At 33.6% G+C, this 288,358-nt stretch overlaps 18 protein-coding genes, 1 long non-coding RNA gene and 1 other non-coding gene across 65 annotated transcripts in view; 4 read left to right on the top strand and 16 right to left on the bottom strand.

Moving 5' to 3' along the window:
- Positions 1 to 32,209, bottom strand: part of LOC105340330 (paired box protein Pax-5) — a 53,426-nt gene extending 21,217 nt beyond the window's left edge. For 7 of the 23 annotated variants that reach the window (XM_066067634.1, XM_066067641.1, XM_066067645.1 and 4 more), the window contains exons 1-3: positions 26,040 to 26,547; positions 13,197 to 13,223; positions 1,465 to 1,630 (exon numbers count right to left, since the gene is read on the bottom strand). In XM_066067634.1, the coding sequence (XP_065923706.1) occupies positions 1,465 to 1,630; positions 13,197 to 13,223; positions 26,040 to 26,247 (401 nt within the window). In that variant the 5' untranslated portion in view covers positions 26,248 to 26,547. Of the gene's footprint in view, positions 1 to 1,464; positions 1,631 to 1,725; positions 2,149 to 2,761; positions 2,998 to 5,156; positions 5,389 to 9,704; positions 10,397 to 13,196; positions 13,224 to 16,175; positions 16,284 to 26,039; positions 26,549 to 26,575; positions 26,735 to 26,772; positions 27,789 to 32,039 lie in introns of those variants that run through there. The other 16 variants (XM_066067637.1, XM_066067643.1, XM_066067648.1 and 13 more) reach the window with 12 other exon arrangements.
- Positions 32,210 to 42,216: 10,007 nt separating this feature from the next.
- On the bottom strand, positions 42,217 to 44,746 carry LOC105340329 (uncharacterized). The gene is made up of 2 exons (XR_010707969.1): positions 44,016 to 44,746; positions 42,217 to 43,179 (listed from the first exon to the last, which is right to left on the bottom strand). It is a non-coding gene; the product is annotated as an uncharacterized protein (transcript).
- A 1,887-nt stretch (positions 44,747 to 46,633) lies between these two features.
- Positions 46,634 to 50,971, bottom strand: LOC105340328 (LITAF domain-containing protein). Its single transcript, XM_011446313.4, has 3 exons — positions 50,796 to 50,971; positions 48,460 to 48,631; positions 46,634 to 46,756 (listed from the first exon to the last, which is right to left on the bottom strand). The coding sequence occupies exons 1-3, from the start codon at positions 50,899 to 50,901 to the stop codon at positions 46,648 to 46,650; spliced, it is 387 nt and encodes a 128-aa protein (XP_011444615.1). The 5' UTR covers positions 50,902 to 50,971; the 3' UTR covers positions 46,634 to 46,647.
- Positions 50,972 to 59,788: 8,817 nt separating this feature from the next.
- Positions 59,789 to 61,993, bottom strand: LOC105340327 (uncharacterized). The gene is made up of 2 exons (XM_011446312.4): positions 61,867 to 61,993; positions 59,789 to 60,884 (listed from the first exon to the last, which is right to left on the bottom strand). The coding sequence occupies exons 1-2, from the start codon at positions 61,925 to 61,927 to the stop codon at positions 59,950 to 59,952; spliced, it is 996 nt and encodes a 331-aa protein (XP_011444614.3). The 5' UTR covers positions 61,928 to 61,993; the 3' UTR covers positions 59,789 to 59,949.
- A 2,467-nt stretch (positions 61,994 to 64,460) lies between these two features.
- LOC105340326 (LITAF domain-containing protein-like) lies at positions 64,461 to 66,632 on the bottom strand. Its single transcript, XM_011446311.4, has 3 exons — positions 66,472 to 66,632; positions 65,358 to 65,532; positions 64,461 to 64,813 (listed from the first exon to the last, which is right to left on the bottom strand). Exons 1-3 carry the CDS (start codon positions 66,581 to 66,583, stop codon positions 64,702 to 64,704), a joined length of 399 nt encoding a protein of 132 aa, XP_011444613.3. The 5' UTR covers positions 66,584 to 66,632; the 3' UTR covers positions 64,461 to 64,701.
- Positions 66,633 to 67,755: 1,123 nt separating this feature from the next.
- Positions 67,756 to 70,431, bottom strand: LOC105340325 (LITAF domain-containing protein). The gene is made up of 3 exons (XM_011446310.4): positions 70,248 to 70,431; positions 68,829 to 69,003; positions 67,756 to 68,161 (listed from the first exon to the last, which is right to left on the bottom strand). Exons 1-3 carry the CDS (start codon positions 70,309 to 70,311, stop codon positions 68,050 to 68,052), a joined length of 351 nt encoding a protein of 116 aa, XP_011444612.3. The 5' UTR covers positions 70,312 to 70,431; the 3' UTR covers positions 67,756 to 68,049.
- A 1,614-nt stretch (positions 70,432 to 72,045) lies between these two features.
- Positions 72,046 to 74,559, bottom strand: LOC105340324 (lipopolysaccharide-induced tumor necrosis factor-alpha factor homolog). Its single transcript, XM_034457542.2, has 3 exons — positions 74,395 to 74,559; positions 73,624 to 73,795; positions 72,046 to 72,589 (listed from the first exon to the last, which is right to left on the bottom strand). The coding sequence occupies exons 1-3, from the start codon at positions 74,471 to 74,473 to the stop codon at positions 72,481 to 72,483; spliced, it is 360 nt and encodes a 119-aa protein (XP_034313433.1). The 5' UTR covers positions 74,474 to 74,559; the 3' UTR covers positions 72,046 to 72,480.
- Positions 74,560 to 77,210: 2,651 nt separating this feature from the next.
- On the top strand, positions 77,211 to 87,514 carry LOC105340323 (LITAF domain-containing protein). 4 transcript variants are annotated; one of them, XM_011446307.4, is made up of 6 exons: positions 77,213 to 77,431; positions 79,603 to 79,629; positions 79,839 to 79,865; positions 80,331 to 80,360; positions 83,104 to 83,314; positions 86,808 to 87,514. In XM_011446307.4, exons 1-6 carry the CDS (start codon positions 77,392 to 77,394, stop codon positions 86,914 to 86,916), a joined length of 444 nt encoding a protein of 147 aa, XP_011444609.1. In that variant the 5' UTR covers positions 77,213 to 77,391; the 3' UTR covers positions 86,917 to 87,514. The 4 variants fall into 4 exon arrangements, with proteins under 4 accessions (XP_034313429.1, XP_011444610.1, XP_034313430.1 ...); XM_034457538.2 differs by lacking the exon at positions 79,603 to 79,629 and having other exon boundaries at positions 77,211 to 77,431; XM_011446308.4 differs by lacking the exon at positions 80,331 to 80,360 and having other exon boundaries at positions 77,212 to 77,431.
- A 3,012-nt stretch (positions 87,515 to 90,526) lies between these two features.
- On the bottom strand, positions 90,527 to 115,505 carry LOC105340322 (LITAF domain-containing protein). Of its 6 annotated transcripts, none has more exons than XM_034457531.2 (8): positions 115,369 to 115,505; positions 112,989 to 113,044; positions 111,808 to 111,849; positions 111,419 to 111,448; positions 110,584 to 110,613; positions 109,739 to 109,756; positions 106,665 to 106,863; positions 90,527 to 91,350 (listed from the first exon to the last, which is right to left on the bottom strand). In XM_034457531.2, the coding sequence occupies exons 2-8, from the start codon at positions 113,035 to 113,037 to the stop codon at positions 91,242 to 91,244; spliced, it is 477 nt and encodes a 158-aa protein (XP_034313422.1). In that variant the 5' UTR covers positions 113,038 to 113,044; positions 115,369 to 115,505; the 3' UTR covers positions 90,527 to 91,241. The 6 variants fall into 6 exon arrangements, with proteins under 6 accessions (XP_034313422.1, XP_034313425.1, XP_034313427.1 ...); XM_034457533.2 differs by lacking the exon at positions 90,527 to 91,350 and adding an exon at positions 98,004 to 98,785; XM_034457534.2 differs by lacking the exon at positions 109,739 to 109,756.
- A 14,686-nt stretch (positions 115,506 to 130,191) lies between these two features.
- LOC105340320 (serine/threonine-protein kinase SBK1) lies at positions 130,192 to 134,422 on the top strand. 2 transcript variants are annotated; one of them, XM_011446296.4, is made up of 2 exons: positions 130,192 to 130,730; positions 133,098 to 134,422. In XM_011446296.4, exons 1-2 carry the CDS (start codon positions 130,720 to 130,722, stop codon positions 134,197 to 134,199), a joined length of 1,113 nt encoding a protein of 370 aa, XP_011444598.3. In that variant the 5' UTR covers positions 130,192 to 130,719; the 3' UTR covers positions 134,200 to 134,422. The 2 variants fall into 2 exon arrangements, with proteins under 2 accessions (XP_011444598.3, XP_011444600.2); XM_011446298.4 differs by lacking the exon at positions 130,192 to 130,730 and adding an exon at positions 131,097 to 131,457.
- A 13,724-nt stretch (positions 134,423 to 148,146) lies between these two features.
- LOC105340319 (chromosome partition protein Smc) lies at positions 148,147 to 154,547 on the bottom strand. The gene is made up of 3 exons (XM_011446295.4): positions 154,476 to 154,547; positions 150,526 to 150,583; positions 148,147 to 149,942 (listed from the first exon to the last, which is right to left on the bottom strand). The coding sequence occupies exons 2-3, from the start codon at positions 150,571 to 150,573 to the stop codon at positions 148,818 to 148,820; spliced, it is 1,173 nt and encodes a 390-aa protein (XP_011444597.3). The 5' UTR covers positions 150,574 to 150,583; positions 154,476 to 154,547; the 3' UTR covers positions 148,147 to 148,817.
- An 11,426-nt stretch (positions 154,548 to 165,973) lies between these two features.
- LOC105340318 (allatostatin-A receptor) lies at positions 165,974 to 188,186 on the top strand. The gene is made up of 3 exons (XM_011446293.4): positions 165,974 to 166,548; positions 185,789 to 185,884; positions 186,751 to 188,186. The coding sequence occupies exons 1-3, from the start codon at positions 166,260 to 166,262 to the stop codon at positions 187,899 to 187,901; spliced, it is 1,536 nt and encodes a 511-aa protein (XP_011444595.2). The 5' UTR covers positions 165,974 to 166,259; the 3' UTR covers positions 187,902 to 188,186.
- On the bottom strand, positions 175,270 to 176,515 carry LOC105340317 (uncharacterized). Its single transcript, XM_011446292.4, has 2 exons — positions 176,231 to 176,515; positions 175,270 to 176,131 (listed from the first exon to the last, which is right to left on the bottom strand). Exons 1-2 carry the CDS (start codon positions 176,460 to 176,462, stop codon positions 175,992 to 175,994), a joined length of 372 nt encoding a protein of 123 aa, XP_011444594.3. The 5' UTR covers positions 176,463 to 176,515; the 3' UTR covers positions 175,270 to 175,991.
- A 1,556-nt stretch (positions 188,187 to 189,742) lies between the features above and the next one.
- LOC117684632 (uncharacterized) lies at positions 189,743 to 192,532 on the bottom strand. Its single transcript, XR_010707903.1, has 2 exons — positions 192,234 to 192,532; positions 189,743 to 192,107 (listed from the first exon to the last, which is right to left on the bottom strand). It is a non-coding gene; the product is annotated as an uncharacterized lncRNA (long non-coding RNA).
- Positions 192,533 to 195,794: 3,262 nt separating this feature from the next.
- Positions 195,795 to 199,470, bottom strand: LOC105340364 (micronuclear linker histone polyprotein). 2 transcript variants are annotated; one of them, XM_034457528.2, is made up of 8 exons: positions 199,330 to 199,470; positions 198,032 to 198,529; positions 197,709 to 197,930; positions 197,054 to 197,533; positions 196,774 to 196,830; positions 196,547 to 196,609; positions 196,181 to 196,321; positions 195,795 to 196,001 (listed from the first exon to the last, which is right to left on the bottom strand). In XM_034457528.2, exons 1-7 carry the CDS (start codon positions 199,378 to 199,380, stop codon positions 196,193 to 196,195), a joined length of 1,500 nt encoding a protein of 499 aa, XP_034313419.2. In that variant the 5' UTR covers positions 199,381 to 199,470; the 3' UTR covers positions 195,795 to 196,001; positions 196,181 to 196,192. The 2 variants fall into 2 exon arrangements, with proteins under 2 accessions (XP_034313419.2, XP_019927802.3); XM_020072243.3 differs by lacking the exon at positions 196,774 to 196,830.
- Positions 199,471 to 200,520: 1,050 nt separating this feature from the next.
- Positions 200,521 to 216,610, bottom strand: LOC105340316 (ubiquitin carboxyl-terminal hydrolase 14). Its single transcript, XM_011446291.4, has 18 exons — positions 216,481 to 216,610; positions 215,275 to 215,420; positions 215,096 to 215,128; positions 214,907 to 215,011; positions 213,583 to 213,686; positions 213,229 to 213,287; positions 212,720 to 212,850; positions 212,556 to 212,630; positions 211,604 to 211,665; positions 211,288 to 211,370; positions 211,100 to 211,131; positions 210,828 to 210,893; positions 210,610 to 210,702; positions 210,273 to 210,398; positions 203,956 to 204,028; positions 203,571 to 203,678; positions 203,370 to 203,444; positions 200,521 to 200,955 (listed from the first exon to the last, which is right to left on the bottom strand). The coding sequence occupies exons 1-18, from the start codon at positions 216,494 to 216,496 to the stop codon at positions 200,870 to 200,872; spliced, it is 1,473 nt and encodes a 490-aa protein (XP_011444593.3). The 5' UTR covers positions 216,497 to 216,610; the 3' UTR covers positions 200,521 to 200,869.
- A 109-nt stretch (positions 216,611 to 216,719) lies between these two features.
- Positions 216,720 to 231,709, top strand: LOC105340313 (ras-related protein Rab-23). Of its 8 annotated transcripts, none has more exons than XM_066067689.1 (9): positions 216,720 to 216,815; positions 221,970 to 222,364; positions 223,941 to 224,026; positions 226,583 to 226,659; positions 227,548 to 227,627; positions 227,866 to 227,948; positions 228,601 to 228,693; positions 228,949 to 230,532; positions 230,589 to 231,709. In XM_066067689.1, exons 2-8 carry the CDS (start codon positions 222,210 to 222,212, stop codon positions 229,140 to 229,142), a joined length of 768 nt encoding a protein of 255 aa, XP_065923761.1. In that variant the 5' UTR covers positions 216,720 to 216,815; positions 221,970 to 222,209; the 3' UTR covers positions 229,143 to 230,532; positions 230,589 to 231,709. The 8 variants fall into 8 exon arrangements, with proteins under 8 accessions (XP_065923761.1, XP_065923766.1, XP_065923763.1 ...); XM_066067694.1 differs by lacking the exon at positions 216,720 to 216,815 and adding an exon at positions 216,880 to 216,903; XM_066067691.1 differs by lacking the exon at positions 216,720 to 216,815 and adding an exon at positions 219,051 to 219,201.
- On the bottom strand, positions 231,530 to 234,805 carry LOC105340315 (BAG family molecular chaperone regulator 2). Its single transcript, XM_011446289.4, has 2 exons — positions 234,514 to 234,805; positions 231,530 to 234,118 (listed from the first exon to the last, which is right to left on the bottom strand). The coding sequence occupies exons 1-2, from the start codon at positions 234,731 to 234,733 to the stop codon at positions 233,778 to 233,780; spliced, it is 561 nt and encodes a 186-aa protein (XP_011444591.1). The 5' UTR covers positions 234,734 to 234,805; the 3' UTR covers positions 231,530 to 233,777.
- Positions 234,806 to 235,860: 1,055 nt separating this feature from the next.
- Positions 235,861 to 243,928, bottom strand: LOC105340312 (cysteine-rich protein 2-binding protein). 3 transcript variants are annotated; one of them, XM_011446279.4, is made up of 18 exons: positions 243,792 to 243,928; positions 243,302 to 243,434; positions 242,820 to 242,934; positions 241,806 to 241,940; positions 241,347 to 241,489; positions 240,749 to 240,900; positions 240,217 to 240,550; positions 239,749 to 239,904; positions 239,056 to 239,434; positions 238,583 to 238,703; positions 238,234 to 238,326; positions 238,013 to 238,093; positions 237,804 to 237,916; positions 237,322 to 237,408; positions 236,940 to 237,058; positions 236,651 to 236,699; positions 236,298 to 236,430; positions 235,861 to 236,104 (listed from the first exon to the last, which is right to left on the bottom strand). In XM_011446279.4, exons 2-18 carry the CDS (start codon positions 243,408 to 243,410, stop codon positions 235,931 to 235,933), a joined length of 2,493 nt encoding a protein of 830 aa, XP_011444581.3. In that variant the 5' UTR covers positions 243,411 to 243,434; positions 243,792 to 243,928; the 3' UTR covers positions 235,861 to 235,930. The 3 variants fall into 3 exon arrangements, with proteins under 3 accessions (XP_011444581.3, XP_011444582.3, XP_019927804.3); XM_011446280.4 differs by having other exon boundaries at positions 243,798 to 243,884; XM_020072245.3 differs by having other exon boundaries at positions 243,827 to 243,882.
- A 1,594-nt stretch (positions 243,929 to 245,522) lies between these two features.
- On the bottom strand, positions 245,523 to 268,582 carry LOC105340311 (histone-lysine N-methyltransferase, H3 lysine-79 specific). 5 transcript variants are annotated; one of them, XM_011446274.4, is made up of 25 exons: positions 268,383 to 268,582; positions 268,210 to 268,250; positions 263,478 to 263,552; positions 262,518 to 262,581; positions 260,459 to 260,596; positions 259,848 to 259,938; positions 259,445 to 259,539; positions 259,008 to 259,126; positions 258,531 to 258,579; positions 258,091 to 258,190; positions 257,636 to 257,742; positions 256,218 to 256,259; positions 256,011 to 256,091; positions 255,089 to 255,358; positions 254,660 to 254,759; positions 254,154 to 254,285; positions 253,764 to 253,901; positions 253,547 to 253,638; positions 253,357 to 253,458; positions 253,109 to 253,249; positions 252,943 to 252,987; positions 251,329 to 252,826; positions 249,591 to 251,225; positions 249,145 to 249,189; positions 245,523 to 248,532 (listed from the first exon to the last, which is right to left on the bottom strand). In XM_011446274.4, the coding sequence occupies exons 1-24, from the start codon at positions 268,455 to 268,457 to the stop codon at positions 249,152 to 249,154; spliced, it is 5,268 nt and encodes a 1,755-aa protein (XP_011444576.3). In that variant the 5' UTR covers positions 268,458 to 268,582; the 3' UTR covers positions 245,523 to 248,532; positions 249,145 to 249,151. The 5 variants fall into 5 exon arrangements, with proteins under 5 accessions (XP_011444576.3, XP_011444575.3, XP_011444579.3 ...); XM_011446273.4 differs by lacking the exon at positions 257,636 to 257,742 and adding an exon at positions 257,224 to 257,330; XM_011446277.4 differs by lacking the exon at positions 257,636 to 257,742 and adding an exon at positions 257,224 to 257,330 and having other exon boundaries at positions 255,194 to 255,358.
- Positions 268,583 to 288,358: the final 19,776 nt, after the last annotated feature.

Below are 288,358 nucleotides of genomic sequence, written 5' to 3'. Positions count from 1 at the left end.
GAAAATTAAAAAAAATAAAATATTATGTTTCATGAAAACGTCAAGACCACACAATTGCAATAATAAACTTTTTTTTTACCTGCACGAGTTGTACATTTTAGCTAGACGATTAATTTCAGCTAGAATGGCTTTCCCTTCCAAACAAAACCAAATTGAAAATAAACTGCAGCTTAAGGATACTCGAGTTCAATTTAAAAATGAGATGATTTTTTTCCTACATCGGCATGAAATGAATATAAGCCTTATGTTGGGTGATCCGTTGCTTAATTAAGCACGAATAATCAGCATGCGGGTAGGTTCGCCTCCCCCCGACGCACACGAAAGATGATCCCCCGGCAAGACCTCAAACGAACTCTCTAGGTAGCGATGCCACCCTCCCGATCCTTACCCCCCTAACTGTAGCATGAGGACACGGGTAATTGATTCAGACAGAAGTATATTTTTGAGGTATCCCCACGAAGCGTCATTCAACAAATTAACCCTCGAGTAATTTGACTCCGTGTACCCGAAACATCTTTGACATTGTAAACTACAATATAATGAGCGAGACGTTTTACGAGTGGTTTTCATCTTTTGTACCCAATGTTGGGGGAAGGGGTAAGAAAAAAAAATAAGGAACACAATGATTCTTGCTATTTTCTAGGGTCACCTGTGATCTTAAGTGACCCCTCGCCAGATTAACTTTGACACGGGGGTTGGGTACACTTGGTCGTAAAACTGTCTATTTCTGAATGGCATTCGAGTTCGATGTCGCACAAGATTATTATGTGTTCATACGCCCAATTAGTTGCTTTTCTTGTAACGGACTTAGCTAAAAATATACACTTCTCTAAAGGTTTTACCCCCTTCTTTTTTCTCCCCCATTCAAAGAAGCATTTTGCAGAGGTCCATAATTTATTAGTTAAACCTTATCTTCAGATTATCAATGAACACCGCTATCTCTATTAAAAATCGCAAAGTTCCACGAAGGGAAAAAAGTAACAGATATTTGGGTTCCTAGTTTATAGTCAAGTGACCCAATAAATCCGGTACACATGCGGAACAGGAACACCCACTTGACTTGAAATCTGGGTACTGCATTACAGTCTTCTTTTGTTCAATTTTGACAATAAGATGTTTATATCAAAACTTCGAATTAAAGTCTTTTGTAGACTTATAAAGAACCTGTCGCAGGTTGATCACAATATTTCTTTTAAAATTACGTACAAATATAGAGCCCAATGATCTGCGTGTTAATCATGAAATATTTATCAAGATTATTTTTTCCGAAACAGTTTTTAAAATAGCCATTTAATTTCGTAAACAAGGGATTTTAAAAATAACTAATAAGAATAAAAATAAAAAATTAGAAATGAATTTTAATATCAATCGAATGATAAAGATAATTAGGAATTCTAAAAAAAATATAGCACAAATAAATAAAAAAAAATAATAAGAAGAATTTTAAAAATGAAAAAAACTCACCTTCCGAGTATTTTGCTGACACACCCGTGGGAGACCCGGAGTTGGCGGGAAATATCACAAGGCCTGACCCCTTGGTGTGCAAGTTCCACGATCCTCTGTCGGACCACATCGGGTAGGGGTCTCCCATTCACAAACACCCCTCCTAGTTGATTCACACCGCCGTGACCTGCCAAGAAAAGGTCCGTTAAATTATTTTCTTATTTTAAAAAATTATAAGTGAATAATTTTTTCCTCACCGGATAAAATTGGAAGAACAAGCACCTTGAAATCCACATCCCATATCCATACTGCCAAACATATTATATTTATGATGTGGAAAAAACGAATGTTCCACATGAGGCATATAATACATAGACATCTTTGTAGAATATTTAAAAAATGTCCAGAAATATTTTTCTTCTAAAATACAACCAAGTTTTCTAGAAGAAAACTAAAGTAAGAGTTGGACGCGAAAACAGAAATATCACATATATCAAATTATTAATCCTTCAATATTGTCAACTTATTTTTTTTTATATCGGCACCTATTACAGTAATGAATTCACAAGAAAGAGCCAATGAAATTATTCCGTTTAGAAAATGCACGTCTGCAAAATCAATGGGATTATAATAGAAAATCGCAACATTGTTCAATATCTTTGCAGATGATCGGAATCAACAGTTTATGTCTGGCATCTCGAACCCGATGCAGCGAGTTGACGATTGCCCTCAACAATTTTATTTTCGATTGTCGGGGGTTTGTCGTCACTGAGGCTTGAAAGCGCCCATCTCTCAGTGACTAATGAACTTTTAAACAGTTATAATTACTCTATCACCTCCAATTGATGTGTTTTAAAAGATTTGACACAGACTGACACCAATGAAAATGATCCCCCTATTGTTTACAGAAAAACGCCAATAAAACCTTTTTTGCAAATATATACACATTTTACTTCTTCCCCCGTTTGGTGACGGAGTTGGTTGAAAAAAAATTCGATTAGGAGGCGTGGAATTCCATATAAAGCGAACAATAAACCTGGAGAAATCATGTAGCAAACAAAACCATCCATTTAGAAAGACTCTTCTTTTTTTTTCAAAGCCATCACATATCTACCTATATACATTTTTATCAGAGCATGGCTGCTCATCGAAATCCATGGTTTTTCTTTACAGCCACACCGAGATTCATTAGACAAGAAAATTAAATTGAACAACTAATTACCCATCACCTGACGCTCAGCATAAAAATGTCCAAGACAAAGGGAAAAAATCAAACACCCCGTAAACAGAAGAAAACAAAGACACTGGTTTTATTTACCTGCAAAGACATCGTAAGCACGCGGTTGGAGCTGATATGGAAAGGTAGGGGGACCATAGGGCCCTGCCCAGGTGTTCTGCATGGTTTCGAGTCCGATACCCTTAAGTAACGAAATACTAAAGTCCTAGCCCTCACAGTTTTGGCCACTTATAGTGTGATTTAAAAGCCAAGGGTGTCTGTAATTCACCTCAGCCAAATTGGGTATTGCTACCCCTCTCTTGCAACTTAACTTTGGATATGCTTGTAGGGTTCAATGCGCAATCTTACAGACTAGATCTTCGGCCCATTCAGACTTCTAAAGCGCGAGCAAGCCAATCGGTTAGCACGCAGCTTGTTTTATATTTCAGTAGTTAGGGTACCACCAACAAGTCCCATAATATCCAATTTCTTCACTTTGTTTTATAGCATTCGTGCATTATTAGTTTTGCCAGATCTTTTGTTTAGGTTAACAATAATATCTCTTATTCGCTAGCTGCGTTTGGCGTCACAAAGCAATACCAAAAAAGAACCCCTCGACTGATAAAAAAAAATTAATCTTCAAAATTGTATACAATTTGCTTTTTAAGACTGAGGAATAATTTTGAAGACAGTTTACAGACCTACCCGAGATTTCATTCGTCGTAAACTTCGCACCTTTCCCCATTTCGACACCTGCTAGATACATGTGAGGAGGCATAAAAACTGATTTGGGAAGAACTTGTTGAATAAAAAAAATTGAAATGACTTTCTGCTTCAAATGTCAAAGTTATCGAAAGTTTGAGTTTGAAGACAGATAAACATTTAATATAGCATTTGACTCATGCTGCCGTCAATTTCCCCCCAAATCAGCATCAAAGACAGATTTCAGCAGAAATTGATGTAATTGTGCCATATTACACTTGATTTGATGGGGTAATTATTGCCCCCATTCTTTATCCCCATGTATTAGGACCCTGCGCTCCGATGTTAAACGCTTTTACTATAGAAAATATGACTGAAATAGAGAACAGGAGATTTTATTTATTTTTTCCCTATTTCAACCGAACCACGCTTTGTTAGCATATTCCAATTGATTCGTGGTGAAAACTGTTTTAGGGGCTTGAGAGAATATACTTTTAAGTACAAAAACATTTTGATAAATTAACTCCCATCAATTTTGGCCATCGAAAAGGGACGAAGTTGTACCATGCCGTTGAAAACAAACTTGATAATTTTATAGCGTTTTATCGCGGTGGCCGTTCGGGTCAGTCCCGTTTGAAACCAGACACGTCAAGAGATATAAATAGAGGATTTCAGCCAATATCTGCCATTTGGTGGACCCTCGATTTCAGGTTATATGTCGGAGAAGCCTCTGATTGATAGCAGGCGCTTTGGGCCAAAAATCCATCATGGAGACACACAAAAGAAAAAGACCTGATCTATCTGATAGCCGCAATGGGGCATCCTTTTAATCACTTAAGGTGTGAAGGAATTCCCCATCTAAAACATTGCACGACTTTTGGGATAAAATATGTATATATATTTATGCCAACCATTTCCCAAAATTATCCCCCCCCCCCAAAAAAAAATATATTTTTTTTATTTTTATCCAAATCAATTACATGTACTAGTACACATACCTGAAATTTTCCCCCTCAGAAGAAATGTGTTCAATATCTAACTCTTTAAGACACAAAAATTTCCTTTGGTAAATCCCACAATATTATATCTAAAAATTTGTCCTTCATGTCTGAGAAAAAATTAAAATATTGCTTCCCGATGCACCTACTATAGAAAAATATTTCTAAACCCTTTTAGTATCTAAGTTTTGTGTATTAGGGACAAAGGACTGAGCCGAGTTGCGTTACAGTGCTTAGCTGTGGAGTCTCAGGCTTGGAAGATGGAACACATTCATTTCGTTGAAGCGTGCGCGCTTCAATTTTGATAATGCATTTAAGATTTTTCATGAATTGTCAAAAGGCTCAACTTGTGTGTGTCTTCATAGACGTCCCGTGATCCGTTTGGCGAATCCCGACAATATCGTGATGTAAGGGAAGATGGCCCCCATTTTGTGCTCTGTTCCACGCCGCTACGGTACCGTGGATAGCCACTCGCGTTCCACCGTGATTTTTTTTTTCTTGTATGTGTGTGTTGATCAAAAAGGCATTAGTCCGTACTGCTGCATCTCAATACACAAAATTACTATGTGTGACCACTACACGGCAGGACTGAATCAGACTAGGAGTACATAGTGAAAAATGATACCCTGAACCCAGATAGCAGAAAATTTAGCGACCCAAACAACGATTTATCTCGACGGAAACTAGACCTGAAGCAAATCCAGTCCACTTTTCACACCTCTGATGTATACATACATTATACGTTTTCAGGCTCTCTGTCGCGAGTACAACATGTAGCTATTTCCATAATGACTTACTTTTGCATGAATGATAATAATCCATAGGCATTGGGGTGTGATAACGGTAGGCCGTTGTCAAATCCATAATAATCCGAGGGCACTTTAGTTCGCAGTGTTTCGGATGGTCAACGGACGATTTCCAAATTAGTCCGGGAAATTAATTTCGATAAAAACTAGTCCAAGTCTATCCCAAACTGTACCTGGTTCAATTTTTTGATCCGTATCATTGAACCGACGGAAGAAGTATGAAGTTTTGAATACATAAACATATATACAGCCAAAGCTATTATCTAAATAAGCTCTTATTCAAAAATTTATAACAAAAATTGCAAGAATCATGGATTGGGACCGACGAATCGTGTCATATTTCTCTGCACGCGTGATTGATCACGGAAAGGCCTGCCTCTCCAGAAATTGGACCGCCCTCACCTGAGCAAATTACCTGCCCATTTGGGGGGAAAACATGGAAAAAAAATGTAAAGATGGCTAATCAAAATATTGGTGCTTGTCAGCTACGCATGAATGACATTTGAAAGTTTTCAGATTTTTAAGTGGGTTGTTTTTCGCTTTATTCTCACTCATCTATGTTTTAATAAGTTATTGCTCAGCAAAGAAGCTAATCTTTTTTCCGACAACAGTTTTAAAAATTCATAGTGAATGATAATTTCTTCTTCTTCTTTCCCTCTTTTGTTTTCTGTCAATTTTTACACCTGAGCTGCAAAGCTCATCAATATTGACAGCAGTCATGTCATTACAGCACATAAAAAAGTAGTGTTTAATTGTTTTAATCATCTTCAAAGAAAGCCATGAAGCTATAAAACAGGAGGGATAAATCGGTCGGAGATAATCCAGTCAAGATACAAATTGACGACATAGATTGTCCCGCTCCAAGAACAACTTAATAATTTATGCTACCCTTATCTTTTAAACAACTCATGATCATTTATATGAAAGACTCTAGTATTGTTGAAAAAAATTAATATTTCATTCCTCGATTTCGTATTTCTTTAAGATTCTGGAGTCAAATGACGCTAGTGGAATTGGTAAGCAGACATTAAATCGCGAGGTTTGAAACTTTGAAGTTTTCCCTGAGGTGAAAAACTGATGTCCTCATTAGAGAGAAGAGGAAAAACCATATATGATATTTACGTATACAAATCCCATAAAGCAACTTGCCTATCCCAGCATTGTCAAATGTACCTTTTCTGTCAAATCGTAAATATTGCGGCCCCCTTCGTTCATATCACAAACGCTCACTGGGGATTTCTCGATGAACTTTTGTAGCTGTAGATAAAGGCTTTGAAGTAGATGGCATGTTCGGTGTTTAATTATAATTTAAATTGCTAATTAAGCCCTACTCCCCAAGGTCAGGACAAGAGGGGTTTCGTGGTACGCGTTAACTTTATTTGGCCCCTTTTGTTTTAAAGCGTCTCTTTGACATCTTTATCTCTAAAATCGGAAGTAATTATGACGTATTGAGACGAGTTCTGTTACATGTAAGAGCCATGGACGGGGATACAGCTTTAGAAAAGAAATCCAAACGCATTCAAACCACACAAAAATTTGATTGCATCTAAACATGCCTTTTCCAAACATGAGAAGCAGTGAAGTGATACCAAATAAATAACTGAGTTTATAAAAGACGTTTTATCATTCTTGAATACTGACCATCTATACTGAAATTCAAGTATTAAATTATTCCATCTATAAAAAAAACTTTACAATTATAAATCTAAGATTTTCTTCAAATTGATACCGAGTTCTGTTTCTCTTACTTAAAAAATAGATATGTTGATGAAGAAAGAAAACAAAAAGGCGGCACATGCTGCAACCATTACCACGAAAAAAAAAATTTTCTTTCCCAGATGTTACAAAATCACGAGTACTTTAGATTTTTTATGACAATATTATAAATTTTGAAGAGAATGTCAGGTTAATTGTATATTACCAGCAAACATTTTTTCAAACAAAATCAAAAACTTATAATCTTAAGATAAAAGAGCATCGAAAAATCAAATTTGCATGAAGGAAAGACAATTATATGGTTGATAATCAGTTACAAATTTTTTTTATCCAGCCTAGGACGATCAATATTCATCATTGCACACATTAATTAAAGATTTATTTCATTTAATTCTATCACACGTTTCTGTTATCAGATAGTTTTGCGCATCATTGCAGTTTTAATGCATCGGCATGCAAACGCATCACTACCGTCAAATTATTAATTTACATTATCAAGTCTAATTTTATCATTTGAATCCTCATGTTACATTCACGAGAGACGAGAATATTTTAATATTTCTCATTTATCTGACGATTTATATTTCATAAAAACCAAGTGATTGCAGGCTTCTTGCTTTCTTAATGTTGTATAATTTCTTCCATTTGATATTCATCGTTATTGAATCAAGAAATTTCGAGTATAATGACAGAGAGAGAGAGAGAGAGAGAGAGAGAGAGAGAGAGAGAGAGAGAGAGAGAGAGAGAGAGAGAGATTGAGAGAGATTCATTTTCTCTAATGAGGAAAAAATATTCTTGGAATATCTGCAAATATTTCCTCTTTTAACAAATTATGAAAATGTTAAGAAAGATTCATTTCCACATTCTTCATATATTTAAAAAAAAATTCGACTACACCTCAATAAGACTTTAATACTTGGAATAAATTGATTGAGTTGAAGATAACTTGACAATGTTCACTTATAATAAAAAGAAAGTTTTTAAAAAATGGTTCAAAACGACCAACACCTGCGTCGTCCATTAGCTTAGTGACTGCCACCGATTGATTCTATCAATAAAAGTATCTCAATATTTCAAACTTTATTTGAAAATTAATTTGAATTAAATGCTTAAAAAATATCAAATGAACAATAAAAGTTAAAGCTATTCCAGTTTTTTTTTCCAAACATGATAATAGCAGACTCCTTTCATCAAAAGAAATCTTCACTTTTTTTGCATTCTTTTTCTTTTCAGAAAGGAAAAGAAAACTTTTAAAATGGCAGGATTTAAAAAAAAAATAGAAACCAATCAAGATACTTGAAACATTACAAGCTGGACATAGTAATTTGATGAGATTTGCACGGGCCACCATTCAAATATTGGAGACACTGTAATGATTTCTTATCTTGCGTTTGAAGATGAGATAGGGAGCCCGGTTAAGAGAAATCAGCAGAGAATTGGAAACGGCAAAATTCACAGTCTATTAGCAAATTACTGTTATCAGCAACAAATTGGCATATCATAAAGAAAAGCCGCCTGATGAAACAATTAAACAAGAAAACCTCGCTCAGCTTAAGCAAGACTTCACACCAAGAGGTCGTTTGTCAAATCAATCATCGAGAAGGAAAAACCAAAGGGAATCCGAACTTTCGTTTGAAGACCGAGGTTAGGGTATCCGATGTTGTTTCATCGCCAGCCGGAACCTGCCGTCTTGTAGACTTGGTTTCTGCTTTTTTGCTGGCGGTACCGAATTGGTTGACGTCAGGTCGCGTCATGCTAATTTTGTCTTTTGCATTTGATCTTTTGGTTTAAACGAATTTTTGTTCTTTTCACCCTCAAAAAACAAAGATTCCCCTTCCCCTCCCTCCCTCCAAAAATATTATCCATATCTTTTAAAAAATTTCACATTGATAAGAAGTATTGTTGAAACCCAAATTTTAAATTCCATATTGTGTTAATGTGGTTGGTTTATGTACATTTTAAATTATCTCAAAGAATATATTAAATGTAAAACTTTTTTTAAACATCAATATGTTTACTCAATAAAAAGTGAATAAATTGCTATTAACAAATTCTTCTTTCCGACCATAATCATAAAATTCACAAAGTTTGTATCAACATGTTTTACAAAAAAAAACCCCATCAAATTTATATTACTTGAAAATTCAAAGAAAATAAAAAATATGCTAACAATTCGCAGCATCTTGATGAAAGTCAAATTTCCAAAGGCATCTAGAGTCTATCCTAAGGCATTGATCATAATCAGATTGAATTATGGGACCATGTTGGTTCATAATAAGAAATGATATTTATATGAATATTGAAAATAATAATAATAATAATAATATCTATAGATAAAATGTCAATATTAACAATTTTGAACAGCCAATCAAACCAAATTCATGACATTCCAACACATAAGTTAAATACACCACTTTTAGTCTATTATTTACTGAAAATTAATTATTGCAAGTCAAAAGAACTGAATAGTAATCATGTTAAAATTCATTTTTAAAATTATCAATTCTATTTTTCAAAGAAAATTGAAAGAGAATTAAAACAGCTTGTATTACACGATCATTGTATCGTATTTCTATCAATTATGCAAATGAACAGCGTGTAAATTCTTCCGCTATAAATTTTAATAAAATGCAAATTGTACATCGTCATTTTTTTTTAACGATTTATTCACGTCAAAAAGAAATTGTTATATTTCATAGACATGATAGAAATATAAAAATGAATTTTATATGAAAAATCGATTTTTCACTTTTCAAAAGTGTGAGATGAGTACAGTTTGATAATTATCTCGTAAAATTTTTTTTAATAAAACTTGTTTGCTACCTTTAATTCGGGCTGGCTTACGGGCAAAAAATCCGCTACAGGCACCTGGGGGTAGGGGGTAGGTCCCATAGGAGGAGGGCACGGAACTAAACCTACACGCAGTGTTAGGAATAGAACTCATTCCCGGATAAGCACATGCACTCGGAAAATCACAGTAATTTCCTTGCTTGTATCCTGGTTGGTACGAATACGGAACCGAATCGCCAAAATAAAGCATGTCCATAATAATTGAATGGCGAACAATATTAAAACTAAAGAGGAAAAAATTTCGGACAGGAAATATTGTAATGTTTTCGACTTTCCTTTTTTTTCTCTCTCTTTCTCCTGAATCTCAGCTGATGATGTTATTCATTCAAGCGAATACACCAATCAAAGAATAGCATGGCATCAATTGCAGCGTGAAATATACACCGATTGTGTATTGCGATAAAGACTTGTCCATTTTAAATCCATCAAGGTGGAAACGAAAAGGGAACAAGAGAGAAATCACTTTAGGGTCAACTATATGCAGAGGAGGGGCGAGCGAGGAGATATCTAGGCACTCGTACAAGACATCAAAAGTTTCATTCCAAGTCGAAAGTGTCATGCAATTAATAAGGAACGTCGTATCTCTCACGAGGAGCCATTGACATAATGTTATTCGGAGTGCAATGCGTGACGAATCCCCGATACCGAATACTAAATCTCTTTTTCCCCTTCTCTGATAGGCAAGCATCCGAGAGTAAGAGACAGAGAGCGAAAGAGAGAAAGAGAGGGAAGGGAAAAATATCAGATGCAGTGGATGACCTATACAATCAACGAACGGTTTTGTAACTTATTCCATGAAAGCATCGAAACGCAGCCAAAAAACACTGAAGGAGGAGGAGGCTAGGAAATCATTCCACTTTCTTGAGTCACAAAAAGAATATGTATATTTTCTTCCTCTCCTTTTTCTCTTTCTTTCTTTTTTTCTGTCACGCTCGTGTAGACAGAAAAATCTATTTAAGATGAATTTCCCTGTCCGGTAAGTCCACCTTACTCCTCGCTCTAGCTGCCACTACTGCCTCAATAAAAAATAATAATAATTTCCCCCTTACTCCATATAATTATAAGACGAAAAATATCATATATATTTAAGCCATGCATCGGGATTCGAATTTGTCCAACGGCTTCTAACGATTATGCATAGCATCATTATTTTTTTTAGGCAAGAAATAATCGGATTGGAGCTTTTTCTGCATGTGGCCAATATTTCTTTTCTATTCCGAAAATAGGAGTTGCCGGCATATTCTATGAGCCCTCTCTAGAGGGACTCGAGTCTCTGAAAGCACAGGTTAGGGGAAGAATGACAGAAAACCCCGAGGTAATTTTGCTGTATATTAAATCCTTGCAGTTTTGAGTAATTTCAAAATGATCGTCAAATTAAAAATGCAAAGATTATTTCGTGGGAAAAGGATGAAGATTTGGAATAGAACATGGACTTTTCTTCATCGTGCGCAGCAGGAGTTATATAGTAGGAAATAGTTTATTTTGGAAGAAGAATATCATAGCACTGAAGCTCTTATCGTTTTGGCAGTACCCGGTTCAACAATTAAGAATTTGATAAAATTGGTCTTATCAGTTCTCTGCTGACATTGGCAATTCTAGAAATTGACATAATACATCAAATAGTTATCTGCCTTCGGTGTACAATTAAATGATAAAAAAAATTGTAATTGCCATTGAAAAACCATTAATTAGCTGATCTCTCACCCAAAACCTGGTCTAGTGGGAAAAATGAATTTTGTCTATTGACTCCAAATAACTCTTTCTTGTAATAATTTCATTTTCGTCATTGGGTTATTATGACCTGGCCTACACACAAATTTCACCTACCTTCATAGTAAATATGACCCTTTTCTTATGTATATTTCATAAGTTTAATGTGGAAATCTTCTTTGCCCAATATTTAAATTACAAGATTTATAACAACTTATAAAGTTATTGAACGCATCAGATTTCAAAGACTACCTAGTTTTTAACACATCCCCCATGAATAGTTAATGTCTTGTAAATCATATTTTTATGAAGCAAAAGGATGTTCAGGTGAAAAAAAAAAATGGGAAAATTGAAGACATTGTTTGTCCTAAGAAAAATAGAGAGGTGTTTTTAAATTTTGTACTGAATGGTTTCCACAAACAAAACCTTTGTATAGAGTATGGGGGAAGATGAAGGTTTGGTTTTTATGAGACCCAAACCATCAAATATACAAAACAATGCTTTAACAAAATGGATTATCAGTTGATCTTGCGTTATCCATCTCTTCCAAGTTCTTTTGAACCAAGCCGCACGTTGAGGCCCTTTTCTCCAAGATGGATGGACGGACAACTCATTACTCATCATAAATTTCGTCCCATCTTTATCCCACAAAACTGTGTTAGCATGGGTCTCTTCTGCTAAGTAAATGACGCGTAAGTAAGACCCCGGTCGGCGCAGACCTGTTCATAGATCGCCATAATTTCTATTGTTCTTCGGGTTTCATTAAATTCGGTAATGAGAAAATCCGAGCCTACCCTCTCCGAAGACTAGCTTCGATAACTAGCTTTCTCCGGATAGGTCAACACCAGTCAAATTAAGGACCAGTCAAATTAAGGACCGATTTCTAGCATGTCAAACATGACGGTGTAACCAAGCGCACCAGCGGTTCTACTAATTACGTTATTTTGCAGCTTGGTGACTGACTTTATAGCAACCATGCAATCTGCTACCCAAATTCTGCACCTCCCATAAACTGTATATTTATCTTTAAGTATAAATTCATATATAGAATATTAAAACTATTATCAAATATTCTTTCTGAAGTTCAAATTTTAGTGTTATGGAAAATAATGAAATTTTGGTAAAATTTTGTTCTAATAAATTGAGTATATTTATATAGAAAAAAAAATAGCAGGTGTGTCTAAAATGCCGAAAATGTGTCTTAGGATCGGACCTCATCAAAACACTGCCGGACCTTGAATTGATGGACAGAAAATAGGAGAAGCACCAATTTGTTTGTTATTCGTAAATGGAAAATATGACAGCGACGGCTTTTTGTTTTAAACGTGACTTTTTGCGTTCTTGTCCGAATGTTGTGTGGTCAGGGGAAATAAAAGCATCAGCATGACACTCCGAATTTAGTTAACTTTGCGTGAACTCTTCACTTTGTCACAATTATTATTTATTTCACACTTTCTCATCAATTACACCTATACTTTGCATAAAGAAAAAATTATCATTTCGCCTTGCATGTCGCTGACAAAGTTGATTTACCCTAAAGATGATTAAAAGTTGCTCATTTTGGAATTCATAATTTTTTTCTTTTATCAAATTGGCTCTTATCATTTTTTCCTGTTAAATTCATTTGAATTCATCTCATATTTCATTGATCCAATCACCGAAAAATCATTAGTATCCAAGCATGCAATCTGTGGTTAACTTTCAACATTTTGGGGGTATGGGATAGATGTCTGTAATAAATTTTCATTCACGTACCATTTCCGTTGAACTGTCCAAATTCCTCTGAAGATAAAAATACATTTTATTATAATCTTGTTTTATAAAACAAAAGCATGTTAATACAATCAATTTTCTTCATAAAACAATTCATCATTTTTCTCTGGTTTAAAAATAAGTGAAATTAATAAAAATTGCCAACACACATCGTTGTACGAGTTGCTTATCCTAAGCTCGTGCAAGTGGGCGGAGCTAAGAAATTAAAACTCCGGCATCCTAATTTGCATAAGCCATCCCATGGCCACGCCCCCAATAAACCGTGAATATTGATGAAATGTTTACGGATGTCATAACGAATGGCTACCGAATAAAGAGAGGTTGTCGGGTTATATCAACACAGTCTTTATTTTGTCAAAAGGCAAAGAATCTTACAAATAAAAATATGTTCATCATTTTTTTCGAGTTCAATTGGGTTGGAACTGAACAAATAATAATAGAGACGAAGAAAACAGATGGAAAGATTTGGTTTTTTGGGAGTGTTTTATTTTAATGTCTAGAAATGTAAACCCTTCGAGATATTCACATTCTTATAAAATTATAAATCCAGATTTACCCCGTTCCTTCTAAATCCCAATTATTTCCCCCTAACCCATTAATAAAGACGTCCGGAATTCCTATTATAAAATAACAGTACTGAGAAGACAGCGGGCATGAAAGAAAAGGGGGCGTTCTGGCCGAAACACTTCGTTACTCAAGTGAGAAAATTCCCTTACAAGTTACAGGCAGTGACGTGACAATAATTATTAGATAATCCCCGTTATGTATCATTAACTCCTATTGTGTCAGAGGAACTGAATGAAATGTACGCGGTGAATTTGGACCATCAATGGCCGTACAACGGTTTCTATTACAGGCCATGGGAAAAAGTTAGCGAAGCGCACACCGGGGTTGTCGTCGGTGTTAACGCTCAATAAACGGTGCATGTCCCTAGAAATAAGTAATGATTTTGACATTTGACTATGCCGTGCTGTGCAATATGTTAGGATATGTATATACAATTGTATTTATGTAATTTATAATAATTTACATTTCATTGAGGGAAAATATTTAACGTATACATTCTCGCGGTTGAAATAAACAGGGCAATTTTTTTTTATGAATAAAAAAAAAATGATGACAAGAAGTGGATCCGCCCCAAATAAGGGTTTGGAGATGACCAAAACGTGTGGTGAAACATTTGTCAATTTCGACAGAAAAATTCATCAAGTTCTGTTTTATCTTGGTCAACAAACTCGTCGGAGAAAAACATATTAATCACCTTTAAATGTCAGATGTTTACAGATTATATTGCAATATCTATTGGATGTTATTGTGAAAGAGAATCACTCCCAAAATCAGTCAAATTTTACTGTTCCAATAACCATTGCTTTTCCTGCTTTTATTAATTTAATTTCTCTGCACTTTGGGCCATGAGTGTTTTCACAGAACAAAACAAAAAGTATTGAAAAATTGTGATACACTTGTTTAATCAAAATTTATATTAAATCTATGGCAAATATTTTTTGTCTAAGCATTATTTTTTTTATTTAGTATTAAACTATTCTAACATTTTAAATGAAAAAAAATTAAATAAACGTAAAACATGGACACTTCATCAATATTTTGCGGGTTACGAAAACTGGAATATAACAATTCCCTATTCTAATTATGATGAAAGAGGAAATCAATAAGGTTGAAAGAATATGAAATAAAAATTCTTAAAATAACCTGAATTTGATAGATAATAAAATACTGCTGACTTGTAAATAATAGAATTTGTAAAGTCAATATAACGACTGCGCTGGGTGCTACAAACAGGTTTTTATCTATATGTGACCCATCTAAAAAAGGCATTAAAAGCGACCCAAACGTGATGAATAGATACATTAGCCGAGTATGCCGGTGGTCCAGTGTTTTTCACGTAAATGTCATATTCCCCCAGCCCTCTTTTTATAGCGAGATTCGAGATTTGTTTGAAAGGCCTAGATTTATAATTATACTTTCAAAACTATAATAAAAATCATTTATCCAACAACTCAAAAGCATACAATTCTGAATGAACCTGGTTTTCTTCTCTACGTAATTATATTATTTTTATTTTATTTTATTCAATTCAATTCAATTTATTTCACTCAAACCGTCAACATGACGGTACATGAGGTACACATATATATATATATATTTACAAGTGTAGGTATAGAGTCAGAGGTACATGTACAGTACAAATTAGAGAGAGAAAAAAATGTGAGAAAAAAGTACAAATGTTCAAGGAGGACAGACTGATTCAACAATTTCATTTATAAATAAACAAAGTTTTTTAAGTTTTTTAAGTTTTAAAGTAGACAATATAAAGTGTATGTTGGAGGTGAATTATTTCTATGACGAGCAAATATGAGAGAAGTCCCAAGCTTTAATATCATGACTTCTAATTGAGAATTGACAGGTATAAATTAAATCGTGTCAAACTTAATTCCGGCATTATATTTATCTTCTTTTTTTCTTAATACAAGGTTCATAATCCGTATTTCAATTTCCAAAAGCAGAGTTTTAATTCCCCCGAACGTCGCAGACTCTATGAAATCTCTGTATGGTGCACTGGTGTTTCAATGCTGGGCGAACTCGAAAATGATCAGACTTTTTTTGTCCCGGTGTAAGGGAGGTAATAAGCCGATTATTCCCACAATTCACAATATCTCCCACAACACGCCATGGTATTTTTTTTATCTTAATCACAACACCCAAATCTCCGCGGAAAAACACCTTCAGAAAAGTACTTTCATTATAACTTCTTAATAACTCGGACAAAGCTCAAAAATTATAATCTTAATTTTCTTTTCATAATTGTATTTCATAGAAAACCGATCTGAATGTTTTCATTTTCACTGGCTACCATTTAACTTCGCGTTTACAATAAATTTCAATTAATATCAATTAATAGAGAGAAAAATAAGTTATTAAAAAAACAGACAAATCCCTTACCATTAAAATCGACATGGTTTTCCATGGGAGGCATTAATTCAGAGACCATTTTACACTTCCACCACGTAATGGAATAATAAATCTTACTAACAATAAATACGTGACAGCAATCAAGGGAAATTGAAGAATGTCGAACATGTTTGTCGAAAAAGCAAAATTTACAGTTCCAGGGGAGATAACTATCGAATTGTTTGTGTTACGTGGTCATTTCATCGCCTCCAGTTATTATCTTGTCATTTCCACAATGTACCGCTTACAAGATAAGTTCATAGAGACATTCCAAAGCAGGCACAAAGTAAATCAAGTCATAAAACCGAGATTCGATACATATTTTCTTGCCAATTTTAATTTGAAATTTTAATTTGAAATTAAAATTCTTAAATCTGAAATATTATAAAAATATAAAATTCTAAGTGTGTCATGTTGACTATTACATAACGTTAAAAGATATTGTTTTGATTTCCCCATAAGTTCCTTTTGACAGATTTTACGGAAATGTCGCAATGATTAAAATATAAAACTTGTTCCCAAAATGGAAGCCATTTTTCATTTTCTAATATTCCTTTGTTTTAATTTTACGCCACCTCCTCACGATTCTTGGAATTCCCCCATACATCCACAATAAAAAAAAATGAAATGACAAAATTTCCTTTTCATGTAATAATGATATTCAGATTCCGTGAACTTTGAGAGATAAAGATATGCATTGCAAAACAGACATGAATAATAGCAAAAAACAAACGACTTGAACACACAGGTGACAAAACTCTGTGAGGTAATGTTTGTATGTGTCACTTGTCATTCCTGAGTAGTTCTGTATCAAAACAAAACATCTCTCTCTCTCTCTCTCTCTCTCTCTCTCTCTCTCAATATATTAACTTCTATTTCTATATAGTTAATTTACGTAAATTCGATAAAACTACTTCAAAGCAATCCAGATGGGTTTATTATTCTTCATTGTAAGTTTAAAGAAAACCGTCCTATGTTTTGTGCTTCGTGAAAGCTTATTTATTGCACACATAACCACAGCAATGTCAGTTCTATAGACCTTCTACTTTGCATGCGAGATTTATAATTGTAAAAATGGTCCCCGATGACTCTAGCTTTATCGTTATTTTGTCCCTCGGACTTAACCAACATATCAGGTACCGAAATGGCGTGAATGCTAAACAATGGATCTTGGAGGAAAAACATAAAACCCTATGGTAAAAACACCGCTTACGATGTTATCACGGGTCTCCTATTCAGGTTATAAATATTCCAGCGACAATATGGCGGGTACTCGGATGCCCTTTGCATTTATCAACCCTATTTTGAAGGGAGAAAACAAAATCCTAGCACAGGTGCAGCTAAATATGTACAGATCTTGTTTACGTGGAACCTTTTTAATCGCCTCGGCTTCATTGTTTAGTGGGACCAAAATAAAGCCGAACTCTAAATATTAGCCTATTCAAAAGATTTGGATTATGGATTGAAGACAAAATTGGAATGTAAATACTCTTTTGGGATAAAATAAAAGACAGTTGCCACTGGAAAAAAATTCCACACTCTGTAAGCTTGTCACGATGTCAGAACCTTGGATGTAGTGTAACCCGGCCCAAACAAACTGTGAACAAACCGATTGAGTAAACACGCACTACTACAGTCAACTAAGACCCTTTACAATCGGTTAGAAACACACAATTTTGCCCCCACACAAAGACTTAGACATGAGTGTTACTCTTTTAATTCCTCGTCATATTTGGCTTGCAGCTATGTGATATAATGACATTGGCCAAAAAAATCAAGGTGTGAAATTTTTTTTCAATAGTATTAATTTTTATACTTGCATAAATGAAGGGAAATGAAATCGTTTTCAAAATAAGAGATTCTTGACACAGAGCACAATAGCGAAGCAAACTCTGAACAACCATTGACAGGGATTGAGTTATGGACTCCACACCTAGGATGGGGAAAGTTCTACTTTATTTTATAGATCAAGACCTCCAACAAAGAGAGACCTGACAAAAACCAATTCAATAACCACAGGTCTTCGTTAAACGATACCGCCATTTTTTTCGCTCAAATTCTATAGAAGATGACCACCTTCACACGCAAATGGAAAAAGAAGAGATTGAAATTGCTCAACACATCGGAAGAAGATCATACACCTTTTAACACACCTAGTGCACCCTGGGCGAGTGACAAAGGTTAATACGAGGTTGCCATGGCGACGTTACAGGTAAAGTTTTTCGATGAAATAATCCCGAGGAACCCCGGACAGGCGCTGAAAAGACAGTTGTAGACCGGGTATATTGGGTCCATTCATAGCTAGAGTACTCATCACCAGACCTCGTGGAGAGACTCTCGCTGCGTTTTTCTGGGGGACTAATTAAAATTTGTAAATTCAATTTACTGTCACAGTTTTCCTCCTTTCAATGCCCGACTCCACCATTTGCACTCCTTCATTCCAAGGACCTATCAATAAACGGGTTTTCATCGGCCTGTTTGAACAAAAGGGAATATATTGAATTTTTATTTGATACACTATACCTGGAGACAGGTAGAATTAAAAAGAGAAAAGTTGACAGCTCTTTGAAAAGAATAAAAATGAATGTGGGTTGTCAAATCCGCCGCCGATGTGTAATCGTTAGATTTGGTGGCATTACCAAATTCGCTCCGCAAGGAAGTCCTGCAATTACGAGAAATTCTTCCCATTGCTGTTACTTAGCACAGAACCTCGTGGTTTCCACAATCCTTGCAAAAACACTCCATATAGGAGCGTTGAGTGTTGACAAATTGTCCATAAAACACTTCACAAGGGGCGCAATTAATTAGTCCAATATCTCTTCTATGCTGCCAACGATCTCTCTCTCTCTCTTGCGGTGGTGTGTGGAGAACCAGAGTAAAACAGGCAATACCGTCGCCTTATAACCAAAGTACTGTTTGGAAGCGAATGAGCGGCGAAGCGGTGCTAGGGACGTCAGCAGAAATATGACAAAATCCGTTACACTTGGCGTTTTATGAATGAAAGTCATACTTGGATGGAGCTAAATACTCGAAAAATTACTCGAGTCTGAATGTGTATTCCAGACAAATATTTTAAGTAGCATATCGATATCAGGCGTGAACAATGTGGTGTTCTTTTTAAAACGAAGACTTGCATACAATAATCCCAAAGTTTGCTTATAAGGTCCAGCGACTGTCTAAGCCCCAGGAAGACTTATTGGAAAGCAAGGGACTGTAACGACCAAAATAAACCACATAACTTAGACTCGGTGCACCGATACTGGGTCAACTCGACCTTAATGGATATAGAGAGGGGGCCCCAAGATGCATACCATTCGTGCAACTGACCCCAATCCCAAATATAGATGAACCGTGTACAATCCCTTTGGGGACACTTTATATAAATCAAACACCTGTCCCGACAAATATAGTTATGTATGTAACTAGGTCAATTTCTTGGATGCTTTGCATTTACTACGATACAAATATAGTGAGGGGATTCTAGTCATTATTATTTTCAAATTCAAAATTAATTAATTTTAATATGGTGTGAAATAGTAGCTGTTCACGTGAAACCCTATGCAAAAGGTGTTAAAAAGGTTCATAAAACTGAAAACTGGTACAGTGTATAAGGTTTTATAAGCTATAGACACTAGAATGAATCAAGTTTCGTTTCAAACTCTTCTCAGACACATTGCATGCATTTGGTGTGCCTAAACACACGTGTCCATTGCGTGTCTGCGATCGGTTATGATGGATTCGTCTTCTGTAATCTAGCAATCACATCTCTCGCAATTATAATTCAAGATTTAACCCAAACGAATTGTACATTGCAAAGGAAAAAAAATCAAATTGGCACACCATTCTTCTGAATTTCTGAATTATTTATGAAACCCGGACTTTATCGTATGGGGCTCTGAAACAGTGCGACATGTGTTATATGAGAAAATCCAAAAAAGAAAAAGTTATAATGATTGTAGTCCCAGTAAACCCAATAGGACAAAGAAAAAGGCAGGATGATGTATTGAGCTTTCAAAAAATCACAGGATCTTATTACCATTTTATTGCTTATTTGTCACTTTTAAACGATAGACCAAATTCATTTTACCACCTTAATTTTAATTTTTTCGAATTTTAGTAACAGAGGGGGGAACATTTGTCTTCAATATCAAATTCTGTTTTTTCCAAAGCCAGGCACTGTCTTGAATGGTTTGCAATCCATCTTACTTATTTACTAAGGAAGTATTTGCAAACATATGCAGCTTAGACGAAATTCAAATCCTCATAGGTCTTTGCAAGTATATTAATTAGATTTTGTGCAAAGTGGTTGAATAAATCAATCACTAATAAAGACTGTGTCTGTGAATACATTAAAGTAAATCTAATTAATGGAATAGGGCTTTCTAAGAAGTAGAATGCTATACTTTACAAATAAGGCCACATTTACATGTAGATATTTTATTGTACGCGGTACTTTTAGTGTCCCCATGAGATCTATCTATAAACAAAATCAGGACATCTATTTTTCTATTCGACCGTTTTTTTTTCTTTTAAGAAAATTATATTTCTTTTGGAAGGGGATTTTAGTATATCTAGGTTGAATCTTTATTTAACTAGATTTTAAGTTGTGTTAACATGAATTGTTTGTATTGATACTTGTGTCTGGATTTCAACTGAAAAGTGTTTTTATAAATATGTATTTTTATAATCTTTCAAATATCAATGATGGTTGAATATTACTAAAGGGGATCATCATGTGGTTTTGCGTGAAAGATGGTCGTCCAAAACTTGAAATAGAAATACTTAAAAGACGTTTTTATTAAGAGTTGACCCAAATTCTTGTTACGAAACCATAGTACGCAAAGTCCTTCAGAGAATGTTTGTAATCACACACCATCATGAAGATATCAGGCAAATATCGAAGAGCATAATGATTTAAAATCTTTAACAGACGTGTGAAAGACAGTCATATGCAAAAGTAAATTGACATTGTCATCAAAAGGTTTTCACTTCAGATACTATCCCAACAATACGTGGTCTTGCCAACAAAACATTGGTCCCAATGAACAAACAAATTGAATAATCACACAGCTAAAACCAGAAAAAAATTCGCTTCATTAGGAGTAAAACTCGCTCAACAAAAAAGGATGAAAGGCTAAGTAAAGTAAATTTCGTTGTACTTTTCTTGCAGAAGGCTGTAGCAAATCTCATAAAATCTCGCGGGATCAATGGCGAGATTTCTGACCTAACTATGCCATACGTGCATTTGGAATAATTATGATAGAAATCTATATTTGACAAATATGTTTTTTGTAGCTCCTGAGAACGGATGAATAACTAAAATCAACTTCCTCTGCATTTGTAATAAATGGCTTTATCTTTAAGTAATAGCCTACTTATTAGTATAGAATCACTATACTAATTAGACATTGGCTACAGAAGCTAATTATATTAAGCTTATCTTTTTTTAACGCGTTGAGAACGTGTTACTTTGTGTACATACTTTCAGAATATCATGCAAGAAAATTGAGTCAACGTATCAATTATTGATCAATTGTTGCTTTAAAAAATCAATAAAAAAAATGTCAACACGCAGAGACCTTGAACGCTAATTCTGGTTTTTTTTAAACGGACACATTTATACAATAAGTTATACAAGCTGTATCCCAAAAATGTAGGTTATATAAGAAAGACTACTTCTCTCTACCAAAATTAGGGGGGTATATAAAAAAGGTTTGTAACGGAACTAAAGCAGTTATAATTAAAACTGGGACAGGTATTCGTACTTTGATATTGAAAATCAAAATAAAAACACCAACATTGATTGAAAGGCTTTTTAGATCTTGAGTAAAATTCTCGGTATGTTTTTTGTAGACAGGAAGTAAAAGCCAGCTGTATGAATCACGTGGCAGATTAAAATTTACTCACAAGTATTATAATTTAACTTTCATGCATACATACGATCTGTTAATCTTGTCCTTTAATATTTATCTATGCTGAACATTAGTATTTTAGTGGCTATATATAATTATAATATTCAATTTAGGGGATACTAAGGGTTCGAAAAACAATAATATAATTTTGATAACAAGAACATGTCTTGAACACGAAGGACCTTAAACTATATATACAGTTCTAAACAATATGGCTGAACCATTGCTGTGCCATTTTACTGACTTCATGTATAAATATGGGTATATGTGATCACTCATCGAAAGTGGTGTATACATACATTATTTTATTATTACTGACTATGATTTATTGGAGTAACATTTAATAATTGGGTGTTACTATTTTTTAAAGTGGGTGTTCACAATAAATTCAGTTAAAAGTGAAATCCTTTAATCAAAAGAACATTAAATATATAATGTTTTTTTAAAAAATTGGAACTTCAGAAGCAACTTGCATTTTCACACGGAAAACTGTGACATATTTTTATTTCTAAAAAAGGAGCTGGTAATTTAGATAACTTTTTCGGTAAAAATGAATAATTTATCAGAGTAATATTCCTTCATAAGACACACGATAAAGAGGCTGAACTTTAAAGCCACTCTTTCCGTCCCTATCTAAATGGAAAACTGCAATTTACATGAAATGTGTATTAAAAAGATGAAACAGATACGAAGCAGCTATTTACACTTTAGAAATATTTTTTTTTCAAAACCTATGGGGGGAAATTAAAAGGATATATGAGGAGAATTATGGAGGAACTTTAAGCCTAGGTTTGTGAGACCAGGCGGTGTATGTCTCTATAATGATGAAGTAAAAACTAAAAATAAAATTTTCTCTGTTTCGTCAAAGAGATGTCAACAAAAATACATGTTTATTTAAATTATTTGACATGACTAATCAGAAATTTACAAGTAAACTAAGTACATGTGAGGATCTTTTACTGCCACATTTTGTTCTCTCTTTTAATATCAGCAATTATGCTGTAAGGTAAAAGTTTACACAAAAGTGCAGGCCAGATTTTTGTGTTGTTAATAATCTCTTTGAAGTAAATGCAAAATGCAAAAAATTACATATCAAAAGCATGGAGTAACATTGATCCATTTTTGTGTATTAAGCGTCTATTTGCATTTGTAATGTTCATAGAACTATGATTAGAAATTAAAACACACCATCTGTCAGAATGTAGATTAAAGGCAATGTTTATGATTGATTTTGTATCCATTCAACAAAGCCTTGTCTACAAGAACAATATTGGTGGCATCTATATGTAAATGTGTGATCATTGGCGACTCTTCTCAACTATTGAAATGCAGATCTGAGAAACATGTGAACCATTCCTAAAAACCTATCGTCCAATCAAAACGATTTTCATGTGAATATGATAAAAACTAATGTGAATTTGTATATTATTAGTCACAAAATTATGATAAAATACTGACAAAATGCCATTGGTTCAATTCAGAAAAGCATTTTTTTATAAACACTGCAAAAATGACAATTTCTTCGAAACTTCATATGATGCGACCACAAAACCAAGCTTAAACTTCTCTGTGGTTGTTCCAAAGCTTTTCAAGCAAAAAAAAAAAACGAGAAACCACCCAAAAACGTGCGTTTTTCCTTAAAAGATTCTAAAGTGTGATAAGTTGAAATTAAAGAAGAGAATCGAGGGGGTAACACCACAATTAGGACGCCTTTATTACTGATATATGGATGATTTAAATGATTTCTTTCCTGCCCGAAGTCATAAAATTGCGAGAAGAAAGAAAAAAAACTTTCTAAAATTATGAGCAAATTCATATACCGCCGGTCTGATTTATGGGAGCTTTAATTATGATAATTCATTCAGATCACTTCATTGTTCATTTTCGTGAATGCGGCCTAGGTATGTGTTGGGCTCTTTGTCAAATTCCTTACAAAAAGCAATCAACAGAAAAGCGTGTGGATAAAAAGAAAACGACCAATTACCCATCCGAACTTATGCATATCCGTCATTTGTTGTTCAAACAGACGAAAACACGAACTTAAAGATAACAAAAAAAATAGACTGTGGAATAGAAAAAAATAAACAATTATCTTTTGCAAACTACCCGACATGTCTTTGTATAGCGGAATCGAGGATTGTTTTTACTGTATTTTAATCGTCGAACGGACGCAGGCTACCCAATATACACGCACCAAAATGATTGGGAAAATAAATATCTCAAACAATCGTCTATTCCGCCAGGGGACATTTCGTACTGGTCACTTTGATGGACCCCGATAACAAATGAATAGACTCTCTTCTTTCTATGAAAACCAGTTACCCTAAGGCTCGCCATCTTCTGGGTGATAGGTGTAATAGTCGCCCGGGTTCAACATCTGAACTTTAATTATCTTGCCTTCTACTCTGGGTGATAATGGGTATGGTTTTTATCGTATTTGGTATCTAGATTTTACATGAAAATTTGGATGTCCTGGTAATGGCTGCCTTACTTCTTCACTATAAACAGCACAGCATGGATACTGTTTGCGTTTATGTGTATGTTTGTGAAAGTTTTCTAAATCAACAAAAATTGCGTGAAATATTGCAATAAGACACGGAACAGCATAATGTAGAAACGGTTAAATTACGATATGTTTTAAAATCTTGTGTAATAGCTAATCAATTTTTGTATAATAGTTACACAGCGTACTACAGACAGCACTTTTAACAACTCAAAGTCCCCCTATTTTAATATTGATCATAATTTGAACCATTAACAAACCACACTACCTAGTTCAAATTTCGTTATACGATCCCCCATTGTGTGAGGTGGGCTTGAATTATCGTTTTGTCCGGATCCGGGTACTGGTATTCTAATTGTATAATAAGCCATAAGACTCCCGATAATGACTGGTAAAGGGAAAGCAAAAGAACCTGTCTTCGATGCCATTTTTAAGGCGAGTTAGCTTCGTTCGGTCATATGGGAGTAATTTGACAATTTGACAATTGAGCGAAGTATTCAAACTTGTACTACTCTTATTCCTCATGCCCCAAGCTGAGAATTCGCCAATAAAAAGAAAGCCAAACAAAAGAATGGGTATTTTGGTATTTGATTTAAACCAAGGATTCGAGAGAATTAGAGAATTGTTTCGATATTTTATAAATATCTCAAGGGTGTGTATCAAGATGTCATACAAAAGACCCTTTCATCGAACCTCGAAGCGTTTTTAATTGAATCGACACCTTTCGGGTTCAACTCAACTAAGCTAACAAAGTCTTGCCCAAATGGAAATGAGGAAAGAAGAACAAAAATATCCTTCATTTTCCTCAAAAGGCAAAGCAAGATCTACTTTAAAGATAACTATACTGACACTGCTGAACTTTCCCATATTGTTATATCTGTAGGATGATTGAATGTTTTCATTTTCACACATTCAAAAGAGGAAATGTTATTTTTAAGCCAGAAAAACTGAGATGGTAAGACATTTATTTATCTGTTTTGGTTTGGCCTGAGAGACTGTAGTGAAATGGAAATGTGGCATACTAGTAATAAGTGGCAAAATAACACTTGTCCCTGGGCGATATTTGACATAAATCTGATGAACAAGCATGTCCGCTTATATTAATTTCATGATGAAAATATGTTAGCAGGCCTAGTGTGTGCACAAACGTTTCTAGTCGATTTTACCCGCAAGTATTTACTGATAGAAATAGGTCTATTGATTATCAAGCTCCTTCTCGTGTGTCCCATGTAAAAATAAAGTTCGATTGAAAAATGAAATTATAAGAGAGGGAGCTAAACATACACGAATACACACAATCATGTATACACACATTGTGGAATTAAATGAACCAACATGCACTAATTCGCTTTCTCTCGGTGTCCAATGTTTTGGATGTGCTGCTTGAGTGAGAACCAAAAAGGCGTGGAAGCCAACAAAAAAAAAAGTACACGTCCTTACCTTTTCCAACAACTTTGGCAGAACCATCGGTATTTATAACGACTGCGTTTGTTACGATCGTGTTGTTGTTGGTTTCATTGGGTTGGGACATTTCAGGCATGGTTGGGATCTCCTCTTGTGCGACGGGGATCAGGGTGATGATGGTCGGCTGAGCAACCGTCTCATCCTGATCCTCGGGGGTCTGGTCCCGCTCTGGGGTCGCCTCCATACTCTCCGTGTGACACTGTAAGACCTCCACGGTGAACGGTTTGTGTTTTTCCACCAACGGAGTGGTTTTTCCTTATTCAACAACTTTTGGGATACACCTGTGTCCGATCCTGGTAAATTCCACTGGAAAGATATAGTTGTGAAAAAATTGTGTCAAAGAAGTTATTCCAGCGAATCATAATAAACACCGATCATTCATAAAAGTTTGTATTGCTCTCATGGTTAAACTTCCGTAAGAAATGTTGACAGAAGGCAACCATGTAAAGCCGCGCAGCGGTTCGCAGGTCGGAGCAAACATGCGTGAAGAAAATAAAGAGTATATACACTACCTGTCGATGGTGTCCAGTCAACCGTGTGTCGGACCAGACGAACAAGAAAAGGGAACGAAACCAGAACCAGAATGGGTAAGGAGACAGAACCACCCAGTTCAAGATGAAAAAAATGGACGATACGTTTACAAAGCTGGCAAAATCCGTTGTAATGATTTTGTCTATTTTTTTACCTTCATGCATATTTAAAGATTTACCTGAGAGTTGATTGGTCGGCCTCGTCTTTCCCGCCATTAAATGGCTTCGTCACCGACGTGGTGTTTCGCTAACAGGCGACATAGATTTAAGAACTAGGGCCATTTTATGTGGTATGTGGATGCTTATTTTTCGTTTAAGAAGGCATTGGGGATCATGTGTTAAGGTTTTGTGTTTGTGATCACCTGAATATAGCTACCTGATCCATATTATGGCTGAAACCCGATACCAGGTGTAGGGCTAGGAAGAAAACGGGGCGTGGATTTGCATGACAAATCTTCCCTGCCGTAAACGTTATAATAATTAAGGTTATGACGACAATAGACTGTATGATTGATATATCAGAGGCACCTGATGAAGGATAGGTTGATTATTTGTCACCGAAATTCTCTATCAGATGGGACAATCTTCAAAAACAACATCGAGAAATTCATTTATAGATAGTATCAAACTTTGTCTCGTTGCTTTCCTTTCGACTTTTAATGGTTTCAAGCTCGCATACATGTACCAAAAATGTTACACTAGTAAACAAGAGAAAAACTATCAAATACTAAGCTAAAGGGTCCCAGCGAGCAAAGCCCATTTTTAGAGGGTTAAAATCTCTAATCAACAAAGATCTATGCAAGCAGCCATCTTTGTAACAGAGCCTAAAGGCAAGATCTGACGGAACACACATCTACCTGGACAAAAACCGAGACCAGTTTCTTTTTTTATATGCGTGCGTTTCGTATTTACTGTAGGCATATAAAGAATAAACCCCGAGCGAAGTACACCCAGCTAAGGCAAATATCGCATTTCTGTTCTTTATTCCTGCAGTAATACAGCAGTATAAGAGGGCATTAATACACCTTTGAAACCCACTTGGCAGTTCCAATATGAATAGGTAAATCTTTCTTCTCAGGAGGACTGTTTTCGTTTTAGTTTGGGGTCCTTAAATAATAAAAAGGTTATGATTGTTTTGTTCAGGGACACACTCTTGTAATGGCTCCCTTTTGCAAACTGCTAAATGTACGAATTGTCTAGTCTGAACAAAGGATGGTGACATTTTATCCTGAATTATAGAACATTTACAAATTTATAGTTTGTACTTGTCACTTTTCCTTAGCTAAAAATGATTATAGAATTTATCTTATTATTTATTAACTTTCAACATTATGTGGGTTTCAAATATTTTAAGAAAAAGAACTTGGAATCCCCGCTCAAAATTTTGGGGGTAATCTGCACGGTAAGGTATATTTTTTTTTATTAAACAATGCATGAATTCATTTTTGGAAAGAAGCTATTAAAAAACATGGTATGGTAATATATGACGCATGAGTAAGCAGATCTTACAACTACACCATGACATGTGGAAACCGAAGTTTGGCTTTTTCTTCTATTCAAAGCTCATTACTGGGGTCCTCCAAAACTGGGGTAAAAAGCGTGACCCTGAAAGGTCAGGGTCCTTTATAATGTCAATTAAACCTTACACTAAGATTTGCTGAGTAAATATTTGTCGATGTAAGACACTGCTTGTTATTTCTATCATGTTGTAAATTTTGAATTTACCGGGTGGCTGTAAATTTTGAATTTACCGGGTTGCAGTAAATACAAAATTTACAACATGAGTTGTCATGTTATGAATTTTACATTTACTGCCACCCGGTAAATTCCAAACCTGCAACATGACATTTCGGTGATGCTTTGAAAACAACTCAAAAATTTCGGTCTAGAAGGAAATGGTAACTTGATGAAATATTTTAATCTACTGTACATATATATATCAACTGTTGGTTGTGTTTTGATTTTTTGGGGCATAAAACTTGATCTAATTTACATTAAACAAACAGGTGCTTTAAATATTCCTTCACTTATACATTGCCATTTTGAATCTATGAGCGGTTTCCTATTTGATACCGTACCCGTGTGTTTAGGTAACTCTAACCTAGGTAGGTGAATTATGCAATCTTTGACCCAGATTTATGAAATATGCAATTTACATAAAAATGTTTGCACATGTGAGTATTCTTAAAGAAAATACATATAAACAGGTTGTTTTGTTTTTTGTTTTTGCTTCGGATCGGATTTAAAAGTATTTTGTTTTGATGTGGACTCCCAGAATTGCAAACCTCGTAAAGTGTTATTTTGTGTTGTCTACTATTAAATAACACAAAGTAAACAACTGTGTTGTTGTTTTTCTTTTACGCCGACATAATTTCTTTACAATGAGACCGAAATGGAACTTTCGTTACAGCTAAACTGGTATAAAGTATGCAAAGCTAGCAGTAACACGGACTCATAATCAGTTATACTTAATACAACTTCAAAATTAACATTAAATATAACTTTAAAAACAAAAATAAATAAACATGCATATTCCTTTAAATTTTAACTTATGAACAATTTATACAATCTCTCTCTCTCTCTCTCTCTCTCTCTCTCTCTCTCTCTCTCTCTCTCTCTCTCTCTCATACACAAATCTATGAAAAGTTCCTTTTTGGGTGATGACGTCATTTATAAGAGAACGCAAGCAATGATGGAATTCCTCACTGGTTATCTGTATTTTTATTTCCTATCCTGTTTGATTCTAGAATAAGTCAGAAATAGACGACAGTAATTTAGATTTTAAAAAAGTATATACATGTTTTAAAATAATGAAGCCAGAATGTCTGAACTGGTGTTACATTTTTAATAAACTAAATAAAATGTCTGTCATTTGTTAATGTCCAAAAAAAATCCTCCCAAGCAATTCCGTAATAAAATAAAAATCCTGACGTCTGATGGGAAAATATCAAAGGAACATGAAGGGGAAACACAGAATCATGATTTCCTTAAGGGAATCAGAAATAACAGCAGTAAAAGCAACACTGTCATCGACTAGATGGTCATGGTTCGAATCACTCTTGTAATGAGAGATAAAGTCCAAATAAAAGTAGATCCTCGTGTTGAAAATTTATTTTCATATTTTGAAATTAGGTTTCTTTTCATAAAGTCATTTTTCTCCACTTTTTCCACATATATACATGTATGATAAAAGTTTCAAACTGAAGTAAGTTATCATAATTAAAAACAATGCTATTAATGTTTAATTTTTTTGTCAAAGCAAACAGCCAAAGTCGAAGCAGAATGTTTATTACTGAACGACCCACTTCACACGCTAATTCAAGGAAAGCCGTTTAATAATTCATCAGGTCAAAATTTGAAATCAATTAAAAAACAAACGCTTTGCAAAAATCAAAAAGCATTCCCAGTCTTTGATCTTAATTTTTTATCCTTGCACTGTCCAAATGGGAATGGAGAAATGAAAATTTTGTTGATAGATATGCAAAATTCGAAACCGTTGGTTATGGATTACCTGAAGCTTTATTGCTTAAAAATATTCACCCTGCAAAATGTGACGAGATATAGACAGATTCTGAAGTCTACATATGCATCTGTATATGTCTGTTTGCGCCTTTTGTAACGTGTTCGAGAGACTCGGATCAATTCTTCACTATAGCATCACCTTGACACAGAAGTATTTGATTATTTCACACTAGAAACGGTATTCATGTTTCAGACCTAAAATATATTTTACATACTTATATTTACATCTACCCAATATGATTCCCTCTAGTTCTTACGGAAACTAATAGTTAATTCATAACTCTATAGAAAAAAAACAGACTAAAATCTGCACACCCTGTTTATCGATTGGTCGAAACCTACAGCGACCTAAGAAAAATCACGGACTGCACGAAATAATCATGACGATGTCAAACATAACCCGCCAACACGGGTTATGTATTTTTCTGCAATGTCGCCAGCTTCATATTCCACATGAAAGCATTTTATTGTTTAAATGACTGCAAAGTAAATAAGGGTTAAGAAGAAAAAACGGGTTACATTTTGATGAACAATGGCATTTATAAAAATCCACAAAGCTTTCATTGCATACTAATTCAACGTTTTTACATTGACTAGTATACACGCAACCCAAAACACATCCGTTTTCCTTGATCGGGTTCTGAAATGGGGTTCCATATATATTACAATTTTTGCCACTTTTCACAAATGACACATCATAAATTTAAGCAAAACAGATGAAAATGACTTTTAAATTAGACTCATTTTACTTCTTTTGACAAAAGAAAACTTTCATCAAACTTAACGATTGGCTTCGTGTGACGATGTAATTGGATGGATAATGGAGGTTCTTGTTAATTGTTTGGGAACTTCGGCATATATATTGAAGGAAGAATTATCCGAAATATTTGGTTTTAACTTCTAAATCATGTCTTAGGGCTATATGTTTAAGATGTGATGTACCCGACTTTTGAAGAAAAAAAAATTCAACACGGGTAGATTTAATGATGTTGGGAGGTAATGAAATTCCCAGGCTACCTTTGAAATCCGGGTTTTTATGTCTATTGCTGCAAATGTAAACGAGAAACTGGACGAATAAAATTCCCATAAATTTACGAAGGTCTTATCTACAAAATCACACACATCTCAAGTTTAATTTTCAAAAACGGGGTACTTAACAAATACACTTTTATTGTCGGAAAAATATGTACGGGGGTTTATAATTGCTAATGTCTATTTCTATACAACTGATTATTGCACGAGGGTGCTAAAATTTATTCTTCCAGTAAAAAAGGAGGTAAACGTCTTTCTTCTCTCTCTGAGAGTGTTTTTACGGAGGGATTAAAGCAAACAAGAGGCTTTGCATATACTCGACAGGAAAGTGACTAATTAAATTGGTATTATTACGACATTCCGCCGATGACACCCTAACAACGCTCTATTACACGTCAATCAGTACTCTCAATTTGTTAAAAAAAAAAGTATTACAAGAATTTTAACAAATGACCCAAATCTCTGCTAATCCAAAAAGTAACACCAAACTTTAAGCTTCCTAGTTTCAAAAAAGAAGAAATAGGAAGTTTATAAGAGCTTCTGCTGTATATTTCACATCAAAATTCTTCATTCAGTGTGCGGGTAGAACAGGCATAAATGAATAGAACGAAATACGATACATCGAGTCGGACGAAAACCGGGAGACTGGCGAATAACTGCACACACCACATTAAACTTAATTGTATCTTTTCAAAACTTGAACAAAAGTTTAACACAGGTTTTGAGATGATACACTCACGCACACAGTTTGCAATACATTCCAGCGAGGGTTGACAATACACTACACATAACACACTCACACACCGTTAAACCCAAATACTCAACCGATCACTTTTGCGAAGAGGGCAAAATAGATCACTCTCAATAATATGTAAACAAAAAAATCCCGTACCTTTCAAATGATGCGTATCCAAATCGTCATAGATGACCAAACAAAGCGGAGAGCTGCACTCTTCAGTGATTCGGAACTTCTTTTGAGGAGCAATGAAAAGGAACCGAAAAAAGTCTGTGGTGCGTGCAACTGTCGTCTGCCAAGCGACCCGTTCACTGGCGAGATTTACATGTTCTACCCGGCTCTATAGAAATGGAGAAAATTAATCCGTAAGACCTGTAGAAACATCTCAAGGCCGTTTAAGCCGCTGGCTATGCTTATTTGAATTAGAAGCGATTTTTTTTCTTTGAATGGCAGGTACCGGGTTATTATGGATAGTTTTCGTCACACTATTCAATTATAGGACGGGTGAGAATGTAATAGGCTGACATAATTGTATTAAGGGTGTTGTTTACTTTTCTTCTCTCCATTATAAAGCCTGAAGGAGCACCTCAACCACTCATTACTGAGTAAAATGGCGTCAAGTTCGGAGAAGGGGGTATTCAGCATTTATGTGCCTGTTTCAGTATTCAGGAATTTCGGATTAAATTTGGAAAATGTCGATTCCAATATTTTGTGGAAAAAATAATTTTTACTTATAGTTTTATAAATATTGGTTTTCTCACGACCATGCCGTTTTGCGCTTGCGCATCTGTTTGTGATTTCGGCCAGAGAGAGAGGAGAGAAAAAAACTTAATGAGCAATTCACTTATTTTCAAATGCACAACATGTGTTCATATTCCGTCTTCTTTTAAAATAAAAAGTTCAACGAGAAGCGGCGAGCTATTTCCTTGCTCCGAGCCCCGCTGTGATGGTCAAATCTAAGTTCTTATAATGAACACGGCGGGTTAAATCGGGCCGCTTCTCTTTACAATGAAATGCGAAGGAATTAAAATAATCCACAGGATAAAGCGTTAATATTAACCTTTGACCCGACACAGTTTTTTTTTCTCTCGAAACTAAGCAGTAACATTGAAAGGGAGAAAGGGGGGTTTGCACTAACACACACACACACACTCTCTCTCTCTCTCTCTCTCTCTCTCTCTCTCTCTCTCTCTCTCTCTCTCTCTCTCAATACATTTGTAAACAACATGTTTAAATGTAGACATATTATTATTCAATGTTAATGAAAAAGCTTAGGCCTATATAAATAGTGGTTGCATTGCCGTAAGCTCTACTCTTTCTAGTATTTAGAGTAGCTCCCCTTTGTTCATGCCGAGCATGGAGATAGATGATATTCGGATATGGATAAAAAACCAAACAAAATACATGTAAGAACATATTGAATATATGTATAAAAACCAGCAATTAATCCAATTTCAATCATAAGTTCGCTTTTATAATTACAATTTTTAACGAACTCTTACGTACCGAGTATTTTTTTTATAAGCGAATACAAAGCTAATTTTACCCACTGAGGAATGTAAATTTCAAAATGTTAAGCATTGCCCACCCAAATTCCACCCCAATATTTGTCTAAATCAAGTAAAATTGACTGTTATGATAAACAATGTATTAAAAAATGTAGAAATAGAAAATACTAAGTTTGAAACTAGCTGTATGTATACATTAGATAATGGAAATAAAAAGAAACCACTTGACAGCACAGTGTTAGCACATTATTTACATATATGCAAATCCTTATATTCGTTTAGTTGTCTCCCTTGATTTACGATGACCATGTGAAGAAAGTCACAGCTGTTGAATTAATAAATTAAATGCTTTTTTGGTTGTAGCATGAAAAATGATCCAACATGTACTCATCTCCCCCTTATCTCACGGCCCTCGTACATGCTTGCTCCCCCACTGTCCTCTAGTGGTCAAATATGATGAATCCACGCATTCATCTAGCCCTTAATTATGTATAGAATACATCGTCAGTCTCTTAGGCCTGACAGATTAAGTGGACGGGCCTGTCTCTCCAGAAATACAGCGAATTTGTCTCCGTAAAATAAATCGCTTTTTATGTGTTTAATACAAATAATCTTTGGCATATGACGTATATAAACTTATTTTATTTTTGTTTGTGTGTTATTTTTTTTTATTTTGAAAAAAAAAAGAATTGGAAGTAAAACATCTGTTTATTTCAATGCACGCGTCTCCATTTGATTGCACGGTTTTTATTTCTTAGATTCAATTTTATGGACGGTTGATATGAAAACATAAAATTTTATAAATAAATAATAATCTAAGGTTTGACATATCATGAATATTTTTAACTATTTGTAATTGTATATAATTAAACATAAATAACGTACATACATGTATTTGTGTTAAGTGAGCATTTTTTTTTTTATATAAAAGACGCGATTCTAACAAAGTCTCTTCCCGAACACATTTTTTAAAAGATAACACTTTTATGGAATACATTAATTTATCCAATAAAAAATAGTACAAGTACTTCAAATTTTATCAGACGTTGATAACTTGTTATTATATATCAAACTTTTCATTGCAATATAAGGATATACTTCATTATTTATCCTCATTATCACGGAGTTGACAATTCTGTGTCCATAGTTTTATATAGGTCAATCAGAGGTCATGATTACATACAGTGGGAAAAATTTTAAGATCTTAATTTATTAGTCTCAATGTATTATTGTTTGTTCAGGAATACAGAAAATTTTGTTAATTTCGAAAAATCAGGTCAAAAGTCGACTGACCATGTGTCAAAAGGTCAAGGCCAAAATGTCAGAGTTTGGGATGATAAATGAACACGGAGTGTGCCAGACAGGTTTTTATGGTATATGTGTCATTTACGTCCAAAAGAAGCCACAACAAAAGTGAAGTAGAATTTTATTAATGGACAATAATTTGAATAAATGTCTGCGTTTAATGTGTCTAAATTGAAACGTTGAGGGGAAAGTCTCGATCGCACATGCATAAATGTATGTTTTTGATATATTCATTATTTGAAATTTACCTTTGATATTTTTTTTATTGAAGACAATTCGAACCAAGAGATATAAATTAAGTCTGCAACCCCAGGTTAAGTAAACACCATACACTGACTTTCAAACATGCTTTGAAATTATTGTTGTAATTCTTTTAATGAAATACATCCTCAGTCACTATTGAAATAATTTTTTTCAATAGTGGTTGTATTCACCCGTGCAAAGAACAACTGGGGAACGTACTAGATCTATGCGATGTTCTTAAGAATATTTGCCTTCTCCTAATGTATCAAGAACGTTTCATATAAATCAAACTCATGTCGCAGAAGTATTATCCCAACGTGTTGTTTTCATTATAGATTTACGTAAATTGACATTTAATGAAAAAAATTGCTTACAACAATCAAATCATGATAAAAGAAAGTTTTTTTTTTTTTGTTTTTTTTTTGGGGGGGGGGGGGGGTAATATTTTAAAACCTTTAACTAAAGGTATGAGGGATTTGCAGTTGGTTGACTACCCCCCCCCCCCCACCCCAACAAAAATGTTCAAAATTTAAAGTAAAACAAACAAGCAAATCGCAAGATTACCCATATCAAACTTTTTAAAGATTGTAACAACTGCACACTAAAAAATTGTGAAGCTGTTTTATTTCGATTTGGCTTGTGTGCCGCCAGATGCTGTCTCCTCTTAAATGCTAAGATTATTGATCTTTTCCTTTCATAATATAACTATATATATTTTTTATTATTATTTCATTGCTTTTTTATTTCTGTTTATTTTCAATATTTTTTTAAACTGTATTTTGATCTCTATGTGCGGTCGTGTAATACGAAATTTATTTTTTATTGCTCTTACACAAAAATTGAACCGGTATTTATAGAAATTAATACGAGATTATAACAGCATAGTGATCAATCTTGGAATCAACAGAACACAGCATTGTAAAATTATCAATGAACATTGTTCATTCCAAAACATTGTGATCAGAATTGAGATTATCACACATCATTGCTATTAGTCCTGAGATTATATCACAGCATTGTTTTCAGTCTTCAGATTACCACTTAGCATTGTTTTTAGTCTTGATTGAGATTATTATACAGCATTGTGATTAGACTTTGGATTATCACACAACACTGTTATACATCTAAGTCTTGAGATAATTACTAGCGATGTGATCTGGCTTGAGTCGAGAGTAAAACACAGCATTGTTATCAGACTTGAGAGTATTACACTTTTATTACACTAAAAATTATCACACAGCATTGTGATTAGACTTGGGATTATCACAAAACATAGTGATCAAACTTGGAATTATCACAAAACATAGTGATTAGACTTGGAATTATCACAAAACATAGTGATCAGACTTGGAATAATCACACAGCATTGTGATCAGACTTGGAATTATCACACAGCATTGTGATTAGAATTATCACACAGCATTGTGATTAGACTTGGAATTATCACACAGCATTGCGATTAAACTTTGAATTATGACACAGCATTGTGATTAGACTTTGAATTATCACACAACATTGTGATTAGACTTGGAATTATCACACAGCATTGTGATAAAACTTTGAATTATCACACAGCATTGTGATTAGACTTGGAATTATCACACAGCATTGTGATCAGACTTTGAATTATCACAAAGCATTGTAATCAGACTTTGAATTATAACACAGCATTGTGATTAAACTTGTAATTATCACACAGCATTGTGATCAGACTTGGGATTATCACACAGCATTGTGATTAGACTTAGAATTATCACACAGCATTGTGATTAAACTTGGAAATATCACACAGCATTGTGATTATACTTGGAATTATTCCACAGCATTGTGATCAGACTTGGGATTAACACACAGCATTGTGATTAGACCTGGAATTATCACACAGCATTGTATTAAGACTTGGAATTATCACACAGCATTGTGATTAAACTTGGAATTATCACACAGCATTGTGATTAGACTTTAAATTATCACACAGCATTGTGATTAGACTTTGAATTATCACACAGCATAGTGATCAGACTTGGAATTATCAAACAGCATAGTGATCAAACTTGGAATTGTCACACAGCATTTTTATTAGACTTGGAATTATCACCCAGCATTGTGATTATACTTTGAATTATCACACAACATTGTGATTAGACTTGGAATTATCACACAGCATTGTAACCAGACTTGGAATTATCACGCAGCATTTTGATCAGACTTTAAATTATCACACAGCATTGTGATTAGACTTTGAATTACAACACAGCATTGTGATTAGACTTGGAATTATCACACAGCATTGTGATTAAACTTGGAAATATCACCCAGCATTGTGATTAGACTTTGAATTATCACACAGCATTGTGATTAGACTTTGAATTATCACACAGCATTGTGATTAGACATGGAATTATCACACAGCATAGTGAGCAGACTTGAAATTATCACACAGCATTGTGATTAAACTTGGAATTATCACAAAACATTGTGATTAGACTTAGAATTATCACACAGCATTGTGATCAGACTTGGAATTATCAAACAGCATAGTGATCAAACTTGGAATTGTCACACAGCATTTTTATTAGACTTGGAATTATCACCCAGCATTGTGATTATACTTTGAATTATCACACAACATTGTGATTAGACTTGGAATTATTACACAGCATTGTAACCAGACTTGGAATTATCACGCAGCATTGTGATCAGACTTTAAATTATCACACAGCATTGTGATTAGACTTTGAATTATAACACAGCATTGTGATTAGACTTGGAATTATCACACAGCATTGTGATTAAACTTGGAAATATCACCCAGCATTGTGATTAGACTTTGAATTGTCACACAGCATTGTGATTAGACTTTGAATTATCACACAGCATTGTGATTAGACATGGAATTATCACACAGCATAGTGAGCAGACTTGAAATTATCACACAGCATTGTGATTAAACTTGGAATTATCACACAACATTGTGATTAGACTTAGAATTATCACACAGCATTGTGATTAGACTTTGAATTATCACACAGCATAGTGATCAGACTTGGAAATGATCACACAGCATTGTAACTAGACTTGGAATTATCACACAGCATTGTGATTAGACTTACAATTATCACACAGCATTGTGATCAGACTTGGAATTATCACACAGCATTGTGATTAAACTTGGAATTATCGAGCTAAACTTCTGACTATTTGAAAACATATTGTAAATAAATCATTTGGCCAGTTATCAACATTTCAGTAAACTTACGGCCAGTTAAAATCATCGCATGTAAGCTCTGTGACCAATCAGCGACTTTACAATCAAGCAACCACTTTTTAACTATTACGACATTCATCAGATTTTTTTTTAGCAAAGCTTAAATAAGTCAACATCATTAAGCAAATCTTCAGCAAATTCTCACTATTGTCGTTAAACCCATATCAGTACTAGTCAACAGCATAAATCTACGAGTAAACCGACGATCAGTATACAGCATTATCATACAACCAATGACCAATCCAAAGTATTGTCAGTAAACATTGCAATCAGCCAAACGCAAACTTACGACCAGTCAACAGCATTAATCTACGATCAGCCAAAAGCTTTATGAGTAAACCTACGATCGAATTACAGCACTAGTACTGTGAGTAGTAAATCTGCGACTAAATTACAGCATTGTGAGTAAATATACGAGCTAATTACAGCATAATTCTAAATTTACAGCCACGATGTAAGTAAATCTGCGACCTAGTTACAGCATTATGAATAACCTTAACACCATTTCACAATTTCTTTGTCGAAAACCTACGGTCAGCACTATTAGGGGAAGACAAAGACAAGTTGCCACCTTTGTGAGCTAAAGGCATATGTCAGATAAGTCTTCTATTACTAGTATATCATTTGGGGGTACGATTAAACGAATCGGGGCTGCATTTTACAAAAGAGCTTACGACAAAGTCGTAAATATTTACAGTCTCGTAAAATGGTTTAAGAGAACAAAATTGACATAAAACCATTTGTTAGCAAATATTTCAATTCCTATAATTATATTTTCCAGCCATATGAATAAATCATTGATTAGTTGGTGATTAATTAACATCCATTAATTTTGTCATAAGTCGTAAGTCCTCTTGTAAAACGCTGCCCGGGACCATGTTTATCAAAGATGGACACCAGTGTCATAAAGTCACTCCATTTGTGAGCCAAGCCCTGCGTTTTGTTTTCTTTTGTTTGTACGGTTAAAATGCAGCATACAGAAATTCTTAAAATTATATTACGGTAAAGTTAGGTACGGCTGTACAAGTAGGTAAAATTGTTAGAGCCTAAAATACTTTCAGCTAGACGATTGTTATTAAAAAAGAGATTAAGAAAGCTTATTTATATTCAGAGGAAGTAAAATGGTAAATTGTTATGTAATACAAAAATATTTGTTACTCCTTATAATGCGGTTTTTAAAGTACTTACGTCATCTTTATTTGTGAAACATGGAGGATTGACTGAAAATTACTAAGTACTTTTTTAAAGTTGCCATTCAATTTAAAGGACGTCATCTCATGAAATATCGTGAATGTATTATATCACTAATTCATCAAAGGGTAACCAGGAAGTTATGTCCCCTCTCTCTGATATTGCGTTAATGTAGATCAATTTATCAAACAAAGTTTTGCTTTTATAAGATGTGATTAAAAATATTTTCTTTGTAAAAAAAAGTATACAAAGGCTACATAAGATGATGCAGATCGTTCTGAATTTGTTTAAAAGCACGTGCATATTATTAAACCTTCCTCTTGTGTACCGATTGTTGAAATGATTAGAGTTACCCCCTCCATCCTTGAAGACGTTTATTATAACTGTTTATACAAAATAATAAGAATATAATTTTCTGTGTACATATATAGTTAATATGATTTCTTATTCTAAAATAATTGTTTTCTAAATATTTCCAAAAGAGCCCCCCCCCCCCCCCCCCCTGCTATATGTATATAGCTGGAGCTTTATGAGTGTTTCTCATGTTTGTCTTTCGTCCATCAGCCCTTCTGTCCGTTGTGCGTGCATTTACCTCAGTTTTTATCTCAGTTTCAAATGAACTGTCCCCCTCCCCAAATCAAACTTACGTAAATTTACGTAAATTTGAGAGCAGTCTAACTGTGTTATAATTTTCTGACCTTGAATTTTCCTATGACCTTGAGTTCACTATTCCTCTTTTTGCGTTCAGGCAAGATTATTTTTTTCCATAGAATTTAAATTCAAACATACCTGTATATACATATGGAATAGTAGAAATTCTCAACGGTGTCTTGATTTTCCGGCATTTGCCTTCCTTCTGATCTAGACTTCACAGTTTCTGATTTTGCCATATTTTTATACTACTGAGTAACATGCATTAATTATTTTTTTACCTTAATCTTTGACCTCGATTATGACTTTGATATTTTATTTTGCATCTATCTCAGTCTAAAAAAATCGAGATATTCTTAAGTTTTGTGTATGGTACAAATTGTTGTCAAATATTCCCTCTTCACCATATTCTACTTTTGATTCAGATTTGTGCAAATATGTTACTTTAATGCAATATATAATGTACGTACTGTTAAATGGGGTAGTCATGTCCTGTGGATATATTTTTGGGAGTTGTTTTCAATCAACTCTCCTATGCAGTTACTCTGGCAAACCGAAAGTGAAACAGTGTTTGGACCTAAGCACAAATCATCACTGACAAGACTTACTTCTTGAAAACAATGGAAAAATTCGATGTAATGGATGCTGAAGCATTGTTTTTCAAGGAAACTTATTTATTAACACTTTGAAAATAGTCAGATTTTATTAATACGAACAATTTAGATATTTTTGTAGTCTCATGTGTTCCTCAGTCAACCAGACGCTCGGCTGTCTCCGTAAATATCTGACAAGCAGAGAGGCTCTCTTGCCGAGACAGCCGAGCGTCTGGTTGAACGAGACTAGAGTTCGATATCAACAGTGCTTGGATCCATACGATTTTTAGAATTGTTTCGATTACTATTACATAGTTTGAAATCTATCTTTAAATATTACACAACATTATTTATATGGGTTTTCTCGAAATTCTTGTCAGAAAAATCTTAAAATTCATAGAATAAAAAAGTGCGTAGTTCAAATACAGACTAGAAACAAACTGCCATACAAGATAAGTTGATTTTAAAATAAATGATAATCGATAAAACCAACTCCCCTCAGTACTTCAGTACTTTGATCAATTCTATCATCGAATAGAAACATTGTTTCCATCGACGTCAGAATCGGGGAGAGGGGAGTATGAAGAGGCTTACCCCCCCCCCCCCTTTTTTTGTGCAAAATTAAACATGACCATTTAATACTATAATTTTTTTTTCAAGATTTCTGATGACTAACCCCCCCCCCCCCCCCCTTCATTTTGCTTCTGACGCCACTGGTTTCAACATATACCAAAGTAAACTCAACGTTGAAAAGAATCAAACATTGAAGCAAAGTTGAAGCTAAAGTGATTATCGACAACGCCACCATATATCAATGCTGAATAACAATTAAAAGATCGCTGAACGCTAACTGGGAAAACGTTATTTTGAATTAAAATTTCTTTCATTTTTTTTTTTTTATAGAGAACTAAATTATGATAAACATGATTATTTATAAAATTTCACTTGATTTTTTTTACTAGTATTTTGATAAATAGTACAATACGTCACATGGAAATGTCCCAGACCAATTAAATGCTACATCACTCGAAAACCCGATGGTTCTCTACAAATGACGTTTCGCCGTGCTAAGAAGGATAACTCTAAGATTTATTATGCTGTCAATCTACTTTTTATAAAAATTCACCAATTTTGTACAGAATTAGAGACTGCTATTAAGATGAATGTTTTCTAATTTAATTTTTTTTTCTAGATTTGTCCCTTAAAATGTTCGCCGTACGTGTAACAAAATACTTCATTGCGTCTCAATTAAAATTGATTTAGTTAAGTGTTGTTCTCCCTTTCGTAAATCAAAGCGATCTTTGCTGTATACTCGAAGAAATTCACAAGTCGGTCTTCTAAATTGCATTCCCACCATTTCTCAAATGTTGATCATTGGATTATAACACTCTATGATATATAGCTTTTATGATATATAGCTTATATAGTGGCGAACCTCTTTTACTTATCGCATAAAAATTAATTCTATATTTTTTTTTCATATTTATGCTCTAAATTCAAACTCACAGTTCCTATGAATACACAGATCCTCAAATTAACATATTTAATAGTTTCCAATAACATTGTGCGCTGGGTGAAATGTTTATTTGCATGATTTTATTAAAAGACGCTTTTACATACAGACATTCACTATTACAAAGCATTCAAAGAAATCAGGAATATTTAGATGCATCTCCATAAACACGTACACAGACGTAAATAAAAACATTTTTGTTGATTGCAAAGACACTGTAACACTGGTCAATTTGTATAATTGTAGCATACAAATGCACCCCGCGTGATTATGATATTTTTGGTCCTTGTTTATCACGTGATTTCCACGTAATGTCAATATCACGGCCACCGTTGAATCCCACGGAATTTTTCATTGTTATTCATGCAGTGTAGAATTTTGTGTAATTGTTCATAATAAGTATATTCGCTCTCTGTAAATTTCATTTGTGTGCTACTTTCACTTAGATTTCATGAGGCATAATTGCATAATATGGAATTTGTCTTTTTTTTTGGTAAGAAAAAAAAAATGAAATGTACATGTATGCATGTTCTTATCAAATCCTATGTAACATTCGTATACTCACAGATAGTATTACATCATGCAATTACAGCACTTTCATATCATATACATGTATTTTATATATTATAGTATCATACCAGAAAAGTCGCGTAATCAACTCGACGTCTGTAATTTTGTGTTCTAAACATTTTTCAATCAGACTAGGACAATCACTTGAAAGACTCAGATGAAATAACAAAATTACATGGCACATATAATGAAGGTCTGTTTAAAACTGAGAATTATTGCCTTTATCTCACAAAGGGCTTTGTCTCAGAAATATCACACGGGGAACTGGCAAGTTACTTCTTTGTTCATTGTCAAAAACTGCTTTTTTATTAACTGTTGTCACGTGTATGGTTCTCGGATTTCTTTTTCATATCTTCGGAATCTTCCTAATTCGGCCCCACAATGGGAACACTTGTGCACGCAGTCTTTGGCACTTGGCACACAGAAAGGAATGGCGAAACATCCCAGCCACAATCTGTAAAGGATTTATAGAACTGTTATCAAGAATTCAAAGAAAAAACTAAATGACAAAATATTAATATTCAGTATATGAAAGAATTTGAACTAAAAATGACATACGCGCCTCAGATAGCAAATTAAACGTTTCAGTTGATAGAAAGTCCTTTTAAATCTGGAACTTTATCAAAGCATTGCAAACAAAATGTAAAAGTGCAACAACAAATAATCTAAATGGATGTCAAAAGGGATTTTCGTCAAAGAAAAAGAAATGTAAAGTTTTTCAATTTGATTATCTTATTGCATACTTTTAAAACTTTGTATGTAGAAAAGGGACTGCATTATAAGTATTATATCGTCACTTATATTCAATGATGAATGGAAGCTATATATATATATATATATATATATATATATATATATATATATATATATATATGTCAGTGTGATACGTAATATTACTTGCTGGTAAAACAATTTTATCAAACTTCAATTTTACGATATACTTTGGATTGACTAGAATATTGACTAGAATTTTTCTTTGGCATGGTTTGATATCATTCGTTCGGACAGGTGTATGGAATCTACGTAATAAATATGCTGCCCTATAATTATTGTTTGTCTACACAATGCGTATTTATCTTGCTGTTATTGTCTTTTATATAGTGACACAAAGCTTTCGCGTAAAGCAGAAATATGAACTATCTGAACTAAAATATTCACGATGGAAATAAAAAGTAAGAAATGATTCTTGAACTAAATCAAAAACAACAAGAAATCAACTATTGCATGTTAAACCAAGTAATACACATACACAACCAGATAATGGCAAGCAAGCCAGGTACATGTACCTACCCCATAAACAGCAACAGAAGACACAAACCATAAGTATATACTCCTGGCTCGTAAAAAACGTCTGTCTCTCCGGTATGGTCACATTCCGGGCATTTAGCCACTGCCGGGTCCGGACCGAACCCGTTACTGGTCGGCTTTGACCCCGTGTCTACTGGCGGTTCCACGGTAATGCTGGTATCATCTGGAGTGGCCATTATTTATTGCACGCGTCTGGTAAGGATTTGTAAACATCGATTGTAATGTTTGCCTTACCAACGCAAATTAAAAAAAAGAAGGAAGTTAAATTCTTTCAAAAAGTACCCGTATATTGTCCAATGACAACCATTTAAATCTAAGGTCCGAAAAAGAAGTAAACACAGCCAATGCTTGTCGTGTTCAAATATATGTTATTTGTTACCGTTGTGCGGCAAGGGGGACAGCTTTGTGAGAAAATTTAAAGGGAATATAAATTACTTATCGAATTATTGACAGTCACTGCACGGTAAATTCGGCATGCGGTTGTATTTATCTGTTTTCATGAATGCAATTTACCGTATAGTTCGCAATGGCACCCGACTCTGAAATTTCTTGACATTTTTTCTATAAAAGCTTGTGTTAAAATTCTTCAGGACTTCTTAGATTTATGTTTTTAATCGATATTTTTTCTTGATCAGATCAAAGATGTATGAATTGATTTGGTACGTTTACTAACTATGCCGCATGTATCAAATTGATAAAGTGACGCGCATGTGTGTACTAAAAAGAACAGTTAAACCTTTCAGCTCCCTTAGATCTGTTCCAAGAATCCGTCTTGGGCTTAATAAAGTAAGAATTGGTAAACAATTCTAAAGTCTACCGTAAATAAAGATTAAAGTGAAAATTAGGATTGTCCCCATTTCTTGATTCCTTTTTAAAATCTTTTCGAGTATCAATCAATGTTTAACAAGTACTAGTATTTGATTAATGTTTAAAATTTCAACCTTATTCAATGACATTTTATGAATATCAATGATGTATTTTTACAATATTACATGAATATGTTAAGCAAATTAAATAAAGAATGTTGTTGAAACATTTATAAATGTCTGGAAATATGTAGAAAAAACATTCTCGGAGAAAATGAAGGAATTAATTGAGTTGATATTATTTTGCCTCATAACGCAATATGAGTCTTTTTGATAAAGTCCGACACTTCCAAAGGAAAACCATAAAAAGACCTTCACCTCAGCAATAAACCTACATGTAGGAAGAAAAATACACGTGCAAGAAGATTTTACAATGAAGTCATATATATATATATATATATATATATATATATATATATATATATATATATATATATATATATATATATATATATATATTAATTTGAAGTTTGCACCTGAAAATATATATATATATATATATATATATATTAATTTGAAGTTTGCACCTGAAAATGTTGATAAAAAATGAATAAAATCGTAAATCAAATGTAACGATTTCAATGTTAAGATGTAGCAGTGTGTGATAATCAATGTCTAATTATGGCAGATGCATGTGCCTGGGTATTTGTTAGTATATATATATACACATTTACTCTGATTCTACACATACATATACTTTGCACATGCTTTGGTGCTAATGACTAAACTAGAATAAACTAAAAATGAACTTCATTTCTGCAAGCATTGCTACGAATTATTTTGAAACTACATTTTTGAGCACCTCTGGTTAAGTTATTCTGTTCATGCTACCCTCGAACCTTCAATATAAAATTACAGATTATTTTAGAAACAGACTAGCTCAATGTCTCTTAGCATAGAAAAAAAAGACGATATATATTCAAAATTTTGGAAGTTCAAAAGCAACCAATGAAATTGGATAAATTTTTGCGAAGAAAAAACAAAGCTTTTTAAAAGGTTTCACGTTAACGTTCGTAGGACTTCTTTTTACAAATAAAGTTCATTTCACATCAAAACTATTACAATTATCTATATCCGTTAAGAAAAGAGGGCAAAATGTTTCATCCATATTTTTATTGTATCAAACATTGGTAACATTTTGTAAAAAAAAAAAAATCTTTCTTTTTAAATAAATCCAATATAACTGAGTAAAATGGACAGAACAAGACAATGAATCTAATAAAACCCGGTCTATACACAAATAACATAACAAGACAATCGATACAAAGTATACTGGTAACAGCAAAAGGGTTAATTTATATTTTTATTGTATCACACTTCGGTAACATTTCGCAAAAAAAAAAAAAATCTTTAAAAAAAATCAATACAATATCAATACTGTAAGTCAAAACATAGTCCCAATAAACGTAAAAAATAAAAACCACCTCGCTGACACGAAAATATCATTGAATATTGAAAACAATTTCAAAAATTATTGTTCTGAATATCACATGAGAGTTGAAATAAAAACCACATTTGTTGATCATACAATGAAAGTTTACAGTGTAACAGACAACTGAACCACGGCAAAATAACAAATCCAGTGTTATCTCCTTTGTTGTAGCGGTCCTAGCGATTCGAAGTGATATTGTTATCCTAGTAGTTCCTAGGATGAATGTTTTTGTTGTAATTTTTTAAAAATGTTAATGTTGTCGTGTTATTTTGTCGTGGTTGTGTTGTAGGAGGTGTTATTAAGTCGTTGTCGTTGTTTACATCCTGTCGTAACGGCCGACAGTTTGGCGACAGTTTGGACAGCTGTGGACGACGTCTTTACATCCGTCAACACAAAAGGGGATGAAACAGCACCCCAGCCAACACCTGTAAACAAATGTATGTAAATTTAGAATACATAAACACAACAGAAGATGAAACAACACCTCGTCCAACACCTGTAAATATATAAATGTAAATTACATCAACACAACAGGAGATGAAACAACACCTCGTCCAACACCTGTAAATATATAGAACACATCAACACAAAATGGATGATACAACATCTTGACCAACCCCTGTAAATGAATGCTGGACAAATAGCCCCCAAGACATCTCACCCCTAAAACAACTCGCCACCAGTTTGAGAAAACTCCCCCCCCCCCCCAAAAAAAAAATTACGGCAACTCGCCCTCAGTCAAGAAAACTCGCCCCCAATAAAGAAATAAATTTAATGCACATTTATTCAACGAATGTTGTTACTTTTCACTAATCTTCAAAAATCATAACAAGAAATCATATATTTTATTGTTAAATACATGAGTACCCCAGTGAATAAATCATCAACTTTGCCCCAGCACCCCATCAACATCTGTAAATATTTAGAACCAATCAATATGATATCTTGATATCATATCATTACTCTGTTTATTCACGCATTTCTATGTACATTGTACTTCGAGTGCATTAAGAAATCTTTTAAGTATAGAGCTTGGCTGAATAAAGAAAATATCACCAAAGGCATCCTTATCGCTACCACAAAAGTCCCCCCCCCCTCCGAAGAAGAAAGAATTCATGGGGTCGACCGGTTGATTAATTATAAAAACTGATTTACCAGTAAGAAATACTAACTAAGATGTTAATTAAGATTAGACATGAGAAGCGGCACCCCTCCTTTAAATAGAAAAATAAATTCTAAAGATCAGGGCTGCGTTTTACAAAAGAACTTACGACAAAGTCATAAATATTTTCAGTCTCATGGAATGTATATAAAGAACAAAACTTAGACAGAACTTTATTTATACAACTACTCTGATGCCCATAATAATGTTCTACAGCCATGAGAATAAAACATTAATGAGTTTGTGATTAATTAGCATTCACTAATTTAGTCATAAGTCGTAAGTTCTTTAGTAAAACGTAGCCCAGGTAAACTGTCGTGAAATTAAAATGTGTATAAATTACAACAAAAATATTTCATTTTGTCGGTAATATATAGAAAAGCAATTATTACGAGATATAAGTACATGTATGGCGTCCTGAAATTGATTCATTATAGAAACACTCGAATATCAAAATTTTCTGAAAAGCTGTATAGTGTTACAGCCACTTGTGAACTGCGGTCGCCAAACCCCATGCCGCTCAAAATATATTTACTAACTCCCATAGGAAATTTGGGGATGTTAAAGTAACCTTCCTGTACGAGTGATAATTAGACCCTCTTAGCTTTCACTCAAAGCAGTAAAAACTGACAAGTATCTCTCAATTTTTTGAAAAGGGGTTTTGAATTTTAAAGTGTGATACAATTTAGCACTGAAACGTGGCACACAGCATGCTTATTGGAGGTTTTAATGTGGTGAACTTAATGATTCTTTTTTCCATAAACCTGCATTCTGGACAATCTTAAACACAGGTTTTAAACAAAGTTCATTTGTCAACAACATAACATGAATAAACAATGCTGTTTACAAATGTATTTTGTGTGAGAGAGAGAGAGAGAGAGAGAGAGAGAGAGAGAGAGAGAGAGAGAGAGAGAGAGAGAGAGAGACGGACAGACAGACGGACAGACAAACGGACAAACAACTCACCCTACGATGAAGACTACAAAACATGCGATCCAGGTTAGCGTGCCGACCTCATAGCTCGTGGAGGTCGTGATGGTAGCCTGGCAGTAGGGGCACTGCATGGGGACCGGAACCTCCCGGAAAATGCGGGCATTGATGAAGCCAGGTTGGGTCACTACGACGGTACTGCTGCCAGCTGAAATATACGTGGACGTTAGTGTAATACCAATTAATAGTGTGGGATCGTTTAAATTCTCTGGGGGCGACTTTCGTGGATTGTAAGTTTTCTTTACTGGTTCGTGATGTCATTTACAAAAATTTAGTTTCTTGGCAATCAAAATTTGTACATAACATTTTGGTTCCTTATAATTTGAAGTTGTGTAAAGAACAATGGACATATAATTTCATTGGTTCACTTTTTATGAGTAAAAATTAAAGATCAAGAATAGGTTTTTTTTGGTTGTTTTTGTTTTTGTTTTTTAGATTCAGTGATCATTATTCGTGGCAATGGATACATACATCCACAAAATCGACAAATATAAAGTCTCTACGAATATTCATGATTCCACATTTTATTGTTTGTACCGAACGAGGCACCAACGCATTTACATCAATGAATTATTACCTACATACATATAGTAGATTAAAAACACCATTCAAAGGTAATGTTTTTTTCCGACTCTTATAGAGTCAGAAAACAATGTTAAAGACTAGGGTCTGCAATAGATATGACGCAATAGGACAATACCAAGGAGTGCTTAGTACCACGCTACCCGCACAAAATCTTGATCAGTATGAAAACGTATGATGAAACAGTCATGTTGTTACCCAGTAGATAGATCAACAATACAGTAGTTCGTTTGTTTCAAGTTCTTTTTTCTGTCGTCAATATACTAGTAAATACTTCATTGACAACAGGCACTGACAAATGTATCAAACATCTATATTCACGGGTAGATAGCTTTTTAAATACTTTAGGATATGTACCACAGAATAAGAACTATTAGACCTGCTGTCAGTGCTAGGGTTTAATTAACCCGGTGTCTTACCAAAGTACAGAGAAGATTAAAATTTGGGGGTAAATACGTGTAGTTAATAGTATAAATAGACACAGGATTTTTATTGTGTAGCATCCTATTATTTTTCTCAAGTTTTGGATTTTGTTTGTTTGGTATTGTTCTTGTTTTGTTTACAAAACGAACCACACCCTTCCCAAAATTAAAATATGGTATATTATTTGTAGAATACATTAAGTCATCGCGTCCTTATTTTACTGTTTAAAGCAAACAGTGTGTAAATCTAAACATTAATAAAATGTACAATCTGGGGACGTGGTTGAGACCCAAGGATAATTAAACAAAAGTTAATAAGTGGCAAAAGAATTCATGGCTGTATGAGTAACGTCATGCTCGTGTATTTCCTTTTGCTGTCCTTGTACTTATTCACGTTTATGTAATCTATATTATTAGACATTGGTCGTATATACTTGTAAATAAACATGAAATTAGGGAGGCGGAGTGGTCAACTTAACAACCATAATTCACAATAAACTTTTTAAACATGATATCTTTGGCCATGAACTGTCATTATGTAAATAAAAAATGCCAAATATTTTAATTAGCTTTAAAATTTGAATATTTTCCTACATCCTTATACAGAGCTCTTCTTCCAAGGAAGGTAAAAATGGTCATAAACATCCAGCCCTCTTAATTAAATTGTGCACGTGTTTACTTGACAACAATATCGGACAAACAATCAGAACGTCAAATTACGTAATTCGTTAATAAATCCTATTGTCATACACACATTCATGTAAGTTCATAACATGACCTTAATAAAATCGATCTTTGAAGGATTTGTAATGTGTTTATATAGGTGGAACTTTTATGTTAAACAAATATACAACAACTTCATGAATAAAAGAGGGCATTTAAAAACCAATCATCTGGAAAGAATAAAATATACGGATTTGATATATAGCTGTAAAATAAGCAGGGAACATGAACAGGGTGATCTAAAATTTATTATGATAAGTTTAAGACTAATGTAAATATTAAGTAAATCTAGTTGAAATATTGACAGTAAGGTTATTACAAGTATACATGTACGTTACAAAAAATCTATACCCTTAAAACAACTTACTAGTTTTTGAGGTTTATAACTTTATCTGTCTTACATATAAAAAAAAATTATTCATAGTAGTATCATATCCACATTGTTCCGAAACAATGTATATACATGTACATGTATAAGGGGGAAAAGGGTAAATCAGGTTTCCAAAAAAGACAGAATTTCTTTAGGTTAGAAACAAAAAATATTAACAAGATTTCTCTTAATTAATGAATAAAAAAAATACTTACCATAACCGGGTGGGGGAGGGGGTGGTTGTCCGTACCCCTGACCCTGGGGCCCCGGTGCGCTATAGGCAGGGGGTGGTGGGGGAGGAGGTCCCTTATTGTCACTCATTGTTTACAAGGAATGGTCAATGTACAGTTCTGTTCCGTCTGTATATATAGCCTGTTTACTCGTTTGATACTATAGAGTTATGACAACGTAGTCGGGTCATTATTTACAATTTAAATCACTCTTAGATATGATTCTGCATAACTCGTGAATAATTGTGATCATGTAATGTTCATTGGTCTTTTTCATTCGTTTTATTTAAAAGTTTAAGTTTTCATATGATTTAGTCACATGCAGCTACAGCGGAATGCACGCATGTGTACATGTACATTAGATAGAATGTTCTATCGTTAAAATGACAGATGTCCTACGGACCCGGTTTAACGATAGAATTCGTCCCATATACTCGCTTCGTAGCAAATAAAAAAAATATATCGAGCTGTATCTCGCCTAAATTTTCATATGATTAGTCTCAAATACCTACAATGTTGCTCTTTTATATCCCATTTTACCACATACACTGTTTTTGCAACGAAATCACTGTCACTTTTAACATCACGTTTGAAAATTCGTTGTTTACGGTCGCCATGTTAATGATAAAATCCGAGACATTCCGAGTGCGATTTCCGACAAAATGGCAGGCAAATTCAAACGTGTATATTAACAAAATGCCTTGGTACGACCTATTAATTGGGTAATTTTGTGGATTTAACTACCGATACATTTTCGAAAAGGTTTGTAGTGTGTAAAAATGTGTTTTTCCCCTGCAGATTATTTTCAACAGACTTAAAATCGACGCGAAGCAGATCCGCTTCGCGGCTGCTACATTGCAAGTATATGGGACGAATTTTTACTGTGACCTGAGCGTAGCCAGGTCACGGTAAGATTATTCTTTGTACATGTAAATGTACACTGTGAGTTCAGCATTTATTTGAATAGTGTCCATGTTACTCTAACGATCACTGATGGTTTTCACAGGAATTTAATTTTTTTTTAATGTTTGCATATGCAGTTTTTTTAGGGGCAATTATAGTTACATTAACACTACTAATATACTATCCAATCTTAGGTAAAGTCATAGTTATCAATCTTATATGTCAGCCAGTAAAAGTTTCAACGACTAAAAGTTAATATGATAGCATTTAAAAAAAATACTTTGTAATTCTTTCATCGACGGGGGTCTGTAGTTTTAAATTCCCGAATTTCAAAATACCCGTTATTGAATATTCTAGATCAGATATTTCGAAATCTTTCAAAAAGCATATGACACCAAGTTAGCTGGTTGATTCGATGATATCTCACATTGTTTGAAACCAGGAACCCAAACCCCTTAAAGGGGCATGGCCACGATTTTCGTTAAAATGTATTTTTTTCCGTTTTTAATGTTTTAAACAATGCTCCAGTAAGGCATGTCTAATAGTCGGCCAAAATTCGAGTGTCATTTGTCGAGTTGTAGGCGAGATACAGGCTCCACCGTCACCAAAATTTTCAAATTCCTCAACTCATTCCTCAACTCAAATCCTTTAAAGAAAAGTGCATAAATTTGAGGTAAAACCTCAGATTTGAGGCTGAGTATTGACTTGGGGAAAGTTGGTGACGGCGGGGCCAGAGCTCAGAGTTCTTTAATTCAATGTATGTAAACAACTCAGATCATGTTTTTGTTTACATTTTAAAAATTCCAGGTTTAGACCTAAAATGAATGTGAAAAACGCTAAAAAAAAGTTAGTTCAAAACAAATTAGCAGTTAGGAAAATTAGCTTGTAGAAGAACTTTTATTGGTATATGTTTACATTTTTCAGTGTCTTTGTCTGTGATAACACAACGAATCGATTTTGTAATGTACAGTCCAATAAATACAAATGACGTATTGTTGGGGCACAAGCGAGGTTTGCATACTCAATATTCTAATATTTAATCGTTCAAAAAAAGCTGAAAATATAGATATAAGAAATAAAGAATCATTGAAATGAAATGATCACGGGAATCGAATTCGGGTTGCAGCGGTGAAAAGCGAGTGCATTGTCCACTACGCGACTTGGACACATTTATTGAATATTACAAGTTGATGTCCTTTAAAAAAGGACTACAATACATGTACGTGGACCATGTGTTTCGAACGAAACGCGAACCTTAAGATTATCAGAGATTCCACCCACTCTTGCCCCCTGCATTTAACCACTAAATTTGTACGTTGGATTACTTATATGTATAGCCCTGACTTAATTTTTATCTCAGAATTTAAAGGGTTCATACTTCTAAAAATAATTATGATCTATCTATTAAAGAAGTCTGCATGTATAGTATCAGGCATTCGGCGAAATCTATTATTTGCGCACACAAATACGATTCGCACTACTTTGTTAACTATGCAGTGACAGCTTTGTTTAAATTAATTTCATATTTTGATGCATTTTCTTGAGATTTAAACTTCCATACAGTGACATAATTATTCAATTACACTTAAATATTTAAAAAATTTTAATCGGGAAGTACTCTAGCCTCGCCTACTATAAAAGTAAAGTTAAGTTAAAATGTACATGTGTATACGGAAAACAACAAAACATTGCAAATATATATGCTATTTGTTGCATGTTGTAGTTTCGGAATAACATTAACTTATTTCATAATACTGACAGTTCATATCACATGCCGATTATTTCTTTTAAAGGACTACTGTTTACCGACAACTTTACAATTACAGCGCCTTTTGGTCACATACCACTATTTTTACCCCGTGCAAGTAGTTCCATTCTAAAAATGTATGTATTATTTCAAAAATTCCTAGGGGTACCAAATGGTAGAATTTGGTTCCTTTTATGGCATGGATGGAAAGAAGAAGGTTTGAAAAAAAATACAGGCAGGAAAAAATTTAGAAAAATTATCTTTACAGGCGCAATAGAAAGGGTGTAAAGAGGCCAATGTTTACACAAATTCCAAAGTGAAAGTGAATTTTTCATGGTAGGGGTTATTTAAGGGGCCATATCTCAGTCCCCTCTCGATTGATTTTCCTGTAGTTTGGATATGTTGTTGGACTAGTGTCATTCTATAGGTATGCTGTATTTGAACTCATTTGAGCCGGTGGAATTTTTAATATGATTTATTTTTGTATAAAGGAATAAGAGGGAAAAATAATTGTGGTCTGTGTCCTTTTAACTTTTGTGTGCATCTGGCATGGAATCCCGATCCCGATTCAGATAAACTTGTGCTATAGCCTGGTTCCCTGAGCTACCCATTACGCACAGGAACCAGGCTAGCTCATGCGCAAGCTGAATTTTCCCCCATAGCGTCCGGTTTAACCTCGCTTATATATTTTCTGCGTGGACCTCAGGGTCCACGCAATGAAGTAATAATAACGGCTGCGGTGTGATCGAAGCCATTCGGACTTTATTGGATTTGATCACTATCACCCTATTATATTTAAGGAGGATGTGCGGCCATCTTGTACATTTGAGGATAAAAATGTAAACATTTCTTGAACTGGCTTGTTTCCACCCGCAACCGGCCAAAAATTTTGCCAAAAGATATAAAGCAATAAAATGTTGGCCAGTTTCGGGCAGAAACAAACCAGTTCAAGAAATGTTTACATTCTTATCCTCAAATGTTAAAGATGGCCGCACACCCCCCTTAAAGAATGATTCTTTATGCCTTGAATTGAGCTACTGTAAACAAAAATAAAAGTGACATGCGCCTTGTTTATAAAGCAAAGCATTATAAGCTCTGTATCTTGTTTATAACTCTTCGCTTGATCCTTAAATAATGTTTGATAATTAGAATTCAAACAAATAAATAAATTTGACCCAAATCCTGACCCTTCCCAATGAAAACATATGTTACACTTTTAAACTGTTATAAAATTTTAATACCTTAAGTTACAATAAATAGTTCTAAACTTTTTGGTAAGCATACATTTTTTACAGTTTCTTTGTTAATCATCAAAAAATTTCTTTGGAATAACATAATGTCATTTCACAACATATGTTCCAAATGACGTCCCTTTGCCTTCAACATCCGAATCGTTTGAACACGATTTCTGAAGTTTTTTATCACAGCTTTACATGTATCAACAGAGATTGATCTTATTTCTCGTGTAATTGCTGTTTTTAGGTCCTCTGTTGTTTGTGGGGAAGGAGAATACACTCTGTCTTTTAAATAACCCCACAAAAAGAAACAAAGGGGTGTTAGATCGGGGGAGTGCGGTGGCCAAATATTTGCTGTACGATAAGAAATGTATTGATCACCAAATGTGTTTTCAAGCCACTGAAGAAGACAAACTGCAGTGTGTGGCGTAGCACCATCCTGTTGAAACCACACATCATCAAAATTTACAACTTTTCGTCTAAGGGCTGGTAGAAACTTAGATTTCATTAACTTTAAATATCGTTCAGAATTTACTGTCACTGTCTCGCCTTTGGTGTCTTCAAAGAAAAAAGGGCCAATAATCCCTGTTGAACTAGTGCAGTGTCTCTCTCGTAGTTAAGAGATTTTTCCACATAAAAATTGGGTTTTGTCGAACCCCAGAATCTAAAATTCTGTTTATTAACAACATTATTGAGATGGAAGCGAGCTTCATCGGAAAACCATATGGCATCTGTTAAATTTTCAGAGTCTGGTCTACTTAAAATCCAATGGGCAAACTCTAAACGACTTCTAATGTCTGTCTCTTTTAAATGCTGCATCACACTTATCTTGTAAGGAATCAGTTTTAAATCAAATTTGAGTATTCTGTGAACACTGGATTTACTTACATTGCCATCTTGTTCATGCAGTACACGTCTAAGTGATTTTTGTGAAGTTTCAGTAATAAGTGTATCAATGGCATCAATGTTCTCTTTAGTACGGGCACTCCTTGGTCTCCCGAAACAGAATTGTGCCCTGTGTCACTTATCGTGCCTTTACCTTCAAACTTCCCCTCAAGTCTGTAAATTAGCATTCTGTTGAGCATTTTCATTTCAGGGTGTCGTTTTCTCATTGTTCTTATGACTAAAGTCACAGATTTACACTCATATAGTAAAGTTTGACAATTTCTGCCAGCTGTTCACATGAAGGTTCCATCTTGATAAGTGTGATGACATCATTATGACGTCATAATTACCTGATTGTTTAAGAGAATTTCCCGAACTTTTCTCAAAGAAAATTAAAACTTTTACACTAGATGTTTACAAAAAATCATTAAGATTGCTTTTAATCTAATAAAGTTATTGATGATTAAAAGTGCAACATATGTTTTGGGACACCCTGTAGAACGGTTTAAATGTATGCGCAAAAAAATTCAGCAAAATCAAGAATTTAATTGCAATTTCCTAAAGCAATTACGTTTTAGCCCATTAAGCAACCCTTTCCCCCACTTTTCTGCATATTTATTTAGATGAGAAATATACATGGAAATATATTTGTAGTAGATTTCAATGAACTTCAAAAATATCACTGTATTCTGGTAATAAAATTTGTATCGCATAGCACCCTAACCCCGTCACTACCCTAACTCCGTCACTTTCGGGAAACTCCTCGCCGTTTGAAATCAAGTTCGATTATGACGTCATTTTTTGCATGTCAAAAATGTTCAATCAAATGTCAACAATTTACAACGGTTAAATTTAAGAATGTGTTTAAGGAATGAATTCAATATTTTTTAGTTTTATACGATATAAAATGGTTTGGGGCAGTTTACGCTTTATAAACCGCGAAGCGGTTTATAAAAAAGCGTAAACTGTTCCAAACCATTTTATATCGTATAAAACTAATAAATATTGAATTCATTCCTTATAATTTAATTTATTTGCGTAGCGCATTGATGAAATAGTTTTCCGGTCAATTTTTTCTTTGATACGTCGATCAATAGAAAAATTATTATCTTCATTTCTTATCATTTAATATAACATTTTCAAATCAAAAAATGTGAAGTGTCATTGATCAAAAATGTAAATAATGTAAAAAAAAAAAAGTGGCGCGTAGGAATACAAAAAACAACAACAGCAACAATATTCAAAATGGATTCAGCTGATGTAGAGCTATTGGATTAAACACAAATAGTGAGTTAAAATCTTAACCGACTGAATTGAAAACGATTAGAAAATACATGCGATAGCTTGTGATATTATTCACTGTGCAGAAAATTCGTAATAAAACTGGTTTTCATGTGAGATCGCTGGAATAACCATCCAAGGAGAGGCGATCGCGGACGATATTAGTTGATATGTCGACAAAGAATAGTATGTATAAGCGACTTTTGTAAACGTTGTGGTAACTATATAGCCAGTGATGTACTTAAATGGTATATCTGCCGCTTGGAAAATGCGCCGAAGGAATGAGTTGATGCATTGTACTCATAACGATTCTTATTCTGAATTTCTGATGACCGATCATGTAGGGTACTATGTAAATTTAAAAATCATCGTTACCAAATTTGAACAGCAGTGTTACCGTGAAAATGTATGGGCCTATATGTTCGTTATAATTATTCTGGAAAAGGAACAGCCAGCCTCGTAGTAATGTTGATTGATCTCAAGCAGACGAAATCGTGAGAAGACGCTTAATTTTCTATTTCGTGAATAAGATATTATGTTGTGTTTATTTTTGAAGGTTAAACTTTCAAGTTTTTATGTTTATAAAGTTGTATTTTGTTTGCTGACAATAAAACAGACACAACTTTACATTTTGTTGACAGTGTTTATTTTGGAAATTCCCGTTCTATAAATAGTGTTAGATCAAAACAGTTGAGAAAAGTAGATCCGGCATAAAATTTTATTGATGCAGGTATCAAAGAAATTTTTCGACCAATCAGAAGCGCCGATATCTCATCAAACGAATAAATATTAAATGATTCAAACATAACAAAATTACACCCTATTCATTTTATGCAACAATAATTGCGTGAAATCAGCTAACACCTTTTTACGGGTGCACTAAAATAACGATATTTCTGACATGCGGGCCTATTTGATTATTTACTGTGGTCAGTCATTTTAAGAGAGGTCAAGATGAAACATTCAAATGTAATTTATTTTTTATTAAGGTTATTAATACATTTTTGTTCAGTCCGCAATAGCGTTTATGCACTACACTGGTGATAACGTCAAATCGCTCATGCCTTAATTTTTGCCTTATACAGGGTTACAGATATATACGGTGTGTCAGTAATTATAGATTATGCTACATTTATTAAAAATGTAATAAATGAATAATATAATCATTAATATATTTATTATTGATTTGATATATTTGAAACATATAAGGACAGAAATCAAACGACATCCATACATTCTGAAAAGGTCACTGTGATTGTTGTTACAAGGGCCAATTTTTTTATTCTGGCGATCATTTCACTTTGATGAAATGATATACAATTTAAATTGTATACACCGATTTTACTTAATATAACTTGGCCTAGATACAAGTTGAGTTTAAACTAAATTGTTAATGAGTCTTCCATCCCTGGCGTATCATAGATCATGTGGGTGACGGAGTTAGGTTCATAAGTTATGATAGTTAGATTATGATAAGTTAGATTAAACCTCACAGAAAGACCATCATTTTATAATGATGCAACATTCATAAAGAAAATCCATATGAATTCAAGAAAAAAAAAACAAGTTTTGGTGGGAACTATTCTCTCGTGCGGAAGGTTTTTTCATCGAAAACGACAGAAACAAGCAATTTTATGATTTTTCAATGTACTTTTCTTTTTATTATACTTTTATTCATTATTCACATTTTTAACATTTGATATGTTGTGACATGTTCTATAGGTCCTGTGTGATTTGTACAAAACTACATGTAGAAGGAAGAGTGATAGACGTTTAGCATAAAACCATGCAAATATATAGAAAATGTCTGAAATTTTGCGAGAATTTAACCTTTGAAGCCATATATCTAAAAATTGACATAATCACCCCCATGTTTTATTACGTCAAAATGATACTTAATACATATCTAGCCAAATTGGATTAATCTTATAAAATTCTTGATATTAAAGATGTTTTTATTTCAAATCTAATTGCAACTATTATAGAAATTGTCTATTTTAAGTGAAAAAAGCACACACAAATTTATGCAGCTTCAAGCAATTTTTTTTGGTAATCCCTCTATTCAGTGTGAACATTGTGCATAATTAAAAATAATATTTCAAGAAAAAAGTTTGCTTAATCAAAAATACTGACAACAAACCCTAATCAGGCTGAAATCGCATTTTAGGTGCAAAACGGTCAAATTAAATTGGTCATAACTCAGAGGGATGAACACTGACCCCCATTATCTTTGTATTTTTAAAGTGTGTTTTGCATACAGATTTTAATGACATACGGTACTTCTTAAGAAATTCTTGATACAAGAACATTGAGGAGTGGGATACCTTAATTCACGCCTCACGTTTCATACAGAATTTACTATGCATACTAGTACCTGAGAGGTTTGGTTTTCTTGCCAAATCAGTCGTTTTGTCTTCAAGTCAGATATATATTTGTATTCATTTCACTTTTTTTAGAACATTTTTTTTCTTAAGATATTTGCAAATCGTTTTATTCGTATCATACCTAAAACTAAAAAAAAATATGATAGCAAGATGCTTTTACATGTATTTATACAGTTAAATTTATGAACGTATGATCCAAAACAATTTCAATTTGAATTTTATCCCATCCTTTTTCTGAAAAAAAAAATTACCACCACTTGCAAAAAAAATGCTTGAATCCGCCACCGTGTATAGTTAACGTAAACTGGCAGTACTTAATTTTTTTCGCTTCTTGTAATTTTTTTTTCAAATACCTTATCTGCATGTATGTACGTGCTACAACATTATAATTTACTCACTATCAAACAAAAACAACTTTCTATTAGAAGTTTTGCTTTGCTTGCAACTGATCTTAGTTTGCTTAACATGACGTCTTGCTATTTTGAAAAGAAATACATGTATATATTTATATATGGGTATCAAATGAATACTAGGCCTCAGATATACAATTGACAATTTATTTTCCCTTCAACCTTGACATAAAAAAGTGTTATCTGAAAACTCTCTATAGATATGTGTTTTACTACTTCTGTCCATACAATTCAAATAAGATACAAGTGCATATCTAGTCCAAGAAATCTTGGAGATTTGAAGGAATATACTTATCAGTCATTTTCAAGACGATATCTTGTGAAAAGTGTCTTAAATCCATCGTAAAATATCAAAATTGGTAGACTGGCAAAACTTTTCATAATATTAATAGATACTCCTCCATACAGACTCAGGAGTCCTTCATTTCTGTAAGCATATCTAACACAATCTACCCAGCCTTTGTACTTGACCTCCTCACAGCTCCTCATCATCATCCGCCGGCGGATAGTATCCAGCGGATAGGATATAATCCCTGCCACAATCGTCGTAACATATCCCAATAAAAAGCCAGTTAATATCAGTGTCGCTCCTTCGTAGTTCAGAAACATTGGTCTCAGTGTATCATACAGACCGAAGTACGCTCCCCGGTAAACAACGACTCCCATACAGGAAACCATGAATCCGCGATGCAATCCCACAATTCCATCGGAACGCAGTGTCTTCCTATAAACATCAAATATACCCTTGAACTGCCGCTGCCTCTTTCCATCTGTACCCGCATGCAGAATATCAGCCGCTAATCTGGTTCTGCAGTAGTCGAAAGAATACAGCAGAGCATGAGATGTCAACCCTCCGAGGGCCCCCGCTGTCAGATTTTTGCTTAATTTTACTCCGAGGCTATCATTTTTGGACACGTTCATGACTTTTGCCACAGCATCCTTCAAGGCGAAATGAATAGCCTGCTCTGGGAGGTACCTCACACACGCGATGACGTTTCCCCTCCAGAGGGACAGAAAACCCTCAGTTCTGTATATCCTTCGCGTACAGTCGATGACGCCTCGGTATGGCTCCAAGAGCCGGCCTGACCTATTTATTTCATGGTTACACTGCAGCAGGATTCGAACTCTGTCCAGTGGAGCGGTGGCTGACACAGAGATGACGGAGGCGACACCACCGATAGCGAAACTCTCGGCAACGGAGATAACTCTACGTCCTCCATGGGGTGTATCTGGAAAAAAAGTTATGAAATTTATCATCATCCATGCAAGACCCAGGTGTTTATTTAGAATCGATCAAAGCTGTACATGTACATCACCTGTACTATCCTTTTATATTTACATTTTCCATTGTCTTTGCCTGTGATAACACTACGTATCGATTTTGTACTATATAACCCATAATACAAATGACACCAAATCGAGGCGCCAGCGGGGTTTTCTTATTAATATTTCAATATATAATCGTTTAAAAATGTTTTAAAATTATATAAATACAAGTAATAAGGAATCATTCTTTGAATATTATGAGATGATAATTTCGGTCGGGGTGTGATCAAATCTATCATAAAGCCCTTCGAGCTTTAATGGATTTTATCACACCCCGACCGAAATTATCACCTCATAATACTCAAAGAATGATTCTTTATTCCTTATAAAATAATGAAAATCCATGTGAAGTATTTTGAACTGGTTGAACACGTAATTTGCACGTGCTTACACGGACACCACAATGCGTACAGCTAGTAGATAAATAAAGTAGACCTACACCCACGAATGCACGTTAATTAAACAATAAGGTAAGTTCAAAGGAGAAGCAAAAACATATCATGAGACTCATTTTTTTTAAATTTCAGTCACATGCAGCTAGAGTATTACACGTGTATAATTAAGAATATACTCTTATTGAATATTCTCACTAACACTCTACCATACTTTCTCTTAGGTCGCTGAATCGCTGATACAACTCCTGAGTTTAAGTTGCTTCTTGGCCAGTGGGTCATACAATTTAAAGATAACATACATTGATGCGCTCATCTACGAACACAGTAATCAGTATCTAATCATTGATCATATTTTCATAGTATAAAGCTTACTAATAACCACGAAAGTTCGAGCCCTTGTTGCCTAACCGGAATCAAAACGTGTATTTTTAACACGCCTTTCATTGAATTTTTATTGTTTATCGAAATTACTCATCACATTTAAGTGTACCTTTGTTCGATGCATCGGAGTAACTCCTCGAATCGCTGCCTTGGTTTGGTTTCTCCCCCATTTCCTTTTAAGAGGATTATTTACCATGGGACACCAATTTAATACGGTGGCCCATACTTGCCAAAAGTATAGAAAGACGTTTCAATGGTCCTCCATGTGGAAATGAAAACCAGAGCATTGCAGAAAAAGTATGTTTTTTTTTAAATGATTCACATGATTCTATATTTATGGTCTGTATGAAACATCAATTTACGTTTTATAGTTTTTTGCAAAATTCAACCACAGGGCCGGAGTGCCGCTAAAAAAATTCTATTTTTATTTATTCATTTGAACAAAACATATCAGAATATCTAAGATTTGCTTGTACAGATTTCAGTCGTATTCTTCTTTGATAGGTATGTGTAAAAATTAAACATTGACGGAAAGAGTAACAAGGGGCAGATTACAGTATTGCAGTAAAATACTTAAGGACGTTGTTTACTCAGGGTTTGAGTTCTCAAATCCGGGTTGTTAAAAAGTTCAATTTCATGAGTAAAATTGGTTTTAAATACAAAAAGTATTGATAAAATAAATTATTATTGACATAACAGTCGATATTTTTACTAAATTTTGGAATTATGCTCTGACAAAGTTTGACTTTTAGCAAAACAGAGGAAATTCGGACTATATTTTTCAGATTTTGTTTTCCACTTAAATATTTTTGGTAGTACTGTAATATTTAAAGTTAAGATTTTATTTGTTAGTCAACATAATTTTGCATATTTTTTGTTGGTTTTATCTTGCTTTTTCGTTTAGATAATTGTAAAGCACACACTACAAAAGTATTGAAAAATGGCTAAAAATGATAAAAGACACCATATCTCAAAATGTTGATCATTGACCTCATATAAATTTTACGCCAGCAGAGAAAGGTCAATATACTTCGTTTAATACTATAAATGTTTTAGCATTATCATCATTCAGGTTTTTGTTATATTGAATAAAAAATGTGTAGTAATTTGAAAACTGATAGAGGAAATTCGAACTAGAATATCTATAAAAATTGTGAATAAAAACTTATTGCTTTGTATCTATTTAATGTCGATACCATTCATAAACTGTATTTCATTTGTTAAAGAGTTAAGCAATTTGTATTATTTTCACAATTAAGAAAATCTCAATCATAGTGTAAAATTTTTATGAATTTTTCTTAAATTTTCAAAAAATATTCAATGGCCATTAACTCAAAAAGTAGGTCATTGACCTACTTTTGGAAAGTGAAGAATAACACTACCATATAAGGTCTATAACACACAATAGTTGGTTTTTCGTTATCATCAGTGGAATTTTTTTTCATTCTGAGTAAACGTCATCCTTAACCCGCGTTAGCTTTAGTGACGTTGGGGATGTGATCTAATATTGGGGATGTTAAACATCCCTAATATTAGATCACATTTCCAGTGGCGGGAATCGGGAAGGGGTGGGGGTGGGGGCACCTTGATGCCGTACATTGGTCGTAGCTTAAGCCAAAAAAGGGGGAAGTGGGTCCAAAGGAGCCCCCCCCCCCTCCCCCCTCCCCCCCCCCCCCCCCCCGCTTTCCGGAATGCACTATTTGAATTCGGCAATTAAAAGTTTAATGTACATTTACATGTACAATTCTAACCTTATAATTAGCCTTACTACTGAGTTTTCGTTTTTCCAAATGGTATTTTTTGAGGATGTTTTAGCAAAGTTTGAGTGATTTCATTTTTATTTTATTTATTTATTTATTTTTTTGGCATTCAAATATTAAAATTCTAAATATTGAATATCTACGTACATGCAAAAGTCATAGATCAAAAAGAAACAAAAGTATTGAGTCCCATGACATTTATTTTTCATAATGAAATTTATAATCTTGATGATTTTAATACTTCGATAATAACAATAATACTTGATAATAGTACTACATGTACATGTATGTATAATAGTGGAATAGAAATTACCATAACGTAGCAGTAAACCAAAATCTTGATTTTGGGCGGTCTAAATGGCAAAGGCATGGTCAGGCATAACGTAAAACAGGCAATGAAAGAAAATAAGTACTGATTTGTAATTTTGTATCATAAACGCCATATTTTTCTTAAAATTAATAACAATAATAATATCTGTATATCTGTTGAATATTAAATGTCCAGAATATTTTGAATTTATTTTCCTCCGAAGACCCCATAATTTTTTTCAATTTTTTCTTAGGCGGGGGGGGGGATGTTTTTGTTTTTTGAATTTTTTTTTACACAAATGATAGTCAAAACTCCTAAAAAGACTACCCCAAACCATCATTTTACGATGATTTTAAAATTTGATACATGTGTAAAATCGGACTAAAGAGCTTTAAGGTTAGCATCACCGAACTTCATTTTAACAAATGAATTCAAATATAAAAGATATTGGCAACAAATAAACACAACGGCTTCAGTTTTTTTTTCTCTGTTTACAAGTATCAAGACTTAAAGTATCAAGGTTTACGGAGTGCCGCTCAGCATACTAATGTCTACATGTACATGTAATGGTGATTGCAAAATCGTCCTTCATGTTTATATTGTTTCTGGAAAAAATATACATCGAAACTTTTTCATTTATACTTTGTATTTCTTAGAAACAAATAATTTAACGGCTTATCCTCAAACAATACATGACATATGCTTCTCTCTAGGTTCACTTGGCGTTTCAGCTTCGTAAGTCTGTGAATAAATTTCTTTTATCACCATCATTTCTATTTGATAGATAATGGATTGAAAACTAGTTTTCAATGACTAAAAATGTTACTTTTGTCTGTCACATATTTTAATCTTTCTTCAAAGACGAGACGGGTTTTTAGAATAATCTTGCAAACTTTCCAACGGTTTGTCCACAGTTTGGACAGTTGTGGAACACGTCTTTAGCATCATCCATGCAAAATGGAATAAAGCAGCACCCACACCAAAACCTAGAATATGAAAAATACATTTTTAATAGACCTTTTAAAAAATTAATTATATATGTAGATTTGTGGGTTTTGAAAAAAAGTTTTGCAGTAAGTCAATGCAAAAAGAGGACTTTGTTAATATTAATTAAAGAAGATCTCCACTATGTGCACCAAAGAGTTATTTTTTTACGTCGCGACGTCACCAGCTCCTCAACCACAAGTCTGAGATTTGACCTCAAATTAATATATTGCACTTTTCTTTTAAGAAACTGAATTGATGACCGAGTTAAGTGACTTGCAATTGTTGGCGACGACTTTTTCAGGATACACGTGTGAACTGAGATTTTTCTGTCCTTTCAATCTTTAGAAGTAAACAGTAAAGTTTTGTGACACTATTTTAGTCTGCCCAAGCTTTGTTGACATTTTGTTTGACCAATTCTTCAACCATACAGAAAAGATATATACTTCATGTACATTGTATATATGCACTAGCGAAGAGGCCCTAGGTAAGAGGCCTTAGCAGTGTTTCTGGCAATAGAGGAACCAATATCATGGTCCGACTCACCCCATGAAAGCGATGACGAAACACACGATCCACGTCGCTACCCCCACCTCGTATGTGGTGCTGGTGGTGACAGAAGCCTGGCAGAATTGACACGTCATAGCGATGGGCTTGTCACGGAACGAGATGACTGCGGTGTTGGTCGGCTGTTGGGTATAGACCACGTGGGTCCCTGCCGCTATATAGACGAAGAGGAAAACACGCCTTTTAGGTATGAAGAAATGGTAATTATTATTCAGGATGATAAATTAAGGTTTATTTAAATAGGAATATACAATCTGGAAAAAAGGTAAATTTGTATGTCCAGAAAAGAATGAAAGTTTTCAGGATAAGAAGAGACAATGGCAGTTTGGAAATTCCAAAGGTACATGTACTTGTAACTTATCGGTATTTGCTGGAAACTTTTTTTGCTGTCAGGTCAAGAAATTGTGAAATCTTCCCAAGATATAAAATAAACAATGTACTATGATAATGGCGTAGTGTTGTTGAACAAATGTTATTAAGAGTAGTGTGGTTTTAAATTTAGACAATTTGGTAAATTACAGTAATCGTAGTAAATATATGACAAAATACATGGATTTAATCTCTTGTGAATTATGTCATAGCACCTTTAATTTAATCTTGACCAAGTCTATATTTAACCTACAGGCTCTTTAATTCGTTATACCATAAGGAAATACAAACAATACTGGCAAGAGGAGTAAAAAGTCGAGCCTGTCGAAGAGGTTCTAGATTTAAATTTTAGTATGTAGAGCAAAACTCTCCCCTTCTTTGAATCATTTGCGAAGACTTGACCAAGAATGACTGTATTATCAATAATTCTTTCTCAAACTCTCACTTGATCAACCCCCAATTCATAACCAAACAGTCTTAGATAAATGGTTAGTCAATGAATCAATGGTAGTATCGAATATACTTGCATTCAACATAAAATGCATCGCAAATAATGTAAAAAAAACACGCGAACGTTATACATTTTAGCCTGCGAAAGCCTAATATGTCCTAACGTTTACAAATTGTTTAATTGGGAACGGGATAACATATTACGAAACGATATAGAAGAATAACATGTACATCCATCAATAAGCTTATGTATTACTAGTCAGATTGTACTTACGTAGGGGCGGGGGTTGTCCGTAGCCATACCCCAGGGACTCATAGGATGGAGGGGAAGGCTCGGCCTGATTCATCTCTGTGGCCGTAACAACACAGTCCGACGTTGTTTTCATTTAGACATGTATTGCGAAACTCTTCGCGTGATCGGAGGAAAGTTTTTTCTGCAGAGTTTAAATGGTCATCGCCATTCAAACAAAACGACTCGGCTGGAGATTTAAAAATCGAAGGTCGGAACAATTCGGTTTGTTATTCCCCACTGTTAAAGACTTTTCGTATGCCAAGTAATGACAAAGAAGTGTTAATTGTACTGTTTACTACATTTATATATAAGCTATTATATATATAAATAAAATAAAAAAAATATACAATTAAAGCGTTTTTTCTGAAGACGGTAGGGTAAAACTGTCAAGACATGTTGACTTTTGTTACATATACACGTACCCATCTGTTTTTCATTTAAAACATTAATTGTAGAATCTGTATTTGATGGTAAAGTTTTTGTTGTCTTTTGCTAAGATGCCTATCAGTTTTTCACGTTATTTGCGTTAATTGCAGAATCTGTATTTGATGACAACTTTTTTGTTGTGTTTTGGCACATGTATCTATCAGTTTTTTATTTAAAAGCATTAATTGCAAAATCTGTATTTAATAATCATTTTTTAAGCGAAAGATAAAACGCTGTGTTGGATGATAATTCATGATCATGTAACAGGTTTGCCTCTTTGCATCCGTCTATGGTACAAATCTAAAAGATTTAGGATACTTATTTGGAAGACCACCGATTAAAAAGTTTATAACCACTTTTGAGATTCATAAAACTTTCCTTTCATAGTTTTGTATGGTTTGATGCACTTAAGAGAACGTATGACATTGGCGCATGTATGAATTTTAAAAGAAAAGTATGTCTCTATCTTTGCACTGTCTTACTAGACAGTACTTCATTCTAGCAAAACCTATGCCTTTCTGATTTTTTAAATCACGAATAAGTATCAAATAAAAAGTCCACAAAATAAAAGAATTATTTGTTTGTCTCTCTGCTAGGTTTTTTGTTTCAATCTGTCCTGTATTACCGCTTTATAGTCTTCAATCTAGCACCATCTTTTTACAAGTTTGGATGTGTATACAAGAACAGGCACAACAAGAAGTTGTTTATAATTGACCTGAAGGTCAGTCATGACTTCGATCTCTGGTACCGCTTATTCCTTTAAGGTCAATGCAAGATCTATAGATATTTTACGAAATATAATACGTGTGGTCAATCAAAAAAGACTTTTGCTAAGAATGGTTAAATTTTCAAGTTTATTGTTTCATATTTATCGTTGACTTTGAGTTTGAAGTGGTCAAGATAGCAGCATTCTAATACGACAAAAGACTAGAAAAGTGTACAGATGATCATCGTCTGCATAAAAATAACTGCATTGCATATCTATAGAACATGAAAAAAGATTGTATTCATCTTCTTTAGGTAAACTCAATCACTTCAAGGTTATAATTGTCCACAGAGATAAAGTAATATTTACTTTGTTAATATACAGTTTTCTTTATTTACAAATACACACACTATTTCACGATAATATAACTATTTCATTTTGCTGAATTTTCCGAGGGTTTGTCTGCAATTCGGACAGTTGTGGGTCACATCCTTTAAATCGTTCAAACAAAACGGAATGAAGCAGCATCCGCACCAACATCTGAAACATGAAAATACACATGTTATTATTAGATTTTACAAAAGAAAAATAACGTCAACAGCAACATTTTTGTATAAATATTCCTAGGTTTTTGAAAACTGATTATTCTTTGAAGGTTTGTACACATTTTCGAATAAAATAAATAAAGATTTAAAAGTGTTTTGTATGATAGCACATCAGCAGGCTTCACAGAATATGATAACGTGACCAACCAAATTCATGTGCCGGTGAACTTTTTAAAATGCTGGGTTTTTTTTTAAAGGATCCCAATGCATACACATTGATTTTTTCCCTCCCCCTTCATCTAATTTTCAGTTGAAAAAAAATAACCACATGCTTGTAAGCAGATATATCAAATACAATGATACAACCTAATGATCTATTTGATATTTATAAAGCATAATTTTACATTTTGATAAATAGTAGATAGACAAAGTCATTTAGGATTTAGATTAACAAAAATTATCGCAATTTTTATAAGCTTTGTTCTTCAAACGCTGTAAAATACTTGCATAGGTTATATGAAATTCGTAAAAAAATATTATTCATGTCCACTATAGGTCATCAATTCGAAACTCTTCTTTGTTTGGAGGTAGAAAAATATTCTAAAAATGGCGAAGTCCTTAAAATTAGCTTCGGTGTTTAGGGAAACTTTGGTCCTACTTACCCAATGAATGCAATGACGAAACACGCCACCCAAGTTAACGCCCCCGCCTCATAGTTAGTACTGGTAGTGATAGACGCCTGGCAGTAGTGACATTTCATGGCGACAGGATACTGATTGAAATTAACAGCTGAAAGGGCGGTCGGCTGATGGGTGTAGACAATTTGGGTCCCTCCCGCTGCATTCAAAGAGGAAAGCAAAAGCTTTTATTTATTAGTTTGAGATATACACGTAGTATACCTTTTTGTTATCAATCGTTTAACCTAGGACAATGTTACAATGTTTATATAAGAATCAAAGCATTTTGCCAAAAAGGCATCAATTTGCTCAAAAAAGATAACTGAAGATAAACAAAACCAAATAAAAAAGAGATGTAGGTTTCTATGTTCATGAAAAGAATGAAATTAAGGAGGAATTCATTGGTTTCTGTACTCAAATGGAACATGTTCATTTATGATTAGGTTACATGTGCATTTATATGGTCTCGAAAAGGATTTTTTTTTTTCAGGAAACACGAGACGTTTTTCAAGTTTAGATAAATTTCTATGAAAATTTATTCGTCTTTTATTTACATGTAGGGTAAATTACCAGGCTATTTTGGGAGTTAGAATATTTGGTATTTTAGTAATTGCAGTATGCAAAATGCAATTTAATGCTTCTAAATAAAGTCACAGCTAAACGTTTCTATTGAAAATATAAATCCAAAAATTATGATATAATATAAAATTTGATTTTTGTTGTCAATTTAAAAAAGGATAAAGTTAACTCTTCCCTAAGGAGAAATTATAAATTATACGTTATCCTTATACCACTGGTACTAAAAATATTACAAATTACTCTTAGGTTTTGTGTAAACAGAAAAGTGGGTAAAATAGCAATAATTGTAGTAACAATCATGTAAAAATAAATGAATGTAATCCATTGTTAAATACGTCGAAGCATTTTAATCCAGTATTTTTTAAAACTTCATACATGCCATTAAAATCCATTGCAAAAATGGACAGCTAGGAACAATTCCCCCAAATTGAATGAAAGGTTGTCACTGACCATGGCGTAAACACTGAATTTATTAATACTTCTATAACGTACAAAGAGTTGCCTATGCACATGTATTGTGATACGTATGTATCGTAGGTAAAAGTGTTCATCTTTTCTTTGACAATTACAGTGACCAGTTCTATGTACAGATGTATATATGCATCGTTATACACATAGCTTGTAATTACCCTTCAAATGATATACAATTCCTGTAAATGATGTTCATTTTAGCTTGAGAGATCATGTGGTCATCAAGAAGTAGGTCTCCCAAGCTTTGTCCTTCTTTCTTCAGAATGTAATCGCATTTACATATTATACAAAAGAATCACAATACTTCATGTGTGTACCGTATCTACCTATGATAGTCAAATAATAAGTACTTACGTGGGGGCGGAGGTTGTCCTTGCCCAGGGGCGACATATGACGGTGGGGGAGGGGGTTGATTCATCTCCGCGGCCGTAACAACGCAGACCAGCGTTGTTTACATATACCAGTGTATGTATTGCAAAACTCTTCGATTGTTCGGGCCAAATATCTTTGCGAAATTTAAACTCTCAGCGCCGTCCAAAGGAAACGATTGGGTGGGAGATTTAAAACCAAAAAATCCAAATATATATACTCATTGCCTCAGTTACATTAGTTTATTATTTAAATTGTCCAGAGGCAAATCACATTAAACAGCAATTATACATACTAGTAGATAGAAAATATATAATACAAAGAAATGCAATTTATATTTCCATTATGTACATGTATTTCAGGCATAGAACATGCAAATCTACAGTACAGTCTCCATGCTAAGAACTTACAAATTATACAATTATTCGGGTTTTGTTTGTTTTGTTTTTTTAGAGCTTTCGCTTTTTATAAAGATTAACACAGGCTGTATAACCCTTCCACTTTCTGAGAAGAAATCGTAACACTTGTTTCAATTGTGACAAAATAATGTTTCCTGGTACACAATATATTTGCAGTACCTGATACTTCTAAGAAATGAATTTAAAATGGAATTGGGAATGAATTTAAGATCAAAATAAAATTGATCATCAACTTCACTAGACCTACGTTATTTTTTTTTTTACATTACATTACAAGTATATTTAGAAACTCAACTGTATCGTCAATTAATTATTTTTATCAATGAATTAGCAGCCTGGTATATGTATCAGATATTACTTGAATTCATCGATTGACATTGCTTAGTTTGTTTATAGTGCAACATTTTTTCTAACATTCTAGTAAATTTGACTTTTTAAAGAGAGACTACATCTGAAAATGTGTTTTCTTCATTATCACCTCTAATTATTTGCTGGATCATTTTATGCACGCTAATATACATGTAAGTCGTACTCGAAATACTCTAAACCGAAGGTTGCATTTCCTTCTAATTTCATTTCCAAAGCCATTGGGTACAAACTACCAAATTAAGAAAACAATATTATCTTCTTCTGGCCAAACTTTATTATTATTATTATTATTATTATTTTTTTTTACAGTTTTCTGGTTCGTTTTGGAAATAAATTAGAACTATTTTAACAAGGCCTTGGACTTTCAATGGGACGTTACTATCAATGTTTTCGTCAAAATAAGTTAAAAATGACACTGGTTTCGAGTGAAATATACACCAATTGCGTAGTCTTAGCTCAAAAGCCAGACAAATCTTGTTGATTTCAAGAGCAATGGCTGAGTGGCCTACAATGAAATAGACAGGCCTGCGTCACATTGCTGTTTGGCACCAACTACCCATAGTCCAAGCTCTTGTTAAAATGGTTCTACATTGGCTTATAACAGGAGCAATGGTCTTTCCGTGGATCTTTGATGAGCTTATTGTGATTCACCTAAAAAAATACGTGGTTTATATTGATTTCTGCGATCTGGTTCTAGTAGGATTCGAAAGGAGGATATTGTACATTAATGGACCAATCTCATAGTAAAGGATAGGGAAGTAAGAAGCAAATATCGGCTAGCAAAATAAAATTCTGCTATAGCATGACTTTTGACTTTTATCCGCTTATTTTCTTACTCTGGCAAGTCTTAGAATAAATGTGCTTTTAATTAATCTCCGTGAATAAATCCATTCCAAAAATTGGTGCACACACAGAGAGAGAGAGAGAGAGAGAGAGAGAGAGAGAGAGAGAGAGAGAGAGAGAGAGATTTGGTTGAAAAATCAAACATGCTAAAATTCTTTTTTTAACCAATTTATTTAAAAAATAGAAAATATTAAGAAATTTCATATGTTTGTTAATAAACAACAAACGAAAATCATTGATTATCTGCGTATAAGAATTGAATATTGTTATCAAAAAGTTCGAACATATATATTCCCTACTCTATTGATAACTTCACTTGCGTAAACTGATATCACATTGTGCGTACCATCATAAGTAATTTTGATACTCCATTTGCGTATATTATACCTCAACAAAAACAACCCCCACAACGGATATAAAATGAGAAAAAAGTTCAGCTTGTAAAGTTAAAAGCCTCATACACATTTTACCCCTTGGTTATTTTCCCCAAACCTAAGAAATATTTACAATAAAATATGCAAGATATGTAGTATTAAAATGCAGTTCTGCATAAGTGGCTCCCCCGGGAAAAGTTTCCGGGGGTGCTCCTACATCCGGTTGAATTTGCCGACGGTCTGGTGACAGTTAGGACAGGAGTGGATGACGTCCTTGCATCCGTCAATGCAGAATGGGATCAAACAGCAACCAAGCCACAAGCTAAAAAAATCAAAAGTTTAAAAACACATTTGATTAAAGACATCTTTTCAAAAAATTGAACATATATTATCGACACAAATCAAAAGGACTGGATACAAGTTTTAAAACTTATGAGGGCCCGGTGCTCTCCTTTTTACCTAGTTAATATGTCTGGGTTAACCGTCGGACAATATTTCATAGCTCGGGTTCTAACACAATCAATGTTTCCCTTAAGAGGGTTCGTTGGCCATTTTTGTAGACTATTTTAATCTCTTACAGAGGAAGAGTTCTAGATAAAGATATAAAAAAAAATTGATCATTTAAAGCTAAATTATTTGGATTTATTCTTTACTAAAAGCTAGATTATGCCCAAAAATATAATATGTCAGAGTGTAAGGGAGTTCCGATGGTTAACCAAGCCTTCTTAACATCGGCCAACATTTGTAAAATAACAGGTTGTATTTCTCATGGTTAAAATAACGGCAAATGTAAGTAAAGTTATGATATCCCTCTAATTATAAAATGCAGTGTTTATCAACTTATACTAAGCAATACGGCTATATCCTTAATGGAACGAGTCGCAATTTACTATGCCGGAAATATTCAATGTAATGTTCTCCTTAGGTTACAAAATGAATATTGTTCATACACTCCTGCAAGACATATAATTATATGCGGGAAAGCTTTTTAGAGGATTAACGCAAAATAACATCATCGTCGTCACGTACAAAATTCCGTTTTGCAAGTATGAAATCCTTCATACAATCTTTTTTTATTTCATCACAAACATATAATTTACAGTTATATAATAATTGTTTGATCCGTTTATTTAAAAGATATCAAAAAATATTCTATCAGTTCATTTTACTCTATTTTTCCCCATGATATCTGGATTAACGGGGATTGCTTTGTATTTGTTTTGTTTCATTTGAAGCACTCTTCTTCCTTGTTAAAATTGCCTTTTCTCCGTTTATTTACCATTAATGACAAGTTATCTTCTAAACAAGCCTAAAAGTAAAAAAAGAAAAAAGAGAAATCCTCAACACAGATTATACCCGAAAAGGATCAGCACTCCACAGATTACCCAGGTCAGGGTACCCGTCTCGTAAGTTGTGGTGGTGGTGATGTTGGCGTGGCAGTAAGGACACTGCATGGGCACCGAGGTCTCCCGAAAGCAGTGCGCAACAACAGGCATTCCAGCGGTGATAACGGTCGTGCTGTGTTGCCCTGCAAACAACGTTAGAATGCGAAATTTAGATTAATGATGGAAGGGTCTAAAGTAAAAGATATAGTAAATAATAAGAAAAAGGTATCCGTAAATTTTAAACTTATCTATGTTTTTCCTACTCTGACTACCTAAACGAACTGTAAAATTTTTGTTTACTGAATATATGTACACGGAACCGTGACCTAAATTTGAATATATATAATGGCATACTGTGACATTTAAAACTTATTCGTTGCAGATGGTTTGTTTAAGGAGCCCTCTATAGAAATGCCCAGACAGTTTTAGACGATAACAACTCTTCGGGTGGTTTTAATCCGGCCATTTTTGTCACGGCGCAATACATTTTTTCAAATAAACCTGAATCGATCAAAACATAATTCAACTATCAAACTTTCTTTTGATCCCATTTTTGAATTATGAATATTTTCTATGGAAAAGTTTTGAGAAATCTTAACACGCTACTATTTTAAACCAGATTTTTATAAAATCGATTTTTTGACGTTGGCCGCAATCCAATTTTTTATGCGTAACTTTTAAAACACTTCAATTCCAAATAAAATTTAACAAAAATTATCTAAGAAGTGTATATGATACTTACCATATTGTGGGGGCGGTTGGCTGTACCCCGGGGGTGGGGGTGGTGGTGGGTTACCGGCGGGCTGTCCTTTGTAGTCCATCTTCGTCCCGATCAACAAGTTGTTTATATCAGAAGTATGGAAAAGCGTAGAGGCAATGTCGGGTACCGGCAAAACAGGATGCGATTTAATTCCCAATATTACGTGCGCTTTGAATTTAAATGTACATGATATGAATTATCTTTTATTGTGTAGACATAAATTTTGATAGATTGCTTTGTTTCTTGTTACTGGAAGATTGCACATGAAACTCTAGCAAGCAGAAAATACTGTACTTATATCATTTGATACACCCGATTGGTTCGGTTGTAGTTTCTTTTACATTTCTGATAGAAGATTATGACGCTGAATACAAAAACCGAATCTAGATGTCAGATTTTGTCCTCATAAGCATATACACACTATACAAACACTCATGTATATTCATACATAAACTGACAAGACTGACCAGTAAAACGAACTATCTGGGTATGAATATTAGTAAAAACACATTCGTTAACCTCTTTTTTTTTTAAATACTACTTTCAAATGCATTGTTTAGACAATTTATCCAACAACTCTAATTCAAATGGCTACAGTAGTTAAAGTTGGTACCGTCTCTTCTTCTTCTATTGAAACTTGACAACACGAACTCCACGGAATTACATAGGCTGACCAAGAACATCCAATTTTCAAATGCAGGGAATCTTATACTTATTATTTAGAAGGGTAAAACTCAATGCTGTGTGGTCCGATTTGTTCTTCGGAGCCACCATATCAAATAGATTTCATAAGTTGAAGAACGATCATAGTATGTCACAGGAGTTAAATGTGCCGCGGTAACTCATTTTTTTTAAATGTCTGTTCAAGGTTTCCATACTTTTGAAAGACCTAAATCTCATTGCGAAATACAGTTTTAATAGAAGTTCCGTTTAAGTGCATACTAGGGTATGTCGTATCTTATTTGGCCAATTAAACGTGAAAGTCAGAGACATTTAGTTTATTTTCTAATCTTAAATTACAGTCCAGCTGGGTTTCATATTTTGTTCTGGATGATTTTACGATTATTTTAGATATAACTTTGTTAATGCTAGGACATCGTCCTTTCAATCAGACAATCATATCTTACCTGCATCACTAAATAAATTATCTACATCCTAATATAATGAACTTGCATGAGAAAAGTAAGTAAAACTCTTTCAAGATTTGCTAAAGTTGAAGGTTATTCTTTACCCAGGTTCGAAAGAATAAATTTTTTGCTGTTTATGAATGTTGTGGATGACAAATAGCTGACTTTAAATCACTAATCTTAAATCTGACTTTAAATCACTAATCTTAAATGAACAAGGCTTGTGAAAACGATATCTGTTGGCGGATCTAAGAACGATATCTGCGAGTGGATCCAAGAATCTTTGACTAGAATCATATTCCATCCTGACACAGGTATGACGTTCTCATAATAACAATTATATACAGTATTCTTTACTTGATAATACCCTAATAAAAATTCGGGTGTATTATTTGGTCGATGGTTTATATCTATTTATCATGAGGAAAATATATAACTTCAGGTGCCTGTGCATCATGACTAGATTCTGATTTTGATGACCTTTTTCCAGCTTGTCAAAAATAATTTTAAAATAATAATCATCCTTGATTCTGATTTGATAACAAGTGGATACTATTATATAAATAGTGCCTGTTTGGGAGGGTAACAGTTGAAATTGACACCCCGAGAACACCATTGTCAACCGACGCGAAGCGGAGGTTGACGATGGTTTTCTCGGGGTGTCATTTTCAACTGTTATCCTCCCAAACAGGCACTATTTATTTTATTATACTGAATGTCTTAATATTAGAGAAAATTTCACTGCTTTTATATAAAAATGACGTGAATTCTACGGTGAACCGTACGCGCATAATTTACGCGCATGTAACATTTTGTTTTGTTATACTTTCATGTTAAATACTGAAATCTGATTGGTTAAGACGCAGTTCATAATCCGTTCAATTACCCTCAGCGTTAGCAACGTACTTAGCAACGGGTAACATTACAAATTGTTACATGCGCGAAAATTATGCGCGTACGGTTCGCTGTAGAATTCACGTTATTCCTATATAAAAGCAGTAAAATTTTCTTAAAAATTAAGACATTCAGTATAACAAAACAAATAGTGCTTGTTTGGGAGGATCACAGTTGAAATTGACACCCCGAGAAAACCATTGTCAACCTCCGCTTCGCGTCGGTTGACAATGGTTTTCTCGGGGTGTCAATTTCAACTGTGACCCTCCCAAACAGGCACTATTTATATAGTGTTACCCGTTCCCAAGTGTGTTGCTAACGCTGAGGGTAATAGAACGGATTATCAACTGCATCTAAACCAAACAGATTTCAGTATTTAACATGAAACTATAGTAATACAACATAGCTAATTAGTCTCCTTTATATTGCCGCGTACTTTATGCTTGCGCATATGCCCTTTGTACGTACATTTATAGAAATACCAATCTATGAAGAAATGCTGATTTCAGAAAAGAATTTTAAAGAGGACATATGTCACGCTATTCTTCACTTTAAACTTATTTAAATAAAATATGAAATCGTATGAAATCCTTTAATAATTAAATATATGACAAAACTATAAGTTTGAAATATCAGTACCTAAAAGCCTTGAGGCAATATTTAACAGTATAAAATCGATTGTTCTTTATCAAGCATGTTTTAAAATATACATGACTGTATATATTTATAGAAATAGCAGCAATTATCTATCTTCCATTTCACTGAACCGCTATAAACTTGAGCTTACAATACCGTTCACAGGTAAACATTGAGGCATCGACCCACATGTGGAGAAATCAATACGCTCGCAGGGAAAATTGATTTTATATTCGGGTAGACTGCGAAATAGCCGCGGTTTTGAAATTCTCTGTCAAGATTCCATATCTTCTCTGTCTCTAGTTTTCAAATCTTCAGCATTATGTCCGCACCTCCACCGTACCCTGGGGCCGAGAAACAAGGTAAGTGGGAATTTCATTTGTTTTTGATCTGTAAAAATGCATCTTTTTCCTTTTACCAATTATGAAATGGGCTCGCTTTTTTTTGGCGTATAAACACATCATCAGAAAATTTGTGATATTCTCGAGTGGACATTAGAAATGTTTACCGAGGACTTTCGCTCTTTGTCGTCTCTGGCCGAAGTGTATACCGTATCTCCCAAATAATTTACAATCGTATATACGTGTAGGTTAATTTTATAAATTTCTTGATGTCAAAATGAACAGCGAAGCTAACCAATGTACATTTCTCTAACTCGAGAAGAAAACGACAGATCAATATCAGCAGCAAAAAAAGCAACCGAGTGATGTCACAGAAAATCTGTGTCACACCTGTCAACACACGGATTACACGTGATAGACTCACTTACAGTTAATTTGTACATTTCACAATATAGCATGTTATTAATTTCAGGTATCAAATAACAATTTTAAATGATAAATATCTGTTTTTGAAAAAATGATCTAAATTATAAAGTGAAGGCTTAATTATTTCAAAATCCGTTTCATTAAAGCAAGCCAGAAATGCGTGGATTCGCCATTGTTTGACGTATAAAATTATGAAATGTTACCGAAGATTGCGAAATTTGATGTACTGTAGATAATATTGTTCTGGTTAAACAAATTAAAATCTATCCAATTTAAGTGAACGAAAAACTGGCATATTTACAGAAAGTCAGAATTCATACATATATTTGCACGTTCTATTGCCTTTGGTCTTCGCTATGAAATTGGGACAAGGTACTTCATTAACAAAGTGGGTATAAATTGTTAATCTATAGCATTTCCTGAGGATTGTGTTAAAATCGTGAAACTTTAAAACATTTCTTCCTCAGAAACAAAAAGTTCCTGAAATATGAGAAGTAAAATTGGGCAAACAGAACATCTCAATGTGTATTTCAATTTTAATTTACCAAGTTTATAATTATATATACTAATGAAATGAAGAGGTAACATTGTTCGTATAAATATGTTTCTTTCAAAGTATTTAAAATAAGGTGACTGCAACATTTACAATATCAATAATTCAATCAAGCAGCATTGATAATACATTTTCACATCTATAAATAGATTTAAGAAATGAAGTATGAGTGTAATGTACAGTATAGTCAGGCTTATTTATCTATTAATTAATTAATTTATTTATCTATCTATCAATTAATTGATTGATTGATTGATTATTTATTGATTTATTTATCTATCTAATCTATCAATTAATTTATTTATTTATTTATCTATTTATATATTTATTTATTTTTGAGAGCAGTATTTTCAACATCTTCAACTGTTTTTGTTGACAGAATGTTTAATGCAATCATATAGATATATGTACATGGAATTAACGTGAGGAGATTGAAGCATCACGTCTAAAATCAAAGTAATGGTGATACTGAATGTTTAACGTTTTTCGTTTAACGAGCTTCTTGGTTTCAAGACAGCACCTGCAAATAGGGTTAGTTGCACCTCGTTAGATAACGCAACTGCAGAACGCCTAACGGTTAATATTTTTTTTATCTTTCCGTTCGTGTCCGTTTGCATGTCTTTCTTATTCTAATTCTGTTTTTCGGAAAAAAGTTAAATGAATTCCATTCTATCCAGAATTTTTTTTTTTTATGTATGTTCAAAACTTGGAACAGACACCGCTGGACAAAGATGCCCGCTTTATGTGCGTTTTTTTCGGAACTTACTTTGTTTTCTTGAACTTGGGCATGCAGTCTACCGGACCCAAAAATTTAAAAAAAAAATTTGGGCCGTGAGGGGTAAACCGGACTTGCCCTAATGAGACCGTCGCAAAGCCGTTGGTGTCTTTTTAAAAAAAACTGTTGTCAAATTCTAAAACTAACTAGTAATTATAGTTTGTTTCTCACGCAAATAGTCCCGTTTGATGATCATTGTTTTCAAGAAAAATAATGTTTTTGGTTATCCATACCATACATGCATTGTCGTCTATGCATTGAACTTGGAAATTCCCAGCAATGGCGGGGACGAATTTCACCCACGGGCACTATATAGATAACGATTTTTCGTCGGTTTTGGTACGTTTGACGTCCGCTAGTGTTACATGAACATGTATTTGTTGTGAAGTGACTTTGGCATCTTTACCTGTTATTAATACTTTTGATTTTTAATTTTAGGCCAAGGACCCCCACCCCCGCCCTCAGGTAAGTACAGTTTACTTTTTTGTGCTAAGTTGAGTGGCATCGATAAATTACTTATCATCGGAAAAGAAGTTACAAAATGTAAAAGAAGTAAATTGATACTTCAAACAGGTCTTTGAAAGCAACACTCAGACTTTTTTAAATTTAATCAAAGCACTAAAAGTACTGAAATTTCTACTGTATTTTAAATTCATTTTTCTTTTTGATAATAGGCTATGGTCCCCCACCCCCTGCTGCGGGTATGTACTTTTTTTTATTTGACATTAGTTATCTGGCTAAATGTTAGCATAAGTTTATATATTACATGTAATCACTAACGCTTACATATTGATGATTTTTACGCATAGTCTTTTAACACACAGCGCTTTGTCTAAATGCTAAAAATAACGATAAAAAAAAGAAGAAAAAAAAATCGAAATCAGCTGCGGTAATATTTAATGCACTTTATTCAAACAAATATCGGTAAACATGTGTCTTTTTCCCGCTTTAGAATATGATTTTTTCACTGTATGTATTTGAGATAGATACATGTACGTTTACTAATGTGCATTGTCCATTTTTAGCTTTTCTTTTTTAAAAGTTTTCAAATTTGAATTATTTTTCTTACACTGCATGTATCTAGAATAAACTATATGCGCTTTATGTATACTAATGGCAGTATATATATTCACCGATTCAAAGGAGCAAGATTTCAATATTTTCAGGTTATCAGCCTATGTATGGACAGCCAGCAGGTACTTGTGAACTAGATGTACATATTTGTAGATAATGGTACTTGTATGTAGATATTGTCCTATAGTAGTAACCAATAGCATGTTCATCCCAGTGCCTTGCTATTATTAAAATACTGAGATAAAAATCACCGATTCAGTGTGAGATTTGACAGCACCAGAAACTCATTTGAATATTGAATTGGCCAAATACGGAATAATTACCTGTTTAAGGAGGCTGGATGGTCAACAAATTAACCATCGGATCTGATCAAAATTTTAAAATATCATTTGTTTGGCTATATACTATCATTAAGTAAAGGGAAAAAACTATGTATGTAGCCTTTCAAATTTGGGTATTTTCTCATATTTCTATACAGAGCTCTCCAATTAAAGGAGACCAATATAGTCTAAAAAAATAGCCACGACCACCAAGCCTTCTTAATAAAAAAAATGCAACAATAATAACAGCTTTATACCCGCAATTACTGAACCCCTGTTGTGTACACGTGTGATGTTCTTTCGACACTTTCCACACTTTGAACTTTCACATCCTGAATTGCCTCTTTCAATTCCTACATAATGTTATATGACAATCATTTAAACGCTGTCCCAGTAGGATTTAGTATACATTAGGATTGACCACCTAATGCTAGCGTGAGAATGTAGCTGATTTTCCCGATGGTTGGACTATTGTTTTGATTACTTTTCTCAGAAGAGGCCGGGTAATTTATATACCGGTATACGAGTACACTTTAGTAGAAGAACATGTACACCGGAGCAAAAGATCACTCATTTATTTCTTAGAGTCTGAATATTTACCTAGTATACGAGTACACTTTAGTAGAAGAACATGTACACCGGAGCAAAAGATCCCTCATTTATTTCTTAGAGTCTGAATATTTACCTAGTATACGAGTACACTTTAGTAGAAGAACATGTACACCGGAGCAAAAGATCACTCATTTATTTCTTAGAGTCTGAATATTTACCTAGTATAATTGTTTTACACTGAGTATGTCAAAGTTTAAGTTTAAAGGGACATCGACACGATTTGACTTAAAATTTTCAATTTTTATTTTTCCATTTTCAATGTTTATAATGATAAATATAGAAGTTTATAATGCTATGTCAAAATTTGGAAGTCTAATATCAAGTTTTAAGCAAGATATAGAGTTCATAATTCTTTGTTTTGTAAACAAAGCTCGAATATTGTCATTTTATACATAAGTGTTGTATTGGTGTAAGTTTCAATCAAATGTAACTTTCTTTTGTTGATAATAGTATTTAATGAAGATACTGAATAAGTTTTAATTGTTTTTTACATGTCATTTTGTCTAAGAAATGGTAATTCTCTACATCCCATTTTTGTAAACAACTATAAGACTCGAGCTTTGTTTATATAACAATCAATTGTTACTCGCTTGTAACTTGACTTAAACATTCAATTTTTGGTCACTCATTTAAAATGCACCAGTAAACCATTTTATACATAAAAAAATAAAACTATTTTTTTTAAATCTCAAATCCTGTCTAAGTCCCTTTAATAGACCTGATGACGTAAGCCATCAAATCAACCCTGCACACCGTGTCAATATATTATTCATAACAGCGAGTACACTGTCTGATACATGAAGGCATTCGATTTTCTACAGGAATCGATCGGGATTTTTGTTAGCATTTTTTTCTCATTAATTTGAAAGTTAAATGTCTTCTTAGTTCAGGTTATATCCATTTAAACTTGTTTTCCTTAGGTTCACATGAATCAATATCCGATATGTAACATAAATGCATGATTGAATACGTAGAATTCTTGAATAAAATATTCACATTAAAAGTGTTTTATATTTTAGCATTTGGAGAAGTGGGGTTAATAGGTTTGTCCGTCACAGTGTTTTCATCTAGATGTTGTTAAAAATACAATATAACAATCTAATGGTATAGATAACTTTCAATTTTCATTTTAAATAGACCAAACTTAACTGCACATCTAAATTTAATCGGACAGCATTATGGTGGTAGTGTAGAAATACGAGACATGGGTACTTTGACCTCACCTCTCTAAACCCCCCCCCATCCCACCCCATCCCATGCACCACATCTCTCATTTTTTCTCTTTATCTCTCTCAACCCTCGCTCTCCCCCTTTCCCTATATATCTCTCTAACTTGAAAGATATTAGTTGTCCTCCTTGTGTAATTTGCTTTTTAAAGTCAAGCATATATATATATATAATTATGGTCTTATCTTGAATAAGGAATCCTAACTATTTTGTTTGAAATCAAATACTAGTAAGTTAGGTCAATCTGATGAATTTCAAAATACCTTACTTTTTATTTTTTTACAAGATCGAGCCAATAACATTAAAATGTAAGGTAATCAATTGGCAAAGAAACACTTTTAGATTATTTGACATCAAACAGTCCTTGGGTTTAGGAAGTTAAAACTTGCTGGGAACAGCCAATGCTGTTAAAAGACAATCTAATGTTTCATAAAATAGACTGTCGATTAACCTTTAGGCATCCACTGTCTTGAATTCTCGTTTAAAATTAAAGTTAACACCTTTTACTTGTTTATCATATCATCAGGCATATCTTGTAAAATATTTCGTATTTCCCCCCTAATTTCCCATCTGATTGATTTCTCTCGTATTACTCTTTCAAGCAATATATATAGAAAATTGTTAACTATGATCGCCAATCTTTGTCTGGTTTTAATACAAGTGTTTGCCATTTGACAATTAAGTAACAGTTTACCTCTCGTACTAGCTGGATATCAACCCGGATATCAGCCGATGACAGCTGGGCAGTCAAGCGTGACCGTTATCACCCAACCAGGAATCATGATTGCAGGACAGCAGTTTAGAGAACATCCGGTCCGCACCAAATGTCCGGCATGCCAAGCGGAAGTGATGACCTCCACCAGTTTTGAAACTGGCACTTTTGCTTGGGTAATTGCCCTTGTCTTGTGCCTGTTTGGGTAAGCTTAAAATTCTTCATATTATTTTAATATTTACACAATAAAATATTTAAGTCTTGTAAATGTATCAGTCCACTCGTTAAAGTAAAATTTCATAAAGGAAAATTCATTCGAAAAATAACTATTCGGAAAACAATAGACATTATTCTTCGCATCCAAATATCTCAAAATGAAAACTCTCCAAATGACGAATATGAGAAAGATTTGGTACAATTTTTGTGTAAACATAGAACAACAAACTTATTAATTTACGAGGTTTATAATTAAGTTATTTCAGTCACTTAAAAATATTTCCAAATAATCTGTAGTGAAAATTGCAAATAAAATCAATTTATACGTATTATACTTATCATTAACATACATTATGTAATTCATTACAAATCAGTAGTATTTTTTTCTCTGCTCATTAAGCAAAAAACAAATATATATATATATATATATATATATATATATATATATATATATATATATATATATATATATATATATATATATATATATATATTTGTTAATCAAATAGAATTGCCTAATCATTCCACTGCCTAGCGTTAAACACCACAAGACAATTAAAAAGTTGTTTTATAAATTGTCATTTATTAAAATTTAATAAGTAGAATATAGTCAATTCTCATCATTAGCAACATTTGAAAGATATAGATATTGATATCTACACTAACAATGTGTTTAGAAAACTGAAAAGAATATTGAATTGAAACTGTTCGATGGTTTATCGCGTTGATACGTCTGAGACACTGTTTTGCTCCAATCCTTTTTTGTGCTTTTAAAAAAATTGATCGTTGATTGATTTAAAAACTGCGTCAACGTTAACAATAGAAACCAACTTTAATAGTCTATCTTGAAATATTTTATTCATACACCATTTGTAGAAGCCCTGACATTGTATTAATGAGTCTGCTGCTGGATAAATTTTATTTGGACTTAGATTCCTTATACTGGATTTAAAAGTACCAATGCTTCTAGAAAAGACAAATATAAATTTTTCTCATTCCCAACTTCCTGTCTATTCTCAGTCGGAGCTTATGGCATAATTTTTTTTTCTTGTTGAAGCAGACGCAATTAGAATGCGTGCACAGCGCATCTGAGTTAATCAAACAACCACAGCCACAAACAAAACCGTGGTTAGCCATGATGATTTCATTTCATAAATTCTTGAGAGATCGAAGCATCTGAGTTTGTTTTGTTTTTCCTCTGCACAAACTCGTTCGGGTTTCCTTTTAGCAGTATATGTAAAAATTTGTTTTAGCTTTCCCAATCATCCCACACAAGTAACGACAATATAAACTATACACCTTAAGGACGTTGGATCCTGCAATTAAAAGTCTCTAAGTTTTTTTCTAAAGTATTTTTTAAATATCTACACACATATCTTAACCAAAATTCAAAACAAAATTTTGGGGTCTATATGCTCCTTTCGGTGCTACGGTGTATTTAATATGACCTTTCTGCACTGAAAAGGCAAATTGCACAGAAATCGTTTTTCCCTCTATAATTTTTTATCGAAATAAACCATGGTATCAAATACAAATTAACAATATTTAGAATTAATAAAATTAAAATTATCATAATGAAAAAGTATGCAATTTCTTCACCTTATTGATATTTTGACCTTTTTGCACTGAAAAAATACTATTTTTATTCATAAACAATTCAACATGCAATTAAATAATTTAAAAGTCTCAAACTTTTTCTCAAATTATGACAGACTTGTCAAAAGAAACTTAAATATTCCGAAAATAAAACCAAAAGTATGGGTCTATAATGTAAATTTTGAGATATGGCATGAAATAAGCTATTTTTGGGGGAAAATTGGAGTTGATTTTTTATTTACTTTTATGAAATATCACTTAAACATGCCAATATATGTCGATAGAAATATTGAAATATTGTTGAAATATGTTTTTTGAAACAATACGAAGATATCCCAATGCATAAACTATCTGAAAATTTGGTCTGCACGGAAAATAAGAAAGCAAAAATTACGGTACTCTAAATCAACTGAGTTATGAAAAATGTTCATTTTCTTCTTAAAAACCTTCCGCCACAAAATATAGTCCCTTACTACACTCTCTAAATATGGAATTTTTTCTTCACTATTTTATTCAATAGAGTTTATTTGGCAATGTAAAAAAGGAATTTACAAGTAGAATTCATATATGACACAGAATTGTCAGACTAGAGGTGACACAAAATGGCTACCCAAAATCACAGGATCGAACCTCTTTAATAAATGTGCAACGGATTATTGAATTTTTAGGTCACCTGAGTAAACTCAGGTGACCTATTGCTATCTGTTTTCGTCCGTCGTCGTGCGTCGTCCATCGTGCGTTAACAATTTTACATTTTTAACTTCTTCTTAAAAACTACAAGGCTGATTATGATGTCCATGAGGTCCTCTACCAAAATTGTGAAATTCATGACCCCTGTGTCAGGGGTCTAGGGTGGGGCCAATTTGGTAAAAACTAAATGCATGATTATGATGTCCATTAGGTCCTCCACCAAAATTGTGAAATTCATAGCCCCTGGGTCAGGGGTTCAGGCTCTAGGGTTGGGTCAATATGGCCATATAGTAAAAATGTATTAAATCTTAGAAAATCTTCTTTACTCCCATATATATTTATTAAAAACTAAATGCCTGGTTATAATGTCCATGAAGCCCTCTACCAAAATTGTGAAATATATGGCCCCTGGGTCAGGGGTTCAGGTTCTAGGGTGGGGCCAATATGGCTTTATAATAAAAATGTATTAAATCTTAAAAAATCTTTTTCTCTACTCCCACACATGTGGGCAGAAAACTAAATACATGGCTATGATGTCTACTAACTTCTCTACCTAAGTTGTGAAATTCATGGCCCCTGGGTCAGGGGTTCAGGGCATGGTGGGAGCAATATGGCAATATAGTGTTAATGCATATAATGTTTAAAAATCTTCTCTATTCTCGCACATCTGTATGAAAAACTCACTTATAATTATGTTTACCAAGGAAGTCCTCTGCTAAAATTTTAAATTTAATGTCCCCTGGAGTATGGGTTTTGACTCTAAGGCAGGGCCAAAATGGATGTATAGGTGTTACTGCATATAATGTTAAAAAATTATCTTCTTTACTCCCACACATCTAAAAGGAAAACTGAATTTATGATTTTGTAGACAAGATCTTTAAGTTTTTTGCCAAAATAATAGGTTTCACAGTTTTTGAAAGATTTCAGGCAGGGAGGTTGTCGTCATTACAAATTTATAATTTTTCTACTCCAGAATGAAACCTAATTAAATGCATATATGAGACTCATCGACAAGTTTGTCTATGGGTTATATGCTACTCAGGTGACCGTTAAGGCCTATTGGCCTCTTGTTATGATTCAGCTTTATTGCCAACAAATGTTTGACTAAAAAAATTAATAATAAAAAAAAGGAGCACTACTTTTTGCAACCTACTTTTCTGTCATTTTTATGAGCTGTACCTGTTCTTTCTGTGCAGGCTGTGGTTGGGCTGTTGTCTGATCCCATTCTGTGTGGACGGATGTAAGGACGTCGTCCACAGCTGTCCTAACTGCAGACACACCATCGGGAAGTTTAACCGGATGTAAGTCCAAACGGATATACCGGTTCCAACAACAAAACACCAACCAGGAAAAAAAGTGCCCGAGTTTTCATCTTTTTAATCTTGATTGATATTTTTGGATTAAATTGTGTTGATTTGATAAATTGGTGAATTTTTTGTGGAGATTTACGACAAGCAAAGATTAATTTGTGCCATTAATATCCGTTTTGAAGTAGAATATACTTTCTTGAATGATCCTTTGCCTTTAGCGTGACATAAGTATGCCTTTACATACAATGATTCAAGATTTTGTTATCATTAAACCTGGTCAATATTTTTTAATCTCTATAACGAATCATCTACAAGTATTTATGTTGTTACTTTATTACTGTTTTAAAATTACCTCGTCAAGTTACTTAATTATGTACATGTATTTTTGATTTTTCAACGTATATAAATATATTTTTGTAAACTGTTCTTATGCCCATTTCATTGTACATGTAATAGTAGCTACATGTATATGAATGTTCATATTTCTAAAACAGCAAACCTACCTTCATGTATAGATACCTGACTACACAAACTGTTACTGATGTTTTTTTTTAAATGTTTTATTGTTTTAATAAAGAACTTTATGTAGTTTATTCAATATTTTTTTTTGAATCCCCATAAAACCAAATCATTTAAAAGTCATATTGTTCTTTTGCCGACAGAAAATTGGGCCCAGTTTAAGATGTCATATCTTATCAACAATAGGCATGCGTATCGTCATCCTTCTTTAGCCGATTATTTCTGTTTTTACATATTTTACGGTACAGTCCTATAAAGTTTCATATTTCTGACTACCATCATCAAATTGCCTCAGATACAACAAATAATTGCATAAAACTGAAAAAATTAAAAGTTTCTGGCAAAATAACGGAATAAAAATTTCCTGAGATATATAATGTTTTAATTAACTACCAAGTTTTTTGAAATTCTAATCATTGTTTTCAGGAGTTGCACCAACAAAGGAGATGGGGGAATAAGATGGTGCAAATGCCCATTCGATTAAGTAGTGAAATACAATTTTGAATTTATTTTTTCCAATTAAATGTATAAAATATATTATAATACAAGTTTGCAGAAGCATATTTTCTAACTATATTCAGTATTTGATATATTTAACAAAAGATAAGAAAAAACATTTTGCCAGAAATTTTTGCGGTATCGAACCCATAACATAAAAACCTTTGATATATAAGGTTAGCTTATGTCAGGTACTCTAACCACTGAGCCTTTTCAGACACAACAAAGTAGGCTCTTTAAATATTATGTGTGACTTTGACCACGAATTTACGGACTTGTATTATTTTTTCAAAACGTTCAATTGTTGGGATACAAATGGTATTTTTAATGTATAGTGGGTCATCTCTCCACGATTTTGTTGATTGAAATGGGTTTGTTTTCCAATAGACCTTATTTAAACTATGATAAAAATATGGAGCACAGACACACTCTATAAAAGAAAATGTCTTGAAGTTCTCAAAAATGACAGTATTCGCAGGTTTTGATACGTATACGCCTGTTTGAGTCAACATATTCCAAGTATTAAAAATGTTTATGGGTTAAAAATCAATTATATGTAAAATGTGTATTGTTTTAAAGGATTTAAAAAAAAAAATCAGATTTATTGATATTCTAATTTTTCAGTAGCTTGTCCGACCGTATATGGGCATTTTACATGCCTTATCCACTCATCTTCTTTCAGTAGCTTTTTTTAATGTCCCAATCATCTTCTAGGTTCGATAGGGGCAATTTCACACAAATAAAGAAATCAGATTTGTTTTTGTGAATATGAACCTCTGCGCATCTTGCCTTTGAAAACTACCAAGTTTTTTGAAATTCTCAGTATTCTGGGGTTTTTTTTCCTCAGAAAAATTGCACTGACAAAAACATGTTGGGGTATGGAGGGTAATCGTGTTAAAAAATCCAGACATGTAAACATGTAAATCCTAATACTATTATGCAATCGTGATGGTGTGCAATTCTGAGTATCAATTCTGATCCTTAGAGCAATGGAAACTTTAAGTAATCCTTACATAAACACTCTAGAGTTGGCTCCGCGGGCCATCAATCTTATGTTCATAAAAATACACATTTGCTGCTTTAAAATGCTTTTCATCGATAGTCTCTGCATTTGTATCTCCGTTTTCTGAAATAGCACAGCTGACATGTTACAAATTGTTAAATGTAAAGTCTACAAGTTTGTCCAATTTGACATGACCATTTAGGGAAACAGTGACGTCACCGATAGAAATGGCTAGCTGCAGGAAAACGCATGCCGTAATCGCCAGAATAGGAACGGAATATACCAAAAATATTAGATATCATCATATGATCTCTGGATAAAAACCATTTTTTGGAAGTACGATTTTTCAAAAAATAAATTATGAGCTTGATGTACATTACTACTACATGAACATCAAGAAAATGTATAGAAAAGATGCAAGTGAAGAATTCGATCGGCATCAGATCTGTCAGAAATCCTCTTAGATCTGGAAACTTTTATTATCATGATTCTGTTTAAATACACAAATGCACACATATTTTATTATCTTAGATTACATAGTAGAAATTGTTAAGGTATGGAGCTCGGCTGAATAAAGTAAAATATACCGCTACCACAATGTTGGGACAAGACTCCCATCCCTACCACACCCAAAAATTAAAAATTACACTGGGTCGGCCGGCTGATTAATTAAATACATGTAACCGAGATATCATATTAGGTAAAAAATACTATTTATAAAGTCATTAATATTAGTTTTAAGATTTTCATTTACATGTAGATGAGACATGAGTAGCGGCACCCCCTCCCCCACCCTTTAAAAAGAATAATAAATAATAAATTCATCGAACGCACACGTTAACAGGTTTGAATATTTAAATATGATTACCCTCCATACTTAAGGCGGCTGGCTGGTCAAGAAATTATTAATCAGATCTTCATTAAATTTTTAGTTATGAAAAACTGTCATTAAGTCATGAAAAGTTCCAATATTTCAACTTTGAAATATTTTCCGATATCTTTAGAGAGATTTTTAATTCTCTTCCAAGAGATAAAATAGTCTAGAAGTGGCCACCACCATGGAGCCCTCTACATGGACCGACTTACCAAAACATTGCAATGGTTTGGTAAATACATCTATAGGTAGAAAATTATAATTACTTGTCAACGTTCAAAGATTTACTAATGTACATGTAATACTTGTTGTCTTAGCTTTTGTTTTGAGTATGGGAGTGTTCGAATGTGGTCACAACATCCGCTCACTTCGGAAAACACACAAAGTCTGGATTCACCATTTTAATACCTATGCAATATAAATAATCGTCTCCTGTTTGTGCCATTCATCAAGGTTTCATTTACATACCGACATACAAGTGTCACCAGAACCGTGTAGGGCACAGTGACCATTAGAATAACGAAAATATGCAGTTATCTTCCTTGGTTTGTAAAGGGATAAATAGTTTCTATTCAGTTTTGCACGTCTGTTTCATACTCAAAGCTGAGAGTGGATGTCCTGGTCAAAATAGCTTTTATCCATTGTCTGCAGTTTTGTAATGCACACTTTTGCATTTATTTTTACCCTCATCAAAGTATACGAAGTAAAGGAAACATTTTGGATACGATTTATTTTATGACTGATGAAAGAATTACATAGAAATATACAAAAAATAAACAAACAGTAGAAATGTAAAATGCATACACGCGTAAAGAGGAGAGGTACTTCGATGACAGATCACAATAAATTTTGAGTTATTTTCTATGGCCAGAGTACATGTATCTATAAGTGATTTAAATAACGAAAGCTTGCGCGACACAGTGCATTCCTCGTGTCTTTGATAACCATCACTAAAGCGCCACTAATATAGAAGAATATGTGGCGCGAATGTCAATAAGCATTAAAACAATGAAATTAATGTCATCAAGTTTTTTCGTATTCATATAAGTGAGTAAAGAGATGCAAGCAGTAAGCTCAAACTAAACAGATATAGATTAAAATGTGGAGATATAAAAGACGAGGGACGACTGGAATAATGCCAAACAAAAAGCAACAGAAACTCGTAGAGAAGTAGGCATGACAAATGGTTTTGTTTCTTAACTGGCAACATCACATAAAATCGCGACCTTTAGAAGTATAGTATATCATGTAAATATAAGATTATCCAGTATGTAAATGAATGATTCCTTTAAAATATCTCCAATAATATCACAACTATATATGCAGAAATTTCACAATTAGAATTAACAAGATAGAATAAAAGTTCTTAATGTATGGTCTTGCGCATGCTCCACCTTCAGCTGATGCGCATCAATCACGTGGCCGATTACATCCGGTTGTATCTGCCAATGACCTGGTTACAGTTGGGGCAGTTGTGGGTCACGTCCTTGCAGCCATCCACACAGAAAGGGATGAGGCAACAGCCCAAATCACACCTACAGCACAAAACAACACATATTTGAATTTATTTCAGAAAATATGGGAAAAACCCTCGCTCGATCACAATTAAGCTTAACTGTCTTCGATTTCCATAATCGTGAACTAACAAAACAATCTTAAAAACTGTGTGAAGGAAATAAATTTTCCATGTGAAAATGAAAAAAGTCTCAAAATCTCAAGACATCCAACAAGCTTAGCCTTTTACAGCAACAGATGAAGTGAAATCAGTTTATCCATACATGCAGTGGGGCTTGGGGTTGGGAGATGTTTATATGTACAGGTTTTTGATTAAAATACCAAATGTTGTTTAAAAGCAACAAGATGACATTATGAAACTAGAGGTAATGTGAGCAAGTTCACAAATGATACACCCCCAACCCACTATGAAAATATAATAACTCAAGTACTGGTATTCATCTGTTGGAAAGTAAAGGATGCATCATTTTCTTTTAGTGACCTTTCACTTGCAAAAATGGCCAAAGCTCATGATCAGGACATAATAATAGGTCACAAGCAATCTTTGTGACAAAGAATCTGGGGGAATAAGCCGAGGCAAAAAAACCACATAGGTTCATTAAAAAAACTAACATTTTTTTTCCTAACAAATTTCACTTTTGTTACATTTATTAAACATATGGAATCATATACATTCAGTGCTGCCATAACCCACAAAAAGTAACTTCACATTTAATTGTTATTAAGACAACAAAATAGATATATGCTAATTTGGCAACAAAATGATATAGAAATCGGATGTTCAAATTATATTTTTTCATAGAGTGGGTCATCGTACCATTTTTTAAAGAACGAATATTGATAACACATATTAACGTCTATCTTTTTCGATTTTCCAAAAAATGGTAAGAAAATCCACTCTATGGTAAAAAGTAAGTTTTCTTCTTTTAATTTTTAAGATTGGTCTTTAAATGGCTAAGTCCAGTTGTTTGCGTAATACTGATAACAATACAATCAGCTATATTATACCCTCTAAACAAGCGAATCGGTGGTGTAGTGGTAAGCGAGGAGTTCTTTGAACAAATGTCAGTCACTGTAAAAGCGGGTGTTCGAATCGTACGCGTTTGGGTTTTTTTGTTTATCTTTTTGTTTACATTGTTAAAATGTAATTTTCTTTTTATACTTAATAATATACATTGTTAAAATGTATTTTTCTTTTCTTTTCTTAATAATTAAAAATTGGCTAATAATAACTTGAAATTATTTGATATGCGTTTTCTACTACTTTTATAAAATATGAAATGTATGTTATTCTCTTTAAGATTGCACGATTTCATATTGTAAACAAACGGTTGTTGTGCATGCAAGAAACTATTAAATGGCAAGATAAAACGTTCCATCTCTGAATCCTTGAGAGTCTTGTTAACACAACAGGGACATACGCTGGACAAAAGCATGTAGTTGTGCTCAAAATGCAGAATACAAGCTAAGTCAAACGTACAGTGTGCGCCTAATGAAAATTCAACGATTAACTAGGCATGTATTTCACTTCCAATTGTATCGGCAGGAAAATCACATTACAAATGCGTGTTTTGTTGTGAAAGAAAAAGCATAGTAGTTGTACCAGAAGACACATAGACCACTCGGACCAATGACTAACAGAAAGTATGATCAGTGACGAATAACAAGTCCCCTTGTTATACGTTAGTGGTTTTACTACCGCTGTCTTCCGTGTGGTATATATCATAGGCGTCGGAACCGGGGGGGGGGGGGGGGGCGCGCTAACCTTTTTTTTTTTGCAAATTTATACATTCCAAAGACCTTTTTTTGCTTGTCAATATTTTGTACAAGTCTAGCCCCCCCCCCTTTCAATTTGATTCCGGCGCCACTCATTTTTTTGGGGGGGAAAACTTGTTTTAAATACCTACAAAAGGTGTTACCTAAATTCCTCCTGTTTCCGAAGCGGAAAAAATCGACTACTAAAATGGTGGAATCGACTCCCCCATACTCTTTGTCGACTCCCCTGCGTTAAGGTACCCCACTACACCTATACTTATACTTTTTATGACACTACGTCACAAGATGGTGATTTAAATGTTTTGTTAAACTGTTTATATCGTTCAATTGTGTTGTATATCGTCGTAGCTCAGTGGATAAAGTATTGGGCTTCTGAACCGCAGATCATGAGTTCGAATCCGCCTGAGCTTTTGTTCATGTTAACTGAATTAAATTTTTGAAAATGTAATTTTTCATCCAAAATTACGCATTTTTTCTGCCTATTAGACTTAAATACTTCTTCTTCATTATGATATCTATCATAATCAAGTAATTTTCTACTGATTTGAGAAAATATTTCACGGTGTAGTGAGCAACCTTAAGGGTTGTATATGATGACTGAGGTAAATTAGTAAATAAAATATTTTTAGAAAGCAATCAACATTTTTGTATTTAAACTCTTTAAACGAGTACGAGATTGTCATTTCAAATTTGCCAGTTTAAAGTATATGTAAATACATGTACTATAAAATTTAAGCACAGTTACGCCTTTTTGGACATTTTCATTTGGAAAATACTGTCCACCGTTTAAATGCCCAGTTAACTCGTACGTTTATTACTTCTTATTAGAGGTATGAGAAGGTCGTGGGCATTTGCAACGGCTTATTCCCCCAGATTCTCTGAATTCATATCATTTCTATTACAAGATATAGCCTAGACATAAATAATGTTTTTTTTTAACAATGACCTTGAACTTGCAAAACTGAACTTTGGTCAACTTTCATGACACACCCTCAGGCCATAATCAATCTTTGTGCAAAGTAAGAAATCTCAATGATTCTCCATAAAACATTTATTTTCTTTCCAGTGACCTTGGACTTGTCCAAATGACCTTTGGTCAAAATCATGACACACGCTTGGGTGATAAGCATGAAGTACATGAAAGAAATTCCAATGTTTCTCCATAAGAAAGATATAGGCTGGACACTAATTTTGCACTTTTTCTTCCGGTGATTGACCTTGAACTTGCTCAAATGACATTTGGTCAAAATCATGACACATCTTCAGGTCATAAACAATTTTTGTTAAGTAAGAACTTCCAATGTTTCTCCATATGAAAGATATGGACCAAATACAATTGCACGGACGTACGGACAATGTGATTTCTATATATCCTCCAAATTTTGTTTGCGGGGGTATAATAATATTTGCAAGTATGTTTTGCAACTGCTGCTTAAAATTTATAACTTGGTTTGATAGCGGTTTTTTTAAATCTGTAATACTTTTCATCATGGGGTGGATCAAAAGTAAGGGTTGAGAATTTGGCCTCATAATGTGCACGAATTACGATTGTACTAGGTAATTTCTACAGCATGAATTACCACTACAATCGCAAGGTTTATTAAAACGAACGAAGATTGGGATATGAAATAGCGCAAATTTGGTTCAGTCATATAATACATTTTTTTATTTTTTCCAATAATACATGTTAATCTATTTGATAATTTTATAATACAAGTTAGCATCACAGTAACCACTGCATGTTGTGTTCGTTGCAATCGGTTCCATTAGACTTTATTTAGACTATGACAAAAACATGGAGCAAAGACCTGCTCTAGAAAAGAAAAGGCAGTTAATTTTTAAAAACGATACTTTTTGGAGGGTTTGATATGCATATGCCAGTTTTAAACAACATAAGTTTTAAACATATTTAAGGATTACAGTTGTTGTTATGGTAAATATACATAGTTTTGAATGGTGTTTTAAGGATATCAGACTTGCTGATATTTCAATTTACAGTATCTTATCCGTCCTTCAGTAGGCATTTTACAAACATTATCCACCCATCTATTTTTACAAGATCAAAATATGACAATTTAACATACATGTAGTTGGACTTTTTGGTACGCAATTGAGTCCACTTAACCAAAACACAATTTACGAATTTTTCATCAATGTTCATTACATACGACCTACTACATCAACAAATAATCTTCAAATATTACAATGAATAGCCCCCCCCCCCCCTTTCTCCTTTTAAGCATTGAATGCTTATTTTTGGATGTCCTTGGTCCTATGATACACCAATTCGGTGCAGACAAATTGAATACCGCGCGTTAGCGACCGACGACAATCAAAAATAAAGATTCAACGCTTATATTTATACTGATGTCTATTTGTATGAAATATATGTGTATCGTCGCTGTAAAGCCATTATAATATACGCTCTTATTCAGAGATATGAAACATACAAATGCATGGAACAGCCATATTAACATCTTATTTAATACGTTTCCGCGGCTAAAAAATATAGTGCCAGAAATTTTGTAAAGAAAAATCTTTTTAATTGAGGAGTAGATATAATTCAATGATTATTTTTCAAAAGTACAATCATATCAAATTGGTTATGAAAAGTTGAACGTTTCTTTAATCTTGCATAAATAAATAAACTCAAAACACGTGGTGACGTTTATATTTGTGCTCATGACGCATGAATTAGCAAAGTGTATTCATAAATCAAAGGCCTGAAGGGCCATAATGGCTTACGGGTTTGATATGACTATATTTACATGGATCGAGTATGATTCCCTCTATTTCTTACGGAAACTTACGTTTATTTATAGCTCTATAGAAAGTAACTAGCTACATGTAATTCATAGATCTATAGAAACTAACAGGACCGATATCAACATGCCCCATTTGTTGATTGGTCGAATCTTAGTGACCGAAACAGACAGGATTGAAATCTAGATGCCTCTTTTATCAATTGGTTGAAACCACCATTGCTTTTAGGAAAATCATAGACTGCATAAAATAATAATGATGATGTCAGACTCAAACTCCACTATGAGACAATTTGTTTCTTTCTTTTATCCAACGACTGAAGTACATTAACTGTAAATTCATTCAACTTGATATAGGACACAAAAACACTTAAAACCAACATGCTCTCAAATATCAGTATACCTTGTATTCCTACGCACTATGAACTTGCGCGAGAGTTGGTGCACGGTGCGACGTAACAGCGCCACAGCCAGCGTGAAATCACTGCGCGTAAAAATAATATAACCAAATGATGAAATGCACTGCATGTTATGTACTATAATTAATGAATTCTCATGAAATCTACACCAACAAGTATTATTCCATTTTATTTGTATTTCATAAATGTATAATTGTTCATATTTTTCTGGATTTTTCTCTACTTTTTTAAGAGGCTGACCTTCACAAGCTTTTATAAGAAATATAGATTCACAAGGCAGTTCTAACACCTTCTGTTTTATTTTTTTTCCCTTTGTACAGAGATAAACTCTTTGGAGGGGGGGGGGGGGGGGGAGAAACAGGCAGAACTATGCAATTACAGCAAACTTGTTTTGACACCAAATTTAATTAAAATTAATTACTGCACTATAACTAAAATTTGCAGTCAGCCTCTCTTCACATGACATGTATACACAGTCATTTTCAGAGGCATACTATACGATGTCTCTATGTTATAGTAATGTGACATCGCTTCCGTATATGACTTGCAATCAAGCTTAACTGTATATTGTTTTCTTATTTGAGTACATTTGGTCTCAAGTTTCCAATATTTTTACGACAAATAAACACTTTTCAATCATAGCACAACCAAGGTAACACCATTGAGGGAACATTGTGCTATTTTTAGATCTTGGAAAATCCCCAACATTCGATAATGGCGGAGGTGTCGAAGAAGGCACATAATATTAAAACAAGTAGTAATTGCCCCTCTATTTATGCATTTATTACCGATTTATACTCCCAGTTTCAATATACCTCAATCATAAGTTCAGTTCTTTAACCGTTAAACACTTTCCCCCTTGCTGAGATCGATGTCGATCGAAGTTAGCGACGCTCTCTGCGGGTGCAAACGTTTTTATGAAGATTGAACGAAATAACGACAACTTTACATTTACTTATCACTGTTAGGATCTGAAATAATTGGGAAAAGATTGTTTGCTTATAATACATGTAAGTATGCATAGCGGAAAGCATGGCGACACTGTGTGATGCATGGCGGGGGCCTGTACCTCTATGCAAAAACGGCCTAGGGAAAACACTGCAGTTAATATTCATTCGCGTTAGATTTTCGAGTTTATTTAAATAAAGTCAATATTGGTTACAATAAAATAAGTGATAATAACATATGGAAAGTATAATCTTGCTTATAGATATTAATTATGAACAATAAACAGTTAACTTTGCAACATTCGAATAGAACTATTTTTTGTCGCGCATGTTCAGATAACTGAACTCTTTGCCGTAAAGATTATCCGGCAACTAGATGGCCGTAAGCCATAAAAATTGAACGTCGCAGGTTTCAAATGCAAACATAAGGGGAAATATACACTGAATGTAAATATTTCACTATGAAAATTTTATTAGACCTTTAATAGAACTAATATTAGATAATTAACTTGATCAGCTAAGGTTTTCTTGGAGTCTCTTCAGTAAAACAGAAGAAACATTTTAAGTCGATACTAAAGGGTTTATTTGAGAAATGACTTTAAATACAGAGAATATATCCTAGTGTACTAATCAATTGTCTTGTTTAAACAAATAAAACATTATAAAAAATCATAAATTTAAACATATAAAAAGTTTTCCTCTTTTTTTTTTTAAGAAAAGCAAAGTAACATAGCAAACGTTTATCAGTGTTATCATATATCAATTAAACTAGTGCACATGTGTTTTATATGTCTGTAAACAAATAAATCGGGCATTTCTCTCAAAAATAAAATACATCACAGCAAAATTCATTGCACCTCCAACATTAAAACTAATGCCCAATTTCACATTCTTTACAAAACGTGCATTTTAACCACAACACTTACAGATTTAAAATACAATCTAACAGATTCAGATGGTGATTTATGTACAAAGTTACTCTTTTATTTTTAATCAAATCAAATATGAAAAATAATTTTAGAACTATAAAAGAAATTATTTAAAATCCAATATTTAAAATCAATTTACTTTGAGATTTTGAAAAATTTGCTTTTAGATGTACACCACGTGATGAAAGATGAGCAGAGATTCTTAAAGGCAAGTAGTTAGAATATAACAATAAAAAATGCACAACAAAGGAAAATAATGTATACTACAGTTTAACAATTAAGTGTATTACAAACGTAATTTAATGTACATGATGAGATATTCAATAATGTTGATAAAAAATCAGTTTGGTTATCTTTCATAGCACATGTACAGGTTAATCTCAACAGCTTCAAAAAAATCAAATTAGTTATCATTTGAAATTTAGAATCAAAGACCAATGATGTTTATAAACAGTGCCACTGTTCATTTCTTGAACTGATCGTCCTCTAAACTGGTCCCCACTTCCTCTCTTTGGTCTACATTCTGTTGTAACGTCCGATGGTCTGGTGACAGTTGGCGCAAGAGTGGACCACATCCTTACAGCCGTCCACGCAGAACGGAATCAGACAGCACGGCCAGCATCTGTCGAAGAAAAAAATCAGATCATTTTCGTAATCTTGTACAAGTAGATTGAAAAAATAAAAAAATAACATGATGATACATACGAAATGTAATTTTTAAGGGAATAGCATATGAGCTAAACACATTAGTTTAGCTTTATGTCATGTAATCAAAACTATCACGCAACTGGATGCTTAGTCAAAGTGCTACCTTTGATGAATGAAGGTATTGAGAGTACTGAGAGATGGGCCAGTTTGATGTGTATATCACCTTTTTTTAAAACAAGGTTAAAAAATTATCTCTTGTAAACTAATAAAGTGATTGTTCTTATTAATGAAGGAAGCATTTACCTAGCTTTGATCTAGAGTTGGGCAATAAAATGACACGTACATCTAATTACAATGATTAAATGGATCAGTAGTTTGAATGAAAAATCATTTCGAAATCGAACATTATAGTACATTATGTCATACAAGGATATTATTCCTCTGGTTCTGTATGCATTATAACTAGGTTCCCAATGAAAATATTGGTGATTTTGTTATGAAAATATGCAAACTCACTGATACAAACTTTCATGGTAAAAATCCTAATTGTGTATTTTAACTAAAATTTTGGTTTAACGTAAAGTTTTAGACACTACCCTTTCTACATTTTTACAAAATCCAAATAGATGTGTATCGTGTCCATATGGACACCTATGGATGATATATTTTTACTCGATTCTGCTTTTTTTTTTTTATTTCATTAAAAGTCGTGAATTTTTTTTATTTAGCAGGACAATTTGACTCTTATCTTTTATGTTTACTGACCTAAATTATGATTTGATAAATTTTAAATGTAGCTCTGCATTCGACACAATGTGAATCCAAACAAAAACATCTTTTGCTTTTTGAAATGATATATGCCTATCATAACAATGGGTAGAAATTATTGTTTTATTTCATTTTTTCAAACAATTTAAGAGATAAAGCACAATGGTATTCTAAGAAGGGAGGACATTGGTTAGTCTTACACTAGAATGTTGGGGTTTTTTTTGGACAAGCTTGTACAGGACCTCTACAGTGTCCCCATATTGAAATTATAATGTAAATATTACCAACAAGGTTGTTAACTGCTTTCTAGTACTTTCTGAACATTGGTTTACCGTTAATTGATCTCGTGCACATAATTGTAAACAAGAACTTAAAGGGGCATGGTCACGATTTTGGTCGTATTCTATTTTTCTGTTTTTATTATATACAACGCTCTAGGAATGCATTTCTAATAATCAAATGAAACTCACATATAACTCAACAAATGACACCGAAATTCTGGTAGCATATTAAAAATGCCTTACTGAAGCATTGTAAGTATTAAAATTGAAGAAAATTATTTTTGACCAAAAACGTGACCATGCCCCTTTAATTGCTTCTAACTGAATTTTTTAAATATGCTCTACCAGTATGTGCCTCTCACAATATATTCTTTAAAGTAAAATATTTAATTACTTATACAACTTTTAACATAGATTACTGGTTGCATTATAAGAATAAACGAATTTCAGGCTTGCAAAGTGCTGCATTCTTATCTATGTGTGCTTGTCCATTAATCTAAGTGCTACATGCATTTGCAAACTTCTACCTCTTGTGAAATACATTTACATTACAGTACAGCACATTCAACATCGTATCATGGAGAAAGGAACCTATTTTCAGTAAATAACATCATTATAAGGGAACTTAAAAAGGACTGTGCCATGTTAAAGAAGGAGCCAGACACTGTCATGAGTAGAGAAAAATGTACACTGAGATCTGCTAAAACTTTGACTTAGAAAGCTGGTTCAAGGTCACAGCACAACCTTATTACCCAAGCATTCTACTGACCAGATAGGACAAGGGGAGAGACAATATTCCTTGGAGAAGGATTTTACACAAATAAATGCAATGACCTTCCCCTTAAATTTACCTCGTAACTTGTTTCACATGCTCACTTGTTAAAACATCTGTCAATATTTTCATATATAATACAAGAGGCCCATGGGCCACATCGCTCACCTGAGAAACAATAGATATGATAAAATCAGCTTCATGGAGTCATAATACAAACTATCTGGACAATGTACAATAATACATAATACATACTTTGTATCTACACTACCTGAGGATGCCAAGCTAATTAGGATGCTTCCACACAAGTTTCAACTTTCCTAGCTAATTAGTTTCTGAGAAGAAGATTTTTAAAGATTTACTCTATATATTCATATGTTAAACTTCGACCCCCCATTGTGGCCCCACCCTACCCCCGGGGGCCATGATTTTCACAACTTTGAATCTACCCTACCTGAGGATGCTTCCACACAAGTTTCAGCTTTGCTGGCTGATTAGTTTCTGAGAAGAAGATTTTTAAAGATTTACTCTATATATTCCTATGTAAAACTTTGATCCCCCATTGTGGCCCCACCCTACCCCCGGGGGCCATGATTTTCACAGCTATGAATCTACACTACCTGAGGATGCTTCCACACAAGTTTCAGCTTTGCCGGCTGATTAGTTTCTGAGAAGAAGATTTTTAAAGATTTACTCTATATATTCCTATGTAAAACTTTGATCCCCCATTGTGGCCCCACCCTACCCCCGGGGGCCATGATTTTCACAGCTATGAATCTACACTACCTGAGGATGCTTCCACACAAGTTTCAGCTTTGCCGGCTGATTAGTTTCTGAGAAGAAGATTTTTAAATATTTACTCTATATATTCCTATGTTAAACTTTGACACCCCATTGTGGCCCCACCCTACCCCTGGGGGCCATGATTTTCACAACTTTGAATTTACTCTACCTGAGGATGCTTCCACACAAGGGTCAGCTTTCCTGGCTGATTAGTTTCTGAGAAGAAGATTTTTAAAGATTTACTCTATATATTCCTATGTAAAACTTTGATCCCCCATTGTGGCCCCACCCTACACCCGGGGGCAATGATTTTCACAACTTTGAATCTACATTATCTGAGGATGCTTCCACACAAGTTTCAGCTTTGCCGGCTGATTAGTTTCTGAGAAGAAGATTTTTAAAGATTTACTCTATATATTCACATGTTAAACTTCGACCCCCCATTGTGGCCCAACCCTACCCCCAGGGGTCATGATTTTCATAACTTTAAATCTACACTTCCTGAGGATGCTTCCACACAAGTTTCAGCTTTGCTGGCTGATTAGTTTCTGAGAAGAAGATTTTTAAAGATTTACTCTATATATTCCTATGTAAAACTTTGACACCCCATTGTGGCCCCACCCTACCCCCGGGGGCAATGATTTTCACAACTTTGAATCTACACTACCTGAGGATGCTTCCACGCAAGTTTCAACTTTCCTAGCTAATAAGCTTCTGAGAAGAAGATTTTTAAAGATTTTCTCTATATATTCATATGTTAAACTTCGACCCCCCAATTTGTGGCCCCACCCTACCCCCGGGGGCCATGATTTTCACAACTTTGAATCTACCCTACCTGAGGATGCTTCCACACAAGTGTCAGCTTTCCTGGCTGATTAGTTTCTGAGAAGAAGATTTTTTAAGATATACTCTATATATTCCTATGTTAAACTTCGACCCCCCATTGTGGCCCCATTCTACCCCCAGGGGTCATGATTTTCATAACTTTAAATCTACACCATCTGAGGATGCTTCCACACAAGTTTCAGCTTTGCTGGCTGATTAGTTTCTGAGAAGAAGATTTTTAAAGATTTACTCTATATATTCCTATGTAAAACTTTGATCCCCCATTGTGGCCCCACCCTACCCCCGGGGGCAATGATTTTCACAACTTTGAATCTACTCTACCTGAGGATGCTTCCACACAAGTTTCAGCTTTGCCGGCTGATTAGTTTCTGAGAAGAAGATTTTTAAAGATTTACTCTATATATTCACATGTTAAACTTCGACCCCCCATTGTGGCCCCACCCTACCCCCAGGGGTCATGATTTTCATAACTTTAAATCTACACTTCCTGAGAATGCTTCCACACAAGTTTCAGCTTTGCTGGCTGATTAGTTTCTGAGAAGAAGATTTTTAAAGATTTACTCTATATATTCCTATGTAAAACTTTGATCCCCCATTGTGGCCCCACCCTACCCCCGGGGGCCATGATTTTCACAGCTATGAATCTACACTACCTGAGGATGCTTCCACACAAGTTTCAGCTTTGCCGGCTGATTAGTTTCTGAGAAGAAGATTTTTAAAGATTTACTCTATATATTCCTATGTTAAACTTTGACACCCCATTGTGGCCCCACCCTACCCCTGGGGGCCATGATTTTCACAACTTTGAATCTACATTACCTGAGGATGCTTCAACACAAGTGTCAGCTTTTCTGGCTGATTAGTTTCTGAGAAGAAGATTTTTGAAGATTTACTCAATATATTCTTATGTAAAACTTTGATCCCCCATTGTGGCCCCACCCTACCCCCGGGGGTCATGATTTTCACAACTATGAATCTACACTACTACATTGCTTCAACACAAGTGTCAGCTTTCCTGGTCTTATGGTTCATGAGAAGAAGATTTTTGAAAATTTCTCAAAAATTTTCATAAATTCCTAATTATCTCCCTTTGCAAAAGGGCGTGGTCCTTAATTTTCACAACTTTAAATCCCGTTAGGTTAAGGATGCTTTGTGCCAAGTTTGGATGAAATTGGCCCAGTGGTTCTTGAGAAGATGTTGAAAATGTGAAAAGTTTACAGACAGACGGACAGACAGACGGACGACAGACAAAATGTGATCAGAATAGCTCACTTGAGCTTTCAGCTCAGGTGAGCTAAAAAATGAGCAGGACTGAGTAATAAACAACTCATAGGTGCTGATTGTTTAATACAGGATTAAGAAAGATTATCCTTATCATTAGTCTGTCATTAGATTTTCATTCTAACTAATACACTAAACAAATCTTTTACCAGCATAGTGATGTTAGTATATGATGAATATTAGTAGATTAAGAATTAGAGATGATTGTAAATGGAGAAAATATTCAATACAAAGAAAATGAATGACCTTACCTATGACTTTTGATGTTACTTCAGCGGCTACATCTTAACACCCGATTTTAAAATGCACGTTTACAAAATTTTGCATGCCCATTGGCTTCTAATTAGAGTTAAGCGTAATATATGCATGTTGTCATTGTAGCACCTTCACAACACAGAACATTGAGTACAGCATGGTTCATAAAACATTTCAAATCATGCAAATACTCCGCAACATCTACAACACTGAAAATTCTGAATAATCCATATGAAGGGAAGTACTACTGTATCCAGGGAAATATTCGGCCCATTTAATTTCCGCCCCTTTTGCTATCATCTTCAGTGAGCGAGTTAAAGACTAGGTGAATTCTAAGAATTTTTAAATAACTGTGTTAATTTGACTGAGTATATATTTTTAATTGTGATTGGGCAAATTCAAGATTCAAAAAACCTCAGGGCGAAAAAACCCTGTGTACAGTATTATACAAGTTATACACAATACAAGTTGCATGCACTATCTTAGCGGGGCAAGGTAAGGAATTGAGCTTAAAATTTCTGTGAACTGAACAAGACAACTGGCATTAAAATTGGGCTCACAACATTGGGCATTTTTTCATCAATAATTGAGGGGGAAAAATGTTTCAGCTCAAATCATGACCATGCCTGTTTAAGTTCTGCATGCAGAATTCCTTCACATAGGAACTTTAATTTCACATAGTAAAACCAAGAGAAAGGGGGACTTTCAACAAGGATTAGGCAGGGAAGGATCAAGGGAAGTCTATAAATGAACCCATTCTTCAGACAATAACAAGTGAGGAGAACAAAGTCCGTAAAACTTTGAGCTTTCATTGAAATACTATTGATTTCTTGCTCACATAAAACCGAAATGCTAAAACATGTCTCCAATTATATCAGACAAGTACAAATATTTCAGTAAGCAATTTTCTGTTTTGCTTGACAGCACTTTTTATATGCTCTTTTAGTAAGAATGGAACGTACAATTTCATTACCCCAAGTAAGAGTTTCAAGGATTATTCAATGAAAATGTCTCTCTCAGAAGAATGATTTCTCTACCGAAGAATATTCACTACTAAGGGTGCAACGATAAACGGTGAGACGGTATATCAGGGTAAAAATATGCTACTGTTGAATGTCACGATAGTGTAGGCTATACCGGTACTGCGGTTTGGTATTTCAATCGGAAAATTTTTGATCCATCCAATTCGGTTTGAAAATTATATTTTCAAAATGGCTTCCGATGTTTAAACTCGTGCTTCGCAATCAGTGATTTTTCTACACCCAATTTGGGTCCGAATATCGGCCCTTTCCCCTAGCAAAAATTTAAGATTTTTCCCAATTTGATCTGGGTTTTTTTCCCAATAAAAAATGAGTAAAATATTTACGTTGTTCTTATTTACTTGATTTTTTCTCGTACGACTTATCTACAATTGAACGCAATGAATCTCCGTCATTCAGACTCTTCCGTCAATAGTGAAAATACAGGTGTTATATGATGCGTATGAAAGACCAAGACAACATGCATGGTTGAGGGGGAAAAGACCGAGTTATTCATTTAATCTGTCTGAAATCATGTTGCATAATGCAAAATATTATATTAAACGACTTTGCAAGAAGGACACAACTGGTCTGAAGAAAATATCCAAATTTTTTGTTCAAATACAAGCACAAGTATAACTACTCAAAGCGTATACAAAGAGTTCTGTCTGAATATTGTCTTAAAAGACTGTTTTCCTCTGATATATCATCTTAACCTGTGCTTGTATTTGGAGTTATGATAAAATACATTTGTAATAAAGGGAATTTCGCTTTTGTCAAATATTATCACCAAAAAAAAAAAGAAATAGGCTAACTGAACAAAACACAGATGCATTAATGAGAATTGTCACCGGTACAAAGAGTTATGCAGTGAAAATTTAGAGAAACTTGTAAACAACTTCAAAAGATTAAGAAAAAGAAATTACAAAGTTAGAATTGTGTGCAATGAAAATTTGTTATTTTTATAGCAAATCTATTAAAAGGTTATACTTTTCTTGTATAAATTGTATTTTACACTCAATAAGGTTTAAAAACAATATTACTACTTTTTCCCAAAATGGTGAAAATGTCGATGATTTTTCCCAAATGTAAAGGTCCAGGCCCCATTTGAAAAATGTAGAAAAATCACTGGCAATATTAAATTTTGCCCCCTGCTACAGTGCATCTCATAAATCTTCGGTATGGTAACATTTTGGGATTAATAGGATAAATGAAATTGGTAAACAAAGTTCCCATATTGAGTGTTTCTACATGTAAGTACTATTTTGCAGATGTTTTCCTACAAACAAACAACATGCATATTGCACCTCGTATAAAACGGCATTATCCATGCATTTGTCTGTTGTCGCAAGAAATTAATGCCACATTCCGAGATGCGCAAAAATGCAATTAAATTTAAATGTCATCCTAGTCATTAAATATTTTGCTGTCAGAAAATTCATTACATCTATAAAAAGAGCATAAATAATTTAATTGTTGTCAGTGTTGAAATAACGATATTGATGTCAACATTAGATTTTTGCCTTGTGCAGATCATGCTGACATTCTGATATTTATACAGCTGATTAGGAAAAATATGTGGGAAAAAAAATGATGTAACTAAAAGTTGGAGATTAAGCGATACCAAAGTATGCATCATTGTTTATTTGTTATGTTTAAAAGCACATCGAAAGTATCATGTTACGTATCGTATCGTATTTTCTGTATCGTGATACGTATCATATTGTGAGGCAAGTGTATGGTTGCACCCCTATTCACTACAACATATTTCTATTCACTACAAGATCTCTATATTCACTACATCATCTCTTAGCTTCAATCACTTATTTAGATTTACTTAATTCTTACCCAACAAAGCACAACACCAGGCAGATGATCCAAGCGAATGTCCCAGTCTCGTAAGAAGTGGCGGTGACAATCTCTGCTTGACAGTGGGGACATTTAGTGTGCACTGGGCTCTCTCGGAACTGTTGTACCATGGCTACAGTGGGCTGAGCCACTACTACTGTGGTCTGCCCATACTGTGCTGGTGCGGGCTGCCCATAGCCTACAATAAGCAGAGGGGGTCATTCAGTGTTTCAATTTCAAAGAAACCAGCATTCTTTGAAATGTCTATACTGTAAATCAATTTGAATTTACAACCATATTTTGCAGTTTATAACTGACAAAGAACTATATATGATATTAGTCAAATTTGGCCCCTATAATTCACAATTTTTAAAAGTCTTTCAGGTACATTAAATTGTTGTGTTATTTTTGAGAGGAGCTGATATAAATTATATGTTTGGCCGATTTATTTGATTTATTTACACTCACTGGCAGTATATGACGTCAGAAGTGACGCTATTTTTATAATTCAATCAAAATCAGTCAAAATTTGACATTTTTCTAATCTTTTTTCGACTGGTAAATATAGAGCGACGCTTTGAACAAGAACAAACTTTTTGTCACTTATAAGTCCTGGATAGATACATCTTTGGTAAAAATATTTTGGTTGTTCAAGCAATCGCTCAATGTTTTCTGAAAGAAAAACTGCTTCAAAACAAGCCGTTTTATGCTAAATATGCGAAAATGGCGGGAAAAGATAAACTTCATGATGTCATATTTTTAAACTGTGGGCAGTTAAATCAAAATGAAAGTTATGAAAAAATTTCAAATGTATACCTGTACCAAGAATACAAAGAATAACAGTAAAATGACGATGTTCATTTAAAGGGGCCATTTTAGGCCCAAACCGTATATAGTCCTTTGCAGAAACTAATTTCCATGATCAAGCATGTTTACTTATCATATGAAAAAATTATTCCTAATAAATATGGCATAAAAAGACTAAATTGCAGCCAGAAATTTCGTGTTAAGGTGGACCTTGATAGAGTTTTTCAAATCAGCAGAAAATTACCTGATCATAAAAGATACATAGCATGATGCACGAAAAATAAGTCAAATAGGCGAAAAAATACGCAATTTTGAATAAAATTAAGATTTTCAAAATTTAATTTAGTAAATATGATCAAGAGCCCCAAGCAGTTTCAAACTGATGATCTGCAGTTCACCAGTCTGATCAATACTTCAACCACAGAGCTATGATGATCAATATTCAAATTTTCAGTAACTTAACGATACAAATACATATACAAGAAATTGAATTCTCCAGGGTGGGTAGGACTTACCAGACCTCCCTCCCCTTTCTAGATCCGCACATGCATATAATTATGCAGAAATTAAAACAATGGTTTTTTTTTGAGTTTATCTCTTTCAGTGCCATTATCCATGTGTCTGAATTCGCATGCATTCAGCAATCAACAGTTACCCAGCATGCTTGCAAATGAAGTTGTTGATTTTGAAATGACAAATTGCATCAATTTATGATGTTGACAAATTTTTCATTCAATTCCATATGCGCATTTGTGTACAGAAACCAGATTATTTAAAATACTAAAGGACTGTACAAGGTGCGAACACAAAAACAATCTTCTCTCTGATCTGTATTCTGAATACATTAATGTTGAAGTGCATGTTTTCAATCCACTCATGTGTAACACAAAAAATCGTAAACAAGTAGTGTCAAAGTGTGAATCTTAGCTCGGTTACATTTTACCTCAAACATGATGTACATTTTTTTTTAATTATGGCAGCAAGTTTATCAAAGAATTTTCTACTAATCAGTATCAATTAATTTATTTCATCTTTACAATAAAAATTTCATCTAGATGGCTAAAGAAATAAAGAAAACTAGAGAGTTTCTAATTGTGAGAATAAAAATGACACATAGTCAGATCACTAATCAGTGAAACTCAAGAGAGCTAAGTACATGTATTATGAAGTTGCACGAATGCTTTCTTTATAAATCAGATTTATTTTTTTTCTAACAAAAAACTCATATATGGTACGAATACGAATTAGAAAGTGAATAATTTAACATCATTGTCAGCTGATACTTTGACTCAAAGCTGTGCTATATAGCCAATCCTATTAAACCAATAGAATAAGTACGAAAAATTGTATCAAATGTCATTAAAAGTTAAATGCTGTTGCAAAATTCATGACAGTTTAAGAACCTTAGTTTATTCTGACAAAAACCTTCACACATGCAATCACTTAGATGTTAAGGAAAGGTTTTCTTGATTCAGTGTACATTTCTCTCATTTCATTCCATCTGTTAGTACATGTATTGCAGAGGTTAGACTGATTCACAATATCAAACTCTGGAGTAATTTCTACAGGTATGTCTCAAGAACTTTGTATCACTTTCATCTAAACAAGGTCATGTATATGTAAGAGTATGTCCTTAAAAATTTCCTTAAGGTGGAATGCTACACCAAAATTTTATTTTATAGATCATTAGAGTATTATTTCTGAAGCAAGATTGCATTGTTCAAAGAAGGATATATGCCCTTCATTTTTTTATACAAATTTTTTTTAATTTTTTATGAAAAGGTAGAAAATCTGTAGAGTTAAAAAAAATTTTTTTCCATAAAATAAGATTTTGGTGTAGCATTCCACTCAATTGATTTTTAAATTAAAATACTCCATCTGTAGCCATTTAAATAAGACCGAAAGTTTTGGTGTTATTTACATTGTAACTGTCTATCATTAATCCAGCAAAACAAGTTGAAACTGATGCAGTAAATGTTTTTAGAGTCAGAATTTCAGCAAGCCAATGACTGAAAGTGTAATTAGCTATTACCGCTAAAATTAATAGTCCCCATTGTTAAATTGTCTCTACTTGTATACTTATCAAATGTATTCTACATATGATGTTCTGGGTTTTTGAGTTTATGTTTTTAAAACATTCATGAATAATATACATTGTAAACATTTATCCAACAAGGATCTAATGGTTAGATAATTCATGATACAAAGTCTTGCCTCCGACATATTGAACAGACATCTACAATCTGGTAGAGGGAAGTAACTCTTACCTGGGTACTGTCCATAAGCTGGTCAATATTGAAAGGTGTTAGAATTTTACACCAAATAGGTATACGTATCATAAGGTCATGCAAGTATTAGTGTTTTGTATTTTCAATAACAAAAATTTACAAGTTTACATGTTTATAATAATCTTTTCTTGTTAAATAAACTGATAACAAATGTCCATCTTTTTTTCTTGAAAAACTTTTCATTGTTAAACGTTGAATTTGAAACTACTTTTAGTTTGTAGAAAACGTTAAAATAAAATAAATAAGACATACCGTAATTTAACAAAGGAATAAATAAACATGGAATCACAAAGTCACAATCCATATACTATTTTCAGTTATCACTATCTACTTGTATTCCAGACTGTGTTTCTTCCTCTAGTATAGTTATGCAATATGAGAAAGTATACTTTATAATGAAACAGGTCTGAAACTCAGTCCCATTTTACAGTTCCCTGCTATTAGCAGGAAGTGCCAAAAGTTTTAAAATGTGCATGTTTCAAATAATGGTTATTCATTTTCATAATCACTTCATATTCCTTTTGTCTTAACACAAGTAATATGAACATACATTTTTCTGTGAAAATTTGACTATTTCTCCCCCATTCACCCATCCGACGACCCATCCATGAAATAAAGTAGAGAAAAACGGTGAGAGATTCAGACCTCTAAAAAGTTATGGTATATATACATGTACCAGTAATATAGGAGGTACAGAATATTTTGGGGTAACATAGATGAATTTGATTTTGAGGTTTTGAGAAAGAAACACATTCTTCAGTCTATACACATTCAAAGACACAAGGTGCAACCCAACACACACTACTACACATCCATTCCTATACCTGGCTGTCCATATGGCTGTTGAGGGTACCCTTTGTTAGAGAGAGAAAAATGTGTTTTATATGTAAATCTAATAAGTTAAACATTTAAATGCCAGGAAGTAAAGTCACTTCTTGGCAAGTACCCCCTTTTAAATCGATATACAAATTGCAAACAAATCTACCCCGGCCTTCAAACATAAGGTTTTTAACATAAATATAAGGAAGTCAATAATCCCAAGCATTCTAACTGTTCCCATAATCATAACGTATATTAGTATTAGTACACAATGAATTAAAAAAGAACAGTATTTCATAATAATGATTAGAATATAGCACATTCTTACAACAATTACATTGTACCAATATTTTCAATTCTATAAATCGTACAAAAATTTACAAGTCTATCCAATAAATCAGTTATATTGTTATACTTTCATGTTAAATACTGAAATCTGATTGGTTAAGACGCAGTTAATAATATTTACTATTACCCTCAGCGTTAGCAACGCACTTGGCAACGGGTAACATTAAAAAATGTTACATGCACGAAAATTATGCGCGTACGGTTCGCTGTAGAATTCACGTTATTTCTATATAAAAGCAGTAAAATTTTCTTAAAAATTTAAAAAAGACATTCAGTATAACAAAATAAATAGTGCCTGTTTGGGAGGATAACAGTTGAAATTGACACCCCTCGAAAACCATTGTCAACCTCCGCTTCGCGTCGGTTGACAATGGTTTTCTCGGGGTGTCAATTTCAACTGTTACCCTCCCAAACAGGCACTATTTATATATTCCACCACCGCTTTAATAATCAACATTCCTGAATACATGCAGAGATCAAACTAAGACATACCTCCTGGCTGCCCATAGGGTTGGCCATATCCTGTAAAACATAACAGTCAAACTTAAGAATAAAATGTTGCAATTTGAAGGACAGTCTACTGATATTAAACAGATCCAGTTTTAAACAAATGTAGATTCCCTGTTATAGCCATAATAAAAAGCTCTCATTTACAACACACTATTTGTACATCTATTTCAATGACAATGTCAATGGCAATCTTCTAAAACTTTGCAAACCTTGTTCAGATGTGATGTCATAAATTATAATGACTGCATGTATTTGACTATTTGTTTCTCCTGTGCTCAAATTTTACAACTGTGTCAGAAACAAAAACATAAAAAAAAAATACCAAAAGATCTATAAGAGTAAGTGTTTTTGTTGGCTGCCTTTTTATTTACCTTGCATTGGAGGCTGGCCACCAGGAGGGGGGTACTGTGGCTCTGAAAGAGGAAACAATTACATAGAATTAAAAAAATATATTTACATTTTCAGACTTTGTCAAGAATTAAACTACAGATCAGAATCGATCCATTTCTCCCATAAATCTATGATAATTATTTGTGCATTGTGCGAGTTTGCCATATACAATGGAATCTAATAATGAATACCATGTTTTGGGCACTGGTGGTGTTTGCTTGATTAGGCAAATTGAAAGTATGAAACATCAATATTTTATAAAGAAGATAATGGAAATATTTATTAATATTATTGTTAAAATGAATAACTGTCAAATTTTTAGGGTTATGACAGTAATCATAGCCCAAAAACTAGACATGCAGTTATTCCTCAAATAACATCTTTAGCGATAATAACATATCATTGTAATAGCGCTTTAGTTCGATTTTGTGATCAATATTCTAACAATTACAAAGTAGAGTCAATACTGAAAATTAAATACCAGTTCTCATATATCTGGAGCCAAAACCAATATGACATAAAACAATTACAGGTAAATATTAACTTTCTAAAAATGTACACAGGTGTTATCAGCTGACATATTCGATCGCAGCTTCTCTGGCCTTTCTGACAAGCTGAAAGCAACTTTGAACGTATCCATGACAACTTCCCTTTTTTTTTTTTTAATAAAACTTGACAAAATTACAGGATAATGTTTTATCTGTTGAGATCTGAGTTAATTAAACTTCATTAAATAATACATGTACATGATATATCAACACATAACATCTGATCACAGATCAAAGATTTAAGGCTGTCTAGACAATAATTAAACTAGTAAAAGCAGCTCCATTTTGTATCAAAATTTGACATTTGGTGATGTCAATACATCTGAAGTATTTATCAGTGCTCTGCCAAAAAGGCCCTAAAAAGGTGCGATTGTGACACAATGGTAAATTTTTTTAAGTGCTGCAAATTAATTTTCCATCATTCTGCTACAGCACAAAATCTCTGAGCAAGAATAGGGACTGCATTCATTTTATTTACAGGATGTTAATCCTTCAAAAGGCCTCTTGCTTACACCATTCGTTTCGATTTTATTCATGAAGAATAATCCCACTTAATTACTCTATAAATATAGACCTTCTTTTGTGGGGCAGTAAAAATTAAACTGATATATTACCTGGTCCCTTCGTCTGGTTTCCAGGATATGGTGGGGGAGCGTCCGACATGATGTGTCTGTAAATATTAGAATCATTTAAGGGTATCAGATATGCTGTATCATTTAACATGTTAAAATTTATAGAATTTATATGACAAATAAATAATGTCATGTTGTGATTTTTATATCATATACTTATAGATAAAATCAAGGAAACAATATAAAATAGCTTCTTATGAATAATCATTATCAACAAATGATTATTTTAAAATGGATATAACCTCTTAATATTGATATAAAAAAGGTTAATATTCATATATTACATGGCTTCGAGGGCGACATACCAGAATATTTGCCCCGAGGTGACAGGAAAGCCCTGGAGTATTATGTCGCCGATGCCGAAGGCAGAGGGCGACATAACACTCTAAGGCTAATGAATAGCAGACACTGTCATGACATTTTTATTTTTGAGAAACTGTTTATATTTGCTTAGCTAAATTTCAAACCCGACATAATTAATATATGCAGATTTTTTGCACGCATGGTTGATATAACAGTTTAAGGAGGGCAATATAACCATTTCCTGTGAATAACTTTTTCCAGGAGGGCAATATAACTTTTTCCAGTATGAATCAGCAATTTTCAGGGCATAGTGATAAAATTATCTTGTTTGTGACATAATAAAAAAACTTATTCAAAAATGTTATAATAAATTTTGTTATACTTTCATGTTAAATACTGAAATCTGATTGGTTAAGACGCAGTTAATAATATTTACTATTACCCTCAGCGTTAGCAACGCACTTGGCAACGGGTAACATTAAAAAATGTTACATGTGCGAAAATTATGCGCGTACGGTTCGCTGTAGAATTCACGTTATTCCTATATAAAAGCAGTAAAATTTTCTTAAAAATTTAAAAAAAGACATTCAGTATAACAAAATAAATAGTGCCTGTTTGGGAGGATAACAGGTGAAATTGACACCCCTCGAAAACCATTGTCAACCTCCGCTTCGCGTCGGTTGACAATGGTTTTCTCGGGGTGTCAATTTCAACTGTTACCCTCCCAAACAGGCACTATTTATATAATATTACTACACTATATAGCCTAATAGGTTATTACATGGATAGGCAAATCTTCAGATTATATTGCACGGGGCAGAAAAGAATATTTTTTATAACACACATTTAAACACCAATTTTTGGATCTTTATACATGTACTGAAGAGCTTGCGTTATTAAACAGTTGTGTTAACATAAGTGTTGTCAAAACAAAATTGAGTACATATGATAAATATGAATACATTCAAATAGATTCAAATGACTGAGAAAAATTAAATAAGTAAATATATATGAGAGCAAAAGTTGTTTATTGCTTAAGAGTCTATCTACAGTAAAACTCGTTTATAGCAAAGTCCTAAGGAACAATAGATTTAGTTCATTATAACCATAATTCGTAATTTCTGTATAACAAATTCGTAATAATAATGATAGCAAATTCACTACATACATGTTTTCTTTTACCGAATATAATTTTTGCTAATTGTGGCTTTAACTAAAAATACATTACTTTGATACCTTTAATAATTGGATTGTGAATTTAAAAAAAAAAAATGAAAATAAATTCTTTCAAACTATAATGTTAAAAAGTAATACTAACTTTTTAAACTGTAAAGAAATTCGTTATAAAAGTGTTAAATTTCGGTATTACTCTCCACTATGGAACTCAAAATCAGTTCCCTATATCCATAAATTCGTAATATCCAAATTCGTTATAACCATAAAATTTTGCAAACATTTGTTAAGAGTTTTACTGGGGAATCAAAAAGACTTCGCTATGTCCAATATTTCGCTATATACGTGTTCATACTAAACGAGTTTTACTGTATTAAAATCTTAGGGTGTGTCGGGTTTAAAATCAAAAATACAAATAATGGGTAAATGTAGAATCTTTTATACCTGTCAGTGTCAAGGGACATTAAAGAAATTTAAATTCATTTAATAAGGATATTCAATGTTTAAAAAATTATCAAATATTCAATGAAATGGTGTTTAACAGAAAATAAACAATGCAATGCGCCATGTTCATAATCATTCATAAATCGAATTTTCACATTCAACTTAGTATCTGCTTTTGTCATCTTTCAAACAAAATTGGAGAACAAAAGTTAATCTTGGGATTCAAGGGGTTAAATATCACATTCTGCTGTCTTTGTTATTTGATAACTATTACCACTATTATGAAATTGCCGAATTGGAATTCCCACTTTTCTTATTTAAACTGTTGACAGGGCATGGCAGTACGTTTCATGTACTCAGATAAAATAATGATTTCTCAGCAATTGATGACGATTATATTACTAATGAAAAATACAAGCTGAAATAGTTTTCGATGAATTACCTTCAAACACTGGTGAAAATTCACGGCAAATATAAGAAGTGTTTATCTCTTGTCCGAGACTTCAGATCAATTACCAACTTCCGCTTTGCGTCGTGCGCAAATTTTTGACGTCATCAAAAGGTGCGGATCATGCTTCATTGGTTTTCCGAGGCATCGATGTGTAACAAAAAGAACACACCAGTATAATGTTGAAGATCATTTCGTAACATTTTATTTTCTACATGTACATTAGGTGAAAGAGAGAATATAGGTCAACCATTTTTTAAAAGTTGTTTTTCACGACCACTAATTACATTTTAAAGTTTCAGGTAAATACATTCGTCGTTTGCAATAAAAAAAAGTATAAGTTTGTGTAAAATATGTATAAATAGAAAATGATATTTTTTAAACTGCGCCTCAAAATCTTTCAAAATATTCCAGGCCCTGTAAGCATGATGAGTAACTTTAGGGTTTTTATGAAGACCAATTCTTTTTATTTTCGTGGGAAAAAGTAAATAAAAGTGATATTAACATATTCGCTAACCAAGGACAGTTCAGCTTGGATGCTTATTTTTAAAAAAACTGGTTAGTGGTATGTTACCTGAAAATATTTACATTACTGTACTCTTGACAATCAATTCAACATTCTATAGCTTGAACGGAATAAAGTGTAATATGAATTTTTTAATTTACGATATACATAACTGTATAAACTGAGCTTTATTGGATGTCCATACTGTGGATCTGAATCTGACGAAAATGTACATTTTTTCTCAAGATTCACTCAATATGCAAGTAGATAAACATATTAATAAACTTAATGACATTACTGTACTTATTAATAATAGCTTTAAATACTATGTTATAGTTCCTAATAATTCAATTGTATAAACAAATTTCATATATTTACAGGTGTATTAGAGCTTCTAAGCGCATTTGACTCTCCAATTTTACACCGCTTAAACATAATTAAATTGTATACTTACTTATTTATTAGTGCTCTTTTTAATTTAACTGTTCTTATCAAATGGACTGGATCATGAAAACTTCATTCGTTTGTTTGCATGTCTGCGAGTATGAATGAAGGTGGTGGGTTTGTAAATGTAGATGTGAATGCGTATTTAAAAAATACATTTTACAATTTATTTATGGTAAAAGTTAAGATAACCATTTAATGTTCCATTTTTTTCCCTTGTCTTAAATGTACACAAATTATCAAAAATATTCTGTAAACTAGCAATACTATATTCTGTAGAAATATTTTACAACACCACTGCTTGACTTTGTATTTTGGAGAGGGTATTAAAGCTTGTTACTAAATCCATTTGAATTTCAATAAACATTGTTAAAATTAAATTCCTGAGCATTTGTTAATCGGTTAAATTGGCGCTCTCATTGTATGAATTTAAGAAACGAGCGACACGTACATGTAACATGCTAAATGGTCTGGTGCATACATGTATCTTTACGGACTGAATAATAAAACAAAATACCACAACTCTGCATGACAATTTTTTATGATCATTATCTAGTTTAACTAACTAGATACATATATATGTCTATAACAACCCTTTAAATAGAATTTTAAAAAAACCCCACAAATTTCACAGCAACAATTCAACTTTGATAAAAAATAAAAACCCATCAACACACACGTGTGTCTGAACACATACTTTATTGTAAAATTATATAAATTGAAATTACTTTTTCATTTCATACGAAAGTTCTTGCTGTAACAAAACAGACAACATATTTAACATCATTGGAACAATTATAGAATGGTAATGTCAGATTTCTACCAATTTCTTGGCATGCGTCGGGCAATGTGATTCTATAGTAAATACAAAGTTCACCTCCAAAACCTGCAGCTACTTGAAATTCGTGCCAATTTTAACCAACACCACACAGACTCACGAAGGTAAACACTTTAGTAAAGAGAAGCATCCAAACCTGCCAGGATAAACAAAATATGAAGTTTTAATATCAGACAAATGTTTGAATCATTGTTCTACTAAGATTTAAAAGCCCAAAGATGTTAACTTTGATGGTTTTGTAATGAAAAAAATGTCAAGGTTGATTGCATAACGTTGCCTCTTTGTATTATTTAAAATCCATGTCAATTGTTTGGAGATATTTTGCATTGTATGCTCAGAAGACGCAAAAAGAATTTTCTTGAAATTGGTAAACATCTAGAAGGCAAACAACGGTATGCTCCTAACTACTTTAATTGTTGTGCTTCGCATTAAAGAGACTGGTATAGTGTGGGTGGTCAACTAATTAGCAATCATATCTAACCCAGTGTTTTAAAGCTACAAACTATCATTACTATTAATTAAGTAAAGGACAATTTGTTATAATTTAGGTTTAAATTTTGAACATTTTCCTTTATATACATGGACGTACTTTCAGACGAAGTTTTATATATTCATACTAAAGGCTTAGTCCATATTTTCCCAACACACAAACATATATAATCTGCACATATTAATAGAGCGGTACTGACACTGTACCAGTTATCGGCTAAAATTTAACGTTTTCTTTTCGTATTTCCTTGTTTCTAGATATTTTTTGATAAAACTTTACATTTAACGTTAAATGGTGATTTCCTTGTTTATCCATCTGAAAGATTATATTATTGTTAAGATCTCAGAACATATTGTTTTTGTGCTTTTTAGCACGTTCCGAATTTGCCATGTTTTACAACTTACTGTATCAGTTATCGGCTTTGCGATAATAACATAGTAAAATCCCTGTACATGTTGATTTGATATTCTGCTGAGTGCATAATGTACTTTGAATTATGGCCCTTTTTTGGGTCAGACTAAAGGTAGTAAGGATTATAATACATTAACAAAACTCATAAAATTATTCGTTTGTTATCATACGGTAATACACAAGATCGTTGACTTTTCAATACACAATATTGTGCAATCAGGCGTTCAACTGCGCTATGAATCTCTTAGAGTTTAATAAATTCCGTTTGTTTGTACATGTAATATGTATTGATATTATGTCAAATCAAAGAAGGTATATGGTAACGTATCACAAAGATGCCACAATCTAGTTTTAACTTATGACGCCACTTCCCCCACTGCTGAAAGGGCAAAGATGTAAATCAGCGGTAAACAATGATCGTTCAAGCTCATGGTTAAATCATATTTAAGAAAGTTTTCAAGCAAACTTACTTTTGTTTATTCGAAACAGACGACTGAATTGAAAAATCTCGGATAGTCGCGTGCTATAAACCCGAACTCTCAGTTTAGCCGATAACTGGTACAGTACCAGTACATGTAACTTATAAACCAAGTCCATTTTGTCCAGTATGGTGCATTTGACTTGGAAATTTTCTCACATACGCACGTTTAACATCTCGGGTTTGAATTTCACACATATCACACTTTTACATGTGTTTGATGTTTTGATGCTCATGTGGATTTGTGAAGTCAAAGCATGCCATATAACTACACTGTTAAATATGTATTTCTTTTGATTCGGATTACGTAAAACATTTGCAACAACAGATGTTAAATATCAATTCATACCAACCGACACAGCGCTAGTAAACACCGATGAACGATCTTTGGTAAAGGGGAAAATAAACTCACATTGCAACATTTACATTGATGGTTTAGGAAAGCAGTTTTGCAGCGCAGGTTGAAATCAAGGGGGTTAATCGAGGCGTTCTTCTTCTTGAACAGGCTTTGGGTTGGCTATTGGTCACTCTAACCGTTACCGGATGTTGCCTACAGTGATTTTCTATCTGAACTTAACTATACTTGACCAAAATCATAAATCAGACAATCGACCTTTTTTTATTTTTGAACACAATAAAAATCTATTTTAACGAAACCCTATTGACTATTGATTTGAAAAGCATTTTTATGACAAAAGTGTTACAAGGATCATGCATACATTTTTCCTATATAGTACCAGTTCTTACAAGGAAAAATCACCCAATTTGGTATAGAACGGATGATCCATCATCATTTTGGAAGGGAATGCATTTAAAACTCCCATTTATTCATAATTAAGGTACTTCGCTGCTCTACAAGGATCGATAACTCCGAAATCAAATTATTGTATGATACATAATGTGTAGTAGTATTTCCATTATAAGGTGACGATAACATTTGCTCTTTGGTAAAATAGAAAACACCATTCATTCTTCTTTGAGGTTCGTGGGTTCAAATCTGTCCGTCATTCTAAACCTGAACTATATATGCATTATGAACCCTTGTGATGATAGCGATGCTTAGTAACAATAGCTAGATGGATAAAATAAGGTGTATTTAAGCATGAATAATAGCTCAACACGTTGCATGTAGGATATATATAATATAATCATGGTCTTAATCTATATTTCATTGAAATATTAAGAATTATTTTTTATTATTTTGGACGTTTTTTCTCTCTTGTCTGACAATTGAAAAATATCCAGATTACGCACAGTTTCTCAGAAAACGGCATATGATATGTTGTTTTATCTAATGGACAATATCTGGATTTCTTTTCCATTGATTGTAATTGTAAAAATTAATGTTTTATCTTTTGATTAATTTTTGCTCAAAATCAAAGTAACAAAAATGTTAATAGAAATCTAACATTCACTTGAACTCTAGGATACCTTTTCAAAAGTATTCCGTGCAAATTGCAAATTCTTGTAATCGATTAGGTCATCAACACGTGAAATGAAATAATCTCTTTCCAGCAACGCTATAAATTCTAAGGAACAGGGAAAATGAACTGATGATGCGAATAAATCACCCATAAAGAAAAGCCAATTGTTTATCGAGTTTTTCCAGTCTCAATCAATGGTCTCGGGAGGCTTTAAAAAGTGCCAATCCTATTTGATTAAGAACTTGTGAAAACTGGAGTGAGTTTTTCAGAGTGCTGTTCAGTTTGCACGCCTCACTTTACGTCCGTTATCACTACTTTCCGCGCAACACGTGTTTATTGCCAGATAAAATGGCTATTTTACAGAAAAAAACAAACATTGAAGATAATAAGTACATGTACATCTTCAGTGTACTCTAGAAGAAAAGACATATTGAACTTTCTAAAAGTTCATACATGAGTATAATTACGTTTTCCGTCCATTTCTTGGTCCGTCTCTTTAACTTTTTCTTATTTCTATCCATCCATCCATCCATCCATCCATTTGGTCTCTTTATTCATTCATCTAGTAATCTTTTCATCCATTTATTTCATCCAGCTACTTGTCCACATCAATCCATCTCATTTCATTTCATTTCATTTATCCTCAATATTTATAATTCATGTATGATTTATTTCTATTCTGTTACGTGCATTCAAACTAAAGACCACATACAAGTTTCTTTTTTTTTCTTCCTTTTTTTTTAAATAATGAACAAAAATAACAACCACAAAAATAGACTTCCAGATTGAATATAAAATTTCGTTTTCGTTCTTTGTTATGTACATATTGACTTTCGTTCAATATTTTCCATCTTTTGTTTTTCTCCTCACAGTTATAAAGATCAAAACAGGGGCTTAGGAAATAAGATAGCGCCAATTACTTTTTTACAATTACAGAATCGTATTTTTTTTTCAACGGAAAGGAGAAACCCGTTTATGTTCCGTTAATCAAAGAGTACAAAAAAGTGCTTCTGTTTTCGGCAAGACACGTCGTGATTATTTGTACTTTAAAACACATGCCAAAAATGTACTCACTCGCATTCTTTTCATACACCGATTAACTGCATTAAAACATGCTTTCATAAACGGTCCAGGGATTCTGTAAGGAGCAGCCACGAGATTTGTATACGCCTAAATGTGTCTGCTTATTAGAATAAAAATAAAAATTAAAAAAAACCTCAACGGTATGAATGACAAAAGAAAAAAGAAAAACAAATGCTGTTTACGATGGCAAATTAACCAAGGGGAAGGGGATAAAATCCGTGCAATTTATTAGACACCGTTAGAATGGGCACCATTGCGAGGTAGGGTGTACTTTTAGGCCAATTGCCTTTGTTCTCTTTTTGAATCGGATGCAATTGATCAATGCACGTTTTTTCTCTTTAAAGAATAAATATCATGCTTGTTTTATATTGAATAGGTTTTCAGGTGTAGCAGACAAATGATAAACGGACTTTGATGTGGGTTTCTTTAATCTGCTCCGAAATTAATAATACATAGAGACTAGTAGGAAACTACAGACATGCTAATTGATGGGAACGTTTAGCTTATTAACCATTATACATGTATATGGTACTTCGTGCAAGGCAAACCCATACAGAGGGATTAAAATAGTTAAACTGATCACGGAGATCCGTATGTTGCACACTCCAGAGAACAGTTGTAACTATCATGCTTTTCGACAAAATCTTGCTCATCACCATGCGGTAAATTGTCTGCCATTGTCGCCTCTTGACTTTGGCTTTGAACTAAATGTACTCTATATGTAGTATCCAGACATAAAGGTCTGTGAGAGATTACATAATCTGTCTTATAAGAGATAATGCAATTAAAACATTAAAAGTAACATGAGAAAAATAGCAAAAACACGAAATTTCCCAAACTGTGGACTGCATGCTCGAAGACACGAATCTTAACCGTATTCATTACCGTATTTAATGGCGTAATACCGTCTTCGACGAATACACAACTGTAAAACACTAGTAATAATGGCTAGACTGAGAAAACCACGCAATAGGATCCCCCAGAAAGATCTGCAATAAGACGATTCGTAAAATTACTTTCTTCTATGCAGACCAGGAAGAGTCAAGTTTCAGACGACAGCTTAATTTAAAAGCGAGCACGCAGTGACGAGTCATTGCGAGAAACGGCCTTGCCTACCATGTTAGACTCAAGATGAATGTTTCGGCTTTTATTGGTTTCGTTCATATATAACGAGGTTTTTCTTCAAGGTCGAAGATAAAGAGCGTGTGACATTAAAATTGGGTTTTCTGGGAAGAAAATGATTCCATTTGTCTGATTCCAGAACGATCGTTAGTAGCAAACGAGACCAAGGTACTGACTACACCTTACAGGATGAAAGCTGTTGTATCTGGCTTAATAACTCGAAGAGAATTCAAAAAGATTAAAAAAAAATTTTTTTATCAAGCATATGACTTTTGAAATCCTCTTTAATCACGAATTCCCAAAAACTGCCGCAATGATAATACACTGTACTAGAATAAAGACGATGGAAAAAAACTCACACTAAACGTCTTCGCCTCTTGATGAAATGAACAAATATCAAACGAGTCACCAAACGTTTGTTGCTGATTAATTTGATTATAAGGAGAATTTAAATTTCTTGTACATAAAAACAATAACGGTGTATATTTTAAATTTCATACTTGTATTTTTGAATAAAAACCTGAATTAAAGGGATTATCGCAATTTGTCATATCTATCGAGAGAGGTCATGGTAAAATCACAGTATTGCAAGAACAGTTTTAACAATATGCATTGTAGAATGAAATCAATTATTGAACAGGTAGTATGAAAATCTTGTACGAAAAAAATATCGACCACCCTACCTCTTCCATCGGTTCCGGTTATATAACTGTCAAGGTTTTTGAACCCTAAAAAGTCAATTTAGGCTAAGAACCATCATATTAATATTGCACAAGCAAGATAACGTTCAATGCATGACGAAGGAAAAGTTGTGACGAATTCAAGCAATGAAAAAAGCTATGAATTTCAATTGCTTTGCTGGCATACTTTGATCACAATGGTGAACACTACATAAGAGCAATTGCAGTTCATAATGTCATATCCAAAAGAATTGTTTTTCATTTTAAAATTCTTGTTTGTAAATTGTGTTTAAGGTAACTCCATACTCGTAAAATTCTCTGATGAAAGTTGAAAAACCGAACTGATTTCAACTTAATAGACTTAAATTTTATCAATTGTTAGAAAAAATATACATGTCATCACACTTTTTGAGATGCCAGATAAACATAAACTAAAGCATATTTATGCATCAGAAAACCGTATTTTTTTCTGTTAAAAGTAAAATTTTTGTTGGCTGAAATTTGTTTATCTTGTTTAATTTTATTGTCAACTTTATCAGAAAACTAAAACTACAAAAATATTTTAAAATTAATCGTTGGGATAAGAAAAACTACAGCATTTAGACATACAACTGAGAGAAAAGTTAGAAAAAGAGTTAAGAAATAAATATAGGACAATAAACGAGACCGACCGTACCGTTGATTATTTGGATGGGTTGAGAGCAGAACAAGTATTAAAAAATCAGTTTTTGTTGATTTTGGCGTGGGAACTCGAACCTTACACAATGTACACAACGGACGATTAACCACCGGACCCGTCATGGTGTCACTAGTATAAGAGAACCGATGCAACCGAAGTTTGCGAATTGGAAGTGCATTTCATGGGCTTTTTTGGTTTTCCGTGCAGTCATTTTCTAACTTATTTCAGTCCATTCATCATGAACGGCACCAGGGCACAGCGAAAATCATCCCATTCTGTTTAATCATTGATTTGACTCCTCGTCATTACAGTTTAGTTAGTATCAGCCGTTGCATATGTAAGGCTGAAGATGCCGATTGAGGGATGATTTTGATATGGTGCAGATGTAATGCAGCGTTTTTTGTTGAATCGGTTGTAAGCTTCAGAGTTGAAGGACCGATCGGAAGACGATGATGATCGCAAAATAATTTTACCAATGAGTTTTAAGCAAAACTTCCACCTGATGTGACAGTTTGAAATAAATCCAAGATGGCGGCGATGTGTACCTTGTGTATTATTAGATTTTTTATGTGAAAAATATATAACGTCAGGTGCCTGTGGTATCGCCATGCTCTTCTATGTCCGGAGGTAAAAATATATCATTATGATATACATATCATACAATAACCACGCCCACTTGTTGTTCGTCTACTTGATTGAAGTAATTATTAGCGCGTTTTCGCAATTTTTTCGTACTTTCCTATTTTACGCAATAAGATTTAATGCGCAACTTCATAATGTCTAAAGATGTTATGCTAATAAGTTTGGAAGGTGCATGTGTTTAAGGCAATCAACATCTGTTATACATGATCAACATTTTTTTCTTTGACAGTTCAGTCACGTGTTATTTTTAAAACTTAAACCTCTTCTTTTTGTCTTTTTTTTTTTAGAAATACCTTTGAATGATTTAAGATACAGGCATTTGTGTTGAAAAGACAACAGATAACTTTTCGAAATAATTGCCGATGTTTTAGATTCGGTATATTTATCAAACTGACACCCGGATATACACACAGGATGGATAGAAACACGTGTTGAAACAACATCCATGTTTTTACCTGCTAAAAGAGAAAAAAATATGGTGATTCGGGAGAAAAGGAAGAGAGAAAAACCCATCTGAATGTCTTAATACTGACAAACTCAGTGATAATGCATTGCAAAATCGAGTAAATAAAAAATCAGAAGCTGAACAGGTGTAGAATTAAAGTGAAGATAAATTCAGCATCAAACATTTATCAAACAAGTTTTTTATTAGTCATACATTTCGCTGCTCGCTAGCACGGAAACAAGTATGAAATACATTTACTCGCATCATGATTTGAATTAATAACAGAAACCAGAACACGTGGTCTGAAGGGCGATTTAACACAGAAACCTCTTTCAAGAGATTTCAACGTGTTATCTGCCAAATCAAAAAATGATGGTAAGGTGAAATATAAGATATCTTAATAACTGATAAATTCACCCCGCCCTTATAAATAAAAAACAATTTATGTTTTTTTTTTAATATCCATGTTTTACTTTTAAATACGTACATGTATTCACTTTATGAACTGGTTTATTGGTGTAAGTTGTAAATTTTAAATTTACCGGGTACAGTAAATACAAAATTTACAACATGACAGTTGTCATGTTGTAAATTTTGTATTTACTGCCACCCGGCAAATTGTCATGTTGTAAATTTTGTATTTACAGCCACCCAGTAAATTGTCATGTTGTAAATTTTGTATTTACTGCCACCCGGTAAATTCAAAATTTACAAAATGACATTGCAATTAGAAGTAAGAAAACCTTTTAAAACTGCATATAAGATTGGGAAATAAGAGGAGCGTAGTAAAGGAAGTTTAAACTTTCCACCCACTTTGCATTTCAAATGAAAAAAAACCCAACCTGCAACCTAGCCAGAAGAACAAGATAAAATGCTTAAATTGGAAAGAAGACAACTTAAAAAACAAAGGCTGCAAATTGCGTTTCGTGATTTTTGGTCATTTTTGGTCTCCATCGCAGAACAATATTTGCGAAAAACTGGTTTTGTCCAGTTCAAAAAACCCACAAAAATGATTTTACGTTCACTTTGGAAGACTTATGCACATAAATCACAGAAACTACGCACAATTGTCCAGAAATGAAGTGATCTTGAGTTCAACTTATTTCATAGCTTCATGGAAACTTGAGTGAGAGCATTTCTTTTTTGTTTATTTGTTTGCAACATGCATCTCATTTTTTTTAGATATTGATTTGGAAACAACTTGCATATGAAAATTTTGCTTTGTCAAATTTGTATTTGCATGATCAATGTTTGTTTATACTCTGTTATGCATTTATGTATTAGGTTAAGTCGTGGTTTTACATTAGGTTAAGACGTGGTTTTACATTTATGAATGCAATTTAGTTTTTATACATATCATGAAGCAATATACAAAGCTATTTGGTATGTGAACAATGTATTTAAACAATTGAAAATATGCATAAGTAATGAATATTTAGCAATATCTGAAATTAAAATGACTGTTTCGTCAATTGTTTCTCGTACATAGAGCCGTTAGACAAATGTTGTGCGTCAACCGTGATGGAAGCTGTAAACAAAGAAAAAAAATGGTCTATCACCTTAACTATCTGTTTATCATGAGGTGATAGACTCTTTGTGAAAAACGATGATCAAATTAAAGAGTTAGAAAACCAATATCGGGAAATTGGCGGTAATTTTTTTATTTCATTTTTATAATAAAAGAGATTCGGTCCTTTAGGTCAAGTTTCTGCTACTCGTGTATATCAGGTTTTTGTTTGTTTGGACACTGGTGTGGAAAAATTACAAAAAAAATGATAATTATTATACATATGATAATCTTACCTGTTAAAACATCTCAACATTTACCCTGTGTGTGGCCTTTGAGGAATTTGTTCCTTTTGATTAAATAAAGTGCAATGCAATTTTTGAAGATTAACGTGCAACATTAAATATTCGTATCGGCATTACAAAAATGCAAAATGAAAAATTATCATTCCTTCTAAAAGGAGAACTTGGTTAAGACGTGTGGAAGTTGGTTGTTTTTTTCAAATCAAATAAAAGTCAAGCTGATTATGAGAAGCTATGGAAGCAGTTATTTGCTTGAAAAGTTTACAGCTGCTGAAAGTTACAGTTAAAGCATAATTTAAGGATGTTCAGCAGATTGACTCAAATTTTGTAATGAACATTACCCACTGTAACCAGTTTTTCTGTAATTGAATCTTATTCTCTAGGCCTCTACAATTCATTCATCGCAATTGAAGAAGTTATATTACCTTTTTGAATGTTTTTTTGTGCACTGATAGACTTAAATTGTTTAATATTTAATACAGAATGCCATTCTTTGCATTCATTCAAACTGTCAGCTACTCAGGCAAATTTTTCTCCTGGAATTTGCAGAGATAAATTTTGAAATAAAACAATCAAAATTTTCTAGCTTTGCAATTCGATCCATCATTTATATAGCCACCATTGGCTATGACCACAGGGCCGTTGCAAGCACCGAATACTTATTTAGAAAGGAAAAAAAGGTGACGTTTATTTAAAAATTATTCGGCCATTTTGTATCTTACCAAAGGTGTTACTGATTATGTGTTTATAGTGATATTGCATGTATTAAGAACTACCAGACCTCGGGACTGGATTCCGAATGCGCTATTTGTAGCACTACATTTCGCGGCGGAGAATGACATGATGCGAGTTGGCATTTATATTCGCCGCGTTATTACAGCAATTTAGATTCTAAGCAAATTGCAAAGATAACAGTGAACATTAACAATATACTCTGGACTTTGATTCTAGGTTGGTATTCATGGTATTTGTTGCTTTATCGCCGTTGTAACACACTAACCCACAACGGTCACATTCACCCGGTCAGTAGGCAAAGGACGTCACATCGCGTCGCGTATTTCCTTAAACGTTCCCAAAATTGTGGATATAACTGTCATTAACTTTTTAATGAATTTTATTTATTTATGTAATGAAGAAATTTTTAAAAACTGTTTAAATACGTACAAACCTAGGTAACGTAATTTTGATTATCTTGTACAGTCTCATTATTATATTTACAATTTAATCTAAAATGCATATGTGTACAGCAAAACTCGTTTATAGCGAATTTCAAGGGACCATAGAAAAAACTTCGTTATAGCCGTAATTCGCTATACGTTTATAACGAATTCGTAAAAAATATTATAGCGAATTCGTTATAAAATAATTAAGGGTTTTTCCGGCTAACAGTTTTCTAAACTATCGTAAGTTATAAAATTAGTATTACCGTCATTTACAAAAATGTCAATATAACCATTTCATTTCAATTTTTAAAAAAATTCCGTATACCATTTGAATTTGAGTATTTTATATATGCATCTTAAAATTGCATGTTTTTTCAATGAAATTTGAAATGGAAAAAATTCGTTATAAAAATGATAAAATACGTTAAAATTTTGCCAGCGGGGGTCTTAAAATTACTTCGTTATAGCCGTAAATTCGTTATAGCCGTGTTCGTTATATACATCAATTTTCTATAGGTTTATATAAGAAATTTGCCGGGACATGAATAATAATTCGTTATAGCCGTAAATTCGCTATATCCGTGTTCGTTTTATTCGAGTTTTGCTGTAGTACGTTTTACATGTACCTTCATAGAATATGCAGCGATATGTACTAGTCGAGAGGTTGCTGGCCACTAAAACCTTTCAGTGACCCTAACCTTGTTGGAGCCACGTCTTTACTAATGTACCTAGACGTACGCATCATTTATCGCTATGTTTATTCAGAAAGTACAACTTTCGGCAGTACAGCATATCAGTATATAAATAATAATTGCTATAATTCATAAGAATGAGATATTTTGATTCCCTTGCATCATGCCTTCAAACTACATGTTGACTAATATACCTATTTTTAAAACAATTGTAATTAAATTGATGTGTTGAATTGACATTCTCCAATGTTATCATCACTGTATTACATATTCATTGCTATTACCATTTGTTAGAAAATCCATGCAATGTGCTGCACATATTATTTATAAAAATTTCATATGCAATAAGATGTATGTCTTACGCAATAAAGAAAGTTGAAGTTGAAGTTGAGTCTAAAATCAATTGGGGTTCTTGGGTATTGGAGGAGTTCACACCTCCACAAAATTAGATCTTTACCTATTGCTCTGGGCAGTGTGTCATGCTGTATAAACATATGAAACATTATGGGACATTTAATTATTGTATAAACAAAAGTCCATGCCAAACATGTATAAAATCTATTTATCATTATAAGACACATTTTTTATATTTTAAACTTGAAAAAAAGTAATTGAGATGTAATTGAAAAGTAATTGAAAATACGCAATATTTTTGGAATGTATTTAAATACATTCAATTACTTGTAATTGAAGAGAGACTCAATTACCAATTACTTTCAATTACTTTGAAAAATGTAATTAATTACACTCAATTACAAATACTTTTTTCAATTACCCCATCCCTGTACGGTGATATATGTATGTACAGTCTATATGCCACCTCTATAGAAAGCTTGTCATGTACCGCCAATGTTAGTCATTGTCTCTTATACATATATACATGTACCATTACCAGCTTCCTGGGTCCTTGGCTCCAGATTCAACAGTTGCGATATTTTGGGACTCACCAATTTTACATAGTTTGTTCTTCTATACAGCGATATCATTGACACGTTTGTTTGGTAAGATTTGAACCATTTTTGTGTCCAAATGTCTCATATTTCATTAATTTTGTGTTTTAAACACAACAAATGTGGTAAAAATCTGATTTTTTAATCCTGGAAAAAATTCCACCATAATCGACATTTCTCGAAGATGTACATGTATAGTACTATGTATATTTTTAAAAAAGGGTTCCTCATCCTTTTTTAAGCATTGATCAGATAATAGTATAAATTTATAACTTTTTTCATCTTTATTTTAAAAATGGAAATGATTAAAACTGGTATTTGGTTTCAATTCCGGTCCTATTGTTGATAAAAGTTTTTATAAAGCTAAAAATGCTGGGGGGTTTTTTTTGGTAAAAATATAAATTAGCAATATTCAATGCCTCCTGATCTATAGTATGAAAAACGAAACATAAATTTACCAATTTTGCTCCTTAGAAAATAATAAGCACATTGGAGCGTGATGGCGTAATACTAAGTATATGACAAAATTCCACCGGATTCGTGTTAAGAAATACAGTCAGACTCCATTTACATACATTGCCTCTTATTTGACGTTCTTAGTAAGTCAATTAATTCTTCTTTCATACATGTTAGAGACACCGGCAATTGTCATAAAATTCTGCAATGATTTATAAAAACATTAAACTGAATGACCAGGTTTTCCAATTGTAAAATGCAGACAAATCGGTTCTTTATTTAGCGGTGTTTCCCTATTTAGAGTAGGTAGTTCCATTCCTGTTGGCTATCATATTTACATTGTCATGATCTAGAGAAAAGGCAATAATTGATATTTAAAGATGTCTATGCTACAAGATAAAATCGGTCCCATAAAAATGCGTCGGCTGGACCGGAAATAAAATGTTCTAAATAAGGCCATTCTCCTGCATTGATTGCTGGGTAATGGAAAGTTTCTGTCCAGTAGAATTTACCACAGATTGGTCTAAAAGCCCTCCAAGGCTGTTCTAGCCTATCAATCAAAAATCTTGTCGCTGTCCGCTCGGAATGGAAAATATCTCTGGTTATTTCCTGCAAAATCGGTTCTCCATGCTTAAAGTTGGGATTAGACAGCGATGCCGATTATTTACGTTCATGCACGGGTAATCCTACGTCATCGCTGAAAGTCCTATTTAAAGTAAACGATCAGTTAAGGAAAAGCCTTCTGGTATGTGATACACACAACATCAGCCAATTGTTAATTTTCTCCTGACTAAAAAGACTTGGTATAAATGTCGACTGCTTGCTGATTCCTAGTTAGATTTCTGATAGCTTGCAATCCGCACGCTTGCGTCGTGGTTCCTTTTCTGGCGGGAATTAATTTGTACACGCGACCGTCTGCTTCGCTTCGTTTTACTACTGATGAACACTGACTGAAAGAGCTAGTTGTAGCGTCGGTTACAAACTTCACGTTGTGATTTCTTAGAAATGGATTGAGGAACTCATCAACTGTTTGCATGAAAGAAAGGTAAGGTCTTTTTAACAGTAATATTTATTATTCAGTTGCAGCAAACACAAATCTTATTTTTTAAATAAATTTTGATTCAGTACAAAATTATGATAAAGTATGATCCAAAAAATTTATTTTTGAATGTTGATAATTAATGAAATAATCTTAGTAACGAACTTTGTTTTGATCTAAGAGCCATGCAAGTACGTATTTTACGTGAAGAAAAATAAGATTAACCCAATTTATTTTTGAATTAGTATTTAACTGTTTAATCAGATTATACATTTGAGTGCTCAAACATGGTATATCCTTAATCCAAATCCAAAATACGATGTTTGTTATGTCCAGAACATGTAGCTGGGTGAAATCGGTGCAAATTGCTCTTGCATTAGGTTACACCATATCAAAATAACATGCGTTACAAAACATACAGATATCTGCAGACAGGAATTTAGGAAATGCCAATATACACCTGAGCCCGAGTACTGACGTAGAAATACTACGGTTTCTTTAACTAGGCTAGTATTGTAAATAGTTTTCCCCCAACGCTTCCTCCTCCTCGTAGTGATGCGATCATCCTTAAAACATGGATTATTTGAATTGAAATAGAGAGGGATTGCTCCATATCTCTCATCATTACATTCCATTGAGTGCATTTTTGTTTTTGTGATGTCATTAGAGGAAAAAAGGATCATATCGTCCCGGAAAAAGAAACCATAAAGAACGTGGGTTCAGCCAACGTAACGTATGAAAAAAATAGATTGTGCTGCTTTCATGTTTTACTTTTTGCTTCATTATTTACGTCAGTCGAATTAGTCAATCTCTTTTAAAAGTCTCTTTTGAATCCTATTTTGGAGTTGACTAAGACTTGGATGAGTGGTTTTTAGTCGGTGCTAATTTGATTTTTCCCTATGAATAGCAGCCGATGCTTTCTTTCAAATATTGATCAAAGAAAAATCTCTGTCAGGGCTGGATTCTTTAAAAATTGACAGGGGATGGGTATAAAACAAAGGAAGGGAGAGAGAGAGAAAAAAAAGTCATTTAATTAAAGTTAAAGAACAAGTTTTATTTTTAGATTCTCCTGCAATTTTTAGTAAATTGTAGAAATAATCTTCAGAGCATTGCTCAGTGGGAGCAAAGATTGCTGAAATACCTGCAGTTGCTCGATAGATCTCGCATCGTAACCAGATTACAGAGGAAAAATAAAACACCCCAGAATTCGTACATCCCCACACCGTGCCAAAAAATGTTTACAAACCTTCAAGGAAGATATATACACCGTTTTCAAAGTGGAAATAAGCCATTTTATGTTTAGTTTCAGACCTGAAAGCTATATATCGCTATCTTATCAAGCTTTTTCAACTGCTGGTAGAATTCTCTATCTCTTGCATGAACAGATGCCTTGTTCTATTTTTCCTAAATTTAAACATGTCCAGATTTTAGTATACGCTGAATCGTTATCCACCAGAAATACAGTTCAAAAGGTCACAAGATAACCTTGTTCTTTTCTGGGTCACATATGAAAATGTATATAAATATCATACCCTACTGAGTCAGAATTGTAAATAAAGTAAAAGAATTGTTAGTTGATATTTCTTCTTCCGACTTTTAACATGGTTTAATGATATTAACATTTTTGAAAAAGAACATGATTAGTAAATTTTTTTTAAAATCTTAAAATTCAAAGTAAAGATAAAGAATTATTGAAAAATATAAGTATTTGAAATTTATAGATGACATAATTAAGTATGGAAAATTACAAAATTACAAAACTGAAATGGACATAGATGAGAACCGTATACAGAAGCTGAATATGTATCTGTTATCTTCATCTGACCCTTTAAATCACCAATATGAACAACAATATGGAAATTATTCCAGTACTTACGTAAACAATACAAGAAACAGAAATCTAACGGATGATATCGATATTATAACAGTGAATCAACAATTAGGCTCAATGTTACGCGCATTTCAATGGTGATTTTAATGAGTTTAAAGTGTGACTAAACATTTCATCTCCATGTATAATGCGATGTACGTTTATTTATGAATTATCAGGCTTTGCCGTAATAATGGACGAGGGGCCTAAAAACCTGTGAAATCAAGTAAACTAATCAAACAGTATTGGGATTCTACATCGTCTCTTTCCTCTGGGGTGATATTCTATGATCGTTCACTAGAAATCTGGGGATCAATGGGATTTTAAAAATTACTCAGATTTCTAAAAATAGGTTTCAAGCGCATTAATTTTTTTTCCTTTGAGAAGCAATTGGGCTGATCTGAACGTCGATATTTCGTTCAAAAGTGCATTATCTTATTTAGGGAATTAGTTAAGAAAAACCACATTTTTAAAATGTCTTATTTTTTCGTTTTTCCAAACAGTGAAAAGAAAGAGAGCGGGCAGACCGGAAAGATGGAAAATAATCTGATATCTCCGGAAGAGGATCAGCAAAACCTCATAAATGTCCGGAAATCTCCGAGATGTAGCACATCGGAAAATCTGTTGAACTTGTCCTTGAAAGAACATTATGACATTATCAAGGAACTTGGAAAAGGAACGTATGGTAAAGTGGTTCTGGCCAAATGCAAAGAAACTGGAACAAACGTCGCTCTGAAGGTGCTCTCAAAAAGCAGCGTGAAAATCCGAGATTTCCAACGAGAGTTTAATTTCAGTTACTTCCTGTCACCTCATATGAACATAGTGGACACATACAATGTGGCATTCGAGACCAAAACAGCATACGTCTTTGCCCAAGAATACGCCATCTACGGCGATTTGTTTGATATGATTCAACCTCAAACTGGTCTTTCAGAAAGCGACGTTAAGAAAATAGTCAAACAAGTAGCATCTGCATTAGACTTCATGCACAGTGAAAGTCTCGTTCACAGAGACGTCAAGCCCGAAAACATTCTTGTGTTTGAGCAAGGTTTTCACCGCGTTAAACTAATGGACTTCGGCATGACCCGAAAAGAAGGAACCTTGATTCGTAAAGTTAATGGAAGCATTCCCTATACCCCGCCCGAAATCTGCGAAGCCCTTCGGAACGAGAACATTACGGTGACAACAGGCGGAGATGTGTGGGCGTTCGCTGTGTTATTGTTTTGTATGATGACCGGAAACTTTCCATGGGAGAACGCGGAGACATCGGACGTATATTACACGGAGTTTGTGAACTGGCAAAGGAGAAAAACGACCAAAACACCGTCCCAGTGGAAGAAGTTTACACCGCGGATGATGCGAATCTTCCGGAAAATGTTGGAACCGAAAGTGGAAAGGCGTTGTGACATCAAGGAAATCTACAAATATCTAAATGACACGTGGACACGACCCACGAAAGAAAGCGACGCCGAAGAGGAGTCGTGTTCAACGGACAGTGACCATATGGACCAACTCACGAGTATTCTTCAGAATCACGGGATCGAAACCCATATAGACAAACGCTTGAGAGAACGTCGAATTTCCGAGTGGTTGTTGGCTTTATAACGCTTCTTTGTCTTCGTTTTTTTTGGTTACTGTTATCATTGCTAGATGACGTGGCTTGTTCTAGAGTCGACATAGTTCATTTTCTTCATTGGATATACCTTTGTGCTTTCAGATACACGTAATGGTGCTATACAAGACTTGTTATTTTGAGTCGCCCAATGTGCAATAACCCTTGACATGTGATCTCCGATTACAAAATACCAATAAAACATCAACATATTAAGTCTTGTTGGTTCTTTTATACGTAGCACCCATTATTGAGTTTTTAATTTCATCAACAATAATAATAATTTCGTCTCCGCTAAGTCGCAATTCCTTGATTAAAAACCCCCACAAATCTGTACTAAAACGAAAATATGATATACAGCTTGTTTGAAATTGGAAAGAAGTTTTTAAAATCAATCGCTCTCACAAGAAATGATTTAGTTCTAGTATTCAGATATAATGTTTACCTTTTTCATTATGGAGATATTTTGATCTTTTGTATCTCCTTACAATTTGACTTGTAATTAACGGTTTCCTTGTACTGCTGTTTGAAATTGCTACATGAGATTGCCGTTATATCAATACCTGTTATTATTATTTTCTGATAGAGCTCTAGTATTACAAAAAATCGCTCAGAAAAGGAAAAGTTTAGTACATATGTACTTGTGCTTCGTATCGTATTACTTATTTACAGCTTGTAATTCATATTTTGCCCATGAATCACGCAAGGAATATTGCATTGTTATGGATTTGTCCTGAAATTGGGGACAGTGTTTTAGAGCTCTTTTAAATTATTTTGTTCACAACATACGTATACCTATACGTATACAGGAAGACGGAGATGATTTAGATATTTGTATTCTCCTTCTTAATATAAGACACCCTTTTACTTTCATTTCCACCGGGTCTTTCAAAAGCAACGTTCTTAGCCCAACCCCCACCTCCTTTTAATTTCTTTCAACAGCAGCCTTCTTAATTCCCAATCCACCCCTCCCACATCTTACTTCAACAATATCAATGAATTCATGGTATTAACTCAGCGCCTAGGCCGGTGACCTCAAAGTGCAAGCATTGTTGTGCATATCACCCTTGTCATAAAAAAGTAAACAGAACAAGTGCTGGGTAGGAAATCTGATTGGCACTCCACAGCTTTCTTGTCCGACATTCCAAGATCTTGGGAGAGAAGAAAAGAAAACAAAAAAGCATCTTCCTAGCTGGGGGGGGGGGGGGGGGGGGTAAATCTAATAATGAATAGCGATAATAAAATGGAAGACAATTTCAAAGAAAAATAAATGTAGGCTTATCTTTACACTAAAAGAGATTTCTCAGTGGCACACTTTTGTAAGGAATACGAGTAATTCCTGGGGAAATTCCAATCTATGCTGAGATTGTGATTTGCGCTGAATACTGTTATTGCCCATTATCCTTGATACAGAAAAATGGTTCAGCTAGGTATTATCTATTGATTACTCCCTCATATTAAGAAACTCTATTCTTATTCTACTACATAGGACCAAAAAAGATAAGATTTATTGCTATAACTCAAAGCAGGGGCGGAAAAACTAAGAATTATGCAAGAAGACATTAAAGAATATACCCCCTTAATTCCTTAACTTAGATTATCGAAGGCGGGTTTAACATTGATGATTTAATAAAAATAGTCATCAGATCCAACCCCAACTTTTTTTCAATTACTAGAATTTCAGGATGCTGTTAACACGAAAATTCTATGGTCTTAAAGGAAATTCGATTTTTGTCTGTTTTTAATTAGAAAGAAACAGTGCTGAAAAGAATGTTCAAAACAAAATTCCGCGCACTTCCGAAAGTGCATCTTCTATAGCACCTGCTTGAAATGAAGAATGTTCGCATTCAGTCGAAACATTTGCGTTTCTTGTTATTGTGTCAAGGCTTTCTGCTGCGAAAAAAATCACAAACACTACTTTAACAAATTATCAATTAGCAAAGTAAAACAAGTCGAAAGAGATATACAATTGGCACCAGCTTATTTATCCTCGCCATAAACGTCAAGATGTTGCATAATGACTGACATCGATATTTTTTTTCACTCAGCTGTTTGAAGAGTTTTCTAGATTTACAATTGACGGGGTTGTATGCAAGAGGACTGACGTCAAACTAGAGATGTAAATACTCATCGATATGTTTGCAGGATCCTCTTAAGTCTAAAACATCCCTCGTCAAGGATGATTAATGTGTACACATTATAAACCAAGATCGTCGACCTTCTCCGAAGATTTTGAAAAAAAAATATAATATGCCTTTTATTTTCATTCTGTTTGCAATATTAATCAAAACCGGATTGCAAAATGTCAAATTATCAAAATTTTGATTAATTTTTTATCAGTTTGAAAATGGGTATGAGTGCAAAAAACGTTACAAAATTAAAGGGTTTAAACTCCCTGCCATTACTCTATAATCTGATAATGGAAAATCCTGATAAATCACATTTTCGCCCGCTCTCTACTAAAATAGCATATCCATTGGATTGTTAATTACCGTGAATTTGTAGAGGAGGACAATAATTGAACGGAAATCAATAGGAACGCGATGCTAAGATGCTTGACGGACTGTTTGAACAGCATCGTCTTGTCGCCCTGATTTCACGTTCTCTCTGCTTCCATGATATCTCCTATTGCTGGAAATCAATGAACCAGTTTGCTAAAAATCTTCATTTTCCGGGCTCACAAGACGTCATCTTGTTATGTTATGCCGTAAAACTGCGTGAGTCACTTTGTCAATACAGGACGCGACACAAAAAATATGTCGCATGCGCTAACAACAATATGAATTGTGTTCGTTTCTTTTATCATTCAAAATTAAACCATGCAATGCATTCCGAACAAAAGGTTGCACAGTGACTTATCAAAAACATGGCCAAGTAATCATCTTTATCTTTATTCAAAGTTAATTAAATGATATGATGAATCAATAGTCAATTTCAGAAGTGTGAATAAGAATATACACAGGATGTATCATGTAAATTTCAATGAATAGCTTATGCTAATGACCAGTTTTATCTTAAAGGCTTGTATAATATTCAAATCCTTCTTGAAATTTATCTATATATTGATAAAACTGTCCTTCCCAAACGCTCCTTAATTTTTCTACAGCCTACATCCTTTTTGATACGTGTGACAAAATAGTTGCATTCTTTGGAGATTTGCAAATATCATATGTTACGTGACACGGGAAATAATGACACAAAAAACGTTATCTCATTCCGTGACGACGGATCTTACAACTGAAGAGGGAAAATTCCGTTATAATTGGGTTTTCTTTCTTTTCTTTTTTTCATTTTCGATCAATTTTTTCCCCAATATCTCATTTAGACTTTGGTAGATTCAGTTCTTGAAAAATCCAATTAAAAGTATTTTTATTTTTAAATCAGACATCGTTTGAAAAACGGTAGCGGAGACGGAGTAATTATTTTTTTTTTTACTTTATATCTGAATCTAAAACTTTGTTAAGTAAAATATTTGCATTACCCCTACAATTTCAGAGAATTTTGTAGATGCCGAAACTGTAACTGAAATGATACATAAATTTGTTGTCTTTTGAAACTGAAAATGAAATGATACCTAAATTTGTGGGGTTTAATCTTTTTTTTGTTATCCTTTGCCACATATGTACATATATAAAAGGGTGTTGTTTGACTTAACTTATTTTTATATATATTGATCAGTGCGTGCACCGGTTAACATTGCATATGATATCGGACATTTACGAAATAAATACATCGACACACCGTATATTATTGACATTTACATAACAAAGCTGTAAGCCTACAATAATGCTATTATTTTCACTACACTCTCCTTAGTTAGAATAATCTAACTGTGTTTCGGGACAGGCCTTCATCACAGTTAAAATGTCTCCCATATACCTGTGATGTAGCAAAAAATTGCAGAATCGCTCCGAAACGATTTTTGAAAAAAATTAACGAAGCTGCATTGAAAATATTATAATTATAAATAAATAATTGAATTATTCATAACAAACCATTATGATGCTGTAAATACCTTTCATCTAAAAATTTAATTCATATTAATGAAGAATTAAACACTTTTTCACCAACGTGTTTGTATGATCGTTTCTAAGTTTATCCATGTGATAAATGTGATATTGTGGAAAAATAAACTAAAGAGCCTCACGTGATTAAGCGTGACTGTAATGCGCATGCGCAATATTGTAAAGTCCGAAAAATTATTCAGATGATATCCGAATTTTTTAAAGGAATTTTTGTTGATTATTAATTAGCGAAGCTTGATTGAGAAAAGATAAAAACAAATTGGTAATCTTCAAGTACCAATGATGTTTAAAATATTAAAACAAAAGACAGTACTCTTCCGATGTCTCGGTATTAAAGCCCAAAAATTCGAGTCTATTATTTTAATATAGTAGTATAGATAAATAGATAGATATAGATATAAAAACTCGTTCAATTTTAGATCTCAAAGTAGGAACACAGGAACTCTTAGCTTTGGAAGAAAACTTCAGATTGACTTATATTTAGAGAGAAGCTTTTAACTGACACGGTTTAAACATTTCATCGACAAAAGATGTGTTGTATTTAACTGGTGTAAAAAAGACTAAGGCATAAATATTCTTTTTTTAATTAGGGAGAGACAACATGTCATAGATTCAATTTAAGCAAGTAACATCAATGCTTTTGGCAGGCAAAGAAACACGGATTCAGCAGCAACCCTTCCGCGTTTTTATTTTAAGTAACATTTAGTGGTCGCTTAAAACGGTTCTTTTGTTTATACAAATATCTGAGATTATCTGATAAAGCGTTATTTATCACGTAAGTCATTAAACAAAAATAAACAATTCTTCTCTAAAACTTTAGAAGATACAATAGTAATGGTGATGTTGACGACGTTAGGGATCATGCTAATTGTGGAACTTAAGAGAAAACTGGTGGATATTCATGACAGACACTACATGTACATGTATATGGGTCATGATGTCCATCAGAGAAATCATACCAGAAAGATTTTGAACGGATTTTGTTTTAAAAAATCATAATTTACATGCTCTTGTAGCTCTTCTTTTAGACTCTATTGTTGGAAGAACTTTGTTCCAGCATACTTTAAGACTAGACTAAGAACTTAAGTTCTTAACCATTTCTTTTTATCTCGCATGTGCTTTGATTGAATATAATTATATATTTTAATGTATTATGGAATATTTATTTGGCAAAATTTCCCAAGAAACACGTCAAAACACGTCAAATTTTAAAACTCATTAAATTTTAAATGTAACAGTACAACTTTTTGACAAATCACCATTAATTATAACTCATTTTAACATGGGGCAAATCCTAGCACATCTTCACTACATACACTGAGAGGTTAATTTTTTGAAGAAGTAACAAAGTGAACCATTGTCAGAAAATCACGATCCCGTTAAAATTGGAAGAAACTAAATAATGAGTGTCTAAACAATCAAAGCAGAAATAGGTACCAATGCATATTTTGCCATAGTTTACGTTGTTGAGCGCTTCGTCTATTGGAAAATGTCTCGTCTTGCAGCCTAAAAGTTTACATAGAAATCCTGATTTTTTCAAAAGTATAATAAGTTAGGGTGGTTTTTTTTTAAAAAGAATATGCCTTTAAGGTCTGTTTTAAAGGATTATGTCTGTTGTTTATTAGGCATTACCGGTATATAAGATCAAATCAAATAAAAGTGTTAGTATATATACTATATATAAGTTATATATATACTATATTTCTTTAATCATCATCATGTTCATATGTTTCACACAAGTATTGGTTTTTACCCTGGAGTCAGCTTAAAGGGACGTGGACACAATTTGAGCTCAAATTTTTAAAAATTTATTCTTTCGCTTTTAATGTCTAAAATGGTCAATATGGATGTTTTTAATGCTTTGACAAAATTTGAAAGTCAAATATCGAATTACAAGCAAATTACAGAAGTTAGAATTCTTTGTTTGGTAAACAAAGCCCTGTTATTGTTTTCATATATGTTGTAATGGAATAAGTTTCAATATAATTATGTTTTTGATGTTGATAAAATTATTTATGAACACATTGAATTAAAGAAATATAAGACTCGAGCTTTGTTTACATAACACCGATTTCCTTTGTCTGTACCTCGCTTGTGACTTGACCTCTAAATTTGAAATTTTGGTAAATCATTCAAAACACTCAAGTAAACCATTTTATATATAAAAATTAAAAATAAAATTTTTCATCTCAAATCGTGTCTAGGTCCCGGGGACAAATTATGTCTATTTAGCCGATCCATACAAACTATATTTGTATCTAAGGAGTGAAATATATTTCAGTGCACTCAGATATAAAATTAGCTTTTACTTTTCCAAAGGTTTTTTAATAAAAAAAATTTTGATATGCATACGGACTTTTCAAAATGTAACATTTTAATTTGTATTGGAAATTACGAGAGAAATATCAACACGTTAAAGAGTTGTTTTTAAATTAAAAGGTTAGGTTACACAAAAATGCATGTGGAATTAAACTGTACTGGAAATTATCTATTGGTTTTGCCCCCCCCCCCCCCCGACAGTTAAAGTGGGTTCACCCAGAATTTATATTCAAATTTTTACCTATACAAACGTTAAACGAAACAAAATGTATTGTACATTTGGTTTTTTGTTTTGTTTGTTTTTTTTTTTGCTTATCAATAAAAATTCATATATAAAATAAAGATATTGTTTTACAGATAACACTGAATTACTGAATGACTGTATTCTTCAAAAGTATCAAGAAGCCAAAGTAACAAAAAAAAGGAACCTGTGATTCGTTTTACTTTAACACTAAAAAATTGGAATTTTTTCCTTAAAAAAAGCATTTGCAACTGAATGCACCAATAAAAATTATTTTGGTTTCGAATGTTTGCATTCGGTGATTTATTACACAATTAAGAGCATATTATATGGGTCCAAAATACATGTCCCGTCTCAATTATAGGTTCTTGGAGTGCAATTCTTTTACTATGCCTCTCAATTTTGCACCAGCATGGCGCAAATTGAATCAACAGTTAGAAGGATTTGCTGTCACATGCAATTTCATTTAATTAAAGAAAAAATGTTGTCTAAGTACAAAATGGAAATTTACAAGAGGGTTAGAATGTTATATTGAAGGTGTATTTAAGGTTGATGAACACTGCTTAAACATCTTTTATTAGATGATCTTTAGAGAACATAATCTCTCCGTTTTGATCATTGCTGCCAGGTACACTATAGACACACATTGATTTTTCCTTTTTTAAAATTAATTCCAGAGTATCAGGATCTTTGGTATATTGTACGTTTGAGAAATTAACCTTTTTCAAGTCATTTTATAAGCTTTGAGAAAATGTCAGATGAAACAGGGTGATATAAAAGTATTGCCGCATACTTGACATTACAATCAGTTATTTACCCAGTGGGTAACGTGATATTTTTATTTTTACGTCACAATTTGACTTTTAACTGTTACATCGTGACGTCAATCATATGAATTTGGAACGCCGAATACTTTAATTATGCAAGAAAGGCATAATTCAGATTAACTGCCATGTCTTTCTCATTGGATTTTTTTTCTTTTCATTTCGACATTGAGACAAAATGTTCACTTCCTGCTTGAATTGTTGCTAAAGCGAATCCTGATTTTGCGTTTATCAGGAGGTAGATAGTTTTCTTTGTTTTGTCTGATTCAATAAGAAAATTAATATGATTGACAAAGCTATGATGTAAAAGTAGTAAAGCTATCTTGTTGTTTTATTATTGGTCTGTATATTTGCGAAGGACAACAGTTAAGTGATGAAACGCAACATAAAGTAACATGATTATATTCTTTAAAAAAAAAACCCACCAACAATACGCAATTTTCTCATGAATGTATAATAAAAGGATATCATTGTATGATTCATTAATGCAAATTAATGAACACGATTTAACAGGTATTTTCAGTTGCAAAAATTTGGAATCGTAACATGCACATGGAATTAATTTAACTTTACTTAGATGGTGAAAGAATTGTCATAATGTATAATGTTTAATACTAGTACATATTGCTCTCTCTCTCTCTCTCTCTCTCTCTCTCTCTCTCTATATATATATATATATATATATATGCACCTTTAAAAATTGAAAGCATACCTTAAGATACAATGTACTTGTAATTGAATCAAAATAGGCATCGTTTGATCGGTTAAACATTGGAACGAAGCTAACTATCAATGGAGAAGGTTTAAATAGCTCAAGGATGTTTTATCACACATAAATCAATGGCAAAATGCAAACGAAACTTTGTAATATTAAATTCTATATCATAGTCTACCATACGGAGTCAAGGTCGTGGCAGTTGCAGAGAAAATGAAGAAGGGAAAAATAATGGCATGTATGTATAAGGCTTAGTATGACAGAAATCAATACAGTCGTAAGAACGTTTTACAAGCTCATCCGTTTCAAACAAATTGTAGGTTTATCTTGTCAATGTACCTCTCAACGTATTTGCATCTGATCAAGCTAGAAAAGGCAAACAATATCACTAATCTTAGACATGAAACACTTAAGAATCAAGATTTATATTCTTTTCGAGATTTAGAGTTTAAACATTTTTGACTTACTCTTTTAAAAGTTATGGTTTAAACTTTTTTTTAACTATATGTTGCTAAGAAATTAATGAATGTATAACCTGAAAAATGTGTATTTTTTTTTATAGAAGGTGCTTAAAAGAATTCAATTCATTTGTTATGACAAAAGGTCTGGTTGTTTGAAACGTCAATTTGCTTTATAACAATTTCATTACTTGCGCTGAACAAAAACAAATTATCAGAAGCGAGAAATAAAAGTTTTTACGTCATGTATTTTCTTCCATTCACAAAGGAGAGAAAGTACACAATCCAAACAATGTAAAACTTGGCACATCATCGTTATATCTTTAATTCGTAAGTTGGTCGTATTTCAATTATCAATTAACTGGTCATATAATATATCAAATACGATGTATGTGCTTATATGTAAATTCGTAAGATCATCATATTTCAAATATCAAATATCTGAAGTCATCAAATATGTACTGATATGAACTTACAAATGCATCTTAATATTGCTATTTTTCATGTTATACCTCATTACTTGGACACAATGCATATCCATTATTATATGTTTAGATAAAAAAAAAAGGCGAGGGAATCAATTCGAAGTCATTTGCCGTTCCTTTTTCAGACTTTCCTCATTACCTTTTCGAACTCAGAGACATATTAAAGGCATAGCAATCCACCTATCGAAGAGGTTCTGGAGGAAGACATTAGGAATTTAGTAGGGATTTCCCCCGATTGATCACAGAAGAAAGATGGTTCATGAATACGGTACTTAATTTGTCCAGTGGGCTATCCTTTGCAGTCGAGGAAAAATTTGTTAACGATTGGCCATGAAGTTTTTGACTATGTAATCTTTCCAGTAGTCTATCTTTTGGACTCGAGGAGAAATTTGTTTACGATTGGCCATGACGTTTTTGAATATTTAATCTTTCCAGTAGTCTATCTTTTGCACTCGAGGAGAAATTTGTTAACGATTGGCCATGACGTTTTTGAATATTTAATCTTTCCAGTAGTATATCTTTTGGACTCGAGGAGAAATTAGTTAACGATTGGCCGCCATGACGTTTTTGAATATGTAATCTTTCTAGTAGTCTATCTTTTGGACTCGAGGAGAAATTAGTTAACGATTAGCCGCCATGACGTTTTTGAATATGTAATCTTTCTAGTAGTCTATTTTTTGGACTCGAGGAAAAATTTGTTAACGATTGGCCGCCAGGACGTTTTTGAATATGTAATTTTTCCAGTAGTCTATCTTTTGCACTCGAGGAGAAATTTGTTAACGATTGACCATGACGTTTTTGACTATGTTATCAATACAGAGAATAAGATGACGGGAAAGTAACACAATGTCATACCATTGATAGGAACTATATGTAGTCATGTAGCCATAGATAATATTTTTGTTAAAAAATTACATAATTGAACTCTTTGTGATATTTTTAGCCACTGTATCTTAGTCATTAATGTGGTATTTCGAAGTGAAACGCTGTGATGCAATTCATATCTCCAGATAAAATAATCTCCCTTGCATTAAAGAGATATTCCTGTATCTAACCAAAGTTCTAAATTTTCCTGCACCGCGGGGTGTCTTGCAGATATTGTATTAAAGGTGCATTCACCGACTCTTGTTCATCGGCATCAGTAGAATACGGCGTATACAGAATATGCACAATGGTGGTTTTGGTTTTTCTAAATCAAAGTCAGATCACTGTACTTCTCATTAAAAAGCTTTATAGAAAAACGAATAAACACAGAATCTCCTAAGATCAAGCATTAAGACAAGGGTTCTCACTGGCCCAGACTGTCTGAGATGTTGTCTGAAGACCTTGAATGATAAATAAAACGCAGAAGACGATTTATTGTTCACGATAGGCATACTCGAAATTAACTACTAACCTTAATGCTACAGATGTACCTCTGGAATTGACCGTTAATGAAATCAGAAACTCCGGAACAGATTAATTGTCATTCTTGCTTAGAAGTATGGCAGATTTTCTAATGATTATCCTGATCAGGATATCTTAATAAAGACCGTCGTTATTGTATAACTATAAAACACCCACGCTTTCCGACCCACGTGTTTCAATATCAAGAAAAGGATTGATTTTCTTATAATTTGTAAATTGCTGGTTTTCGGTTGTTTTTTGAATTTCAATTTTTTCGATTACGATGTTACTTAATGATGGATTCACTTACCAAAAATAGATATTTAATAAAATGAAAAGCTAGAAATACTCAAAGTTGATTTCAATGACGAATAAACTGAAAGATCGCTTAAATTGAATTAAAATATTTTTCTGAAAGATCGCTTAAATCGAATTAAAATATTTTTCTTTCAGTTGATTGTAATAAGCAGAAGTTATCATTTGAAGAGTACATAATAAAGAAGCGTTCAAAAGCAGAAAACATGCGAATGTTATATCTCAGATTTTATTTCTTAAATAATTACAACCTTTTTAGAAATCCATTCAGCGACAGAGAATTTTTTTTTACTATATAACGTTTGCTGAACGCTCGACATTGGAAATAAACGTCATCGCTTTTTCGGGTAAATATGGGTAGTACTTAATACATAACCTTAACTCTCATTGCTCAAAAACAGTTGGCCAATATACGTACCGTGCATCATGATATATGTACGTAAATTCTGATATTCTGTATTTAGTGATAGAACATGCTCATTGTCAGTATAATCCAAGTTAAATCCAATTGTATGAATAATCATTACTTTTGAAATGGATAAAAACTATAGTTTGTTATATTCTATGACCACGTATACTTATTCATTCTAAAGCTTGCTGTAAAATAAAAACGTGCTGTAAAAGGTAAATACTTTGTTAGCAATTCGTTGCAGTCCCCCCCCCCCCCCGGAAAACCTGCTATATAGTAGCCTTCCCCCCTACTATATAATTGGGGTAATCTGGCTATAAAAGAGTGGAAAGCTCACTATATAGTCAGCTTTCCGTGGGAAAAAAGCTGCTATATAGCCATTTTCTCGGGGGTGAGGCGCTATATAGCCATTTTCCGGGGGGGGGGGGGGGCACGGGGGAAAATGCACACTATAACACCGGTTCTAACACTTTTTCATGTATGGTCTTTGTATTATGAAACTGGCGAAATTATTATAGTTTGTTATAGATTGCTTACAATCTCTATGCTTTAACGGTAAATACGTTGTTGGCAAACTCTCACCCCCAGAAGTAGAAACAACAGAGCAACCGCTTGTTCATTTCTATCACTTCCTCATTCCCCCGATGTTTATCTTTCACTCGATTAAGGATAATTACATCGTTGTGTAGGAGCGTGTAGGAGTGTGTCTGATCTTTAACTATTCTGTACAATGAACCAGCCACTATTTCTGGGAAGTCATGACAGTTGATGTTGATTTGTTTGTATCCAAATGTATCCAAAAGGTTATAGCGTGATGACTTAAGTTTAACTTATGGATTAAATGGTTTTACATTATATAATTTTTTTTTTTCAAAGATTTTTTTCGATTTTGAAGTTTTCATGAAATGTGGATGATTTATAATGGAGATCGACAACTAGTTTATATAGCAACGAGTACTAAACTCCATCACAATGCTTTTTTCATATAACAGGGCTACTTAGTGTTGGTCAATTACTGAGTTTTCTGAAAAGAATAGATCTAATAAAAAGGAAACACTAGTGAATTAAATGCTTTATACCGACCAGCCTATTTCAAATCAAGAATTGACGAGACACTTTGTGCTAAACTGAAACACAAACCTTTCAATATACACGTACCAACAAAATATGAAATTTTGATATTTTATAAACATTCTTTTTTGAACTATATGATAAAATGATACCAATTAATTCAAAAATGTTAAGAGGACTGGATAGTCGAGACATCTCTGAGGCTGTTTAAACCACTTGAAAAAAAATGGGCCTTTACATTAAAATGTTCAGACCGAAATTTATCAAAGTTTTTAATTACGTAATCATTATAGACAATAACTACAAAATGTTTCAATATTTAGGCGGATCCGATGTGTAATTTTTGACCATCTTACCTATTGAATGCCTTCATTGAAAAACAAAACGTTGGCCTTTTTTGCATTACATACACCAGATGTTTACAATGATAACTGAATTCCTGACTTCAGTTTTATCAGATATATCCTGACCATAATGTATATGTTAATATAGTCTGTACATAGTAATCCTGAAAAGATACATCTTCTCGACTCACCTAGTTGAACTGAATCTGTTTCAACGGAATTTAGACCACCTACGAGAAAAATTAAGAACATTAAAAGATGGGTAGAGTTGTTCATTATTACAGAATAAATGAACATGATCGACGTGTGGCTGTATTGAAAGAGACGCTACTGGAAAGGAGTTCCACAAAAATAAAATTGAATTATCGTTCTTTGCTCTAAGATAGGGAAAATGCCCGGCTGTGTGTTACTCAAAAGGCTGACCTAATTAAACCTCAAGGATGACATTTACTTAAAATGAAAAACAAAATTCCACTAATAATGATGAAAAATAGTCTATTATATGTTAAATACCTTTAATTCAATTGGTTTTTTTTTATCTTTCAAAAACGTAAGTCAATTATCTACTTTATTAGTCAATGGCCATTGAAAATTTTTTTGGTAAAACTAAGAAAAATTCTTGAGATATAAACACTAAATGTAAGATGTAAGATTTTCTTAATTATACAAATATTACAAAAATTAAAACTATGAAAAATAAAATACATTTTATGAATGGCAATGGCACTGTAAAAAAAAATAATATTCCAGTCCAAATTTCCTCGATCAGTTTTTAAAATTCCTATATATTTGATTCAATTTAACACCCAAAATCCCCACCCCCTCCCAATCCCCGCCCCCCCCCCCCCAAAAAAAAACACAACAGAATGATGATAACACTAAAACATATATAGTTTTAAACTACTTTATATGTTGACGCTATTCTTCTGGCCTAAAATTTATATGAAGTCAATGATCAAAATTTTGAGATATAGTGTCTTTTTACGGTTTTACGCATTTTCTAAATATTTTTGCATTGCGTGCCATACATTTATCTTAATAAATAAGAGAGGTTAAACGTACAGAAAATATGCAAAATTATTTTGACTAAAAAATAAAATTTTAAAATTTTATTATTAGAGTACTCTCTTAGCGGAAAACAAAATCTGAAAATCTTTAATGCAAAATATCCACAGGTTGCATAAGCTTCGCTTAAGACTTTGACAAATGTTGATTTCAACATTGTTCAATGAGCCAAGATTATGGCCAACGGTGAAATAATCAGGCCTACGTCAATTTGATATTTGACACAAGTAACCCGAAGGTCAATTGTCTTGTTTAAAACACTAGCTAAAAAAATGAGGTAAAACAAAATTCACACATTTTAATTACTGCCTTATTCAAACTAAAATGTATAAAATTCGTAAGTAATTAAAGTAACTTTTGCAACCTTAATTGGATTTTCCAAAAAAAAAATATACAAAAGCAAATTCATGTTGGTATACAATGTTTAAATATATCACAGGTTCCTTCGTATCACATGCTGCTTAATCAATACTGTTTCATGGAGTTCTATGGTAACTAAAAACTAAATCAAGGATCGGCAAATCACTCTAAGCGCAATCCTCCTTTGAGAGGCACTTCTATAATAATTATCTACGATATATATGGCATCTTATGAGTAAGTTTCAGCAGTTTCCCCTTATATTTGTAGGTTCAGAAAATTATACATTACGAAGGGTTTGAATGACTATCCAATATGATATTGAACACAGTCACTTCAACTCACGGAAGCATTGCACTAAAAAGTCTACAGCAGTTTTAGTAAGTAAAGACTTACACGAATTTGACATAAGCTAAACATGTTACATTGCAAAGTTTTACATTTTTTAACATTTTACATTGTAAATATATTAACTGAAACATAAAAATATCTTTTAATATTTGCAAACACCTCCCTCTGGCGTATTGCAAATCATTTACATATAAAATGAATACAGTTATTGACATTCCAAAAGTTTGAAATTTACAAAGAATCATTTATTGTTTTCTTTGTTTTGCTGAATAAGCAGCATTTATTCTCCTAGCTCCAGCGGGAACCCATTTATTTTGGGTTTGTTCCCGAGTCAGGGGAGGCAATCCTTCTTTTGACGACGAAGCCTTATAAGAAGGAACCGATGACCTCACAGTAAGCTGGCCTTTAGAAGCACCGCCGTAGTTCTGTACAGACATTGGACCTCTCTCAGCCTCACGGGGTGTCTTTGAATTTCTTATTAATAAATCTTTTATGTCTCTCACATCGTTCGAAATTTCTGTATTTTGTTCACGTAATGTTCTCATCTCTTCATATTGAACTCGCATGACCTCACGCATGCGTTCTACCTCTTGTCGCATTGCTCGAGAAGCTTTTTCGAGTTCGTCCTTGAATCTCGAAGTTATGTCATTTTTCTCCAATTCTAAAACTTTTATTCGATGGTTCTGCTTGTCTATAACAGTTCTCGCGCGTTGTAACTCTTTCTCCATGATGTTAAGCTTATCCTTCACAGAGACCAACTCGTGTTTCAGTCTGCGAATTTCATCATTTTGTTCTCTGTGGGCACCATTATGTTCCAAATGCTTCTTTTCGTCTTTAAGTTTATGCACTTTCTTCGACAGCTCCTCTGCATAGTCTTCGGTTTCCATGACAAGAGTGCGAAGTTCATCAATCTCCTCTATCTTTGACAATATCTGAGAATCTCTTTCTTCAGTTGCACTCTGCAGTTCCTTGATTTTAATTTCACGGTCTTTCACGGTTGTTTTTAGCAGTTCAATCTCCGTCTCTTTCGATCTTATCACTTTGTCCTTTTCGGTAGTGATCTTTTTCTTTTCGTTTTCGGTGTGTTTGGCGTCCACATCAATCTTCAGTCTCAGAGCGTCTATCTGAGTTTCTAATGTTCTGTTCATGTTAATGACCGTTTCCAGAACTCCCATGGCCCCCGGCGGAAGTTGGAGACTCCCAACGGGTTCTCCAAAATCGACGGAAGTGTTCCCAGTAGATCCTGAGGAAGGTCGAGATGAAGAGGGAGGGGAACTGATTTCAATTGACACAGCCGCCATTGAATCTTTCTCTGGCGGTCTTGGCGATGTTGATAGAGACTTTCCCTCAATTCCCAGTTTTGCCTCCTTCTATAAAATTATCGATATGCGACACATTTAGATATATGAAAGATATGTAAATCATTTATATAACAAGAACCAATTTTTTAGAAGATAATCGTGTGTGTGTGTGTGTGTGTGTGTGTGTGTGTGTGTGTGTGTGTGTGTATATATATATATATATATATATATATATATATATATATATATATATATATATATATATATATATATATATATATATATATATATATAGAAATCAACAATATATCAATACGAAAATACATAAACGCAAATTGAAATAAATGGTTATATCTTTCGGTTTCAGTTGCAATCTTAACGTTGACACTCATAAGTCTATTTTAGAGTGTTTTCAAACTGTCATTTGTATTGAATTTCAATTATTCTTTCTAATTTTACACGTTAAGCGTTTAATCTAAAAAAAAAATCTACGTCAGAAATTAATCCACATTTGATTCAAATTTAGAGAAATTTGACACATAGTTGGCGGTGGTTTGAAATTGCAAGATAAGAATAGTGTGTTTTTGAAACCTTTTCATTTTCAATGTAACCTGAATCGTAAAAGACAATAACTTTAGTTTTATATCATTACCTTTTGATTTGCTTTCTGTGGCATAATGGTGGCACCACTGGCAGCCATTTCTTCTGATCTATATAAAAAAAACCAAACACGGTCACATTTACTGTTAGTCCTACAATATCTGGGTCTTACCATTGTAAGTCTTTTGTTTGGGGACAAAAGACTTCTCTGACATATACCCTTGGTAAACAACAGGAATGAGAAATGCATTGAACATCTTTAAAGTCTAAATTATCTGTTAGGCTATCAGGTTTCTATTGATAAAAGACAATTCTATTTATCAGGCAATTTGCGTCTTTTCCGATTAACAAATTTTCTAATTCCTGGTTCTATTTAAATCTAAGTTGCCATTTAAAGTGATTTCAAATTCATTATCATAATCAGTTAATTTTAAACGTATGGGCCCGTAGAATACCTTTTCTCTTAAAGAACAATCAATTTCAAATTCAGAATTTATTCCCTGCGATTGATTCGTTAGACCAATGCAAACCTAATCAGATACTTAGAGGTATGTCATGAAATTCATATAAAACAGGGGCATATATAGAATGATTTATCGCTTTATTGCCTGTTCGTCTATTAAAATCCAAAACAACCCTTTAATTGAATTAAGATATTTGGAGCAGAGCTTCAGTTTCCTTTTAAGGTATACGTTTACTCAGAATGAAAAAAAAATCCACTGATGATAATGAAAAACCATCTATTGTGTGTTAAAGACCTATCATGGTAGTGCTATTTTTCACTTTCAAAAAAGTAGGTCAATGACCTACTTTTTGAGATAATGGCCATTGACTATTTCTTTAAATTTTAAGAAAAGTCCCTAAAACGTTTTGAGTATCATTGAATTTTTCTTAATTGTGAAAATAATACAAATTGCTAAACTCTTTTAAAAATTAAATACAGTTTATGAATATCAGTGACACTAAACAGACACAAAGCATTAAGTTTTTATTCACAATTTTTCTGAATATTCCAGTCCGAATTTCCTCTATCAGTTTTCAAATTCCTTACCTTTTTTGATTCAATTTTACAAAAAACTGAATGATGATAATACTAAAACATTAATAGCATTAAACTAGGTATATTGACCTTACTCTGCAGGCATAAAAGTTATATGAGGTCAATGATCAAAATTTTGAGATATGGTGTATTTTATCGTTTTTAAGCAGTTTTCAATATTTTTGTAGTGTGTGCCATTCGAATATCTAAACAAAATAGTGAGATAAAACCAGCAGAAAATGTGCAAAATGATGTTGACTAAAAGATAAAATCTTCACTTTGAATATGACAGTACTACCAAAACTATTTCAGTGAAAAATAAAATCTGAAAATTTTAGTCCGAATTTCCTCTGTTTTGCTTAAAGTAAAACTTTGTTTGAGACTAATTGCATAATATAGTAAAAATACTAAATGGTTTGTCAATAATAATTCATTTCATGAAAACTTTTAGTGTTAAGAACAAATTCTACTCATGACATTGAACTTTATAACAATCCGAATTTTAGAACTCAAACCCTGAGTAAACAACGTCCTTAATCAATAAACCTACACATTTTCACCAATATATTCAATGTCTTGATTTGCATATTTCGATAATGAAACCAAAAATGTCGAAATAATTTCGGATAGGAAAAAAATTCTATGCAAGTGACATTTCGAAAGTAAACCTTGTGCAAATAACAAAATATATGTTTTACTACTTCCCTAGACCTGTAATTAAGTAATTAGAAAAAAGAACAATCTGTGAATTCTTTTATGACAGATTCCTCTTTTTTCCCTTGTAAAATTTGGGTAGATCAAAAGACAAAGAAAAACCTTGGCACACGGTCGTTTAAAGCTTTCGTACTCCTACACCTGATGAAAGTTTAACCTAATATGGTTTCTCTGACAATACAGTATTCAGCCCTAGCTACTTCCTGTGTTATATTCACGCCATTGTTTCAAAGCATGATTAAAAACTTATTGTTTTTGAAGAAGCCATATACACATAGACGAATCTGGCATGTTTAGAAAGCAAGTTGTTTTGCTAAAACTTGATTATTAGCCCTATCCCAAAGAACAACTCAACTTGATTTACATGAGGTCACAAGGGACTGCTTTTTCCACTTTAAATAAAGTATCTGTCAATATTTTTGTAAATTTGGGAGTTGTATTTGAAGGCCAAAATTTATGAAATGATAATCATTAGTCGTCAGTGAAAAGTCATATTTTGAAATTGGTATGAAACATATAGGCATTTATATTAATCATGGAAATCAAAGAGAAAGATATCAAGCAGAAGCAACACTGAACACAACAACAATTTTTGTATCGTAATAAAATTTACTTCTAGTAATTTTGGTATTGAATATCTTCTTCATTAGAATTAGGGGGTGCTTTGTACTTAATAGACAAACAGTGTAAAGTAAACAGATAAGTATACACCGCCTGTTTAGATGTACGTCACCGGTCAATCGCAAGTTTTGGGGTCGACATATATGAATTAAAAAAGGATAACACACTACCCCTACAGTACAAAATAATTGATTTAACAGTATTAATTAGCTCGTAAAAAGTTCAATTATTCAACCTATTTTCACATAACTATTGCCTCAATACCTTTCAAGTTAGATCATTATCTTTAATATGAACGGAGATACTATAACTGGCACTAGAGGCAGTGCATTAAAACTTGCTGATAAAGGTAATCAGCTCAATTATTCAATAATTTCCTCCCATTACATGTACCTACCATCCATCCATCCATCTCTCTCTCTCTCTCTCTCTCTTTCTCTCTCTCTCAGAGAAGAGAACTTTTCATTATGGTTAAACAAGAGAAATGGTGATTTTAAACGAAGCTACATTCATCAAGGGAATACAAGTGACGTATAAAAGAATGTCACGTCCATGAAAATTTGGCTTTATTCCTTATCAATGTTACTCATAGAAGTGTTCAGAGGTTCTATGTAAAGAAACGTCATGGAGCTATTGTGTTCTGTGTAATCCGAGTTATCGATATCTATACAAAACAAATTAATAAACATTTAACATGTCGAATACGGTTTTCAGCGATTGTAAAGCAACTCAGAAAAAAAAAATCAATGCATCGTGACCATGAGTGCAATCCTTTGAAAAATCACTCTATTAAGAATTAAAATTTGGTGGCATATAACACGGATCGACTTTCTTTGTACTTTTATTCTTCTTTAAGTTCAACGATATCGAGCTCAATATAAATAAAACCGAACTTATTTAAACCCCGTCCAAAATGTCCTACAAGCATTCCTGTGTCACCTTATTGCTATCAATATCGACTTCAGATCTATATTTCTATTATATAGGAGAGACCCCCGATTCATTTCAATGTTTTATGGCATCCCCCACAAAGAACGTGTGATGTATGTTCTGTTATGCAAGTAACCGGCCGGGGATTTTTTATTTCAAAGTATGGTTTACGACCAACAACATTAAGAGGGGGGAAAATATCGACATTGCTTCCTCTTACAACCAAAACGAAATGTCTTTTTGATGTTAAACTAAGGCTATTACACTCAGATATTGGTCTCGACCTGTTCATGGAATAATTCTACATTAACTATACTGCAGCAAGGGCAGCTTCCTGTTTGTGTCTGCAGCCAATATGACACAAGTCCATTCAACTAGTCCTAGACAGGCATTTTAACCTAAAACTACATGCAAACGGAAGGCGTTGAAAAGAGACGCAAAGTGCAAATAAGTAAAACAGAATTCTAAATGAATTTAATCAATAGATGTTACTGTTTTGATAGAAAACAAATCATAAACGATTGAATGGGTCCGTAACAATATTCTAGATGACACTCAAGGGCAAAATACGTACCTTCTTACATGTTTATTCCGACGGGTCGTATGTGGCCATTTTTATCAAGTGTAAACAAGAAATTCAAACCTTCTAGGTAAATCTCTCTAAAGAGCCCTAGCTGAAACCGCAAGCAATTGATTACCTATTGAGGGTTATCTGAAGCGTAGAACGGTATCCCGGACCACCATTTTGGTGAAGTATGTTTCTAAACACGGAGAAACGGTGAATCAGGGAGGAGATTTAAACTTTTTCAATACATCAGAATAATATTTCTTTTTATCTATGTATAAAAAGGCCGCCGTTGTATGAAATTTAAATCGAATTAGTTAAATGTCGTCTACCGATGTTTTCACCTTGTATTTACTTTAAAATAGTCTGCTTAGAAATGAGGTTTCAATAGGTTTACGTGAAGGTGTCATATATATCCGATGTCGTAAAAGAACGACCAAATAACGACAGTCGTGCGTGTTTTTGCAGTGGTTAACCTGATCAAACAATTGCGAACCCCTAAACAGTGTTGTGTGCAGATATATTGGACTAGGTTTAAATGTTTGCAGAAAAAGAAATAATAAATTAATCAATCACAGGGAATTACGGCCTTTTAAAAAGTTGTCAAACTGTTGCATGAGAAAGCCTTTTTCTCAAGGTGAAACTTCATTTCATATATTTAAAACTGACAAAGCACGTTTTTATCACAGTGACTTTATATTTGGGTTTACTGTCTTTGAAGAACAAGAGCTGAACAAGACAACCGGTCACCATGCGTCAGAAAGAGAATCGTCCTCATTAACTTGCGGAAAAAAGATTCATCTTTGGTTAATTTGAAACCACTCGGTGCCAGGCTTTTTCGACATACTTATAGGAAGGTCTTCATGTATCGAAGCAAAACGTTACACTTCCTCTCCAGTTACTCACAACACTGCTCTATTTCCGTTTTAGCATTGTAACTATTTACGTGGGACTTAAAAGAATTTTTACATTGGTTACTGCCAGGTTGAAGGACACAGCAAGGAAGGACAATCTTGTTTCAAAGACTACCAATAAGGAATGATGCGTCATGCAAGAGAGCATATGGTGTATAGAAACAGTTTATAAACATTTAAAATAATTTTTTTTCTGATTTAGACATTGTTTGGACATTTTTTTTGCATGCATGTCTATCTTCATCTGAATATATATTCCTGTTTGTTTCTATGACATTTGTGTTGGGTTTTTTGTCCAATTGTTTGTCAGTCTGTTTATTTGTCCGTTCGTTTGTCTTTATTTCTGTTTCTTTGATCATTTATCAGTTTTCCGTGTGTTTATCCATTTCTTTGAATCTTTGACTGTCCGTAACTCTAACTTTTGCGTTATCCATATTTGTTAAACATCACAGCTTGTTAAAGATTTAGCGACGCTAAAGGTCAAGAAAATTGGCCCAAGTTAGAAGAGAGTCATTGAAGTAAGAAAGATCAAAATGTTTGCTTAAATTTGTTTTTGTTAGAGGCGTGGTTATTTATTTAAATTATAAAACTCAAACATACATAAGAATGAAAAAGATTTAAGTTTCATAAAGAGAAAAAATACTAAATATTAATTTTTTTTTTCAAAAAGTATATAAAAACTGAAAATATTGAGGATGAAATTAAAACCTTAGAATATACATGTATCAACTTTATAAATACTAGTATTAAAAACAAAACAAAAACAATACTGTAACAATATTCTGTTTTCAATCATTTCTGTAAATATTTACTTTCGTAAGAACAGACAAACTTATGACCCAGTTGATGGCTGAGAATAAAACACGGTAACAAAATTAGGAGGTTTAGGGTTAAACAGTATAATTATGTTTTGGTTTTTGTACCGACAAAGCCAAGTACAATACTGATTGAGATCGAATGATTCCATTTTTCTGAATGACTAACAATATATCACGGTAATATGATTAGGGTGTTTGGGGTCAAACAATATCATGTTTTGGTTTTTGTACTGACAAAGCCAAATGTAAGTACTTATTGAGATCGAGAGATTCCATTTTTCTCTTTTCCATTATCCCTTCATATTTGAAGCTTTATCAAAGAATGTTATCAATAAATCCAATAGTTGTGTTATACATATATCTGGTAATCTCTGACACTGAAGGTCGCCCATTGATCGATAAAAGATATTGGGGTTTTTATTCTGTTTTATTGTGTTTTTAAGGCATAATGAATAGTACTTATGAACATCCGATATTAATTACCTTGGTAATGGTCCATAGAAATGTAAAATTTTTGTTGAATATTCCCAAACCACCTACACATCTTATCAAATAATAAGATTTATTGTCCATACTTCCAGTTTACAAAAATACCAAAGTCAGAAAAATAAAAGTAATATTCTATCAGAAATTTTCCTTTTTTCTGCGAAATTCTTATAAAAACCATCTTTTAAATCTTGCAATGAGCACAAGAATATATCAATAAGTATGAATCTTAAAAGCAAAATAAAATGATGTAAATTTGAACTCATGATTATATACCGACAATTTTCGTCTTCTGAAATAAATGTTGCTAATGGCGTCTAATTGTAGAACCTTTAGCGACCCTCAAAGTCCAGCATACCCATCCAAGGATTAAACGCTGCGGCTCTAGAGAAAATGATGATAGGTTTCAAAGCTATAACTACATGTAAATATAACGACTGAACTCTTTGGTTTGGTGGTACAGTGAAATTAATGGTATCTGAAGACAAACTTAATATGTATAATGATGCACAGACTTTGTATGTTTATGCAAAGTCATCATTTTCTCAAGACGCCTAAACAACTCATTGGTGTCTTCGGCAATCAAGTTAATAAAGGAAACGTTATTTTCTTAAAATTATTATGATCTTTAAAACGGTGCAAGAAGGTAATGCTTGGGATTTTTGCAATCAAATTTCATATCAAATTTTATTTTGGTCAGAAATTATTTTTTCGATTTTGATGTTAACAAGGCTTCAGTAACGCATTTTTAATAGGCAACCAAAATTTGAGTGTCTTTTGTTGAGTTATAAGCGAGTTACAGAGCTTACAGTTCTTCGCTATGTAAACAAAGCTTTTGTTTACATTTTGAATGTTGAAGTGAAAATTCCAGTTTTAGACCTACAATGAATGTGTTAATCGTTAGGAACTGTTTATTTATGCTTAATATAAATAAGAAGATAGACAAATCAGCTTGAAAAAGATTTTTTTTTACTGGTATATTGAACCTATGTAAACAAAAACAGGGCACGAGCCTTGTTTACTTGACGAAGAATTGTGAACCCTGTATCTTGCTTAAAACTCATCGACTGGCACCCAAATATTTCATTTGATCGTTAGAAATGCATTCCTAAAGCATTGTTATTAATAAAAACAGAAAAAATAAAATTTGACTAAAATCGTGACCATACCCCTTTAATAGGCCACACCTTGACTTGTCAATTGCATCAGCATCCCGTTGATTTCGTCGACAATGCTGGCACTGGACAGATTTTTACACACGAAATGTCACGATTCCTTTTTATTCTAATAATAATCGATCAAATTATTTGTTGGATAATGGAAACCTCTCTTTATAAAATATTGTATGGGGAAAACTTACTTTTAACTTTCAATTGTTCATTTATAGGCGGTGTTCATTAAATGTATCTTCTGAAAGCATCTTTCTCTTGCAGAAAGTAATCGTCTAAGATTTAGACGCATTTTTCGAGTCATCCTCTAAATGTTTATTGTACAAGTATCTGCCTGACACTTTCTCGTTACAATTTTATTTGAGTAAAAATATTCCGGAAAACCTTGTTGTCCTTTTAACAAAATATAGACTGTCATCGCATATGCTTTTGGTAGAGCAAGGCCGTTATAATGGAACTGTCAGATCGATGCGTATCTGTAAATATTGTAATTTAGGTGAAGTCGAGGATGAATTCCATTTCATACTTATCTGTCCATTTTATAAAAGTCTACGGGTATTGTATTTAAAAAAATATTACTGGTCTCGTCCTTCAATGTTTAAGTTAGTTCTACTCCTTGCCATTCATAATCGCAAACAATTGTGCCATCTCGCAATGTTTCTGCGTGAGGCAGGTAAAAAACGGGATGTCGGATAACTAGTACATCCAACTGATGTATTATTACTATCACTATTATTATTAATATTACTATTATTATCATTATTATCATTATTATAATCATTTGATTTATTGATTTATAGGGTCTCTCCTCCGATGAATGTACATGTATGAATAATATTTTTTTAGAATATTGTTTAACGTCAATAGCGAACTGTTTGATTTTGATTGGATAGAGTGTAGCATTATATATTTATAATTATGTACATATGTTTCAACAGCTTATAATTCATTTGAATTTAGCCAATAAACAATACAATACAAAGATAATATTGCCGGCTGGCAAAATACACCGGTCTTATAGAATATCTTGCAGGATTCATCCTGTTTATGTTTAAAATGATAGGTTTAAAAAAAGTTTTGCATTTATTTACAGTAAATCTTTTCATATTGATTGACTGGTTAGCTTATTGTATAACAACAAGAAATATTAGGATGCATGCATGGGATTATCATTACGTATCGCATGTCTACCTAGCTAGCTAATTGTATTAAAAAAAACATATACGTTTTGTAATATTTATGAAACTATAAAAACGGTCCTATTTATCTTGTTGTAACATATGATAGTTGTCCTGAAATTTTTTTTATCGAAATCTTTATCATAAAAATGGAAAACTTGCAAGAAAAAAAAGGCTCAATTCCTGGAAAGAGAACTATTTTACATAAAAGCAGCAAGTTTTTTGAAATGGTAATAGAATTTTAATGTTTATCCATCTTTTCCTTATCGTTACGTATCGCATGTCTACCTAGCTAGCTAATTGCATCAAAAACATACGTTTTTAATATTTATGAAACTACAAAAAAACATCCTATTTATCTTGTTGTGACATAAAATAGTTGTCCTGAAAATTTTTTATCAAAATATTCATCATAAAAACTGGAAAACTTGCAAGAAAAAAAGGCTCAATTCCTAGAAAGAGAACTATTCTACATAAAAGCAACAAGTGTTTTGAAATGATAATAGAATTTTAATGTTTATCCTTTTTATCCAACATTTTATTTTTTTGAAAATGCTCTTACAATTTCAAATCATACAATTTTAGTCTTTGTCATTACCTAGATTAAAATCACTGTATCAGGGAAAGAATAAAAACATAATTATAGCGATATGCGGAAGATTAATACATTTCAAGGACGTTAAGGTCCAAATAATAATAAAAGAATCGCGCATTGGAGAAATATTACATTGCTTGTTGTTTCAAGGCAATCAAAATCCATCTTTTTTCCCATTTAATTGTAGCTGATTTTTTCTCGCCAACTAGTACGTACGTTTATGAGATGGTCAATCTCAGATTATGTTAATAAACAATTCTTGTATTAGAAAAATAACTTTTTCTTTTCTGGATATGTAAAAGGAAATGCTTACAAATCATTCAAATGTTCCCTGTGACCATTTATTGTAAGCTTTTTAGATGAGCCTCTACCTCTTCTTTGCACATGTAACGTTAAACATGGTCTCGTAGGAGTGGATGGCAACTTTTGCATTTGGTGTAACAGTTTTTATCTTTTTCACTACATGTAACAATACTATGCAGGGTTACACGTGAAATATGTTTTGTTGCAATTCTTATTGGGGAAATCACAGAATCTAAAGCTAGGCAACAGATGCTAAGATTTCAAGACAATAAATACGTACATTGTATATATTAAGTTATGTTTGAAAATTTTAATAGATACACTTGGTGACATCCTTACTTATCGTGGGCATTAATGAAACTCATTAGGGTCAACGTTCCCATTTTATATTTACAATTTATGTATATATGAACATAGCTATCACCGACAAGACCTGTCCAATTAAAGAACTGATAGTGCAATTGAAAACCGCTGTACTCCTGTTAAAATGCTCATTAAGATCGTATCATTGTCAAAATCCATGTTCAAATCTGGAATATTCCTATCAGCACAGGATCGGGATACCTATTACCAATGTAAATTTGGGCAGAGAACAAAAATATGTATCTGAGATATCTTAATAAAAGGAGATATTATTCCATGGAATATATTTCCAGAACTATTCCGGACGAGGTGAAAATGAAACTTTCATTCACCGAATGAACATTAAGTACATCAAAGGCAGCGTTAAGATTTTTTGAAAATGTATATATCCTTAAATACAACTAGCTCCTTCGTCCTATCACTGTTAATAAGTAGAAATTGTCTCTCAGGCTTATTTTTTTTTTATCATGTTCATTGAATCTTTGCATAATTGGTCAGATCATCAAGTTCGAGCATCGTACCAATGCAGCGCAAAGTTTATTTTCACTATTGCCAAACAAATGTGTATTATTTTTTTGCTTACATCAAAACAGTGAAGAAAACAGGTCCATAAAGAAATCGATTTAGATTTTAAAAGTTCAGCACAATAACAAAAAAAAAGATTTATGGGGAAAACTGTCCTCTCTGAATGCAGGTTTTAAAACTATCATGGTTTGGTTTCAACTGTTATCCTCCCAAACAGGCACTATTCATTTTATTATACCGAATGTCTTAAATTACTGCTTTTATATAGAAATGACGTGAATTCTACGGCGAACCGTACGCGCATAATTTACGCGCATGTAACAATTCGTTGTGTTGCCAAGAGTGTTGCTAACGCTAAGGGTAATAGAACGGATTATTCACTGCGTATAAACAAATCAGATTTCAGTACTTAACATAAAAGTATATTGATCTCAAATAACGCACATAATTGTACTAGCATAGACGCATTGAAAAATTGATTGCGCTTGCACACTCGGAATTTTTTGTAATGTTACTGCGTGTCTATTGCGCTCTCACTGTGCATCCAAAGCGTTTGAGCGTGTTGATTTTCATTTTGCTGCGTTCACACAGCGACCCCAAAGAGCTGTTGCCTCCATCATCCCGCTCTCTTGACGTTTCTTCTGCGTTCATTAGCGTTCATACCGCGTTTCCATAGCGTTGTCAGAAAGACCACAAAAGTTTAAATAATGAATGTTTAACAATAGCAAGCAATGTAGTATTTTCAAACTTGATGTGGATGAACTTAGGATAAAATAGGACTTTTTAGGTATAAATCACGTTTGCAGACAAGACAGCAAGCTAAAAAAATGTAAATACATGTATAAGCATTGAATCATAATTGTTTGAAAGATACTAAGTATAGTTTCATAACTGCAACGGTGTGTACATACAAATTGAGGAACGCGCTAATATGTAAGAAGAAGCATTTGCGAATGCTCCAGGACCTATTAAAGAATGTAGATTGAATTCATGACATTTTGTTCTGATGTTGCTAACCCTTCTATGTTTTCAAACAACTGATCACTTTTTTTTTTGTAGACCTGTCTACTAAAATTTTTGTCTTTCACAAATTATTTAGAAAGTCACGTTTCAATGACAATGTAACTTATTTCATTAAAACAAAAACAATGTTCTTATCATTTATTTACTATACATGTAATGTAAACTTCAAATTTCTTGTTTATTCCAATACCAATTGTACAATCAAAATTACCAAACAAGAAGTAAAGAACGTCTTGTGTACGCAGTCAGCGCGCGGAGCACGCCGTGAACGCGGAGTAAAATCTCATAGTACATGTACGTCATGAGCGCTCGGCGGATGCTCAGCAAGAGCGCAGTCAATCGCCAAGTACATAGAACAAACGCAGTTACATGCCGCGGGACCTCCTCCGTAGAAGCGTCTGGGACGCCGTCAGGGCGCCGTGACACCCTCACTTGTAAAAATTTCAACTAAAATTGTACAATTTCTCTGAATTTTTCCTGCGATTCTAATGCTTTACAACGCCGTGAACACGCTATGGGAACGCAACTTGGTGTGACAGGGCCTTAACAAGCATATTTTTAAAAAAACTTTATGTGACAAATTGGCATCGTAATTATTGGCATTGTTCAGCAAAAAAAGATTTTTTAAGGACCCACAGTGATGAGATACCAGAATTCTAACGGAGTAATTTAAGTATGCATCAGAATAGAAAAGGTGCGCTCTGCTGAACGTTTCTAATCCCCTGTAAACAAACTATGACGTACACATTCTCCCTCAAGCTGCATAATGTTTAATTAATTCAACAAATAACAATAGTTTTTCGTAATTGTTCTGATTTGAAAGATAAAATTGCAATAGAATAAAGAGGTGGTGATAATTTACGCTTCCCCTGATTAATTTGGTAAAGATATCTTTCTCGTCGAATGGCGGACAAAATGTCTAACACATGGTTCTCTTTATATAATTTTAATCAGGAGAGCTGATATTTTGATATCTTATATCAAATGACCTCTCCGTAGAAAGTTGATATATACCTTCAACCATCATCTTACTGAATAAATATTCCAGGGTATGCTTTTCTTATGCAGATTCAAAGCCCCTTGTCTCAAGACTCAGCATAACGCGAGGCAATTATTGTAAATTAACTGAATTAATTAGAATATGACGCTCAAGGGCAACCTCCATTCTGCAGGCTGTTTGTGGCATTGCAAATAGTGTCCTTTGCAACAGTGGTTTATTTTCTTTACTTTTCAACCAGCTTTAAAGGGAAATGACGTCTAAGGCCAATATAGCAGGTGTGTTATAACAAATAGGGATAAAGTTTCAATATATAGTTCCTCAGGTGAATTTACACAATTGACAGAACGCAATTTTCACCGGCTTATGGCTCACTCATGTAAAACAAAACCTAGATTTGACAACAAAGACATATTTATGATATGATATGGCATGCGATTTCTCAATTTGATTGGAACGATTTAATTGATTTACACCAAATTGTGAAGGGGGAAACCCCGTTTGCATTGATCAACCATTTACAAAGAGTAGCGATTCTGATTTAGCATTATCGCCAAGTTATAAATTATAATTTGTCAAAGACATAGTTATGTTTTCATGATAAACGGAATTATGGCTATTTGCGTAGCTGTCATCATTAGATAGGGAAATACCTGATCATATTTTACATCTTTTGTACAAGATTATTTCAGTCTTTTCGATTTAATTAAGTTGGTATCTTTTCAAGATACATGAATGAATTCAGTTGGCCCATTTTTCACTTGTCAATTATAAAAAGTGCGATCTCTCAATGACTTTCTTGCACTCTTTAGATCGGCTGAAAGTTACATTTATTCTTCTCGGCAACATTTTCCATAAGCACGAGCATCCATTGTCATGGTCCTGGTATCACATGCCGGTTTCTGGGTCATTTTTTTTTCAAACTGGTTACAAAACTGGCACGGTGTCACCAAATTTTACCCCAGAGATTTAACTTCGACGTGAGCAATGAATGAATGACGATTTGTTGTAAGTTACGACCTGTGACTTTTTTTGTGCGTCCAGTGATTGTCTCGATCTATCTTAGCAAAATGTGTCATGGCTGAAGAAAATACTGACATACTTGTACACCAATTTCTTTTGAACGCTTTGATAAATTGAGGGGAGAAATGGCAATTTGTAACGGCGAAATAGGTCCTCATAGCAATCAGAGGGAGGTGCTATATTTATCGGCGAGACAAAAAATCCATTATGGTCAAGTTAATGACATCACCAAATAAATACGTCGTTCTCTAAACCAAGGTTTTTCATTATTTTCATTAACCAAATCCATCAACTATTTTATTCAAACGATACCATGTTGTTTAGAATTGAAGTGATAATGAAAGACTCTCTCTCTCTCCCTCTCTCTTTTATTTTTCCTTGCACATGACACTGATGCAACTATCAACACATGACTATCTCTCTGAATCTCATAAATGAAATGCACTGCATTATTGCAAAGAACTAACGATGTCATTGTTCTGTTTGTGCAGCGATTGCTATCGCTATATCATTTATCTTAAAGACAAATTTGTTGTTCCTATAATTCATCACGTTTTATTTTCTGCTGTGGAGGGGATTACATATTAAACGGTTTTCATTGCAACATAATTAGAGGGAAAATAAAGTATTACCAGGTCTTATTTTGTTCAGTGTTTTGCTATGTCCTTGAGCTCGTTCGCGTCTTGATATTAAATTGTTCGAACAATCAAAATGTGGTGTTTCATCAAGAAAAAAGGGAAGATGTTTTTCTAGCGTTGCAGTTAGTTTGTTTGATTTGAATCGATCGAATTGGTGCTGAAAGAAAATACAAAGGTTAAGTGAAATTAAATCAACTGATTACAAAAGATAATAAAGGGCATACCGTCGATTTTAGGCATGGTATTCGATGTCGAGTCTTTGATGGAGCAGTAAAGCAGATGATGAAATGGCTGTTTTATTAAGTATTTATTCTGCAAGACGATAAATATTAGTCGAAAATACCATATCGAATGGTCGTAATCACTCACCCGTAAAATCGCGCGTCTCGCCCGATCCCTCGGGGAAAGCAACGCACGTCAAGGTTTTTCTAAAAGTACTGAATGGAAATCGGACAGATTCTTCTCTTCCAATAAAACAGTAATCGCCAGTCTTAGATTATATGAATGAATATACTGCATGTACATGAAATTTTACAGTAACTTCAATTTATAACATAATTCATAAACACACAATTTCAATTTGAATATCAAAACTTATATTTTTTTTTCATTCTGCTCTTCAGATGAATATTGCGTGGGACAGTAATTTTTTTTTTTTAATTTTTGCCGTATGTTTCTGTTCGGGAAGGCAAAAAATTACAACATCCTTCAGTAGTAAAACGATATCATAAAAGCATGAGAATGTTGCATTTTACCCAATTATGTGTTTTATAATTTTTATATTGCTAAATAAATGTGTTGTGTGTCATCTGCTTGTCCTGGCTTCTCGAATTTCAAATGTTTTTTTTTATTCCTAAGAACTGCAAAGCTGTTTGAATTTAGCTTATCGAAAAAAATGCGACGCAGAATTCAGAATACTCTCTGATCAGTCTACTAAGAGCTACTAAAAGCTAAAAGTAAGAAGTGCACAAAGGTAAATTAGCAATACACGTTAAAAAGCATTGCTTAGCTCTCTGATCAGTCTAGTAGAAGTTAGAAGTACAAAGTGCAAAAAAGTAAATTAGCAATTCACGTTAAAAAGCATTGCTTAGTTGGGCGCTAGTATTCGGAACTTGATTGCCGAGCATAAATATATGTCTGACTCTGAGTAGCTTAATGGCCTAAATGATCTTTGGGTATTGCTTATTACAGTTGAATTATCTGTGTGTGTAGAAAAGAAATATGGTTTTCGTAAATTTAACAGCGTGTAAGCAGTTTATTAGTACTCTTTAGAAGACTCTTGATGAACAAAATTATGTCATTACAATTTAAGTATCAACATGGTAAACATGATTTTTCTATGTATTGGTAATACCATCAACGAAGCTCCTCTCGTTATGAAAAGCAAGGCCAATTACAGACTTTTATCTACAAAAAGGTTATTTGGATCAGCAAACTTTGCTCTGTAAATAAACAAATTACGCATAAGTGATCAATGCTCTTTGAAAATTTCCGCCAGCAGTGATTATACATACCCCCTAATCAGCTGTGAAGAGGTTCCTTACAATCCTGACGACTTGATTCTTCCAAATTGTCGATTATGGATTCCATAGTAATCGATAGTTGTAGTAGCTTTTCTTATATATGCTATAGCAAGCACTTGCCTGGACAGCATTTCAAACAACTTCGATACGTGCTTCATAGGAACGTTTGTACCTACGACAAAAATCATGTCAACTGACAAGAGTGCACACTGATTTGTTGTTTTATTTTTTTTTTTATAAGGGATGAATCACAATTTCGATCGCAGTCTTTGGTTCACCTGCAAGGAGTAAAAAAATGCTAGGAGATGATGACAAAATTTTACTTTTAGACTGAATCGTGAATTGTTTCTCTATTACCAAAGATGGATTATCTTAACCTTTCGGCCCTCTTAAACATGGATGGAAAGTTATCGATACACGAGAAGATATTGAAAAACATCAGCCTGTTGATGATAAACTCATCGCATTTGCAGGTGGACATTTTGGACGTAAGTCCAGAGGAATCTATTGCACTGACTGCTCTATACATTCCAATTTTCTTCATCGGATTTCTGGGAAACATTACGATAGTTCTGATCATTGGGATATCGCCACCATTAAGGAACTCGACAAACTGGTACCTGTTTAACCTGGCTATCTCAGATCTTTGTGGTAGGTCATATTAACTTTATTTCGATTTTTAAAAATTCATTAATATTTTGTCCTTTGAAATCACATAGTACAAGTTTTATAAGGTATTATTACTTTGTGTTATTAATAACGAGGCTGACAAAAACGCACGCGTCTTTTCGGTATTTTCTTTAACCCCTTTATTTTTTTCTTTCTTTTTTCTTTATTTTTTTCACCATGATTTTTGGCGTGAGTGACGTGTTTTATAACTAAATATGATATTCGCGAGTATTTCAGGTCAATATGACAGCATTTTGTTTCGTGGAGATGAAGGGTTTTTTCCCTTCTGATTTGACGCTATTTTGAAAATTATGCCTGTTTCGTTGAAACATGGTCTCCGGGGCTTCTCCAGCACGAAGCTTCTAATTCGCCTAATTAGATAAAAAGTAATAAACATAACGTTTCCGTTCTTGCTACTGAACTCCGAAGTCGCATCGAAAAGTTCCAGATTTTCATTGAAAGAACAAAGTTTTTAATCGGCCTTTAATTAGTAAGATTGATTGGTGGGTAAAATTAAAACCAAAGGTTGACAGTTATAAAGGGGATCAGCACTGAGAGAGACGGACAAGGTTTGCGTGTCCCGGGCCATTTGTTAACATGCCGAACTACACGTGCTACAATCTGGCCAGCTTTGGTAAACCTTGCTTCACGTCGACCAGACTAATTTAAACACATTCCATTAGTGTTTTAAGTGTTTGTCACTCAATCCCAGAAAGTTATAAACGGCGTCTTAATTTAACTCTGTTTTGCAAGAAAACCAGAGTAATTAAGTGATAATCTTAAAAGGATAAATGGGGTGGGTGTATTTTGAGGGAGAGGAAATGTCATAGAGGAAAAATACATGTTGTCTGGAAAAAACAAAATTATACGTTTTTTAGAGAAATGAATGATTTTACAACCGAAACCAATCATTGATTCTACTTAACAACTTCACTCCAAGGCACAAATGGCTATGAATGCTCAAATGCTGTCATATGTTTTTTATGTAAACCAATTAGTTATCAAAATGTTTTTTATTCGTCAAGGTATATAGGATAAATCAATTTTTTCTCATTCATAAGATAATCATAGCGTTAAAATTTATATGTAGGACGCTAACCATCTGTCGTAAATATGCCAGCGAAGATCGACAAAAAAAGTTCTCAAAAGAAAAAAAAATCACGAGAATCAACCCGACTTATTTAAAACAGATCTTCTGTCAAGGAATTGATTCAATGTTTATACATAAAGAAGATATAAATTATTTTATCGGAGAATCGAATCTATGACCAAAGAAACGCTGTTATAGTACGACGAGAATCACATCCGGGGCTTTGGTTCTTGTAAACTGCCGATGACTTCTGTCGCCTTCAAGTTATTTAGTTTAATGACAACCCAAAGCACAAAAGCTTAGGCGGAGTACATTTTCAGCGGCGGTTATTGGAGACAGGACTTATGGTCCAATTGTCAAGATGCTGATTTACATGTGCGTAAGAAGTCGGCAGAATGGAGTAATGTTAAGCCGTCTCCTTTGGCACTTCAACTCGCATCTTAAGCTTGACCCGGTCACAGGAGAAGACTCTATTATACAGAGGGCTCTTTCCTTAAACATGAAGATATCTGCATTTTATGCAATATTAAAAACGTCTCTGAGTACAGTAAAGTGAAAATATTCCGTCACGTGATACATCGATACATCATAGATTATTCAGATTCCCCAAGCTCTACATTAAATATATCAATCAATGCATAAGTAGTAAAACGCCAATCTTAATTTGCACTAGATAATTTTAAAATCCTTAAAAATTCCCGTTTTATAAATAACAGGAGTTTTACTGAATGAAAGATAGGATGAAATAGTTTTTACTGTAACTTCACGGGATCGGAAACAAGGAGAGCATTCACATGTCTTCCGGAACAGTGTCTGTTGTATCTTCGTAATAAGGCGGTTTAAGTTCCCACCAGGTTGATTATGACAAGACAACTGGGAGTCTCTAATCATGAAAACTGTTTGTTCATGATGAAAATCTAATGAATTATCCCGCTAACATGTATTCACAGGATAGTTCTAAATGGATTTCTTTTTTTGTTTATTCAAAACGTCAATGTTAACGGCAAAACGAATCTCTCTAAAGCTACATGCAAACTTGTCATTTCCCAACCATTCTGAAGTAGTTTTCTTAATGACCTGATGATTACTGGGTTTGATAAAGCCTGTACTCCATAAACGAGAAAAGGATTTGCGTGTTACAGAAGTTTTTTTTTTTTAATTCCATGAAATCTAAATGTACTGAAAGAATAAAACTGAAATTAACTTTTTATCTTCCTCTCTGATTTGCGCATACGACATTTAAGCAATAATTACTTTTTTATATAAATCGCAAGTACACGTATAGTTTTTTAAACGATTTCATTCTTTCAATTGGAAGCCAAGAGAGTTTTTCAAATTATTCTCTCCTGTATAACAAGTTGTCAGAACTTGTGTCCGAACCATTAGTATATGTATCTTATATATATGTATACAATAAAATATGTTCAAATCAACATGCTTGTACGTATATTTATATTTTTTAATCTTTAGCTCATTCTTTTTTAAAATTTATCGGATTTCATGCAGAAATAAGTAAAATGATAACGGAGTGGGGGGGGGGGGTATATACATGTATATCGTGTTAAGATGACCCAAACTGAAAGTAGAAAGTTTTTTTTTTAAATTATATCATTAATATGTTGTCGAATCGTCACACGCAAAGTTTGTTATGAATCAAAACTGTTATGAAAAATCTAGACATATTTTATGAAAGTTTGTCTTTTTTGTAGAAACATAGTGTTCTTTATGTTCCTATATCTAAACATAAAATGCATATCAACGAGAAGCTTAAATATCTTCATAATATATGATTTGCATATATGTATGAATCGGGTCGAGAAAAGCAGAATAAAATATTAATATTTGTATAGGTTTCTAGTTAATCCAGATTTATTTATCAACGTATATGGGTTTTTTTTATTTCCTCGTATCTCTATGCCAATGCCTGTGAGCTCTTTAATATTCCAGTCTCATTACAGCGAATGAACCCTACCTCAACTTCAGTCATGTATACATGTTTATGAAGCTATTGATTAGCACCTGGTATTAATGGCATTCCTAATGAAGATGGTAAAAGGCTTCTTTTTAGAAAGAACAGGTTGCTTCAGTTCAAACAACTCCTCCATTGCTAAACGTTTGGAAATAAAAACAGAAAAATTCAGAACAAAAATATGTTGATACCTTGGAACAAAAATATATTGTGTTACGCGAAATGTTCTTTTATTGTTATTTGTTTCAGAGCACAAAACAAAGGTGGAAATGTAAAGCCCCGTGACGACGTCACGTCTCACTTACGTTACTTTGATGATGCTATTGAATTTGGTTTGAGAAAAAAATGTTTCTTGTGTCTAATATGAGATATTTCTCAAAGTAGTTTACTGAAGTATAATGTGAGTTCTGTAAGGTTTGCCATCGCATGAGTGATTTGTTCTGGACTAAGACTTAAATAATATATGACTATCCGTGGTTGATCTTCATTGAAACAAATCCACTACAAGGAAATACATGTAGTTCGTTGCAATCAATAGATACGAAATTGGATGGTTTTTCACAGCTTGTACCGTTTAGCTTTCTTTTATCCACTATCAATATTCTTAATTCCTAAGATAATTAAAAAACTCTAACTGTGTTTTTAACTTTTTTTGTATAATCCCCCATAGATTTGAATTTGTCATTGAATACCAATTAACTATACGGTTGTTTGTACGCTTTAACTTATTTATTGACACAATGATTGATATCAAAGATGAAGACTATAGAGTACAATGTTAACAGTGGTAACACAGGAATATTGAGATATAGATCAATGGCTGGTCCATGAGAACTACTAAAAAAAGAAATATGTCAAATGTGTTATAAATTAATCAAAATAGTACAAGGTCGAGAGGTACACAGCATCCCTTTCAAATGAGATCAATTATACATAATTGATTTGCTTTTGAAAATTACAGTAAGTTTTTGTCTTTGAGATCAATTTAGGTAAAACTTTTGAAATTGGAAATTTTGTCATCCAAGGTTACAATTTATAATAAAATATTTAGATGCCATAGCTATGTTCTTAGTTGCGTTGCAACTTAGATCAAATGATCAAGAAACGGTTATTGCCAAAGATCATAGCATGGAGTTTTTTCTTCATCAAATTTTCAATATTTATATTCAAAATATCATCACTTTAAAACAAGTTGTGTCTTGACATACACACTATCTTTTAGAAAACACCAGTGCTGAAAAGGCATTTTTCACACCATTGTCTGCAGAAAATGAAAACACTTTTGGTTTTTTTTAGTTTGTCTCGACTGATACCGACGAGTGAATAAAAAAATTAAAAGTTTAAATTTTTTTTAGCTTTTTAACAAGTAATCGATTTGAAAATTAGTCGATGATATCTAAAACCGATCTATCGTTGAGTATTTGAGTACTCGTTGACAACTCTAAAAATAAGGGTATGTTAGGGTCTATTTTCACTAACTAATGTATTGAGCATGCATGACAGGGACGCATTTGAATTTTTTTCAGACATGTGACTTCATGATAAACTTATCCAAAACTCCATACTCTGGAACGCCATGAAGTTTTCTCTCCTCTAACTATGAAATAATACGAAATTGTAGCACGTGACTGTCTTCCATATACTGACACTGGCAATGTACTTTCTCAATACCAGTATGATGCCGAACTTCGTGGTGCTTGGTTAAGCCTAAAAAAAAAAAGTTGTGTGTTTAGGGTAACACGACCTAACCTACAAAAATGCCCTGATCCTACCATTTTTAGGTGTCTGTTTTTATCCGTTTGTGAATTTTATATTATTTCGATTTTAAAAAAACGTTTTTAAATATGTCACAAACAAATTCTTAGGATTCATGCAGAAAAAAATATGATAAAATAAAAAAAAAATCCCTACCTACCTAACCTAATTTTTTCATTAGTGTTACCCTAAACACACAATTTTTTTTATAGGCCTTTTATTTAATACTCAGTATTGTTTATCACATATTTTCTGACACAGTAAAGCACTTGTCTTAACCGTATTTTAAAATCACAAATTTTTCTTGACAAAATAATCCACTTAACAAAGTTGTTACCGACTGACTATAAAATTAATTAGGTTTTATAATCTGTTTTTCTCAAAACTTCCTGATTAATAAAAACTTTAAACTGACTCTTAGGAGAAGAAAATTGGACAGAATGAAAGCATAAATAGATTTGTATTGATCTTTGCTATCTGCTTATTTTTAATTATTTTATCATTTAAAATTACAGAACGATTTCATTCGGTCATTTTGGACGTCAAATGCTCTCTATATACCAAAAACATGTTATTGTACTTTGGAAAAAGAAAAAAAAGAATAAGGTCTTCGGAATAAAAATTGCCATACTAACTTTCAGAAAAATTAACAATTATGTTAATTTCTGATGTTCAAAATACCTGAATGTTGATTTTTATATGCACTGTATAATTAAAAGATTTTTCGGTTTACCACTTAATTGCAAATCTTTTAAATTACCTATAATACCAAGAAATCAGTGTATAAACAAACGCTAATACACTACGGTTTCGAAAGTATGATGAGCTTATTGACCCCATAGTAACTATTTCTAATTATTCTTATTCTCAATCTGCTGACGAGAAAGAAAATCTCTTTAGCTAGCAAAAGGGCGATGTTTACAAAATAATATGATTGGTAAGCTTTTCGTGAAGGAACCAATCAGAATTGAGCATGAATATTCATGAGAACGAGAGATGTAAATGTCCTACGACCAATAATGGTAGGCGACAAACGCGTTGGGTTTTTGATGATATGGACAGTATAGACAAGGTCCTGAAAGCGTAATTATATAATTAACATGTAGATCTTTGCCCATTTAAACCAACTCACCTAGAAATAAGTTGCAAACATTTTTTTCGGAATCAGCTTCTTGTCAAAGACATGAATAAACATAATTTTTATCGGATTACAAACATATGGAAGCTCCGTATCTAACATTTACGCATGTGCTAGAAAGTCTTATTTTAAAAGAGTCACTGATGACTTCGGACTGCCTCTGAATTAACTTAATTAACAACCTTTCTTTTTCTTGAATCATGCACAATGTCTATATAAAATATGTTTCTATTAAATTCATGTAAAATGAAATTTAATCTTAATTAAAAGACAGAATCAAAATTCAAACGCCAAACAATTATTTAATAAATTGTAAATTACTGGCTCTTAAAGATAGATCTAATTGTTTTTACAGGTTTTTGATGTGTTTTTTTTTATATTCGAAAGAAAAAGTATTCAAAAAGAATGTGGCCTGATATAAGGAAAATAGATCGTTTTATTATCATTGCACATGTCAAGTGAATATGAGACTGACAAATAAGAGGTTCAGTAGTCTTTAACTGTATATCACTGGGTTATAAAGTGGTATCCATTCCGTGGAAATGAGGTATTATCAGCAGCAGCCGCTGTACAGACGTATAGGGGATACATCGAATTCTTTAGTCTACTAAACAAGATAAATATCAAGATTTTCCTGGCGTCTCGACCGATTTGGAAAACACTCATAATATCGGGTTTAGCGTTAAGAGATTTGTTACATCAATTACGGTATATATAATGATATCGTTGTCTGAACTATTAATTATCATCTTGCAAGCTATATCAGTTATATCGACTATATTAAATAACATATAGTATTCTTTACTACTTTTCTTATAATCAAAATGTATTATTTTGCAATTTTTTTATCGTCTATCCCAAAAATCTCATAATTATTACTATAGTAAGTTCTAGATAATGATGGCGCGCGAGGACGCATTTTTTGCAGTTGTCTTATAAAGTGCTTAAGTTTTTATTTTCATATACTGTTCATGTCATATGATACACCATTTTCTAGAGAGTATATATCAAAATAGTTTATTCATACAAGGAATAAAAGAAAATCAAAGAGAATGTCGGTCAAGAAGCTTCTCTATATGGAATATAATTTTCCAATCGTAATTAAATTTTGAAATATAAGCTTATCAGAATGAAAATTTAATTCCCATAAGAAGATATTTATTTAATTTCTGTGACAGATTTTAAATTTTTTTAAAATTTGTTTTGAAACTCAATCCTTTAAGGTTACAAAAACGCCACCACAAATTCAAAATGGCACCATTATTAGGCATGGTGTATATAATGTTTGACGGTAACTATCGATATTCACAATTCATTTTGAGTTTGAGCAAAATCTGTAGGCATTATATTTGCTTTAATTGTACATGTTGCAGGCTGTGGAAGGCGGCTGGGAGGGGGGGGGGGGCAAGTTAACATATTTGGACCAAGATGTCTTTGTTGTAGATTCTTGTTATACAAATGACCCTAAACGTGCGACAACTATAGTTCCTGAACATGCTATTAAATTTCGCAACAAGAAAGTATGTTTGTAGCTGATGTACATTATATGCTGGTTTGTTTAAGTCCATAAAGAAAGCGATGCCAAACTTATTTTGAACCTTTACAAACTGACATTTTTTGACAGAACTTTCTACCTTATACGTTGTAAACGCATTTCACCGAACGTGGCCAAATTGTAAAATGAATGATCAAACTCGATCTTTTCAGTTATACGAAACTTTAAGGAACAGATATTTTATTACATACAGTTTTATCACGTTATAGAGCCATGTTAAAATTAAGATGATTTTTTCCTATTTACAAACGAATCCTTGCCCTGTATTGGGGGTGTGTATTTTATGTTTTTACTTAGATGGGTGAGAATTGCGAATGAACTTTTCTTTATAGACTTTCTCATGATTTTCGAGTCAAAAATCATTTTTAAAAAATACATTTAATTAGTTTAAGAAAACGTTGCTTCATGTTTTCCAACCTACATGTAAGCCAATTCCTGTTCTTTTAATCAACCTTAAGACTTAACCACGAGTAAAATGTAAACCTGCAATAGAAATATTTATTTACGGATTTGAGGTTTGATTAATATTACCGAAGATAAAGATAAAAGATACTTTTAAGCAATGCAACTTGAAACAACAAAATACATGTATTTTAGTTAAATTTTCTCACAACTGCTGGTACCCACTCAGTGCCAATGTTCGGAATTCTATAAAGAAGAGATGTCTGATTACATCGACGTTACATAAGGGACGCACATGTAATCAAAGAGGCATCGAACCAGCTTAATGCGCCCTCTAATGGTCACATCGTGTCTCAGATTCTGCAAAAATCAGCACCCCTCAGCAGTTTTGCTGCTTATGATTTCTCTAGCGGGTGTCAAATGAAGTAAATGACTCCATGAAAGCGTTGATCCATGTATAACGTACTACATATATGTACTTTCTTTCTAGACGGGCGCAATAAAACAGTTTCCGGACAAGAATGGATGACAATTTTATTTTTGCTCAGACACGTTTATTTCAAGAATAATATGAGTATAAAAAAAACCACTCTCTTTTATACACAAGATTTAAATGCATCTTCTGAATGATTTCTGATATCCAGTAGTTAATGATGAAATCATTGGTTTTAATTTGATATTACAAATAAAAGTATATTATATATTTGTTTATAATTTTTCACAGTTAAATCTTTCTGGACTTTTCATTCTAATCAATCAATTAATGTATCACAACCTTTCAGTAAGGAAAAAAATTGAGATGAAAATTTGATTTATTATCAAATACTAACAATGGACTTATTTGAATTCGTGGGAGCTCAATTTTCGTGGTTTTCGGCGGTATCCTTCACCATGCACGGGTGGGCATCTTTGACCAATAAGAAACACGGTACATCTATTCATTTAACATTAAAGGAAATCCATGGTGTATACGGTCATTTTAACAAGACCTTGGACTGGGTAGTTGTGTCCAACAGCAATATTACGTAGGCGTGTTTACTTTGGAAGATTTGCCCGACTCTGAAGCTAAGACTATGCAATCTGTGAATCAGTGGCGGGTTAACCTGCTTTGATGCAATAAATATATAACTACACCCTACAGAAAAGTCCGAGGTCTTGTTAAAATGACTACCATCTCAACAAACATACCTTTTTAAAAATGATAACCACGAAAATTGGCCCCGAATGATCCCGAATTACATGTACAATATTTATAAACAAATACGCCACCTCAATTTATCAACTGAATAAAAAAGCTAGCTCTGTGTTTCCTCTTTGACACAGACAAATCTTAATATGATATAGATGCAACATGAAAATTCAAATCTCTGTGTGTGACCGAACATCAATTAATCATTTGAAATACAAAAGGTTCAACTTACAAGTCCTAAAGTACTTCGTTTGCGTTAACCTGGAAAACATATTCAATGCGCCGTCTGTTGGATAACACGGATGCGCATGTCTTGAATCTTTAGGTTTAACCATCACTGACATTCACATATTTTTCAAGTCTCTCCATCTCTTTGTGAGCATTTTCAATTTTCTTCTGTACAAGAGATTCCTCTCTTCGCTGTTGCGCCTGCTCCTGCTTTTCTGCCTGCGCCTTTGCCTGATTTTCTGTACAAGCAAAATTAAAAGAAAAAAGATTTGTAATCACAAACTCAATATCGAATAAACCAAAAAAAAAAATAAATGTACATGTGTTGTGCTGTATACCTCTCCATTTCTCAAAGTCCTCCTCTTTGTCGCCACACACCAGTCTGCTCGGCACTGGTTTTGGTGTCCCCTCCTCTGAGATGAAGGACAAGCCAAAGGCTACTCCCCCCTTCTTCTCCGTCACTTCTTCGGTGACCATTGTACGAATCACCTTCTCGTACTCCTCAGCTTCTTCCTTTCCCATCACACCAACTTTGTTATTTCTTGCTAGACAGCTCTGAAAGATGCCCATTATGTTTGTTTATACTAACAATCTTAGTTGCGTTTTGATAATGCGTCACAATGAAAATAACGTCACAATGGTATTGATGGTTTGATGACGTCACAAGAGAAGTCGACGTATAAGGTTGATAATTTTTAGAATAACCAATAGATTTATTAATTTACATGTATTTTCAGAAGTGGATTTGACATGTATAGCCTTTTCCCGCTTCCCTTCATAAACACTAATAGTTTGACTGAAAAACGTGTAAATGTTGGAACCATTGACGGTCTACTCTTCCTTTATAAAAAAAAAAGTTTTGTACTATTGATAGTAAATGATGGGTATGGTATTTTTACAATGAATTATTTTGAAAGGAAAAAATCAGGAGAAGCTGATGGCTAACTTGTTGACCACCCAGCCTCCTTAACAGCGAAAATATGCTTTTTGCTTTGTGATATATTGAAAAGGGTCTATTTTTTGTTATCAACATGGCTGCATTTGAGATAAATTACATTGTACTAAACCACGTAGGCGAATCTTAAACAATTTAGAAATAAAAGTTAGGATTTTATGGAATTTCTAGATGAATCGTGTTATTATAATGCTTTTTTCACACATGCAGAAAACCGACGATATACCTTTAAAAAATGTATATTGTCATCAACCGATTTTTTTTCGTTGATATTGTTGAACGATTATCTCAGTTTGTTAATGTCCGTGTTGAGAAAAGGAGATATAGGATAACCTAGATTCACCTAAACACTTTCATCCAATATCTGACTTATTTGCTAGACAAAAATAAAACATTCCCTTAAATGTAAAAAATTAAACAGAGACACGCGCATCATAAGCATAACGATTCTTTATTAATAAGACAGCGACATTAATGGCTTGAGCTGCCAATCAAAACGACAGCTTATCAATACACTGTCATGTCGTAAATAATTAATTTTTGATTCTGATACTTGTCGCCTTTTTGATCAGTGTATTAATATGTCACTGATATTATTGGATCTTCCGTGAGTTATGATTAGGTGGGAGTTTATCCATACGACGCGTGTTTTATATCGAGAATAGGAAATAAAAGACGAGTTCCTATAAACATCAAAGTACTGAAAGTACTGAGATCTATCAACAGTGGCATTTTGCAACCGACAAATAAACCATTCCATGAAAATAACCTTAGTCAACTTCTAAGAATATTGTAATTAAAGTTTTTATATATTGATCAATAGGGCTTCTTACGTTAAGCTTAAAATGACTTGGTACAATAACAACTAAACATCTAGGTTCTTTATTGGTCTAAGCACGAACTAGCTTTCTACAGTGTTGCGAGATTACAACAAGTCTACACAGACAAAAACACTTTTCCTGTTTCCTTTTTTTAAAATTCATAATTAAAAATAATAACATGAACTCAAAACATGCCACACCATATATGTCCATATAAACATGTCATGCACTGCAGAAACAAATGAAAATTATAATTGATATCGAAGCCAAAATTGAAGTAAATCTTTTGTTACTGCTATACACATGTAAATTACATATTTAATATCTGATAAAGTTCAAGAAAGTTCCAAAATTTCATGAAAGAAGAATTAACCCGCCTTTTGCTGTAATAAAATGATTTTTAAATATTAAAATATCTTTTCGTCATTCGATCAATATTGCCGGATGAATTTAAGGGTGCAACTCCAAGGACAACTCCAGGGTGGCGTAACACTACAAAAAAAGACTCTAAGACGTTTTAAATAATTAAAGGTTTCAAAGAAATGAATCTCAGCTCTCTTGGGAACCATGAGTCATGCTACAAGAAATGCCATGGAACATCTGCTGAAATATGCATGGCCTGACTTGACGTGTTACTAGTTCATATATTCAATACACTGTACTTGTACATATGCACAGCGCTCCTGACAAAGGATTATAATCTCACGCGCGGATCGAGAAAGGTGTAAAGGGTTCTGGATCCCTGTGAAAAATTCTTATCTATTGAATTCACTTAGTAAAATTATCGAAAATAATAAACCCCAACCCGTCCCATTATTCAGATTTCTTGGGAACATTTTATATACGCGCATCTGTTTGATTTTTTTTTCAAATCTGAACCTGTCTGACCTTTTTTCGTTGTCTGAGGTTTGATGTGTACGAAAGCCGAGAAGGATCATTCGAGATTCGAGATTCGAAATACGAGATTCGAAATACGAGATTCGAGATTCGAAATTCGAGATTCAATATCTAAATTAACCAATCAAATCATGGATCTGAAACCTGTATCCTAGCAACATCAAACTGTTCTAAATAAAGATCATTCGTACATGCTCTTTCCTAAATAAATGTCTTAATAGCTCTTATATAGTGGTTATAAAATGGTTAAATTAACGTTGATGAATAAACACCACACAGTATAAACAATTAAATTAGAAATAACACTGTTGGCTTTGCGAATCTAAGTGGTTTTGTTTGCCCTGTATGTATTTCCCCCCGAACAATTTTAACCCGAAGTGTATTCGCCCCAACTGTGTAAAAATCGGCTCGCGAAGAAAGATCTGTTTAATCTAAATGTTTAAGCTTTGAAACGAAACTCAAAAAAATAATCGAAATGTCAAAATATAGGTTATGATAAAGTTTTAAACCATAGAAGATATAATGATATACAACCTCAAAGACAAAAATCCAGATAAGAATAGTGTATTGTAGGGTATGGCAATGCCATTGTCGATATGAGAGAGAGAGAGAGAGAGAGAGAGAGAGAGAGAGAGACAGACAGACAGACAGACACAGAGAGAGTTTTGTAGTGTCAAATTCAGTTTGATTTAGAATTTGAAATTGATTTGATTTGTTACAAGCATATATAGACAATAATTAAGCCTCTAAAACGAGAAAAGAGAAGAGGTAGCTAGGGTAGGGCAGACCAACTAGCAAGCTTTAATTTTAACGGTGTTAGCGCACCTGTGATTTACATCCTCTCTCTCTCTCTCTCTCTCTCTCTCTCTCTCTCTCTCTCTCTCTCTCTCTCTCTCTCTCTCATCACCTAGCATTTCCTTTTCCGTGAGGGGGCTTGGGGTATTTGTGATGTCTTACATTAGCTAGCGAAAAGGATAAAAAAACATGAAATTTTCTTTAAATTCTGTGCGGATGTTGTACGCCAATAATCTGTTTTCAGTATATACATTTCAAGAGGGGGGGGGGGGGCTATATAGTCCTAATTAATTTGTCAGTTATTCTGTCCCCACTTTGCTTTCTCTTCGTTTTCCAGGGTTTTTTTATTTGGCTCGGCAAATTAATATAAAACTTTCTGTGTAGCTCCATAACGATGCACTGTAGATAAATTATGAATAGTTTTACTTTTGATAAACAGGTACATATCCGTACTTGATTTTTAATTTGACTCTTATAATCGGATTTAATATTCCAATAATTATAGGGTAGGAAAGAGTAGACGGGCCTTTTTTGCGCATATCCTACTGTACCATTCATTCAACACAGGTATTAGCACTCATCGAGTTCGACTTGCTTTCCTTTTCTTTCATCCACTGGATTTAAAGCTTTTAATTTTTGAAAATATTTTGAATTTATGGCCTGATTATATATGAATTAGAGCTGCGCTGGTGCATATATTTACCCAAATGGACCAAAATATAACCAAATGAATCTAAAAGTTTTGACAAAATTAGTTTAAACGTACGACTCTTTTTTTAAATTCTAATCGGGTATGTCCTTTAGAAAAATCTTGAACCACACACATTTTAGCAAATAAACGACAATTGTTTCATTTTTTTATGGGGAGGGAGGTGGTGCCGGTAAAGGACATGTATTGCTTGTGGCAGTTGTGCTAGTATACTCTCATTTGTTATAATAGGTAATACTACATATTGGTATAAAATGAAAGTTTCCAATTACACTGTACATAGCTTCTATCACGCATTTTGACCCGTGCGATAGTTTAAAACAATTTTCAAAGCATTTAATGTAATTCAACCGATCATTTTTGAAATTTAATTTTCTGGATCCCCGCCTGATACGTCCGCCTTCTTGTATATTAGAATTACATGTACGTTGACCATATGTACACATTAACTTAATCGGCTATGTTATGGGACGATAACATTTTTTATCAATGTTTTTGCAGGATATGTAACAAATAACAGCCTATTTGTGGATTTTTGCACTGATTATTTGAGATAATTTGCCGCCATCTTTTATGCATTTCACACACCACTCACAGTTTCTTTATTTGGTGTTCTGTGTGTATGGCGACAAATTGGTAAATTTGCACCACTCACATGCGCGGATCTAGAGGGGGGTCGGGGGGGTCCCGACCCCCCCTGGAAAATGAAAATTTATTAAATTTACATAGTAAAATTATCGCGAAAATATGCCTCGGACCCCCCCTGGCAAACACAATTATCCTTCGGACCCCCCCTGGAAAAATTTTCTGGATCCGCGCATGACTCACCCCTTGTAGCTTCATCCTGTTTACATTTTATCTGGCTAAGTGTAATGTAGTAGTATATTAAATACACACATCTTTGTTTGCAGTGCTTATTTACATCTTTAGAGATTTACTTACAAACAAAGTAAATATTTTTATGATTTGTATGTAATTATTGTCAATTTTGGTGCGGTGGGGGGTAGGGGGGTAGGAAACTACAGAGAAACTTAACTTGGCTGTGAAACATATGCTTTTATTCTTTCTTGTTGATATATCAATGAATGAATTATAACAAAATATATGTACAACAATTAATTTTGAAATATTCATGCACAATCAAATAAAGGGTTTTACTGTTCTCTGCACAAGAAATCGGCAATGTGAACAAATTGGCACCCTATCATCCCTACCTTTGATTGTAGAGAGTAGGTATCCTTCTATATTGAAAACAATTCCAAAAGTAAGACTCATAATAAGTTGTTTACTGAGGAAAAGGGAAAAAAAATGTATTTATTAATAATTCCGTATGATGTGATAATATCTCAATGATTTTTTTATAATCATAGTACTAGTGTATCACTGTATACATACATAAAAACGATAAGTAATGCTTATATTTATTAGTGAAACAGGACAGATTATTTATACTTAGATTATTTAGATACATGTACTAATCTTCATGCGGGGATCTAGTAAGGAGGGGGTCAGGGGATCTGGACCCCCTCCTCGGGAAAATTGGAGCTTATTAAATTTACATTGTAAATTTTTTTTAAAATTGGCCTAGGACCCCCTACAGAAAAAATTAGCTACGCTTATGAAGTTCTCTACCATAACCGCATTTTTACACAAAAGGGGTGAATAAACCCGGGTTTTAAACTATTACTGGTGGTGAAATACCTTAGGGTTCAAACGCATCAGGTGGAAATGCACCAGGGCAAACAAAATCACTTAGATCCGCGAAGCACACTGCATTATTACTAGTCTACTTAAATATTCTGTGTAAAAGTAAATACAAATAATTATTTAGTTATGTAGGGAGAAGTGAACATAGCATTTATTTGTATATAAGAGCATGTACGTATGATTTTTATTTAGAACAGTTTGCTGTCGCTAGGATACATATTTTCAGATCCTTGATTTGATTGGTTAATTTAGATATTGAATCTCGAATTTCGAATCTCGAATCTCGTATTTCGAATCTCGTATTTCGAATCTCGAATCTCGAATGATCCTTCTCGGCTTTCGTAGATGTGACCATGAAGACATCGTACCCTTGAATTACTGAACAAAACCTTAAGGCCTTGGTCTGGCGGAGGTGGGTGGTGTGTTGGGTGTTTGGTGGTGGTTAAAGCCAAATATATCTATGTTAATTTTTCGATGGACTTAGTGCCCAGAATGTCAATTGATAGATTGAATGGTTAGTTGATTTGCATCCTGGTAAGTTTATTTGAAACACTGAGAGACGTTCATAGTTTGAAGAATTGCACCTGTAAATCATTTATTTATTTTTCACTTGTTTTGATGACCGATTTTACGACATTACTGGCCACCCAGACTTTGTAACTTTCAAGTGAGTAGCGTTCGGATTCACGTGATCTCTTTTATTTTCTTTCTTTTTGATTTACTGCTTAAATAATGTATTTAATCTGGACCGTCTGTGTCTATAAACTTTATTTCTGACTCATTTAGATGAATAGGTAGTACTTTGTGTCATGAAGAAAGCTAATTAGGTACATGTAGGAGCCTCCCGGCAATAAAGAATGCTTAATTTAATACGTAAGAACTTTTTTTCAATAATGCAAGTTTAAGATTTATAAAGGAATTTTTATACGTTGTCAATGAAAATCAACATAAAAATTGAGGACGTCCATGTATACATCTTATACTGCAATGCAATCACAGAAGTATCAATTTGAGTAGAATGTTGACTTCTTTGGTATTCATGAAATGAAATTATGTAATCAAATGTCATAAACGTTGTTAATTGTGGAATTATATGAAAATTAACTCTCCAAAATAATTAGTTATGAAGGCCAAACAATGATCGCTATCCCACCAATATCTTATGCAACATTTAAGAAAATACGTTTTTAACCATTGCCGAATTCAGACAAGAATACTAGATGGCAAGTAATACTAAGGCATCAAATTCAATTGAATCTGATAACCCCCCCCCCCCCCCCCCCCCATCTCACCCGTGTCGTTTATCTACCGGGCTTTATTTGGTTTTTTGCATAAACGGACTATTAATATGTTACTAGTATTTATATAAAAATTTTATTACAAACATAAATTCCTTGACGGAACGTAGGATGCTCATGCGGTAAATCAATCATCCTGGGTGTCAATATTGCAGCAAATTGCAGCAAACATCTTTTTAATTTTTCAACCTTCATAGAATTTAAGACGTCAAAACACTGAATTGCACTATATCAGCACTGCTTTAATGGTCTTTAATAGCAAGGACCGATCCTTTCCCTCGAGTCTTCTGGCTTTTTTCCGGAATGAAACAATCTCTGTTTTAGAAAACAACTTTTATTCTTCGCATGTATGCATGTCATGGGATCATGATATTTAATGTTCTGTGTTGCACTTTTCCTCAGTTATCTAAGGGGATTTCCTGCATTAGGGATGATATAATAAAATGCATGTTACAAATAAAAAAACAAGGCCATCGGAACTTGCACCATTCACGTGGAAATCCGATAGAAATGTTTTTTATTCTTCAGCTTTATTCTGTTTTTTAATCATTTCGTGTTTGGTCAAAGCTATTGCTAGATCTTTATAATGTTTACATATAAAAGTAGTGAGAGAGTGCTTTATATCATCTAAACAATGCTATGAAATACGATCAGAAAATCGTTGCGGTTTTAGCTGAGCTGGTTTCAAGTAATAATGAAAATGGCGTTCGAAAAGAATTTTATTATTATAGTATTTTATATATTTATTAATATGTACTTATTAAAAGAAATTCTTTTAGCGTCAAGTGTCTATGGCAGAGACCCAGCTATGGGAAATTTGGATTTACGAGCCTTTCCAACTTCTATCTTGCCCGAGAATTGTTTTTCAGGACATGAACGAACGCCGATCCCGATCGAGTAATTTATGCATGTGCGTTCTAGATTGGTTAGTTATTTCATCTACGTTATAAATCAAGGACGACTAGATGAACGATGTTCTTTGATATAATAAAAGCTGAAAAAGACATTTAAGTAAATATTAATGTTGCACGACACTTAAAAAGATTACCTCTTTGATTTTTGTGTGCATAGAAATGTTTAAATTTTAAATGAATATTTAAAGACACATTGCAATAAATGTAGTTCAAGGTAACTTAATGGAGGGCACGGTATTTCAAAATGCAAACTTTATGCATTAGGAAATTGACAAATACAAAAGATAAAGGAGACCTGAACATTTATCTAAGTACCAATTGGTATTTTTACACTTGGTCGCTTAATCGTTGCGAAAAAAAGAAGCGAAAAGAAAAATTGAATAATTCTATTTGTCATTAGAGAATGAAAATTGTCTGCTCCTGAAGTTTCCTCCGTCTATTTCTAGTGTAAACGATGAATTATTCTATACGATGTGTTCTTCCTTCAAGCAATGAGAAATGTCCTCCGCGCTTATGAGATTGCGTGGGAGAGAAGGGTTGCCTTATTAAAGTGTTACATGCATTGGTGTTGCAATATAATCCCTCGTTTATCATGATTAACAAAGATATCAGATATCGACTGCAGACGTATCAACTAATGTGTCTGTTTAGTCTTTTCAATCTTATTAACTGATTCAAACTCCATGTACTTGTGCACCGTGTATTCATCAAAATAAGCTTTTCTCGTTTGGTGTCTTGTCGGAAAGCAACTCATTTCAATAAAAATATTATTATAGATTTGTATCGGTCCAAGCAAGAATAACATACGCATAACAAGCACCTTTTCAAACTCAATTCCAAATTGTTTATTAATGACACGATATGTTGTAAATATGTCGTAAAAGGTTAAATACATGCAGATGTTGTATAATACTAGTAAGAGGCTTTGTACATAAGATTTATACATGAAAGCAATTTTTAAAAAAAGTAATATCATCATTTCAATTTCGGCTTATAAAGGAAATATTAACACTGTATAGATTTATGTGGCATGCAGAATGCAAATTGTTAACAAGAAAGGAAAATGTAACAGATTTATCAAACATTCTTCACAAAAGGAGAGCAAATATATTTTGTTTTTTAATTATTATTTTTTATTTATTCCATTTGGGTTTTTTTCTGTTTGTTTGTTAATTTTCATGTTTTGCTTCAAAATTATACTTTTTTAAAAGAAAAATTTAAATGTCCAATAATTACATTTATAAGTACTTCTCTTATTTTGATACATGTCTTATGATGCTGGCTATTCTTACAACTGTATAAATACACGAGATATTAGGCCATTTCAAGCGAGAAATATTACTTGATACTTTAAATGCAAAACTAAAATTATTCAATAGTTACATGATCATGAATATAACTTGTTCATAACATATTTATAAAATTGTGAAAATTTCTTTAAACAAAGCTAATAAAAGAACCAAATAAATACAGATATATATCATATGTAGTTATTCAACAACTTTCTAGCAATGCCATCGTGCAAAACCCTATTCCACAAAGTGCTCCAAAGTCATTGATCTCAAGTTTATCTTACAAATCCTTTTAGGGCCAATTATAACACAGAAAACGTTGTTGACGGTTTCTGTGTTAACTTTGCTAGCTTAATTCGGCACACTTCATAAATGTATGCACATAGAAAGGAACGACGCAAAAAATGTCTCGTTAAGCAAAAAACAAATTAGTCCTGTGGGAATTGTGGTGAGTGTTCGAGCAGCGTTTGTCAATCAACATTACATCTACGTCTTTATAACATTTCAGTGACTTTGATCTGCGTTCCAATGGCTGTCGGACAGGCGCTTTACAGAGTATGGGTCTATGGGGATGTTATGTGCAAGCTAACTTCATATCTACAAGGTACAATACTACATAATAAAATTTAATTCAATTCTGTTTGATTCCTCCTCAGTCATGTTTTATGGTTTTATTCTCCAAAAGACTTTTCAAACATGTACATGTATATGACTTTTTACACTTTTGCAACCTTCTGCTGAAAGTCAATGCATTTCGTTATTATATTTCTTAATGTTCAATAAAAAAAATGTGAATAAAAATAAATGAGAATTGGATATACAAATTTAATCGTGTTCTTTTCTTAATTTTGTGAAATTTGTCTCGTCAATATTTAAGAGTACATTTATGTTATTGTACAAATGATAGTTATGCTGTATAAACATTTACTTAAACTTTAACTTGTTAACATCATTTTGGCATTTTGAAAAAACAATTTTACTTTTGTTGAGATCCCCCATGAACATATTGTATATATATTATATTAGAATTAACCCGTTCTAAATTCGCCAACTGAGAATGTGGGTTAATTGGGCAAAAGTAAAACAGAGACAAAAGTAATCATATATTCAGTAGATAATTTCCTAAACACTGAAAAAATGAGGTGAATCTTTCGTAACTGTCTACAGTTACCAAGAGCTACACGTTTTGACGATAGAAATAACGAGGAACATTATTTTCAATAGTAGTCAATGAAGGGTCTACTCAATTTGATGGAAATTCAATCAAATCCACATCGTAAAAACAGGGTCTATAGTACGCGTGTCTCTTAATCGTACAAAAGTTATTTTCATGCCATCAATTCTATGTCTTCTCGTGCTAGGAATTTCAAGAATGGTGCTTATTCCTGGCAGATATTCTTAAGCATACCAAAGTGATGCGTTTAGGGTGTCTAGTTCTCCTGATTGACATATAATTCTACTTAATTTCAGGAGCAACAGTTGCTGCTAGCATATTCACCATTGCTATCTTAAGCTTGGATCGATTTTTCGCCATTAAGAAACCCATACTGTTTCGCAGATTCGGAGGAGCTAAGTACGCTTTGTACGCTATTGTGGTTGTATGGATTGTCTCTCTTGTGCTCATGACGCCATTGCTTATCGTCAAACGCGTAGAAAAATATCACATTCTTAATACAGACCTCCAGATCTGTGTGGAAATATGGCCGGACCAGTACTACAGGCAGATATACGACCTTGTTTTGTTTTGCTTGGTGTACATAGTACCGGGCGGCGTGATCGGAAGTGCCTACGGAATGATCGGTATGGAGCTCTGGAAAGAGGACATCAATTTACAGAGGAGAGAGTCCGTCACCAGTCAGTGTATCGGGAAACAAATGATGGTCGGAAGGAAAAAAGTGGCGAAAATGCTCATCGTTTTAGCCGTTGTTTTTGCAATCTGTTGGCTACCGTATTATATTGTTAGTCTGTATCTGGACTTTCACTACGACAGTCCTTCAGCGATGCGCTTCATGACTGTGCTTCCTTTCGTGATTCTTCTCGGGCACGCTAATTCGGCCCTCAATCCTCTGTTGTATTTCTATTCCAGCAAAACTTTTCGAACATATCTTATAAAGATATTCCACTGCTGGCGATGCTATAAAAACAATCCGACATTTCCGAATGCTGCCCGATTTAGATACACAAGCTCAAAAAGATTTTCCCATAACGGATCTCAGAACGGGCATGCGCGGCTCGCCTCGTCGTACAACAGTATTCATCGAAAGTCGTCAACCAGCAGCATAAGACTCTCGCAGTCTTCCCAAGCGAGTTTGAAAATGCTGAGCAAAAATAAAAAGTACGACAGCACTGACTCCAAAGGAAAATTGCTCCTTGATAATGCTACTTTGATACAGATGGAGATATTCAAAGCATCGGTCGAAAATTCCAACACATCAGCGAATAATGACGTCAAACGACTTGGGTCAGGAAGGTGTTTGAACATTCCTACAACAATTAAGGAGGAGAGTAGCACACGGAGTTCGCACCAATGCTCCCCCGTAGATTCCAGATATTTCGACTCGTTTTCTCCGGAAGAAATACCCGTGCTGTCACAAATGCCACGAGATATATTTATACGTTAAACGTTAAAAATGTTATAGAAATTACACGAGCCACGAGATATATTTATACGTTACACGTTAATGATGTTATAGAAATTACATAATGATATTAACATACGTTTTGACATACTTTCAATAGTATTTATAATGTTTATATAATAGTTTAATTCAATATTACATAATGTATATATTTATATGTATAACCCGTTTACTTTCTGTGATGACAATTAGAAAATCTTCGTTTAGCATCATTGTATTCTTATATTAAGAAGTTAAAAATAAACATTGAAATATCCTGGTTCTTTTATTGCGTGCATTATTTAAAAGATTATATCATGTATTTGTATTTCATTCATTTGCTCAAACAAACCACATCTGAATGATCAATTGAAAATAAACACAAACTATTCTACAAGAATCTAACAATTTGTGATCTATTTTTTCCAACTGATGTTTTTTATATATAAAAATACAAACAGATAGATTAATCTAGAATTTTGATAAATTTGTTACCTTTAAACGATATACGATATTGTCATGCTTATTTTTGTTTGGTGTTATTGGACTGAATTACAATTTCAATTTCGTCAGTCTCTCTTTCTCTCTCGGAAACTCAAACGTAGAAGAAGAATCTAATTAAAAAGCATTGAAGACATTAGTACATATGTTCTAAAAAATCAAACAAATCAGCGTAAATTTAATGTTAACATTCATTGGTATAAGGTGACAAACACAAAAAAGCCTTTAAAACCATTGCTTTCATTCAGTATCGTAAGCACATACATGTAGATAACAAAGATCGTGATATAATGCCTTTCATAATAATATTAAGCAATGACAATGAAGTTGTTTGCCCACAATAGTTCATTTTTAATGGGCAAAGATAACACAAGAAACATTAGTTGCACTACGAAAACAAACTACTAAACTAATAACATAAGGGACATCATTGCATTATGAGCTTTAAAACCCAATATCTGCTTGTCGAATCTTTAAGCATTACATAAAATTCTCTCTATTAAAACCATTAACACATTTCATACATCTGCTTTTGGTTTTCCTCACATTGATCACGATTTGAGAGGGGCAAGCGCCATATTTCTTTTATTCTTTTTTGGCATTGACTTCAGACTTTTTTCGTTGAATTGGGCATAAAAGGTACGACTTTCGTCAGACTGAATTTATGAGGGTTGTTTGTTGTACGATTCTGCAATTCAGTCAATCTGATATTTTTTTCCTGAAATATTTTCTTTGATCTGAAACTATTAGATAAACTTGTTATTTTTTATTCATTACCATTACTATCGTCTCTCGTCGTTTTAAACATTTTTCAATGTTAAACAAATTTTTCACAAGTATTTTTAAGATATATATGTGCACTTATATAAACGCCATGTTCACAAAAGAGTCTTAGTAATCATATATAATTACTAACACTTTATAATAAATCTCACTCTGAACTCATGTCTTTCTACTTATCCATCATTCAACCAAACCGGCCACTCCACTCCCCATAAATTACACTGCACCACATCAAATTAAGATAGGAGAAACACAATACAACTGAATGTCTAATAAATAAATTAATTAAACAAACTTGACAGTTTTTTAAACAGAAACTGAACGCGAGAAAGATCTTTTAGCAAGAATATACCATGTAAAGTGGATGGCCGTCCAAAACAAGTTATTGTTTCCCGGCATAAGGATTTTGGAAAAGTTTAAAAACTCGGGGGGGGGGGGGGGGAGTTGGTACTATAGCAAAAAGAATTATGACTATTTAGTTTTTTTTACAACCTAATAACATAAAAACACAACATTGAAAACAAAATAGTTTGTTTAAAAACATTCTCTCTCTCTCTCTCTCTCTCTCTCTCTCTCTCTCTCTCTCTCTCTCTCTCTGTTTAGCTTCTGTTTTTAGAATTGAACTTGATGAAATTAAACAAATACCTTTTTAAAACTTAAATCCTGACACGATATAGCGTTTTTTTTTCTTACTTACAACCCAAAAGATTTCATTTTCGGTGTCATAACACAGCGCGTATGGTAAAAAATATTCCCGAAAAGCTAGTGATTCTCTTGGAGTAAAATAGGTTTGAAAAGTACCATTTTTATCGAATACTAACAATCCACTTCCGGAGCAAATCAGAATGCGGGACAAAGAGTCCGTGCAGACTGAATAAAACCCTTGTTTCCGTTTTACGACATCGTTTCCATCAATTGTAAACCGGAAGTTTCCGGTTTGGTCAGTCACCACAACTGAGTTTGTACCGCGGTCAGACACAACGATGTCACCGTTCCGATTTTCTGTTATGAATACTGGATTGCAGTAAAGGTTCTGGTGTTTTTCATTAACTTGAATTGTTAGAAGTTCATTTCCAAGTTCATCATAAACGGTAACTTTACTGTCACCAACACTTTTTAACCCAACAAGTAAATTTTCATTGCGAGGTGAACAGTAAATACATGATATAACCCATTCGTCTGATCTCTTTAGTGGCAAGGTTGACGTGAAATTTGTAAGCAGTGAACATGATTTTAAGTCCCCATTTATATCTATGTAAATCGGTTGTTTGGACTTTCTAACCGTGTGGACACCGTTTTCACTTATGCATATATCTTTGATCGGATCATATTTCTGGTATTTGAAAGAGAAGTTATGCACATACAGTGTCCCGGAGGAGCTTACCAAAATCTTCTTCTCCGTGCAAGGAGAAATGTGGGTAGGTCTTCCACTTACATGTAGTTCTTCTTCTGAAATGAGACGAGCTCCGAAGTCCATGGGTAAAAAATAGTTTTGGCACATTCCTTTTTCAATATTCTCTTCAGAAAACCTCGAAATTAACTTCGTTTCTAATTTCACAGGTTGTATAACGTGATATTTTTTCAAAGCCACAAGAAAGCTCACTGGCGTTTGGAATGCTCTCTCCTCGTCCAAGACAATCTCCAATGATTTAATGAAATGTAGTAAGTTTTCGCTTTGCTTTAAAACTGTTCTTTGGCTTTGTCTTAAGTCATTCATCTTGCTTTTCAAAGCAACATTTATGATATTTTTCAACTTTTCTGCAAGAAAAGCGCTCTGATATTTTAAATTTTCTCTGGAAAAAAAATCTTTCTTTTTGTTTACCTGTTTTTCCATGTCACGACATTTGGGTAACAAGTAATTTGTGATGAAACTACATGTATTCGATGACAGTATGGTTTGTTTCCTCTGTAGCCTATATTCGGATTCAATATCAACAATTTCATGTTTTTTGTGTTTCTTGGTTGTCACACACTGTGGACAAACCAGATGTTTACAAGCACGACACCATCGTAACAGCACCTCGATTTCAGGCTGTGTCTCCCACTGACCAGGGAATTCTTTTAAGCAGTCTTGACAAGTTCGACTTTTAGTTTCATTGAAGTCCGTATCTAGGGCATTCAAAAATTGCATCCCTTCTTCATTAGTGTATTTGTTTCTTTTCATCCAATGTTTGGGAAATTGCATCGGTGAAAATTGGCTCTTAAATATCATAACTTCAATATCATCTTCAGAAAATTTGCAGTCCATCTTCGTTTCTAACTTCACAGATGGATCTAAGTAATCCCTATCGTAGACAAAAGACACTTTTTTCAACGTCTTAAGGTAACTTACTGGTCTTTCACATACTTTTTCATCGTCAAAAACTGACTCCAAAGATTTAATAAAATGTATTAAAATTTCCTTTTGTTTCATAATTGTTCGTTGACCTAGTCTTAAAAAGGGTAATTTTACTTTCAATGCAACATTAATAATATTTTTTAGTTTTTCAGGTTGACATTTTTCATAACTTATGTTCTTCAATAAGATAGTGAAAAATAGTGACGATTTTTGTTCATACATTGCAAGACAACGTTGCAAAAAATCATCCCGGATAGAAGTAATTGATTTTTTGGTTTGCTCCTTGCGATGTCTGTATTCTGTTACAATATCGACAATTTTGTGACTATCGTGAATATCATCTGTCACACATCTTTGACATACCGGAAGTAAACAAGTAAGACACCAACTCCATAGTATCTTCCCAGCGTGCATAGTGACATTGCATTGACCTCGATAACCGATAAATACATCAGGGTTAGCATGGATACCATGATGTTTAGTGACATCGTCCGTAGAATGTGTTAAGTTGCAATCTCCACACATCGAATATCTACAGGCCTCACAAGAATGGGATTTTATCTTGGATTTTTTAAGGTCTGCCATATCTATTACGAAAACACTTGATCACTGCATGAATACATTGCTGAGATCCTAAAAATCTTAGCCACTCTATATTCCAAATGTTACTATAAGTCAATTGCAATTGGAAAGAAACTCAAATAGAGTCTTACCTGTATACCATATGTCAACATCTAAAAGCCTATTTATCTGTTTTCCCCTGAAACGACGTTGATGTTGAGAAAATTTAACAAGAAAATCAATACCATTTCTATCATCGGTACGAGGTCCTGCGACGTGTTGTTAGTAGCATAAACAGTGCCATGGTTTCATCTTTTGTAAATAGTTCCTACGTAGGTGTGCGTCTTTAAAATTTAAATCGAAAGTTCTCATGTAAATTGATATCAGAACGGTTTCGAGATCCTTTTTATATGCACACGAATCTATACCACCCACCCCCCTTTTCCGTTCACGTCTGTTTCTCTTCAACTTTTCAATATTGGTCGTTTTCTGGAACTCTATAATTAAGCTATGAATACATTTCAAGATCTCCGACTTTATAGTATTTCAAATGCAATTTAAGCCCAAACAAAGGTGCACAAACCAGAGGCTCTAGTTGTCATGAAATACCCAAATGACGCCCATGAACAATAAGTAAAACGTGGTTGGGACACCTTGTATAAAATAATCTGTGCTTCCATTACAACTGAGAGGAGTCGTGATGCTGAATTCAGTCAGGGCAAGGTATCAACTATCTCCGCCCTCTTAGAAGTAATAACACTGTGCCGGATAATTATGCCAGTGCCAAGGTGGCATTTTTGCACCCGCTTAAGATGCAGTTTCGGAAAAATCCATGTATACCAAATGATAGACCATTGTCTAGAGAGTATATAACCACTTTTGTTTTTAGTGTGTTTCACCTGACAGGTGAGATATTTACCTTTAAAAATGAATATCCCATCGGAAAATGATAATTCCCCTAGGAGAATTGACTCTCCTACAGGAAATATTGACAATCCTATAGGATTTTTTAAAAGTCCTAGAGGAATTATATTTCCTATAGGAGAATGGTAATTCCTGTAGGAATTTTATCCAGTAATGTAGTTTTCCTATAGGATATTAAGTTTTCCTATCGGATTTTATCAAATCCTATCGGAATTGAAATTCCTATAGGAAGTTCTTGTATTCCGATAGGAAATTTCAAATTACCTATAGGAATATTGATTTTCCTATGGGAAAAATTATTTTCCTATAGGAATTTATTTTTGAAAGGTAAATATCTTACCAGACAGGTGAGATACACTGATAACAAAGGTAGTTGTTAACTCTTTAAGCAATGGTCTATCATATGGCATATTTGAATTTTTCGATATATGCAGCTTAAGCGGGTGCAAAAACGCCACCTTGGCACTGGCATAATTATCCGGCACAGTGTTAGTTCTAGTAGATAGTGATGATTATACATGTAGACTACCCAGTGGCGTCGGAAGCAAATTGAAAGGGGGAGGGCTAGACTAATTATCAGAAATCTTGACAAGAAAAAAAAATCCCCCAGTCTCCCCCCCCCCCGGTTCCGACGCCTATATGCTACCTTGGAAATGAAAAATGACACGCTTTATAAGGGTGCATTAATTGACCTGCTTACATACCACCAAATTACCGATCAGTAACTGTTTACTGACATCTATTCTTACAAGATTCTGACAAGATATTTTCTACATGTTTTAAAGAAGAAAAAAAGGAGTTCCATCTAATCCAGTGTTTCCAGCATCTGTTTTAAGTTGTTTGAGTTCCCTCTCCATGATGGTGGGAGTACTTTTCAAGTGTCTGATAAATCATACAGTTCATAATTGTCTGATAGTTTCTAGACCATTCATTTCAGTGTCCCCATTTTGTTAGGAATGCAACTGCTACCATAGGAAATGGGTTGTGTTTCCGGCTTATGTTCTTCTCTATCTGTGCTTTTACCTGTACGCAAACAGATCCATCTCTTAGGACTCCACAGCGTTTCTAAATGTGCAAATATCTGGGGATTGTCTAATTGAGAGATCCAGGAGGCAGTTCTTCTTAATGAGTTATTTCCAGACAGTATTCTAGTCTATCTTTTGATAGTGCAGGGTTTGTTAAAATTCGCGATTTTGTTACCCCGTCTTGTTTATGTTAATAAGTCACTGCAGCCATCCATCTTTAATAAATGTGAACTTTTTTCTTTGTATGAAGTTCCAAGACATTTTTTCTATTGGGCTCCACTGCCCCCCCCCCCCCCCCCCCCGATAGAGGAAAATGGGCGGTAACCTCATATCGCATTGTGGATGCATTCGTCTCTATTACAATGGTTTAAGCCACGTAATTCAAAGTTAGATTTCATGTGTCATCTCTGTATTGCCTCCGGGTTTCTTTTTTTACGGACCATTCGACATCTCTAGACATCCTTTGACTTCATTTAGAGAGTAGCTTTACAGGTGTTCTGTAAGAGAGGTGTTGTTCTGAAGTTTCACCTCGATGTCGCATAAAATGCTCCTCGCTTTCTTTGTACAATTCAGTCTTTGCTCGTATAGGCACGCCACGTTCAATTTGTCAATAATAAGAACTGTCTTTTTAAGCAATTTGACAACATCATCTGATTCCGTAGTTGCCGTGTGGCTCACATGAGCTTTGTCAAATTCTTTCTATGTGTTTGACAATATGGCCTCCCACACTGTGCAACACGTTTCTATACAAACCGTGCTTTTTTGAGAAGTTCTCAAAAAAGCACGGTTTGTATAATTACGTCAAGTGATCCGTCACCAAGTCCTCAATACATTCATTATCAGTAGAATTTAGAACTTGTTGCCCGGTATTGGTGCATGTACTCTAAAAATCAGAAGCTGATCTTTTCCTCTGCCAAATGGAGTTTAAAATACTTCTTGGCATACTTTGCTTTGCTTCAACATATATTTCATCTCCTCATTGAGACGGTCTAAGGATCACGGATGCATGATATAATGGCGACTATCAAGTGTAAATCCTCAAATTCACCTTTCTCATCTGAACATTCATCTTCGTATGTCGTCGTCATAACGATTTGTCATGTACGTTTAAATAGAGGCTTGCTCTTAGTTTTCTTTGGTATGCTATTAATTACCTCTCTATGACTTTGCCCTCATGGCTGCACGATTTATCTGGCTCAGCAGAAATGCCACCTTTGCCTAAATTCGTCCTTTTTGGGCTTCCATCGGGACTACCTATCCAGAAACAGTTCTCCACACAATGCGAGTCAAATCTGTGGTGTAAAAAGAACACGTCCGAATGGAATAGGAGCAGGAAAAAAACCCTCCATCAGAAGGAAGATCTCGCGAGATCGTTTCCTTTAAATGGGCTGGGATTACTGGAAGAGTATAAATACGTTACTTAAATGATACAAAATATGAATTGAAAAACAAAAATTCACAATATCTACATTTTCCCAGTGTCTTTGTCTGTGATACAGGAGCAACACTACGAATCGACTTTGTAACGTATAGTCCAATACATTTCATCAATGACGCGAATGACGTACCGTTGAGGCGCACTCGGGATTTACAACAATTAATTGAACAATATCAAAAAATAAATAAATATCAGCAATAAGATTATTAAATATATCGTAAAGCTCTTCGGGCTTTATTGTATTTGATCAATCGCTGATCGTTTTTCATCACATGCTTCCTTATTTCTTAAATAAATATAAAACAAATAACATAAGGCGATTTGACTTTATGGTTATATTTTAATTCATATCTCTTCTTAGAATTTGAACAATAATTGATGCATAATAGTATTTTACACATGATCATAGGAAACGATTATTTACACATCACAAAACTTATCAAATGGATTAAAGTTCTATCAAAATATTGCACATCTTTGAGATTTCTGATGCCCACAGGGATCAAATCATCAATTTTCACGGAACCGTAAATCTGCAAAAAATAGAAATATTTTCAAAGATATTAGCATCGACTTCAGAGGATAAATTTGTGTAAAATTATGAAGGTATAATCAGCTTATTCCCTTTGGCAAATTGAATTTTATCATAGAATTCTAAACAGAAGAGATTGTTTTTAATTCTATATAGTATGTATTTTAGACTTTTACGTACCGGTACATGACTTTAGGCTTTGCCCGCTGATCTTGATTTACTAGTTAGCGCTAACTGTAGGGGCGTCCATTTTGGTTTCTCATAATGAAGCATCTTCCACTTTCTTGTGTGATTGAATTTCACTCTCTCCAACCACTCATGCTGAAAAATTAACAAACCGTAATACGTTGTTCTGGGATAGGGTAGTAAGTGTTTTTTGTTTTGTTTTATTCTCTTAGGGGACACAATAACAAGCTAGTAACCCTCGATTCAAATCGTATGCTTTTAAAAAGAACACTTTTCTTTTCATAAATTTTATGATAAAGTACTATTAATAGACATCAAATATTGCACTGGTCTTTGGCTATTCATAATTAACCTTCTTACCAGGTGTGAAGGGTACTTCATTTTGTGCACATCTTTGGAATCAATTTCTCGATTCTTTACGTTCTGAAGAAAAAATAAATAAATATCAATCAATTGATATCAACCATTTTGCTTTAAAGGTAAAGAAAATACCCCGTGCTACGCTACAATAAAGCGAGGTCTGACAGCCTATCACAATAAAGTAAAAATATACATGTACAATATGTATGCACATGCTCCTGTCTTACCCATTCGTTCAACTGTTGTTTCCAGTTGGCGACCAGTGAAGTGTATGGAGGTTGTCGCTAAGAACGACGGAGAAAAAGAAGAGAAGAGTCAGATGATAGAGAGAAAGACAGAGATATGTAAAAGAAAAAAGATACAGAGAAATAGAGAGACAGCAAAACATTGTCATCAAAATGTAAAACGATCTTCTTACATTGAATGGTTAATTAATTTAAAAACATCTCTTAACAACAGTCTGAATTTCTATTGTAACATTGTGTATTCACATTCACTCATAATCACCTGGGGAGCTTGAGATGTCCCCTGATTCTTTACAAATTGCGCATGCCGAGACCGCTCCGAGTCTTTGTCCTTTTCCCGCTGACCTTCACAACTACTGGTGCCGCACTTAGCCTTTTTGTGTTGAGTACGTTCGAGTGCGTTGTCGGGAGATTTAGATCTAGAAAAGCGTCTTTTTTGTATGGCTTTCTTTGTGGAAGATTGTTTACTAGTATGTGACGCACTCTTTTCAGATGAATGCTTCCAGGGCGCACTCTCATATGACCCATCCTTCTCATGTGAACGCTTCCGGGGCGCACTCTCATAGGACGCATCCTTCTCACGTGAACGCTTACGAGACGCACTTTTTCTTGTTGTGTCCTCCTCGGAGAAATGCGTCCGCGACGCAAGCTCAAGGCTAGCCTCTGTTTTAGACTCGCTCTCTTTGGAGGACCGTCTGCGAGGCACACCTTTTTTGAGCCTGATGGATCCAGATTCAGACTTCTATGAAAGAAAAGAAATCAAAGTGTAATGAAACAATGTAACTTCTAACATAAAGAAGATGAATATTTGCATAATTAATTAGTTTTTAGGTTGAAAATACACCACAATATTGTATAACTGTAATTATAGTATTTTTTTCTTTTATTACCATCGGATATAAATACCGACATCTTACCAGTCCACTATCTGTAGACGTGGTTTGTTCGGTCCCTGAGTGGGACTTGATGACAGAGCCGCTACAGGACGGCAGATTATGTTCAACAATGAGGCTCCGAGATCTATCTCCATCGACGGAGGCCATCATGGCGGATGCCGACGAAGCAGTCTGCGGTAGCGTGTGTAGACCACCAGTAGTGGGCCATCTAGAATACTCATCAGTGACAGTAGCTTTTCGGACCTACAAAAGTAATCATATAACACAATTTAGTAATAGCAATCGTTGGAAGAATACGCTTGAAACATGGAAGAAAATTGTTTTATCTTATGTAATTTATTTACCAAATCGGCATCGTTGACAGGTTCTGTTATCTTTTGTAATACAGATGAAGCACTCAGTACTGCTGTAGTCTCGTAAAGATACTCATTGATAAGAGACAATAGATGGTCCAGTGTATCTGATGGTGTCTCATCACCCTCTTCCAGGTTAGCCGTTTGGTCTGATAGCAGGTACTTGCTGTCTGTAGAATCGAACCAAGTCTCCACAGCTGGTAGATTCACCGGACTTTTCTCTATCGTTTCCTGTTTAGATCCATTCTGTATTTGTAGGTAATTGCTGGTCTGACTGTCAGTAGGTCCAGGCCTGGTCTCCCTAGCTGGTTGAATCACGTGACTCTTTTCCTGTCCATCGGCCTGTGTGTCTGTGGACCCACAACCTGTCTCTTCACGTGAGATATATTCTGTGTGGTATGAGAAGGCAGTACGTGCAAACATCTCTAGAGGATGAGGATTGACTTCCGGCTGATGATTGTCATTATCCAGTCGTGGCCGCTTTGCTGGCTGAAATAACAAAATATGAACAGGTGAAGAATGCCATAGTAAATAGTAAATAAATTGAGATTATTATGAATTAAAATATAATCCGATGATATCGAGTTTTGTTGATACATCTGCATATATTGTACTTAACAATGATGAGAGAGAGAAAGGTGGAAAACAACTTTTATCTCTTGGTGGTATAAACAATGAGTTTGGGGAATACATTGTATAGTGCTGTATAAAGTCTTATTTTTGCAATCGTTTTATTTTTGCCCCATTCGCCAACAATTCAAGACTAAAAAATCAAGTTAACTATAAATGGCAAATCGAATTCCTGTTTATACACTATTTTCTCAAAACATAAGTGTATTTGTACATTTTATCACCTTTGAATGTATTTTTCAGTAGTATTGGGATAATGTTTACACAATGTTCATGTAGGATAATCACACCAGGTAATTAATTAATGCTGTGATTTTAAAAATCTGGCTATTTCAGATATCTGGGTTTTTTTTTTTGGTTTTTTTGCCTCGATCTCTTTTTTTAAATTGTCAGTATCAATCTAAATCATATTTTCTCAAAAATGATAATGTAAGTGACTATAGGGGCAAATTCATGCACTTTATTACATATCATATTTGAAAAACACAATTTCACAAATAATGACCAAAAGAAAATGTCGCAAAGAAGTAGTAACGCGAATTTATTCCTTATTATTAAAACAAGTCACCCCCATATTCCCGGGGAAAATAGTTTGACCAAATAACTCGTGTTTTTATGCACAAGTTTACATAAATTGCGTTTCAAAGTATGCCATGTACCCTTTGAAATTCTTCTGTATCAAATCCCATCTCTGAACGCTTCCGTTTCATGGCGAATTTTCAATTTTTCCTCGCTTGACAAAAAACACGTCCGCTGTCAGCTGATGGCGACGTTACTTTGACGCTGCTGTTAAAACAGAACGAACTATATATATACACGTTATCACCCTTGGCAACGTCGTGACGTAGATGACGCGGAGCCGAGCGTGCGCAGTGATGTAGCATAACGTTATGTCGCGATAAAAAGTAGACTACACGACTTACAACCAAATCAGAAAGTTTTTTAAAAATATGATTATAGACGTTGAAATAGTTGAGAATAAGTATTATTTTTCATATTTTTAAATAATTTATTTTTAATAGATTACCTCATAGGATATAAATATTTATTTTTACACATTTTTTTTCTGTTCGTTCTTTTATAAACCGCAATTCTTTGATGAGCGCCCATATATATTGGTAAAATGCGTATTTTTACATACAACAAGTATGATTTCCTATATCTCTTACGTAAATTGCAATTCATAGCTCTAATGAAACTGACAGGACTGAATCTACACGCCCCGTTTATTCGAAAAATCACGGACACCATGATATAATCATGATGTCGGACTCCCATAGGAGACGATTTGGCCCTTTCTTTTCGCTAACGTACCGATTAACATTAACAATAGTTAATTTCATTTACTTTTTTTGCAATTAATTTATTAATTTGTTAAAAGGAAGATGTAAATATAAACAAAACATGCTTTCTTTGATGATTTATGCGGGATATGAAGGTAGCGATCAATGCTGAAAAAATTTACATAACCCGCGTTGTTATGTATTTTTTCTCCAATATCGCCACCTTCATATTCCGCATGAATCACCGAAGAAAGCATTTCATTGTATAAATAAACGCAATTGAATGGATGCATAACTGAACGGTAAATAAAAAAAATTTCAGATGTTATTATTTTTCAAATTCTATTGATTTTGACAAATGAACTGAAAATGTGGTAAGACGGCATAAAATGGAAAAATTCTTGAATATAAATGAGTTAAAAATGTAAACTATGTATATGTGTTTAATTATAATAAACACATTTCTAAGATTTTAAAAAGTTTAATTTCTAAATGTCTTTATACTGTACTTTTAATTATCGTTTTGTAAACAGAATCAAGTCGTGAATAAAACAAACAGAAACAACATTATGATAGAATTACAATCTTTTATTGTCCAAGATATATCATGGAGGAGGCTTCATAAATGTAATTGGAATACATGTACATGCTTTCTTTTCCATCAACATCATTCGTTAAAAAATCTATTAATAGCACTTTTCTTACATAGTTATCAGATGTCAAGGTCAAAATACCAATATGCTTGACAGCACGGTATCTTTAACTGTTTCCGCAGAAATAATTAATTTCAAAACAGAAATGCCCAAATCAAATATATCAGATTACGAGAGAGCATGCTTAAATTGACATATTATAAATGTAAACAGTACAAGTTGAAATCATTGTCAAAAGGAACTAGTGTTTGGTCATTGTCTGATCAACTTCCCTGCTCCATTGGGACCTCCACGGGAACCTCTAATACTCTTGGTCCATATAGCAGAACATAGGCTGAATGCCAGTCCCCTGTAAAGACAACACACATAATGCACACTCAAAATCATTGATTCCTAATTAGATGTGAGGAACTTTTATCTGTGTCAAATTGTGAGAAGCACACCTTACAGACTTTAAGGTCAGACGACACGTTCCTCGAGAATCTTTTTTGTATCTCCTCGTAATAAAGAGTTCCAATAAAAAATATTAATTTTATAATTACTTTAAAAATGATCAAAATTTACTTGGATGTGGTCATATGTCTATATGGTCGAGTGGTTAGAACCGTGACCGCTCACTGCCAGAAGCGTAGAGGTTCGAGAGGTCGTGAGTTCAAAGCCCCGCCCCGGCGGAGATATAGTGAATTTCGCTGTGCTAGAGATGTACTTATTTTTATATCAGCAATTCAAGTGTATTTTCAAGATTATATAGGAAATTGCATACTCTAGTATTTTGCAGAAATGCCTGGTAAGGTACCCTAATTTTTTGCAAGAAAGCTTGTCAAAGTAGTAGTAAACCATTAACAAATTCCTGGAAAAAGTTATCTAAAATTGAAGAACGTGTCGTCTTACCTTAATTTTAATTTTTTTTGACAGATGTGAACAACTTGAAACTATGATCCTGCGATTTGATGGAAAATGGTGGAGATGCAAAATTAAGGATGACGTTTACTCAGAATGAAAAAAAAATCCACTGATGATAATGAAAAACCATCTATTGTGTGTTATAGACCTTTGCTTGTATTGTTATTTTTCACTTTCAGAAAAGTAGGTCAATGACCTACTTTTTGAGTTAATGGCCATTGAATATTTATTGAAAAATCTAGAAAAATCCCATAAAATTTTACACTACGATTGAGATTTCTTAATTTTAAAAATATTACAAATAATTAAAAACTTTAAAAAATAAGATACAGTTTATGAATGGTAGTGGCACTAAATAAGTACACAACATTAAGATTTCAGCATCAATTAAAAAAAATAATTCAGTTCGAATTTCCTCTATCAGTTTTCAAATCCCTACCCATTTTTGATTCAATTTTACAAAAAATTGAATGATGATAATACAAAAACATTTATGATATTGAACTACTTATATTGACCTTATTCTGTTGGCATAAAATTTATATGAGGTCAATGATCAAAATGTTGAGATATGATGTCTTTTATCGTTTTTAAGCATTTTTCAATATTTTTATTATTCGTGCCATAAGACTATTTTAATGAATAAGTGAGGTAAAACCAACGGAAAATATGCAAAATTACGTAGACTTAGATATAAAATCCTAACTTTTAATATTACACTACTGCCAAAAAACTTTTAGCAGAAAACAAAATCTGCAAAATTTAGTCCGAATTTCCTCTGTTTGGCTAAAAGTCAATTTTTGTTTGAGCATAATTCCATAATAAAGTAAAACTATTGACTGTTTTGTAAATAATAATTAATTTTATAAATACTTTTTGTGTTTAGAACAAATTTTACTCATTACATTGAACTTTTTAACAATCGGAATTTGAGAACTCAAACCATGAGTAAATAACACCCTTAAGTATTTGCGTAAAAATAAGGAATTTATTATAATGGAGTGTAATATATTTTTTTAGTAATTTTTACCAATCACACTTGTGAAAGATTTCCCCATTTTCTAATTCTATACGCTATATTTAAAGTGATACAACTTAAAAATATACTTTTTAAATTAAATTGGCACTGTTTTACAATGCCCAAATGACAATTAGGGCAAATAAAAGTGAAAATAAAATGTGGCAAATATCTAATATGCAGAGTACATTTAACTTTCAAACACAGCATATGAATACATCAACAAATCATTAGAACCTACAGATAATCTTTAATATAATGCTCAATGTCATTTATTTTCATGGGGAGTTATTCTTTCCTATGGTTGTCCTAAGCATGGTAAATACCCAGATAGTAACTGCCAACGATACACATTACAATATGGACACTCTGAATGTGTGTTTATGCTTTTATGGTGTGCAGAATGAACTGTATTACTTTTTTATGCACTGTACAAACTGCTGTTCAAGTTCATATTCTGAGTTTATTTTATACATTTATTTGATCACTTTTTATATTTGAGTACTATCTTTAGTCTTCTAAGAGTACTTTCTAAGAGTACTGTAGATTCCTAATTAAATGTGAAGAATTAATATCCGCATAAAATTGCAAGAAGCATGTCTTGCAGATTTTACAAGCTTGCTTTTATTTTTCAGACAGATATAGTTTATATGAAACTATGATAAAAATCTGTCATAGGCAATTTTATATTCTTGCGATTTAATGCAAAACGTTTGAATCGTGGAATTAAGAAATTGGGTAAAATAAGGAATCTACAGTATCATTACAGGTTTACTAGCTAAGTCTTTGTCCATTTACATGTATAAGAATGTATAAGAACGGATTATAAATACAAGACTGACCTCCCCCTGATAGTTTGAGCACATCTTCAGCTGTTACGCAGGATACATTGTCATCGTCAAACATGTACCATTCATCTGAAATGTAACCCAGCTATAAAGTTAGTAATTTTCATATCACAACAGAAAGAATAAGTTTTGCGGTTCCATTTATAATTTAACAGACTACACTGTAGAAAAGTTGTTAAGTTTTGTTCTGCTGACCTCCTTTCTTTTTGACCCAGGCGACGTAATGGCCGCTAGAACTAGATCGCCCCTTGTGGGTGAGCACTGCCTGAAGCTCATAGAACCCGCTGTTGTTGGATCCCAAATCTGTAAATGGTGCATCATGCTTTTATTTATCAGGTGTTTTTAAAATGACAAGGTATAGCAAAATATAAAAAAAGTTTATCAGAAGTTGTTTTTTTTCAAATTACCGTACATGTAAATAGCGTGTACAACTTTAATAATACCAATGATGAATACTGAGTATGGAATTTGTTGAGCATTATTTTGAATATAATGAAAATGAAGTTTTTTAACCTATATGTGAACTAACGGATATATAGAATATTTGGGGGGGGGGGGGGGGGGGGGGGTGATCACCTACCATCAGGGAACCCATAAGGCTCCTCCTTTGTTGGTTTGGCAGGCTGATCTTCAGTTTTTCCCTGGGCCTTGTTCTAAGACACACAAAATAAGATGCCACTGCTAATAATGTGCAATTTGACTTTAAAGTTAAAAGTATTTAAATGTTTTATATACAAGGATCTATTTTTTTTTTTCAAACATAGACAGTGAAACCAGTTTATTTGGACAAAGTCACCCAATGTTCTGAACCATCATAGACTGAACTAAGTGCAAATTTACTGAAACACTGATTTAAGGATAAGATCTAAGACAGCATAATGATTAAATCTATAATTTATACAAACTCCAAAGTTATGTTACGAAATTTATTTCTCACATCCCAATACACATTCCCTGTTGCAATAAAAAGTCCACATACACCATATCAAGAAGTGAATTTCCGTTTAATACATCGTATGATGATCATTCACTGTGTACTAAGATATTTTATTATTCATGTATTCTTTGTTTACCAATCAATGTCGAAATTATCGGCGAGAAATTATCCCGAGTTTCCTCGACGATTCATTTGGTCCTATTTATATTTCCATGCATCATTTAAACCCTTTCATTTCATGAGTTCCTCAATCACAACTCCCTCTATTGCCTTTCGATAATGCATATCGTCAAAACGCCGTTATTCACGTGTTTCAGTTCTCCCATCTTGTTTACTGCTTTCCCCATTACGGCGGGTTTGTATAGCATGCGGTATGACGTCATAACGGCCGAGCCCGATGCCTTAAATAACGAGCTCAGCTGTTTGCACGGCAGTTGGTTTGATCTGCCACGGCAGATCAGACGGTCGAGTCCACATCTGGACAACATCCACACACTGGAAATGACCATGGAAATTTCCCGTTGGGTAAATGCTCGATAATTTAGCAGTGGGAGCTGATGCAATAACCTTCTTTTATTAATCAATTTATTATATTTAAGTATATAGGCTACAGGGGAAAGATTGTATAGGAACGGGACTCCCGCACGGTTAAGTGGGATATTTAGAGCTATATTAAGGGTTTTGACTATTTGTAATATTTGTATTTTAATCCCATCAAGTTGGGAATTAATTTATGTTATATTTACACTCCCAGAGTCTTGGGACTATTCTCGTTTAATAAACTGAAATATCTATATTTTATTTGAATCCTGACTTTGACTTTTCTTTGGTACCAATATACAGATTTGGGAGACCCACAAGTTGCGTTTCACAACATCCCGGGTTATATATAAAACCCAAGTTCATTAAAATATAATTTATAAGCGGGACAGTTTTAAAAAAGCAACATTGGTGTCAGAAGTGGGATAGTTTTAAAAAACGCAACATTGGTGTCAGAAGTGGGATTTTATTTTTTTATTCCCAATATATCTGATTGGACAAAGAACATAAACTCAAAATAACATTTTTTTAGTAGTAATTTTTCTATAAATTTTTGTGTAAAAATGTCCCGGGAGAATAGTCCATTGGGAGATTCCGGTGAGATAATCTTCAATCCAAGATCAGTTGGGATAAGTGAAGATGCATCTCAAGGGGGGAGTGACTTCAGAAATTCTTGTTCTCCCGATTTATCATCAGCTCCCACAGCATCTGAAAATGTAAATGAATTATTGTTAAAAGCTATTGAAACAATGAATAGGGATGTGGTTTGCATGAAACAAGATTTGGGTGAGGAATTGTCCCACATTAGGGAAACGTCCCGAGGTTTACAAGAGAGAATTGGGATGCTGGAAAACAATGTTAATGTAAATTCCCAGTCAGAGTATGGGAGACATACAGAACATGTAAATCCCAGGCATTTACCATTTGTAGGGGCAGGGGAGAGTTTCCACTATGACAGAGTCCCATACCCCCCATTTCAAAGGGTCAATAGAAATGAAAACAGTCGTCAAAATATGGTGTTCAATCCAAAGCCCACAGTATCTCTAAAACCTCAAACATATGATGGGTCTGAAGATTTTGAGGAATATTTATCCCAATTCAAAATACTGGTTGATTTGCATGGGTGGGATTATTGCACCAAATCCCTTTATCTGGCCAGTAGTCTTACTGGGAATGCTAGAGCAGTATTGGGAGAGCTAAGTGAAATTCAAATAAGGGACTTTGATTCCCTAGTCAAAGTTCTCAGCATGCGCTATGGGTCAGTGGAAAGATCAGAAATGTTCAGGGCAAAACTGAAAAATAGAGTAATGGGAACCAAAGAATCTCTATCGGAACTATCCCAGTCTATTAAAAAGTTAGTCCGTCAAGCCTATCCTACAGGTGACCCAAACTTGTTAAACATTTTGGCACTCGATCATTTTATAGATGCCCTCCCAGATCCTAACATGCGGTTACGGCTCAGAGAATCCCGGGTAAGAGATATAGGGGAGGCTGAAATTATGGCCATAAGATTGGAAACATACAAAATGGCAGATGCCCAGAGGCAAAAACCAATAAACGTTGTTTCTTCCCATGCCCCAAAAGATGAAAATAAAGAAATTATATCTCTCCTGAAAAATATTCAGGATACCCTTAGTCAAACAAACCAGAACTCCCAAAATTTTGGTAGACCTCCACAAATGCAGAGAAATCCCAGTTTCAGAAATTGTGACAATGGGAGAAGTTACCAAAATAGGTATAATGGGGGAAATAATCAGTTCAGAAACCATAATATGGGAATCCCTCAGTGGAAAAACCATAGGTTTAATGACAGCTATCACTCTCAAAATAGAGACCAGTCAAACGGTCAAACGTCGGGTTTAAGGGGCGAAAGTCGGCGTCCTATGGCAACAAGCCTCGGAAACAGTCAATAAAGAAAACTGAAGGGGAAGATCCGGTATCAAGAGATAAGAAAACAGAGTGTACAATTGAAAATGAAAGTATTGAGAAGAGTAAAAATAATCCCATCCCTACACTTCCTAAGTCAGTTCCCAAGAGCATAATAGTGGGAGATGTAAAACAAGGCAATGAAGGAATTTTTATAACAGGGAAGATTGGGAATGCTAATACAACAATTTTAGTGGATACCGGATCAAGTGTGACAATTATTAACCCCAAATTATTAAGAGAAGTAGATTTAGAAAATGGATCAGATTTAGTTATAACTGAAAGTAGCCTTAGATTGAAATCAGCTAAGGGAGATGACATCCCAGTAGTGGGAGAGTGTACACTCAGTATTTTTCTTGGAAATATGGAATATTTCCACAATGTAGTCATAGCGGAAATTGAAAATAGTTGTATATTAGGAGTTGACTTTATGTCAAAGTTTGCTTGCGGCATTTGCATGAAGCAGAGATTATTTAGGATACAGGGAGTAGAGATCCCTTATCTTAGTGACCAATCAGAGATTACGGAATGTAGCAGAATTGTTTTATCAGAGGATTTAGTTGTTCCTCCCAATTGTGAATTTGTAGCACCCGCTAGAGTAGAGAGCCCTAATTTTTATAGAGGGCCAGCTATTGTTGAACCAGTAGAGAAATTTATGGAGAAGAAAAATGTACTTGTGGCAAAGTCATTAGTTAAGGTGTCAGGGGAGAGTGTCCCATTACGATTTTTGAATTTTAGTTGTGAGAGTTTAAAACTTTACAAAGGGAGTGTGGTAGCTACAATTGAAAGAGTTGAAGACGTAGATGTAGAAAATGCTGATACAGAAGTAGTTAGGTCAGTGTGTTATAGAGATGAGGGGGATCCCTCGGCTTTACCAGATCATTTAGAACAGATTATTGACAAGGTTCATGAGAGCATAAGTGTTGAAGAGAAGCAAAAATTAGCAAACTTTTTGAAAGAATACCAATCAAGTTTTTCATGTTCATCATCAGATATGGGAAAGACAGACTTAGTTAAACATTCCATCAATACGGGTAATGCAAGACCCATTAAACAACCCCCTAGGCGTATTCCATTAGCCAAAATGGCCGAAGTGAGAAGGGAGATAGATGATATGTTAGAAAGGGAAGTTATTGAGACATCAGACAGTCCATGGAGTTCTCCCATAGTCCTTGTTAAGAAAAAGGACGGGACAATCCGGTTCTGTATAGACTATAGAAAAATAAATGATGTCACTGTTAAAGATAGCTATCCTATACCTAGAATTGATACTACGTTAGATGCGTTGTCTGGAGCAAAATGGTTCTCCACTATAGATTTAAAGAGTGGGTATTGGCAGGTGGAGATGAAACCTGAAGATAAGCCCAAAACTGCTTTTTCAATCCCGGGGGGTGGTCATTGGCAATTTTTGAAAATGCCATTCGGCTTGTGTAATGCCGGAGCCACTTTAGAGAGATTAATGGAGAGAGTATTGTCTAACCTCTCCTGGAAGGTCTGTTTGGTGTATTTAGATGACATTATTATATTGTCCAAAACTTTTGATGAACATTTAGAGAATCTGACACAAGTTTTTGAGAGGTTAAAGGGTGCAAATTTAAAAATGAACCCAAAGAAATGTATTCTTTTACAAAAAGAGGTATCCTGTTTAGGAAATACTGTTAGTGAGGAAGGGGTTATACATGTAGTAGCTACTGACCCTCCACAAATAGAAGAAATCAAGCACGAGCCTATTCATAGAAGTATTAATGAAGTTCCCAGTCATCAAGGTCCTTGCTTGTACCATTGGAACCTTATCGATAAAGCTACACAATTGTATAACTTGAAGGAGAAAAACATTGAATTTGTGTGGAACAAAGACTGTAATAAAGCCTTCGACAAATTCAGGAGAGCCTTGATAAGTACTCCTTTCAGCATACCCCAAAGGAGGAAAAATTGTCTACCCTAGATACGGACCAGTCGTTTAAAAGCGGATTTCAACTGAATAAAGACTATGTGATAATTTTTCAGAAACAATGAATCCATTTGATATTTTAAGAAAAATTACCAGAACTGAAGTATTCGTGAAGTACCATCAGGAAGTGTCTGTCATCACGAACAGCTGAGGATGGATCTTCCAGGAGTTGGAATATTCTGCAAGTGAACTGAAACAATGGTGATATGATATATTACATGTTTATTATTACCTGTGGTACTATTTGTATATGTGTTGATATTATTGATGATTTGTTTTATATGTATTGTTATGTTAAAAACAAGTATAATTACCCTTTTTTACGATAGGTAAGAAATTCACTTGAGATCAGATGGTTGATTCCATTCGAGGACGAATGCTTTTCAAGGGAGGGAGCTGTGTTACGAAATTTATTTCTCACATCCCAATACACATTCCCTGTTGCAATAAAAAGTCCACATACACCATATCAAGAAGTGAATTTCCGTTTAATACATCGTATGATGATCATTCACTGTGTACTAAGATATTTTATTATTCATGTATTCTTTGTTTACCAATCAATGTCGAAATTATCGGCGAGAAATTATCCCGAGTTTCCTCGACGATTCATTTGGTCCTATTTATATTTCCATGCATCATTTAAACCCTTTCATTTCATGAGTTCCTCAATCACAACTCCCTCTATTGCCTTTCGATAATGCATATCGTCAAAACGCCGTTATTCACGTGTTTCAGTTCTCCCATCTTGTTTACTGCTTTCCCCATTACGGCGGGTTTGTATAGCATGCGGTATGACGTCATAACGGCCGAGCCCGATGCCTTAAATAACGAGCTCAGCTGTTTGCACGGCAGTTGGTTTGATCTGCCACGGCAGATCAGACGGTCGAGTCCACATCTGGACAACATCCACACACTGGAAATGACCATGGAAATTTCCCGTTGGGTAAATGCTCGATAATTTAGCAGTGGGAGCTGATGCAATAACCTTCTTTTATTAATCAATTTATTATATTTAAGTATATAGGCTACAGGGGAAAGATTGTATAGGAACGGGACTCCCGCACGGTTAAGTGGGATATTTAGAGCTATATTAAGGGTTTTGACTATTTGTAATATTTGTATTTTAATCCCATCAAGTTGGGAATTAATTTATGTTATATTTACACTCCCAGAGTCTTGGGACTATTCTCGTTTAATAAACTGAAATATCTATATTTTATTTGAATCCTGACTTTGACTTTTCTTTGGTACCAATATACAGATTTGGGAGACCCACAAGTTGCGTTTCACAACATCCCGGGTTATATATAAAACCCAAGTTCATTAAAATATAATTTATAAGCGGGACAGTTTTAAAAACGCAACATTGGTGTCAGAAGTGGGATAGTTTTAAAAAACGCAACAGTTAGATCATTTTTTTCCAGCAGAATACAAAGAAATTATATAAAATAAAGTTGTTACATTAAAGATTCAGATCACACAAGGTTCAACGTTAGAAAATTGCATAATGTACCAGTGTTTATTCTTCAGTGTGCATTACCTGAATCATCTCTTCAGCCTTTTTATCTTCTAGTTCCTTGAATTTGTCCCTAGCAGGCTGAAGTTTGGCCTGAAGTTCTGGGGTACACAGGTCATACACATCTAAACTCATTGTGAATTTGACATCCTGTCAAATGAGTAAAAATTACAAAATACTGGTACCAAATACATGGAAATGTAAATCAATAATACATTTTGTATGACCTAATAACTACAATTTTCTTATACTGTAGATTCCTACTTAAACGTGAGGAATTAAATCTGCATAAAATTGTGAGAAGCAAATCTGGAGGATTTTAAAACATGAATAAGGAATCTACAGTACACAACATTTATACCTTTAAAATTTTGGCATTGATTGCTTCTTTCTCCTTGTAATAGAACCGCACAAACTGTATAGCTAGGTATCCAGGGAGTCTTTTGATTTTACTCTGAAACACAGCAATTTTCTCAATAGGCAACTTCAACTTATTACTTCCCTTCCTCATAACTTTAATCCATTTGAACTTCAGTCAAATATTTATAGCTTTTCTTTTATTTCTATACAGTTACTTACAGATTTTTTATATATAGCGTCTCTACTTAGTGATGGAGAATTCTTTGTTATGTGTTCTTCCAATCGCTGCAATCAACAATAAAATGAACATAAATATAAATTGGTGGCATATTAAAACAGTTCTAATTTAAAGATGAAAAACGAATCAGATTTTCAGGAACTTATGTGATTTTAATTGAATTATTCAGAGAATGTTTTTACAAACCACTAGTAGGCAATAATTCACGTACGATATTGATTATCTATATTTCAGAGGAACATTATTTACTTACATTTTTAAGACCTGTCTGCATGTATTTCACATCTGAAAAAAACCCCAAAAAGGTTGAAAAATTTGTAGTTACAGTTACATGTAGTTAATAAGAAACAAAATTTTGAAATTTTTTTCATTTTTCATCAAAATACTTCATTGAAATATCTATGTATTTAAAATTTTCTTCCTAACATGAAGAAGTCAGACCTTTCTCAATGAAACAGCTGAGCTGGTAGAACTTCTCTACTGACTTGGATTCTGGCTCTTCTTCAGCTTCTTCACACTTCATACTGAGTCAGTGTTAAGGCTACATGTAACTTAAAAATTCTGATCTGTGATGTATCACTGCCAGCTTCATCATATTTTAAAGATACAAATTGCTACACAGATGATATTCTTTTTCCCTTTTTGAAAAAGTTACTTGTGCTAGACCATTTTTTTTTAAAACAGCAAAAATATTTTCAAACCTTACACATATTGTAAATACATTTACATCTACAATAACTTGATTGTGAAAGGATACGTCACTTCAAATTCCCCACCAAGGTACTGATCAATGAATCTATTACTGGGCTTGGCACCTTCCTGAAATATGATAATAAATTTAAATAAAAATGTTGATTTATTCAATAACAATGGTGATTTTTTAAATCAAATGTTGAGTTCAAAAGCACCTCTTTTCAAATGACTGTTCATCTAATTTTTCACTTTCAAATTGACACCCAGTACACCTTTTTTCACAGATCACTGCAGCTGCCTACCAGTTCAACTGTGACAGTTCTTTTAATTTCTATCACAGTATTGATATATATATATTCAATAGCAATGTTGATTTTTGTTAATCAAAATGTTGACTAAAAAAAGTATATTCTCCTGTTTCAAATGACTGTTAATTTTGTTGTTAGACTCTTATTAAAGGGACTTGGACACGATTTGAGATCAACAATTTTATTTTTATTTTTTATGTATAAAATGGTTTACTGGTGCATTTTAAATGATTGACCAAAATATTGAATGTTAAACTCAAGTTACGAGTGAGATACAGAGGTGAGAATTGGTTGTAATGTAAACAAAGCTCGAGTCTTATAGTTGTTTACAAAAAATGTATTGTAGAGAATTACCACTTCTTAGACAAAATAACATGTAAAATCAATTTAATCTAATTCAGTATCTTCATAAATACCATTATAAACAAAAGAAAGTTACATTTGAGTGAAACTTACACCAATACAACACATATGTAAAAATGACAATATTCGAGCTTTGTTTACAAAACAAAGAATTATGAACTCTGTAACTTGCTTATAACTTGATATTTGACTCTCAAATTTTGACATAGCATTATAAACTTCTATATTTATCAGTATAAACATTGAAAATGGAAAAATAAAATTTGAAAATTTTAAGTCAAATCGTGTCCAAGTCCCTTTAAAATTTTCACTTTTAAATTGACACCAAGCACACGTTCAATTTACCTTTGACAGTTCTTGTGGCACGTCCACCTCCTGTTGTAAACACCGGACGACTTCTGTCCAACACTCGTTGGCATCCTGCATAAAATCAAATTCAGAGTACATCAATAAACACGTAAACTGTAGCATACAAACCAATTTCAAAACACAGAGGCAAAGTTACGTACCTGTTGGGCAAACCCTCCATGTTCACTTTTCTCCGCAAACTGAGGATAAGCCATGTGAAGGACTTGGATGAAAATCATGGGTGGAATGGCTGCCCCTGATTTATCCATAGAGTTATACAGGTCCCTGAGAGCTGTGAACAGTAAGTTATTAAACTACGTTAAAACTTATGAGTATAGATTGTGTTAATACTATTCCATAAATACACTTTGAAATTGTTCTTTTGATATAATGGAAACAATATGTTAGTACTTGTACATGTATATGTAATTATTCCTCCAAAGTTCCAATGAATGCCATTACTAAATTTATTTAATTTTTGAATGCATAATTTTTTTTTGAAATCTTTTACATGTATACATAATTTTAAAACTGTTATACATAAGATGTACTTCTGTAACACTGGACAGAATAATGTTAGTACATCTAATTATTCCTCAAAAATTCTTTTCCGCTATTTAATAAGATCAATAACTTACCTTGGCTCTAAATCAAAGAGTTACTTTCTTACCTGCTGTAATGGAGTCTGCTGTTGAAATTCCACCAGCTACACTCAGATTGCCACTGTATCTATACACAGAAAAAAATGTACTCATTCATACATATTTTTAATTAATTATCATAACAACTGCAAAATTCAAATGTAAATAACAAATCAGCTTTATAGAGAACATGTAAATTTATTTGAAACTTGTAATTATACATATGTTGTAAGGCATTATGTTTAAAAGCATCATGTATTGAGCCACCACAAAGAATGATTATTCCACAGTAGGATTTTTTTGCAAATTGTCAAGATTATACTCTGGTATATATGTATTCACATATAAAGCATTGTGTTAAACAGCAATGACTTGACACTCACTTTCTTAAGGCTTCCCTTAGTTCAGGAATCGCTCTCAAACACTGCACTGTAGCATTCATATAGCAAGTGTTTCCAAGGTTCATCAAGCCTGGAGGCATTTCTAACTGTAGAATTGGGAAATATATATGCTTTATGTTTTATCTTCATCAATGTGACTTGGGAGAAAATTTTCTCATTGCATTAAATTTGGAATGAAAATATTGATTTTGATATCCTGTCCTACTATAACAGGTAAATAGAGAACCAGTGTCAGTAATCAACCATTGCTTCCTAAAACATCCAAATACCTGTGTCCATTCACAATTATAATGTCTATGTACCAGGTAACCCTCTATATAGTGTTGCTGTCTTTAATGATAACTAACTTACCCCTTATGTATGAAAAACTATACTAAAACTTAAAGTGCCAGGTCAAATCTACAATATGGCAGCATAAGTTACAAATACCACATGGCATTAATTTTGATACTGTTATTATTTGTTAGATATTTATTTAATATGATTACTTAAAATTTTTAAAAGAGGAGTTATTCATTATACACCAAAATAACAAAGATTTTGAGAGGAGTTATTTCAATACATGTGAAATCAAAAGATTGCTTTGACGTGGGATTTTTTTTTATGTTTATGATAGAGGAATGAAAACATCTATTTATCTCATTTCTAACTTATTGTCACAAGTTATTTCAGAGTCCTCTATACTCTGTCTAGAGTTTTTGCTTCCACCACTTTTTGCTTGATATATCAATAATAGTAAATACCTTTGTGCTCAAACTACGTTCATCCACTAATATGAAAAATGTCCAGATTATCTGTTTTGAAACGCCCCCTCTACCGCTTCAGGTTTCAATACACATCCAAAAATTGAAAGTCTACAGAGATTTTGCATTGCATCAGCCATTAATAAGCCCGGATGATAATGTTAAAAAATTGTGCGATGTATTCCAAGTGTATTCCGAATTGAGAAAAGATGTAAACATTTCCCATTACAAATCTCCGTAAGAAAATTGTTTTCGTTCCTGTGAAATTTTATGAGTGAAAAGGGATAATTGTTCAATGAAGATATCTTGGATATATTCCCTTTCATCGATTTCAATTGTATTTCTTTCACAGGTATGTGTATTTTTATCAAAAATCATCAAAAATTGATAGAAGCAAGAACTTGGGACAGACTTTAGTGCTGAGGAGTCTGAGTCCTCTATTATTGAAGAGTCCATAACTGTTGAGGAAAACTCTACTATTAAAGAGTCCTCAACTGTTGAGGAATGCTCTATTGTTGAAGAGTCCTCAATTGTTGAGTCCTCACTCCTCAATGCATACTTACTGCTTTGGCCAGCTGTTGATCTGTCATGTCCTCCACAAACATTGTCTTCTCGACAGGAGCCTGGGGCAAAGCATCGGCACTGCCCATCATCATAAGCATGGCTCCCTACAACAGGATCAGGTTACCTTTATATTGCTGAACAACAAACTCATTTCTTATTCATCTGACTAATTAATTCAATTCACTTACATCCTTCATTTTGATGTTTCCCCAGTCATCATCCTGTGAATTAAAAAAAATATATTTAAATTAACACTAGTTGTGAACTTAAAAATCTCTATCCAGTATAAATAATTTTAATAAAAAATTATTTCCAATTATAATATTCTAGATATTTTTTTTAATTAAAATACAGTCACTTAAGCAACCTTGACAACTGCTCCTTTGACCATGATTTTCTGTCTATCTGGCTGAACTCCAGACAAAGCAAACAGTTGAGCCTTGAACACCATTGGTGGTTCATCTGTGTTACATTCCACATCTGAGAACTTCTCCTTTCCCCACTTGACATTAACTACAAAACAAAGGGAAATATTTACCTGAACTTTCTTATATACAAATATCCATGAATTATAGTTTTTTAATTACTTAAATATGCAGGAATCCCATGGGTCCTAACAGTTTCCCTTGGTATGATACAGGTCTGTGAAGGATTCATAAAAATGGATTTATATATATTTACAACAATATCTTGTTCATTATAGCTATGATGCATGAATGAACACATGTAGAGTAAGATTGACTGATCGGAACAGTAATTTGGATAATTTACAATTTGCTAAAAATTGGGAGCAGAAGGTTACAATAACTTTCAAAGGCACTAAACAATATTTATGAGGAAAATATTAGTAAATAAGAACTCCTGATTTTCTAAATTGAAAGAACACAACTACAATTTAATGTTTTCATGATCATGTCATTGCCAGTGTACATTTGCTTCCTTTGAGTCTTCAAGTGCAATTATTGAAGGAAAAATCTTTTACAATGTAAACCCAAAAATCATATACATACTTTATTTAAATAATTAAGAATTTTAGCCAAGATAAATAATGTGTTGATTTTGCGAGAAAAATTACTTCTTTTTCATATCAAATATCAAATGAAAAAAAATTTATTTAACTGGTATAATGACACAAATTTTGTAATAAGTATAACTATTGACACAAAAAGGTGTATAGTCTCAGACTAAATCATACATGTATATTATTATTTCCTACTGATGACTAACACCTTTGTGTAGCTATTATCAGATTATAGCTACATATGTATATCCCTCTAATTATGTCTTCTTAGTGATTATAAGCCGAAATTCCTAACCATTTTTGATGTACATTAAATCAGTATCTAAAGATTATCACTTAAAACATTTACAAAAACATTGGGAAAAATATATAGAATATATAAAACTGTAAAAAGGTAATTTTGCTTCATCATTCCAAGAGAGAGTTTAGCTCCGTTACTTTAAAGCAACACTTGTTCCTTTTCTGTAAATAATCAGTTCTGATTACGTAACAAAGCTAACTTTCAATCAAAGAATCATAAGTACATTTATTTAAGCGTGAATTAGGACAAACCTTTGTAAACCGGCATTTTTATTTTTCATTCAATCGGACAGCATGAATAGGAAGTTATGAGGATGAAACTAAAAAACGAAATGTAGAGGTCCGGAAAAAAGTCGTGAAAAAAATAAAAATATTATCAATAATTATTTATGTGTAAGATATTTGCATTAAAAGAATAAATTTTGTTCACATTTCTGTCGTTATAGTTTCCGGTTTTTGTTGTTAAAGGTTAAAAAGACTTGGATTATTTATTCACTTTCAGTACACCTTTAGTACTAGATTTACCCACATCTTGTTACAAGTGCTAGTCCGCAGTAAATAGCTTCGGTGGGAACAGCGTTCTAAAGGTAAAGTAGACTTCAAAGTTTATTGATTTCATAATTACATGCCTCTGATGTCTAATTTTGTGATAAATGAACTGCAACGATCCGATTGGTAAGTTATTCATTTAAGATTTGTCGAAAGAAACTTATTTTTAACGTCCATGATCTTTAAGTCATTTCAACAGGTGTATCACTTGCAGGTATTTTCTAAAACTATGCTGTACTGTACCAACGCAATTTTGGTCAGTGCAAGGTTTTATTTAGAATCGTCGAAAAGTGACTGCGTGAGTGATATTTTATTCAAAATGTACTAAGTAGCACAGCTGTATACTCATGAACAGGTGTTAAAATTGCATATATACTTTAAATCAATATGTGTTGATGATGAGATTTTAATTTTGTCATTTTTTTTTTGCATTGATGGACCTTTTATAACATTTTAAAAAGAAACTTTTGAATATTATATATTTTCCCAACATCATGGTTCATGTTTCCAGTGAATCGTTAACTTTAACTTCGTTAAGTCGGTTTAATTGTTGTTTTTCTTCTTTCTTAGGGGGTGGGGGTGGAGTGTGGGGTGATGAGGAGGTTTGTATTTTCCTTCTGGGGAAAAACTGCTGTAAGGCTTCAAATAGGGTCAATTATTTCGCTTTTCCATTACAAAGACCGTTACTTTTCCATAATGGTGGCTCTTTGTTTTTTCATTGATTTTTTGATTTGTCATACCTGTATTTAACAGACATAATAGAATTGCAGGACTACTGAATGGCAGTTAGGATTCTTGTGTTTGATAGATATTTTATGTGTGCTTGCAAAATTTAGGTTTATAGTTCTAGTTTTCCATTCCATTGTATAAGAACTGAGAGACAATATATTAACTGAATATGGTTGATTGATTAATTTGGATGGGAAAAGGGTCTCTCTTTTCTTTAAATCTTTATTTTCTCTTTGTTATGTGGTTACAATTCCTTGATCCATTAGTATTTATGGAGAAGGCATTGATAGCATGCCACTCCTCAGTTTACCAAATTTAAGTTGTTTTTCACATATCTTTCACAAAGAATTCCACTGACATTTTCTAATATTTGTTTCAATCATGCATACTGTATGGTAAACTTAATACTGGTATTCAATTTGAGTCATTCATAAGAATAAATTTGTATGCAGTTAAATTAATTTCTCCTATAGTAATTTTCCATTTTTAATTCCTTTCATCTATTTATTTAAATAATTTAATTTGCTTCCGTTTATTTGATTTTAAAGTATTAAGTTTCTAAAAAGTTATCTCAAATTATCAAATAAAATTAGTTTGGAAACGGATGCCTGCATTCAGCCATAGAATCTTGAACACAAAGCACGATAGGCCATGGTACAAAGATAAATTGTGCAAATCATTTCATTTTCTCATAACCACCTGTTTGTTTACTGACTGAAATTAGACCACAGATGTGATCTACTGGCATATTAGAATTTAAAACATTGATGAATGACCCATGAATCATGAAAGAATGGGCTTATACATGCGTGTTAAAGATTCAAGATATTTAAACAAAAAGAAAAGGCTAATTTTTAAAAAGATTAACTCACAAATGACTTCATTTATGTTTGAACGTTTTGTGTTTTTAAGTCAACTTTGACACCAGTTAATTTATGGAGTTCATGTTGGTAATATGATACAGGAACTGAAATTTTTCTATTGATACGGTTTCAATCCTTTTGGTATTTGGTGAATTTAACTTTCAATTTTTTGGGACTGCCCCATATTGTAAAAAATCTTATGAGCAAAAACTGGTATTCATATTTCTAATAAGAAATTCTTGATATCAATACACGTACAACCAAAAATGTGACACTCTTTATGGAGTTTTCATAGCACATTTATGATTTATTTCTATGAAGTTTGATGAATAATGGAGCAATTGTAATTTTTTGATAATTTAAAAAGGCTGAAGAATGCAGGGTTCAAAGAAAATCTTGATGGATATTATTGGTATGCAAAGCTCTTGGCTATAATAGATTCGTTAAATGAGGAATGATTTCAAATGTAGTCTTGGATCAGAAAACCTATGATCAGTTTTGAAGATCACACGTATAGGTGGACAACTGATTACAACTTCAAAAAAGACTGGATAAGTTCTGTGGAATGACAGTTGAATGGTATCTGAGGGTAATTGTTAGTAATTAAATTTTCTGTGTCAATTCATGGGAAGAGCAAACAAGATAAGTGTATTATTGGGGGAATCGAGGCAGCATTATCATTGTTTATCAGCGAGCACCAGTTCATTTCATTTCTGTGACCTGCGGAGATTTGTTGACAAGTTTCTTATCCTGTCCATGTTACGTAGGTATAGTGCTTGGAGGGATGTGTATAAACAATGGAGAGACATGGAGGGAGGCCGGGGTTAATGAGGTGTGTGTATGGGTTTGATTCTCAATCTGTCAGTCTCGGCACTGAGAGACTTTTAATTAAGTTTGAATTCATGTTTTAAAGTACTCATGTACCAGCTTACAAAGACATAAGTTTCTGTTTCATTGTATTATTTTACCAAGTTTTTAAAACTATCATCACCTAAAGATCTTTCATATAAATAAAGATTTTTTAAACAGTGAGTCGTTTTATTATTTGATGAATCTGATAGGACCACATGACAGTACTTCATGGATTGATAGATCTACTAATTGTGAGTGCATTTTACATGAAAATGTCATTTAGTACAAAATGATGATGTTTTTGATCAGTTTTATTAATATTTCTGTTAAGTTTGAGTGTGTTTACTGTAGCCTTACATACATTTTGATTGTTCACTGGAAATTGTGTGTAACCTGTTAAGATTCCTGCCAAATGTTTTGTTAATACACAGGCAAGTCTCTCTGATCATTGGTGCATAATGTGTAATGTCATAAATAATGATCTAAAAAACATTGATTTCAGTTAATCCAGTGTCGCTGTGTGTATTTATAGAGAAATTACATATTTGATGAATAGTTTATGCAGAAGTTATGAAATATAATGATTTAGAGAATTTTTTTTCGAAAATTTTTATTTTTACATGTAGCATATAATGGTACATGTTTATCAATCACTGAAAAAAAATCACTTGTGACATTATGGTGGGTTATATTATTTCAAATTAGTAAAAGCAAGTTTTCTTTTAACAAATAAACAAGGGAGCACTGCTATAAATGGTACAATGCAGTTGTGAAGTCAGGACTTAATTCATTGATGGGTTTTTTTCTTGCGTTAAAATCATTTATTTGTTAACCTTGTTCAATTGGCATCAGATCAATCCAAGGTTTGGAGATGATGGATGGTATGAGTTCATGCCTGATGTCTCATTGTTAGGCCATGTAAAGCCCAGTTTATTCATTTTCCATTCTTTAAATGGCACAGAATATATTGCGAGTTGGTTCCACATTTCTCGGTTGTGCTAGGAGAAAAAGGACAAAGAGCTGATCCTAATCTGGCGGGTGTTTGTGTGACGGTAAATATGTGACGTTTGGTGATTAAAACATTACACATATCGTGCTGCGCATTAAGATTTGTCAGCTCATCAAGATTGATGTTAGATTCTCTCTCTCTCTCTCTCTCTCTCTCTCTCTCTCTCTCTCTCTCTCACGTTTTTAATCATACATGTGGTACAGCATTCTAACTTATATTTTTTTTCATCTCTCATTTGTACTTTTATCAAACCTAAAATGGATGTATAAATGGTGTATGTCCTTTTATGGCTCAACAGTTAAAGTCAATTGATTTGTAACTTTTTGCTGACCGATACAAAATGCATACAAGGGTGTTCCATTTGGTTGATGGGAAAGTCCATTAATGTTAATTTATGAGGTGCCAACCATTAGGACTTATCTGTATTACTGAGACAACTGGAAGTGTAAGATGGACAGCTAAGCATGTAGAACATTGTCAGAATATTTCCTATGACAGACTCTGGTCTTTACGACCATGATAGGGCTAGGCTATTTTATGACCCTTTTATGTCTGGGGTTTTATTTAGATTCCTATTTGTGTTATGCATGATTTCACAAATCAAGCAGATATAATTTTTACCATGGGAAGGTTAATATTCATGGTCTGGACATGACCTAACATCCAGGACGTCATTATTTTCTCTTTCATCAAAAACGCATAACAGTGAAGGTAAATCAAAATCACTGTGATTTTTTTTCTCGATTAATTGTTAATTTTCTTTCACATTGTGTAATTATTTGTAATTCATTAAGAGGATTGTAAGGAAATGTGGGTTTTAAAATGTGGACAAAAAAATTCTATTAGGTAAGACTTTCTTTTAAATGGTTTTTTAAATTGCATGTAATATTAGATATGAAATCATATTTGAATGAACGGAATCGGGAAAGAATTTACTTGTGATCTAGGGTGCGTTAGTTCACGGTTTTTTGTCACCACAGATCAAGTTCAGCAATATTTGTCAGTGGTTTCATATTCTTGGTAAGGTTCCGACAAAGTCCTATAAATTCCACTGTATTTGACACTTTTGTCATTAAGTAATATGATTACCGTATTGTTTTGACCCTCCATGTAGCTTAGCCTTAGTCATCTTGTGTATAATTAGGTAATTCTAATCCTATTGATGCTCTACAGGAATCTATTTAACTGGAATTCTGGTATTCATACCTCGATCCCGATTAATTTTTGTCTAATTCTGTACAGGCTAATACTTGTAGGTTTTTTATCCCCATAAAAAAAATATTCAAATTCTTTTAGCTTCAATGGACCTTGTCATTATAAAAGAAATGATTGAAATGCTCTGAGAGTTTAAACAATTGACAAAGGTTATGTTTGTTTTGGACCATGAGAATTGCAGATTTTTTCGAATATTTGTGAATTCTGTGCATGCAATTATATGCTTTCGGACTTCAAGAAAAAAAATTCCTTCAGGTTGCTTTCACGGCTTTTTGTCATAGAAAGGTACTTGATTGAATTAAACAAAGTGTTTGATCCACATACTACGATTGTTTGATTTTTAATAGGAATGATTTATCACACACTGTTCCTGGTAAACAATGGAAGAAAAACATGCCACGTTTAGGAGTTTTAAACGTGTTTGATTGAGCCAGATGGCTTTGTTATAGAGCTTTTGATGCTATTTACTACTTCCTATGTGAATTAATCTTTAAATCCATCAGGTTTGCATTTTGTGCTTACAGGACCATGTGGATATGAGAGCTAATGAACAGACCCCCAAAGAATTCTACTCCCCCGTGCAAATATTTCGGTGGATTCTTGAAGCATGATGGCCTTAGATGAAACATAATGTGAGCCAAGGAATAAAATACAATAAAAAGAAAACACAAAGTGCAATGTAAAACTGGTTGACCTGTTTTTTAATTGGAAATTATTCTGTGATCGTTTTTGTGTTATTTTTCTGACTTTGCGAAAATGCGATAATGAGGGAAGAAGAAATCGAGACGGCCATTAAGGTGGTGGTGGTTGGCAATGGGGCGGTGGGCAAGTCCAGCATGATACAGCGCTACTGTAAGGGGATCTTTACCAAGGACTATAAGAAGACCATCGGAGTGGACTTCCTGGAAAGACAGATCGAGTGAGTTGACCTACACAAAATAGCTTTCAATCAGTAGAGAGTCTTTTTATGTCAGTGAGCAAATTCTAGTCTGTCATGAAGCTTGCTCAATTGACTTGACACATACAAAAAAGCATTAAAAGTACTTAATATTAATTCCCATTTCTAGAGTTTTGAGATATTTGGATGTTAAATACAATTTAACTAATTCTAATACCAGTATGTATCCAGTGTATCTGGTACTTATCACAATTAAGGTCAAAAGTGAAGAAAAGACATTTTTTGCCTTATGTACTTGTGTCAAGGTCAGTATCTGCTTACAAGGCCATTCTCTTTTACATGGAGTATTGATTCAGAGAAACAGACCAATAAACTATTTTTATGAAAGTGATTGGCTTACAAAAGTTGGTGTATGATAATATTCCATAGCTGATAAAAAGAATTCAAAGTTCCAGTATATTATCAAACAATAAAATTGATCCTTTTAAAAATTGATGTTTTTATCACTATTTATAGATAAATTTAGTAATTTAAAATTAAAAGTTTATAATAGATGGCCTTGATCATAGAGACTCTTCCTGATAGTTGGAGTTTGTACTCTTACAACAAAGTGCAAACTAATACCCGGTAATTATGGAAATAGTATGCATGTGCATTTCAGACTTTTGCATAAATCATTTTATCGAGTAACATGATGGATGGATCCCCATGTTTATGCATGAATAATACATCACTTCTCTCAAGTACTCGGCTAATCGCCCCCTCTCTGGAATACCACATTACAGTCAGTTATGAATGCGCATTGTTTCTCATGCTTGTTTGTTCAAATCATGACTGTCAATATAAAATAAGCTCCAAATTTTTAAATGATTGAAGAGTTTGGTGTTATATTTTCTAAATGATGATTTTATTTTTTTTCTATATCGATCTCCACACACCCATAAGATATGGATTATGCAATAGTTATTTCCTAGGAATTCATTTCAGTGTTAACAATGTTTAAAAATTGTCTCGAAATAAGGAATAAGGAATCATTCTTTGAGTACATGTATTATGAGGTGATAATTTTGGTCGGGGCGTGATCAAATCCAATAAAGCCTGAAGGGCTTTATGATAGATTTGATCACGCCCCGACCGAAATTATCACCTCATAATATTCAAAGAATGATTCCTTATTACATGTACTATATAATATAATAATATAATGTTAAACCATCTTACGATTAAAAACCCCGCTGGCGCCTGAATTTGGCTTTATGAGTTATATAGTACAAAATCGATACGTAGTATTATCACAGGCAAAGACACAGGAAAATGTAGATATAATCATTTATTTACCTGTATGTTAATGCTTTTCATTTCGAAGAAAAATATGAAAATCCTGGCAATTTCAATCTTTCCTTTTTCCTTAGCCCGCTGACTATCAATTGAATATTGGTTTGATTATCTGTGATTTTTTTCTGTTTAACTCTTTACGTTTCCTTTAATTAACTCACATTACAGAAATGGCCTTTTTTATGGCCATTTCCAATTCAAAAATGGTCTGATTATCTTGAGACAATGATGTGATATTTCTTTTTTCTGTTTTAATTATCAGGGTCAATGGAGAGGAGGTTCGATTGATGCTTTGGGATACCGCGGGACAGGAAGAGTTTGACGCCATTACCAAAGCCTACTACAGAGGTAAAGGCAAAAAAACATGAATGCAAAAGCAAATTCGATCCTTGCTGTTATTCATAAAAATGCATATTTGTTTGGGATATTTGGGAGAATTTAATGAATACATTGTATGAGATTGGTACAATGAGCAAAACTAAGTTGAAAAGAAATGACATCTTGAAAGATCATAAATGTGTACGGTAGTAAAAAATTTTTTTGGAAGTTTAGGGGTATTGAATGCTTGATTACTTCTAATTGAGATTCTTTATATCCATAAAAGAAAATGATACAGGTCTTAATAACAGATATCTGAATATCCAAGTTCCAGACAAGTGTGTTTAACTTATATAGTTTGGAAAAGTCAGAGTTTTTATTCCAACAAATTTGACATAGATATTACCTTATAAAAGAAAACATCTTTTCACAAAATTATCATTGATGTTCTATCAAATCTCTTTTTACCATTGGCACATTCTATATGAATCATCCCCAGTGAAGTAATTTTTAAAAAAATATATATGTACCAAAGAACAGGGTATTGTAGGAAACTTGATCTTAAGTTTATGAATGATTTGTCTATGACGTAGATATGGTCTAAGCTCATACAGCAGACATCTTTGGAAACACAGTTTATAAAGTTATAAAGACTTCATATTTTACAGAGCACAATACAGTATCTTGTGTTCAGTCTGAGTCTACAATGGTTCCTCTACTTCATTTTGTAGCACCATTGACTGCGTTGTGCCCAATGCATTCTAAACTGTATAGAGCAATTCAACATTTATGAAGTACCTTCCAGTTATTTTTCTATGATTCTTGTATGAGAGGCATTTAAGATTTGGCTTGAGGGGTTTGAATGACAATCAAAAAAAGAACTATTGAAACAGGTACCTCATAAAATGCAGAAACATTTGGGTATGGGTTGTAAAATGTTTTATCGCTCGGCCAATACAATACAGATTACAAACAAAGCCACAAAAGACATCCCATGTACTTATTTTCTGGTCCCAGACATCAATTGCCCGGAATTGATTGAATTTTTTCTGTTTATTACAAGGAAATGGCTTCTTATTGACACAGACTGTTCACATTGAAGAAAGTGCTCCTCAAAATATTTGGCTAAGGCAATTATGAGAATTTTCATTACCTATATCTACCTGTACTGAAATGCAAAGAAAGGCCTGAAAGAGCTACAGTGACCTTAGAGAAATTACATACTGTGCCTTTTAAATCACAATGAAAATACATACATGTACTCGAGAATTATCAACGAGAGCAAGAGTCTTCGGAGAAATTAGAAAAGATTTTTAAATCTCTTGAAATAATATGTGGTTTTGAATAGTTGTTGAAAATGTTGTGCCTATGTGGCTGAAGAGTTTGGAACAATAAGGTCTGAGGAAGTCGTAAGGACAAATCTGATTGGTTATGCAAGATTCCGAAAATATCAAATTGGAAAATCTGATTGCTTATATAAGTTTCCAAATATCAAATCTGACAATCTGATACTATCTGACCTGATATGGTACCAGTATCATGAAGATAGCAATGCGATCTTTAACTAAGCCAGCCAGAGGTATTCTGGGTATTGAAATGTGAGGTTTAAACAAAGCACTTAGCTTATCTCATCTGTATCGTCCTTACACCCAGGACAGTATGTGTTGTCCCTGACTAATGTGTTGTTATACCAAGAGCTAGACTGATCGACAGGGGAAACAATGGGAGAAAAAAAATGATAACTAGTTTATTGATCCATTGAACCGAGAATATAAATTAAAGTATTAAAAATTTGATATTGATATTTCTTTAACTCTAGCTACATTTTAGTACCGGTATATAATACACGCCCGAGAAACAAAACTGTTTGATTAAAAAATAAATAGGTAAAGTCAAGATAAAGAATCGAAGGAATTTTAATCTGTAAATTAAAATTCCAAAATTGGGCAGAAACTCTGCAAAGGGCTGCTATTCTGTCATTTTCCATGAAAATGAATTGCCTGTGAATTTTGGTTTACTGCCACATTCCGATGGAACATAAGGAAATATAGACACATTTGGGGGACTGGGGTAATTTGTTATTCATTAAATCTTCCAGACTTGGAATTAATGAGGAGGATGCAGTGACTTTATGTAGCCTAACATTTGTAGAATTTTTGCAAGTCTTTTTAGATGTTTACAAAGTCTGATGTTTTATGGAATGTACATACATGTACTATTATTTGATGCAATGGTGCTTGATTTGAATTTATTGTTTAACTCCTTTGACATATCTTCTCTTTACTTATATACATCAGTATGTATTATCTATAGGTATCATAGAAAAAATACAAGCATGTGAAATCAACATCACTAAAACATCAATAAAAATACAAGTATATATCAACCTACACTGCTCATGATATATACTAGTAGTGGTTGAACTGTAAATGAAATGTTTAATGTTTAAAAAATCATGTATTTTTCATTCGCTAATGGATTTTCAAATTGGCAGACATACTGTGTGTCATAAATTATTTCCATGGGATGTCTTATGCAGATGAAAAGATGTAACATATTTTATTATTTATCATTCCATTTTTCTAGGCGCTCAGGCTTGTGTGCTAGCCTTTTCCACAGTTGACAGAGATTCATTCGAAGCCATTGAATCATGGAAGAAAAAGGTATCTACTGAGGGATATTCCTGTTTTTTATGTGTTTGTCTTCTTGAACCATGCCACAATGAGCATCTGCCTCTACACGCATTTAAATGGAAATGTTTTGTAAACAGGAATTTAAAGTCAGGAGTTTGAGAGCGCAATTACATTGCAACAGCTTGAAGATTGTTGGTTTGTTATTTACAGTTGCAGAAAAATGGGGATTAGTTTTTAATACCCCACCAAAAGAATCTTTTAATGATGACATACTTAAATCGTGTAAATACTTTTTGATGGTGCAGAAAAGGAAAAATTATTTTTGAGGCAATTTATATTTGTTTGTGAATATTTTTTGTTATGATCACAGGTATATGTCATGGTTTCAAGTTACAGATTTAAAATTTATGGATGACATCATGCACAAATATATATAAACACATTATTTAATTATTTAATGTAAAGTGGACAAAATACCTCAAATTAAGATAGCATAAAACATTAATGAAAAATCTGGAGGCAAGATGTCAATAACGCAAGTTTAAAATGGTGTGTATGGCTGAAAATATTGATGAGATATCTCAAATATTTATTCTATGAGCTGCACATTTTAATTTATTCACATTAGATTGAACAAAAATGTGTAGATTTTGTTATAAGGAAATTCAAATTGTACTGGGCAGTACATCTTCAATAGCCAAGGGTTTTCGGTCCACTCCGCTTCCCATAATGGGATTTATGGGGAGCAGACTGGACCGAAAACCCTTGGCTGGCAAAGATGTACACAGAATATACCGGTATTTTAGATTTTAATGAAAGTTGTATAGATATGGTACATTAAGTCCAATTTATCCTAGATGCATGTTATGCAGCTATAATTACACAGTACTGTAGACTTTCTGATTCTTGGTTTTTCAGGTAGAGGACGAGGTGGGGGAGATAGGAATGGTCATTGTCCAGAACAAGATAGATCTAATTGATGACGCTGTTGTGGAGACGTGAGTAATGTAAAATGGTACAGCTAATTAGAGAAAAAGAGCATCACTTTATTTGATATAACTAGTTTGACATCATAACTTCCTTCCTCCCCATCTAAAACCTTTTGATAATGATGGAACTGTACAAGTATTTTAGAGGAAGGCATATTGTGAATTATTATGTTCCAGGCATTAAAGTTTGAATAAAGGAAATGGATTATGGGTATTTTTAATTGATTTGAATTCTTTTGATTGACAGGGAGGAAGCTGAGGCACTTGCTCACAGACTCCGCCTCCGATTTTATCGGACGTCAGTCAAAGACAATCTCAATGTAGATGAAGGTATGATAATTACAGTCAAAGCTTAATATCTATCCATCAAAAAAAAAACTTAGATATCCTAGGATTCTAGATTTTGAGTTTAAAATACATAAAGCAACAGTGGTTGACTCTTAACTCACTTTGACATAATCACAGTACTGGTATTCAAAATACCCACTTTAACAGTGAATTTATGTTCCCCATCCTAGATTATGAATTGATACTTAGTTTTAAGGTGCTTCACTACACCTTGAAATAGTTTCTCAAATCGGCAGAAAATTACTTGATTATGATAGAAAGCATGATGGATAAGAAGTATATATGTCAAATTGGTGAAAAAATGTCCAATTTTAGATAAAAAATGATATTTTCAAAAATGTCATTCAGTAAACATGAACAAAAGCCCCAGGTGGATTCGAACTCATGACCTGAGGTTCACAAGCATGATACTTTAACCACTGAGTTATGGTGATACACATCTGAATCGGTTGATACAAACAGTTTAACAAAACATTTAAATCGCCATCTTGTGACATAGTGTCTTAAAAAGTATAAGTCTCAGTGTAGTGAAGTACCTTAATATGTAAATGAACCCATTTCCTAAACACATAACCTTTTCATAATCTGTTTAGGATTTTGATATACACACTCACCTTCTGGGTTCTTTTTCCAGTTTTCAGGTACTTAACAGAAAAGTATTTGTTTCAAATTAACTGTGAGGTGGAGGAGGAACCTTATAATCAACCAAAGATTACCATAGGTCAAGGTCAGTTGTTTGCAAGTCAGTTACACCAAATTTCAAAGATGAACATTACTTCAAGTTTGATCTGTACATGTACTTGATTCATCTTTGATTAAAGAACACAGTTTAGTGACAATTTACCTTGTTTTTTTACCAGAACAGAAAGTAAAGGTTGAAATGAATGAAGACAAATACATATTTTTTATGATGTCAGATTCCAAGATTTATCTTCTGGTTATATTTATTTGATATGTTAACCATCAAATCTGTTCTTTGTAGGTTTGTTAGAAGCTGAAACGAACAATCATGTGAAGGACGCTAACGGGAAGGACAAAGCAAATGGCAAACTGCCGAAAAAGAAACCCAGAAATCGTGCAAATGACGATCCAGATACTATTAAACTAGAGCCCAGCAAACGGAGGACTCGAGGCAAAAAGTCTGTGTTGCAGGCTGCCAAGTGCGTCATTTTGTAGCAGCCAATCAGCTGTAGAGTTCTTGTATTCATATAGAGTGTGAATTCCGCCTTGATTGAGCTTTGTTGTGTGTGTAATGAATGTGTGTTCCGCATCCAGTCAATGATCCAGATGCCAGATAAATGCACTGCTGATCCATATCGGAGGTGTTTCTGGATTTATACAGAAATCTCCTTGAGGATTTTTACCTATTAATCAGTGGAAATTACTTTTTATGTGTAAAACGTTTTTCTTGAGGAGAGATTTACACAACATGTGCACGCTGCTTTTTTGCTGCAGACTATACTAGTTTGACATTTTTTGTATACAATGCAAGATGCTTACCATGCTACCGGTAATTGTAGCTATCTGTGTGGTGAGTGAGAGACACACTTTTTTCCCCAATGATTAAGTCAATAGAGTGGTCTATTATTATCTACTGGAACATATAAGACATGAGTAGATTTGCAATTGGTTATTGAATTCCATTTATTCAGCCAATGAGGCAATCTATCAATGGAATATTTCATTCTCCAGGTAGAATTTAAGAGCATGTAAAATATATTTTAAGATTTCAGAGCTAATTTTCTTAAGCTGCTGAAATGATATGTTTTGTTTGATTCAGATTATTTTGATCAAGAGTTGATTGCAATCAACATGTTGTTGACATTTTATTTTGAAGATATATGGTTGTGAGAAGTTATTCCCCCTGAAATTGTGATTTTCTTTCATTTTTTCTCCATTTTTATTGAACCAAAAAAAAACCCTGTAATTTCTCAGTTGTTATCAATTCAATATTTTCAAAAAATACCCTAGCTTTTATATCTGGCAATTCTTTATTTTGTATTTTTCTGCCATGTTTGCTCCCCCCCCCCCCTTCTCCGAATTATTCATTTCCATGCTGTTTTCAATTAATCCTAACAGGAATATCAGAAGCTCTTCACAAATAAGACAAAATTCTCAGGTGTTTCATTATTCATGATTCATAGCAAAATGAGCACATGTATTAGGTAAGCTTAGCAATATGATTCAGGCATTTCCCACATTTTGTAGTGGAGAAAAATTTCCTTTTCAAACAAGTCAAAGTACAATTCAAAATAGCTAAGCTTCTTTCAAGGGTAATTAAGGAGAAACTAGAAACAGTATTACAATTATTATTTATATTCTAAATGATATATTTGTATATATCATAGACAGATATATAACTTCCCTATAGGACAGTTTTTAAGCAGACTGGTTTTTCTGGTAATAAATCTGTCATATGCATTCATATCTCCACTCTCATCAATGTTGAACAATAAGCATGATAAAATGATCGATGGTTTCTACAGGTACAGTTTTTGGAAAAATCTGCAAGTCCCTAGGGGAAAATCCCATTTTAAGCTAATTTATTCTAGTTATCTGAAGAAAAGTAATATAGATTTTGTCGAATTTTTTTTCCTAATATAACATCAAAAAGTTCAAAAGCCAAGTTTGCAGGAAAAACTGATAAATTTCAGATAAAGCTATTAGTGAAATAATCTGTTTTTTACGTGTACATCACCATAAAGAGGTTTTGACATTCTCCTGTGTGTAGCTGGTATGTGGTTTCCACGAACTACCCATTAATGAGTGATTATATTTAGTGGGGGACCAAATTCCATGCAATAAAACTCATCAAACCCCCATCAGTAAAAACCATCTTCTTGGCAACATTGTAGTGCTATATTTAAACAACGCAGGGCTTGTTTTGTGTTAGGAAGGTGTTTGAGCGTTCAAGGGGCACTGCATTATAAAGTTAATACTTGTTTATAGTCTAAAGGTATCTGAAGCAATTATTTAGGGTGTCATATTTATTGCAGCTGCAGTGTTCAAATTGAGTCTTGTCTTTTTTTATTAAATGATTTGTTTTTCTTACTCAATAAAAACTGTATTTCCAGTTGTGAAAAGATCTGAACTTTAAACTTGATCTGTATATTTATTATTTATTTATGGTTGTACAGTAACTACCTATTTATTATTTTTTTTGGTAACAAATACATGTAATTTTTATTTTTGGTTTGAAAAATTTATCAAACAGTTATGATGGAATTTGTGATACAATATTATATAGATCTGTGCTTTTATTCTATACATTTTCAATATACACCCTCTTCTAATTTTCTATGAACATTTTTTTTTTAAAAATGCAAGGAAAGGGACATCTTTTTCCAAGTTTTACTTAGTTTTGAATGAGGTCCTTTCAATCATATGAAAATACCTGCAAGTTATTTGCTGTAAAACGTTATAGCATATACTTGTACAAATATACAGGAAATTTTCTTAAATTGAACATTTGAACAAATTTTCAAAACCATAGAGCTCAAACAATAGATAATGTAATAATAAAATAGACATCTTTATTGATTAGATTAATTTAAGAATTATTATAGACTGTTATGAATCAAATTTCTTTCTATCATTGCTCAATGTACATGTATTGCCACATCATTTTTATATGGTTTAAGATCCCATTTCCCCTTTATGATTTGATGCATGATTCCATGAACAACCTGAATTGTATACATGTATTATGAACACCATTCAAATAAATATTGCCATTGGAAATCTGTGAGATTTTGTGATGTTATTAACTGACTTGTTTGCATTGAGAAGCAGTAGATATGATGTTTCAGTTTTTATGCAAATACAAAAGCTCAACACTAAAATAAAGCCAGATGTATTTGCACACTTAGACTTAAGGGAGTGTACAGTATGTATATCATATACCGGTATACAAAAAGGATGTACCGGTACTTCAGGATTATAAATAGTAATTACTCCATTTAAGGTACCCTGACCTTCTGCCAAGAGAGACAACTCACTAGGTTGTAGGTAATGTACACAAGGAATTGTTTAACCTGGTTATAGTTTTGCCTCATTCACTCATATTGACAGTTGTTAAATCTAAAAGGGGAGCCATTTCAAATTACAAAGTTAAAGCTGTTGAAAGACAGCTTGGTAAAGGTAAAGTAAAAACTATCTGATGCAAAATGTTTGCAAGTGTGATTGGATAAAAATACTAGTAAATGTAAACAAAATTTGAATACAATTTTGATAATAACAAGAACATTAAAATAAATATTGAATCAGAAGACCTGAGAAAATCTGCTGGTACTGTACTTAGTTCTTAGAAAACTTCACAAAAGCTACAAGAACACCAGTTACGACAACATGCACAGTTTACTGGGTAGATATAAAATCTTCAGAAAAGACCAAACAGTCTATTTGTCTTCAAAATTTTAATACATGCATCAACAAAATCACATCATGCATAAATTAATATTGTGGGTAAATACTTCACAAATACTAAAATCTAACATTGAGTCGGACTGCAATGATTAATACATTACAGCTAATTTCATTCATAAACTAAATGTGTTTATAAAACACAATACCCCATATCAAAAAAGTATCATGGATGCAATTTTGAGCAATGGCTTCTTTCAATAACCTTGACATCCACTAATGACCTCTGACCTTGACATGTAAATTCAGTGAACATTTATCTCTCTCTCTCTCTCTCTCTCTCTCTCTCTCTCTCTCTCTCTCGTATACATCAAAGATATGGACATGAGGATAAATTTAAAAAACAATTTGATTGACCATTACTTTTTTTTATCTTTCAGGGAAAAGGAAAACAATATAAAAAGTAACAATTGTAAGTGTGGGTGTGTTATACACAATACATGTGCTCACCAATAACAAATGTGCATCTCTTTATCTCTTTTGATCCTCTCTCCCTTCAGCACATTGTCTTTAATTTGTTTTTAGATTTTACTGATAAATGGAAAATTGATAAATTTTGTCATTTATGGTACCTGGTAAATTAGAAAGTTTTGAAAAAAAATTCAAGACATTTCTTTTCATTGTGTGCAAAGGAAAGATAATAATCCTTTCCATTAATCCTTCTTCCCTCCTTTAAAGCAAAAATTAGAGAAAAAAAAAGGATGCAATTCAGCTCATTTTCACAGGTCTAAATAAGGAAAGGGCTAAAGAAAATTTCTTAAGACAGAAAGTATGTTTAAGACCAAAATACACATAAGCAATGTCTAATTTGGAGATAATTGTACATGCCAGTATTCATACATGTATATAGCTGCAGACTAGCATATAAAACAAGTCAAAAATTTACTTTTGAGAAAATGGTTGGTTTCAAACATGTGATTGTTGTAGATTCAAGCAACTTTAGGAAACAAAAATGTATCATATATATATTTACAATAGAAACAGCCATGCAACAGATATTTGACTAGGTCATGGAAGCTTTAAAATTATCTATTCGCACCTTAATAAACTGGTGGCAGAGTAACTTGAAAAAGAAAGTCATTGCCATCTTTGCCACACCATTATCTTAATATGAATGAGACTTAATATAATGTGAAAGAAAACTTTTTTTTAGCTTTATATCACCTCAAACAAGGAATATATACACAGCAAGAGGGTCACTACCTTATTAAGTAGACTTTAATTTTTTTTTAAATTACGGTATTGAAGTTTATAGAAACAAAAGTGTGCTGCACAGCACAATTGAGATTACAAATACTTGCCTACTTAAAGTTATATCACTTTGCCATTTTCCTGGATATATGTCTCATATGAAGCAATCTATATCTAAACAACCATTCATAATAAATTTTATCCATTCAAATCTTCTGATGGTGAATACGTCTCCACAAGACATTCAAGCCTTTTTCTGATTTTCTTCTGGTCATCAATGTTACACTCAATAATCATTCCTTGGAAGCGATGATCTATATGAGCTCCCACTGGTTCAGAAAGGCAAGCATTAAGGTAAGCCTTAGCCCTGTGGAGGGTCTTTTGAATGTCAAGGTTGAACTGCTGTTCAATTTCATGCATAAGTTTATTCACTTTGTTCAGAGCTGTTTCCTGTTCCTCAGTTCTCGGTGTAATGATTCCAATATCTACTGTAAGACATCGACAAACCAGTCTCTCTGCCATGGCTTCAATTTCTTCAACTAGAAAAGGAAGAACATAAGTTCAGTAAGTCAATAATGTTTTGTTATTTTTAAATATTCTTGTATCCAAGAAATCAAGTCTAAGTCTACAGTTTCGCACTTTGTTGTCTTTGAAGAATTGTCTTGGGTAAAAATGACATATTGATATACTATTACACAGAAGTTTGCAAAAAACATATACATATAAAAGTTAGTTACACTAAGGGGGGGGGGGGGGGGGGTGGTATTCTTCCCTGGATATACAAATTTTTTTAAAGGTATTTTACTACACATGCCCGTGTTAATCATCATGCAGCTATTGAGGAATTTTCTAGATTTACACCTGTAATTAACTGACATTCATCTACTATTATATAGCTAAGTTTAACCCGCGTATTCTGTGAACATTTTCTTACCTTCTACCTCTGGCATGTTTCGGTTATTTTTATCTTGGACATCTTGTAACATTGACAATAACACTTTCTTTTCAGCCTCCAATTTAACCGCATCTTCTCGCAATTTTTCAACTCTTTTTCCGATTTCGTCCAAGCATTTCCAAACAAATGGTCTTGAATCTTCCTCGCCAGATGTTCCAACCATGACAAACTGGCTGTTGTGTTTCATTTTCTTGCTCATTTTGTAAGAATGTGTTTTTGTTCGGCTGCCTACTTTCTGTTTGCAATCCCGAGCCCGATTTTAATTAGTTCATTCCACTATTTTCTAGAATTTTCCCAAATTCTGTTTCACGTCAATCCTATGTAATTAAAAACTTTTTTGTGATTTTTTTTTTCAATTTTTTAAACTTATAAAATAAACTATAAACTTATATATTTTTTAAAATATATATATATGTATAATCTATGGTTTAAGCCCTGGCCATGAGTTTAGCTGAAATATTTCCACCTAGAAATATTACCGTTAGTCATGCTGAAACATCTGTACATAAACGTTTGATTAATGTTTTTGACTTGATATGTCTCATAACTTTTGAGGAAAATTAAAAATCAATGCAGTTTTTTTTTTTTTTATAAATTTCCCTATATACCATACTTCATTATTGTGCGTTTTGTAATCTCATAAATGGTTTTATTATTTTATTTCAAGAACCTATGTTTTACATATATAGTTATCTGCTACATTCAGTCTTTCTTTCCACTTTATAAATGCATTGATTTAGAACAATTAGTTAAGGATGACTACTGAACTTCACAACTCTTAACCATCTTATTTTATTAAAAAAAAAATACACAAAAATTTTCTTCTATAAATACCAGTACATTTAAATTACAAAATTATGCAAACCTCTGTGTACTAATTTTATTGTCTTTTTATATTACATGTACTTAATTAAGATTAATGGAAATTCAACATTTAGTATCCAATTGTTTTAATGAGCAATTCTGCATTGTTCTAAGAGTTGTAACGGGAAAAAAACCCAGAAAAAGTGGAGGGATATGTATATAAAATTAAGAGCTGTCCACATAAAGGTCAACTTAACCCTTACTTCTAAAATAAAATGAATGCAGTCGAGTTAAATTACAACTAACACTAAGCCAAAGTCAAATTCTAAACATGACTACACTTTTTTAACATAAAGAGCTGAAATTCTTCATGTAAACAAATAATTCTACATGCAACTAGCTGATTAAAAAGTTTTATAGAACTTGACTGAAGATCAAACCTTTTAAGCAGATTAAAATCCTCAATGTTCATGTACCGGTAGATTTCAATATGAAAAAAAATACAAGGATTGTACCAGTATATATTTTTAAAATTTATTTTAATATCATAATTGTACATTTTGTCAACAGATTCCTATAAATACTTCAGATCTTATCTTCTCAGTCTAAGAAAGAAGGCATGTTTGCATTCCTTCGAGTCTTCTGGGTAATATTTGTCATAAAAGTCAAGAATAAATTCCTCTGGCTTGAAGCCAAACTTTTGGTACATCAGCATGGCAGAATTTGTGGCAGACACATGTAACGTGACATCTTTCCCCATACAAGTCTGAAAATAGAAAGAAAAAAATGTGTTTAAGGGAGGTAACTCTTTCATTTTTCTTCTATATACCATACTGATTTAATATGGTTAAAAAATTAAAATATTTTCCTCCATTTAATTAGAAAATTAAAATATTCCACAATATTATAGATCGTTTTTTCTACTTAAGAAATATATCAATACAAATACACCCACTTACTTGTATGAGATGATAAAGCATGAACTTGGCAATGCCTGCTCGTCTCCACTCAGGGTGAGTAAAGATGAAGGAGATATAAGCTTCATTGAATTTAACGTCTGGGACCATAAAAGAGAACCCTATAACAATCTTCCTATTAAAAAGAAAAATAATAAAAACATTTAGTCTGTGTTTCTATGCTCATTTAAGAATTTATTTGCTAAACATGGTCAAAAGTAGAAAATATTTATCATATTTCCAGTAAACCTGGTGCCATATCAAATATAAAATCATGTTCAAGTACTTGTATCACAATTCATTCTGCACAACATATGTAAAAGTATCTTTCATGATTTTAATCCACAGATTCTCACCTGAACAAAACAACACAGCTGAAGTCAGGATACTGTAGACATTCAGATACTGTGGATAACAAAATATCACATTAACTGACTGCCAACTTACTTAATGGCATCTTGGTGGGAATTTTTCATTTTGTTGAATAATCTTAAATCAAATACAAAGTATTCTGTTTACATTGTAAAATAAATCATTTCTTGCATAAAAAAGAATCCTCTTACAGAGAAAAGCATCTTCTATATCTGTCATTTACCCTAATATACAGTATGCATGGTATAGCATGTAAAAGACAACTACACTTACAATCAATCCCAGGCCAAAAGAACTCCCTGCACAGCGTGTTGAGGGAGGGGATATGTTGTGGACGGACATAGCAGTAGTCGATGGGTGGGGGGCTGGACGGCCTCCAGTCCTGATTGTCTCTGCAGAAAGATGACGCACAATACAATTTTTTTTCCTTCCAAGTTATTTCTCTACGTAGCAAATGCCAATCTAGTGCGTTTCTTCACTTAATAGTGCTCTAATAAGTTGTTTTTAATTCCATAGTGAAAAAAAATCTATTATATATGGTAACATACCTCACAGAAGTAGATAAAAGAATGAAGAAACTCAAGCAATTTGTTCCTTTAAATGTGTTTTACTCATCATTTTAAAAGATGTAATGTGTTTTCATTCTTTATCATACCTGTGTGGATATGCCTTGATTTCCTCTAATAATCTCATTTTCAAAGGGCGTGACTCATAATCTCTTCTAATAAATGGCTTCAGCATTCTGAAATTACAGGTACAAGATTTTTATCTTAAACATTTAAACATACATTTATGGTACCAAAAAAATTGCTTGTAATTTGCAATATGCATGCATGTACATGTACATTAGATAGATGTTAAAGTACAAAGAAACATATATGTGTACAAACATCTATGCCGGTGCTTTTTCAAGTTTATAACACAATGAAAATTCAGTGAATTTCTACAGCACTGAAATATATCCGTACATGTATATGTACCAGGTATTAAAGACCATCTACAAGCATGTACATGGAACAATTCTACATAATTAAAAAAAAAATGAACTCAATTTTCAAAAAAATTAACTTTTTTTTATCACTGCTCTCTGTTATAAAGATTTAAATACAAGTGAAATCTACAAGTAGGTATTTCAACCTGGATGTGTAAGGGCTCCGAATACTGGTCAGCTGATCATCGTCGGTACCAATCAGGCGATTGATGAAGGAAGGCTGTTGAAGCATGACCATATGGGAGATCGCTGGTGCCACCTTAAACAATTGAAGGAGGTAACTAACATGTAAAATCTTAACAAAATCTTGACAACAAAATCTGACAAGATTCAGGAGAAGAACTAAACTGTTTACCTGAAACCTATCCAGCACCCTGGCTTCTCCAGATGACAGGTGTGATGTGGGGACCCCTTTGGGGTTATATTCTTTGTTTTCCTGCAACAACAAAATTTCATCAAAATTTCTTGCAGAGAGGGACAGGTTAAATGTAATTCTATAGCTACTTCAGCTTTAGACTATTGATACATTTTAGTGTTCATGTACTGGTACATGTAAGCATGTTCTTTTTGTTTTACCTCATTTTCCCACGAATCTCCCCAGAATTTTTGAGCCAGTTGATTCATCTGAGCATCAGCATCAAACACAGGCAGTCCCCTCTCTCTTTGTTGCTGTAGGATATTAAGAATTCTACAATGCCTTATGTATCACAACTCATTATCATAATAATCAAATCAAAGAAAATCATTGCATCTTTTACATTTATGTGTGAACAAACTTTACATAGAAGAAATAATATCTAAATGATCGCTAAAACATGTACATTAAGATCAAATAATGGAATGCATGCTAAATATCAACTAATCAATGGCCCCACCTGCCTGAACTGCCTCTGAAGAACTACAAGTACCTGAAGTGTAGGTTTACCTGTCTCACGATAAGTTTGCGCCTTAATCGATGCAGCTCAGGAGGAAGTGGTCCTTCATCTGCAGCCATGTTCATTTTCTTTAGCAACTGTCTCTCTTCATACAAACTCATCAAATGCATCCTGTTGTTTTCAAAATCAAAACATTTATCTCATACATCATTACATATATTGCATATGGACATATCAGATGAACAAAGTGCCATGGATGAAATTTTTTTATTCATATAATTTGTTAAATCCGATTAGTTAATTATGTTTTAAAACTAAAGGCAATGAAATCTACTTCCATGTAAGCATAAGTACATTAAAAATGTCTTTGCTGTAACTGTGTTTCACTGTACCCTTTGCAAAATTATGTTTGTTTACACCAATATAAAAAAATGAGTAACACTAATCCCATTCACAATATCATTTATTAGGGAGGTGGGGGTAAACAAATTAGTTTCGCTGGCCCCTCCACCTTATAACTTACTTCGGAGGAGGTGGCTCCAGATTCTCCTTCCTCTCCTCCTCTTCTTGCCCCAGCCTCCTCCTCTTCCTATGCGGGGCCCGGCCCAAGGACTGAGAGGATGTCCCAGCCTTTTCTTCTTCCTCAACCTCCTCCTCCTCAACCTCCTCCTCATTACTGTCACTTTCTGACTCCGAGTCTACAACCGAGTCCTCCTCCTCAGGATCGAGCTTGCTGCTGTCTGGTGTTTGAGTGAGCTGTGTTCCAGGCTCCTGCTTTATAATTAATTGTTGTGGTTCTTGTTGCTCCACATGTTTATTTGGGGCTTGATATGTCTGTAATGAGGGGGTCTGTGTATGTAGGACAGATGGTTTTGTGCCAGGATCGGTACTGTTTGATTTGTCTGAAATTGAAAGAAAAATGGAAAAAGGTATCAAAAGCAAAACAATTCTTGTGACTGAATCCTTTGTGCATAATCTCAAACAAATATGATAGGCATTAAAGAACTGGCATGCAGCAAGACATATTCTCTAAAACATCGCAAAATTTCTTGAGCGTAAAAAGAAGTTAGTCTAGAATATTCCAATGATGAATGATTCATGCTAATTAAAATAACACTTTGTTTAAATAAATACTTATATACTTCACTTGTTCACGTTAACATTAAGGTACCAATATTATCTTTCGTTGCCCACATAAAAATAGGTTTATTCATACCATCCACAGTTGATACAGTGCTGAGGATATCTTGTAGGGTAGGCGAGTCTTCTCTCTGCATTGGAGATTCAGGTGGAGGAGTTATGGTTCCTGGGTCAATCTCAAAATCACTCTCCGACTCCTGGTCATCGGACATCAACATGGAGGGAAGGCTCGCTAAAAACGAACAGTAACATGAATTGATGTCTAAAATTTTTGTTTTCGCCCAAGCTATATTCAAATGAAATGCACTTATTCTACTGCTTCTGCTCAAGTTATTACAAAAATAAAGTATTTTCTCTTTCATAACATCTGAAACATCAAGTCTATCACATAATGATTTACTTGGATGACATTTGTATTTCTTATGGATTTTCTCAACATTGTCATTTCAAACTTTGAAAAAAACTTAAGCTGTTGTTTATCAAGTTTGGGATAAAATAAAAACTTCAGAACTATTGATAATAAATAAGAACAAGTTAATTATACCATTGGGTTTGAGTTCTTGTTCTGTTAGCCATGAATCTGTCCTCGTGCTGCTTGTGTAGGAAAATTGGCTGTCCTCATCCACCTCTTTAAAAGATTCAGACAAGCTCCGAATGGAAGTACTGCCCGAGGAAGCGATAGAATAAAAGCTGCGATTGGCAGATAGGTTTTGACTTGTATCCAGAGAGTCTGAGGACTCCTGCTTGATCACTATAAAGTCTGGATCCTGTCGGAAAAAATTATGCCCAGTGAACTGGGAGTTACTGTCCGAAGCCTCACTTTGAACTGGAGAAACCCCTGGAGTTGTAGACTTTGATCTCCTCATTTCTTTAGCCTCCTTCAACAAGAATCATCATCATCATCATCATCATCATCATCATCATCAATATTTTAAAATATTGAGTTGTAAAAGCACTTCAATGCAAGACTCAGTATATCCAACAGATACCTTTACATCAACATAATAATTTTTAAGGATTTGCATGAAAAAATATTAGTGGGAACAGAAGAATTTGGTGATCTTTTAATGTCCCACCAGTAAAGTTTCTCTCTTGGCCTTGAGTTCCATGGCTGACTCTATAGAGGTCTTTCCTCGCCTGCTCCTCAGCCCCTCAACCTTCAAGGTTGTATCCAGTACAGGGCCCCTCCTTCGGTTGGACTTTGGGGTAGATACTGGGGTGGTGGTCACTATTCAAAGCAAACACAAGTTAATACGAACTCCACTAAAATAATCTATCAAACTTAGTCTTTACATGTGGAATACCATGTTCTTCTGTTTTCAGGAAAATCTACCCAAACATACTTTTCACTTCACATGCAAAGAATTTATGAACCATTTCATGAATTTACATTACAAATTATGCAGTACATGTATATCCATGCAGAAACTTCAGCACAATCAGAACATGTCTTGAAATCCATCAATTTATACACATGTATATGTTGCACTTTGCATTACAAACAATTCATGTCCTAATCTTTAACAATAAAAGTTACTTATGACTAAAGTATTGAACCTATCTATAAGGAAAAAGTACAAACGTAGGGCTTTTATAAGGTTTTTACAGAAACAATTAACACTTTTTTAATTTAAGGGTTTAATTTTACTTTTGGACACAGCTTGTATCTCTGACCTTTCTTTACATAGGGAGGTTTCATTGTGGTCAGCCTCCACCAGCCTGTCTCCCCGAGTTCGTTGGCCCCCGAGGTAAAGTGATGAGGACAGCCCGAGGACAAGGTACCGGCCACTGTCCCGTGCCATAGGGTCGTCTTTTTCCTAAAATTCAGATCATCATAGAGATCAAAACAATGTAACTGACCGATTTCTTAAAAATATATTTTATCAGTAATCCAGCAGTTTTCTTGATTACAATAACATGTAGTATATACTTTATTTCAGCATGTTTGTATACAAATGATATAAACTCTGGTTCTTGCAGATATTTTAAGTTCAATCCCCCCCCCCCCCAAAAAAAAAAACAAACAAACAAACAACCAAAAAACTCAAAACACTTCCAAAATCTTGCTAATATTGGTAGTACAAGTACAAAATATGCCCTTGTTTGTGGTGAATAATAAAAGTTTTGACTTACCTGTGTGATCCAAACAGGGTATTCCAGTGGCGGTCTATGTAGGCACAGATGTGTTCCTTCCACCTGTAGTAGCCACACTTTCCCGACTGTCCCAGACTCTGCAGGTTATACAGGGCCAGGTACACCACCTGTGTCCTACAACCCAGAGACTGGTCAATGACTGAGAGAATAGATATAAACTACTATTTATTATCTCAACATTCCGCTAATGTACAAGGTACATGAGAAGAAACACCTTTAAACACAATGGTGGCTTTGAAGCACTTACATGTACATGTATAGCTAGGAATTTAGATTTAATTAAGTTTTTACATGTTTGCTATAGCTGTTGGGATATTACACAATTATTGATAAAAATATATGTACATGTATAGCTAGGAATTTAGATTTTAAGTTTTTACATGTTTGCTACAGCTGCTGGGATATTACACAATTATTGATAAAAATATATGTACATGTATAGCTAGGAATTTAGATTTTAAGTTTTTACATGTTTGCTACAGCTGCTGGGATATTACACAATTATTGATAAAAATATATGTACATGTATAGCTAGGAATTTAGATTTTAAGTTTTTACATGTTTGCTACAGCTGCTGGGATATTACACAATTATTAATAAAAATATATGTACATGTATAGCTAGGAATTTAGACTTTAAGTTTTTACATGTTTGCTACAGCTGCTGAGATATTACACAATTATTGATCAATCTGCTGGTGTATGTTTTATTCATTTACTTGTAACTTCACTAGACTTTATAATAACCTTGACCTTTAAGGTCAAATAAAATTGATATTTAAAATGAATCAAAAGTTTGGGGTTAAAGCTGTACTGATAAAAAACAGACCAAATATAAATTCTTATTTTGCAATCTTAGAAGCATGAAAAATTTTCTATTTTGAAAATAGATTCATAACTGTAAATTGCTTTTTGTTGATAAATATGAAAGCAAAATATTAAGCACCAATTAGTATCTTAGGTTTATGGATAAGTACTTATGAATAGTTCAAACCATTGCATCTTCATTCTATTCACATCTTCTTGGCCATCTTCTGCACAGTCTGTGCAAGTGAAATTAAAGAATACATCTCCTACCATAGACGATGGGGCACCTGACTTCAAACAATCTACAAACAAAAGATATTGTGACTCTTTACTTCATCTAGAAAGACCATGTTAAATTTAATGTACATGTCTAACTTAATTAACTTTTTGTTGAAATCCTTTCCTCTGAATTTAAACACTTTAACCACATTTAATTTCCTGATATTTTTTATTTAATTTCCCAAAAGAAGTTCTCTTGATGAAATATTATCATTGTAATAATTAATTAATGATAATATGATACATCAAGATAATTTAAATCTATAATGCTTTAATTCATCATATATCGTTATCAATGTTACTATATTCATTTCAAAAGAAAACACTAATGCTGCACATAAGTTAACTGGGTATAATTTTAGAGAACCTTGACACAGCATGCTGCCTTACCGAGATGAAAGCGTTTCTCACACACTTGACACTTCAGGTACGGTGATTCATCATCAATGCTCCCTGTGTTACAATAACAGGTCCCTTTGGATACATCAGGCTCAGCCATTTGGCATTTGTTGCATTAGTTCATCTTAAAATATATTCCAGTGAATGACATAAAAGGTTAAACACATCCTGAATGCAATAATTGTACATAACAATCTTATCAGTAAAAAATTTAACATTATGCCTCATATCAGGTAGTTGTAAGAAAGTGACTTATTAAAGTAAATTAAGTTGACATAAGCTTAAAGATTGATTGATTAATTAATTTATAATTCCTTGCAAGTTCTATCGCAAGTCAGAATATAATGTATTTCGCGGATTGATGCATCTGCGAAAGAAACTGCCTGACTGTGCGTAAATCAAAACACAACATGAAACACTCGTAACTATTGTATCGTTTCAAAAATATGTAAATTCCAAAATCTGCAGATGTAATACATACACATACGAATTAAACATGATTAATTAGTTATAGACCTCCATCCACTCCAACATCCAACATCAACATGTGCGCGGGTGTGTTAATGTTTTGATTTAGTTTCGCATCAAGATTTTGGTGAACAAAAAATGTAGTGACGAAACATCGTAATTAAAAGATAAAGCCTCTATTGAAAGAACTGCCGACAGAATTGCTTTTTACAAGTTTTAATTATACTGATTTTTTTTAATTACGAAACTAATGGTTTTGGGTAAACTGAGTGCATCACCGTTGCCGAGATATGTGATGGGGAGGGGGATCCGCAGAATATCAGTGATATTTTGTCAAACAATGGTATATGAATATATTGTTAATGAAATCAATTTTGACAGTCTACATCATTAAAAAGGACATGATGATACCCCCCTGTGATTTTTGTCAATCTTTAATTGGTTAAAACACACACACACTGAATAAACGGAAGGGCGTAAAGAAGCAGAGTATGTGAATTGGTAGTGTTCAAATTTTTCATAATAATAGAGATAAAGTTTTCATACTTCAAGAAATTGATATATACCTATATTCTATTTTAACAATCTTATCATTTTTTAGGCGAATAGATGCGCGACTTTCTCAAAAAATAATGCAAGACTGCGTTACTTTCGCGAATATAGCTATTGCAATAGATCTATACAACGCTTAACTTTCGCGAATATACGGCGCAAAACTGTGCGGAAAAAATAGTTTCTTTTTGCCAATAAAACGCGATAATATCGGGATATAACGCGATTCTTTCTAGAAAAACCGCATACCTTTCGCGATATAACACGTTTTAAAGGAAAAACGTGAGAAAATGCGTTATTTTGGCTATTGTAACAACATGATAGCGCATTTCAAAAAGACGAAGGGTTTTAACTATTGATTGTGACTCAAAATTAACAAAAGTTTTGCATTGATTCGCTCAGTAACGCGTTTATTTGCGAAAGGTCCTGTAAAATTGCACAAAATGTGGGCTTATCTTTTTTTCTTCTTTTTTTTCGTCGAAAATAACCTTAATTGCCCTTTCTCACATGATTATTTTTTCGACATTATTGTGATACGTTTTTTGTGTTAAAAATACAAAGATCTTTTGCGTGAAATTTCATATTATTTTCTTTTCAGCATATTGAATTTAAAATTACCTGGTACATTGTTATTGAAAATTTAAAACAGCGTGTTTGTTAAATGTTCATTTTTTGTAAGATTCGGCAACTTGCGAGGCATCTTTTTATGAACCATTTACTTGATATTACTATATATAAATGTAATGTATTAATCAACTTCAGCCATGACTACCATACTAATTCGGTTAGTCATCCTGCGGTATTGACTTATTCATGGTATTCAATAAATTAATATAGATCTATATGAATGTTTGATTTTAAATTTCATTATATTGCTTATAACACTTAGTGGGCCCAATAAAATTTTGTTTTAATAACAGAACATGATGCTTTTAAGAATACTTTCATCATTAAAATTAGTTCAAAATGCGCATCCAGTTTGAGTAAACTGATTAAATATACTGCATTGTTTAGACTTAAACCATCTGGGTCAAATTAATAAACAACATGTTCCTTTGCCTGCCTAATTGCACCTTTTGATTTGAACATATATTTTCTTATTAAATCAATGGGATTGGAAAAAAGTTCTTATAACTTACGAGTTCCTCTCCCTTACTGCATCTTTTATCAAGTACTAAATAAAAACAATCACTTTTAAAAGCAAGTATTTTTTATTGGTACAAATAATAAAACCATGGAATATCACAGACTTAAGCTAGTTTAAACCGTTTAAAAATATAAACTGAAAAAAAGTAGAAATGAATGGATACAAGACAAAGATGACATATCTTGTTCCCACTTCAGACTGGTGTTGCATCCCTGTGTGTGACATACAATAGATGAATCTTACAATGGTGTTCCTTAATTAATAAATACATATAAACAATAAACTTGTAACTGGTGGGTTGAGGTAAAAACACCCACATCAAAAAATTAATTCTCTGAAGGAAAAAAAAATCAATTAATCCACGAAGAGTAATTTCTTCTGTCTGGCTTATCTAATACATTCAAAGCACTTTTTATGATTTACTGTATCACCATGTTTACGTCTTGTTTTTTTGTTTTGTTACAATTCATTCTCATAAGTTAACAAACACACAAAATTCCCTGACAAAAAAAAGAAGAAAAAAATACTCGTAAATTCAAAGATTACAGCTGCTGGGCAGAAAAATTATAAACAAAGCAACTCAACACTGTCAAGCAACCCAACAATTAGACTTCTCGGTGACCGATTCTCATAAGTTTGGAAGGGGGGGTGTAAGGTGGGGTGGAGGTTGGGGGGGGGGGGGGGGGGGGGGTCAACAAAAAAAATTCCATGGTTTACTATGAATCTTGCCTGGGGAAAAACACCCAAATTAACACAAAAAGAACAACTTGTGCAGAAACCAAAATCATCCAAAATGAACAATAAATACCAGATACATGTACAATTGGTTACTCAGTTTACAAACATGCCCTTGTTCACTTCCTAGCTACCATCGCCATCTTTCATAAACTCTTGAAATTTAAAAACTGTTAACATTTTATGTCTAACACAGCTAGAAATTTTTGTCTAATACAAGCACACTCCACTAATAACATTCAGTTACATTTTTTTGTCTGTTTAGTTTTTCATAACATATACAATGTATACACAGTCACCAGAAAACCCAAGTTTCCTCTGTTGGATTGTACTAGAGGGGGTCCAAGCAAACAACACAAACTTGTAGAACTCTTGTGTATCATCAGTTACAATATTGGTATGGTTTTCCTCCATCAAAAATACATTTACATATACAGGTATATATTATCCATATATTTCTCTCACAAAATCTAGATAGAATCCAATGAACTCTGTTGACACAGTCACAAATCATACATATCCCTCTTTAAACAGACTAATTAATCACAAATTTATTACAATCCATTCCAATAAATACATTCATGGACTTCAAATTCAATCACAAATGAAAACTTTTATTTGCGCAAGCATGCACTTTCTTAAAATCCATGTTACATCCATTTTACAGTAGTGCTGCAATGTTGAAAATGGGTGTATAATACTTTATTGCACAAAGTTCTTTCAAAAACACCTGCAATTTTTCACCATTCAACATATGTATAGTTAAAAAAAAATTTCACCTGTGCAATAAACACATCAATACATACCGGTATGCGTATATTCCTGAAATAACCGGTTTCAAGGTGACAAAAAATAGTTGCAATGTTGAAATCTGATATTATATGTACAACAAGCTAAGCCTCAAGTTTCTGTCCATCACTATGCATGTACAAATAATTTCACTCATATATGAAATTTAAATAGAATCTGATAAAAAGTGAACCTTTGCCACAGCATACACTTTGAATTATATTCTCCACATTTTCAACCAATGTTGTTACAAAAATAGAACGATTCAGTGCGCATTAACAATAAACCATGTTACCATTAAAGTCAATTAAAAATAAAGAATAGTGTCTCTGAAATAATAAATATTAAATTTAAATTTTTATATAAAACAGAACATTAAATAAATTCATTGAAGAGGAATGTTAAGATTGTTGAGGTTTCCAGATTTTTTAAACATTTGTAATTTAAAAGCAAAGCAAACTACTGTCTTGCTATGATACTATTTTCTAAGCTCCAAAAGTTTGGTTTTTTTATCTCTCTAACCTAAAAGCAAGCCATAACCTACATTTATTGGGAAAAAAGTTCTTACAAACTTGGTTATCACTCAAAAAGGTGAGGAGAGAGAGAAACAATTGCTAAATACATGTAAACATCAATATATTGTTTAGTTAAATATAAAATGAATAAATAGGCCATTAAAAAGTTTCACTAATATCAGTAATTATGGGTACTATAAATAACTTAAATTAGGATGGGAATGAAGAATGAAGGGTGTACATGAACAATTAGTTAATGCAACATACAAATTCTATCTTTTTTTAAATTCTCCTAAGGATTTCATTTGCATGTGTGGGAGAGATCGAATGAATGAGGTTATGTACATCTCAATTGAGCAATATTCTTCTGGCACTGGGCTGGTTAGCAATAATTCATGAATATTAAAGTTGATCTTAATGAAAAAAATCAAATTATGCTGAAACTGAGGTTTCTAGTGTTATTGTGCATTGACTTTCTGTGTTGAAATAATGGGTATGTTGTTATTGTATACAATTACAGATGACGAGGCCCAGTTTCATGCCAAAATCAAAACCACAGCAAACAATACATGTACTAACAATTTAGCTAAACCAGTAACATTACCAGTAAAAAAAAAAACAACAATCAAATCAGATAAGCTTATAATAAGACATTTCATAAAACACAATACAAACTTTTAATTTTTAAAAAAAAAAGTTCAAATTCCAATCGAAAACAAATCTACCAAAAAAATACATTTTTTTTTTAAAACAATAAAAAAATTTGTGCAGTATATTTCATGAAGAATAAAATCTGATGGATTATAACGATGCAATATTTTGATGGCTGCCTTGAGATCAAACTTGATGAAGATGGTTCTCCTCTTCGTTCCCTGGGTGTTGACAAGGGCTGCCTCTGAAATTTGTGCTGGATCCCTCTGCTAGTTCTTTTTTCGTGGTGACATGCGGGAAAACGTGTCGTGTCGGTCAATTAATGTGTTCTGGAATGACGAGAGAGTCAGCTTACATCTGCCAACCTGTAAGAAGTATGCAACTTAAATAATGATATAAGTCAAGATTAAGTGATGTTTTAAACTGCTGTCAGATGAAAAAAAAAAAAAAAACGTGAAATAGGAACTATTGTACCCAATTAGTAAACTACCAATAATGGCAAATGCCTTATATACATATTTCCTTTTTCATTTCTGCGTTATATATGGTTAAATTTATATCATCAGATAACATACATTCATTCACAATATTATCTGATAAGTGAATTAAAGGAGCAAGATTTAAATCAAATACATGAAAAAAAGGAATGGGAATTGAAAGTTGTTTGTTTTTTTTTTACAATATTCATCAAATTTGTTACGGAGTATTTCGCTTTACAAAAGACATCCACCTATATTTCAAACACATGCATCCCTTAACATATTGATAAACCAAAATAAGATTAATCAAAGTATTTGGAATCTTTCATGCAAACTATAAGTACAAGTATTTTACACACAATTATTATGAATGCCATGCAAATGCTAAAAGATGAATGGAAAACAACAAAACATGCCCAAAAGCTGGCATAGAATGGAAATAGTAAAGACAACTTTTGGAGTATTTGACAGGGAAATATAACTTTTTCTGCAACATACCATGTTATTATTTTGAAGGGGATGATATTTTTTCTTCAACTATAACTGAAAATCAAACACAAGTGAAAGAAAAAAACACAACTGAAAATGTATGATAGCCACAATCATTACAGATACTGTGAAGTTGAGTTTCCTTATACACATTTCTTATATTCAAGGTTAATAAGTTTAACAGTGGTTTTCATTTGTTTTCTTAGTTTCATATCTTATCCAAAACATGGATATCAATTTTTAGTTTGTGCAAAAATTCTTTGCTGGCAAAAACATTTAAATTAAAACTACCGTATTTTACCCTTACTGTACATGTACATAGAGAAAATAAATATTCATATAAAGAAACTCCATCATCATTACACACATACATTGCTAAAAATAAAACTAAAGAGCACAAAAAGTGTTTTACCATCTCTACAGAAAAATGATTCAGATCGCAAAAGCACACTCACCAGTTTGCATTTGGGTTCCGAACTGCTGCTGAACATTTCCTTGATCCTTGTTAAACACTTGGAATGGCACTGTAAAAGTGGTGTACCGAGGTCTAGCATTAGAGTTGTTTCCCTGCATGACACCCGATGGTGCCGGTTGTATCGTGACTTGAGATCCGCGGAAATTCATCTGCTGTGGAATGCGGGGCTTCAAAGTCTGGCCTCGTTGAGTTTCGCCAAACTTCTGAGGGGGCGAGAAATTGTTGTTCATGTTGGGTTGGAATCCATTCTGGACAGTGTTATGGTTGGGTCTGGGTTTTATGGACACATTACTGGGACTGCCTTGTTGTCTTTGGTTTATAGTCAGAATGGGTGCTTGCCCACGGGGTGAGGGCAGCCTTTTTTGCTGCCCTTTGGGCAAAGGCAGCAGTGGTCTGTTGGTGTTACCCACAGGCATAGGAAGACTAACATTAGATGGATTCACTGCTATGTTCGGGGGTGGACGTGTTAAATCCGGAAAACTAAAAGTGCCTCCTCTGTTATCCAAGGTAAACTGAAATCCGTTAGGCTGGACAGCATTGGTTGGGGGCACTAGTCCATTGTTGAGTGGGACTACATTGCTACCTGGAGGAAGAGGGGGAGGGGGCACCTGCGGGGTCTGTTGTAGTGGCTGGGTGAAGTTGTTGACAGTTTTACCCTGAGCTGGTGGTGGCTGGGACGTCACTAAAGTGCCTGGGATTGAAGTTCTTATAATCTGTCCACTGGCTCCCGAGTTCTGTGGCATTAATTGCAGAACTACAACATTGTTGGGCAGCGATGAAGCTGGGATAGCCTGGTTCCCCAAAGAAGCAGACTGTATTAAATTATTCCCTGAATTAACTGGATTATTGGCCATAATCATCATTGTTGGATTATTCAAAGTTGCAGTGCTATGCACAATACGATAGCTGCCATTTAAGGTAGCACTAGGTATACTGGTTTTTAATGCTATAGGTTGCGTACTGATGCTAGCTTTTCCCTGGGATACGCCAGGTTTAGGAGTACTTGGTTGTTGTTTTACTGGTGCCCTTTTAGCTGGTGCACCCCGGCTACAGCTGCTACTGCAGCTGGAACTTCGTGACCTACTTCTGCTAGAATAGGAACACCCTGAACTACAAGAAGAGCTGCTAGATGACCTAGATTGACTGCTTCGACTTGAGTCGTAACTAGGACTGCGGCTTTTACTACTGTACGACCCGTGGGTATCACTCCTCCTGTAATGTGCTCGACCGCGATTGGACAAATTCCTCTGTCTACTGTTGACATGTGAACTTCTTGAATCTATCCTATGGTTCTTTAGGCCCTGGGTGGGGGACCCAGGGGGTGTGCGTGGACCCTGCCTGTGATTTGGGGGGCTCCCAGGGGGTGTTCTTGGCCCTGAAAGTTTGATCTTTGTGTAAGGGGCACTTCTGGAATGATCATGATGAGATCTAGTTGACGATTTCCTGTGTACATTATTATGACGGTGATAGCTGGACTTGTTCTGTTTTTCAGTCTGTTTATTCTTCGTTAGCTCTGATGATGCTAGTGCCAGTAAAGCATCAAACTCACTAGTGATGTCCCTTCCTTTTGGCTTACTAGGGGAATCTCTGTATGACAACTTATCTGTTCTGTGTTCTGAAAATAGAGGTTAAATTAAATGACATATTGATACTCTTTTTAACATATTTTCAATATAAAACCTTCACTGTTACAAACTCGTTCCACTTCTGTCTCTTACCTTTAACAGCTGCTTTAGTGAAGAGGGGACTGTTTGTTCTGGTGGAAAACTCTGAGCCAGGGGTCCGGATGGAACTAGCGGTGAGAGTTTCTGAACAGCTGGAAGCCGGAGAGGTCCAGGACGATTCTGTGCGTGGTTTTTTTGGCACACTGGATGAGATCTGGTCTTTGTGTTTACGCTTAATGATAGTCGGCTGCTTTACATGCACCTGGGTTTTGTTGTTCAATGTTGGCACGCTTTTTGATTTGATGTGATTATGAGTCTCCGACATCTGAATCAAGGCCTCTGCCAGGTTGAGTTTTTGAGACATGGTTCTGTCTTCAGATCTGGAGTGGTTTGTCAGCACTGAAGACACTTGCTTAGCGGAGGCACCCGTTATCTGGTCTCTAACCACATCTTTAATGTAATTGTTTATTGTTCGTCCACCGGAATGAAGACTTGCCTTGCCATCCAGCACATTGCGAATCAAAGAGTTTGATGATGAACTACCTTTAAGCAAACTTCCTGAACTCTGAGGCGAATCTTCAGCAGTATCTGTGCTGTCCACACTACTTGACCTGCTGATGGGAGAATACATGCTCATAAGTCTCTCCGTTTTTATCGCTTCTTCCTTTGTGGAGGGAAAGGTTTTGTTCTTGTTGATGTCCTCCAGTTTGGCCTTATCCAGTGGAATACTAACCGGTAACGACGGCTTGGACTGAACCTCTTCGGTCTTCACCTTTCCGAGCGGTATCTTGACAGGGAGTGAGGGTTTGGGCATGCCATGGAGTGCTATGATCGTTGGTTTGACTCCATTCTTGGGTAGGACTTTAATTTCTTTAATGGGTTGGTTTTTCACTTTCTCCACCATGTTTACTATAGACTTCATGTCTTGTCTTTTCTCCCTCTGCATAGCACTGGCTTCTAACAATGATTGTAAAGACAAATTATTCTTCACTTTCACCTCTGGCTTTGAGGAGGAATTTGAAACCTGCACAGTAGCAGCAGAAGCTGGTGTGGTTTGTACAGTTGAAGAAGATGGTATAATCCCTGAGCTTTGAGAAGTTGGAGACAGGATACTTCTCATTCCACTTATAGGTACAGCTTCTACCACCTGACTACACTTGCCTGATGGTTGTGCTACATAGACACTCTTGACAGTTTTAACGGATGGCGTAGCTGATGAGAGAGCTGAAGTTGATGGTGTAACTGAAGATGAGGAGACAGCTGTGCAAGATGGGATAGCTGTGGTGGTTAATGGGATCACTATGGGTGATGGTATAGCTGCCTTTGATAAATCCCCAAGTCGTTGATAAAGATTTGGCACAAGTTTCTGGCCCTGAGCTAGTCGGATAAAATTTTCCTTCTCTACTTCAGTAAGATGTTGGTTCTCGCTCTCCAAAGCCTGAACTTCTGCCTCTAGCTCTTTCACTTTGTTAAGTAGCTTCTTCTTCTGGGAATAAGTGGTGCTGACATGTTTGATCAAATCATTAGTCAGTTCCGGTTTGATGAAACCATTCTGCAATTGATATCAAGAAAATCATTGTTTACAAACATTTCACATTAATTACATGTATATTCAGGTTAATATTTTTCTTTTTTTTAACAAAACCAAAGAACTCATGAATCTCTTACCTTGTGTCCATTCTTTTGGCCTAAGATACGCTGATTTGTTTCACCCTGTAACACAAGACAATACATTCATTAATTAACTTTAAAATTAAAACTCTTATGTTAATACAACAGCAGAGCAAGTTCTTTTACAAATTCTTCTGACTTAGTGAACTGAGAGTGAACTGACCACGAGTTTGTTTCTCTCCATCTCCAGACTGGACACTTGACCTTGGATGTTGTTGAGATGACCTTGGAGCTCTTTGTGCCCTGTAACAATCTTCTTGGCCTGTGTTAGGAACTCTGACGGATTCTCAGCACTGATACCAAGCTGTAGAAACAACATTAACCTTTAAGTTCCGACACCTACATATAACTTACTGTTCATAGATAATTTTACAACCGACCTTTGATTTTATTGCTCTTTGCTTAACTAACCTCCTTCATTCTCTGCTTTAGCCGTGACACTCCCTCCTTCTGTAGCCCTGATATTTGCACCTCAAGGTGCATGGCCTTGGCTCTTAGTTGTAGCTGTTTTTGCTGAAATTCAATTAAAAATTCATTAACAACTACACCAAGATTGTAAAAGAAGCGATCTGCAAGTTTTAAAACTAAGCTTTGAGTATACCTTTTCTCTTTCAATTTCTTGTTGAATGGCAATTTTATACTGGGGGCTTTTCATGTAAGATATAAACTGCATGTACTGCTGTTTAAACAAATCTGAAGAAAAAAAGAATCAACTCATTTTATCACATGTCCATGAGCTCAATACTCATAAAAAATTTTGAAGCAAGATCAAGATATCTGTCCTCTAATTAATTTCATCAGTTTAAAAGTCTACACACCTAGAAGATGCTGCAGGGCTGGGGGCTCAGATTCAAGGGACGAGATGGACCGACTCTGGGTGGTAGGTTTGAAGTAAGATGAGGACACTGAGGTCATACTGATGTCATTCCACTTCATCGTGTTCTCTGGGGGCGAGTCTGATAAAGAAAAAAACACCAATGTTTTAACGAAAAATCAGGAACAAATGGAATTGGAATCTTTGCCTTTAAAAAAATTTCAAAGAAAGATCAAGAATAAATGGTCAAGATATGGACATTTTTTGATTTCCCAAGCATGTATGGAGTCTGAACCCGATGGTAAAAATCAAAGTTGTAAAAAAGAACAAGACACTGACATGGTCACACCCATTAATACAGAACTTGATTTCATGAAGCCTTCATCTTTTGTACCTGATTTTGCTGTAGACATCAAAGTGTGGGTATGCAGCAAATTCAGACTATCCAACCCCAAAACTTTTGTCTTTGCCTTTTCCTTGTTTTTCTTTGCGCGAGACTGTCGACTAAAATTAGTTTTCTTTCTCCCTATATACATGTACAAAGAAAGGCATTCATTAGATCAACAGTTTTATCAAAGACAGCTTAAGTGAGTTCATATAATATTGTTAATATAGCATGCCTGGTTGCTCTCAATGTCATGTTAATTTACATATCTGTCATATTTGGCTTGTTTATCCAGCAATAATTTCAAAAATTTGTGAATTTGAAAATCGTTTAGTTTTGCAGATTGCTTACTTTCCTTTCAAAAAAGACATATGCTTTCCAGAGTAGTATTCATCAATTTAAAGAAAAATCAATCCATGAAATAAGGTTTCTTATCAACCTGCGTGAATATCAATGGCTTCACTTACTGGTCCCTGATATAAATAAGGTTAAAGTTATTATTGTATTTCTCTTACCGCCCACTGGTTTGTCTTTTTTCAAGTTTCTCTTTGTTTTCATTGGCTTTTCTATCGGCTTGGTGACCTTTGGATCTTCTTCCTCAACATCCACATGAGACTGAAAAATCCATTTAAAATCCAAACTCTTTTAGTAAATTTATTCTACAATTAACAGTTGACAACCAAACATGTAGGAAGACCTTTACCAGTTATGTTAATAAAACAAACACACAGTGGCATGTAATACTGTGGTTCATCCATGATTACTTGTTGATGAACATTTTCCTAATAAACCACAGTATTTCAAAGTGGCAGTTCATGTCAGGATTGGAGAGAGAGAAAAAAGCTTGAAAATGTGAAAACACACTGCCCTTCTGACAAACAGTCGTTTTGTGACAAGACAAACACACACCGGCCCCCGGGGGGTGGGGGTGTGGCTTGACTTACACTTTCACTTTCTTCCCCGTCCCTGTCCGACATAACCGCTAAGTGGCTCATCGGCCTGCTGGTGACCCACTCTGACCACTGTCGCCGTGTGGTGGTGCCAGGTACCTGGGTGTTCTCGTCCATGGTGGTGCAACTGGTTGCGGTGCTGGTGTTGCTGGCGCTGTCAAAGTCCAGGTTGCGGGAGGCGGGGAATGAGCTGTTGGAACTGCTGTCTACATTGCTAACACACAGCCTGCTCCTGCGCCTCAAGACACCATTCTTGACTTCCTCCTGAAATTATAGAAGAACTGGCCATCAAAACATGTCCATCTAAAATCTAATCGGAAAATACTGTATACAGAGTTATTTTCTTCTTTCCTTAAAAAGGGTTTTGCCTGGTCTTGAATTTGCCCAGACATAGTTGTGTTTAAAGATAGATAATTTAAGACATTGGAATTTGCCCATCATAAAATTTGCCTGCTGACAAAGAGGACGAAAATAAACCAGGAGTAAATATTCCCTGTATACAGTATTCATGCTTATCAATCCATGCATTATTTTTTGTTTGTCACATGTCTCTTTCATCTTGTCATGATCTCATTTATTTTCTATATAAAAAAAAATGATCTTTCCTTGATACCCTACTGTGTACTGCTTAAGGGTTTTCTGATTAGATAATAAAATTCAAATAACAGAGTATTTAAATATTTTAATCATCGTAACTCATACTTGTAAATGTAAGTATATACAAAGGTCAAATTGCAAATACAGAGATAGTGCAAAACAATTTAATTTTAACCAATCCTTAAAAAATTATCTCCAAAGTACCACTGAAAAATCTATTATGTGTAAAAAGGGATAATTCTCAATAAACACCGAGACAAAAAATAAGTCTGTTAATTTAGACCTTTTCAATGTGTTAAAAACATAGTCAACCACCAACCTTTTCTTTGTTGTTGATGTTATTTTTGTCCCTCAGGGTCAGCGGACGACCTTTACGGTCCTTCCTCACATCCTCTTCATCCTGTTTTTAATAAAAAGAATTTTGAATTTAAACATATATTTTTTTTTATTATACGTTTTTGAAAATCATTTATGGTCTTCACTTTCCTCTTTCAGAAAGTGAAGCAAAATTAGAATATTTTTTTACCTTCATTTTGGGGTTTTTCATTCTCAAGAAATATTTTTCAAGCTGAAATAAAAAAATAAACAAAACAGTTAATTAGCTCATTAAAAGAGAACATTGTATTAAGCATCTATTTCATCAATTTGATCAAAATTAATAGGAAACATTATTTTCACCACGACAACATAACTTCAAAGTTAACAGAATTCCAAGCATTCTTATAATCTTATATAAATGATATTAACACTGTTATTTGAAAAAAAAAATTAAAACATGCAATAATACATGGTTAAACAAATTTTTTTAATAAATATAATAATGAAAATGTCTATGAAATACAAAAACTAGCTAGCAAGAAGGTCAACTTCAATTCTCCATTGTATGCATGAATGATAGGATAGATAAATACAGCTATACTTCTGTGCTAATCATAACACTCTTCTAAATGACTAATGATGTTCATACAAGCAAAATATCTGAGCCATTGACAAACTGTTGGCAAATATCCTGTTTGTCCTAGTGACTGCACACCCCCTCCCCCCCATCCCCCATATGGTCCCTTTCCATCCATTGAGAATAACCGACCTCTTAAAAAGTAACTCCCCTAATAGTTTTTATTATTTCTACCAATCTTTGCACTCCATTTAATTTCATGATACATGGTATTTCAAGTCAAACAACATTGGTTTATTCAAGTACCTGTAAATGTCCCCTTTTTCTAATTTTCTAAGTGCCTTCTGCACTTAATAGGATGAAAACTTTTTCATCTTTTGCTGCCAGCAGTTGATAATACCATAATTTACATGGAGAGAAAATCATGAAGCATATTACAAAAAAAAAATAATAAGTAAATTGAAATGCACTGCAATTGTACGCAATTGAGGGGTTGAAATATAAGGAAAAACTCAATTTGTCAAATGATTCCAGAGAGATGGCTTGTATGACTGATAGGATGAATTGATGGCTTTGTGACTGATTAGGGGATGCATGAACCTGGACTGAAGCTACATGCAGGAACTCCCCTACTCACCAGAGTTCTATCAATGGTGTGTATAAAGTAGCCAAATGGTTTCCCTGTCCAAGAAACAGCACCACTTAGTGGGGACAGCTCGGCTACATGCATGATCGTCCCAATATCTGTAAATGGCAGAGTCTTCATGATGTATGTCAAAATCTCCTAACCTCCTGTCACATGACAGGAAGTCGTGCTGGGAAACTGACACATGGAACCACCCCAAACTGGTATAAACCTGTTTCTGACTGGACTTTGGATTAAAACATGGAGTCTGGTTGAAAAATTAGACAGTCTCTTGGCAAAGATGCATAATAGATCAATCAGAAACGCCACATTTGAGAGCAACATCAGGATCTGCCTCCCACACATCCGTTTCCTGTGGAATGGTGCAAGAATTGTGGAGGGACTGGGGAAAGGGTAGACTCACCATTGCCCTATTTATTGTGTGGAGAAAGTATGTCACAGGTTTTCCTGTCCAGGAAACTTCACCGCGAAGGGGAGATAACTCTGTTACATTCATAATTGCCCCAATATCTGGAAGAATACTTTAGGAAATCACACTCAAAGCACTGTGGCAACTCGCAAACTCCAAAGTTGATCACAGTGCCATACAAAGCATTTTCAACAAGTACAACACTAGACAGGTTTATGAAAGTCTTGGCTGGCTCACAGTGCGAAAAGGTATCATGTTTTACATAGAATATAATAGAGTATCAGTATAAAATTAATGTGTTTTTCAAATTGGTTTTTCATTTCTATTCATAATATTTAAATCAAATGGTGTCTGCGACATGTTAGCAGAACACAGGCATTTAAAATGTCTCACTGAACTGATAGAATTTTCCCAAGGAATTTTATTTGAATGTTCATGACATCACTTACCACTCAGATTTCTGTCTGTAATTCTGAAGTTCATTGGACAAAAGGCTTTGGAGGAGACGATTTTGGCACCCTCTTTCATGTTGGCAAACCTCAACTTCAACTGAAGATGAAGGGATAAGTCAAAGTATGAGAATGGTTAAATATGTGTTTACATCAAGTCAGAGAAACAAAGACATGCAAATAGAATGAAATAATTTTTACTGCTCTAAATTTTTTTCACACTTCCCAGATCTTGCATGTCATTACGAGAGCATCTTATTTCACAGTTTAAATTATCACGATCATCTTGAATGTTTTTCTTATGTAATAAAACCCCTGAAGCATACATGAATATACTAAGTACATGTAATGTATGAAGTATTATTGATTAAGTGTTTGTAACATTTTCAAATCTATAATGCACAATAATTTCCTGTTTACCTATGTTGAGTTTTACTAACCTGATGATCTACTTGTGGGCCAAAGGCAAAGTTGTTCACAAATATCACCCTGTAAATGCAGAACAGACATTAATCACAAGCATAACAGCACAATTTACCACTGAATGTCTGCTACAAATACATGTTCTGTTCACTGTACCGCAAATACCTTCAAAGCTTATAACAAAGAAGACCAGTACATTCAAATTTTACAATATTTTGATATGATATGACAAGTATTTGAAGGAGTCAGGTATTTTTTTTTAAACCAAATTCTTTTTAAAATGTCTATCATTTTCAATTCAATAAAATGACAGAATCTAAGCAGTGTATCAATGTTTTGTTCAAGGTTTTAAGTTATTGACAAATAAAAAAAATGTGTCTATAATGTCAAATTCCTGCTGATCAAGTAATACACAATAATACCATATATAGTTATCTATCAAATGCCACTGTGTAGCTTTGTTGCACTTGACTGTAATAACAACACAAACTCACGTGGCATTATTGATTTTCTCCTTCACTTCCTCGCACAGGAAGTCGCCCTTCTCGATTTTGTACTGCCCGTGTTTCTTCCCAAACCAACTCATCCATCTCTCATATTCCTTCGCCATTGTCTACAGAGAAGGCAAATGTTTGCTGTGATTTATTATTTTTTGGGGTAAAAAGGGAGGGGGTGTAAATGGGTTGAAATAATTGGACCTTAGACTGTACAAGATACATTAAAATGGAAGATTTTTAAGCTGTTACAATACGTAGTGCTGTTAATTACATAATCACAGTCATTAAGTACAGCTTTTCATGCAAATGAAAGTTTCAAAATGACTACAAATCTAAATCTAGAATTCGATTTCTATTTTCAGATTCATTGCATGCAGCTCTTTTTTTCCTTTAATAGTGTATATATTTTTGTTACATGATAAGAATTGTCCTACCTCTGCATACTTAGCTGGAAACTCTGCTTTCTCTATTCCATAACACATCTTACAGGGCGTAGCGGCTGCCACTTGGAGAACCACCTGTCCGACACCTACACAAAATAAAATTCAAGCATGCAGTGTCAACTTTTACATTTATAGGCCTACACAAATTCAAGTTCAGCTTTCCAAAGTTTAATAGCTATTCGAATGTCATGAGCACTTTTGTCTAAAAAAAAATTCATAAAACTTAAATGTCATTCTTTCATTTTTTTACATTAAAGACTTTTTTAAACATAAGCTTTACCCTTGATGTGATTTACATGATTCTTGTTTAAGATAAATTTTGGGAGACAGAGATACATGTATACAGATATGGAAACTATAGATTGTAGGGTTTCCTGGACCGGGAACCACTCACCACTTCCTAGATCAATGAAGTAGTCGTCCTCGCTGAAGTTGATGGACTTGATCATCTGATCTACTAGGTCAAAGGAAGTCTCCCCGTACACCTATAGAACAAGGACTGCTTCATAAGAGCAATGCATACAGTTCTGATTAGTGGAAAATGTACCTAGATGTCAACTACAACTATCTCTAATATACTCTTTTTAAAGAGAATCGCATACTATTACAGATTGTAAAAGTGAAAATGATGAGGGTGTTATTACTTCTATTATGAGCTAAAACTGCCTTTATTACTTGGTTTCATTATTAATGAGATCAAATGAAAGCTCATTCTTCTGTATTCAATAATGTTCACACTGAGTCAGTTTTTATACATCGTTTTATCTTATAGTTATTCACCTCTGGTGAAAACTGTTCACACAGGGTCAGTTTTTCCAAAATATGGTTCCTACATGTAATTCTGGTGAGAATACAGTTTCTATACGTCTGGATTTATTTTATAGTTAATAACCTCTGATGAAAACAGTTCAACCTGATTCAGTTTTCATCTGGTTCTATCTTATAGTTATTTACCCTTGTGAGAACAGGTCGTACTGGTTCGGTTTCTCAAAGCCTGGTTCTTACCTCTGGTGAGAACGGTTCATACTGGTTCAGTTTCTCTGGATCACTCACTGCCAGGTTGTAACACTGCTGTAGTATGTGCTTCAGTAGCCCCGTGGAGGGACGACCCATCAGCTCGCTCTGTCTGCTCGTGCCTTTCCACTGAAACAAGATATAACACAATTTTATTTATTGAAAGACACACAAAAAACACAACATTTTGAAGTTATAATGGCTTGTGGTCAATTTTCTTCTTCCAAAATATCCCTTTCAGAATCCAATACAACTCTTCCAGTTTTCTTTCTTTCTTTTTTTTTTACTATTTGAAACCAGTGATGAAGGAACTGAAATGTTCAAACCAAACACCTGCTATACATTCTACTTTTATCAATGTAAGACACCAACATGTCTGTCAAATCAATATCTTAAGATATTTTAGATCAAAAGTTTATGACAGTATCCTTTCAAACATTACACCATTAACCTAAGAAATACAACCTGTAACATAACCTTTGTCGTATCACAAATTAAAAAAAAAAACATCTAAAAATCCATAGATCAGGGGGTCTCTTAAATTTCCTAAAGAGATAAATCTTTGCAAAGAGACACAATGATCTGGCTGACTTTTAGAAGTAAGGCAACACTGAAATAGGGACTTCTTGGAGAAAGTGCCACCTGAGGTTCCTATTTTGTTGCTAGCTTAAACCTTACGGCAATGCTGGAATAATTGAAACAAAGAAGCAAAGTTTTCACTACGTAATAATCTTATCGCTGAACCTGGAAAATAACAATAATCATCTCATTCTATCAACGAAATGATTCGTAGGGGGAGAGCATGGTTTAATCATTTAGAGTGCTTTTTCCCTGCATGTTCATTATTTGCAATCATTGTTGGCATGATGTGCCCATCACAGATAATAACTTCAATACATAGGTAAATATCCATTCATCCTATAGGTTCTATGATTATTTTCACACCTTGATGAAAATATGCATAAAACACAATTCAATGATACGCACTATTTTCACAAAGAATACGTTGTTTGTCCACTGGTCAGTTGATGGCAACATTGAAGCAGCCATTTATCTAAAAATTATTCAGCATATGTCACAACAACCTGCTTTAAGACCTAACGAGACTTTTATAAGTGTGTCCTGTAGTCAGAAACCAGAGAGGCAGAGATATTACTTGACCAAAAGGAAACCAAAAACTGTGTGTAATTGGTGCCAAAAATGTCTTCGTATGCTGCCAGTTTGAATGTATTTTGATCACCCCATTGCTTTCTGCCCTGGACAGATGACTATTGGTAGACATCTAGAGTCTTTATTCCTGCCAAATTACACTACATGACAGTGTTGGTTTCAAATGGAAAAGCGGATTCCTTAACAAAAATCCTAAGATGTAGCTGTTTTTGGTTTAACAGCCTTATATTTCAATGTGTATTGCAATTTTCTCAACCTTTGAAAAGGTTGGAGTATTTTTTTTAGTTGGTGGGGGTCATTATTTTGTAGCTGTGGTCATTTCTTTTGTTTATCTCTGTCTATCCCTAGATAATCCCTGAATGGTAAAATCCCTGATGTAAACACATTGCATTTACATAACATACAGCACATACATGAATGAAAATATCAGATTTCAACCTTGGTAAAGTTATACCAAAAGCATGCAATATTTATTTCATTTCATTTTTTTCTTACATAACAAGATCAATTCTGTCTAATCCTTTAGCCTTTCTGTAAGAGATTACCAAAAACTGGTTACAACTCCACCCATAAACTTTATACCCTGCACCTTATACCCTTAATGCTAATCACACTTCAAAATGAAAGAAAATATTTACATCAATCCTTCTTCCAACAACAAATCACACATATATTGCATCATCATCTTCATCTCAAGCTGCTTTCATTCCTAGCTCGTGTATATCAAGTATTGGTTACCAATGATGGCATTCTGTCGTAATCACTTGTTAATATACCCCTGGGTAATCGGATACAATTGCGCTGGGTTTTTGGTTTTTATTTCGTAATTCTACTCCGAGTTTGTTACATCAATAAGTAAATGTATGCGACTGTCACTTACTAGCTGTCGGATGCTGTCTATGGTTCTGTTGTACTTGTCACAGACATTCTTCATGCTCTCAAAACTGGATTAAAAAAAATAAAAGACAAGATCAGATTTGTGCTACTCATTTCATAAAAAACAAAATCTATCTCTTTGGCTTTAATTATTATTAATATGTTTATCATTCATTTTTAGATAAATGCTAGCATTCATATAAGACACATACAATCTTCATTTTGTATATTTATACAGGTTGTACATCATAAATTTACCACATGAAAGGACATTTTTGGGACAGTTTTGCTAAATATGATATAGCTACACTGCATGCATAACTGCAAACTGTTTTATTAAAAGGGTCAAAATTCTGCAAGAATTTTTTCATAAAAATATCATGTTCAATCCTACAATATACTAGTAAATTGTAAGCTTATACTGAATTCCACATGTGAGTGACTGAACTTGAGATTGTTTTTCTGGGGCTGACAATTTACATCAAATGATGAATGATCCTCACTTTGCACCTTTATCAGACTGACAGACAGGTACGATCAGATCACTTCATCAGTGATAATGTGTAGTCACTGCATGCCAGTACAAGCTCTCCGCGCCAATCAAACACTACGCGCTATTTCATTAACGCCAGACCAAGTATGACACAACTGTAACCTTCAGATGACAAGACCCAAAATACTTCACGACTGAGAAAAAAAATCTTATTTAATCATCAGCGATTTGTTGCTTCCCTCTTGTAATACAAAGGTAATTAGGTAAAGAGGGCGTTATGTTGTTGTGTATATTGTCCATGATTTCCTAACATCTACAGTTACAGTGATTAATCCTTTGTTTTTGAACACTTCTGGAATCCTGTGGGGGAAAGGAGGAAAAGGGGTGGGGGGTGGGGGGTGGGGGGTGGGGGGGGGTCAATGGTTTTGGGTATAATTGGTAACGTTTTTTGGCACAGGACCCCCGTGTTACCTGTCTACTTCATAATCCTGGAGGATATGGCTCTTGAGGGCAGAGTCCAGCTCCGGAACATCCTTAGCTACAAATCTGAAAAATATAATAAACACTTTCAAATTTCATATACACGTCACCTGTTTATCACATAAAAAATCTGGCAAAAATTGTTCATCACATTGATCAAAATAACTGTGTGAATTAAATATATATGTGTGCACTCACAGGGTTGTCTCTAAAAATTGAAGTAGAAGGAGGAAATGAAAAAGTTGAAGGGGGTCTGGGGGTCTTGCGTATAGCTACATTGTGTTTGAAATGCAAAAATAGCCGGGTAAATAAGGCATTATAGGTGGGGGAATTCCCCGCCTCCCGGGTCTTAGAGACAACCCTGCACTCAACATTATAAAGGAGATATATATAGGTGTAAGTATTAAATGGCCACCTCCAGTATACTTATATAGAATGTAATTGGTGCATGACACATTTGTCCTCAATGTCAATGGATTTTCAAATAATTGTGGGCCAGGTTTATGCCGACACTCATATCAAAATTTTTTGTAAATAATGTTATGTCTAGTGTACACACAGACATAATGTGACATTCCTTCTGTTAAATATTTCAAGTTAGGACTTGCTATAGATAACTTTGTTAATCACTGAAAAATCTTTGTTCTGATATCATTATCATCAATACATATGCTATATCACTCCTTCCTTCCCTCTGATGAAATATGCAAGACAATTTTTTTTTACTGGCCAAACGCTCTAATAATGGCCTGTAATTTACTCCATAAAATGTCTGGCCAAACAAAATGGTATCCGACAGTTGGAATAAATTTTCAGGCAACTTTCAGGAAGGGTTGAGGTAATGGCGTTATGTAATTTCAGAAAATTAAAGTGGGTGTGGGGCGCTTATTACCAGTTTTACAAGTTACTTTTAACTTTCATCATTTGTTGGCTGGTTCTTAAATTAGGTCAAAATATGCACCTACGTAGACCAACTGAAACACAAACCAAATGTTTCATTCAGAATGTCACTGACATGTTCATCGTAAAATTATTAAATAGGTGTCAATCCCATTTTTTGCTATCTAAATGCTAATGAACTTGCCTTTCATTGACTGTACTACGATAGTCACATTGTTTGTAATCTTACATAACAAAAAAAATTATAATGAAAATATCACAGTATATTAACATATTCGTTAAATGCGACAATAACAATGTTTTTTAAAAATTACAACAAAATGTCACCGATAAAAAAATTCATAAAAAAGAGACAATGCTTTGTCTATAATTCTAGCAATCCATTGTCAATAGTGTTGTTTAACATAAGCCCAACACATACTTTTCAGGCAAACAAAAGGGAAAATAGAAAATTGCTTTAATTTCTTCCTTTTTTTATTAAAAAAATATATAAAACCCTTATGGCTTGGTCACGTTTTGGGATATTATTTTTTTCCCACTTCCCTCTAGAACATTTATTTATATAATATATACCACCATAAGTTTCTCTTTCATAATAACATGAAAACATATCACTATTCAAGCCTTAAAACCCCTGTGGGGTATGAGCAGGCGAGTCAATACGCCCACATTTTTTTTCTCTTACAACTAACTAACCCACTCCAATACACAACACAAACCCACAGCAGGGGAAGCTGACCTAGATTTTCACCACCTACACATTCGACTGTTTAGCCCTGATACCATGCATGACCCACAGCAGTTGGAACAATGACCCCCCACATCAACATGCTACCAGACATCAATATTGCTTCAACTAGTAATGATGCTCTCTTCCCCTGAAGGGACAATGCCTTGCGATGAACTCTCACTCTCTCCCTCTCTCTCTCTCTTTGTATTGATCTTGTCTGTGTACCAGCAACAAGGCAGTGTGTTGAGGAGGAGAAAGTTCTTACCACCGCCACACCAATCAGCTAAAAAAACCTTTGGCTTCTAGATTCATGGGATTATCGATGCTATTTTTAAAAGCTAAGGTCTACTACCACTGTGAACTATTTACCTGGTTTTCAGACAAATTGATTTTCAAGCAGATTTTCTGAGGTGTTATGTTGCATGATGAGCCACCATTACGAAATCAAAATCTAAAAGTGGCCCCCTTTTTACATACTGAATTCCTGCATAATTACTGACACACACACGCATTGCTGATTAATCAATTCCTATAACATGTAGCTGCCCACATGCTAAAGACAATCAAGAGATGGGGCACACAATGAAACTGACATCCTGACATGTGTAAATGTGTATTTCACACTAATCAAGTCACGACCTTTTGATTCACTTATCACTGCCATTAATTTCAAGCTATGATCAATCTTGTCAGAAATATGCATTAAGTCTCATTGATTTTTCCCCCTGATCAACACTTCGATGAAAAGAAAGACCTACACAGCCACTGATGTTACTTAACATGTTTCATTTCCTGGGGCTCAGCCACAATATAAGTGGTGTCATAAATCACAGCCCAGACCTGGCCCTACATTATCTTGTGGTTGGGTGGTGGTTTGTTATTCCTTTTCTTAGGTTGTTGTTTGTAACAGTTTGATGTAAGTAGATGAGATGCAAGTTTTATTTGTGTATCAGACACCACTACATTTTATAACACATTTTCCCCCATAGTCATCTAGTTTATACCTTCAATACAGAGCCACAGGTCAAAAGATTGTCATTACAAATAATTTCAAGGCGAAAAATAATTTTAAAAAATTTTTACCGATCAGATCTCTTGAATTTTGTCTAGAAATTTTACTAATCAATTGAGAATATCTTCAGTCACATTATATTTGTGTACATAGAAATGATTTAATAAAACATAAGGCCCAAAGGGCAACAGCTTTGTAGGACCACATTCAAAATTTACTGGTCCCTATAACCATCAGGCCATCAATTATTTCAAGCTCTGCACATTCTTAACATGCATTCTCAAACAAAATCACTTGAAACATTACACAGCTGATACAATCTTTTTACTCATAAGCTCATTATGCTTAGGTCTGTTTTCTCACATGTTCGCCTAGTTATCTATGTATTTTACAGGTTAATGTGACATACAACGGGGAAACATATCTTGAATCCTACTATCAGTGTGACCAGATTGATGTGTGTGTATATTGATCGTAATCAATTTAAGCTTTATCTAATCTATGTGCAAAGTCACAGAAAAACGCATAGTGATGGATTATTTCAGAGTGGGATGAGGCAGAGATTACTCCATATCATATTTACTTTAACTAATGGCACATACAATGCTTTGAACCACAAACCATCAGATGAGTGGATGGATTGCGTATGTAGTGTGGAGATATACACCTACGAAATCATGAAAATCTTTTAACTTCATCCTTGACTTCGTCTGTAACTAACATATTACAAAATTCAAAGAGAAACCTGCTAGTTATGATCGCTAGGGATTAACCCTTGAGATAGGTCATTAACATGCCTTGAAATCAATGAAATTCACATAACCAGATAATGGAAATGAATCTTCCATTATCTAAAGCTCATCACTTTACTAATTGTCTCATCCTCACTCTGATAAGGCTAAGAGACAGCATTTTCTACCTATTCATCAGGTTTTTGTACGAATCATGTTTCCAGTACTAATTACAAGCAAATCTTTCAGAGACCAATTACTTGTATTAAGTTTGTCATATTGACAAGATTAGTCCTAAATCCAGGTCGTCACAATTCAAACCTTAAGAATAGAATGATATTCAACCTAATAACATAGGCTTCAATTCTCAATGACTGCGAAACTGATACATAATTCAGACTGGCATGAACCTCATGAGACAATCATAATTACCAATAGAGTCAAAACGAAATAACAGGTGAGAAATTTCCTTTGGCATTGTTCACAAGCTAACTTATCAGTATTTGGTGAGCCTAAATAATATCTGTAACATAATCTTGCTATTGAGAATAAAACATTGTCAAAGTGTACATGACTTTAAGTCTGATGTTAATGATCAAATACAAGTGTTTTTCCAGTTTCACTTTTGTGGATACTTAAAATACACACTACCACACTGAAAATTCTGAAACTAGAATATAGCTTGATATGATAGTATTTAACAGTCACTGATGTTTAGAAAATGGCTTGACCTTAGTAAACAATATTGTTTCCTCAATGTTTTCTGAACATTATGTTTTATTAATCACAGAAGTGCGGTTTTACCATTCAAATTCATATCCCTCTACGTTGGTGACCAGAATGCTTATTACATAACTCCATCTTAAACATGACGCAGAAGTTACGTTTACATTTATTACGTTTTTAATTTTAATGATCAATGTGACGCAAGTGACACTGAATGAAGTTGAAAACTCAATATCAAAGGAAAATCAGCTCAAATGACAAACGGCTGTTCTGAATTGTGTGACGTATACATGAATGAATTTACAATCAACATACATCCTGTGTTAGGGGGAATTTGCTTTCATTAGTGACTATGGGGAATTCACAAAACACAATCCTTCACTTAAAAAAACAATCATTTGATAGCCTTTGGTCATTATAGTGAAAGTAAAGAGTATAAATCAAATCCCAAGCAATATAAAATGTTCTTAATTTGTCCTAATAAATAAATCAAGGGGAGACCCGGGCACACACTGAGTATATGAGAGTAACCTAGATTCCACTGAGGCTCATTGACCGGGCTAAATATAGATTCCATAGTAAAGGAACTCATTTTCATAAAATTTGAAGATAAAAGAAACTTACCTTATCGTTTCTATGACCTCCGTGGCTCCATCTTTACCATCCTATAAAATACAAACAGCTTTTAATTTATCATAACAATGATTTTCGGCATGATTTATCTCGCAGGCATGCACATGGAAGAAAGGAAAATTGAGGACAAATGTGTATTGATCAAACTTGCAAAAGGCTCGTACCGAAGATGATAAAGGCCACGTATACACCACTGGCTCCGCTCCCACTGGACTGTGAAGTCTAAGTTCGTTTTCCATTCTTTCCTTTCGCGATTTCTACTCTCCATTTGACAATCAGAAACTGAAGTTCATCATTAGAACTTTTCCCATTTCTTTCTTTACCTCCTGACCTAGATCCAGCGTCGGAAGGAAGCCACCAATGAACACGTGAGATGTAAACGAATAGTTGATTGGCTGATTCATGGGGAGTGGCTGTGTAAAATGAGGTTCAGCACGTATGGAATCCGCCACCGCGCGCACTACGAAACACGACAACAAACTTGTTTGTTTTGGAAGAAAAGTGATTTTTTTAAGTTATATAATTATTCGAATAAAAAAGGAAGATTAAGAATGAAAGAAAGCAAAAACATATGCACAGGAAAAAAACACGAAAAATTATCAAACAAAAAAATGAAAATAATATATATAATGTTATCGTAGGCATTATTAGTTGAATTAATTATCATCATTGCTTAATCATGTTTAATCGCGCACAAGAAGGGCTAATAACATGAAGTTTTAATTCCAATCCATCTCACCCTTCTTTCATTGTCACTCGCCATTCAAATAGATCTAAGATCCCGTTCGAAGGACTAGCACTTATGCAGTTGCGTCGGAAGCAAATTGAAATGGGGGGGGGGGGGGGGGGGCTAGACTATTCATCAACAATCTTGACAAGAAAAAAAAACTTATTTTCCCAAAATCATGATAATCATAATCCAATTTTTTTTCCCAATTCATAAAATTTCCTAACCCGGGGGGGGGAGGGGGGGGGGGGCTAGTATACCTATGACTATACCTCAAATCTTACCTGGCAATAAAAGAATTTCATGAATCATAAAATGGCTCCATTTTTCAATATCACTATTATTATTTCAATCTTTTTAAGGTATGTTTTGGAACAATTTTGTTTCCTGCGAGCAAAAGTTGGGGGGGGGGGGGGGCTGGACTCTCCCTGATGCAAAAAAAGTGTGGGCGCTAAGCCCCCCCCCCCTGGTTCCGACGCCTATGTGATGTTGGAATTAATGTTAGCAAACTTATAAGAACTGCATGTATTTTTGAATTTATGTCGTTTTTAAGTAGTAATATTCTGAATCTTCAGGTATTGGAAAATATGGGTTTTTTTTTTATTTTCTGTTAGATTTTCTATTAAACGCCTCGGATTGAAGCAAAATTACATCTTATCGTCATCCTATAAATTGATTTGTTTGCTATAATATACAAATTTGAAATCTTTCTCAAATCTTTATTAAAGTGACGAATCTACCAGAAACATCTAGATGGAAAAAAAAAAATAAAGTAAAGAGGTATTGTGCTTTTTCCCATTATTTCGCCTACAATTTAGCGGTTTTGCAATTAAACATCAGACATTTTCAATATCATACAATATTTAGTTAAAATGTATTCAAAGAAACGCAATTCATACAATTGCCATGTTAAATGAGTCTTTACTCTCTTACACGACATAATGTTTTTGTTAAGGATATGTTGGTAAATAGTTAGTATACAATATAAAGTTGGTTCGATTAAAATTATGTTCTACGGGCATGGTAGTAACGGTTACATTGAGCTGATATTGGTTTAACGTGGTCTTCATATTGAAAATTAGACAAATGTTACAATTAGCGACTTTTCTAATACAATCATATTTATAGCCACATATATTGAAATTACGTCATAGTTATATGCGTGGCACAGTGGTAACGCGTAAGTCTCTTTGATTTTGGGGCGCCTGTAATGTGCGAAACGAAATCGAAACGAAAAGAAACCAATCGAAACCAAACCAAACGAAACGAAACCAAAAATCGAAACGAAACGAAACGGAATTTAAACAAAACTAATATCAATTTTGACTACATAAAAGTGAAAATAAATTTTTGAACCATAAAATATAACTACATGTATGTTTCAGATTGCCGCTGTAAATTTTTGAGCCGATTATCCGAAATTTGGAAAATTTATATAATTATGTAAATAACTGATGTACATTCCTATACCTTTTAATGTTTCTAATTTGTTTCATTAAATGATATGTAATTTGGTTTCGTTTCGTTTCGTTCGATTTCGTTTCGTTTCGATTTCGTTTCGTACTTTACAGGCGCCCTTGATTTTGAGGTCGCTGGATCAATTCCATCAAGTAGTAAATATTTTTCTTTTCACTTTAACCGAAAATTAAATTTTTTCTGCAATGATCGCTACCTTCATTACCCGAATGAATTATCAAAGAAAGCATTTTATTGTTTATATTAACATATTTCTTTTAGCCATTTGATAAATTGATTATGAAAAGTAAGTAAAATTCGCTAAATTACTCAAGTACGTTAATTAAAAGAAACAGCCAAATCGTCTCCTGTGAGACTGTTTCTATTGAGCTATGAATTAACTATAAGGTTCCGTAAGAAATAGAGGGAATAATACTTGGTAGATGTAAATATTCTATTTTGGTGGACGTTATATCACGGTTCAGAATATCAACTGTAATTATACTCGCAGTTCTATACATTCATTTCTCGATGCAGGTTTCCTGAATTTATAACAAATCAGTGGTTACAGACACCATTATATAATCAGTACTTAGGTTTTGCGACAGATACCTATATCTATTTTTAGTAACAGGTACTTTCCGTTCTAACACGAGTGTAGACGAAATAACGGGAAAAAGCGCTATACCTCAAATTTCATTTTGATTTCACACACTGAATATATTTGTTTAGTAAACAAAATTGAACAAGCACACGTGGTTTACCAATGACATTGTATCTTTACAGTGGACATTTAGAATGTGACGTCATCAGATGCAACTGAGGGGATCATAACCTATAGGTGTTTGATTACTAAGTTGAAGCTGAAATTCTTTCCATAATGTGGTACAACTGAAGGGCTCCAAGTTATAATATACAGATATTTGAGCCGAGGCTATTTCGTAATCGTTATGTACAACTAAAAGAACGACAACTTTGAGCAATAGCAGTCGAAACTGTTCGGGTCTTTCCGACCATCGGTAAAACAAAGAAGGCATTCGTGATCATTCCCTACTCTTTTTTTTAACAAATTCCGTCTATTATGTCGCGGACGGGTGTCCAACACTCAACGTTCCGCATACAGTCCATCAGGTTGGAAGGTTCCATTGTCTTCATCATCTTTCACGCTCTTTTATTTTGAAATGTCGTGGTTGCATGGTTTTAAGTCGTTTTCTAGAGCGATTTTGCATACAAAAAATAACTTGCGACCAAGATCTGTCTTAAGACCAAAATTTTTCATAGCTTTTCACCATGATTGTTAGACAAATCAGCCGTATGTTCTAAATCTAGACAACGTATATTTTTTTACTTCTGGCAACGCCGCTGTGCCTGCACTCGAGTCCAATACATCAACCCAAACCCTCAACCCCCTCAACCCCCTCAACTCCTAAAATTGACTTTTTCCGTTGTCCGCGCCCTTTTTTCTCGTCAACTGGTCTTACACCAGCAATAACGTCAGGTGCCCGTGGCAAGCCCCTGGTGGCAAGCCCCTCCTGTCTTCTTCTCTTCTCTTCTCTTCATTTCACACCCTGCGAATGTTGTTGTCATTCAAATTTTAGATCACGTGGTTTTATTTGACCCGTTCAGTTTCGCAGTAAAAATCGTACCTCGTGTATAAAGTCTATTTCACAGTATCTAGGTTCTTACAGTCAAATATAAAATCTAGAGGTTTATTGATTTTAAACTGTATTTTCATTAATTGGTGAATAAAATGTGTTCTAGAAATAAATGTGACTATACAAAAATTAGTTTTTGTCTGCCGTTGCAACAACTAACATGCTTAAAAGAGATCCCTCCTGAGAATTAATTTTCGATCCGCGCCTGACCTAGTAATAACATCAATAGTGAAACAGACTGTACCATTTTATGCAGAATGTTCCTTGAAAATGGCTCAATATACTAAGTTTTAATGCAAAACAGACACCCATTATTTTTTTTAAAACATGGTATTGCACACCACAAGCATCAAACATGGCTATGATTTTATTAAGCAACCCAATGTTAATATTTTCAACCACTCTACACGTGTTTGAACACGAACGATAACTCTTTTCTGAATAGTATCGTTTAATATAAATAACTGCTAGATGGTTAAATAAGACATACATCTTGAAAGCTTTTCCCGTTTTAACATAAATCAAAGTAGGATATGATATGAAAAACGACCAGTACTTACGTATTTTGAGAATATTATCCGAACACTTATACTTCCGCTCAAAATTTCACAGGAACTGAACAAATATCGGTGAAGTCTCGTGAACTTTCATTCGAGCACCTCTGGATTTATTACTTAATTAGCAACGATAAAGGAAACATTCCGAACACATTCGCAGGGGTGATTTCAGAGCCAATTTTTCTGCTCCCGCTACTCAGGCAAATCCAATTGTTTTTATATCATCTGCCGATTTTACATACCCATTTCTATTACTACATCGACTTTCAATGCTTTGTTTTTCAGTCTCTCCTTCTCGTTCGAGACAGTAAAAATAGAGTATCCCTTTTTTCGACCTTGTCTGTTAAAATAGACACCGAGCATAGATTTTTGTTACAGTTCTTGCCCGCTTTATACATGGTTACAACAGAGTGAATTCGAACACCGTCTACGTACTGTTTGTACAGGCAAAAATTGATCAAATTCTATAATAGTACCACAAAGACTGCAATATCATTAATAAAAACATTGTGTTTTTAAGTTGAATATCTATAATTTGACATATATTGTTTACATTAATGTTTCTAAGATCAAATTTTATTACATTTTTTACCGAATTTTATTATATTTTAGACAAAGTTTTATTATATTTTAGAAAGCTCAATTTAGCAATATCCCAATTCATGTAAAAGGAAATTCAGTTGATGCAAAATTAATTATCATTTCAGAGCAGAAATGCATTTTAATGTAAGATACACTATAATTAGAAATTAGAAAATACATACAAAAGGAAAACAAGCTTTAAAAAGCAGAAGTTTTGTACAATTCGCAATAGAAACTTAATAGTACATACATTATAGGCAAGCGTTAAAGGGGTATGGTCAAGATTTTGGTCAAAAATTATTTTTTCGATTGTAATGTTTACAATGTTTCAATAAGGTATTTTTATTAGGCAACCAAAATTTGAGTGTCATTTGTTGAGTTATAAGCGAGTTATAAAGCTTACAATTCTTTGCTATGTAAACAAGGATTTTGTTTAATTTTTTAAACGTTGAAGTAAATATTTCAGTTTTAATACCTAAATTGAATGTGTTAAACGTTAGGAACTGTTTATGTATGCTTACAATTAATAAGAAGATAGACAAATCAGCTTGAAAAAGATGCTTAACTGGTATATTGAATCTATGTAAACAAAAGTAGGGCACGAGCCTTGTTTACATGACAAAGAATTGAGAACCCTGTATCTAGGTTATAACTGTACGATTTCATTTAATCATTAGAAATGCAATAAGATAATAAAAACAGAAAAATAGAATTTGACCAAAATCGTGTCCACGCCCTTTTAAGTTTAAATTCCTACTAATTAGATATATAATACATGATTTTCATTAGTCAGATATTAAGACAATCTTTAATGGATTTTAAATGGGTGGCAGAAAAATGATTTCTGTATTTCATTCAATTAAACTCTATTTATGCGAATTTGATTAGCAGAAAAACGGATTAAACATGAAAAAAGCAATATCAGCTAATATTCAATATTTCGTTAATAAATCCGTTTTCGGCAATGTATATGAAGCATTATATCGATTTTAATGCCGAAATTTAATAAGTTGAATACTGTATATGAAACATATTGACTGGTATACAACTGGTGTAAAGTATGAAACAAAAAAGTGAGAACCACCATTTTTAGAATTATTTAAGTGCCAGTTATTTTAAATTCAGAGTTCATTTTATTTTTGTCATGTCTAATCTGAGTTTAACGAAAATAGAACCAAAGTTTTGACCCACTCTACATTTAGAAATATTATTTTGTAACACAACTTTTGAACGTTTCTGGATAATATTAGTATCCAGACACTCGTTCACAATATTCTCATAGCAATAAAAAGTCGTCTATAGTTTTAATTTATGTCTCATTTGTTACAGACCTTGACAAGTGATTTTTTCCCCGTCTTTGTTCAGTTCAATTTTTTATTAACTCAAGACCGCGCAGTTCCCGGTATATGAGGTTCAACATGAGTACATGTATTTAATTAGATCTATATAAAATGCTTTTCTTTTGGGATTCATGCGGGATATGAAGGTGGCGACATTGCAGAATTTTTTTTTCTGCAATGATCGATCAATTTGAGTCTGACATCATCATGATAATTCGTGCAGTCTGTGATTTTTTTATAGGTCGCTGTAGGTTTCGACCAATCGATAAACAGGGCGTGTCAATTTCAGTCCTGTCAGTTTCTTGTCAGTTTCAGTCGCTGTAGATTTCGACCAATCGATAAACGGGGCGTGTAGATTTCAGTCTGACTGTTTCGATAGAGCTATGAATTAACTCCTAGTTTCCGTAAAAAACAGCAAATGGTTTTGACACAATCTATGTGCAATTTTTTTGTTGCACAGATTGTGTCAAAACCCTGTGAAAAACAGACAAGGATCACAAGTACAATAGTATTACTAAAGATTGAAAAAAAAGTGATTGCACAATACAGTAGGTTGTATAGGTTTGTTTTAGGAAGAGCAGACACTTTCCTACAAAATTGACAATGTTTTTAGTTTTTCTACATAATAAGTACAGTGAAACTTCTCTAAACCGGCAGGCTGCTGGACCGGACAAAAGGGCCGGTTTATAGGGGGTGCTGGTTTACTGAGGTTTAGTAAAAATTGCCATTATCAAGGAAATTATGTATCTGTTTGATCCATTTATATAAATACAATACGTGTATAGATATACAGGTGTAATGCTTTTTATTTGTAACTTATTGTCAAAAATAAGATTTGAATTTTTTTAAATATTTTATTTTGAAAATGAACTATGCATATTAATAATAATTGTAAAATATTTTACAGAAACAGCACTAAATTTATGTTAAAAATAAAGTCGCATTGTTTCGTCACTTTTTATCACATGCATCATCCACAAAACACAGCACTAGTGTTCAAAATGTATAGCAAATCTGTACATGTATTTCACTTTATATCACTTGTGTCACTCCTTAAAGAACATGTCAATTGTTGACTGGGTTGTTCTGCATTTCTTCTTCATTAAAGAGTCATCATCATGATGTCTCCAGTCAACGGCCTGATGAAATCGGCTGTTGTTTCTGCGTGGATTTTCCTCACTTGACGCAATGATTATAATTCGGACATGGTGAACAACTTTTCTTCTTCTTTTTCTTCTTCCTCTTCTTGTTCACAAACAATGGTTTCATCCCGTTGATAGGGGCCCAGCAGGTCTTTCTCCCATTCCGTTGAGTCTTCTTCTGTGGCTGTTTCAATAGAGCTATAAATTACTAGTAACTCCTAATTTCCGTAAAAAACAGCAAATGGTTTTGACACAATCTATGTGCGATTTTTGTTGTTGCACAGATTGTGTCAAACTGTGAAAAACAGACAAGGATCACAAGTTTGTAGTATTACTAAAGATTGAAAAAAAGTGATTGGACAATACAGTAGGTTGTATAGGTTTGTTTTAGGAAGAGCAGACACTTTCCTATAAAATTGACAATGTTTTTAGTTTTTCTACATAATAAGTACAGTGTATTCATCAGCTTGTTTAAATGTTAAAACTCATAGATTAAACCGACATTATCGTTTAAAATCTTGATATTGCGTGATTTCAATATATCATAAAGCAGTATCATTTTAAAATAGATGAAGACATTTAAATATTAAAATAGTGACTTACGATGAAATCAATAAAGACATTTGCTCCATCTTATTCGTCCATGTTTATTTTGAAATGCTGAGTCTTCAACAGATGCAATAATAGCTTTTTAATAAGATTAAAATCGCGTGACCAGACTACCCCCCCCCCCCCCCCAAACAAAACAAAAAACAAACAAACAAAAACAAAATAAACAAAAATTAAAAAAAAAACCCACAAAAACCGGAGGCCCATGGGCCACAACGCTCGCATGAACACTCTTTGCTTCATAGAGAACAGCAAGACGATTTGAATTTACAATGTGTCGCTGAGGGGTATTGACAAACGTAATCTCTGTCGTCTTCTTCTAATACCCATGCATGAAGAATTACATATATTTACTGTACATAAGAAAAATATGTTTAAAAGATAAATTTCCCTATTTAAACCTCTGTTAAACGTTGGCCACATATTGTAGCTTTATCTTGACCCGAAGCCCATCATTTGCATGATTTTAAGATCAAGATCGCTTGAAGATACATTGTGGAATGATGCGCCCGTTTTGATTTTAAAAATTATAAATTATAATAGTACTCACTTCTTAATGTGGGTCTACACAGAGCAAGATTTGGGAATTATAATAAAAAGTCATTATTTTTCTCTCTCAACATTATTAGTTTGACACCTTGCGTAATCAAAAATCGAAACAAACAACAAATAAATAAATAAAACCATGTCTTCCCAGAAATGTTTATTCAAAGATAAAATTTGTGTTACCAGATTTTATTTTTAAATAACATTTGTGGGAAGAGAATAGGTATACGCAATTTTTATAACACGTTTTCAGCCAATTTCAATAGGTTTCAGATCTAAATGAATTGTTCAAGTAACACAAGTTTTGATTAAATTTATATTGTTATAAAAAGGCAACACAGCTGTCATTTTCATTTATTAACTTATAAAAATAGGACATTTTGTAGGGAAAGAATATCAAATTAACAAAAAAAAACTAGCACTAATATCTGAAATATCATAAAATATTTTTATGGTTAGCTGGCTTATTTTTCTTTTTAGAATTTTAAATTTCATATGTTGGACCTGAAAGCTAAAAAAACGAATACATTGGGGTTAACACACTAGTCTTATTTTCTTTCCACAACTTTTAGAACATGTATACCACAATTTTACCCAAATCAACCGAAAAGAATTCATTCATTTGTTTTCTTCAAACATTTCCTTCGTAAATTGCTTTGTATGATTTGAAAACTAGAAAAAGTTTCTATTTTGTGCAGATTGACTTGTGATAAAATAATTAGTTTCCTATCGATAAAACACGGGGGGGGGGACACTATAACCTTTATCGCGGTTTGTCAGTCATTCTGTCCCCCCTGTCCGTTTTTCAGACCCCCCCCCCCCTCCCTTTTTTTTTGATGGTGTGTCAAATTGACTGATCAAACTTTGCGTCCAGCTTCACAGTAATGTCATAGAGATAAAGTACGAATAAAGTATGAATATTTTTACTTTTAATCAACAGATATTTACGTAATTAATTTTCAAATGTGACTCATTTACGATCGCGTTAAATTAGTGTTCCAATAAATGACGTGAGAAAGACAAGATTGGACTTTATCGCGCAGATTCTACTTTGCCATTCCAATAAGAGCAGCAAATATTACTCACCGAGTTGGACTTGCGTCATTTTAAATTATAGCGAAAAAAAACACCCACAATAATATTACTAGAAAAACAATCTATTTTGTTTGCAAGGCATTTTGCTTACTAGATTAATCATTTTGAATACAACTTTGAGCAAGCTCAATAGTTTACTCGGAAAATCGCCGTGGTGCATATCAAATTGGTTATGTAAGATTAAAAGATTGAAAGTTTCATTTAATCTTACAAAAATAGATATACTCAAAACACGTGAAGACGTTTATATTTGTGCTTGTGGCGCATGAATTAGCATAGTGTATTCATAGAAAATTGAACGTCGCAGATTTCCAATGCAAACAGAAGGGAAAATATACACTGAATGTAAATATAGCTATATTGTAAAATCTAAGAAATTTAGCTAAATATCTACAGATTATTTTGTAAGTCGAGCTATATTGCAATAGAATCTTTTTGTATGTATATGTATATGCTCATTATATACATCTACACGTTATTTAGATAATTTGGTTGTATATTCTTACTCATGAATTAAGAATGGTTAAAAAGTTTCCATGTTATTTGTTATCCAGGACCAATCTAGGGTGTACGGGGCTTTACCTCGGGCTGTATTCCTGCGGCCTCAGGGTGTATGGAATACAACCCGGGGTAAATCCCTTTACATCTTTGGTTGGACCTGGATAGCAAATTTATTTCCAATGTTACACAAATTTTAAAATTGTATTGTTTTACCAGTGAAACAAGTTCGATAAAAAGAACCAAAAATTAATTACAATGTAATACTAATTGAAATTGTGCCGAAATCATTTATTCATACCAATAGCTCGATTTGAGAAATAGAGATTTTGACAAAATATTTATTTATTTAAAGGGACTTGGACACGATTTGAGCTCAACATTTTCAAAATTTATTTTTTCAATTTTATTGCTTACAATGGTTAATATGGATGTTTTTCATGCTTTGCCAAACTCAAAATGTCAAATATAGAGATACAAGCGAGTTACAGAGTTTAGAATTCTTTGTTTTCTAATGAAAGCTCGAATCTTGTTATTGTTTACGCATGCATTGCATTGATATAAGTTTCACTCTAATGTTGCTTTTTGTTGTTGATGAAAGTATTTAGGAACACATAAAATCTAGCATTAAAATTTTGGCTAATCACTAGAAAACTCACAAATAGATCATTTGATACAGAAAAATTAAATATCAAATTTTTCATCTCAAATCGTGTCTAATAAGAAGTGTATTGTGACGTCACATTTTATTTACTACCGGCTTCGGCAGGTGGTACGGAATACACCCGGTTTGTTAACCAATCAGATCTTGCGTTATAAGCGACATAGGAAATAATATTTTATTTACTTGTGATAATGATAAAATTAGAAGATAAACAATCTAATTTGTTCGCAATGCATTTTGCTTAGATTTTGTATTTTTGGTAGGACTTTGAGTAAGTTCAATAGCTTACTCGGAAATCGTGGTACTGTACTCAATCGGAGTATGAGTAAGAAGAGGTTTTATAAAATTGAACCCTTTATAATACGAGTAAGATTTGTACAAGCACATCGGTAAGCTTCGGTAACAAGGGTACACTTGATAAGTCAACACTAATCACTGTGCTGGGGATACACCGATCGTTAAACCCTACTCACTGGGTTAGGGAAGCCTAATCAAGCCTAGCCCCTGAGGCTATCCGATTGTGCAAGTACTTCGTAAGGCGTCGGAATCAAGAATACGCTTCGTCTGTGAACACTACTCACCAGGCTGGGGACACCCTGATCGGCGAACTCTACTCACTAGGTTAGAGAGTACTGAACTAGCCTAACTTCCGATGCCTTCCGATTATGTTTATACATCGGGAGGCATCGGGAACCAGGGTACGCTTGATCAGTGAACACTACTGACTAGGTCGGGGAAAAATCCGTCGGTGAACACTACTCACTGGGCTAAGGAACACTACTCACTGGACTAGGGATGCCTGATCTTGCCTAGATTCCGATGCCTTCCGATGGTACTTGTACATCGGAAGGCATCGGGAACCAATGTACACTTGATCAGTGAACACTACTGACTAGGTTGGGGAAACATCCGTCGGTGAACACTACTCACTGGACTAGGGACGCCTGATCTAGCCTAGTTTCCGAGGCCTTCCGATGGTAATTGTACATCGGAGGGCATCGGGAAACCAGGGTACGCTTGATCAGTGAACACTACTGACTACTGGGCTAGGGACGCCTGATCTCACTAAGCTCCCGTGGCCTTCCGACTGTGCAAGTTCTTCGTAAGGCTTCGGGAACCCGGGTTCGCTTGGTCTGTGAATACTACTATAGTCTGTCCCAAGTTATTGCTTCCATCGCTTTTTAATGATTTTTAATAAAATTACACATACCTGTGAAAGAAATACAGTTGAAATCGTTAAAAGGGAATATATCCAAGATATTTTCATTGAACAAGTATCCCTTTCCTCTCAGAAAAATTCACAGGAACGAAAACATATTCCTTACGGAGATTTATAATGGGGAATGTTTACATCTTTTCTCCATTCGGAATACACTCGGAATACATCGCGCAATTTTTTAACGTTATCATCCGGGCTTCTTAATGGCTGTTGCAATGCAAAATCTCCGTAGACTTTCAATTTCGGGATGTGTATTGAAACCTGAAGCGGTAGAGGGGGCGTTTCAAAACAGATAATCTGGGCATTTTTTATATTAGTGGATGAACGTAGTTTGAGCACAAAGGTATTTACTATTATTGAAATATCAAGCAAAAAGTGGTGCAAGCAAAAACTCAGGACAGAGTATAACCAGGTTGGGGACACCCGATCTAGACTGGTTCTCGATGCCTACCGATTGTGCAATCACTTCGGAAGACTTCTAGAGACAAGATACTCTTGATAGGTGGACACTACTCATTAGACTAGGGACACGTCGGAAGGCTTCGGGAAAAAATGTAGGCTTGATATTATGTAAATAATTCTCATAAGGCTAGGAGAAGATTTGGAGAAGAGGAGGTTCTTCAATATTTTTCTATATATGTATATAAATATTGAATATGCATAACAACACCCCCCCCCCCCCAGTTAAAGTCGCTATGCCCCTATTAAATCAGATAGCCATAAATGTTGTGTAAATATATGTTTTGAACTTAACATATGACTAAGATTCTATAAAACTAGTTCGTAGTGTTAATCAAAGTACGCGTTTATTAGAAATATAAGTAAATTCAATGACGTAAGTTACTGATTCATTTCCGGAATAAGTGCTTACATTTCGAATCCAACCGGAATCTTGTCTGTCACATTTATGTGAAACAACATTAAACTTTTAAGGGGAGGGGGTCAAAACTTTTTATCCCAAAGCAAAACCTCTAACCCTAAATAAAACCTAATAAGGCTTAATATTGGATGTATATTTTGGGATGTTCTTTCCGAGAGAAGAAAGAGCCATACATGACACGCCTAAAATGGCCCCTAAAATTACTGAACAAAATTAATTTATTACAACGACAGACATGTGAAGTTTTCAGTTTATGATCCAAATGCCCTCAGTTTAGAAATATGACTTAAAGTTAACCTTTTGTCAGGCATAATACAGTTTTATTGTTAAAAAAGCAAGTTTTCTTTCCGAAAACATTGATTGTTTTCAAGAAAGAATTATGTACCCACAACTCATAACTGAAAATAATTGTGTTTGTTTTAGCTCTATATTTTCTATTCGAAAAAGGATGAGAAAAATATTTTTGACTGATTTTGATTGAATTGTAACAGTAGCGTTTGGCATCAAATACTGCCACTGCGTGAAATTAAGGAAGGAGTCTTCTCTGGTGTTCGACTTGTCAAGCGTAAATTTGATTAATTGTTCATTAAATCAAGATGAAAGGAAATTAATATTAATTTTTTTTTCTTTTTTACTATCATACAATTTGGCATAGAAAAAGTAATCAATGTTAAGAATCTAACAAGGACTATATTTTTGGCGTAATATTAACGTTGGAAAATGTCACATGTTTCGCAGTTCAGAATTGCTGCAGATTAATGAGTCTGTTTTAGCATTTAAAAAACAGTAAGATTAATGTTGGATTTTTGTGAACTAATGATATGATACTTGAGTTACAGAATATGTTTTTAAAATATGGTTTGCCTATCAAATTACATTTTTATTAGCTTTTTAAAGCGCCCATTCTATACAAAGATTTGTGTGGAAAAAAAACAAACACTAAAATCAGTTTTTCTCTCTTACTAAATGGTCAATATATTAGATTTTCTGTCAATTTATATCTTTATGTAAGGTAAAAATCAGATATATCTTAATATTGGAAGCATAAAAAATAATCAAAATATCTTCAAAATTTAAGAACATTAGTGGAAATGCGGGTTAAACAATATCAATATCAATTTTAGTTTGAATATTTATCCCAATTTAGTAGTGCAAGCTGGTAGACATTCTGATATTCTATCATTTCATTAAAGAATAGAATCTTCATATCTTAATTAGATATCTACATAAATGCAAAGAACTATATTTATTTCATTCTCCTGTAAGATGAGGAAAAAGATAGTGACCTTGACGACCTGACCTTTATGCGAAAACAAGGAGGTCAAATTTGATTAAACTGATAGAATTACTTGGTTATATGATCTGTTTAACCGTGTCAAAATTTCATGATATCCTTATTATAAGAAGTATGTTTGATAACGAGAAGACTCCTTCCTTAAATGAGATAAATAGACAAAAAAAAGTATCTCTATCAACTCTTCTACAAAATTCTAAAACAATTTGATACACCTGAAACAATTTTGAATTAATGTTGAATTATTAAGGTTGAAATTGACTCTTTATATCGTTCTTTATATTTGCTTTTACAAGGAAAGTCACCAAATTGTCTTGAATGCTCAAATAAAAAGGACAATACTAGTAACTTTAGGTGTGAAAAGATCTCCATCTATAGATTTAATTGCCGAAAGCTTTTGACCCAAATTACTAAAGTTCAAACAACCAATCCTTCAGATTTACCCAACAAATACCTTGTCATCAAATTAATGTTTTTATACGATAGCATCATACAGGGCTAACCTCTCATTAGATTGAACAATATTGCCATCTATAACTCGAGTGATCCAATCGTATTTCATATTTCCAGCGAATGATAACATATAAGTTTAGGTATTCAAGCGAGAGTTATCCTTCTTCTTACATGTCTAAAAACTGTCTCTTCAGTATTCAAAAGTGCAGATCGACAGAAAAAAAAAACCCCAGTTATCTATTTATTTTTCCCCACGTTATAATAATAATAAGAGATAAAAAAAGATGTAACGATAAACTGTAAAATGCTTTATTTAGTGGAACCACCTCCACCCTCTATACCCCCCCCCCCCAAAAAAAAACCAGGAAAAAACAGTCATTTTATTACCAATCTCCAACTTTCTTCCTCAGGAAGGAGTCTTCTCGTTATCAAACATACTTCTTATAATAGAAATTCGTTAAATTTTGACACAGTCAAACAGATTATATAACCAAATAATTCTATCAGTTTAATCAAATTTGACCACCTTGTTTTCGCATAAAGGTCAGGTCAAGGTCACTACCTTTTCCTCAACTTTAAGGAGGATGAAAATAAATGTAGTTCTTTGCAGTTATGTAAATACCGGTATCTTAATAAGATATGAAGATTCTATTCTTCAATGAAATGGTAGAAAATCAGAATGTCTATCAGCTTTTACTACTAAATCTATCTATACTACTGTATTAAAATAATAGACTCGAATTTTTTAGCTTTAATACCGATAAATCGAAAGAGTACTGTCTTTTGTTTTATATATTCTAAAAATCATTGATACTTAAAGATTACTAATTTGTTCTTATTTTTTTTCAATCAAGCTGCGCTAATTAATAATCAACGAAAATTCCTCAAAAAATTCCGGAAATCATCTATATATTTTTGGATTTTACAATCTTGCGCATGCGCATCACATTCACGCTAAATCAAGGCTCTTTATTCTGTTTCCACAATATCACATTTGCATGGATAACCTTTGAGACGATAAAACATATGCGTGTAAATTTTCTTTGGAATTTTTTTCTTCTGTACATCAAAGAAAATTCGGGAGATAACACTAACACAGGGCATTTACTAAATAAAAACCTGAGAGTTTTGGATGTCAACATGGTCTGTAAAAGACGTTGTTGAAGAAATATTGAATTCTGTAATTATAAAATTACACTTTTCGAAGAAAGGTATTTACAGCTTCAAAATGATTTTATTGCGAACAATTTGACTGTTATTTTAAATGCAACTTAATTTATTTTCTCCAAAATTGTTTTGGGGCAATTCTGCAATTTTCTGCTACATTACGGGTATATGAAACGCATTTTAACTGTGGTGAAGGCCTTTCCCCAGACACAGTTACATTATTCAAACAAAATCTACTTGGCCTAAATATTTAAACTAAAATTGATATTGGTTAGCCCGCATTTCCTCTAATTTTCTTAGATTTTGAAGATATTTTGATCATTTTGTTTTGTGCTTCCAATATTAAAATATATTTGATTTTTATGTGTTATAAAGACTTTATATAAAGATATAAATTGACATAAAAGCTAAAATATTGACCATTTTAAAATAAGAGAGAAAAAAATTGATTTTAGTAATTTTTTCACACAAATCAATGTATAAAATGGGCGCTTTAAAAAGCTTATAAAAATGTAATTTGATAGGTAAATCATATTTTAAAAACATATTCTGAAACCCAAGTATCATAATATTAATTCACAGTATTTAAAAATCCAACATTAATGTTATTGTTTTAAAAATGCTAAAACGGACACATTAATCTACAGCAAATTTGAATTGCGAACCATGTGATATTTTCCTACGCCAATATTCCGCCAAAAATATAGTCCTTGTTAGATTCTAAACATTGATTACTATTTCTATGCCAAGTTGTATGACGGTAAAAAAGAAAAAAATATATACTATTTTAATTTCCTTTTATCCTGCATCATCACTTACGACAAGAATTGGACCAGAAAAGAAGGAATTAAGTGGGGCTATTTATATTGTTTCAAAAATGGGTGGGGGACTGCTTAATATGGCCCGTCTCCTCCCCCCTCCAGAACCTGGTTTTTGTGTCCCACTGTGATACTAGGAAATTTTAGAATTTATTTTGTTAGAATTCAAAAGGTAAATGCGATATATCAATTATGTCGGCTATTATCTCAAAACTGCGCATGTTTTCAAGTTTGTTCATTCGAATGACTGTACTGTATTTACTGTATTATTACTGTAACGTTCAAGTCGAGCAGTTTTCCAGCGGACAATTTATTTGGCCCCCGACATTCTATAACGTTGACTAATCCATTATACATGCACTAGTTAATGTGAATGAAATGAAATTGCGAGTAATGATATCAAAGTATCAAAGTACTGTATCAAATTTTAGGAGCATATCATATCATTATTTAAAAAAAAGAATAAACATAAACGTTCCCCATTACTTGTCATAACCACGATTAGATCTATATTATTGTTTTTATGTGTATACCCCTCTCTGAGAGCCCTTAAATAAATAAATATAATTATTTAGCTAGAATGAAAGTTCTGTTATTAGCATTTGCTTCATTATCGGCATAATATGTGACTGAATTGAGCCTTTGTATTTTTATTTGTTTAATTTAATTTAATTTTTTAATTTATTTTAACTTATTTATTTTTTTCTTTTAATGGATATCTTCATGCATATGCACAGGGTTCGGTCACTCCTGGGAAATAAAACTCAATAGGAAACCTTTATTTATTCGTACGATTTATCTTATCGAAAATTGGTCAAATTGATCTGTGTCAACAAAAGCATATCACATCTGAGAGGGAATAGTTTGGGGTTATCTACTGAACTAAAGAAACGTTAACATCCGTAAACAGTGGCGAAATGTACCAAATGTACCAGCTTGGGATGGTTGACTTACAAATAATGTACTGGACAGAAACTGTCAGTTTCGAACAAAGAGATTCGTGACAAACAAGATAAACTGTTTTCGTCATGTTTATAAAATACTTTAAAAACAGAAAAAGTCGAGATGAGATTATAATGAAAATTTACAAACAACATCTTCCTCTGAGAAGCGCTAATAAAATCTAATATTTTCAGGTTGGAAAAGGAAACATATTATTCATCTTGGCCTGGTTTTCCAATGGTGTCCAAATCAATGTCAATACCTGTCCACCTAAAAAAAAACCCAGACAATGTTAATAAAAGTGTTTTTAACAAACGTAATAAAATATCAACGTTCTATTTTTTCAGAGGGGCGGGGGAATGAAAATTTACATGTAAACAAATTTCTGCAACCAAGAGAGTTTTTTTTTTAATTGCACACAGTTATTTTCTATCTGATTAAGTCTGCTTTTTCTCCTCGGGTTTATTAAAATTAAATTTTAACCACTGCCTTAAATCGTGATAATTCCTGTCACTTTCGATATCGACTAAATCGACAAGATGAATGAAGCATACAGACAAATGAATCAATGTTTACTATCGCCCATTTGAAAAAAAAAATTCGCCCATGATTCGTCCGGAAAGAAAAACGTCCGGATTATCGGGATCCGGATAAGGGCGGCATCACTGTGCTATAGTAATTGCTCCGATTGTTTTGACAAAAGATTGGTGTCAGACATAAGTATATTATAGCTAAAACCTGCTCAAATCAATTATATGCGTTGCTTATATACTAAATTCTTTTAACTGTGTCCAATAAGGCGATCCGAGATTAAATATCACAAGAAAAACTGACAAGTGTGTGTAATTAAGCCTAAAAACAGAGGACACTTGCTATTAATACCGGTATTTTTGTCTAAGGTAGCATTAACGTAACATTGGCTAATCTTGCTTAACTGATCTTAATTAAGCGACATTCAAAAACACGTTTTTTTTCAAAAAGAAGGATAGAGTGACGATCAAATCAAGGTGTCAATTGCGACACCTTGAACAATTGAGTGCTTGGGTGCGACTCCACAACAATAAGAGCGGGTGTTGGACGTAATCACCCACTGTTTTCCAGTTGTAAATGATAAAAGAGTTTGTTAATACAACTGTATTTCATATTGCTAATTACATTAATCATATTGTTACGTGCTTAAAGCATAATTTGCTGTTTTCGTCGTGTCAAAAAAAAATCAAAGATTCAATGGTTTGGCTCCAGGATTAATTAATAAAGGTCAAAACCTGGGACATTTTTCAATAATTAAGCAAAATTCATATTTATAACAATATGATATGACAAAGCCATCTTGCTCCTAAAACATGTAAAATTTATTCACATTGTAACAGTTTGAAAGTGACTTATAGGTCCGTTGGGCCGGGTGTATTGATGTTATATTTGTAAAAGGAATTTTGTAATTATGTTATATACACATGTCACTATAATAAACTATTTACTTTTACTTTACTTATAAGGGTGAATACAAAAAGTTTTAAGGTCGTTGACAAATTTAGAACTAGGCCTCGGGATCATATAAGTCATTCGTGAAATATTTCTCTTTTATTATGAAAATTACGCTTGAAATTTGCAATGTAATATTGAGACACATTTAAAAGCATGACATTTTTTCGATGTTTTCCATCACCACGAGACAAGTCTGAGACCGATACATGATCCTGGGGCCAGGCACCATGATTGGATGTGCTCACTTTTATTCTCAGTCCTACCTTTCCTTTATATGCCCCTGTTGTAAAGAGAGACTGGGATTAAAAGTGGACATTGCACAATGATTCAAAGAACAAACGAAAGACAGAATTTACTATCTTTCCTTATACTAGTAATTTCAAAGTCTCGGTATTATTAATAGTTTAGAATAAAACAATACGCATGTTTTTTGTTTTTTTTTTTTGGGGGGGGGGGGCAAGTAATAGTTCTGATTGATGAAAAATTTCCACATATTAGTTTTTTGTTTTGTTTTGTTATACCTGTTTCAATTAATATAGTACAATTCAGCACAGCAATCGTTGCTTTATCACAAGTCGATAGAGAGACTCCATTAGTAAATTTTGCTCTGCACGTGATTGCTGTTTTATTTGTTGTTTTGGTCGATGTCCACCCGTAAAAAATCTCGTAAATACACAAATAAACACGGGGCCAGCAAGTGCTTGTTTTGTCCCTCTCATATATTACTTATCTCCGGATTTCGTAACTCCTGTTCTCTTTATCCGTTGACTATTACGTATATAGAACTTTCTTTGTTTATTTTATGATAACACCCCCGATATATATGTATGCGGATAGATAACAGGACATTTATCTTTCAAACTTTAATGAAATCGACCTGTTAAGGTCAATACTTACATAAGGTTTCACGGAGTGCATGTGTGCAGATTTTGTAACCTCTCTACCCAGTTTAATAAAATATGTCATAATTTATGGTTAGCACAGGTTAACATGACTGTGATCTATCTAGGTG

This window comes from Magallana gigas, chromosome 7 (genome assembly GCF_963853765.1).
Source record: "Magallana gigas chromosome 7, xbMagGiga1.1, whole genome shotgun sequence".
Lineage (NCBI taxonomy): Eukaryota > Metazoa > Mollusca > Bivalvia > Ostreida > Ostreidae > Magallana > Magallana gigas.
The sequence above is the reverse complement of the archived record's forward strand: the minus strand, read 5'-3'. Positions and strand labels throughout refer to the sequence as shown.

What these genes read in the sequence shown, in the direction of transcription:
- LOC105340316 (XM_011446291.4), bottom strand. An exon ending in GAAACATCAAAATGAAGGAT is followed by an intron (nt 215,012 to 215,095) that starts GTAAGTGAATTG and finishes ATCCTGTTGTAG; the next exon opens with GGAGCCATGCTTATGATGAT. An exon ending in ACGCTATATATAAAAAATCT is followed by an intron (nt 210,703 to 210,827) that starts GTAAGTAACTGT and finishes GCTGTGTTTCAG; the next exon opens with AGTAAAATCAAAAGACTCCC.
- LOC105340315 (XM_011446289.4), bottom strand. Translation starts at nt 234,733, where the DNA reads ATGAGCAAGAAAATGAAACACAACAGCCAGTTTGTCATGGTTGGAACA. An exon ending in AAACATGCCAGAGGTAGAAG is followed by an intron (nt 234,119 to 234,513) that starts GTAAGAAAATGT and finishes TTCCTTTTCTAG; the next exon opens with TTGAAGAAATTGAAGCCATG.
- LOC105340318 (XM_011446293.4), top strand. Translation starts at nt 166,260, where the DNA reads ATGGATTATCTTAACCTTTCGGCCCTCTTAAACATGGATGGAAAGTTA. An exon ending in GGCTATCTCAGATCTTTGTG is followed by an intron (nt 166,549 to 185,788) that starts GTAGGTCATATT and finishes ATAACATTTCAG; the next exon opens with TGACTTTGATCTGCGTTCCA. An exon ending in GCTAACTTCATATCTACAAG is followed by an intron (nt 185,885 to 186,750) that starts GTACAATACTAC and finishes ACTTAATTTCAG; the next exon opens with GAGCAACAGTTGCTGCTAGC.
- LOC105340324 (XM_034457542.2), bottom strand. Translation starts at nt 74,473, where the DNA reads ATGGACTACAAAGGACAGCCCGCCGGTAACCCACCACCACCCCCACCC. An exon ending in CCAACCGCCCCCACAATATG is followed by an intron (nt 73,796 to 74,394) that starts GTAAGTATCATA and finishes CGTTGTTTGCAG; the next exon opens with GGCAACACAGCACGACCGTT. An exon ending in GGAGTGCTGATCCTTTTCGG is followed by an intron (nt 72,590 to 73,623) that starts GTATAATCTGTG and finishes TGATTTTTTTAG; the next exon opens with CTTGTGGCTTGGTTGCTGTT.
- LOC105340364 (XM_034457528.2), bottom strand. Translation starts at nt 199,380, where the DNA reads ATGAAACGGAAGCGTTCAGAGATGGGATTTGATACAGAAGAATTTCAA. An exon ending in CGTCTACAGATAGTGGACTG is followed by an intron (nt 197,534 to 197,708) that starts GTAAGATGTCGG and finishes TTTCTTTCATAG; the next exon opens with AAGTCTGAATCTGGATCCAT. An exon ending in AACAACAGTTGAACGAATGG is followed by an intron (nt 196,610 to 196,773) that starts GTAAGACAGGAG and finishes TTTTTTCTTCAG; the next exon opens with AACGTAAAGAATCGAGAAAT.
- LOC105340319 (XM_011446295.4), bottom strand. Translation starts at nt 150,573, where the DNA reads ATGGCTGCCAGTGGTGCCACCATTATGCCACAGAAAGCAAATCAAAAG. An exon ending in CACAGAAAGCAAATCAAAAG is followed by an intron (nt 149,943 to 150,525) that starts GTAATGATATAA and finishes ATAATTTTATAG; the next exon opens with AAGGAGGCAAAACTGGGAAT.
- LOC105340325 (XM_011446310.4), bottom strand. Translation starts at nt 70,311, where the DNA reads ATGAATCAACCCCCTCCCCCACCGTCATATGTCGCCCCTGGGCAAGGA. An exon ending in AGGACAACCTCCGCCCCCAC is followed by an intron (nt 69,004 to 70,247) that starts GTAAGTACTTAT and finishes CTTTGAATGCAG; the next exon opens with CGGGAGGGACCCAAATTGTC. An exon ending in TTCGTCATTGCATTCATTGG is followed by an intron (nt 68,162 to 68,828) that starts GTAAGTAGGACC and finishes TTCATGTTTCAG; the next exon opens with ATGTTGGTGCGGATGCTGCT.
- LOC105340323 (XM_011446307.4), top strand. Translation starts at nt 77,392, where the DNA reads ATGTCCGCACCTCCACCGTACCCTGGGGCCGAGAAACAAG. An exon ending in TCCCCCACCCCCTGCTGCGG is followed by an intron (nt 79,866 to 80,330) that starts GTATGTACTTTT and finishes CAATATTTTCAG; the next exon opens with GTTATCAGCCTATGTATGGA. An exon ending in CTTGTCTTGTGCCTGTTTGG is followed by an intron (nt 83,315 to 86,807) that starts GTAAGCTTAAAA and finishes CTTTCTGTGCAG; the next exon opens with GCTGTGGTTGGGCTGTTGTC.
- LOC105340328 (XM_011446313.4), bottom strand. Translation starts at nt 50,901, where the DNA reads ATGAGTGACAATAAGGGACCTCCTCCCCCACCACCCCCTGCCTATAGC. An exon ending in CCCTCCCCCACCCGGTTATG is followed by an intron (nt 48,632 to 50,795) that starts GTAAGTATTTTT and finishes CGTATATTTCAG; the next exon opens with CTGGCAGCAGTACCGTCGTA. An exon ending in TTTGTAGTCTTCATCGTAGG is followed by an intron (nt 46,757 to 48,459) that starts GTGAGTTGTTTG and finishes ATTTGTTTACAG; the next exon opens with GTGTTGGCTGGGGTGCTGTT.
- LOC105340322 (XM_034457531.2), bottom strand. Translation starts at nt 113,037, where the DNA reads ATGTCGGACGCTCCCCCACCATATCCTGGAAACCAGACGAAGGGACCA. An exon ending in TGGCCAGCCTCCAATGCAAG is followed by an intron (nt 111,449 to 111,807) that starts GTAAATAAAAAG and finishes TATGTTTTACAG; the next exon opens with GATATGGCCAACCCTATGGG. An exon ending in CTGGTGTTGTGCTTTGTTGG is followed by an intron (nt 91,351 to 106,664) that starts GTAAGAATTAAG and finishes TTTGTGCTGTAG; the next exon opens with GTGTGATTTGGGCTGTTGCC.
- LOC105340311 (XM_011446274.4), bottom strand. Translation starts at nt 268,457, where the DNA reads ATGGAAAACGAACTTAGACTTCACAGTCCAGTGGGAGCGGAGCCAGTG. An exon ending in GCCCACAAGTAGATCATCAG is followed by an intron (nt 258,191 to 258,530) that starts GTTAGTAAAACT and finishes CTTCATCTTCAG; the next exon opens with TTGAAGTTGAGGTTTGCCAA. An exon ending in TAAAGCAGAGAATGAAGGAG is followed by an intron (nt 253,250 to 253,356) that starts GTTAGTTAAGCA and finishes TTGTTTCTACAG; the next exon opens with CTTGGTATCAGTGCTGAGAA.
- LOC105340313 (XM_066067689.1), top strand. Translation starts at nt 222,210, where the DNA reads ATGAGGGAAGAAGAAATCGAGACGGCCATTAAGGTGGTGGTGGTTGGC. An exon ending in GATGACGCTGTTGTGGAGAC is followed by an intron (nt 227,628 to 227,865) that starts GTGAGTAATGTA and finishes TTTGATTGACAG; the next exon opens with GGAGGAAGCTGAGGCACTTG. An exon ending in CAATCTCAATGTAGATGAAG is followed by an intron (nt 227,949 to 228,600) that starts GTATGATAATTA and finishes TTCTTTTTCCAG; the next exon opens with TTTTCAGGTACTTAACAGAA.
- LOC105340326 (XM_011446311.4), bottom strand. Translation starts at nt 66,583, where the DNA reads ATGAAAACAACGTCGGACTGTGTTGTTACGGCCACAGAGATGAATCAG. An exon ending in CGGACAACCCCCGCCCCTAC is followed by an intron (nt 65,533 to 66,471) that starts GTAAGTACAATC and finishes TCGTCTATATAG; the next exon opens with CGGCAGGGACCCACGTGGTC. An exon ending in TTCGTCATCGCTTTCATGGG is followed by an intron (nt 64,814 to 65,357) that starts GTGAGTCGGACC and finishes TTCATATTCTAG; the next exon opens with GTTTTGGTGTGGGTGCTGCT.
- LOC105340327 (XM_011446312.4), bottom strand. Translation starts at nt 61,927, where the DNA reads ATGGGGGAGAAACCAAACCAAGGCAGCGATTCGAGGAGTTACTCCGAT. An exon ending in CTCCGATGCATCGAACAAAG is followed by an intron (nt 60,885 to 61,866) that starts GTACACTTAAAT and finishes CTTTTTTTCCAG; the next exon opens with ATACACCCCATGGAGGACGT.
- LOC105340312 (XM_011446279.4), bottom strand. Translation starts at nt 243,410, where the DNA reads ATGGCTGAGCCTGATGTATCCAAAGGGACCTGTTATTGTAACACAGGG. An exon ending in TGAGAAACGCTTTCATCTCG is followed by an intron (nt 242,935 to 243,301) that starts GTAAGGCAGCAT and finishes TTTTGTTTGTAG; the next exon opens with ATTGTTTGAAGTCAGGTGCC. An exon ending in CGGAGCCCTTACACATCCAG is followed by an intron (nt 237,409 to 237,803) that starts GTTGAAATACCT and finishes CTGTAATTTCAG; the next exon opens with AATGCTGAAGCCATTTATTA.
- LOC105340317 (XM_011446292.4), bottom strand. Translation starts at nt 176,462, where the DNA reads ATGGGCATCTTTCAGAGCTGTCTAGCAAGAAATAACAAAGTTGGTGTG. An exon ending in GGACTTTGAGAAATGGAGAG is followed by an intron (nt 176,132 to 176,230) that starts GTATACAGCACA and finishes TTGCTTGTACAG; the next exon opens with AAAATCAGGCAAAGGCGCAG.